Below are 288,358 nucleotides of genomic sequence, written 5' to 3'. Positions count from 1 at the left end.
ATAACTTATGGTGTGAGTCTTATCTTGACTATCTTCCCCTTACCCCCAGTTTATTCCTAGATCTTATTCTCAGTTAAGAAAGTATATAGTTGCCAGTTTAAATTAAATATTCTAGATAGGAACTTACACTCTGTTGACTGAAGACAGGAAAAGTATCCTTGAGACATTTTACACGTGTGATCAGGAACAAGATACAAATAATTACCACTTAAAACCTCATGAAAAGATTGTGAAACAGTTTATAATATCAATATCAGCTATACAAATTCATTTCCATCCAAATTCTATGAAGGCATGGGCAACTGTTGCAACTTTATACCAGCAGAATACTGGTACCGTATTTTTCTCTCACCTTAGTTTTCTAACATTAGTGTGTGTGTGTGTGTGTGTGTGTGTGAGAGAGAGAGAGAGAGAGAGAGAGAGAGAGAGAGAGACTCTGTAGGCATTTCTATGGGTGCTTGCTGTTATTTTATCCATTTTTGTTTGGATTACAAATGGGTCAACAAATGCTTTATCTCCTGGAGATAACTGGAAAAAGGACCTTTTTAGTTGGTTCCTCACATTGAAATGCCCTTCTTAGGAATTTTCAACTCCTAGTGACCATATAGATAGATTTTCTCCATGATGATCTATCTCTAATCTTCTTTCAGGTCACTGGAGTCAAAAATGACTTGGTGGTACACAATCAATCAATCAATCAATCCTAGGAATACCTGTGTGCACCTTTAATCCTGTCATACAGACATCAGGCAAAAAGTGTTATGGTTTATTCAAGCTGTTAACAACAATTAGTTTGAGTGTTGTTGTTTTTTACTTTTACTGTTGATTTGAGTTTAGTTTGCTTTTCTTCATTATTTTGTGTATAGTTACTTATTTTTATTAGCTTTTCATTAATATATGAGTTTGCCATCCAGGAAACAAACTGACACTGAAAATGCAGGATATGGATGATATACATAAATACTAATCATTCTGTTCCAATCTGGGAATTTATAATCTGCAGTACTGTCTCAAAACCAGGCAAACCTGTTTCCACTTCTCCTTCCTCTTCACCCATACCTAAGTATGCTGCTGCCTTCTCTGGAGTTCCAGCACTAGAGCAATGTCCTTGGGGGCTGCACGATCAGAATGAAATGCCATGACTCAGGGCATTGTGTTAGGGCAAAGTAGCTTGCTGATAACATGACTTATACTTGACTCATAGAGAGAGCTGTATGTTTCCTCCTACTTTCCTTTTTAGACTAACATTAGCCTCCTTGATTATTTCACTGATTTCATCTGAAACTTTGTACTTCTCTCTTTACAGGAACTTGAGATAGACCCCACTTTGTTTTCTGCTGTTAACCTTCTCATTGCTGTGGGCGCTGTCATCATGGTGCTTGGTTTTCTAGGTTGCTGTGGTGCCATGAAGGAAAGCCAGTGCATGCTCCTCCTGGTAGAGTTTCAATTTTTGTAACATTTTCTTTGCCAATATTTTCAAAGCAATATTCTGAATGGGGAAACCACGCTTGATCTACTTGGTTGGACTATAAGTGATTTTCAGTGCAAGGTTTATCTGGGATTTATGAAAGTTTCCCAAGCAGAAGGAGGCAGGGCGTGTCTTGGACTGCCACTGAAAAGAGATTATGTACTACACTGTATTGGACTCCTTACCATTGTCTGTGTGGGAAGATGTGAGATTAAGGAGATTGTGAGAAAATGTGAATTACAAATGAAAGATAACAATGATACCTGGTTTTTTTCCTAAGCCAAAGTCCATAAATATTGGCTGCAAACTAGGCAGGAACTCTAATATTGGCTATTGTGAACTTTGATACATGAGGAGCACCTACATTTGAAGAAGGCAACAAAGGAACCTGAACCAAATAACTTTCAGAACAATAACAAAATGGCTGCTGCTGTCTGAATGTTTGTCACAACTGCTTCCCTTCAATGCAGCCATTTTTGGAATATTCTGATTCCTAATTTGATTCACTATTTACGTAGGGCTGTCCTTCAGAATAAAGAAAGGATGCTGATTTCTTCATGTGCTTCAGAATGCAGTATCTGCTGCATCATAATACTATTCCAGTAGTTCCTCAAAAATGGCAAGTTCTATGCCATAATGCAGAGATAAAGGACATGTGTAAGGTGCCAGATCATTTTCCTAGTTCTCCTTAAGTTGCTTTTGAGTGAAGTTGAACTGTGGCAGTCTTGACACTCAGTGTTTTTCTCATTTCGGGAAGGTGGGGAACTGAAAGACATGGGTTTGCAACCTGGAATGCTTACAAGATGGCATTGTCTGATCTCAGTTTCCCCAGTTCTTCAGAAAAGATATAGGACAACTGAGAAGGAGCTGCATTTGCATGGGATCTATAAGGGTAGCTCTGTTTACTACCCATGTTCCTTTAAGTGCAGTCACTATCCTCCAAATATCTAAAATAGACCTACAACATACGTAATCTGTGTAATCTGCTAATGTGGGACTTTTGCGGCCCAGAAATATGGGTCAGAACTAGTGACTATATCCTTGATTTCCTCACCACATAGTAATTTATGTAATGCTGTGTTATTTTCACTATAGAATTTATATGCCACCTTTTCATTTATTCCAACATTCCAAGTGATTATAACAGTACAAAATACAAAGTATTAAAAGCTCTGCAATTACAATTAAAACCAATAATTAAAATAATGAATAAGTTTGGCAAAATATGCTTTTACCATTTTCCTAAATAAACACACCTTCGTAGAAGCACATTCCATAGCCTGGGAGCCACAGAGGAGGCTCTTTTCCAAAACCTGCTAGCCAGACTTTGGCACGGTGGGCATCTTCTGAAGTGCTTGTTCTGCTGCCATCTAAGTAACTGGGCAGTTTGTAGACAGTCTCAGAGTTCATCAGGCTCTGTACCTTTGCACAGTCAGAAGCTTGCCCACCCTCCATGTTTCTGCACAATTCATCACCTGGACAGGTCTAATCAGTACTTGATAGAGCAAACTTGAAAGCAAGTTCAGAATCAGTGGCTATATTTATTTTGGCGGGTGTGCTGTGATAATGGCAGGTTTGTAAATACTAAAACAGAGGAGAACTTCACAAATCTCTTTAAGAAGTTTTCAGTAGCTAAACCAGCTATAAAATTAAAATCCTTTCCTCTCCTCTTGTCTCCTCTCTTCAATATTCCTTTCTACTTCAACTCTGGTTTTAATGAATTGTTTTCATACTGTCTTGTAAAATGGAAGTTTGACTTTTGTGAGGCTCCATTATTTTAACCCAACATTGTCCATCATGCTTCCTCAACAATGATCTCTCTATTAGCTCAGACGAAGCTAATATCAAAATCATGGTGTCTTAAAGCTGTCTTAGTTAAACCTATTGAAATCAGTGGATCTTCAGTTTTTCCGAGCTTACTTAAGGGCATTTAATTTCAGGTATTTAACCTAAGTATGACAAAGTCTGGGACTAATCCATTAAGTGTTGCAATATGTATTAAAATACACATGATCTACTTCGACCAATTATGCAGACACACTATAGTTATAATATAGGCAAGCATATACCACTAGAAGGAAGCAATTCATTATTCTAATGAACGGAAAACAATGTGTCATTCCCGTGACCCCTGCCTTGTAACAATTATTGTCTAGAGAAAATGCAGCTGAATTATGTACAGTTATAGTACATACAGAAAGTTAATTTCAGCCCATTACAGTTTTCCTGTCTTACATAAGAAGTTGTATCCTCTTAAAATACCTCTTGTGTACAACTTTCGAACATTAAAGAGGAAAACCTGTCTTGCTTTGCCAGTACTCACATTTGGATCTCAAAAATCTATCAGCCTTTCCTTATAGGTGTCTTTTCAATGGATTGGGGTTTTCCCCCCATTTTGTAACACTGTTTTATAATATTGTAAACCACTTCAGAACATTTACAATGATAAGCAATAGGTAAATACACTCCTCTGGAGCTCAGATGATTAATTTTTCTGTTTCCTCCCACCAGTTTTTCATTGGACTACTGATGATTCTGCTTCTTCAAATCGTAGCCGGCATTTTGGGAGGAATATATAAATCTCAGGTATTCCATTCTTCAATCTTATTAGGTTATATAGTGATTACATTATATATGCTGATTACCTATATGATCTGTATAAAATAATTGTATTGTCTGTTCATTTGCAGATTGAAAGCAGCTTAAACCAGACTCTCCAGAAGGAAATTGCCTTATTGCAAAGTGCTTCAAGCAGTGATAAGGATTTTCTGGAAGGCTTTCACAAATTTGAGATAAAGGCAAATTAAGTTTATTAATATTTACTATTATTTTTATTCCAATTGTTCCAACATTTCAGAATTAAACTATGTTTGAAAACCATTCTCACCTCCAATTCCCTAATTTCAGAAAACCAAATACAGATCAGCCTACAACGGGGTACAAATAATCTGTACCAAAATATCTGAATTCTAGTAACATTACTCATATGTTTAACCCTAACCCTTATATCACACATAGTATATTAAACTGATGTTTACTGTTCCAGGACAATTGTTTTTCTTTAGAATTTCTATCTAAATGTAGCGTCAAGAATTTTTTTCCCCTCACATTGACTCTTCTTTTGAATATCATTTAATTGTAATAATGTTACAAAGAGCCATTCAGGTTGGATGTTTTCATTACAGTATTGCTGATTTTTCTCATTTCTGTATTTTTTTACCTCATACATCTCTCTTCACGGTATTTTTGGTTTTATTTTCAAATAAAAGCATTGAGAAGATCCATATTCTGGCAATGTTGGCGAACACATTTTTACTCTTTGATAAGCTATCTTTCTTCACTGAGCTTCACTAAACTCTTCTTCATTATTGTTTTTCTTGTAGAACAAATGTTGCGGTGTGCTTAATGGACATTCAGATTGGGGGAAAAACCGTGCTCTTTACAATGGCTGTGAATGTGAAAAGGAAGAGTTAGCTACAAGTGTCTGTGAAGGAATTTGGTATAAAAAGGTGAGAAAAATGTTTTCTGTGGATACATCAATGATTACTGGGATTAGTGGTCATTTCTGACCTCCAGAATCATATATCATGGAATCATTCTAGGGAACAATAGTGCAGGATGATGATCAGGTATTGATTGGATGTTTATACTTCTGCTCTATTCTTCACCCAGGAAGCACCAGGTTTGTTTTTTTTAATCTGCGCTCAGTCGTTACCGACTCTGCAGTGACTGCTTGGACGAGTCCTTGCAGTTTTCAAGGCAAGGTGTTTCGGAAGTGGTTTGCCAGTGCCTCCTTCCTAGAGCAGAGCCCAGCTGGCGAGCGCAGGAGGCGGGGTTTCCATTGGTTCGCGCCCTTTTCAGGCGAGCGCAGTTTCACACTTACCGGCAACTGCTCCCAACTCCTTTTGCAAGGCGCTGCCAGCATTTTTCCTCCCACCGGAGTGAGAGTCCCCATTTATCTACTCACGTGAGTTTTCGAACTGTTGGGTTGACAGGAACTGGGGAGGAAACAGGAGCTCACCCTGTTAACGCGAAGGCTGGACTCGAACCGCTGAAGCGTAGACTATTTATGGCCGGCAACTTTCAGCGTCATTAAGCCGCTGTGCCACCGCGTCCCCCAAACACCAGGTTAGGGGAAAGCTAATGAAAACCTTGCAGGTCTGTTACTGTGTTTTTTGTTTGTTTGTTTGTTTCTCATGCCTTCAAGTCAGTCTTGATTCTGGCAAGTGCCTGGACAAGTCCCTGAAGTTTTCTTGGCAAAGTTTTCAGAAGTGGTTTGCCATTGCCTCCTTCCAAGGGCTGAAAGAGGGTGACTGGCCCAAGGTCACCCAGATGGCTTTGTGCCTAAAGCAGAACTAGAACTCACAGACTCCCTGTTTCTAGCTCAGTGGCTTTAACCACTACTGCATTATACCAAAATGGGTATTTATATTTTAAGATCCTTCCTTCAAGCACTGGGCCAGGATATTATGTGAACCTTTAGTACATGTAGTATGTGTTATGTGAGTTACTGATTCCAGAATAATATATGTTTATATATAGCATTTTAAACAACTGGTGGTTTTTAAAAATGTTTTTAATGTTAGCCATCAGAGTCACTTGGCAAGTGGGCAGCCACATAAAATGAATTAATTAATTAATTAATTAATGCTTTAGTGAGTGGATTCCTAAACACAGTGACACTTCTTTTCTTCAGGCTCAGATCAAGGCATGGTGAAAGTTGGGTTACTTTAATGAATAACAGAGAGATGTTGTGCTCACCCTTGTGTAATATCCAAAGCATTTCTTCCAAATAATTTTTTTACCTATGCGTTGCTCTTTTATATTCCAGACTAACTATAATTACACCAAAGTCTTCCTTTATATAAAGATGTACAATCTACTATCTAATATCTGATGCATTGATGGAGGCTTATGAAAATGATCACATTGAAAAGAATTGAGGAAGAAGTTAGACTAATATTCATATGACTTCTATCATTTTTGTCTTTGCCTTATCTTTCAGAGTTGTTCAACTGTGATTATGGAAATCTTAAAGAACAATATGGTCATAGTTATGGGGATAGCATTTGGACTGGCATTTATTGAGGTACAAATAAAGTCTTATTTCAACTGGCTATCATATCGCAAGCAATCTATCAGTAGTACACTAAACTGAATGATTGTGGCTGATCAAAGTCACCCACTAAATGGAGATGCATGAGTTTACCTCAACAGTACTGACAGTGACTTGATGAAGAATACTTCTGGGTGAAAATGGGAAATGGGCTGCTGCTGGTAGTGCTGCTACCTTCCCATTTTTTAGATTCAAAAGCCCTGCCAACCTTTTTGAGGAGATGGGGTTAAGGCAAAGGTAGACATGAAAGATCAGGCCCACTGAATAAGTGGAACCACTTCTGTTGCATACTCCTATTTCTTATCCAGGTAAGTTGGAAAATACTGTTTGTGAAGTATATGAAAAATAGTTGAGATGTGACCTGAACAAAGACCTGCTCATTAGAGGCTATGAGTGGGATCCTGCTGGACTTTTAAGTCACCCTCCTTAACAGTGGAGTTCAACAGAAAGAAGAAACAAGGAAATAAAACAAGCTGTGTGTCCTGATAGACTTCCTGTTGAGTAAGCAGAGGCTGATACAGAAATTGTAAATAAGATATAAAGCAGATAGTGGAGTGAATCACCAAATGAAATAATAGAAATTTGGAGGAAGAGTTCAAGGGAGATATCCCTAAGCATTTTCCCTCTGAGTGGATAGGAAAAAACAAGCAGATTGGATGAGTGAGTAATCACATAAAAAGAGAGGATGAGTATTCCTTGGATAAAACAACAGGGCTGTAACAGATATTGATAGAGGAAACAACTATTCACAAAGGAAGAGAACCAAATAAAGAAGCAAGCTAAATGGATGAGAGTCATAACTAGCAACAAGGCAGTAAGAAGATGCTCCATGTCACATCAGAAGCTTCTTTCAGGCCCTCACAGAATGACCAGGCTATAAATCTCCACAGAAAAAAACAAATGACATGGTTATAGGAAATGAGAATCTGAAGACCTGAAGGATAGGAGCAATGGAAATGCTATCTGCAAGAGGACAAGAAGAGAATTGCAGTAATAGTAGTATCTACTGTATAGTTGTTGTGCTACTTATAATACATCCTTCAGTTTTATCTCAGAAACTTAATAGTCTCTTATGAGTTCATGTGCAGCCACTCACAGCTTCAACCTGCTTGTTTTTTCCTCAACCCTACCTTGAATCTAACTACAAGGAACAGAAACTAATACGTGCAGACTGAACCTCCTGGCCTGTGGAGTGTGTCTCCAGGGAATACATATCACAGTAGTGATATCTAAAGTTTTTTTTTAATGGAAAAGGAAACTACCTAATTTAGCTTTATTTGCTTTTCCAGATAGATTCTTAGTTAGTTTCTGGTAACACAATTTCCAGCAAAAGGTGTAACATATGCAGCTGGTTAACAGTTAATAGTGAGCTCTGTAGATGACAGTTGCTTGGAGCTCTAAGCTTCCCTTTGTGGACATTTGGCAACTTATTGCTACAGCTCACTCTTCTGGAAGGGTAAAGCCTTCATTGCATGAGGCAAGAATTTATACTGAGGGAGGCTGTTATTTTTCTCTGTCTCTTTGGCTTGTGTGAACTCTTTGTTTTTGTTTTACTCTCTGCTATTATAGGGCTTTCACTAGAGATTTCATGTTTTCTGTCTCAAAATAATAAGAAATTGTTTTCAACTGTAGTAGTTAAACAAGGCACTGAAGGCTGGAGAACAGAGGCTCAAAGCTGCATGTGGTCCTGGGACACAGGTTGCTTACCTCTCCTACAGCTGATGTATACTAGCCACACTGTCCTATAACTAGCTATTTTAGAGCAAATTCCAGTTACCTGTATCTGTGGAACAGTGAAGCAAACAGCCTTGCCATAATAGCTACCTCTTTTTCTGCAGCCTTTTTGTCCACTGTTTGCTTCAACTATCAATTATAAATCTGTAGTCAGAGATGATTTGTGCACAGAAATATATCTGTCTGATGCAGGTATTTTCAAAATATTATTTTTTGTTCAAATCTAGAGTTCTGATTTTTTTTAGCTCTTCATGCACACTGGATAGCTTTAAAATTGATGATTTTAAAGCTTCAGTGAAAAAGTTCCATTTGGTAGTCAGTTTCAGTTTTACTTAAAACAAAACATATATGAATGTGCTCCAATTTCTAGCTTAATTTGTTATTAATATTTTGTTAAAGTGAAGTGACCAGTTATCCAGAGCAACAAATCCCCACATTTATAACAGCTGCACAAGAATTCAAATTACAAAGAATCTTGTAGCACCTTCAAGACAAACTATTTACAAAAAACCTTTCCTTTTCCTTTCATGGGCTTATACTCCATGTGTTTGATGTAGTAAATAGTATTTGATGAAAATTTATGCAAGAATACATTAGTTAATCTTTACACAAGACTGTTGTTTTTGCTGTAATTTATTATAAAAATGAAAATAACTCGTATCTTTATGATTAAGGCTTTCCAATACAAAGTTTTCAAACTAAGAATTCTAATGTTGACAGGAAGCAGTATGAAAAATCTTTTCATCTCTCAAGAAATCTGATCTTTCTCCCACAAGTATTGCAATACAGAGCAGCAGTAAGAATCTCACAACTTGTCTTCACCCGTTAAAGCCATCCATCTTTCAGGATAAATTTAAGTTTCCCACACTGTGGTATACATGGGTTTCATTAAAATCCCACTATCTGAGAACCATACCTCTAAAAATGGTGTTGGAAGCAATCTTTAAACAGCAGATTTCATTAGTACATAAATCCAAGAAGTTTGCAAACAAAATGTTCTTGCTCTGGACTGAACTGTTATGTGGGGAATCCGAAGCTGCCAAACAATACCATAAACATCTTTCTTTTTTCTTTTTCAGATTATTGGTCTGGTGTTTTCAATGAGCCTTTACTGCCAGATCCAGAGAAAATGAAACCATGGAAGTGTCAGAAATATGTCATCAGCCAAATGAGAAAGCTTTGTAGATTGAGGAATCGGTATTTGGTTTGGCATCCACCAATAAATGACAGAAGTAGTTGTGATGATAACAGCAGAAGCACTGATGGAAAAAGATACTTCATGAGTTATGAGTTACAAATCTGTTTAAAATTAGGGAAATTAATGATCTGTAGCTGGATTTTTTTTAAAAAATGCATCACATACAATTTGTGTTTTGGAGGGTGGCAATTTGTAACCGATCTGAAGATGACCCTTCAAAAAGCACTTGCTCCATATTATGCTAACCCAACATATTGTTTTCCACTTATCTGGTAACTATAACTGTTTTCTGAATTAAAGCTGATGCCTACTTCACCATTTCAGCTAATGAAGTTTATAGTTTTATATATGTGACCCCATACACACAAGCATATACAAGTAAAATTCTTGCTTCCCAACTCTGCATGCAGAGACATATATACATGTTTCACCTTTTAACATTGCTGAAATGCTGTGAAACTTGCCTGCTCTTTGAACAAATTGATCGATCAATCTGTCCAATCAATCCAATGGAGCCAGATTATCTGTATCACTAGAGGCTGGCCTGAGAGGTGCAAGCAAGCTTTTAACAGTAACTCTTGAAAAGCCAGAACAGGCAGTCTCTATAAAGTTGGGCTTTATAGGGTTTTTTTCCTTATTTGCAACATAATCATACATGTTAGAGTTAAATGGTAATTTCTCTTGAGAAAGGAGGTATAGGTATAGGTATAGGATTATGGCTTCTTTCCTGGCATTATTTCACAGCTTATGGGTAAACTGGGCTAGCCATCTAGCAAACAATAGCTTACTAAATGGTGTATGTTATGCAGTGCTGAGGTAGTTGTTAATCTCCTGCTAAGAGACAAGGAGAATTTCATCACTGTTCTGCAACTTATCTAGATAACCTGCCTTTTCCATAATAAACATATAACATGTAGCTTCCAGAATAAACGAGGCACTGATATGCATATGTACAAATATAGGTACATTTACACACATACATGCATACATACTGTGTATATCTATAGCTATGTAGACAGTCAAGAGAATTCCTACACTCTTTCATCTGTGCTTTTATCCTATTTACACTTTCATCCTTATTGTGTATGGATATAAATTAGACCTGATATTAAAGATGTATGTCCAAGGCCTTCAGGTATAATTTGAGCATTGAGAGAAAACTGCTTAAAACAAGTATAATTTTGTGTACCAACATGAATTCTTCAGAATCCAAAACACTTCTCATTAATATTTATGAGAATTAATATTTATTGCCCCCTACTCTTCCATACTTGCAGTTGTCCAAAAGCTAATCGTACTGGCTGCAAAGTGGCACTTGAAAGGAGACTGTTTTCTGACCTGTAAACATTTCTGGAACATAATAAAGGATTTCACATAATCAAATTTCATACTTTTTATATAAAACTTAAATTCACTTGTATTTACTCACAGTTAAATGGAAGTAGACTGAAGCTACCATACAATAATTCTCCCATCCGAAGTTATCTGTCAACCTATTTGAACCAAATGAGGCAATGCATTCTGTGGTTAATGAATTGACTCAATTGGACTGCTTTCTTTGCCACACACAGGTTTAGGAGAAAAGGAATGAATTACAAGGCTTATCACACTTGTAAATCTGATCTCTGTCATTGCTATGTGATACCTATTATTCAGTTTTACCCAACTTCTTAACAAATCTGGGTTTAAAATTCCAAGAAATTGTATCTGCCTGGCTTCTTTAAGGCACAGATATTTGGGAACAACAAGATTTGCTTTGATGAAAGGGGTGGCTATCAATCAATCCAGGTCAAGAATACAGAAAGGCAGTGACTTACAGCAGAATTAGCAGATTGGTCAAGGGTCCCATTCTAAAAAGTACCAGGACAGAAACAGAATCTGAGATTTTGAATTTGAGATGTTCTTGGTAACAATACTCCCCAAATATTTAATACTTATCCTGTTAAATTAAAAGCCTTTGAAAAGGGATTTTATGGGTACTATTATGGGTACCACAGGGGCACTCCTGAAGCATAAATTTCAGATAGATAAGGGTGCTTAAATAGTGGAGGTCCAACATCAGTCCAAGAGAAAAAAGCATGGGCATATGTAATAAGGGAGGATACTTTTTACAAGAGGAACAAATTACCCTACATGGTAACATAGTCTATATGGTTAATCTATTTTCAGGTGTTTTAAAATATCTTGAACTAACCAGAGAAGCTGGTTAGAAGAATACACTGAGCCACAACAACTGACCAAGATTAAGTAAACCTGGCTTAGCATGTTGTGCAAATGCATCTGCTAGGGCTTTACCTATCCCGATTTTATGAGTTGTGTGGACACACTGATTGTTCCCAGCACTGAAGTCCTAAGAGGTACAAGCTGCTAGAACATCACATACACTCTCAGCTTTTAATATTTTAGGTTCCATTTCTGAGCAAGCGCTTCTTCTCAAGTCCTGCTGTTCAGATGTGTACAGTCGTCTTTCATTCTCCATTAATGAGTTCTTCTGAAGTGGAAAAATATATACATTTTGGATGTATTTTTCTGCAACATATATTTTTTGCAATTTATGGAACTTTCTACTATATGTGCTTTTTACTAGGCAACTTTCTCTAATATTTTTAAATACAGCTTTCCCAAATATATCTTGGCTTAAGTGAACTTTCCTTGCTATATATGATGAATATCAGCTGACTCATTTGTTACTGCTGTCCATGCTACAATGGAGTTTACTTTGGCAGATGACAACTTTTTAAAATAAAATAAATCCATAACAGATTTCTTTTATATCCCCTTCAGAGAATTATGGAAGGAAAATTTAGACAAAAGTCTCAGAATCCTATTGGAAAATGGATTCTCCTTATAAAATGGCAAATACAATTAAATAAGAATTACTGAAGAACAAGAATACAGCTTTGTAATCAAGCATTTCCTTCCTTCCTTCCCCTGTAATTTTATAAAGGCCTGTATTTCAGAAATTGTTTAATATCTGGATTTAAAACTCATACTCACAGGGGCAGTGGAGAGGGTTAAAGCCTTACATTAGGCAATTCTCAGTGCCCTCCCCCCTTCTAAGCATTTGGTCAAAGTAATTTCAGTTAATATCTGATCTTTTAATAAACCTACTATGCTAATAATTTTATGGTAGTGGAAGAGAACAAAGAGATTGTGCAAATATTACTGCTTCCTCATATTTGCTATGATAAGAACTCTCTGGAGGAAATGCAGACAGAGCCTGTGCTGTTGCTCACAAGGACTAAAAGTGGGAAGGGGTTACAAGCCTTATTCATATTGTCTGCAAACTTTGTGCATTAAAATGGATGGTCTGAAAGAGTCTTGTGATTGCATTTATTTGAACGTGGGTAGATGTCCCTACAACCTGTGACTCTTCTAAGAAGAGTATGGGTATATTGTGATAGAGTAAATGTCAAACAATTTAACCCAACCACAATTGTTCATAACTACAGATCAGATCTAGCCTATACATATCTATGTGTGTATTGAGGGAGAGGGACAGACATGGAAAAAGTGGGTTCACCCATTATGCTAAACCATTATTTGCTTTAATCACAATTTGTTAAACAAGTCTGTTTAACAAATAATGTCTGTTCACTATTCACATATAATGCTAAGCTATAAACCATGGCCATGAAACCACAAAGGCAAAGTTCATCCAACACACTCAGTCAAATACTGTATAAACTAACCATATTATAGCTTAATCATGATAGTAAATATAACCTGAGAGGGATGGAATCTTAAATTATATTAATAAAAATAACTTTAGATTCTGAGATTTTATAGGAACCCATAGCATGAGATGTAATTACTACTTCAGGAGAAAGCAAGCCGTGGCATTCTGAAGGGTACTGAACTACAGTCCCACCAGCCCTAGCCAATATGTCCAATGGATATTGGGAGTTGTAGTTTGGCAACACCTGATAGCCACATGAGGTATCCATAGAGGGATCAAAAAAGTCAAGATGGCAGTCATGAAAGATGCAAAACAAAGGGCCAGGTCTTTGATTATGCAGCTTCGATCTTGACTTTTTTTAATCAGCCCTGGGGCCACAGCTTGTCTACCCCTACATTACAGTGTTCCAGCCCCCTGGTTCTCAAATTCTTCAGTACCATCACTTCCTCAAATGATAAATGCATTTATTCTAAAATTATAAACAATACCCAAGCCCATGAATAAAAGTAATGATTTGAGAGGTTTGGGCAACAAATCTCCCAGGAGTTCTCAAACTTTGCACTACATCAATTGCCCACTGCCATCTTATGTAGGAAAAATGAAGAGCAAAGGTTATTTGATAGTGTTGCCATTTTTCCTCTGCAAAATTGAACAAACTAGGAAACTGTCACCATAAGCTGCTTGTGTTCCCAGAGGGATCCTGACCTGTAGTTTGACAAGCTCTCTTCTAACACTTTCTCATGGCCAATTTCCCTTTCAATGATTGTGTTGCTGTGGTATTCAATTGGTATGAATCCAATAAAACATTCAACTTGACAAAGAAATGGACTTATCCTTCGAGTCTTACCAACTGTGTTATTTACGACTTCAATGGTACTGTTCAATGTTATACCCTACTGAAATATTAGAGGCCAATAAGAAGTTGCTGATGGAGGTGCTAAATATTATCAGATCCAGCCTCTCAAACTGCTTAGCCAGCTTCAAGAAAAAGGAAAAAAGCAGCATGTCTTTTTTACATATCAGTATGGAACGGGACAGTTAGGGAAGACTCCATTAAATCAAAATCTGAAATCTTTGCATTGCAATTCTTGCTTGCTTTTAATACCACTTATTCTCAAGCACACATAAAATTTTAATCCCAGTTTCTTAACATTTATAAAAGTACTAGTTCTTGCATCTTTTAATCAACCTGACCTGTTATGTGTTGGAAAATATGGGGTTTCAACCAAACCTGTTGAACTATGCTGTGTGTTCTAAAGCCTCTGCTAGATCTATGAGGCCTTCATTTTATACAATTGTTTCTGCACATTTATTCTGTTTACAAATTCAATCTTCTTTAAAGCGGAAAATTATTGACTCATGCTAGGTTAAGCATATAAACACAAAGTATTCTTTGAATTGGAGTCAGCTGTGGATGATTCTCTAATTCAGTGAGATCTTAAATTCTTTGAGCAAATACAAGCAAAAGCAACATAAACACGATCAGGTTCATTATCCAGTTGTTTTTCAAGACCTTTCATGGAACAAGTAGCCTATATTACCTATTTAGTTATGAGGGTATTATAACCTAGAACACATCCCTCCAGCAGCCAACACCCAGATAAGCACCAGTTAATCAGGAAAGAAACAATACTCTAATTAAGGAACCATCACGGAGGAAGCTACTCCTCCACCAAGACTGGCAGGGCTGTTGGAAAATATGGGGTTTCAACCAAGCCTGTCTCACACGAGCACAAAGGGAGGGGCGGCTTCGCTGTGGCCTAGCTTTGCTACTTTGTGTGGGCGGGGCTTGAATCCCGCCTTTTTCCTGTTTCCTTCATTTTCTTCTCTTCTCCTCATGGCTGCGCACGAGGTATGAATGAATCCTCTCTCCTCTTCATGGGTTTTGTAATAACCTTTAACAACCCCCAACAATGTGCAGCCTACACACTGAAGTTAAGCCTGTGGTAGCCCTTCCTTTCTGCTGCAGGGCACATCAAAATGTTCATCTAATATTTCTATTCAGGAATGTAATGATAACCATGGAAAGAGAACCATAAGGTCCGAGTCCTATCATTATTGTTTGAAGGATGGGGAAAGCTGTCACTTTTGGTTTTTGCTTAGCTTTTCATTTCCAAGCCTAACTTTATTTCATTGAGTTTCTGGTTCACCTTCTGATTGTTTTTTAAAATGTTTTTGTGTACTTCCTTATAATACGTATTTTTGTAGATTATTTTGACTAACGTATCTGTAATGTACATGTTATTTTTGCATATTTTCTTCTTGTGGGGAGACAAGGAATTGAATTGCAATATTTGAAAAAGTAGAAATAGCAATCTGTATTACATCATGTTTGCTAAAATATGGATTAGGCAAGTTCACATTTGAATGGAAATGAAAATAGTTCTTCCCAATCTATTAGCCTCTGGCTTCCACTTCACTGTGAATAGATTTGACTGATGTGACAAAAAACAAAACAAAACTGTGTAGTAGAGGAAGTAGAGAGAAAACCTATTGCAGAAATAACATGAAGGCTTCTGTCTTTTCTGGCCTGTAGTACATTTCCTTTCACTTGTTGGAAATACATCCCTGGATTTCCCCCTTCACAGTCAGAAAGAGGCGCCTGAGGGCACACGCTCATGGCTGCACTGATGTGCTTTCTTCCATCCCTGACTTGACAGAAATGTATGCCCACTTAATTTTCACTGCCCCCACCACCAGCTTTACTCTGCCTCAGCAATGAAGTCAGGAAGTGGTTGTCAGTACAAATTTAATGCAGGGCAGTGATTGGTCAATTTCCTGACCTTTCCCCACCCACCTAGCATCACTAGCAGAAAAATAGTTGCTCTCCATGTGATGGAGCTTGGTTGGGGGACTCTGGACACTCCCTCCAGCTTCATACTATGCCCCTCCTATGTCCTGCCAATTTCCCCAGACTGAACATAGAGTCTGTCTCCTCCCCACCAGTTTCTAAGGAACAGTTGTTCCTGAAGCCAAAGCTTCTGAGTTGTCTGCAGTACCTCCCAAATAGCAGAGAAATTAGGGCTACCATATTTAGGATACAATTCCTAGTATTCCTAAATACAGTCCACCACCACCCATTTAATTGTTTGTTGCCACTGAATTGTCATCTACATTTGTTCAGCCCAGATATCATAGTCCTAAACAAATTAGAGAGCCAATTCGATGTAGGCTAGAAACTGGGAGACTATGAGTTCTAGTCTCGCCTTAGGAACAAATCCAACTTTCTCACCTTAGGAATGAAGCCAACCTTGGGCCAGTCCCTTTCTCTTAGCCCTAGGAAGGAGGCAATGGCAAACATCTGAAAACACTTGCCAAGAAAACTGCAGGGCTAGTCCAGGCAGTTGCCAGGAGTCAAAAACTGATTTGAAGGCAAAAAGAAGGAAGGAGAGAAGAGAGAGGGGAGAGGAGAGGAAAGGAAAGGAAAAGAAAAGAAAAGAAAAGAAAAGAAAAGAAAAAAGAAATCCCAGCAGACAAGTTAATCTTGTTTTCTCCCATTGCTCATGGTAGGAAAGAGTTTTAAAAGAAAGCTGTCAAGAAGGATGGCCACTGCAGCTGCCACAAGCACCCACTGGGAAAATCAAGGGGAGGCAAATGGCAAAAGCAGCACCTTAACCACTACCCATGCTTGCTCTTATGGAAATAATTATAAGCTGATTTTAATAAACTCCTTTTCTAGATATAATAACCCCAGCAATGTTTTTGAATGGTGGGAGGTAGTCACAAATGCCACGGATTTTATGCTGATAGAGAGAATGTGGTGATCAGAAAGAATGCATTTTACATCTTCCAGGAGAGAGTTGGCATGTTTTTAGTTATATTGCAAACATTAGTGTGGTTTCAAATCCATAGGTGGCATTCATTTCTATAGTTACAAATCCTCCTGTGCCTGCTTACTTATGTAGCCAGGAATTCATATTGCTGAGTTATGCACAGTATAATTGAACACAAAAATCAATGGATATATATGCTGCAAGCAGCTAATAATAGATAAAGTACTACTTTAAGATGTTTCATAGCTTTCTTCAATTAGTTTGCCTATCAGCATATGAGCTTATAAACATTCTAGAGGAAATGGCTTCATATATTATACAGTATGTATAATTGCAAGCATATAGACATGGCATGTAGTTAAGATATCTGAAAGAGGCCCTCTGGGACATGGACAGATCATGAAAACAGAACTCTGATAGAGTTGAAAAACACATGGCCAAAGCAGGAACTGGTTTGAACATTTCATTCCCCATCTACTCAGTGAAATGAATGTGGAAGAGCTGGGTTTATATACATTTATAATATTTGTGACATGACTAGAGAGTTTTGCATCTCACATGCTTGGATTTGCATGTATATATCAGGCTAGGGAACAAAAGAAATGCAAGCAGACAATAAGAAATGGAAAAAATGTGGGAGGTTGACAATAGGAAATCTGAGAATAATATATTTTCATGAGAAAGTCTGATTAAACTGTTCTTAAGACAGACAATGAGTTCACACAATAGTCTTAATCCTCATCTCCATGTTTGTATAACTTTATTTTGTTTTGTTTAATGGCCTGATTTCATATGACATGTTATAACAGCTGGGTTCATACAACAGGCTGAACCATAAAGAACTCAATCCCGTTTGAGCCTAGTCTAAATGCAGTTCCAGCTAGAAAGTGTCAGTTAACCACTTTAAGAAAAAAATAAAGGCTTATATAAAAGGGTGAGAATCAAGGTCATTACAGGCAATTCCTAATCTGGATGCATTGGTAAAAAGTATTACTAAAGATAAAATATACTATATAAGGTGGTGGTATTTGGAGATAAAAAGGAAAAGATGCAAATGGAGAACTGGGGAATATAATATAGAGAAAGTTCTCTCTTACAGATACTTGGGCATCCTTTTTAATGCTTCAGGCAGTTGGCATTCTCACTATCAGGCCCAAAAAATAAAAAGTGAGAAAGCTTTGGTAGGAATAATAAAGTTTTGGCATACAAGTGATGGTTGACAAATTCCTTCAATCCTAACTCTTTTAAAAACCAAGTTAGTTCCTTTTCGTATGCAGTAGAGTTATGGGGAATTTCTAACCCTTATGATATGGAATTCTTTTAAAACAAGCTCCTCAGAACAGTTTTAAGTGTATCCAATGGTACTCCTATCCCCTTTCTCTGTGCAGAAACTGGTACATGCCCAATTAAAGCTAGAATAATTGTAAGAGCATTTAATTATTGGGCTAGACTCCTCGAACTACCTGATCCCTGACTTGTTAAGCAGTGCCTCCTGGAGCAAATGAATTTCTCCACTCCTTCTTGCACCAACTGGTTTATATTTTATGCAATTGTATGCATACTTTTGGTTTTTCCCTGGATTTCTTTCTGAACTCAAATAACGCCAATAATAGTCTATTATTTAAAAACAGGGTGCTGGATGTCTGCCCAAAGAAATGTGTTTAAATGATCACAAAATAAATTGCCCCTTGATGCACACTCAATAAAACCAAAATCGAATGAGAACATTATCTGTAGTGTGTCATACTGCCATCCCTCCGAGAGGCACTTACAAGACTATGGTTCCAGCAAATGGCATCAGCAACTAGAGAGGGCCGATTTCACAATATCCCATATAATATGCGATTCTGCCCTTGTTGCAAGGAAAGCATAGAAGATTTTAACCATTATTTATTGCACTGCCCTATTTCTGCTGCAGCCCCTTTTGATAAGAAAATCATTTTGGCCTGATTCATTTAAAATTGAATATCTAGTGAATTTAGACAAGGAGACACTGCTATAGAAATTAGGAAGCTTTGCATGGGCTGCTGCTAAACAGAATATTTTATCAAATGTTCCTAATGTTTTCTAATATTTTATCAGTTGTAATAACACTGTTTTAATGTTTTTACTGGTTTTTGTATTTTTTAATATATTTTATTAACGTATGGCCACTTTTGTGCAGGTTTTATCTTATTTGTTATGACTGTGGTCAAAACAATAAATAAATAAATTGAAAAAATATACCATAAGTCTGACTGAAGAAGAATCATCCCAAAGTTAGATTCTTTTTTTTTTCTGCCTCAGCAAAAGATCATATGGCCTCTGCTTGAAGACCTCAAGAGAGATTTCATACCTCCTCAGTCAGATAATAGATTCCATTCTCAATATACTTGTACTGTTACACCATTTCTCTTAACATTCAGCTACTCTCCTGTAATTTAAGATTCTTGAGATGCCCATCTGTTTTTCCCAGTAGCTGGCAAATGGGAGAAGAGAAATTTGGCATCAAAGATAGCTTCCAAACAATTACTCAGTGCCAAACAACTAGTGCTCAAATTACATGGTTGCCACAGGTATAGCAATCGATTACCTTTTGTGAGAGATTCCCTAGGATATAAAGACAATGACACAATAAGATTAAAATTTAAGCTGAAAGCTGAAAAATTGGAATTTGAAGATTTCCTTATATCTTCCCTATCATCTCCCTCTTCCAATTCTGAAATTACAATTGGACATCATTTAAGACAAGGACTGACACGTATTCATCTCCTATTAAATGCATGGCAGAAGGATAGATTTATTTTATCTTCTTGGACAAGAAAGATATAAAATAATGCTGCAAATGGTTCTCCAGGCTGATCAAAAGAGTAGACTCCACACATCTTAATGTTGCTGAGGTTGGAAAACACTGCTCTAGATAGAGGACCCCCATATACTCTTCTTATTCCTAACGCCTTTGCTTTGAGTTTGTTTTCTGTCCTAATTCCTTTTCCTTTTTCTCAAGTTTCTGTTTTCTCTTACCTCTTTTCTCTCCACTTCTTCTGTGCCATGTCGCCCATTTTTCCTTCTGGCCAAACAACTTCTGAGCATGTTTGCTTTGTTTTGCTAACCTCCTTCTCCTTCAGCTTTTATCCTCCCTGGCCAGTTTTGAATTTTGATTTTCCATTTAAGTTTTATTTCTGTTCTTTTATCCTTTACAAGAGCTGTTTTCATTGGTCTCCACTTAAGTTCTCTTGCTATTCTCTTGCCACGAACTCTAATTGTAATTAAGGGCTTGAAAAAGTCTTACAAGCATAAGTATGATGGATCCTTGTATCTAATTTATATTTCATAATTCCTAAAGGATGGTTTGGGTTAAAAAGAACAGCCTCTCGGTACCACCAAAAGTAATCCCTTTTGCTACCTGATGTATCTCTAAGCTAGTTTACTTCAGTCATAACATGAGGATTTGAACTCATGTCTCCCAGTTCAGCTTTAACACTTAGCTGATTGAGTTGAAGTGGTAAAAATAGAAATGATGAAACAACATATAAGTCAACAGCTCTGTATTTCAAAGTTGGGCTTATCTTGTAGGTTGCTGCTTTCTTCTTCTTCCTCATCATCCTTCTTTGCAACTCATAGAGAACTTCTGGCTTGACTTAATGGAAGGAGGGCAGGCCGGCTGGCCAGAATTAATTTTTATAAACAGTAAACTGGTTTTATCATAACTATACCAGCACAGTCATGGTATCACTTACAATCCCTAAATAGAAATTGTTTTCTATAAAAATGTTACAGGGTCCTATTAGGTCTCACTGTTATGACTGCAGAAGTATGTATACTGCTGGGAAGCAGTAAATCCTTTTGAAACTCCATACCTGGTTTGTACTGATTTTCTGTTAAGTTAAAGAAAATGTTAACCATGTAAAAAGCCAAATACAATCCATCTGTTTTGAACCTTGCAGTACAGTTTCAGTGATTAAAAATACCTGGTCTCATCCCAAAGTTCTTGTCATAATGGCTATAAGGCTGCTATAAGCCAATCCCTGCAGACACTGAGATCTGGAAGTTCAAAGCCTGTGAAGATTCAATATACTTGTAAAGATGGAGGAGAGAACATTCAGAATAATGTCTTGTAATTTTTCCAGATTTTTTAAAATGAATGTTACCTGATTGCAATGTGTATGTTAGGCAACAACCCCTAAATAGAGATCTAGTGCCTTTTTCATTTTGGGCCTCTGATTCCCAAAGCATCTGGTTAACAGGTACTGTATTGTGTTTGTAGTGTGACACAGCAAATGAAAAAAATCAAGTCTTTTAAAAGCTGCAATAAATTCCCCAGATGGCTTTTGTGAAACATTAAAAAGCAGAATACAGAGGTTTAGGTTTCACTGCTTTTAATTTTAAAAAGTATATGTATGTAAGTGGAGCCAGGTGGGCTACTTACTCTGTATTTGACTATACCAACTTTCTGAATGTGGACATTATACCCAGAGACAGATAGAAATTGGAAATCATCAATCATTCTTATATAGGCTCTATGAATTCAAAACACCCATGAGATGAAAGTCTTTGAAGGTAAAGTACTAAGAATAGGCAGATGTTCTAAAGTGAGAGAGTGATGGTGCATCATATGGATGGGATGCATCCTTTGTAAACATCAGAATAATTTGATAGGTAAGCTGAGTGATGGGTGAGTCAAGTACTGAATTTTATTACAAAATGTATCCTATCTGCATAGTAAAATATGTACCACATGGGATAGTTGATGCTGAATGTTCAAATTCTAGGTGAATGTTGACATTATCCTGTGAATGTTAATATCACCCCCCATGTCTTTGACCAAAAAAACAAACCCCACACCTCCAGTCATATGTACTTTCTCACTTTCCAGATATACCTTGACAAGTGCCCATAACCAACATTCATTGTCAACATTCAAGAGTGCCAAATGTTTGATTTATATGTGAAGTGTGTGTGCTAATATATACATTTCATTTTTTTCCCTCATCCCTCCATCAAGATATATAGGAAAGAGTATTTTAAACCTAAGATTAAATTAGCTTGACCAGCTATGAGTACATAGAAGTTTGTATGATGGGTAAGTTGAGCAGGAATTATACTAGATACGCTGCTGTGGTGCCCTTACTGTTATAGATGTGCTATTGTCATGTTTTACCTTTCTTAGGTTGCCTGGATGGATCCCACTGGAACTAGAAGGCATCTTATATCACATCCTCTGAAGGAACAAGCCTATCATTAAAGGAAGATATACAGGCTTTAATTTCCCCAACAGTCATTGCCTACACAACGAAGGAAGAAAATGCAGCATTCTAAGCTGGAATAAATTGTGGAGAGCGAGCCACAAATTGGCAAGATATTTTTATTTATTTAAGAAATTTTTATGGCTGTTCAATTCAGTTGTGGCTCTGGGCAGCTTGCAGTGAAGGATTCTTGTACTGAGCAGGAGTTTGGACTCAAATGGCCCCAAATGGTCCCTTTTTAGCTCTACAATTCAGTCTTTGGGGAATCATAGCCTTCCTGGTCCCTGAATCCCTCACTCCCAAGTAAATCTAAATAAATCTAATAAATAAAACTTACTAAATAAAACCTACTGAGCAGAGCTACAAAATAAAATAAGGCATACAAGGTAAAAAACAGACAAATAAGCTTGCCCTATTTTGCTATCAGCAATATACGAGTTTTACAAGCTGCCTTGAGATATGTTGTAGGGGAAAGAAAGAGTTGTTCAAACTAAAGAGAGGCCAAGTAATGGACAAGAAAGGAAGAAATGCTGTTTTTACCTCCTTTTCATACTGCCAGCATCCATCCATCTGAGCTTTGGATAAGGTCTTTCATCTGCCCCTGGATCTCCTGATCATAGTGGTCACTCTTCTTCCATGTGTGGTGTACCGACTTATGTGTTGGTTTAATTTTCCCCCCTTATGTTATGTGTGATTTCTCTATCCATCTGTTGGTTTAGGGAAACTTAGGTTTCAGTCTATCCTTAGCCATCGAAACTCCCTGATTAACTTAAGGCCTGTCATTCATTCTCAGCCCTACCTTCTGGGCAGGGAGCAGGCTGGAGACAGCTGAGCAGCTGAAGAATTCTCAGTGCATCCAGCCCTCTGTCGCATTCCAAGGCAGCCCAAAATGTAGTCCAGCTGGCAGGTCAGATCATTTGCTCTAGGACAGGCTTGGGCAACTGGTGGGTCCCAAGCCATTGTTGCTGCTGTCATAGATTTCTCCAACTCAAATGCTGAAAATCAGAAATCTGAAGTGGGAAACACATCAAAAGTGTTTTATAATTCCTAAAATATTCATTAAAAGAAAAGTTTATTTCCCCAAGGACAAAAATAAATCAGCCACAAAATATCTTAAACTTCTTTTTTTTTTTTTTTTTGCAGTATTCTAAAGATTTGACCAGTAGGTAAATCTTCTAGGCCAATGTGCAATTGGACTTCTACTTTCTGTTCTGCATTCTCATCACATTTCATTCAGCTGATTCCATTAACAATCTCACATACTGTAATCTGCTGGTGATTAAGGAAAGAAATATTTTCGAAGTAGTAAATTATCTTCTGGTATTTTGGTAGGTTCTTAATCTGGCATGAGTCAAGTGAAAACTCCTACAGTGCTTGCATTCAGTTGGGTCTGGTATTTTATGATTGCAGATGTTGGATAAGTGAAGATCAACTTCATTTTTTGCCCCTGCTACATTTGTCATTTTCTATTTTGGGGGTTTTAAAAATATTGGCATTTATATTTAGTGATGTTAATTATTGCTCTGACTCTTCTGATTGTACAGAATAAATACTCCAAACAATAGAAATAAAACTATCTATCTATACACACACACATAGACAAACACTTAACAAAATGTGGTATACTTTTTAGTAGATGATTAGCAGAGGTTATTATAAAAGGAAAGGCTATGACAAATAATGTTACTGGTAAAAATCTGATACAAGAGCAGTTCATGATGCATCTTCATAAAAAGGAATGTCATGGTCATCATTAAATATGCATACTGTCATTCACGTTATGCACTTTTCATTATTATACATAAAAGGTCTTGATTTTACCAGCTCTGTTAAAGTTACTTGACTCTGATTCAAAATCCAACTTTTTTAAATAGAACCCACACAATTTTTTTTTTTTGTCACCAGCATTATAAGCTGTTGTTAGTCATTGATTCCTTCTACTATCCACCACTTGCCATTTCAATTCCACCATGTAATCAGAGCTGCTTTTCCCATCTTTAAAATGAAAATGCAGTTTCTGTCCTTTTATAACACCTGACTCTCTATAAACTTGCGGTAGTCAAAAGAGTAGTACATTGGATCCAAAACATGTTGATCAAATCTTGCAAATGAAGCAGGAAAGCAAGAAAATTGTTACTGTACCAATACAAAAAATGGTACAACTTGAGGCTCCAGAATTGCGTATGGCTCCTGATACATAATTCTGGAGCCTGGATATGCCCCCAGAGTTTTCCAAAGAGAGAAACTGTTAAGTGCATGGAGTTACAGTATACACGAGCTGTATTTAACTTAATTTTAATTTAATTAAAATTCTATTAAATCCTATTTGCTTCTTATCCTGGCCCACTATTTACAGTGCAGTCTTGGCACACCATTCCTTCCATCAAGATTTGCTTCTGTTACAAATGGACAGCCTATATAGGCCGAATGAGGCCCTCAAACAGCCCAAAACTGTACTACTGAAATTCAGCAACAAAATGTGTGACTTTGGACAACATAACTTTTGCTATCTTTGGGATGAGATGGGAATGCAATGCCTTTTGTAGCCCACTGACACACTGTAACTCAGAGCTACAATCCCTGATCCCATTGCCCATCCTTGGCCTTTTTTAAGAAGGTCTTGTTATATACTAAAGACCTGGGTACAGATGTTAAAAGATGTGTTATTTCAGATGAACTCCTTGTCCATCCAGCCCAGGATTGCCTACCCTAACTGAGAATTACTTTTCTGGGTCTGAAGTGCAGGTGAGATTTATTCCCATCAGCTTAGCTGGAAATATAAGGAATTGAACCCAGGTACAACTTGGCTCTCTTACTATTGCTCTCTCTAAACTTGAAGTACTGAATAGTGTTTTCAATATTTAAGGAAAATGGTTGCAAGCTAATTCCATATTAATGTATTCTGTAGAGCAGTGTTTCTCAACCTTGGAAACTTGAAGATGTGTGAACTTCAACTCTCAGAATTTTGAAGAGTTGACGTCCACACATCTTAGAGTTCCCAAGGTTGAGAAACACTGCTGTAGAGAACAACACAGTCTACTCAAAGAAACAGATGTCTGGACAAAGATGTATGGGATAGAACATGTTATGAAGCCTGGATCATCTGTCTTTTTTTTTTTCCTGGAAAGCTTAATGGATGTTAGTTTCTGGTTCATTCATTCTGTGAACATAACTTCTGACATTCAAACAAAATGTAGAAGGAAATAGAATCAATATGTAAGTTATTTTAAAAGGCACAATACTTCTATTCTTTTGGCTAGCTACACTAAGAAAAAGAAGACATCTCTACCTGTCATTAAATGTTTTATTATATTATTTAATGCATATTGAAACTGAAATATGTGCTTTCTGAATGATGTCTTGGACAGTTATCAGTTGTAGCTCCAAGACTATCCGAGGGTTAAACCTCCACTACCCATCTATGGTGGTTCTGTTGGAAGAAACACATAGAGTGAGTTCATACAATATGCAAAGCTAAAATGATATTAGCATGTTTTTGGCTTAGCGCAGTGTACTAGCTATATGATTTATAGCCTAATGTGTTGTATAAATCCAATCAGCTGTGATTAAATCAGTAAACCTTAGTTAAACAACCCACGACTTAGAATACTGCATTAACTGAGTCAGTAATATTGTTACTCTGTGTGTGTGTGTGTGTGTGTGTGTGTGTGTATCTATATATCTGTCTGTCAAAGAGATTGGCTGCTGAAAATGAAAACATAAACAACTGTAACAACATATATCTTATTGGACATTCAGATAGAGGGGGCTTACATTTGGCAATAGAGTACACATATTAATCCAGACTATGGTTTAACCATGGTTTATTGAATAAATCACCATTTATAAACCATAATGGCTGTAACTTTTCCCTGAAATCCAAGATTTACTTGTATTACTTCTTTCATCTTTGATTCAAACTAACCTGGCCATTTTCTGGCTTCACAGTTCTTTTTTTCTATTTTATTTTATTCTTTCAATTTGTATAGGTGCCCATATCAACAAGTGACTTTGGGTGGCAAACCAAAATGAAAAATAATTCCAATCACAAATCCAATCTATTTGTGTAATAACAGTGTGCTCTGACTGCAGCCAAAAGGTTGGCTGAATCACCATGTGTAAAACTCACCAAAAGTGATGAGTGGGAAAGGAGAACTCACAATTAATGTTTGTGTTGCTGACACCCCATCTTCTGGAATGTTACCTCCCAGTCACTGCCGTATTTAATTATAATGAGGTTTTGATAGTTGACCCAATGACATTTTTTCCCTAAGCCTTCAGAAAGTTTTTTGTTTAAATAATCATTTCTGGCATATTTATTCAAAATGCATTCTTCTTAATTTTTCAGTAATCACATAGACATATGTGGGTTACTGGCCATGATGTTCAAATTATTAATCATATAACAAAATGTTTGGCAGATGTAATAATAATGTTTTATTTATCAAGTTGCCTCATTTGAAAAAAAAAGCCAACAAGTTTGGATCTTGTTAATGTTACAAGCAAAGGCTGCTTGGATAAATAGAAGTATAAATAGCACAGCTTATTTCTGATAGAACTGGCACAAGAAATCAAGTTGTCATCTTCACAAATTCAAACCTCGTTATAGGGCGGCCTGTTATTTCTTGCCAGATTATACTTGTCAAAAGTCTTTTCTTATTCTTCGTTATTATTGATTATTAGTCTCTGAATACAAGAGAGAAAAGTTATGTAAAGGCATGGTGAAAAATAAGTCTGTAAATTGATTGAGGGACTTTTGACATGTTCTTCAGTGAATGAATGCATACATCTGGATCAACGTTTCTCTCCTACTTCACATACAAAAAGAAGTGTGATTGTTATTGATTGTCCTTATTGCTAATTTTATTTAAATGCCCCACCTACACATTAATTGCAAGTAATTTATGAAATAAAAGAGGAAACGTACACGGGCTGACCACAGACACTTAGCAGCTTAAAAGAAGAACAAAAAGGTACATCTGTTCTGGATGCAGTGGCTGATTGGACCTGTAGCTAAATGTTAGTTGAACTCTGACAGTGTAGCAGTACTGTACCTCCAGATCTGTTGGCTAACTATGTTGCGTCAGCCAGATAATCGTGATTTATTTAATAAACTATAGATAAGTAAACTATGGCTTAGCATAACAGTTCCCCGCATTTTCTTTTATGTGGACCACTAGCTCACCGTCGGAAACATTTGAGGATAACATATGCCCAGGATTGGCAATGAGCTGCCCACCGGTACCTTGGCACATGTGGCTTCCCCCAGTGGCACCTGTGGATGTCTAAAATTAAATGAAAGTTAATTTAATGAAAAGTTTATGAAATAGCCAAAGTCATGTGAAAACTCAATATTTGAGCTGGGGCATTTAGTGAAACAGATTATAAATTTTGGCAATCTCCTGAGATTTTGGCTGTTCTATATTTTTATTTTGGCCCTTGCACCAGGGACAACATGCTGTCACCTTGCAGAATACTGATGGTTTTTAGACCAGAGACTGAGAACCTTTGGTTTAATACAATCAGTAAACTCAGTCTGTGACTTTGGGACAAAGACTGTATTTGAAATATTGGTGATAAAGGGAAAGATCAAGTTTATTTCATAAACTTTTTCAAGGCAAGTTGTAGCAAAAGAACAAGCAAAGTAACATTATTATTTCAAATCAAAGAAAAACAAAAACATCAGACTCTAGAAATGAAGAAGAGAATTCTACCACTTCTGGCCAACCTTCAGTTGTCGTGAGATAGCAGTCATTTCCTTTAAACTTTGTTTTTATTTTATCTGATTGTTAAAAGTAGTGTAATTTTAAGAGCTGAGGCCCAAACTTGCCGTTTACTTCTCTTCTTTCCCAAGACTTTTTAATCTTTTTTCTCAAATTGTACCCTTAAAGGCAGGAACAATGTAAATACTGACCTTTGTAACTACTCTGGGATTGCTAAACAGGAGGGTTTTTCCAAGAAATCCTTTAAATAAATGATAAAAAATATGCATTAACAAATAATAAATGCAGCATTGATTGGATTAAAAAGACATTTTTTAAACTGAAAAGATAATAGAATTTAGAGAGTGGGGGTATTGTGGGGAAGAATGGAGCCTTGGCAAGCATACTTACTGGACTGGAAGATAGCAAAACCACAAAGAAGTAGATCTGTATAGAATATGCTGCTGGCCCCACAGCCCATGGGACATAAAATATGCAAAATTTGTTATAGCTGGTTCTGCTGCTCCATGATTGGCTCACAGAAGGACATGCTGCTGTAAACTTTTGATGGCTAAAAATGTCCAGTTACAAGTCAGTTACAAACTCAAAATGTCCTTTAGATCTTTGTGAAGCCTTGCAGGAACCATTTTTTTTGAGTAGCTGCTATCCAAGCTTAAATAACCTAACCATGTAATCATCTCTAACCCACCATTCCAAAATAGTGCAAAGTTTGCAGAAGAGTCACAGCTACAGAGGCTGTTTTTGCAGCATACAGGAGTTGTTCATGAATAAAATGAGCAAAATAAAACAAAATGCCAAGGGGAATATGTGTGAAATGCTGCACAAAATCAAAAACTAATTTACTGGTCTTCTGAGTATGGTTAATGTAAGAGCCAATCTGGAGTCTATTTCTCTTTAATTTATTTGATGCATTTATATCCATTTTCTTTCTTCTGAAAAAATCAAAGTAATGTATGTAAGGATCTTTACAACAAACCTGAGGTAAATTGGGCTGAGTTACTGCCCCAAAATCACTCAGTGAGCATTGTGGTCAAGCAGGGACTTAAACCTGGGTCTTCCAATCCAGGTCAATCACTGCTAAACTACATATTATTTCTTTCTTTGTCCAGATTTAATTTACTGGAAGTATTGATCTTAAACTTTCAAAAATTGAAATAATTTCTCATTTCTCATATTAAAAAATGAATAATTTCTCATTTTAAAAAAGTATAAGTACAGATCGGGGAGCAGTGCAGATGAGATTGTGGTATCCAACCAAGATTTTTAAATTTTGAGAACTTCAGGAGTAGAAAGTTAATTTCAGCCATCTGACTACTTTTTTTCTCCATTCTATATCAACATGTGTTTCTGTGTTTTTTGTCACTGAAGTCAGTGGCCTCAAAAATATGAATATGTGGAAAAATCCAAATAATACTTGGGATTATATTTTAACTGAGTAGTTTTACTGCTTTAAATAAAGAGTACTTATTCATCTGATCATGTCAATAGGACTCAAACCAGATGTGTCTCCTGCACTTCCTGCCCTTCCAGAAAAAGTCCTGTAGTTAGCTCTTTTTTAGCAATCATTTTATTTCCCACTTTTACAAACTGGGAACTACAGATAAAATAATTAGCGGTCAATGCAGTTTGCTTGACCTTTACGAGTTCAGCCATTGTTGGGTGACATCAAATTCCAGTATTCTCTTCCCAAGTTGGTAAAAGACAGGGCAGCTATTATTACATCACAAGTATTTTGAAGAGTGGCCTCAGTGGAAGAGATATTTTTGAGGGTGAGATTAGTTAATTCTCCATTAGGTGGTGGTCATAGAACTTGTTCAACCTATTGCAAACAAACTAGAAGCATTTTCAGTCTGAGTAACAGACAAGGTGAAGATCTATTTCTGCTAATAAAAATTGCTGGTCTAATGAGGTCTGCACTGAACCTCTTTAGAAAAAGAATTCCATAAAAGTTGAGTATCTCTTTATGTCTCTCTCTCTCTTTTAATAGTTAAGCAATGTGGTGAACATAGGCTACTGCTTTCTACATATTCCATTGTTTTTGTATATCCTGACAAAAATACCCTGAGAAGCCTCCTGTTTTATGATGTATAGAGTTCACACTATTGCTTGGACAAGGAATCTTTATTGTATTATGACAACTGTGCTAGGGCTACCTAATCTGATCATTGGATGAGAGTAAACACTTAGAGTTTTCTGTTTATTAATTTAACCCAGTTGGGTAGATTCACCTTAAGCCATTAGCTAACTATATAGGCTGGTTTTGTGTAATATATTGCATCCCATCCTAGCAAACTGTGCTTTAATTTAAGGGGCTTAAAAATGTGGAATTAACTAATGAGATAGGTCTTACTCACATCAAGGACTGGATGCTGTGTTTTACACATATGCACAATGTACATGTGTGCTCAGTAACTTAATCAGTTTTAGTTTAGTGTAGCTAGAAGCTGCTATGCATCATTCAATTTACACACATATCTTAAAAATAACAGATTTTCAGAAATGTGAAAAATGAATGACAAACTGCTCACAGATATGCAGTAGGAACTGGTCATGGGAAGGCCTGATTCAGTGATGTTATTTAAAGAAGATCTGCTTAAAAAGAGGTAGTCACGAAGGCCTGTTAGTCTTCATATAATGATCTAATAATCAGCCAGGATAATAACTTCTTCAGTATATATAATTTACTACCATGTGACCATATATTTCTGGCCTAGGATTTTGTACTTCACAAGCTGTTTTCACATATTAATTATATGGAGAAAATTCACATGTCATGCAAAGAGCCTTTGCCAATGCCTCCAGATTTACTTAACTGTACTAGCCCTGCCTCCCAGCATCCACGTTAATAGAGCTTTTCTCCCTTCAAAAACAACCAGCCCATGGCATACATTCAGGACCATTTGTAAAAAGCCACAGTGACATCAAAATGGTGACAAATATATCATGACGTTATTTTGCAAATGATGTGATGATGTAATGATGCCTGATGCAAATACATAAGCTACATTATTTAAGTGAAAATGTCATCATGCACAGGTCAACATTCCTCTCTCTTTGACCCTCCCCTTGTGGATGCCCATGAATGCAGTTGTGTTATTCAGGAACCTCAGCAGAGCAAAAGGGTAAAATATTTCCCTAATCCAGTTACTTCCTCTCCAGCAAGTATTCCATTAAAATGTTTTCCAAGACAAGTCAATAGACATGAAAAGCATCCCACCTAGTTCAGTTCTCATGCACCAGCTCTTAAAGTTGCAAAATTCTTAGAACAAGCACCTTGAGTAAAAACAGTTAAAAGAGTGTACACCCCAAAGGCAAACTAGTAGAATGTCCTATCATTTCTGTATTACCGCCTGCTGGATGGTCCTACGTTACTAATACCATTTTAAACCTGGTCTCATTTGCCAGATTAAGGGCTTTATATTTAAAAGAAAGGCATGATAGGTGTTTAGTTGTGAGTTCTGACTCAGTGTGTCTAGTAAGGAGGCACTTATTCTGTTGGAAGCAGATTTGGGTTTTTCATTCTCAATGGATCCATGGTGGAATGAATGCTAGCTGAACTGTAGTCTGGCTACTATCTGTCTTTCCTAAGGAGAGGAAAAAAGCACTCTAACTTACTTTTGAATATGTACAAGACTGTTTGGGCTCTTGGCCCTTTCTTTCCTTTTAGACGAAAAATGGCTCTTTTGCTCAGAGCAACTGCCAAGCTATTTCTTGCAGACCAGAAAATTTATGTTCTGATTTTTAACAAACTATCCAGACATGGATCTGCCAGAGCAGAACTCTGCCCAGTAAAATGGGAAGTAAAACAGATCAGATTGACACTGATCCACATACCCCTGCCAAAAGTTCTATGGAATATGGCCAAGTCATGTGGTTGGACCCATCTTGGAATGTTCAACCTGGCCTGAAAGATCTGATGATGCAGATATACTTTCTAGTGTATTCGGTAATATATCAAACTAGTTCTAAGTGATCATTTATTTTAGTGGAATTCTTACACTTAGGGACCTGTGTTTTGCATGGCACATATTTCTCGATTGCTCAAGTTCACATTTTTATCAAGAAGCCATCTGCTCAATTTATCAAACTTAAGGGTACTAAATCTTTAAAGGCTCTTCTTCCCAGTCCTTGTTTACATGTTTATCACGAATCTAGTTCAGGATCTCTCCAACTTTCTTACAGCATGAAAAGAAGCCAGGGAGTGCCCCAAATGCAACTTAAACAAAAACAGGGTTATCTGCAGAGGTGGGTAAAAAAATGTCAAGATGGCGACCATACCACACAATCGAAGGCAAATTACATGCATCATACACTTGATGTGTATAAAAAGGGGGCAGGGCTTTAATCATGCATTTGTTGCTGTCATCTTGATTTTTTTGACACCCTCCAGGACACGCATGAACACAGGAATATTTAATCTGAATTATAAGAACTGTTATCTCAATAACCTCCTAGATAATCATAAACCTATGGGGGTTAAATGAATGGGCAGTGATTAAAAAGCAATCAGTACTTCCAAGAGTGGCATAAGCAATGATGCATACCCCAGTGTGCTGGAAATCTGCTGGATTACGATAACTGGACATACATTGGCTGTTCTAAAATTGCATTTGTGTTGATGAAGCTGGAACACTAAAACAAATAGAAGCTGCTTTGTTGTATAAATTCTTCCTGGAAATGACTTGGCACTTGGCTGCCTCAAGGCATCACTTTAATATTTTCACTGAAGCACAATCATTTTTTTTATAGTAATTTTCTTAAAAATTACAATTACAAAAATAAAAATTAATATATACTAAAAGAAAAAAGAAAAAATAGAAAGCTCAGAAAAGAAAAAAATAGGAAAGAATAGGAAAGAAAGAAAATATACTAAAGAAAAAGAAAAGAAATATAAAGAAATTACTTCCCTCTTCATTGCAACAAAAATAAGCAATTATTTTTAATAACATCACTTTCTCTTAAAATACAACAAATGAACCCTTCTTCCCATATCCTATCTCCTATCTATAAACAAATCCTTAAAACCTTGTTGTTTCAGTCCTGATTAGCAAAAAGTCCATTAAGGGTTACCAGGGATAATAACATATCTATTTGAACCTTGATCAAATAAACCAATTTTATATTTCTTCAAATAGAAGAGAATATGTGTAGCTCAGGGTTGAACTATGGAGTCCTTGGGGTTCTCTGAGCTTGGTTGTTTTCTTGCAAACGTTTCGTTACCCGGCTAGGTAACATCTTCAGTGCTAGAAGGGAGTGGGGTTTGCTCTCTGTTTATATACAGTGGCATGCCCTGCCAGTGTTGGTGGGGGTGTGGGTTTTGTTTTGTTTTTTCCTCTGGTAGTTCCTTGATTAGGATATTGTTTACATCTTGATTGTATGTCTGGTGATAATCTTGGTGTTAATCTCTACTTATCTGGGTGATGATTGCGGGTAAGAAGATGTTCTGGTCTTTTGTTTTCCTTTTTATTGTCTCTTTTGAATAACATATAGAAGTTGTTTATCTCTATGTGCCTGTTGATGGCTGCCTTGTCTGAATACCAAGCTTCCAGGAATTCCCTCACATTTTTGGATTTAGCTTGGTCTAAGATGCTGACAGTTTCCCAATTGAACTATGGTTAAGTCTGTCCATGTGTTGTGAGATTAAGGAGTTTTCATCGTGCCTTCTGACTGCTAGTTGGTGTTCATGGATGTACTTTGCTAGCCCTCTGCCTGTCTGTCCTACATATTCCTTCCTTTTACTTTTAACAGTCTTGATTGTTAATCCCTTCAAATAATGTCCTAAAACTTGATTTCATTTCATTTTTCTTTGTCCCTTCTCACAAAATTCTTCAAAGCTTTACCAAGCCTCTTTTGTAAATCCAATATAGGAAATTTATTCGGTCACTCTCTTGGTTTGTTATTTGTATATCCTTTTTAATTATTAAAGACACCAGCCAGTTTCATTTGTACATCCAGTGTAGCATCTTTTCCATATCATTCTTATAGCCTGTCATTTTTAAATCCACTTTCAAATCAGTCTCAATCTTGTCTGGTAAAACTTGTTCTTCTTCCACAACTTCTTTTAAACACAGTCTATTTATAGAGGCAGACACTCTTAAAATTATTTTCTGGGTCCGTTGTTCAAAAATATCCGTCAGTATGTCCAACATTAAAATATTTTGCTCCATTCTGTATTAGTAAGTCAAATTTAAGTGTTCTTCTCCTTTAATTTTAATCTTTAGTTCCTTCTGGTTCCCTCTAGTGTCCAACCTTCAAAGTCTCATCCTACTATTTTTTTTAAAAAAAGAATTCAAAACAAAAGCATTTTTCCCACAGGAATTATTCTTATAATTAATTCCAAACTCTTATTTCAAATCCAGCTGGACCCTTAGTCTAACTTTCCCATATCAAAGTTCTAATCACACTTTTCTGTTTATTAAAAAAAAAAATTAAACTTAAACTTGTATTTAAAACTTCTTTCGCTAAGGATTGAAGGAAACTCACCCAGTGCTATAAAATCTATTGATCCAAAGGTTCCTAATAGCTGAAAAGCAGTTAACAAGCAATTTCTGAAAGTGATTAGAAAAGGAAGTATGCGGACCCAGTATCCTTAAAGGCGCTGACCATGGTTTGAGCAAGATGGCTATTCCCTTGTCGCCCACATATCTAAACCCGCAGGAGATCGCTGTCTTGCACTCTCCTCATGAGGAGCAACTGTATGGAGCACTTGTGGATGATCTCAGTTCCTCTCCTTGTCTAGAGAGGAATTACAAAGAGTCAGTCTATTCACCAGCTCTTCATTTTACCCCAGTTGTCTGCTCCGCTTTTAGCGGAGCTCTCTTCAGTTCGCCATTTCTTCCCCGGAAGCCTCTTGAAGCTCAATCATTTGTGACATCTAGTACATTAACAAAAGTGGAAGGAAGCAGCACATGGGATCAAACAGCTGGGGGGAACACTGACATAGCTGAACCAGCTCTGAAGATGTGAGAAAAGACAATGGTTTCCTCACCATAACTATGTTGATTGTGTTGTTACCATCTGTTCAAGTTCTGCTTGAGGGCTCATTATCCATATTTTGGATTTCTTTTTCCTTTCCTTTCAAATATTTACAACCCCCCAGTATGTCTGTCCCTATGCATAAAACTCTTGCCACTGATGCCAATTTGTTAGCCCTTCAGACTACTTACTTTAGTTTTTCAGGGACAGCCAGCTTTTCATGGGGTTCTTCCTACGGCAACTGAATGTGAATTAAGGTGCTGGATCTGCAGTTGACTTATATTTGTTTCTATACTTTAACTTCTCCATGAATGTGCTAGGATATGAGGCCCCAGTTCAATTAGTTGTGTTTATGGGTAGTGAATATAGAAGGTATGTGGCAGTGAAATATTCCTCCATTGGCCTTCGACTTTCTCATGTATCTTGTAACATTATTAGTGAAGATTTGAGCTACACATCCTACCTTTTTGCTGGCTGGGAGACAGCACCTGCTGCTGGTGCTGTGCTACTGTTGGCCCAGGCAGCAACATTTTCATTAACAATAATCTTTTCCTCAGCTGTGTGGGTGGCAGAGAGAACATTCCAAAGCCAATAAAAGTCTCCAGTGATTTACAACCTGGTCAAGGCAGTAAATATGCCTGGCCTATAAACCCAGACTACAAAGTGGCTTTTACATGCACTAATTGAAGCCAGTAGGACTCACTGTTGGGTTAGAGAGTTTTTGGTTAGATTTTCCAAGGAATCAGTCCTGCATTGGCAGAAAATAGAAAATGCTCCCAACCACTGCTTTTCAAGATTTAGGGAATTAATTCAGACACTTTTCAGGACTTTACATTTTTGAATGCAACACTTTGTCGGGCCAAATATCCTTCTGTGGGTGTTAATTAGTTCAGCAGTGCCAGGATGTTTGTGTTATCATTAGCTACCTCTTTAGAGTGGTCAGTGTGACCACTTACTTTTCTCACTCAGCCTCCATAGGTCTGATGAAGGAGTCTCTTGGCCATCAAAGCTCAGACCACGTTAAATTTTGTGCCCAAAGGCTCTCTGTTGCTTTTTTGAAGCAACAGTTTGATGTGGCTACCTCTCTGGATATGGAGAACTGTATGCACCCAAGACATCATTTTGTTAGCTATAAAATGCTATATTTCAATAGCCTGCTCACCAGCTGCTCTTCTCACCCCTTGCTTGAAATAAATGTAAATCATCCACACTCTAAAAAATGGAGTTGCAATATCTTTTTTTTAAATATAATTTTCTTGAAAGTTTTAAAAATGAGTAAAAATTAATACAAATTAAATGGAGTAAGAAGGAAAAAAGAAAGGAAGAAATAAAAGAGAAAGCTAAAGTGCAAAAAGAAAAAAAGAAAAGAAAAAAGGTAGAAGGAAAATAGAAAATAAAGAAAAAAGATATAAAGAAGTGGCTTCTGATCTTCTTTACAGCAGTTATAAATAGAATTGTAGATTTACCTCTCTCTAAAGTTACATTGGTTTTTTACAATTATTATTTTTTTAAAAAACAGTAAAAACTAACAAGAGCTAATATTAAGAGAAAGAATAAGAAGAAAAGAAAATGGAAGAAAAAGAAAATAGTAAAGATCAAAGGTGTAGAAAAGAAAAAAAAAACCCAAAAAAATGACTTCCGACCCTCCTTGCAACAGTGCAAGTCACACTCTAAAGTTACATTGTGACTCTTTTTTATATAATCCATCCTATCTAATAGTCAAAACCATAGATCATGAGTTCATTTTTTTCCCCTGTTTTACGCAAAAAGACCATACAGGGTTTCCAGTCACAATATCTAGATCCCTTAGGATACCTTGATTTCCCTCAAGATAGTTTGAATTTTCTTCTATATATAGTTATTTTCTTGTTCTTACTGTTTTCAATATTATATGCCACCTGAAGTTAATAATTAAATAACAAATAAATAATTGTTGAACTGATACCATATTCTTTTCTCCTAAAGACAGAAAATATTTTGTCATTATAATGTGCTACATATATTTAGTTGGGATTCTCCAGGCTGAGGGAAATCAATCCTGAAATAGACCTCAAGTTTTTTGCAAAGGTTTTGCCTTGCATTCCAGAGAGCTATCCTCAGTGCAAAGCTTCAGAACTGGGGATTGCCTTACAGTATTTATGGCCTGCATGAAATTTTAATTCTGTGGGGCTAGTTGGTGATTGGAGAATTCTTGGGATGTATCAGTTGATTGGTGGTTGACAACGGTGCTGGCTCTATTCTGATTGGTCTATCTTGTCAGTCTGTTGTGTATGGTTTGGCTCAGGCACTTGACTGGGTGATAGATCATATCTAGTTCCATCTATCTGTTGATAGTTCCTTTATCTGAGTGCCAGTGTTAGGCCCAGCCCCAGAACAACAGCGAGGCAATCCAGTCCAGTAAAGTTCCTTTATAGCTTGCACCTAATAGACAAAATCTTGCCAGACTAAGCCTATGCTAAAGCAACTAGTGGATATACCCCGTGGGACTCTAGGGAGGGGCTAGCCTCATCCTTTTACTTTTCCCACGGTCCTGTTGCGGGCTGAGAAGGCGCTTGCTCTGGAATGCCTCCTGATAACCTTGAACCTCCATTCCAGTATCCTCCTCGCACGTGCCTTCCCTTACAGCCAGGCCTCCAGGAATTCTCTGACTCTTCTGCTCTTTGTGTAGTCAATTATTTCCATGTTTTCCCACTTGAATGCGTAGTTCATTCTGAGGGTAAAGTGTAGCTATTAGGTAGTTCTGGGTTTGGTTCTTTGTTGCAGTTAGGTGCTCTTTGATTCTTTGATATAGTTGGCATCCTGTCTATTCTATGTAGTGCTGGCTGCAACCCAAACAGTTGGCTTTGCATATGATATTGCTTCTGTCTTGGTAGGGTGTATCGTCATTTAGTTTACACAGGACCTTCCGTAGAGTTTTTGTGGGTTTAAAGGCCACAGTGATGTGATGGCTGGAGTAAGCTACAGGCATGTTCTGATATATATCTGATGTCTGGGAGTGTTATTGGAGTGGTCCTTGTGGTGTTTTTAGTTCTTTATTTTGTATCCTGGCGCTATTTTTTTTTAATTAAATTGGGGGAGGGTAGTTGTTCTTACAGAATATGTTTAGTGGTAGTTGGGTTCTGCTGGTGAGCTGCAGTGTGTTTTTGCTTAGGTGATGAGGGTTCTTATGCAGTTGATCTTATGTTCTGCTATGTTCTCTCAAGGCTGTAAGTCACAGACCATAATATGTCAAAGATTTCATTTCTGAAGCCCATTTCATTTGGGCTTATTATATTTGGGAAAAGCAAAAGGAGGGCTTTGCCTATGAAAGGAAAAGGAATGTGTGAACTAGCTACATGTTCTCCAAGTGCAAACTACAATAGTTAGTTATACTACATTTATTTTCCTTTAGATTAGGTGGTCAGAGCCCCCCACAGCTGTTGTAGCATATGCCATTGGAAAACCTATAACCAGGCACTTCCCAGCCCAGTTATTCCATCAGCATCTGGGATGATAACTGAGAGAAACAGATTTAGTCCAGCTCCACAGTGGAGAAATACAAAGACTACCTCAAATCGAGTTTGATCCATGACTACTTGGACATTTTCATGTAGTTTTCTTGGACAACAACATTTCTTGGAATGTGGATGTGGCCTGTCAGTGCTTCTTCTGGAATGCTTTTCCCCCCACTTCCCAGTCTAGCCTACAGTCCTTGCATGTCCTGATAGTCTCCTGTCTAGGTCCATTTCTTTAGCTTTTTTGTGGGGGGGGGAGATAAGCCATGATCAGCTGGCACTGCCATATGATCTGAGTTAGTGATAGTATTTGACCTTAAAAGAAAATCCTCAAATCAGGAGCTTTCCCTATTTTCCTCCAAGTGTTTGATGTTAAACTTTTCTATGCTTAGTTTCCATCTGTGCCTCCAAGTACAGGTGTCAAGAGACTATTAAGGCCTTTTGTACAAGCACAGTATTTTAGTTTGATTATCCATCCTCAGGTGCTAATCCAAAGAAGAAGACTATGATATAAATGGATAGATATGACATAAGCATATGTCCAGTGTATAACTGGAAGTATGTAAAGGAGAAGTTCACCTTTATGAAGCCAAACACATACCGTAGTGGAAATCATTGTCTAGTTTTCCTTTTGTTAGACTGGCAGCATTTCAGTAGAAAGACAAATAAAGAGGTCCATCAAAATCAGATCCAGAACAAAAAGGTCTTGAAACCTGGGAATGGGAAAGGAAGTGTTCTTTGCAGAGTGAACTAATTTGTGTGCAAACTAAAGCAGATTTCCGCTCTCCCCTCCCTGCCTATTAGATAAACAGGTATTTTAAACAGAGAGCCAGTTTGGTGTACTGGCTAAGGTGCTGGGCTAGAAACCAGGTGACTGTAAGTTCTAGGCCTCCCTTAGGCATGAAAGCCAGCTGAGTGACTTTAGGCTAATCACTCTCTCAGCCCAACCCACTTCACACAGTTGTTGTGGGGAAAATAGGAGATAGAAACATTATGTACACTACCTTGAGCTGTACAAAATAAAGGCAGGATATACATGTAATAGTAATAATATTTGAGCTGAATACTTATAGCAAGGATTTCATATTCTCTAGAAACTTAACTTTTCCAAAGTCCATTCTTGTTTGGTTTGCCCTTTCAAGCAAAGGATAAAATTCAATACTTTGTTTCATTTGGGTAGTCAGTAGTCACAGTCAAATATCATGCTAAGGAGATTGTTGAATTCTAGATTAGCCTGCTGTGTGATCCCAGGCATTGTGAGTTTTAGTGGTTAATGCTTGGTTCACACTACATGCTAAGCCACAGACAAAGCAATCCATATTAAAGCTTAGCATTGTTGTGTGAAAACCGGCCATTGTTTGCTTTTCCTTTCTCAGTCACTTCTCCTGAGATAGACTTACCAAGAAGAGGGCAGTTGGAGGAGATAACTACTGAGTTTGTTCCTGCTTTCTTATCCATAGCCTACACTGCACATTATCCCCAACCTTATGGAATGTATTTTCTGATAGTACTTGAGCCTGAAGCTCTAGTTTCTGCAAATCCTTGTCCCACCACAAAGGAAGAGCAATATCTGAGGTTCTGATCTTGCATTTATATTTTCAGAAAGCCACACAAGGCCAGCCCCTATAAAGAAAGGAAGAGGGGGAATAGGATCCTTGTGGTCCATTCCTGCTTTCTAACCTGCAGAAGGCCCTGATCCACACTTTCTCTGTCATGCTACGTAAAACCCAAATACCTCCACTTTCCATATCTGTTTGATTGGGAGGGGCATGTTGGGAGTATGAAACCATGCAAACATGGAAAATGCTGAAAAATATAATTTTCCCCTCATACAATCTGAAATTATCCAGGGAGACTCAGGACTGATCAACAGAAGTACTTCATTATATCACACAATGTTAATGTATGGAATTCATCATTAATAAGCACTGCTAGTTTTGATGATTAGTTCTGATGTCCTGAATCAAATGCAGCATACCTTAAAGATCAGCGGTTTAGGAGCAGGGAAGAGTGGAAGAGGGCTCTCTCTCTCTTTTCCTTGCTTATGAGCTTTCTTAATTCATCTAGCTGGCCACTAGATGGGCTGTCAGCCAGATCATCAGGGCTTTTCTTACACTCATATGTTTACTTCGAGAGACAGCCTTTGTGTTCTGGATAATATCCATGCAGTTGCAAAAGTTGAGTTGAAAACAGCTCTGTTGTAATAAGGAGCTCATGTCCTTAAGTACTGTATTTGGCTTTAGGGCTTTGTGAAAGGAATTCAAAGAAATTCAGAATATTTTTTCCCTGATAACTATTCTTACAGCATGCCATTCTGCACTTGCACAGCAAACCATATTATTCTTCACCCAGGGATACTTGCAATTTATGTCTTCGGGAAATGATCCCCGTGTATAAAAAGTAACAATGTGTTCAGACCTACTACTCTGAGTATTGTAAAGATGCCTCATTTTGAAGAATTGGATGCCTTAAACTCTTTCTTCTATATTGGCTATTTGCATCCTGAGATGAAAGTAGCATGGTGTTTAAAAGCTCACCAGTAAGGAAAACTATTTATTTGAAATAATTGGATCAGGTTGAAGTAGGGAAACATATGTATGGTCTAGGTAACTGGTGCCTTCCATAAATGTTATAATTCTAATTTTGTACTCCAGTCAGCATAAACAGTGGGAATTATGAGAGGGTCCCACGTGGCCAGTCATTGGGATTTAAGCAACTGTGTCAACATGTATCAATGTGCAATGTGGGCAGTTACACCAACATGAATCTGCAAGATGTTACTTTGGAAGTCAAAGAAATTCCAGATTTCTTGCTCAAGGAAAGAACAACAATTCTATAAATGTCCAAAGGTTACCCCTTGTGTGGCTAAAATGGCTCAGTCATTGAAATAGCTTAGCTAGTAATTGTATCTAATTTCAAAAACTCAGATCAGTTAATGTTATTTAGATGCACAGAGAGAAGTGTGTAAATCTTGGCAGAAAATCTGATCACACTTGGTGCAAAGGTGTTGGAGGCAGGTCTTGGTATACACTGACAGGGTCAAAATGGGTATAAGAGAATAGAAGAAACAGACAGAGGCATAATTTCTGGTGAAATGGGGATTTAATGAGGAGCATAAAGTGTAGTATGAAATATCACTTCCAGATGTTTGAGAAAACCACATGTTCAACAGGAGGAAGGTTAGGCTATCCAAGTTGTAACTCAGAATCTGTGTGGGTTGGCAGACTAACTTATGACTCTTACAATAAATAAACCATTTGAGTGTTTCAAAAATTGGGGAGAGGAGGAAAGTGGGAGAAATACAGTCTCTACAATCAGTAAATTGCCAAACAAAGTGATACAGAGTTGGTCCTTCCATCCTTCCTTCCATCCTTTCTTCCATCTTCACAACACTTATTTGGTAATCCTGGATTATTTCACTAGCATGTTTGAAAATGTAACTCTCTTCATTAAAATATTCTTGGCAAGATTCATTGTAACTTTACCCAAACTTGTGTCCTCCAATTCTGGTGATATTACAACTCCCATAATTCCCAGCCAGGGAACTGAATTGTAGTTCCAGTGCTACATCAGGCATCAGGCTGGGATCAAGGGCATCAAGCTGGGAAAGACAGTTCTATTGCAGAAGAAGAGCACTGTTGTATGGTATTATTTATGTAGAAAATGAGAGTATAATATAATAGGGCTATTGTGTAACCAGCAAAGATTAAGGCACTATATTTTCATGTGTACTTTTTTCATGTTTTGTATATGAAATATAGACAGCTACAGCTTGTTACAAGAAAAAATTAATATGGCTTGGCTGATAGCACATGACTGCTAATGGCTTCTTTAAAGTGCTGTATGTCTTAGAAGGACCTGTTAGTCAATATCAAAATATCCTGCATTATTGATGAAATCAAATGGGTTCTTTCAAAGCAAAAATCTGTGTTAGTTCTTCAGTCCTTTCCCGTGCATCTTATCAGCATAACGTCAAGGCTATTTTAATCCTTCAAATATTGAACACTTGTCTTGCTGACAAACAAAGGACTGGAGTCAGGAACATATTTGCTATTGCCTGGTTTTTGTATCTACTGAGGCAAAAGGGCCACTCCACCACATTCAGATTTTTTTTCTTTTCTTTTCTTTTTTTTTACAATAGCTGGATTGTTCAAAAAAGTAGCAAATGGCTTCCTGTTGTTACTGTTAATAATTACAAGGAGATCCTATATCAGACATCTGGTTTCAAACTGCAAATTATGTACGGTTGATATACAGTTAAAATCCACAGCGCCTCTTGTCCTGATTTTATAAGGCGGCCAGAGAATAACTTTCCGTGATTTGCCCATGGTAAAATTGTTCAACTATCTGTGTATTCAAGATAACAACTAACATAAGAAGCTAGCCACCATTAATGAATTTTAAAATTGATAACCCTTTCTTTATGTAGCATTCACAGTTACAGTTGGATAAGACGCCAAAGGTTGAGTTTCCTTCTTTTTCCCCCTTGCGTTAAGCAGTAGGCTTTGAATGGTACCATCTTTGCTGGGTAAATATTAGTGACGCTTCTGCAGTTTAGGATTTGTTTATTAATAGGAAAGAGAAAATTGTTAAGTTCTTTCAGGAATTAAAAGGAAAACGCCGCTATTACAAAGAACTCTTTTTTAAGGGATGTCGCCTTGAGACCACTGTAGACGGTCTGTAAGGTCCTCAGTATCTGTCAGGTTTCTCTCAGACAGATTCTTGAAGGAGAAGGTCTCAGGCAAGGTTCAAGGACACAAAACTTGATAAGAAATGATTTATTACAGATTCTAGAAAAGTTGCTAGTGCAAAGAAAACTGACAAGCACAGATTATAAGACTCAAGCACATATAGAGCTGAGGTGCAAACCTTATGTCTCTTCCTTATGTCCATGTGACCTAATTATCTGCTGTCAGGCCCTTTGCTTTTCATGTTCCCCAATCTAGCCCTCATAGTACCTCCCAGGAAAGAGCAGAGGTGATTAAATTACCAACTAGGACTAACTATGTTTAAGCCTTTTTAAACCTTAAAAAGTTTAAACTTATTCAGTCAAGTGTAGAGCTGAATTCTTATGAAATGCAAGGTGAACCAAAGGGGCAAGCAAGAGGAAAGTGAGAATATATTTCGTAACCAGGATATTTCGTAACCTTCATGGGACTGATCATCACCAGTTATTCCATATGCATTTATTCATTAACTTGATGATGGGTCAAATGATGACTAGTATGTGTGAACCAGAGACTGCAATACAGCCAGAAGTTTTCTCTGGTGTAATGGTTAAGGCATCATGCTAGAAACTGGGAGACCATGAGTTCTAGTCCCGCCTTAGGCATGAAGCCAACTGAGTGACCTTGGGCCAGTCACTCTCTCTCAGCCCCAGGAAGCAGGCAATGGCAAACCACTTTTGAAATATTACCAAGAAAACTGCAGAGACTTGTCCAGGCAGTCACCAGGAATCAACAATGACTTGAAGATGATCTTCTACTACTACTACTACTACTACTACTACTAATAATAATAATAATAATAATAATAATAAAAAGTCATGATATATCCAACTCCAGATTTTGCCATTGACAATCTGTACATTCGGGGTGACCAGTGGGAATTCTGTTGTAAGTTACCTCAGACAATATACCTATTTTTGCATCCTCAACATTCTTGATAATATTTAGATTTTCTGTGATATTATTAAAACAGAGTGCTTGTGGTAGTGATGCCTACCCCATTAGAGATATTTAACAATCATACCAAAGGTTTGATGTTACCACAAGAAATGTTATAGGAGCAAACATGGGTATGCTTTGCTCTATGCAAGGTATAAATGGGGAACAATTCTTGATGCATTATATATTTATGGATTTGCCTAGAATCTGTTGTATGCTTGATGTTATATATGTAGTGAAAATATAGCTTTTTTAAAGGAACAGAAAAGCTGAATGAATTCATTAAACAATATATCATTTTTTAAGAATTACTCTTGTACGTGGACTAATAACTCAAATTCATCTGGATTACAAAGCGCTCCTCAAAAATACTAGCTTTGCTGTTTATTTGGATCTCCTTATTTATAACATATTAACTCCAGGTATAGTAAACCTATGTCCAATACCTATTTATACCATATCATCTTAAAGTAGTGTTTCCAATTTACCTGACAAACTTTCTTGCCTACATGTTTTGAAACAACACTCCAGTTGCTAAAAGGCTTTATTTTGCTATGTACAAAGTTATTTCCATATGTTTTGTTAATTAACAAAAATAAATAAATAATATATAAATAAAGTGGAATCTGGTTATGAAAGCTAGTAGTTTACTAGGATCACCTGATATAGCAATCATTGTAGCCATATTTGTGGATACATAACAATCGTTGTAGACATATATGTTTCCTTTTTTTCCTTGTGTAACTGGAAGGAGCACTGTCATGCATAAGCTCGTTGTGGTTTTAACACATGGAAGATGTTTGAGAAGGAAGTCCCAGTTGGCTTGAACTGATCTGGAGCACTGAACTTTCCATTATTTGTTCTGAGTCTCTCCACTATTCTTTGGAACTCTCATTTAGGAGCACAAGAAGTCCGAATCAGCATTTCAACAGTGTTTACTCCAAGAATCTGAGAGATGAACAAGGTTGTGAACTGACAGGTCCCGCCCCCACCCCAAATGAAATGTGTCACAAGGCTGGCTGAGGGTTGGCATATTACAAAGTTACCTGCCAACTGTCAGCTTTTTGCAAGCTAGAAAGGTTGGGAAGTGGCATTTTTAAAAATGTATATTTGCTTCCTATAAAGCTGCTGTTTGCACACCTGCCAGAAAATGTCAGCATGTTTGCCAAGAATAAAGAAGTGGCCTTACATATTGTTTTCTAAAGAAAAAAAAAACCCAGTACGTTATGGGTTTTACAAATCCATTTACTCCCTGAAGTTGGTCATACAAATGAGAATTTTGGAGAACATAAGATAAGATCACTCTGATCAAATCAAGGGCCTATTTCACCAGTGCATCAGCAAGGAAAAGTTACAGATTAGTGAGGATTAGCTACATTGTTAAGTGACTAGGTAGTGGGTGCTTAGTTAAGGCAAAACCGTAAGTAATTATCTAATCGGGATAAACAAATTGGAAAAAAACCTAGCTTGTCTAAGCAAGTCTTCGGGTGCTAATTAAATATAGTTCAGTCACAGGATACTCATCACCTTCTGACAGACTCTTCTTTCTGGTGCAGTATAAGACATGCTTATCAGTCATATTTCAGAAAGATTGTTTCCAGGTGAGTGTGGATAAGGTTGCAGCCTAAGGTATTTTTTTCAATAAACTAAAAAGCCATTCATGGTGTAGCTATTCCTTTTAAACAGGTGAGTTCTGTAGTAAAGCAGCTGATAGCCACATATGATGATGATGAAGAAGAAGGAGATGACTTTTTAAGCTGGGCCAAAATTTCAACATGGGTTAGAATGTTAGGACTATTAAGAAATGTATTTATTAAATGCTTTCTAAAAATCCTTAAAAGGGAAAGCAGTGAATGCAGACTATTTATGTCAGCCACTGAGGAAGGGAAGAACAGAACATCTACAGAAGGACTAAAACACAGAAAACTATAAAACTATAAACATCAAAAAAATCAAACAAACCTGGGGATCCTATCAATTACCAAAGGCCTGCTGGAATAACTTAGTTATCAAAAAAATTGCAGAAGGCCAGAACAGTGAGAGCCAACTTAATTTCTAAAGGGAGACTGTTCCACAGTATAGGAGAAGCAGGGCATATCAGCTTTTTCCCCATATATCTCATGCAACTGGGGAATCATCAGCTGTTTTTCCTGTAATGCCCAGACAGAGTAGGTTGATTCTGGTTGGAAGAAAGAGTCCTGCAAGTATTTAAAATAATCTTATATCGTATAACAGGAACAAAGACATAGCTAAGGATTAAACTGACTGATCTTTCATGCTTATTTTTATACAGATATGAAAAACTCATAAAGATTGACAAAATGGGTTTAGCAATTAACCCCAGCAGGAACTCATGTTTATGCTGGGATTAATTCATGTTTCTTAACATTAGAGGCATGAAAAAAAGCTATCAAAAATGCACATGGCATTCATATATATGAATGTATATACACATACATATAACATTTATTTAGCATTTTAAGAAAAAGTAAAGGTAAATGACACACAGAGAGAACAAGGGGAGAAATTAAAAGTAAACTACAAAATAGATAAGCAGAGATTTTAAAAGCATAGAATTAGGTTAAATTTTTCAATATTTCATTCGTTTTACATAACTGACTATCATTTGAAAAACTACAAATCATTGTTAAAATCCAAGTAATATTTGAAAATCAACAACAATAGCACAGTATAATTCATAAAATGGGATTTCAAACTACAGTAATCTTTATCTGAGCAATGAAAAACTTCATGTTAAAAGAAATGCAAATTTCAGATGTGGTACAAATCCACATATAGAGGTATAATCCAAAAATGAATTCCAAGTTAAATTAAACTCCATGTCAGATTTACTTTGGAAATAGGAAATTATTTTCACATGGCATTCTTATGTCTCTAGTTTGTTGATAAACTATGGAATTAGAATTGGATTTTTGGAATTGGCATTGGTTTGCTGTGCTGCTTTAATTTATATTCTTTGATCGTAGCATTGTAAAGCATACTTTGGAACTAAATCTATTCATAAAATGTTTGTCTCTTTCTGCTAGCTGATGAGAAATGGGGAAACCACAAATGGTCGAAAACATACAGAGTTTGCATAAAACATAAGTGCAGGAAACAAGTGATGAAGAGCCCAGCTTAGGAGGATGAAACTTGCCACATTCTTGGAAAATGTCCTAGTTGACACACAAACTGATATATCCTGAGGTGCAGGTTGCAAAATCACCATTCTGGGAGAAAAGAAGGGGGGGAAAGGCAGAGGAAGGAGCCAAGCAAAAGCCTAAAGCAGAAAAGGTGCATTGACAGCTTGGACAGAAAAGGATCTTAAAAAAAAAATGGTGCAAGAATCTAAAGGGCATTTTGTCATCAGTGCACTCCAGATGTGCATGTCCTCCCTCTTATTGCAGCCCAAGTTCTTTGTCTCCTCACCTGCATCTGCAACCTCTCTGATTAGGATTCTACTTGAGATTGGTTTCCTAACTGGAACCTGGATCTTGGTAATTTGCCTCAACTTTGACAGATGTTTTTTTTTTTTCTGTTGACTATTTTATTTATCCAATGCCCATACACTTAGTTCATTTTATCAATGTAACCTGCTTGTTTACTTGCTATCTAGTACAAACAGCTTGACTTCATTTAGATTTCTTATCTTTAGATCATTCTGCCATAAAAAAAGGAAGTTGTGGTTAGAAGACTATCCATTGACTGTAGGTGTGTGTGGTTTTGTCTGCAGTTGTGAGAATGCATGTGCCTGAAGAACAGTTATGAAGTCAGAGACCAACAGTTGATTTGAAGTGGCCTTAGTCAAACATATGAGTAATTCAACACCATAAACAAGGATTTTTCCTAATGGTGAATTATGTTTGCCAAGCACTCTATAATAAATAAACTTAAAAGTTTATTAGGCAATCCAGAGATCAGGAGTTGAGTGATTGTGTGAGCACCACCACTGATCCTAACAAGATCTTGTACAATTCAATATTTCAGGATGTAAGGAACATTACATAATTTTACTATTTAACTTCTTAATATAAAAAGTATCAGGAACAGGGAGAGAGTATACCCCCACCACCCAGAAGTGGCCAATAGTTGCTGAGATAATTCCACTCCCTAGGAGTAACCTGATCATGTCAGCAACAGAAGAGGAAAACGACCTGAGAGTCTGCTGTATGTATGTATTTCAAACATTTATATAGCCAGCCACCTTGTACCAAACTGTGGGTGGCTCACAATCAAGAGATAAAATAATATTTACAAAAAAAATTAAAACCTAAGGATCCAAGATATGGCCTGGGAACCATATGAAGAAAACCTTCTAATGATACAGTATAAAAAAAGGATTGCCAGGATATGTTTCTGCCACTGTTAGGTGCAGGTGAGGAAAACCTCCAGACTTAGATCCAAGTCAGTGACCCCTTTGAACTTCACCATCAGAAATGCTATTCAGCTGGACCACAAGATGAAGGCACTGCAGAATCTATCCTGCCTCTAGCTCCTCCTTCCCAAGAGGACCTCTGGGGCATTACAGATGCTGCACATGAACAAAGATGCTTTGAAAAGGAAAACCAGATTTGCCAACTATAATGGAGAAGGAGAAATCAAGAATGCGTGATGGAAGGAAGAAAAGGACTGGTGGGGAAAAAAATGGAAAATGGAGCATCCATGTATCTTTTGCAGAGTCTACTGGAGCCTTAAATATCACTGACCAGTATAATCCATAATTATAAAGAAATGTGACTTACCACAAATAAGAAGCATGCTTCTGCACTAATAGGAAATCATAGCTCAATAGCAGAATATTTGCAAGACATATACCGCCCCTATTGGTTCCATTTTTTAAAACATTTGGTTACTTATAATATGAAAAATCCCTGCCTGAGTCCTGATTAGTAGTTGCCGATTGGAGCAGTGTAGAAGAGACTGTGCTATGTAACAAGTAGGCTGGAATCCTATAATCCTGTGAAATAATAGATGAAAGAGCCATGGCAAATCATAATAGAATTGCCACTGTTTCTAAGATCATGTTTCAGAAATGTCTATTGAGCTTCAAATAGTAGTGTGGCAAGCTTCCCTTCCTGCAACTTTATGCATGTTATTAAAAAGTGGGGCTGTACAGAGGGTGTTCTTGCAGAGTCTGCAAGAGAAATGGATCTATCCTTCAAGGATCCTGCTCCCTCCAGTGACAGCACCACTATGCCCTTGTCATGAATGCCAGTTTTGTGAAAATATATGCTCTATCTTGAATCCCTACGTTCACACATGAAGATGGTGGAAATATCCCTACTTACATGACTGCCAGATAGATTCTTGATTTTAGAAAAATATCAAAAGCAATTTCTTGTTCCCATTTTCTATGGCCTATCTCTTCTCTTTAGCTTTCTTGGGATGTCATAACAGCCTGGTCATGGATCTTTTACTGCCACCTGCTGGATACAGACCTCATTGCAACTGCTTCAAGGCTGCCTCATACAGTAATTGTTTATTTTTCAGGACTCCTAGGAATTCAGGACCAAGATACCTCTGTCAATCCAGTGTTTATTGTAAGACGTCAAATGATATTGGTTTTTGATCTCCTTTTTCCAGGGGTGGTCAGCTGAATATTTTTGGATGCACAAAAGAAGGTTGTAAAGGCATCAGTTCTCCGCAGTAATTTGCTTCCAGGAAATCATACAAGGAAGATAACGTAATATGCTTGTTACCCAGTTATCTCCTACCGCACCAAGGAAACAACTCTTTGCAACTCCTAGCTATTCTCCTGTCTTGAGGGCAAAAGGATTTCAAACAATAAAATGACAATGCTATCAGGATTTTGGAACAGAAGTGTAGGGCAGAGTGCGCAAGAGGGCTCAAAGCAGCAAGCTGGACTTAGCCCATTTTGAAGCAAGTGATTCAATGCACATTACAATCTACACAGCCCCTGAGTAGCCATTATGTACCCAGGCAGTTCTCCACAGAAACACTGCTAGGTGTTTCTCAGACAACAGCTTACAAATGTATTGCTTCTAATTATCTTTACAGGTTTATATATATATCCAACACAGTCCCAGTACAACAACACTCAGTTATAGGAAGATAACAGGCTTTAAATAATGGAAAGGAATAAGATGATAAATTCATGGGTGTGTATGTGTAAATTGCAGTGGTCAGTTGTTAAGAATTGTCTGATTCCTGAATTCAGCCAGTATTCTATAATTGAATGGGTTACCTTTCTTTTTCTATCAAGATCTACTTTCCTATAGGAATCAGTTCTGTCAGTGGTGGACGGAACTGAAGCAAGTTGCAGGAATGACCAGAGCCCAAAAAGTGTGAGGTCCATCATTCTTTATAGTTTAGACCCCACTTTTTTCCCCCCTTTTTCTGGCAACCCTTCCTCTCTCAACACACTCTTTCCCTCTCTCTTTACATAGCAGGCTGTCAGGGAATAGAGACACCCCTTTTGCCTGATGTGTGAAATTACTGGATGCAAAAAAGTTTGAATTGGGCTGAAGATGGCATAAAATTAGAGCCAGAGCCACATGGTCCTAACTTCCTGATTTTTTCCAAATTGAAGAAAATGGCTATTCTTCTCATAACTTACATCTTAAACTTGGTAAAGGTCATGATGTATACTCTGCATACAGCAAATCCAAGGGCTTATCCTTAGCACTACCATACCTGGCCTGTTGCCATCCAGATCTTTTGGGTTATAATTTCCATTATGTTAATGCCAATAAAGGTTTGATTGGATTGGAAGAATTTCCATTATGTATTGCCAGTGCTCAAACTTAATGGAAATTGTACTCCAAAATATCTGGAAGGCACCAGACTGGGTTTGGTAATGTGTTCTGGCATGTCCAGTTAAAAGCATCAGTTAAAAGGCCCTGGAGAGTTGCTACAGGTCAGAATAGATAATCCTGTGTTAGATGGACAAAGAGTCTGACTTGGTAATAATCTGAGAATTTCCTCTGACAAAACTGACGTGATGTATTAGTTAAGAAAATGGGTGTGCAGCCTACAGCACAATCCTCCCCTTCTTTAGGAACTCTCTGACAGTGACTTTAGGTAAGTTACATGCATTCTCTCTTGGTGTGCGGCTCTTTCTTCTGGGGTAACCCAAGCTTATCTTATAATAGCAGTGACTGAATAGCAGCATTGCTATATTAATTAGCTAGTTTGGGCTGCAAGTTTGCCATATGAACAACACATCCAATGGTTTTTTAAGATCCCTTTACTCAAATCCTTTAACGAACCCCCACCCCCATTACTTTGATGAAACTGCATGATTTACTGAGTGACATGATCAGATCATTTACTCAACCAAGGAGAATAGGAACCACTTAAGCTGTGTTTTGCTTATATTAGACTTGGGTGCCCCTTTGTGTAATTTATTCTGACTTCTGCTCCATCTTCTCAGCATTGCCCATCTGTTAAAAAGATGAGTGGGCATGCATGCTTTAATATATAAGGAGACAGGGACAGATTAATCCATCTGTTTTACTTCCTAAAGGTTTTGATTCTTATGAATGATGGGCTGGTTCTGCTTGGTGTCAATCTGCAAATGCATTGTTTAAATATCTGCAAGAAAATCTGCATGCCTTTCACCAAATATATGCATTTCAATGGATTATTTCTAATTATTTTTTTTCAAATGTCCCCAATATATCACGTTTTGTGCAGATTTTTCCCTAATGTATAATTTTTAATACAAATATTCCCAAATGTATGACTTTTTATATTTTATTTCCTTAAGATACACATTATGTTTGTGTTAAAAAAAAAAAAAAAAACAGGACTCCAGAGAAGCTTGACCTAGATTGCATATTAGTTCAGAAAGCGCAAATTATGATGGGGCACATTAAAATGTGAATCAAATTATGTTTTCTTCCATCCCTTCAGGAAATTGTATATTCAGATCTGTAATGAGGGCACTAACCCAAAATTTGCAATAGGAAAAACAAAAACAGGTTATCAGAACCAGCATCTGAAACTGTGAACTATCACTTTCTTCCCAAATCCCAGCAAGATGAGGGACATGCATAAGGAATTTTTAGATATACAAAGTGATGGTGAATATCTCTTTCAGGAGGCATTCATTTTACTCTGAATATGAAAGGAAGAGTCTGGTTGTGTCAGGATCCTCTACTTTCCTAGTCTTTTGTGTTGTTTTCAACACAAAACGAGTGTATTGAGATTCAACTTTGCATTCACTGTTTTTCTGCCCCTAAAAGCCTATTAACCACTAGGGCAAGAGATAGTTAGCAGAGAGACTCTGCACTTTTGTCTCCTTTCCTTGAATAAATTACTTTCTTTGCAGATCATTAGATAACATACCTCCTTTGGATTGTAGTGATCCTGTTAGAGCTTCATCACTTTCACTTCCTTCTCCTTCTCAAATCTAGTTAATGTTTCTATCCTGTTCAGTTCAGGTTCTCTCCTTACGCCTCTTCTGTCAGTAATGAAAACAAAATGGATTAATAAGCTATAAATAGACTAAATACCTCAAGCTTTCCTATATTTCCAAAATAAAGCTGATATTTTATTTTAATTCACCCAAGCTCCACAGGCCTCTGCAGCTAGCCCCGATGACAATATAAGATGAAGAGTGATGTCACAATGCAAAAGCTTTGCAACATGATGTCTTGATAAACATTCTGTCACTTGTCCCAACTCTGTGGATGCCCATGGCAAGCACCAGCCTCCAGAATACTTTCTAGTAAAGTAATACTTCTAATAGTAGCTTTAAAAACTACAACAGAAGACTTTAGTGTTCCAACTAATAAGACTAATTAAAATAATTAAAATTAAGTCCTAGGAGTGGCAGTCCCCTGAATGTTATTGAACTACATCCTCAAAGGTGCCTGAGGGAACAATGTGCCCAGTGCATCATTCTGTGGTGCCACAAAGCTCTCTCTGCTGCTAATTTGTACAGTGAGATGGGCAGCATATATAAATTTGAGAATAAAAATAATTAATTCTTTTAATTAAAAAAATGGGAAGCTTGCCTGCTGAAAAACAAAGCTTCAGCCTCAAACATAATCTGTATTTACAAGAATGCCTTCAAATCACATACTGTATAGAGCCCAGAGGCATTTTAGAAGATGAAATGGTAGGTGACTGGTTTGCTTTCAAATAATGGGTGCTTTGTGACTGGGCATACCCAGCATGGAACCACTTTGTGAAAATGCCTATAACATGCTTTAAAAAATCAAAGTATGCTCATTGATCCCCACATTTTGAATATCCCAAGACTGCACTATCTCTGCACCATTGATCAGCTATAACTCTTACTGTTCTTGGCTATGAAAACTAAAATGAATGGGAGTAGGGATTCAATTCATTATCCAATGTACAGCATATAAATCCTACTTATATTCATTATATGTACAGATCACTGTAATTTCAAGTTTTTTACTAGCAATCAGAAACTAGCTACCACTATTGCTTAGGCCCAGGGCTAAAATTAAGATAAAAGGAAATGAAGTTTTACCTGAGATCCCACACTGCATTCTTTAGGATCCCACTGAATGTCACTATTTTTCTAGGCAAAATGAGGAGAAGGATTAACCAACCATTTTATTCATTTGAAACTAGTCAGTGTTCAGGGTCTAGGGCATGAATATCCACAGGATAGAGTCAAAATCTGAAAAATGGCAGGCATGCTATTGTAGTCTAAGTCAAATTTTTGTATGTGCATGTGATACCAAAAGAGGCTGGGCTTCAGGTGCAATGCCACACCTGCCATATTGCAGATTATGAACAACTCTCTCCATTCCTTGAGGTCACCACTGGCCTGGGTCAAGGCTAGGTAACATCATGAAGGTATTGCTCATGGTTTGGGTAGTTAGGCTTCCCCAGGCTTTCTGAGAGAAAGAGAAATGGCTCTACAGTCATTAAGTCATTTACTTTTATTGATTAGTCAACTGACCTTATCAAAGTGAAAGACAACACCAATATGCAAAAATGTACAATAAAACACCAAAATATAAAATGAAGTACATCCAAATAAATTCATCCCTTTCCATATTACCCCAATCTATACTGTAAAACAAGTTTTCAGTTAAATGGCCTTTATTATGAACTTGGCAATCCTGCTAGTAACAAATAAGTTTTTGCCCTGGAAGTAATAAGACACTCTATTGTCAGTATTCCAGTACGGTGTTCTATCAAATAGTGACTTTAAGTACTGTATTCTTACTCTTACTGAAGTCTATAGTTCGCATTCAAACAGAACACGCACAATATCTTTTGTGTATGAGGCTCCACATGTACATTTTTTCTCATAATATGACATGATAAAATCTTTCATGTTTCACCATAGAATCTAATAGCTGAAATCTCACTTTAGACAAACCTGCTCCTCGGTACAGTGCCATATACATAATTAGGTATTTTTCTATTTGAAATACCTTCTTAATCTTAGCCAAGCCAACCATTTTAAACATCTAATATTTGCAAGATACTCAATATTGGTTTTGATACTAACAGCTAAGATCTTTAAGTTGAAAGCTTTCTTGGCCTGATATCTAATTGAGGTCTGATATTGAATTGATGAACCATATTGCAAAATCACTTGGATAAGTTGGTTTACCCATGAGGTGGTATGTAGCATACTAATCTGTTCCTTCAGGCACATTTTGGTTAACTGCTAGAATCCATTGAAAGAATTTTCCACTAGTAATTAAAAGCTTTGGTTTGGTGGAGATTTCTATTCTATAACTTTGTATAGAGTAGATGTCTGTTTCAGCTTTGACCACTAGGGCTGGCATGTTCTTATCTGAATCCACATATTTCTTCTCTGTATATTAACACTGGTACTATTTTTGCTTTATAAATCTTTAATATAGGAATCAGAGAAACTAGATAATATTAATTAATTAATTAATTCTTTTTAACTGGCTGCAGCCCTCATTAAACTTCTTTTGAAATGGCTTGTCCAGGTCCTGTGTCAGTCAAAACCACTTCCCACTTCCCAATACAGGAAGGAATCAACTTGTTTATTCCTGGTACCCATCCAAGTACCAGTTATATTTAACGCATCTCTTGCCAAATACCACCCCTTTGGACTTAGCCTTATTGACATTCAGAGAATTAGAAACACAATAGAGAGTTTCTGCAGCAATCTTCTCAGGCCTACTTGGGAGGGTGCCATCCAAATCATGGCAACTGCATATAAAAGGATGTTAATACATTTACTGAGGATCTTTGGCATGTGAGTATTCAATGAATGGAGAAACCCTGGGATGTCATTAACATAAAGAGTGAACAACATCAGAGCCAGGATAAACCCTTGCCTGATACCTTTAAAAGTAGGTATATTCCATGTGACAGAACCATTGACTCTGGTACGGACTTCAGATGGGTATTTGTATGAAGAGCCTTAACCAAACACTGTATTTAACCCAGCAAGTTTCTTCTACAATGTATTTCTATTTATAGAGTCAAATGCTACACTAAGATGCTACACTACAATGCTACACTAAGATGTAAACAGTTGTTTATCTTAGGCTGTGTATTTCACTATGAGATGATATAGTGTGAAGCAATTATCTATGGGGGAGTGTCCAGGTCTAAATCCAGCCTGTTTTTCCATTAGTAAGTTCTCAATAACCCAGTCCTCACTTCTAATCAAAAGGTGTTTAGCATACATTTTGGCTAGTACTATCTACAAGGCTTATAAGTCCATGGTTTTGAGATCCCTTTATTACCTTTTTTATAAACAGGGACTATGATGAAAAGTTCCCATCCTACTATCATTCATGGAGCTCTGGCTGGGATTTGCAAACAAATAGCTTAAAGATCTTCCCATGCAGAGCCTGGAATAGGGATATCAAAGAAGAGTCTATATTTCTTCAATTATATCATATGCAGAATTCCAGAATATTGCACAATTAATCCTTTCACTGACATTTTAGACCAAATTGTGCTTGTATAATGCAGTTTCTTAGCAGCTATTAATTTCTTGTATTTGGGTCTGAGATTAAGCATATTGACAGGTTTATTTATGACAGGGTATCTCTGAATCAGTTGCTTAGCCACTCTTAGTTTCCTTCTCAGACAGAAGCATCAGGATCCAACCAGATAGATTTTATAAATTGGCTGTTCCTGGCTGGCAGTTTATTTATTAGAACATTCCTTAATGTTGTATATAAAACAGCATGCACAGTGAGAATTTCATTGGGCTCTTGCATGGGCAGAGAAATCATCTTTCCCATATCTGAACCTGCTTGGAATTTTTAAAAATTGGGTAATCTCTAGTATCTACGTTAAACTATTTAAGCATCCTCTCTTGTCTCGCTTCAAAATTGGCCAGTAGCTCCCTTTCAGATGTTATAACTGGTCTTAAGTTGGAGCTGTCAGGAGAAAAGTAAGGAGAGGAGTGAGGGATATGTAGCAAAGCAGCACAACTTTAGAGAGTATGTAGTAAAACATGAGGGCTACAAAATAAAAGAAATAATAGGACCAATTCCTTGCTTTGCTGTCCCAGTTTTTCCTTAATGAGTACACAGTGCCCCTGAGGCGCACGCTTTTGCCTTAAGTTTCCTCACAGTCATAGACTAAGATCTAAAGTGGGGTAAATCTTTTCCTCACTAGCAGTTAGCCAGGCTTCCTAGAATGTTAGGATGTCAAACTCTGAAATGAACTCTACCAGGTTTCTGTTTGACAGTCTGTTCTTCCATCTGGCTATATTCCAAGTTAAGAGCTGGAGAAAACTCTTTTGATTACTTGCAAGGGAGTAATGCATCCTTGATTGAGAAGGTATAGTTTGTTCAGTCAATCAGCTTATGAAATACAGTTTAATGTTCCTGAACTAGTTAAACACACTGATTGGGAATTGACCTGGCTTTGCCTCTCTCTTGCTGCTGTATAGGCTCTATTATATTTTGTGATGGCTCAGAATTCTTTCGATGTTCATTGGCAGACCATATCCGTATCAGTTGTTAGGATATGGTCTGCCAATATAACCTTGAGTGATAATCTCCTAAATTCTTCAAGGGCTATCCTTATCACAGCTTCCTCTATTTCCTGGCCCAAAGATTTGGATGGCAATTTTAGGTTCATGTCAGTGTTTTTTTAAAATATTGACCTACAGAGGTCCACCATATCTGTCTGGTCCTGGTCTGGTAATATTCCAGAGCCTATGCTAGGTTGTGGAACTTGGGACTTGAAGCTGTCAGATACTTCCTCTTGGCTGTAAACAGTGTCCAAATTAAGAGCATAGTGGTTTACATTAACAATAGGTTGTGCTGATATAACTATATCATTTTGATGACTAACTGAATTTCTGTGAACACCAACACGCCTGTTGGAAGTTTTAAAGGCACAATGACATAACTGGAAAAGACAACTCCTTTCCTTTGCAGTTAGAATTCTCACTGTTTGACCATGACAATTCTGCAGAGCTAAAATGGAACTGAGGTTATGGCTATATCTTGTTCTAAAGGATAGAACTGGCTATTCTGGTAGAATTAATTATAGCTTTCTCTTTGTCTTGGGAATCACAGGTACTTACACTTGAGTTAACCATTTTACCTTTGGTTAATAGAGGCATTCTGTTAAAGGTTTAGAAAACTGGCTTGGCTTCCATCTGAAGAGTAGAAAGAAACTTTTGCATTTTCAAAGCACGGAAAGAAAAAAAACTCAGTTTGAACTTAAATAAGATTTAAGAATTTACAAATTCTACAGCACTATAACAAGACTGACATCACAGTAACTGGCTTAGACACAAAACCATCTCTCGAAAACACTTAATTTCATTGAAAATGCTAATCAGAACAAATTTGTCTTTTGGCAACAAGTATACATATTGTTTGTTACAGAGTTATCTGTATTAGAAGTGTATAAGGTCCTTTGTTCACCACTTTGCCTGACCTTGCAATAAAAAGTTGTTGAAATGTTATCCCTTCTATCCTCATAAGTGCATGGGTTGCAAGCTTTCGTTGTAAAATATGGTTCAGAGACAGGCTTCACTGATCCTACAATTTGCCACCAAAGTTCAAATATAGATTGGATAGTACCTGCCATAAAAAAAAATCTCGAGAGATTTCATTGATTAATTCCTCCAGAGATAGAGCAGACTTACGTTTGAAATTCCCTTTGAGTAATGTTAAGGGGCAAGGAAGGGGAGTGGTATCTTGTAAAGCAATTGTAACTATCAGTGTTAGTCCACACTAATGGCAAAAATGGCAGTTCTAAAAATGGTTCACATTTAGAGTGCCTTGACTACATGCATGACCACTGTGATTTTGTTCATTAATAAATTCCTGCTGAACATTGCACAACTCATCCTGAAATGTGTAAACTGCCAGTATGGATAAATGGTGTGTCAAAATAATATTTGGATATAAGCACTATTTAGCCAAGAAGTACAGATATATTCTAATCTGGCAAATTATGGACAGTCATGTTAATGGGACAAAATATTTAGGATATAGTTGTAACTTATCTCACAGTTTATGTGTATTTATTTTTAATCTAGTTTTGATTTAATCTGGTGGAATTTAAATGTCAAATTTTATCTTATTATTTATTGTATCACTATTTTAACTGGTTATTTTTATTCTGTGAGTTGTCCAGAATTCATTCTTATAGCTACATTGACCACCAGAAGGCATCCTGTGGCCAGTTTCATTATATTGAGATTCATCAGACATGGGTGCCAGATGCTATTCTAGGGGGTTCAAACCCTCTAGCAGGGATTGAATTCATGGACCTTCACACTTCAGATTACTATATCCAGCGCATTAGCTTTAAGAGCTGTCGAAAGTGTGAGGGTCCATGAGTTCATTTCTCACGGACGATCTGAAGTCTATAGAATAACATCTAGTTACCCACTTCTGTTGAGTCCTAATAGGACGAACTGGCCATGTGAACTGGCCATGTGAACTGGCCAGCCTGAGTGGGACCCATGAGTGGAATCAAAAAGAAGCAATCTAAGTCTAAGCTATAAATGAGATAATATCTAAAGTTACATAAAATATACCTATGTAGCAGGAACTTGAGCTGTCAAGGTCTGATGGATCTTAGATACTGCTGCACAAAAACCTAGCAAGTGTGCTGTAATAAATGGTAGTTTATCTCTAAGTATCATTTGGATAGGCCAAGTCCGAGCTAGCAAGATATTGGCTGATCAGAGGGAGGATAAATCTGGTTCAATGTCTCTATAAAAGGAGCAGTGAAGAAGAAAATGTTCTGTGGTTTCCACCTCTCCAGAATCACAGGGCAGAGCCTTTTACCGGTGCTCTTTTTTTTATATTTTTCATCCAAAACCACAGAGGGGAAAGTATGACACTGGGGGAGGGAGAAAACTTTCCTGTGACTGGGGTTTCTAGCTGTGTGAGTCGGCCAGCAGAAGTGACTATGTATCTTGTATTTGCTGATGGCAGGAAGGTTGGGACCTTTCCTAGATCTGCCTTACACTCAGTCCCCTTTGTCTTTTGCTTCAGTGTTTGTTTGACCTAATCATATTCCATCTTGAGAACAAAGAGGGAGAGAAACCCAGGTTTAGGGGTTTAGATCTGACAGCCATAATCCAGGTAGATTGATAGTCATCCCAGAGAATTAATGGCGCTAAGCCTCAAGGAGAAAAGTTAAACTTTAGCCAAAGGCTTATGGAAGCAAGACACACTCTCGCCTCCACTTTTATCAGGCCTGCCTCGCAACGCGTCCTGCGCGAATTCTGGAGCCAGGAGAGGGCAGCAGCCTCGCGGTCTGTACTGCATCTGCGTGGACTTCCAAGCATGCTCATTCACCAAGAAGGGGGAAAGCCCTGATGAGAAGCAAAGCCTGGCACCGCTGGCGGCCAGCGGGAGCCGGAGCGATGCTCTCCCCGCTGCACGAACGCACCATGTGGAGGACGGCCGCCTCCCTTGTGTTCCTCTGGCTTCAACTCCAGGCGGCAGGTAAGGAAAAATTAGCCTGGCTGGCCACGGCAGAGAGCAGTGGGTGGGTGGGTGGGTGGGTGTCTCCCTTTCAGCCGTCGCGAATATGGGGGGAAAAGAGGCTCGCTCTGCTTGCTTGCCAGAGAAGCCAACTTCACGCGACCCGTTCAAGCACTTGTTGTTAGTAATGGCCAATATGGGGTGGGGTCTCTGCGGGCGGGATGGTCGTCATGGTGGCAGATGAGTATGTTGTGGACAGTTGGGGAGGGCGGTACATAAATAGGGATCGAATCCGCTCGAGACGCCCGATCCCTCTTTTATCTGCTCCTTTGCTTTGGTGCCTGCAGAGCTGGCTGAGAAGAGGCAAACCTTTGGTGGTGACTCCTCCGGCGCTGTTGGTCGGCTCCGGGGGCACCGCTGCTGTACCGCCTCGTTCCGTCGCGCTTCCTTAAGCAATCAATGCTCCTTTTCCGCAGCCGCCAGGGTGGATTTCTCCCTCGCCAAAGCTCGAGTTCCCGCTTTGTTCGGCGCGCGCGGCGGAGCACCGGTAGTTCCTCCGTCTATTTCTAGGTTTCAGCACCAGGGTCAGAAGCAGCCGGAGCCCTTTGAAAAGCCGAGCAGCTGGCCCGGGCGGCGCGTGGGCGTCGGGGAGAGGGAATAGCGGAGAGTTCCCAGTCCCAATCTGTCCGAATGAGCGCGGTTCCCGTGAAATACGGCCCTTCCCAAAAATACTGCTTGCGGGTTCAGGCCAGGCAGATCTTCAAAGAGGGAAGATGCCTTGGAGGGTCGGCCCAAGGAACGGCGCGGATCAATTCAGTTCCCCAGCGGGAGGACGTTCCTGTGCCCTCAAGGGTGGGGATAGCATTTCGGGAAGGGAAACCCTTTCTAGCCTCCAGAAAAGGCAGGGAGTAAATAGCACTGCAAATGGCCACCCCTTCTCCCCAGGAAGATACGTTGCCACTCTTGCTGTCAGGTTTAGCCAAGCCGTGACTTGTTTGTACGTATTCTTTCGCCGAGGGAGACCTCAGACAGGATCCGAGGCTTCCGCTGATTCTTTTAGCTCCTCCAGTAAAAGAGCAGCTCCTCTGCTTTGCGGAGGCTGTCTCGAATCCTAGCCACCCGAATGGCGAGAATTCTTACTCGAGATTGCCTTTTGGAAACAACAGTGTGAAATTCTTCTGCCACTGGAACCTGAGTGTTACCATTTTAAATCTATCTTCTTCAGATGTTGGGTTTGAATGACCCTGTGTGGGTACAGCCTGGAAGCAGTGAAAGCCAAGGTTGTAAAACTGAAGGCAGAAAAATCTTAAGGGATCACAGGCACATTTCACCCAAGGGTGGAACCGCACCATCTACCAATCATTTTTTTTAGATATTGTTTCACAAGACTCGGATACTGAAACCCTCTTTCTTTCTGTATTGTTATTTAAATTCTTTCCAAATGTTTGCTTATTCAATTTACATATAATTGCTCCAGCATGTGAATGTTATGAAACCTTTCTGTCAGTGCCATTTACCAACTATTTGCTTATTCCTGCTTGCATCTTTTTAAACTGCACTTACCTGAGAATAAATCCTACTAAAAACAAATGACATGTACAGGTTAGCGCTTTATAGTAGAAATGTAATGTGTTGGATTCTGGAAAGTATTGAAGGGACAAAGAATGTTCAAATACAGTATCGAAGGAGGAATTAAAAATCTTGATAACTAATTGTTGCGAACCCAGAGAACTCTGAATTCTCATATTTGGATCAGTTTTGCATTTTAAACCTTTAAAATTGTATATACATTTAGAGACTGTGTATAAGTACACTAAATATGGTTGTGTCATTTTAATGCATGCACTAATAGTCCAGTAAAAGCAAAATGCTTGGTTACCATGGGGAAAATTATTTTTTCATGGAGAGATCTAGCCTGAGCGTCCCCCTAGGGCCCAGTGACCTATTAACCCAAATTCAGTGCCATTCTATAATTGTGTAAGCTCCTTTCAGCCCATCTCCCCTTTACAGTGCATTCCTTCAGGTTATTCTTTGGCCCTCTCCCTTCAAAAGTATTGTGTTGCCTGTAATTGTTTTTCAGTCAAACAGATCTACATTAATCTATTACTGTGGTCTTATATTGCTGGATAAAGGTAAAATAGAGGTCTTCCTCAAGTCAAGCTCAATTCCTGGTGATTTCATGGACATTTCCATGCAGTTTTATTGGCAACAATATGGAAGTGGTTTGCCGTGGCCATCTTATGCTGGGGCCTAAACTCTATGCTTCAGCAATGGTGTCGGTAGGGGCAGGGGGTCAGATGGTGAAATGAGCCATAGTGATACAAGTTCTACCCTTTCGTCTATGGGCAGTCTATGAAAAGGTTGGAGCTTGTATTGCAGTAGTGCAATGTTCATTTTCTCATTTTGATGAAATCATCAGTTTCTGTGGATGTTTCTGTCTTAAAGGGCAAAAGCTGACTTTATTGTCTGGGCTGGTAACAACTTTTTGTTCCTCCTCCTCACCTAAGGAGAAATCATAGGCCTTGACAATGTGCTCATTATTTACTGTGTTTAGGATTTAAGATCTATCTTAGGATTGATCTTAAGAACATTTGTTTAAATAATCTTTTAGCAAATTAATACATTATTATCTTTTTTGGATGTCAATCTATATGTGTTTTTTGTTTGGTTTTGTTTTTGAGGAAGAAAGCTTGTTTCTGGGAAGCTGAAGGTGAGAGTTAATACATGAATAATTTCCCCCTATGATTTAAAGCACAGTATTTTCTGCAACTAACAAAGTATGTAGATATCAAGAAAAAAGATTCTAGTCTTGCAATTTCCATAACTAATTTCTTTTCCAAATGAGAGGATTTCTCTCTCTCTCTCTCTCAGTAATATGCAGTCATGAGAGCCACCATACACTACATAGCCTAGATGTATTTGTCTTCTGTGAGAATTAGGTTTCTAGCTTCTATAAAATACACACACACTTTTTTTATGTCTTATAACATTGTTATTGACAAAACACCAACAGTATGATTCCTGTAGCAAAAAGGAATCAATTTTCTGGCCCACAGAACTGGGAAATTCATCTAATTATGACCTATAGTTATGAATTATAAATTACGAATTAGTGTCATGTATTCATATATATCCTTAAAATGTACTGTAATTAATGTTGCTGCAGATCTTCTTGAAATCCACTCTTTTTTGAACTTTGGTTGAAACAACTCAGTTTTTAAAAAATGGCTTTCATCCAGAATTCATAACAGAAAAGACTTTTCATTGTGGGATAATTCTATTACCACACACATACAATCTACAATATTCACCACATTGATGGGGGGGGGGATGCATTTGTAGAAGGTGATTATCTAACTCTGCAATGACTCAAGCCACCTCCTTGATTTGTTTTATAGATAAGATGATAAGCAACCAGTAGAAGACGTGCTGATGTCAAAAAGACTTTTCACACATAATATTGCTCCATAAATGACACCAGATCATACAAGTGAATAATTCACATTATTTGAACACTGATATGTAATGCATGTGATATCACTAATCCCCTTTTATACCCCTGTGGATGCCCATGGATGAGATCAAAGAACATATTGTTTGATCTGTTACAATAACAGTAACATGCACCTTTCTAGAACAAAGTAAGTATGTTTTGAACAATGCTTTAGACTAATTTTTAAATCAAGAATTCTCAAACTTTGACTCACTAAAATGATAAATGAATTTGTGTGACCCCTTCATGAATACAACTCATGATTTCATTAGAGTTAGGGTTGGACATGAAGTAAATATACTGTTTAATCTTAATAATTAAAGCTTAATCTATATATTAAATAGAAATAATAGAATTCTATAGAAGAAAACATTAAAAATACTGAACTTCACCAACACAAACACTTCTGCAGCATGCCACTCAGTAGATATACTACAGTGGGTATACTACAACATGCCACTCAGGGAAAGATGTCAGAGGCACACAAATATCTTTTAGAGAAGGTAAACCTAACTATTGGTGGGCTTTATGAAAAGATTGCCAGCATCTAATAATTGTTTCCTACATAATAATAGGTGCCATTTGCTACATTCTGCAGAAACTAGGGTTTTTGTCCATTTCAACTGCATTATAAATATGAAATACATTAGGCTTTAATCAAACATATTGCAAAAATATTATTCCTGTTTTGGACATAATAATAAATTTAACATATACTTTTTAACATGCTGTAAAATAAATAGATATGTGAGTATTAAAATGTACATTTCAAAGTAACATCAGTAATATTTTAAACAATACAGTATGGTTGGCTGTATTGATCATAGCATCTTCAAGTCTCTGCTAAGAAAAGGAAGCCAGCACCAAAAAAAAAAAAAAATTCTAATAACCTTAGTAATACCATAAGTCTAAGTTTAACTAACATATTTGATACAATTTTTTTTAAATACTTGCAATTACCCTCTAAATTGCTAACTGCCTTGGGGGTGCATGGGGTCATGAACCTCAGTGTGATAAACCCTGCCTTAAATACATCTGGCAACTGAAAAGAACATCCTTTTTAAGAGAAAGTGATAGCAATGACAATAGCAAAGGTTTTACAGAAGAGTAAAAAGGAAGTCCCATAAATATATCAAGTGCCATGTTGAAACAGCTATGGCAGTATATCTGAACACTTATTTAAAGAATCAGACCACAATCTTGCACAAAGAAGGATGTTTACAGATCTAGAAAGCAATAGAAATAAGCTATTAAATGCTGTGCTGTAACCCACACATCTCAATTGTAGTTTATTTCTATCCATATTCTGAATCCTGTGCAAGTTTATACTTTTGGGGATAACTTTCATTTTTTTCTGAGAATCCTAAGGAATCAAACAATTCAGCTAGGATCTGAATATTATTACTATTAGGAGTTGACTGAGTAACAAGATAACATCTGAAAGCTATCCGGTCACCTTTAAGTTGAGCTTTAATTGAAAAACAGGAAAAGTCATAGAAAACACATATATTCTTGACTGGCTAGAATCAGCCAGAAATTCAGCCTAAAATGAACTAGAAAATAATAAAATCTATGGCTTTGAAAGAAAGACTTGTGGAGATGGACACCTCAAGATAATCTAGTTGTGTTCATAAACAGGGGAAATTCTATTGTACAATTGCTTTACCATGACAAAGAAAATAAATTCTACTGCTGTGTAGTATGCATATCTACAGTGCTTCTAGGCAGGATATTTAGAATGAGCAACCCAATTTGATTTTGAAAAACTTAGAATTTTATTTCATGGCATTAAATTGATTAACCAATTTCAGTGACTATCTTTCTATTTTGGGCTGCAGCAAAAGATTCACTGTTGAAATTTTATTAGCTTATAAATATGTGAGGAGGATGTAGACCAGTGTTGTCCAAACCTGGCCACTTTAAGATGAGTGGACTTCAACTTCCAGAATTCCATGGCTGGCTGGGGAATTCTGGGAGTTGAAGTCCACTCATCTTAAAGTGGCCAAGTTTGGACAACACTGACTATAATCCTTCCTTTGTCTTCATAGAACTCAGAAGATATAGCCCAATGTTCAGTTTTGTTTCATAAAAGAAATAGCTGGGGGAAATGGCAGTGCTGCACTTGGCTTTCATTTCTTTAACAAAATTTCTAGCCCATTCACCCCTGTCCTAATGGACTGCAGACAACAAATTGCAAAGAGAAACAAAAACTGGACAAAGGATAAACCTAATACAATCAATTCCTATCATTAACAATGTCAATAACATATATATTAGAAGTTCTTGTTAGAGAAGATGCTGACCTAGATCTAAACTGGTAATAGGTAGGTTGATTAGATTGAGAATGACTTTAGCAATCTGGTGACCTGGTTTCTTTCCTTTTCCAAGACCGATGTATAACTCTGCTGTGCCTTCTGTAGGGACAGTTTGAAATGGTGTGCACTTTCCCTGCAATATTTGCTTTATTGCAATCCAATGGATAGAGAGATTGAGACATCAGTTCAGTTGTGCCAGAGAGCATTACAAGAACTCAGGAAAATTATCCACTGAATTGAAAACAGTGATGGAAGCTGAAGTTTTATCTCTTTTAGAATCTCCCCAATATAATATATAGGCAGGGGGTAGATTTCATTGCTGTTAACAGAGGGAAGTACACATTTTTGTCAAATCTACTAAGTATATGTACATCTATACATTTATTCTTTTCAAAGCAATACAATAACTTATAGATTTAATTGATTTAGAAGGCTCTCTGTGGTGTTGCTTTGTAGATCATCTATACATTTGTGTCAGTAGCATGCATTATGACACACTGTATACTTTACATGAAGAAGTATGGCACTAGATCTCTGGCATTTGGGTACAGTTGGGAGATATTCCTGTCTAATGCCTTGGAGAATTGTAAGGCAAGATGAATTGGAATATCATCCTCAGATACATTATGCTAAGCCAGACAGAATCAAACTGCATTATGGGTTGGTGCACTGTATGAATCCAGCTAATTTAACAAACCACAATTAAATGCCAAACCATAATTAAACAAACAAGGCTTTCTTCAACAATTCATAATTAAGGCAATCATCATTTAGTGTGATGTGTGGACGCTGTCATTACAAGACAGCTTCCCCTATTTAACACTCTTGTTTCTCATGAGCAATGCTGACATTCTTACAAGTGTCAGCCAGTGAGCTAGTGACAAAAAGCTGTGCCTACCTGAAAAAGAGATGCATATTAAAGAGGGCTTATCCCACTGACCGTAATATTTGGACAAGTTTATATTGTGATAGATAACCCCTTTGATAGGAAGCCCCCTAGTTATTAGGGCTTTAAAATTTAAGCCCAGCACTTTAAATCATGTGTGCGTACGCACAGACACACACACACAATTGGCATTCAGTGCAGTCTTTCAATATAGACATAATATGATCCTGGTATTGTATGCTGAATAACAGCCCAGTTGCCCTCGTTAAGTGAGGACCGCTCAGGTTAGGGTCAGGTTGTACTAATCAAGTCCAGGTCTAGACTTAGTTTTTTGAAATCTACTAAAGTCAGGTAGGTACTGTCAGCTAACTGAGGCAGCTATAGGTATCTCCAAAAATAAAGTACAAATGATGTAAGAAAGATGCTATACTGAAGTAAAGAAATGGCCTAAAGATTTATCCCTGTACTAAATTTGTCAGACTCTGCTTAGGTTTTTGAGATCAGCCATGGTTAGCCAGGTACTGCCACCTTGTTGATCAGACTGGATCTACAGTTTGAAATAATGCCAGTAAAACCCAGATACAATCATGATGTAAAAATATTGATCAGTTTAGAATATTAACAAAGCCCTCTGAAGAAATAGAAGTTCATATTTGCCTAATCTGAAGCATACCCTTTTGAGATAATTGGAATTTCCTTCCAAATTTAAGGTCACTCTTTGATTTCTAGATATCAGTAATAAAAAGACTCTGTTTTGTGTTGCTTTTCAATAAATACAGAATGTTGACACATAGCAGAGTCTTTCAAGATGGGCATTGAATGAATGGGAGTTCCAAATAGATGAGACAATCCCCAAAGCTTGTTTACAAGACATCTATGAACAACTTCTGGAGCAAGAAATGCCAGACTGAAGAGCATTCCTGAAAAGCAGAGCCAACAACTGCAGCAGAATGAAGAGTCAGTGAGTTGATCAGCTCTTCAATAATTCCTCCCCAGACAAGTAGAGGACTTGAGATCACCCACAAGTGCTCCAGACAGATGCTTCTCACAAGAAGACTACAAGATAGTGGTCTCTGGTGGATTTAGAGCTCTGGGAGATGAGGGAATAGCTATCTTGTTCAAACTGCAGTCGGTACCTTTGAAAGGACACTAAGTTCACATATTTCCTTTTCTAGTCACCTTCAGAAATTGTTTTTTAACTGCTTTTCAGCTATTACAAACCTTTGGATCACCAATTTTGACAGCACCAGGTGAGTTTCCTTCAATCCTTAGTGAAAGAAAGTTTTATCTACAGGTTTAAGAACTTAAAAAAAAATTTTTTTGGAATAAACAGAAAAAGGGTGATTAAAACTTTGATTTTACTAAGTTACAAATGGACAAAGCGTCCAGATAAATTTGAAACAAGATTTTGTAATTAATTATACAGAATCCTTCCTGTGGAAAAGTGCTTTTGTTTTGAATTAAAAAAAAACCATAGTAAGATAAGATTTAAAAATTGGACACTAGAGGGAACTAGAGGGAGCTAAAGATTATAACTAAAGGAGAACACATAAACTCGAGTTACAATTATAGAATGAAGCAAAATATTCTAACATTGGACATATTGAAGGATATTTTTGAACAATGGACTTAGAAGTTAATTTTAATAGTGTCAGCAGAGACATCTGCCTCTATGGAGATACTATGTCTAAAAGATGTTATGGAAGAAGGACAAGTTCTACCTGACAAGACTGAGACTGAGTTGAAAGTGGATTTACAAATGACAGGCTACAAGAATGACATGGAAAAAGATGTTATACTGGACATAAACTGGCTGCTGTCTTAATAATCAAAAGGGACATACAAACAATTAACTAAGAGAGTGACCTGGATAATTTTTCTATATTGGATTTACAAAAGAGTTTTGTTAAAGTTTTGAAGAATCTTTTGAGAAGGGAGAAAGAAAAAGTAAAAAGAAATAGTTGCATGACATTATTTGAACGGACTAAAGATTAAGAATAAAAGGAAGGAATATAAAGTTGGTTTACTTGATTAAACTCCAAATAGATATGCTGTTATCTCTGGTAACCCTTAATGGACTTTTGCTGACACCAAGACTGAAATGATGATGCTTTATGGATTTGTTTTTAGATAAGAGATGGGATATAAGAAGAAGAGATCATTTGTTGTATTTTAAGAGGAGGTAATCAGTTACTAAATTGTTTATACTTGCTGTGATGAAGGTGGGAAGTTACTTCTTTATATATTTTATTTTTCTATATTCTTACTTTTCTATTTCTATTTTTCCCTTTTTTCTTTCTTTTCTGCAACTTCTACTCTTTCTTCTTCTTCTTCTATCTTTTTTAGTTTGTATTAGTTTTTACTGTTATAATTATAATCATTAATAAAATTACTATAAAAAAACAAGAAGAACTAAGTGGGAAATTAACTTTTAGGTAAAAGTGAGCACAGCCAATTGTTAAGTTAGGTAGGATTTATTCATGTGAACTATTGCCTTAGAAGCTTGGTGATCTAATTCTGAATTATGTTCTGTGGGAAGTGAAAGAGTTTTTATTATTTTCAGTGGACTCACAGGGATAATGTAAAAAGGCAGCATCTTTTAGTGTATTATTGGATTGACACCTTCTGGAAAATGTCCAAGTGTTATACATAATTAATAAATCAATACTTTGTGTATTAGTGAGTTGGAAGAGTGAACACCTTAGGGACCAATAAATCAGATCTGAATTCACCTGAGTAAACCCGCACAAAATCCAGTTGACCCAAATATCAGATTTCTATTTTCTCAAATAGATGAGCTTGAAAAGCAGTTCTGTGAATCAGAAAAGGAAGCCAACCTCTTTTGTTCTACCTAAATTACTCCTGTTTTGATTACTTAGGGCACATATGATTTCTTCATTGCCTATGATTCCTAACGTGTATCAATGGTTTTAAAATATTATCAATTGCTCATTCTCTTATTATTTTTCATATGCAAAATCAAATGACAAATTTGAAATATAAATAAATACAAATATATAAATATGCAAAATCAAACTAGAGCTTTGTTGCAGATTCAGGTTTTAGTAAAAATGAATACATACAGACCATCATTCTGCTAAATTTGATAAGTGGATGATACAGATGTGAGGGATGCTGGCTCCAGACAGTTATATTATTTAGTTGGGCATTTGACATTTAAAAAAAAAGTTCACTATCCATTGGCACATTTAATGGAAAAGTAAATGAATGGAGACATTATTGAAAAAAGAAAATGGAACAATAATTAAGACACAGATAAATTATTCTTCTTCTGAGCAGTTTTTAGTAGGAGTGTCCATGGAACTGGATACTTATTTTAGATAAATGTCTTATATTACTTTCTTCTGTTCTGCCCTTAACACTAAATAGACAGAGGAATTAATTAAAATAGTATATAATAACAGAAGTATTAAGTAAAAAGTCAGAAGGAGTCTTGGAACATATTTTCAGATTAATAAATTTTATTAAAAGGCATAAACTTTTATGACCTGCAGATCACTTCACCATCAAAGGCATAGACTAACATGGCTTTCCTCCTACTATGTCTACAATGACAGGTATTTGGTAGTTTTTGGCATTATCTCTCCAAAATGGCTTGTCTGACATTGTCCTTAGTTATGTTTCCAGGTGATTTTTTTTTTCTTCTGACTTGCTTTTAATGTGCACATGTCTGTTTTTAATGTGGTACTCCTTATATTTTAATAATGGTGTTTGTTACTTTAAATGTTTTACTTTATTCTTAAAATATTTATAGGCCAAGCAGTGTCCGACAAATTTTAAGGTTGTTACAATCCATTGATAATTGTTAGCTGCTCTGAGAATATGAATCAGACAGACAGACAGACAATAGATATATCTGCACCTTTTAAAACCAGGTGCAAGCACTTTAATAATCATTGTGTCCATGCCTGAAAAACTAAAACTAGTAATCTATGTGCGTCTTTGTGTGTGTGTGTGAGAGAGAGAGAACAGAGCATGCAGTACATAGCTGGTTGGAGAGGGAAATAGTTTTCCAAGCAAGGACCAACATCTGGGAGCACTGAGTCCACTTTTCTATGTGGGTTCACCACAAACCAATACTATATGTTTATGCACATGCACTCACATGTAGAATTCATGACCTACCTTAAGGCTGTAGTCCTCCAGAAACCTGGGATGAGTCAAATGCAGCTACAATCCTGAAAACTTTCTTGGAACAAATAAGCTTCACTGAAAATTATGGAACTTGCTCTACATAGTATAATGGACAAAGTATCAGGCTGAGTCTTAGGAGACTCAGGTTTCTGTCACTTCTTGACTTATAAGCAACTGTGAATCAACTAGTTACTCCCTCTCAACCTGGCTACCTCAATGGAGATCCCCATGTACAGGGCTTAAACTCCAGAGAAAAGCAAGATATAAATGGAATGAATGAGAGAATGAATGAATGGTCTCCCAGCATTAGCGGAAAGAGTGAGTGGGTGAACGAGCGAGCGAGTGAGTGAGTGAATACATAAATAAATAAATCTCAGAGTCCCTAGTCCCTTTCTCACCCTTTAAATGTATTACAAAAATACTAAATAGAAAAGTATGATACAAATATCATGAACATGAACAGTTGTGAATAACATTCACATAAAATGTCAGATTGCTTTGAGATTGTTTTTAATAGGCAGTGATATATACATGTTTTAGATAAATAGTAAATATGGTGAAAGGATTGTGTGATTGAATAAAAAATAAGATAGATATATTATCCTTTTCATATAAGCATGATATAGAAATGCATAGCCAAGTCAAAATAGCTGAGATGTATATGAATGTGTTTCCATTGTTTCTCCTATGTTAGCAGAAAGTTGCTACAAAATCTGCTACCATTGTTACCATATGAGTGCAAAAAAAATTAATTTAAATTTGGCATTAACTCTATAGAATTTATTTTTAACACTCAGGTGTTTTTTTTAATGCTACTGACTTAAAATTATTACTCATCTAAAATCACAAGTTACCAGTTTTGTGATATGATAGAAAAATTAACATTTTTAACAGAAATTATAATTTACATTCTACAGAAATTAGCATAGTTTCTCTAGGCCATACATTATAAATATAATTTGCTTTCTACAGAAATATTATTCCTTGGTAACTGCTGAGGCATTTGCAGCATTAGAGTCAAAGAAAGCTGAAATGACCTGCATATGTTTCCCAAGGTTAACAATATTTGTCATGCTTGGGTATAATCATCATGACATATGTCAGATCTGATTACTTTGATGAAGATACTTAGCCTTTTGCTGCCTCAACTGGAAGCATGACCATATTCTGTGATGGCTATTGTAATATATAGAATTGTCAATTGTCCTTGAATTGATTAGAATTTTATTTTTAGAAAATCATAGAACTTTTTTAGGTGATCTGTGTCAACGAGCAACGGAAAACCTATGATCTGGTTCCCTTTATATAAGATTTCCTTATTGACCAGAACACTACAGTAATTTGCAAGATTTGAGTTCTGAGATTTTTGAAGCTATTTGAACACCTCATAAACATAAGAAATAGTCATAATGTCTTTTTTCTTCTCTACTGAACCTCATATTCCTTAATTTCATATGTAACCTAAAGTTCAGACTAGTTACTTCTTCAGTCAGTCAACTAGTCCTTTTCCTGTTTCCCAAGACAGTTGCCTTATTCATAATTATTCAGTTCTTACTGAGCCTTATCCATTATTTAGCAGCAGGAAGTTCTAGATTTCAATGCAGTCCACTTCAGCAGAATCTAATTTTCTGGAAGAATTATCATTATGATAGCATCATCTATCTGTGTGCCAGTGAACTCATTCCAGAATTTTACTTCAGTGAAGGGATGTTTCTAATGTGGTTGAATGTTTGGTAATATATAATTCTGTCCAGTTTACTTCAGAATCTGAATTTAAGTCCAAAGCTGTAAACCACAAGCTTTCAAGGGTACAAAAATTTCTATCTGAATTTGTCATTTCTTAATGTTCTCATGGAATGTCATTTTCAGATTCAGAAGATATAATGTTGCTGATATCCATTTCAAAAAGATGTTTTAGAATGTAGAAATATGTTTAGCACATTCCATTTGTAAGATATATCATACAGTAGTAATGTTTAAAATAGGTCATAAGCACATAAGGGATAGATAAGAGATAGAAAAATGAACATAAATATGTGGCTACACCCTTGTTTAATCAGAAACAATGTTTATTTGTGTCTCTTTTGAAACCAACATCTTTTTTTCTATGGGAAATTGTCTACATGCTGCCTGAGTCTTAACCACTCTAGAACCCATGACAGTCTTCATTGTCACTTGTTTGTATGCTTCTGTAAATCAGAGTAGTAGAAATGGGGTTTTTGTCTTTCCATTCCCACATATTGGACTTGGGGTTGGGTTGGGTTGGGTTGAGTTGAGTTGGGTTGGGTTTTTGCCATTCCACATGTTTTTCTGCTATCTGTGTGAGACATATTTAGATTTGACAGGGCCCTGGAATGATGTCAGGGTATGTCTCTCTTATTCTGAGGACTGGATTTGGGGAGTGAGTCCCATCGTCCATTATTTATGTGTGTGTTTTGTCTTTGGTTATCTGTGATAAGAGGTAAATAGGAATTTGCTGAGGTCATAAAAGCATAGCCTAAATTGTAGTTGTTAATTGGCAAATAGTATTAATAAAGGGGACTTATATTACATGTATTTTTGTGTAGATGCATTATTTAAGAAAATTGGGGGTTAGATGAACAGATAGAGCATTCACATCTGCATTCATGGTCAAAGACCACAGTGGGAGGGCAACCAGTAGAAGTGATGGTACAGTAATTCTACAAGCACTCAAAAATGCTACTATTCTAATTTCTAAGTACCACCCAAAAGGGCTACCACAAGTGAATTTGTTACCCAACAATGTTTCCTCTGTGCGTGTGTGTGTGTGTGTGTGCGTGTGTGTGTTACATGTTTTGGTCAAAATATTTGGTTTGCTAGTTGTAATTTGGGGACCAAACTCTGATTTCACAGGCATAACCAACTTTTTCCACATTACCCAATGTTGCTCACTTTCTCATATTAGTAATGTTAATTTGAATATTTGAAAAATATTTGAATATTTTTCTCCTTTTTTATGAAGAATAATTTAATATCATATCTTGAAGTGTTTTTGTTCAGTGTTAAAGGGTTTTCTTCTTTTTCTTGAACAGGATGTTTTTCAGGAGACAATGGACACTTCTTGGCAGTTCATCAGAGGAAGAATTGGAAGCCAATGTTCATTTATCACCATGTGCAAAGTATTGAGAAAAGTTTGGATACCAGTGATCAGAAGAATTATGGGAAAAATTTCCACTTGCCTTCCCATGTAAAAATAGGCAAGTTGCACCCTGCAATCATAGTTAAATCAGCATTCTCTAGACCAGCATTTGACCCAACCCTCAATCTCTTAGCTATGACGGGGGAGCACCAGGAAGTGGAAAACCTGCCCATCCCAGCAGCTAATGTGATCACTATGGTAAGAACCTTTGCTCTTGTAAAGCATTCCAGTTTCTTAAATCTTAGCTCAGGAATGTTTAGTCCTGCCTTTCTGAAACAGGTGCTCACCAGATGCATAAGGATAGTTACTCCTCGAATTCTCAAGCACTGTAGGAAACCTCAGCCAACGTTATCTGAACATACCTGAGTAGCAGCAAGTTGAGAAAGCCTGCTTTAGTTTGCTGTTGGTTTCTATATTTCTAATGGAAACTTGCTACAAGGAGTATGTTTGAGGAAAGCTAGTCCTGAATTTTCTGTCCATGTCCATGTAGTTCATTGGCAGCTCATTTGCTCTGAAGACCACACTTAAAAAAAAACTCTTCAAGGTTTATAGTGGACATGGTCAATGATGGAGTACAGGGAGTCCAAATCTGGCCCTTTTTATTATTAGAGGTTTGGTGGTTAGGGAGACTCCTTCCCTGCTGCAAAAAAAAAAAAAAAAATGGATTAAGTCTCCAAGGTGTTTATTTTGTAAAAGAAAAGAAGTTATTTGCCTCCATTTTGGTGTTGCATTCCTGGGAGTTCTCAGGTCCATGGTTGCCATATTAAATCTTTCAATAAAATAATGTAGAACCCTTGTTAGTACATTCCCAAATACTCCTTGGTGAATTACCAAACTTGCTCTAAACTTGCTTAAAGAGACCCTTTGTAAACAGGAGCTAAAGCTCTGCTTGTAGCCTAGAGATGAGATCCCATTAAATGCAACGCAGCTATCCTAAGCAGCATCAATTTTTATAAGCTTAATATATTTACATTAATTATAAAGAATCTCTATGTCTGAAGAGTAGAGTGTGAAACCTCCTTACCATAGTTTGAATGTTTCATGTGTGTTTTTTTATATAATTTGTACCCGAAGACCAAATTCAGCATGTTCCTAGTAGGTGTTCTTACATAACCACTCTATTAAATCTCCATTAAATACCTAGCAGGAAATCTGAATTTCTCTTTTTAATGTGTTTCCACCAAACAGTGGCTGTGATTAAAGCAAGTCCAACTGAGAACCATATGGGCACTTTGGCTGGGCATAAGACTGTGAATTATATATCCAGTGAGGATCCTTTAGAGCACAAAATCTTCCATCGATATATATCTGTGGGCCACTGTTCTTTTTGCACTGCTTTCCTGGAATGGAGATAAACATCATTCCAAGCTTAATTATAGTGAGGTCAGCTGCAGCCTGGCTAATGGTGCCCCTGGGAAGTCCTAAGGGAACTTTTATCAGTGGGGTGTCTCCCATATTCAGGAGAAGCTGTCACCCTTCAGGCACTTTGAACAGATTTGCTTCTGAGAGCTGTTTTTTTCGCACACAGAAAATAAGTCCTCTGTTTAAAGCTTTTGTAGAATGGTTCAACATTATTCATACAAAAGGAGAGCTCTTCTGGTTGGCTTCTTGCTCATTCTTTTTGGTTTTTTTATTTTTGGGAGAATAGAAATAACTGTTTTTGCTTCTCGCTATTTTTTTTTCAGGAACTGTTCATGAAAGAGCTTTTGGATGATTGTATTGTTTTCTATCAGTGTTGTTGTAGGATAGGACAGGACTGCACGGCCTTTGATGGCTCACACCCACCGTGGGGAAAGTGATGTCATGGAGTGAGCAGGGCTTCAAGAATTTTCTGCTTTTTCTGTTTGGTGGAGGTATATATGAACCAATTTTAGAGCTAAGGCACATTTTTTGTGTCTTGTCTTTTCTGCTGCTCAAGGGAATGGGAAACTGAAATTCATTGTGGTTAGATAAGAGCCTGAAGGCCACAACTGGGTTGAAAGCTTTCCATCGAGCTTTTAGGCTACATATTGCTCAACCCTGTCCACAGAATTGATTATTCTGTATTTCATAGAAGGCGTCTTCAAACGTATGTGTTCGTGTGTGCTTGTGTGTGTATTAGTTTATTCAACCATATATATTTCACTTTCAGCTTTTAGTCTCCAAGATGATTTAAGCATTAACATAAACATTCAAATAAAGTTTTGCATCTCCAGATAGCTCACTTTACTTGACTTTTTGCTATGAGAATAAAATGGGAGGATTGGTGAGAGGAATGACATATACACTGTTCTGAGCACTTTAGAAGAAGGATGGGATGATAAAAGAACAACCAGAGCAAACATATGTCCTCAATGGGACTTTGTGCTTTGGGGCCAAAGGATTTAAATTTACAATCTGCAGCAAAATCAGTTGTTTTGCCTCCTCAGAACTAAGGGTGGGGCTTCCAAGCCTGATTAGAACTTGGGGCATGCTAGCTCCTACTGAACAGCTGGAGAAGAGCACAGGAGAAAGGTCTCAACTGAAATTAAAGCCTTTAGTTTTTGTCTTGAGAATTGTTCATACATGGTCAACCCAAGAAAGCAACTGAAAGGGCTGATGGTTCCTATATAATTACATTCCTTGAATTTCTTATGACAGAATAGTATTGCCTAGAAAATATTGTTCTTCTCTGTCACATAGCCTTCCTTCAGAAAATAAGATCCTGAATTCAATTTAGGTTTTGGTTTTTGAAAAGAAGTAGGGATGGAGGGCAATTGCTGCTATTAAAATGAAGTTCTTGGTTTTGAAAAGAAAGCTTAAAGGAGGCAAATCTTCTGTGCACTACACTTTCAAATGCTGACAATTCAGTGGGTGTACTTAAGAAAATGAAATTAATTTGTGACTCTAGCAACAAAGGTTTTGTGCAAATGAACAGTCTCAGGATTTAGCTTGAGGGATTTTTGTTTAGAAACAGATCCTTCCTCTTCTAAAGAATTTTATGGACCTTTGAGAGGCTTCTAATTCAATAACACTTTAATCTAGTATGACTTATTTATTTATTTTACTACTAAATAGCAACAGTAATGCAATTTTCAAGTTCTTGAAGCAGACTTTGATAACAATGTTGAGTTTAGGCATAATATTGTATTCATGTTTATAGTGTGGTTTTTTAAGATGCTGATGTTATGTTAATTTTTAACATAAAATACAGTGTATTTTTTTCTAGTTTCCCTGTATAAATAAGTGTTTCTAGTACTGACTAAACCTAAGTATACATACTATATACATTCTGATCACATCAATGTTATGCAGACCACAGAACAATGTAACAATGTTATGCAGACCACAGAAAATGAATAAGAAATAATAAAGGCAAAAAATGAAAGACAAGAGTTAAGAAATGAAAGAAAAGATAGGTAAAACTAATTTACACCAATATCTTTAAATATATCTGCCTCCTACTATTATATCTTTGCAAACCATCCTTACTTCCACCATATCCAGATACCTCTGCATATACTGCAGTACACACTTCTCACTCATAAATTGACAATACTCATAAATTCCGTTCTGCACAACTTTCTGTGGTCTTGCCCTTTCTCTCAACCAATCACTCCTCCCTCATATATGTATTTTGCAATCTTCATTCTCTCTATTCAGGCAGAACCCGGCTTAAGAACGGAGCCTACTGTAGCAAAATTCGAGTTAAATACACAATGGTTCAAGTTAATTACACAGTACTACTTATAGAATATTATACACTAATACTGTTCCGGCTTATATACAAATTCAACTTAAGGACAGACTTTGGGAATGGAACTCATTCTTAAACTGGGGACCAAACTACCTTAATGTCTTTTGTTCCCATTGCCCTTCACTTTTCTATTTAGTCCATATTCATTCTTGAGCCTATATTTTCCATCCCCCTCCAAATACTTCTTAAGTAATCCATTCCTATTCCATTCAAGTTATTTTTTTCCCTATCACATTCAGGTTTCTTCTGACATATCCAACTCTCATTATCATATAATAGGCTGGGTAGAGTCATGCTTTTATTCATGCCCATTTTAGTTTATTTCAATGGTCTTCATTCCTTAAAATATATTACATACAAACTATCTTTCTATCAGCCTTTGCAGAACTTAAAATTTCTTGATTCATTTCCCCATCTTTAGTAAATATTGAACTTGGTACACAAATTCATCTACTTGCTCTAATTTTTTGCCATTTGAGTATAATGTGCAGTCATTTACTTCATTTTCCTAATTAACACAATTGTCTTGAGTTTTAATACATTAATTTCCAGATACATACTTCTTGTTTCATCATATAATCTAACACTGCAAATTATTGTTGCAAATTGTTTAGGTTCACAGCCAACATTATAGTACCACCAACATACAACAGCACACTTAAACTTATATCCATGTAGTTTTTACATTCACTTACTAGCTTTCCTAACAAGTTGCTATGAGAATAAACAGGGGAACAATAATGGCATTCATGCATTCTTGTCACACACATAAAACAAGTTTCATCCACAGCCTTTTTCATTTCGTCATTCTACCAAGCATCCTTTTTCAAATATCCCATTAGCATAATTCCACAGATTTTCATGACATTTCATAATATATTGCTTTCCTTCTATTCCTATCAGCTTCTGCATCCTCTTCCTTTATGTCCTTGTTCCATTCCTTCTGTTGGAAGATTACTCTATTTTCTAATATTTTATACACATACTTTCTCTTCTTGCAGTCCAACTTTCACTCTCACTTTTTCACTTGTTTCCTTTTGTTCAATGTCCAATTTTTTCAAGATCCTTCTTGACACCACAGAAAAATGGTCTGTTCAACATTTAGAACTTCTCATCATACTTGTATTCTTAACTAATTCTTTCAGTCTTTGCTTTCAGATTTATATTGATTCTGTTGTCATGTGTACATATGAATAGACTTATGCTTAAGCCATGTATTCAAAACAGTCACTCTTCTAAGCAAATATTCACAGTCATCATTCTTAGATTTGTGAATATTTTTCCTTTACCCTCTTATATAATTTTAGTTAGGGTTTCATGACTTTGAGGATTTGGTGATAAATTGAGGTTAGGAAAATAGTTAGGGTGCAATTTTATGGTTAGTGGCACTCTCAGATATTATTTCAGGTTAATGTTGTGTTTTACTCAGTATGGCCTTATACTTTGCAATGGGAATAGTTATGCATTTGGGGTTAAGGTTCCATCGCCTGGAGGACTTTAGTGGAAATCAAAGTTAGGAAAATATTTATTAGGAGATTTTACTGACAGCAACATTCTCAGTAGGAGCCAGGATTGCAATGGCAGCAACTGCTTTAAAGAGCTCCTCCTAAAAGCTTATTTTTTATCATCTATTTTCTTAATCTATTGTTTTACATACCAGCCCATTTTATTTTACTTTTATCCTGCATTCATGTTTCCAACATGACAGCCCTGTCCTTAGGATTTGAGATAAGTATTCAGTAAGGGTTAGGGTTCCATCACCTTGTACATTTTGGTAGAAATTAAGATTATGGAAAGATTTATGGTGTACATCAAACATTCATTCAAATTGTTTTGTTTGTTTGTTTCCACATACCCCAAACTGGAAGTGGTTATTAAGTTCTATCATCACTTTGGACCCTTAGAAATGTTACATGGGAAGTCAGGCTGTACAGGGTGTACAGTAAGGACAAAGAGACTATATGGACAAGTCCTCATGTGGAGTTTAACGTGTTTTCTCATACAGAAAACAAGGTACAATAATGTTACTTATATAATACAGATAGAAACTGAATACTTCATGAACTAGTACTAATTTGGCCACAGAATGCAAAATAGCATTTAATTTAATCCAATGGAAAAGCCACTAATGAATAAAATATTTATTATGAATAATTTTTCAGTCTCCACAAGTATTAACATTATGTGATTCATCCTAATAAATAAATGTAAATATAGGTGTAGAATTAGAATTAGAATTAGAATTAGAATTAGAATTAGAATTAGAATTAGAATTAGAATTAGAATTAGAATTAGAGTAGAAAGCAAGTTTTTTATGTTTCTGTTGGAACCCCTCTCTTCCTCATCCTTACCTCCCAATTCTGTATTGAGGAAGGCATTCTTTTTTATATGTTTTGCTGCTTTTACATTTACTCCAGATGCTTAGGGCTATATTAAAAAGATAGTCTTGGAAGGCTATTTGTCTATTATGCAGTATCATCTTAACCAAGCCATGAAAAAAACTGGAATAATGAGCTGGTTGTATATTGTTTCCCTTTTGATATTTCTCAGTTTCTTGAGCACTTTGCTAAGACTTTGCAGTTGTTACGAGTAGAAACAAAAGTAAAAAACAAAGGAACTAGAAGGAAACCAAACAGTAAAGTATGGCTACAACCCACAATATTGAAGGCATCTAATATAAACAAGAACTGGCATTTGCAACACTCCTAAAACTCCTTCTGGGTGTGTGTTTGCTTTGTGGGAGTCATTCCTCAGGAAATAATATCAATTATGTAGCTTTAAAGTTCAAAAAACAAAAAGCCACATTCTGATACTATTTTGTTTTTGGGTTTTTTTGGGTTTTTAAATTTTTTTTATTAATAGATGATTTTACAAAGATTTTAAAAACTACAGAAACATAGAAGAAGAAATAGAAGAAGAAGAAGATTATAAAAGGGTAAAAGAGAAAGTGAAGAATAACAAAAAAGCAAGACAAAGAAAGTTATGTAAAGAAGCAACTTCCAATCTTATTTACAGCAGTTACAAACATAGTACTTACCATCTCTACCCTCCCTTATTGCATATCATAGTTCCCTTCTTCCCCTAAACAAGCCTTTTGAATTAATAAATCCTGAAATCAGCAGTTTTTTTATCCATTTTCAGCAAAAAGTCTATAAAGGGTTTCTAGTCTTTTATAAAAGTAATTGTAGTTCCCTCCTTGATCAAACAAGTCAATTTAGCCATTTCTGCCAACTCAGCCATCTTCACAATCCCTTCCTCTATTATTGGAATTTCTGTAGTCTTCCATCTTTGTGTATATAATAGCCTCACTGCAGTTACCATATATAAAACCAATCATCCATGAGCCTTTCCTAGTTGAATAAGAAAAATTCTGGGCTTCTCTGAATGTTAATTTTTAAAACTCTCTGCATCACCATATGTATTTGTATCCAGTGTCTTTTGCTTTTTCACAAGACCACCGTGCATGATAAAATGTCCCTTCATGTTTTTCACATTTCCAACAGTGATTAGAAGTACCAGATTCTGATACTATTTTGAACATGGATTTTTTTTTTAAGTTATAGTAGCTGAAAAAGTTAGTATATGTGTAGCACTGCATTGTCTGAAATGCAAGTCAATACTCCAAGAGATTTCATTCCATGAAGGTAATTATTATAAATTCTGGCCAGCTTTGTCCAACCTGGATGGACTTTGTCCAACTCTTGCAGTTGCCAGCCATCTCAGCCATTAGCAAGATTCTGAACAGAATGCATCTGGAGGGCATCCAGATTGGGGAAGCCTGAAATAAGCTGTGTAATATTTACAAAGGATCTTTATAGTCTGACTGAATCTCAGACTAAAGGGGGAAAAGGTTTGTTTGCTGACATTGTGTCTTATTGGTAAAAGTGATTCTCAGGTACAAGATATAAATTATAGTTTAGGTGCCCTCACCTATCTTGCCGTAGGCAAGAATAAATATTTTAAATATTTTTTTTTTAAGTTGATCTTGCTTGAGAAATCAATAAATCATCTGAAGGTTCCTAAAAGTAAGACTATAATCACAGGGTGTTGGAAGTGAAATTCAGATTGTTCCTTCTCCCTGCATCCCCACATGTCTGCTGAAAAACTCCTACAAATGATTTGGGTTTTACGTAATGCTCCAGTTTAGCCATTCAAACTTGGCATATTCTAGAAAACCTGGATAAAAATCTCTGCAGTTGTCAAGTATTCTGGGAGTTGATCTCCAATATTTTGAGGAACACCAGGTTGGCAAAGACTCTTCAAGATCTACCCAGTTGTTAGGGCTTCTCCATCCCTTTGGTTCCTTAGCATTACAACTACTGTTGGAACTAGGAGAAAATGGCAAAAAATGGAAGTCACTGGTCAATCAATCAATCAATCAATCAGTTTATTACAGTCATAGACCAGTACAACTAAAATGCACATAACATGTCTACTTAAAAATCTTAGATATAATAATATCAAGTAAAATTTATATCATAATTATAATTTGGCCGCCTAAATGTTATTTATACATGAAGTCAAACGGCCTATCCTATAGTGTAATTATTATTCCTTAAATTATGATATCCTACAATTATTGATTGTTAGCTAAAATAAGGTGATGATAAAATGATAATATCTAAAATTGAAATGTGTTGGTGATATTTCTGTCTGTTTTTTCATGGTCACCTACTTAGTCCACCCCTACCAAAATAGATTCCACTCAGCAAGGCCCCCTGACTCTCGAAGTAGTATTTTCAGGTCTCTTTGGGAACTGTTAATGCAAACTAAAATACTAGTTGGCTATAATCCATTACTGCAAAACCTTTCAGCACTTCCTATCCAATGCTGATGGATCTTTATTGCCGCCACGCAGAACCTGGCTACCTGCACTGTAACATAAGGCCGGTCATCCATGAGAAGTATTTGAAGATAATCTGATTCTTGACAGCCAGGCTGCTTGCTGATCAGGGGTGCGAGCAATTTACTCTGTGGGACTTGGTAAAAGATACAGCGGAGGAGAACATGGCCCATGTCTTCTACTTCCTTGGCATCACAAGGGCAAAGTCTTGCAGCTAATGGAATTTTTTTGTATTTGCCATCCAGCACCGCTGAAGGAAGAACATGGCAACGAGCTAAAGAGAGTGCTTTCCGCTGACTGGGGAGCTCAAGCTGCGCTAGATAACTGGCAGCAGTGACAGTATACTTGCTACATGGCGGGGACAAAAAGGATGGAACCTTCCCTAAATCTGCTTGACGTTCAATATCCTCTGTCTTTTGCTTTATGGCCATTCTTGCCTGCTCATATTCCATCGCTAGAATCCCAGCCAAAGAATAGCCTAATTTAGAGAGGTTGAGCTCGATATCCTTTTTCCACAAGGATTGAAATTTATCTTGAAGGATAAGTGGAGCTAGGCCCTGTGGGTAGTGCTTTATTTTTAGCCAAAAATTCAGTGAAGCTAGGCGCACTTTCAACTCGACCTTTATCGTGCCTGTTTCCAAGCGTAATTGTGCATTGGAGACACATCTGGGCATTTGCAGGACCGCCCTGATGAATTTAGCTTGGACTCTTTCCAAGTATGTCACACTTGAAGCTAGAGAGCCGACAACAGACCCATAGAGAAGTTGAGAAGTCACTGGTCTGTTCCAGGTGGTGACTGTCTGAGTTTCTGCCAAAGGAATAGATCACAGCAGGCTACAAAGATTCTTTAGATGACAAGTTGTATTGGCTTGCTTCTACCTGCTTTTTCCTTTCCACTGAAACACATGTGCTAATATCTCTATTAAAGCTCTATTCTTAGTATTGCAAATAAAGCTATTAGAGTGATATCAGGGTGAAATTTATAATGATACTGAATGTGACCAATGGGAAATGTTAAATCTTCAACAGGTCTTATGCTTGCATTTCATGATGAGTGATGACAGGGTTCTAAATGAGTGCCAGGAAATCCCCAAAGAATGCCAAAATATTTGCATTAAAGAGCCAGTGGGACAGCCGAACAGAAGATATCAAGTTCTTTAGTCAGCTGGCACAGAAATGATCAGCTGAAGCATCTGGACTCTGAATAACATTAAAAAGTTATTATTTGAGGTGTATCATGCAGATGCATGAAAGCCAGTTTGATATAATAGTCTAAGGTACCAAGTATAAACCAGGAGATTGTGACTTCTAGTTTCACCTTAGGCACAAAGCCAGCTGGGTGATTCTGGGCCAGTCACTCTCTCTCAGTTCTGGGAAGAAGGCAAGGGCAATTCTGAAAAATGTTATCAAGAAAACTGCATGGACTTGTTCATGTAGTCCCCAGGAATCAAGGCTGATTTGAAGAAGAAAAAAAAAGATATTTGTATGTAGCGAGGAATATTAATTTTTCTTGTTCTTGAGTCCAACCTTGACTATACAGAAAAATGTTAATAGCCAAGTCATAAAACAGAAGCAAATACATATTATGAATACAAAATTGTAGTCATGAAATCACCATGTCTTCCTGACACTGAAAAGTTTTTTTTTTTTTTGCTGAATCCCATCTTCAATAGATCTATATTTTTTAACATAATGATACATTCAATTTTTTTTGTATAGAGTTCAAAAGTATATTCACATATGTAGGGCATATTGACTTCATAACAGCAAGCTGATGGACATCAAACCAAAACACAGCAATGGCAGGACAATTCCATATTGTAAGTATCACTTTGCCCATTTTACATTTCCAACCTATTGAAGTTGACAGGCAACCTTTTAAAACACTATCTGGAGTCTCCAGTAAATGTGGGGAAAAAAATCTTCTCTGTCATCTTAAGATTGTAAGAACATATGTAATGTTCTGTAAGATACTTAGTTATTGGATTTTTTAATATGGGATATTTAACTCTTTTTTCCAGAGTTTTTACAAATAGCTAATATTCACCTTTAAGATATTACAGTATTTTAGTACTTATAAAAATGCTATAGGCCTAGTTTATAAAAATATAAATAAAAAACAATCTCTAATCTTAGGTTCTTTTAAAAGATAATCCAGAGTTCTTTTGTGCCTTAATGAGATTAAGACATCTCTGTTCCTTATAGATATCTTTTGTTGTTGGACAATCTCCATGATCCCAACATGTTAAAATGATAAATAATAATGACTAATGTACTTTAATATTTAAAGTTCATAATATTTGGCTTTTCTACATTCAGAAATGGAGAAAATTAGAAATTAATTCACAGGCTTACTTCTTTCAGGTTTCACATATATTTTGGCTGGCATAGCTGAACACATTTTTTGGCTCACATAAATTATGTGTGAGTCACCAAAGCATCAATTATTTTAAGCAGGGAGCTTCATCATTTTCCTGAGATTAAATCAGTGCCCATTTCAAATGAAATATCTTGATATGAAATATCTAGCAATTTTTTGTAATGTCTGTTGATATTTCTCCCCCCAGATACACAAACCAGTATTTCTATCACATTTTTTGCTTCTCTCTTTCTATAATGCTCTTTCACATTCAAAGCATTGTGCATTTTTTCCTAGATTTATCCATTTACTTTAATGGGACTAACCCGTACAATCAAGATGATTGAATAGACTTCTAAGGCCATTAGCTTTTGTTTCATGCTTTCAATACACATATGTGGGAGAACTGAAAATCCAAAGGCTTTTCAAGGATAAATATCAAATTACATGCATCCCATTTTCATCCATTACATAGAGCTAATGAGAATAGAGAAAAATAGATGTGAGCTTCTCTCGCACACATATACAGAGAGAAAATAAACAAAAAGAAATTGAGTAAAAGCATTTCTTCTGGCACTCAAGATTACTTTTGAAAAGCTGCCAGACATGTTTAAGACTTTAAGGCATTTTTATTGTTCTTTCTAGATAATCTGTATGCTTTCTTTTGTATATCCTGGTTTCCCCCTCTTTGATCTTTTGTTCTTTAATTCTAATTAAGAAGTTGACTGTTTAATTTGATGATCAGTGATTGTAATAGAGATCATCTACAGTATCTTTCTGTCTGTCTAGAAAACCTGGCATACTTTATGAAAGGAATGATCTTTAAAATCTCTATGGCTCACTGCTGAAAATTTAAATATGTGGATTTATATGCATACTTCTGAACTCATAACAAAATCAGCGCTGCTGTACTTACTGCATAAGTATGAACTGTGGGGACCAGTGTGGGATTATTTGCTATAAATGTTTAGGTAACATAGTTCTAAGGCTCAGAGGTTGCCTCTGAGAAGAGGCATGATTTCTTCCATTTGAATCAGGGATGCTCATTTCAAGCGTTGGGTCTGAATTGATTTATTCATTTCAATGGAGGATGTTCATATGCCTTTTTAAAGCCACTTCCTATTATGGGAGATTTCCTCTTTCCCATGCCTCCACTTCAGCAATAAGTTCAACTGCCTCCAAAAATCCCATAATGCCATCTCTATATTCAAATAATGTTTTCACCATGACATTATTATTTTGTAATCTTTTGCCATCATGAAAGGTCATTTCTTTTCCAATTACTTGGATGTTACTTAAAAGTACAATAAAGGCAGCTGGTAAAAGATGTGTTCCTTTAACCGATTCTTGCCTCTTGAATTATTTCTTATTACTTAACCACAATAAAGAAAATCACAGAGAGACAGCTAGAGGCAATATCTGCTTGTTTGTTAATGAACAGAGCAATGAATCTGAAGTGTAATTGATGTAATGCATGGTTTTACAAAAACCAGAACTACCCATTAAGACCTTTCTAGAATCTAAGGTGATGTCATTTCAAAGAGTTGATTTAAATAAATTAGTAACAATTGAATGATTAGCATAATGCAAAGTGACAGGCAGCAGAAACTCCTGCTAAAAGCCCATTTTTATAAACCTTATATTGATGTTCCTGATTCTTTACAATATCTGTAGAAATAACTTTGTAAATGTTTTAGCAAGCTTAATTTCTTGCAAAGCATATACATCACTTAATAAGAGTCAGTTCATAATATAGAACTGGAAAGTAGTATCTAAAGATCTGTTCCACTGTAGGAAAGGGAAGAATGATAGTCAAGTAGATTCAGCACCATGGAAAGCTCCAGAAGAAATGCGGCAGATGACCTGAAGTTTTTCTGTATGTCTTGCCTGAAGCCTTTTAAGGTCCACCTCATCTTGCCTGAAGATAGTGAATCATTAAAGATTCCGCTCACTGGCCTCCTGGATGAGCATTTCTCCTCCTTTTTGTAGTCTCCCATGACACATGCTGTACTCCATTAGGCATATGTGTTGCAACAAAAAGTGCCAACTTCTCAGAAGTAATTATCATAGGATGTGGTAACTATGAAAATACTGGCTCAGATTCTTTAAATTCAGGACCATCTACTTCATATTACATATAGGAATATGCTCCAGTTTTGAGTCAGTGATATACATCCTCAGTCTTATCCACACTCTCCTCTCTGATAATGAATCTGAAACATTTAAAAGTTAGACTTTGAATAATGGAGACTCACTGCTTTATTATACAGGAGGCAGAGTCACCACCATTGCCCATTAAGTACATTATCCCAAACTGTTCCAATAGATTAGAACAGTAACAGTAACACAGAGAAGTAGATTGATTGATCATCACACATATGACATGATTTTAACAATAACAATACTAGAGCTGGTTCCATAGTGTCACAATTTGATTAGCAATTTATATCCTAATTTCCTATTTAAAAAATATGCAGCACTCACAGGCTATCTATGAACATGATCCAAATATATTGTAAATTTCATTTAATTAAAGTAACTTTAAAGTGTTATAAAACCATAAAGGTGTACATTGTAAAACATCACTTATCATAAAACTCATAGCAACAAGAAATACAGTGTATTTGCTATCTATGGAATAGGTATAAATAGGCAGAGAAAAACATTATTTGGATAGCAATAAAAATAATTGAAAGTTCAGGGTCAGACCTCCTGTATAACTAGATCAATTATAACCCATTGCTTTATTAAAGCTGGCATCTGGAACAAAAAGTGTCACACTGAATTTGTTTTCCTTATCTGGATCACTGACCGATGATTATGAGCTTGGTAAAGCAGACTATTCTCAGAAAATAGTTCATCCTCTTCTAAATGTAATTCTGAAACACAATTACACACCATTATTATTATTATTATTATTATTGCACACCATTATATTATTATTTACAATGTTGTAATATGAAATTAGGGAAAACACTCCTAAGCATGAGGTAATGAGGGGGCTGGTCCCATCTCTATTTATATCCAAAAGGCCCTTTTGTCTCTTTGCTTTTAAAATTATAACATGTGCAGTTCTTACAGTTGGGACTTGGTGTTCCCTTTATGCTGTGGTTCAGCTCCTTATATCAGAAGATGAAAGTACAGATTCCTCACCCTGGTTTAAACAAAATATGTAGAGAATAGTGAATAATATAAAATTGGAACATGATACTTTCAATCTCTTCTGATAAATGCACCATGGTCTATGTATTTACCTGGAAACTGCAGAATACTATTGTATCTGAGCCAAACCATCCTGTGAGATGAGAGAGGGGCCTTCTACTAACTCCAGCAAGAATGAGGGGCTAGTGTACTTCCAATCTCCAGATTTTGCTGAGCTAAAAGTCATAATGAATGGTGAGAGATGCTAGACATTAGTTCTGGAGATCCTCAAGTTTTTCATCTCCAAACTGTTTTTCCCCCTTCAGTGGCCGTTATTAGCATACACTTCTGAGAATGTAATACTATACTGATTCACTACAATATTTAGCAAAATATGCCTTTTCTTCTGTTTAGGTGATGAAATGCTGGATTCAGTTACTACAATTAGCTCAGAAAGTACCCTTTCATTCAATCTGAATTTCTTATTATAACTGCCAGTCATTCCATCTTACAATATTTAGTTAGTTTGGCCTCAGAGGCTTGGTAGTTTAGCTGGATAATTACATGGCTGTACATTACCAAATGAATGCATTCAATATTTCTAATGATTATTTAAAATTGCTAGTACCTCTAATCTTAAACATACATCAGCCAAAACAAATTTCATATTGCAGTATATCTTGTTCTATCCATTGCTTTCTATGTTAATTTTATAAAAAAATATATGTTTTCAAAAGAATAAATGTGTTGAAAAATTTGAAATACTTGAGGAACCTGGGACTTTTCCAGGCTTTAAAATAAATCTGCAGATACATCTGGTCTTCTCTTCTCCAGCAGATGGCAACAGAACACAGCTTAGTTATATGGGCAAGGGCTTCTTTGCTGATGTTCAGTTGCAACTCCCAAAATTCTTAACCAGAATATCCAAAGAAGATGCTATGCCGTCTGGTCATTCTGGGACTTATAGTCTAAAATGACTGGAAGTTGGGTTGGGCTGACAGAGAGAATCATGAGTGACTTAAAGGGATTTTTTTTTAAAAAATAATATTTTAAAAGGCCTCCCAGGTTTGCTATCAAGACATTGAATATATTTTGCAAAACTGATTTGTCATGCAGTTCATAGATAAGTAAATAAATGGTTTCAGTATTCTGGGGATATAAGTTAAACAAATGTCTTGTTCTTGTTACAAGAGAAATCTAGAATATAAAAGCAGACACTAAGAATGATTCTTAACTGACTTTTTTTCTTACAAAATGTTTAGGTTAGCGATCAACTGGAAACGCTGGAAATGAAATAAAATGTAAGGTTTCGTTACAGAAATCAATTGCTATTAGAAGGCAATGCTAACTGTACCATTCGGTAGCCAGAGCCATGAATACTTTTTGTGACCTTGAACTCAATTCACTTTTTGCTTATTGCAAGGCTGAACAGCTGGTGGAGATCTGAATTCACTAAGAATGTAGCTCATTCTCTGCCACTAACACTAGAACCTTCCTATGAAGCTGAAATATGTGGTGACTTTTATAACTGAGAGAATGGGTAGGTGAGCAGCAAAATAAAAAATAGGTGAAGATAAAGGCTGCCTTGAGACACCCTCTGGCCAAATTCACTGGTATTAATATTGCTAACTCTGGTATTAGAGAGCCAGTTTGGTGTATGGTTAAGGCACCAGGCTAGAAGCTGGGAGACCATGAGCTAGTCCTGCCTTGGTCATGAAGCCAGCTGGGTAGCTTTGGGCCAGTCACACTCTCTCAGCCCCAGGAAGGAGGCAATGGCAAACCACTTCTGGAAAACAGCAGGGCTTGTCCAAACAGTTGCCAGGAGTCAGCATTGACTCAAAGGTACCAAAAAAAAAAAAAAAAAAGCACCCTCTGGTATTATTCTTTTATGTAAGACTGTTAAATCCAGATAATCTGTTCCTCATGCACGTTCAGCTGAGACGATAGGCTTGGACGTCTACCCCAAAGTCCTGCCCTGATAGTGCCATTGATCAGCATTGCAAGACTTAAAAAGCAAGGTTGTGCAAAGGCAAAAAGGTGCTTTGGAGCATGGATCTGTCTATAAGTCTTTAAGACCAAACATGTTTTTTCCTGGAATTGTGTGGCCGCTGTAGAGGACAGCCATGCAGTCATGGGGAAAGATGGAGTTGCTTTAAGGAATTACAGACAAGTGAAATGGAAATACCCTTGCACACTCTGACATATCTTTTGCATTTAAAGCACTGCAAAACCATATTGAAAACTAATGCTGTGGGGGAAAAAAACTTCCTTGCAATTTCCTAAGTTTTCTTCCCCTGGAAAAGGCATTCTGTTTTTCCACATTATTCTCAAGGTGCCTGAAATTTTCTTCCAAATTTATCTTCATTGTATATTTAAGCTTACTTTATGGTTGGAGGTACCTTAAAGTACTGTTGCTATTATATTATTATTGAAACTACACATGTTTCAATCACTGACTGCAGTTATTTCAATTCTGAAAAGAAATGGAAAGATTTAAATGAAGCATGGGAAATAGGGAGGCTACAGTGAGGTGGAGAAGTAGTTGCTTATTGAAAGACAGGGCATTCATACACCCACACAGCCTTGTCCATCTTGGACTCATTAAGGGTAATTTAAAAAATACGAATACCACATTCTATTTATGATAAATTGAAGTTAAATTATGTTCTCCTTTGAATGAAATTTGGAAAGCAATGAGAATAATTCATTTTTCTGCATGGCACTAATGAGCATGGAATTGTCTTAATGCTGCCTTCAAGCCATGCGCCTGCACTACCAGATGCAAATCAGCAGTATGCATTTTCAGAACATTTACATTATTGAATAGCATAATGCGGGGGGGGGGGAAGCTTTTTAAGATGCTTCTTGTATTCCACCATGAATTTAGATGCTGCTTTATTTGAGTATCAGCATGCTGTGCCTTGCTGATGGAGAATAATCCCTTTGCCAATTTTCTTTAAACCCGTTTGATATTTACAGGAGGGATCCACTTACTGCATCAGTGCCTCCACTCAGTTTCAAAGATGTTTTTCTATGCACAGCAATATGCTTTGCCCTTTGGAAAACTAATCAGTAAACCTGAACCTTTTTAATGTTGACATGACTCGCAGCAACAGGACCATCACAGTGCATTTAAATTAGGTTTGATTTCCTTACCTAAAAGGTTTTAGAAGCTAATTGCCCCAGAGTGTTGTTGTCTTCCTGTTGCAAAGACAGACAGGATTATGTAGAAGGCTGGGAGGAGAGGAAATACAAAAGACTGGTGCACCTTGGCTGTCACAGAGAAACACATCTAAAATAATACTGATTGTCTCAGTTTGCATTTAGGATGGGAATGACTGAGAATACCATTCATCCTGCATTTGCCCATGGCAGGGATGTCCTTCCCTCATCTTTGGTATAGGTTGGAGACAACAAGGGAAACACAAAGTACCCCAAGGGGAAAATACAGACATACCGAGTAGTATGCAGGCTACCTCAGTGAGTAACCTGAAACATGGGCATTGAAGGCCCAATCTAACTCTCATTTTGGTTGGAGGAAGCAGCATCTGTACTTGTAGGCTTCTAACCATCCCTGACAGTAGTGATAAGCAAGAATAGGTAAAAGATCTTTTAGCACCCTTTTGAAATGGGTAGATGATAAAAAGTTCAGGAATGGCTTTTCTAGACCTGACCTCACCAAAGCGAACTCACACAGATGGAAACCATAGGATGGAATCAGAATTCCTTTGGTATTAAGGGTTGTCCACTTCTATTCCTAGGTTTATTTCCCCTTGTAATCCCCAGTTCCTGCTGATTGCTATTTTTTTTTTTTTATAGTCGCACCTTATGTTTTTATTTCAATAGTCAAACCATCATTTTAAAGGTGAGGTGGCCATACACTGCTGTTAAACTGCATAAGTTCTGTAATGCATGGAGACAATATGTGAACAGGCAAAATAGCAAATTATCAGAAGGGTGTTAAAAAATGGAGGTAGGATGAATGTAGTGCCAAATGAAAAAAATAAATTATTTATCTGTGGCAAAACAGCTTTGTCTCTTTTTCACAAGAAAAAAAAAAGCTCGGAGACAAACCAGATCTGTTATGTCCTTGTGATATTAGATTAAATCCAGACTAATTTAAGTACAATTAATTTCAGAGTATCTATGCTAACTATGAATGAGTTGATATCCAATCCAATATAATTCTATGTATGTATAAATATAGGACAGCAGTAAACTGGTGCCTTGAAATCTTGTATTAGCAGTTAATTAAATCTGTTTTCTTCTCACTCACCATATAGACTAAAAAATAAATGAGGCATGGAGCAATCCTAAGCAAAAAACAAACAAACAACCTCTCACTGATTTTTTAAAAACAATATTCTAGTATTTTAAAATAAATAGCGTAAAATGAAATTTCAGTGTTCAAATTTGTGTTGTACTATTTTCATATGGTATTTAAATATTGATATTTCAATGAAGAAATGGAACAGATTTATGAATAAAAACATGCATAATTGTTATGGACCAAGGAAGGTTTCAATAATTCTTATATTGTATGGAGGTTATCATTCTAAATACTTCAGTTCATCTTAAATATTGGTGATTTCTCAACCCACGACTTCTTCCTAACTTCTGAAGTTGCTAAATGAAGCTGACTCACTATCTTCTCAAGTACCTTGCTTGCAATAGTGTGATGGATGAATCTGTCAATGTATTGCTTGTTCCCCTAAGTTTATTTTGTTCCGTATCTGCTTCAGTTTGCATTTTTTTAAAAAATGTTAAAATTTGAATTTCTCACAATATTTTAAAGACCTTCTTCCTAGTGAGTGCGCTTTTTGCAAGTGATTTAACAACGATAGTATAATTGTGCTGCTTTTGTACTACTTTCCCTAGTGCCTAAGATACTTTTCCTTAATGGGCACAATTTTATACACTTTTTTAGATTTTAAACCATATAACAAAATCCAGAAAGTAGATACTGATATTCTGAAGGAGAAGGAGAAGGAGAAGGAGAAGGAGAAGGAGAAGGAGAAGGAGAAGGAGAAGGAGAAGGAGAAGAATTTTTATTTATGACCAAAAGACCCAAATAACAAAGTACAGATATAATCTAAAAGTTTGGCAATAGATATAATAGTTTAGGCCAGATAATATCCTGCTGAAAACCCTTGTAAAAGTCAGAGTGCCAAAAATATGATCCACAGTTTCAAGGTCAATACCATTACAGGGACAACATCTTTGAGAAATGGGAATCTTTTGAAATCTACCATATAGCATATTTGATGGCAACACATTTAATATGGCTTTCAAAAAGGCTATTCTACATTTACTTAAATGTAAATATAAGGTATATATGGAGCTGAAAAGTATATTCATAATTTATTCCAAAAGCCAAAGGTGAATATAGAATTCATTAATTCTTCTACTAAATTATTAAATAATCTTTGTTTAATGCAATAAAGCACTGATGTCATATCCCTGGAAAACAAATAAAGAGGATCAACACCAATGTGACCAATTTTGGGTCAATATGTGGGTCACCACATATCTCCATAAGAATCAATTGGAATTTCACGTATCAATCCTTCCTTGTTTTTGAAAACATATATTTGAAGCAAAATTTAATGATACTTAGCCAGGCTTTTGTTTTCAAAGAGCGAAGAGCAGTTTCCAGGAGAATAAGTGATTTTGGATTACAACTAGGAACATTTAAAAGAGATCTGAAAAATTTCACCTGTTATTATTAACAGCTGTGATCCAAACTGGAGCTCCATATAAAACTAGAGTCCAATTTTTGCATTAAAAAACCTGTTTCGCTGTAGGGCAAATCACCCTTCTTTGAATAAGAGAATCAAAGCAAAGCCATACTATTAGCTTTTGCTTTCAGAAGTGTTGCCTTGCAATGTTGTTGCCAGGACAGACTATGGTTAAATAAAGCATCCAGATAACTAAATAATGGACAGTGGCCATCAGTCTGAAGTAATGTAGTTTCCACCTCATTGACATAGATATTAAATAATGTTGGGGTCAGAATACAACATTGTCTCAAACCCTTATTCATTACTGTCACCTGTAAGAAAACATTCTCTATTGCATCTAACCTTCATTATACCATCATTATATCATCATAATTTAATGCCTGTATTAGGTATGTAAGATGCCTGTCATGAACCAAATTTTATAACCCTAACATTAACCCAGAGTTTGGTTCTATTAACAAAATCAAAGGCAGCCTTAAAATCTATAAAGATTGCAAATAATTTGTCTTTCAGGAAAATAGACTATTTTCCTGCCGGCTAGGCTAACATAAAATATTGATCAATTGGTGATCAGTCTTTTCTAAAATCAGCCTTTTTTTTTTTTTTTTTTATCTGCGCTCAGTCGTTACCGACTCTGCAGTGACTGCTTGGACGAGTCCTTGCAGTTTTCAAGGCAATTGTTTTTCGGAAGTGGTTTGCCAGAGCCTCCTTCCTAGGGCAGAGCCCAGCTGGCGTGCGCAGGAGGCGGGGTTTCCGTTGCTTCGCGCCCTTTTCAGGCGCGCGCGGTTTTTCGCGCTTACCGGCAACTGCTCCCGACTCCTTTTTTGTAAGGCGCCGCCAGCATTTTTCCTCCCACCGGAGTGAGAGTCCCCATTTATCTACTCATGTGAGTTTTCGAACTGTTGGGTTGACAGGAACTGGGGAGGAAACAGGAGCTCACCCTGTTAACGCGAAGGCTGGACTCGAACCGCTGAAGCGTCGACCATTTCTGGCCGGCAACTTTCAGCGTCATTAAGCCACTGCGCCACCGCATCCCCCAAAATCAGCCTATTCATTTGTTAAAACAGAGTGTTCTTCAAGATAGGAGGTTAATTTTTCATTTAAATGTCTACCACAGAGATTTCCCAAGATTCATCACAAGCTAATCAGCCTATAATTAACAGCGGTTTTCATTTTTCCCCTCTTATATAGAACTAAACCATAATTATCTATTATATGGGGGATTAAGCTATGACCATCTATTGTAGTAAATAGGGCCACTATATTCTATGTGTTTTGATTCCCATATTGGCACACGAGAAAAAAAACTAGTTATGTTTCTATAAAAACATGACAAAACTTTATAATTTCATCTCAAGGTATCCCCTGCTTCTATAAGAACCTAAGGGCCATGAAACTAATTATGCAATTATATATATCCAATATATATATAATTATAATGTGTATTATAATTGTATAATACACATACACCCACACACACACACACATTCTGTTTTTTGTTTATCTTTAGAACCATCCCGCTTCTACAATTTTACATATCACACTGTATATCAGTTTCATGACAATTAACTTTCAAAAGCAGTTTTGTGATACAAGATGGGACTTTGTTGTTCTTTGTTATTCAGAAAGAACACCAATGAGTTCTATCAAGAAAATATATTGGGGAAAGGACTGATCCTCTCACCCTAACAACTGTATCCTTAACTCAATTAATGTAGTTAAGAAAAGTGTATAATACACAAACATTTGATACCTGATTGGAGGGGAAGCAGTATAAATTGGAAAACAGCCAGACAGCGTTGATATTCCCTGCCCCCAATGCTGCAGTACCGTCAGTTCAGAAAAGGGATAGATTCCTGTGATTCCTGTACTTTAAACATTTTTTAAGGAAGAAAAAAGGACAAAAGGTTAGAGCTTTCCAGCATTTCATCTCATCTGACTGTGAATCTATAGGCTATGCATGCCTGGAAAACATGAAAGATTTTTATTGGCGAGATGAAAGGCACCACTGCATTTCCACCAGAGTGCTGATCTGAGCGCATCTTGGAGGAATGGAATTTCCTACATGGGTAGCTTGACAGGGTGATTCTTTGATGCCTTCCACAGTGTGCATGGAGCATCAGCAAATGAGAAAACAAATACGCCTGGGGGATGTTTTTTTTAAACCCACAAAGCAAGTTTACTGAATAATTCATTTTACTTTACTGGGATAAAACCTCATGGATTGTGGTTTCATTTTAAGAGCCATTGTAAGTATATTCACATTCGCATGAACTGATTTCAATTTTATAGTCGTCATACTTATTTTGGCTTAGAAACCTTTATTCTGAATGTGCTTCAGACACATTCAAAAATACTCCAGATGCCAGAAATATAAACTTCTTGTAGCAAAATTTGACATTGCACAGTGAGTATACGTGCTGTTTTCATTTATAAGCTCCAGTAAATTAAAAACATATTTAAACTTTCTATGTTTTTCTTTCATCAGTGGTTTGAATATACTATTCATGTAAGGTAGGTTATTTTTTCCTCAACCAACAAGTGCTTCAAAACATGAGTGTTAGAGAATGTGAATAATTTATTGTGGAATTACTGTTATAAAGTAGCCTGCCTCCAATAAAAAAGTACCAGAATCAGGTCTTAGCAGAACATCTAACACAGAGATATGTTCATATAATAATAGGCACTTCTGAAACACTTGTCATTGTTGTTCCTGTGATTCAACTTAGTGCTCCCATGATTGTTAATATATGATAACATTTTTCCTTATGTATACATCGTTATTGCCATCATAAAAATTAATTAAAATACCAGCTTCTACTTATAGTCAGCATAGGAGCACAAGAAATTAAGAAGACCTCTGCTGGATCAGGTGAATAGCTAATCTATGCCCAAAGTGACTGAACATAAATGGAGTATCATTCTCTCACATGTCTCTCAGCATCTGGACACCAGATAACAGTAGCCAACAAGAGCCATCAATAGCCATCAGTATCAATAGCTAGCAGCTTTGCTGTGAATAGCCAGCAATGACTGATACCTTTACCCTTCATGAATTTGTCTATGATCCATTCAGAATCATCCAAGTTGGTGATATCACCATAACTTATGATAGCAAATTTCATAGTATAATTATATGCTCTGTGAAGTTCTTCCATCCATCTGTTCTGCCAACATCCCAACATCCAGCTTGATTGGATGACTTTTGGTTCTACAGCTATAAAAGTAGGAGAAAAACTTCTCTCTATTTACTTCCTTTATAGTTCCACCTTAGATGTCTTTTCTCTAAGAATGAGGTATGATGAAAGATGAACAATGGGAAAGGGCAAGATCTGTGTACCATCCTACATCTCTCCCATTCTGCCTGGTGGTATCATCACTGTTTCCTTAGAAAAATATTTGGAAACTTACCTACAAGGTGTGACAGATATTTTGATTGACAGAGTTATTCATGATAACTAAGTTCTTCTGCCTAAATGATCAATATTGTTAAAGCAAGCAGAAACCATTTTTAACAGCCAGATAATACAAGTGGTCTTTCTCTTGAAGTTCCTAGAAGCACATTCTTAGAATAAATGCTTAGAATAAATAGATGCTTAGATAAATCTATAAGAGAATCTCATGCCAAGGAGGAATAAGGAACAACCAGCAACAAGAAAAGGATCTGAGTAACAGCAGCTGGGAAGAAGCCAATGGACTTAAACATAAATGTGAGCCAGAAAAAGTTGGGAGCAGAAGTTAAAAAGGCAAGCAATAGGCTGCTTGGTTGGAATAGTGAAGATGATTCCACTGAGGCAGGGTTTAACAAGGCCAAGCAGAACAATTAAGAGGAATCAAATGATGAGGGATCAAGAGCAATGAAATTCTATAGTCTGGCCTTTACTCAAGTCTGCTTGTTGAGTAGCCTGTCCAATACATTTACTGAAAATTCTTTAGTAGCTGAAATCATGCTTAGTTACAAGAAACTCTATGACATGAGTTTTGTGAATCCATAATTTAAAATGGAGGTTTAACTAATCCCAATAATATCAGAGTTAATGCTGATTATTTAAATTGCCAGTGTTCCTTTCCCAGTAGCTTTTATGCATATTCCTCATCAGTGAACAGTTTTTACTTTATTTTCTTAAGCTTAAAGGATTCAAGCAGAAGGATGATGACAGATGGTGAAGGAGTGAATAAGATTAATCTGTAGCTACTTAGAGGATAGCACTAGAGAAAGACTGACAATTAAATAATGAATGACATGATGAGAATGTGTCAGTATGACAGTGATTGCCAGGAAAAAAGGAGACCTGCTAGAATAAAAAAAGGGGTAAATGTGAAGTGCTTCAAATTAGCTCATGGTTATTAAAGCTCTTGATTGGGATGGTGTATATTCGCCTATTCTCTTTATTCTCCTATATTCTCTTTACCCAGCCCTTTCCCGTGATCCTACCCTGAGATCTTACAAGAATGGCACAATCTCATGATAACTTCTGCAAAAATGTTAAATTTCAAAAAGTAGACCTTTTTTTCTTATTATTTGTATGGAGTTGCAGACCCCATCTTAGGTTATAACAAACTCCCTGATGCCCACATGAGCCATGTTTCTAATGGTGGAGATAATTTGTTTCCAACAGCTGAACATGTGATATGTTTCTACTAATAAACTTTCAGTTTGATGTGTTATTGGGTGACTTGTATACTCTGATTCAGCCAGATATCTGAAACCTCCTGTCTGCGTTCACTCATGTAAGATAGCAATTGAAGCTGTAGTTATTGATAATTGTGCACATGTGAACTCACTTGTCTCTCATGGTTTGCCCAATATATATGCCAAAGCGCTACCCAAGCTAATATCCAACATGGAGGGCAGCAACACGAAATGTAGTAGCTGTAATAAACCATGGGACTGTTGGATACCTCTTTCTGTGTAAATTAAATCTAATATAAATGTTACATTCATAATGGGGATTCATATCCCTATAGCAGCTTTTCTATCTGTTGGCTGTTTTATTTATCAGAATATATCACATAGATCCTCCACATTAATGTGATAAGTACAATCCATATCAGTAGTAGCCATCAGCCAAACTGATATTCCATGCACAATTTCTTCACTGAACTTAATTTGAATCTAAACAGCACAGAGTTGCATTGGACATGTGAGCTTAAGAAAAATAAAAGCCAAGTTTTGATGAATTGCTTGTGTTTTCTTTGCCAGGCATATTCAGTGTATCAAATGGATTTCGTGCTTTTTTTTTTTTTTAAAGATCTCGAAATAAATAGCATTCTGTGCAAGCTACTCATCAGTTGCTTTATGTGAATTGGTAACATTCAGCTCATTACCCATAATAAAGTCAATATGTGTTTACAAAACTAAAAGCAGCTGAAATATGTTTTCTTCTTCCAAGCCACTCTAGTGTCTGTTTGCAGCACAACCAATCTTTATAGGGAAAGTGAGTATGTGAGTTTAAGGATTTAAAAGAAATAGATGCCGGGTTTTCTTAGGCTCCCCTTTGCATTTTGGATAAGATCAGCTTAGTTGATTTTTACTAGATCAACTAAGATGTGAAGCTAGCAAGATGAAATATCATGTAAAAGAGAGTACATACTTCACAGCTGGGAAAAAATGTTGAAGAAAAATAATAGACTGTTACCTGAATATGAGTTTGATTTTATTGTATCATGGCTTTAGGCAGCATAAGAGATGAAATAAAATAAGACATAGAATAGATTCTATTAAAGCTAGCAAATTATTTGCAAACATCAGCAGATGCAGAACACAAAATAATAACAAGTTAATTGGTTGTTGATGAGTCATAGTAACAGTGGCACAAAACTTGGTCACTTTTCCAGAAGTTGCTTTGAAGTTGGTTGATAGAAGAAAAATATTTATAAAATTGGACCTGCCTGGCTAGAATAGAAGTAATTAGAAAAGAGTAGATATCTCTATAGTTTAAGTAATATACTGTATAAAAACCTTATTCATTGCCTCTACCTCATCCAGTTCACAAAGACACTAACATTCAGCAAAAGGAATATTTCAGGTGGTACGATCAGGTGGCTGATGTTAAAGCATTAAAATAGACTAAGATGAAGATTCTTCACTGAACCAGAGCTAAAGATTAAAAAGGTAATATTTCCTAGCTCATCAAAGCTAAGATAATTGGACATTTTGGCCCAAACAGATTAAGAGCCATAGGCATAGGCTTGCATGGAATGGGACAGGATTATATATGCAACCCTCAGTGCCCCTGTATATCTATACTGGAAGTGTCAACTATCAGCCCTCCTCCATACAAGCAGAAATTCCTCTTGCTCACATTTTTCAAGTGAGTAATACAGTATTTTTCCAAATGGACTTCTGCACAAATGCATTGCTTGTAGACATAAAATATGTATGGATGATTGTAAAGAAACATGGCCATACTTTAATGAAACTTTTGGTGTAAAATGTTATATACATATATGCAAGTAAGAAGCCTATATTCAGAGAGATTGATTTTCTTTTGTTCTTTTGTTCTTCTGTTTAATTAAAGCAAAATATGAATTTACATCATGTTAATACTGTTTTCCTTCAGTTAATTAGTGTACCATAATAAAGCACATTTTTAAAATGATAGTGCTGCATATCTGTCTCCATCTCCCACAAAGCTCAGATGGGATATTGTGAAGAATGTAGAACAACAGTTCCTACAACAAACCTTAAGCAGAAAAAGACAAAGAAAAAGAAAGAAAATGTTGTGCTCCTATCACTGTTAGTGGGGAGGTTTACTTCCAAAATTGCTGGGGAATTTTTTATTTCCTTGGGGAGAAAAAATGTCAATAATCTTACAGCTAGGAAGGAGAACTTGGAAAAGCTATTTGTGCCCAGCTAATGTCATTCTTTAATTAAATTAGGATTGATTGATCTCAAACAAATGTGTTCCATCAATATAAATGTATCTCCAATCAATCAAATGTTATTTATCATCACAGACATCAATAAAACATCAAAAAATTTTAATATTCTAGTTTTATTACATGTTTGTTGTCTGATGTTTTATTCAGAATTTTGGTCTATGGCTATAAATAACATTTGATTGATTGAATGCAAATAGGTTATTGACTTGGCCTATGCCATAAATATATGTGTAATCATTGTCGTTGTTAATCTATTTTGAATCCAGATCAGGTCAAATCAAAATATTTTAATACTTCCTAAGTATTAAAAAGGCCTTATTTCCATGTCACACCCAAAGCTGATTGGAGCTGAGTGAATGACGGAATAATATTGCTAATGGGATGGGTGGATCAGGCAGCCTGTGAAACATGTGAAACTCATGTCATCGCCTCGCTGCTGAGTGTCCTCTGATCACCAGCACCTGTATCTAGGCTGCCACAACCTTTTGCCTAATGACAGGCCTGATCATCAGTAGACATATCAGATACCATCAAGGACAGTTATTCAGTTGAGAAGTGTCTTCTCCAAGCCTTCCTCTTCTTCTGAAAGGTCTTTCTCCAGTCTCTGTACTTTCTGGTTCTCAGAAGCTGCAGGAGCATTAGGCACCTGAGCTGCATCCCAAAGGAGGCAGTCCCAGCAGTTCTGGGACCAGCTATGCAGGCAGTGACTTTACAGGGACTGAATGGGAATTGCTCTCTCTTTCTCCGTTGGCTTAGAAACCAGCGGGTGATTAGAGTGACTCACACCCTGTTCAGAAAACGAGGCAATCAATGTCTCACACATAGACCTGGGAGCATCAGCCATATCAGAGAAAACTAGAGAACCCTGGATATTATCTAAGGTACAGTGTTCTTCCTTTCTTTCAAACGCAGTGGAACAAACCTCAGTCAGGCAGGGCTGGGCTTTTTGATGCATGCAGGCTTAGTACCTGTCCACATGGTTTAGCAATAGTATTAAACACTCCTTTTATATTTAAAAGTATAGACCTTTTACAAGGCAAATACTGTTATGAAAGGTATTGTCATAAAAATATGGTTTTGCCCAATTTCTTTTGAGTTTATTCAGCTGAAGTCACCTGATCTTGAAAATATCATCTTTTTGATGCCCCAGTCATATGCTCCACAGTAATTCCAGGTGAATTTAGTTCCTGAAGCACATTTACTAGAATTAGAGTCTTTAGGTAACTTAGATGCAATGGCAGTTACCACTAGGTTTTAACAACAATGGAGAATGCAAATTATTTTTTTAAAATGCCCAGTTTTATTATTTCAGTTTAATAAGGGTAGCATTTTTATTTCCATCAATTATACCATTTATTTGGCATGCTTTCTGTAACTTTCATGATAGGAAAGGAATATTAAATAGTTAACAGAAAAGTAAACATTTCATTTTCACTCCATCAGGTCCAGGTGTAGAAATTGGTAGTCCCTGAGCCATATTTGGCTCCCAAAATGATTTCATCTGGTTTATGACTATTCTCTTGGATACTAATCAGATATTTTTATATTTGTATTATAAATATTAATTTACAGTTTCATTCAGACAGAGGAAAAATCTATTCACAGGCTGCAGAAAAAATAGATTGCCCACACTTTAATATTGCACGTTGCATGCAATTTGTTTCTAAAATATTTTGTACACCATTTGCAAGTTATGTCTGAACATATATGCTTCATTGATATAGGAGATCAGTGTAGTATAGTTTCTACACTGAAGATGATGGAGAGACCAGTTTGGTGTAACCTTGGGCCAATCATTCTTCTAGGATAAAAACTGAATTTAAGGAATAGTTTTTATCCCTGGTACAATGTTTGAAAAAGAGATTAATACTACAGTTTTTGAGCTTTTTTGACCTATTTGTCAACACAGTCCTATTTTTTAATCAATTATTATGGAAATTATATTCCATTTTTTAAAGGAAAAAAAGTCTGAAAAAAAGTTATTCCCAACTCATCCACAGCCAACAGAACTTCCTTTCCACATAGGCCAGAAGGGGACATCCAATATCATGAAGGGCCAAAAATAGGTTGACTTGCCAGTAAAGAGCTGTGTAACTAAGCACTTGTTTCCTTCCTCCTACCTCTTCTTCCTTTCCAGAAAAATATTAAATGTAAGGATAGGTTCAGATAACTAATGAGATTATAATATTGGGGGGAAGGATGGAAAGGATAGTATGTGAGGTCCTACTGTATCACAACATAATATAAAACACAACCCACACAAAATATAATAGTACATGCAATAGAAACAGCACCTCATATCCAGTTATGTCATTCCACCAGAATTACATTACATCTTGCATTAGATCCTGATTTTAAACTATGCACAGCAGTGAAAGTCAAGGAAGTGTCTGCTTATACAATAGTTGCAACGTGAGGAGGCAGCTAACTTAATGTATGCACAGTAATCCCTTCAGGTTTATTGAACTACCTATATAATAAAATTTGCTAGGAGAAGAGCAGCCTAAAGATGATAGGAATGAAAAACATTAGGGCAGCATGCTTTCAATGGAAGAGTCAATTATACCTAGATACACTGACCTTTTATGACATACGGTATGTATTTTCCTGTCTAGAAAAAAATTAGACATTTCTGGAAAGAACAGCTAATTAACTCATTTTGTAGATAAATAGAATGATTAAGTCTAAGAGTCACTTCCTCGTGAGATGAGCGCTCTCTCAATTCGAAATATAAATAAATTAAATATTATGGTTGGCTTAATTTTTTTTAATTTGTTGAAATAAAAATGCTTTCTTGATAAAACGGGTTTTTTTCCTGTAATTTCAGGCAATTTTAAATGAACATAGTACACAAAGAAAATGTTGGAAAACTAAATGAAATCTATTTCAGCATTTAGAAATCTACTGATTGAAAAGTAGTTCCAATCCAAAATTACAAGAAGTATTTAATCTGGCGCTGTATAGAATTCCAGATTCTATAAAAGTCTAGATTCTCTAAAATATCACACCAAAAATTGAATCCAAAGAATAGAAAGGACCAAACTTTTTTTAAAATAGATACTTGTTCAAATTCAACTTCCCTGAAGATCTTTCTTGAGACAGGTACTTTTAAAATTGTTTTTAATGAATGACCTGGATTTAAGGGAAACAGTCAAGTTCATTGTTGATATCAAATGAATGCAGTGTGGTAGATTAAATAATAATAATAACAACAACAATAATAATAATAATTGCAAATAGCTCCAAAAGGGTCTCTACAAACTAGATCAATATACTTCAGTGGCAAATGTAGTTCAGTGTAAGTGATATATATTAGAGTAACAAATCCCAGTGTCATAAGTTCACTGTTGAGATCTGAGCTGGCAGTGATATCTCAGTGAAAATCTCAAGCCAGTGTGCAGCCATTGTGACAACAATCTTAACACCCTATCCCTACCCCTCACACTGATCTTCTTGGCCACATCATATCTGATTCAAAGTTCTGAAGATTGTCAAAGCCTGATATACTTAATGATCTTTGAGCTGGCCTGATAATAAAGTAGGGGTTTTCTTCCCCAGAGGATGCAGGATTTATTTTTGATAGTCAGTACAACTTTTTTTTCTCTAGTAGAGTAGATTTTATGCTGTTGGTAAGAGATAAGTTCATGCTCTACAACTGAAGCCTTCATGGGCGAGGTCAAGGGGGTCAGATTGATGCAAGGAGTGTCATGGTGTCACAATGCAAACTTTATCCCTTTTTTTACATGTATTACAATTTCACACCATGCCCAGAAGGGACAGAGTTCGTGGCATGAAATTATTAAGCTGCTTTCATCATTCTGTCAAAAGGCCTAAGAGGCTGTGGACACCAATGCTTCACAAAGTCTTTCAGTTCTTGGAGCTGTCATTTGGATAGCTGGCCTTCAATGTTCTATTCCATGATGCAGTTTTCTTAATACAGATCATGAGCAGAAATTTGCAAGCATTTTTGAGGACTGGATCAAAATCAGATTTTGCAAGGTTGATATCAGAGTTGAAATTTTGCAAGCTGCCTTTGAAATATCTCTCAGATTTTACTTTTAAGCAGCCTCCTGCCTTTTATCTTCAAATTATATTCAAACAGATGCTATACCTCAGATAAAATGCACGAGTAAATTCCTGTTACGCCAAGCACTGCTTTCCATTTAATGGTTTAAAAGGTTTCCTCCCTGTTTCTGAAGAGTTTAACTGTTCCGCCCCATTAATGAAACTGTTTGGAGTTTAGATATTACTATGTTTTAGTCTTTGCATTTTTATTAAATACATATACAGCCAAATTTCTGGGCAAAACCTCACTGTATAATTCATCATATCTATAGTCTTGAAACCTGGAAACTGTCGCTAACAGTTGCAGTAACTAGATTAATAAATTGCATTGGGAAATTGTGTTCCCTAGAGTGGTTATCTTCCTCTCCTTTAGGGTTACTAAGTCACGGCTGCCAGCATGTACAGTGTATTCAAACTGAATTCTCCTTAAGGAGCAGGTGCCAAAAATGATAAACAGTACAGATCAACAAGGCATAATATGATTAATTAGTGTTGCCTGGCTTCAGATGATACAACGCTTCCTTTGTTGAATTAAAGGTGCCAGCAGAGTTTGAAGAATTTCTAACAAATTAATCTTCTTCCATTGCTCCATGGAAGATTACTGCCCAAGATATAAGTGATTGGTAAAGAGATTGATCTTAAAGGCTTGTGGGACAGATCCTGCTCACAGAGGCTTTCCCGTCATGTAGATTTCAATGTGATGTATACTAACAGTCCAAGAACAACACAGAGATCGGCTTCATTAGGAAGATACGCTGTGGTGTTAAAAGTAGGCCAAATCACATGACCCAAATGGTTTGTCACTGGCCTAACCAGAAGTTTTCACCTGACTGAAAGTTCTAGGATGGCATCAATCAGAAGGCCTGCCTAAAATAGGGATAGTGAATCTATCCATAGTCATTTCTATTTCACTTTCTAATTTTTTTTTTACATATGTAAGTTAATTTATCCCATAGCTATACTCGTTTCAATTATTTTACAAAACTAAAGTGTGTGTGTGTAATGTGTGTGTGTGTGTGTGTGTGTGTAGATTTCTCCAAGTATGCATTTTTATTTATAGTCATGCCTAATGTAACGAGGTTTAGAAAACCAATTTTCCTAATTTAATGCATTTTTATATATTATGTTCATGAACATAAACATTTTTGTGCAAACTTTCTAAGTTACTGTTTAAAAAAATTAGTAAACTGAATTGCAAAATTTGAAAAAAGAATATACTCTTAAGGAAATCTAAGTTTGGATTCATATATTGGTTCAAAAATACAATTAAGTCAAATATGAACTGAAATGAATCTCTCTCCTTCATTTAAGAAAATAGTGAAATGTTCTTCATTTGTTGCTTGTACAAAATTAATTAGACCACAGAATTGTTGAGAATTAATTATTCTCAAACTTTGAATACACTGACCTGATAAAATGCTAAAATAATTTTATTGACACCTCCCCCCACATGAATTCATTGGAGCTAGGCATAAGCAAGACATCAATATGCTACTTACATTTAGAAATTACTTTTCAATTGATATATCCCAAGGATATTCAAACGTTGTAATTCCTCAGCTGCCTACTGTACCCCTATAGGGGAAAAGTCAGGAGCAATGCCTCAGTGAACTTTGATGGCACTCCCATTTTGTCCACACAGCCTAAGCAGGTTTTAAAAAAAAAACAGGGACCTCTTCCCCACTTGCTGGCTAATCCCTGGTAAAACTCCTAAACTCCTAATGTTGACTGATGGGATTAATCAACATTATTGTATGGGAAGTCAGCAATGTTTCATTTATCATCAAGACTTGGTTGCCAGGTTGGAATGCCAGTTTTCAGTTCAGGCACATGTGACACCACTGAACAAGTTGGGGTCTGCAGTTGTTTAATTTCTGCAATGCAGGAAACAGACATCTGAAAATGATTAGTGCCAAGCTGAAAAAACTGGCATCCCCACCCCCTTAAGTTTCAAAGCATCTAAGAGGAGTGTGTGAGTGCCCTTTCATCCTGCCATCTTTCCAGTGGTCTGTGACTTCTCTGGCTTCCCATGCTTCAGTCATGAGGGATATCCTCCCATGGGCTTTTTTTTTACCAGTTCTCAGGAAACCCACAAAAGGTACCCACTAAGGATACCCACAAAGAAAGAAATTGTTGGAGATGTTTCCTTCCCCTGGAAGAACTGTCCCCCAACTTGTCCACCCACAAATTTGATGGAGAATTTTGAAACATCATGTTTCCTCATCTGCAGAAACAATAACATAAAAGGTAAAGTCTTCCTTCCTGCTGTTGACTACATGACATAGTAGTTTACTATTAACTTTTTTTTTTTTTTTTTTTTGCTTCTCAGTCTAGCCTACAGTGCTGAGATTTCCTGGTGGTTACCTATGCAGGGACTTACCATGTCTGACTTTGCTTAGCTTTTTTTAAAGTAGCTGAGTGCATGTAATCTATCCAATCTATCTACTGCATTGTTTTATTTCTATGAAGAATGATTATAATCAGAAGTAAATCTTTGTTTCTTCTGGGTAATGCTGTTTCACTTAGTTCTGTCACAATACCTTGTGGTCTAGCAATTCTCATGTAAAAGCTCCAGGATTGCAGCCAAGGAGATTTCTTTGACCTCGTGGTGAACTTAAGGTTATGAAAAGAGGAAATGTTAATGTTCTTTAAACTAACAACCATTAATAGTCTGGAATCCTGCACCCCTGACCTCATTCCCCCAACTCTTGTTCTCTGTTTGAAATGCAAATTGACTTCACACATTGCCATCCTGGGAAAAACCATTTGCACAATTCACGGAGGTCACTCATTAGCAGGGAACTGTGTGTGCCTTGCAAGATTAGGACTTTTCTGTTTGGGTTTGTTTTGCAGACTCTGCAAATGGATGTAAACAAGCTGAATATCACATTGCTTCGGATTTTCCGCCAGGGAGTGGCTGCTGCTTTAGGACTCTTGCCGCAGCAAGTGCATATCAACCGACTCATTGTAAGTGGCTTGGTTTCATGCTTACTATTACATAGTTTCACTTCCTGGACATGAAACCAACCAACCTGAATAAAGAAAAGATTCTATATACCTGCCAGCTTCAAAACTAACAATATTGGGCAAGAAGGCTCTCTGGGATACCCCATCCTTGTGTAGTATCAGCCCAAATCAGCCCAAATCCACTGGTTCTCCCAGCCCTAGTGCTGCTTCTTAACCAGTACACCACAATGATAGATACATGATAGAGAAATAGAGATAGAGATAGATACACATAGATATATTTATATAGAGAAACAGAGATAGAGATACACATTACACATAGACATATTTATATAGAGAAACAGAGATAGAGATACACATTACACATATATATGCCAACCATCTTCATTTTATTTGTATGTACTCGTCATTGCTTATGGTGAACAAGTTTCACGCAAGCTATGAATTGCAGCAAACCTTCTAGGATGAGCTTTATTGTGACCACTATTGACTACCAATAATCTGAGTGGAAAAAGCAGCCACCCAGCATTATATGAAGCTGGATGACTGATCTACCAACTTTAGTATAAGATCTAATGTGATAGACAGTAGCTGTATGGGCATGTTTTCTTCCCAACCTGAAGAGGCCAAGAATTGAGCCTAATACTAGGCCAGAGCAGGACAATTTTTTTTTTCTTTATAAGGGCACATTCCTGTAGCAGAAATCTGCTGGGAAGTAACACCTGAAGTAAAAACAGCTGGGAATAATGTCAAAAACAGATGAATTATTCATTTTCTGTTCTGGCATATCACTTTTTAAAATTTTCTAGCAACCCTTTTCTTTCTGTCTCTCTGATATCCCTCTCTCTTCCTCACCCCCTCTCCTCACTCTACTGTCTGCCAAGAAGGAGCCAGATCACTCTTGCTTGCCTATTAAGGGGTATTGCAATTAGGCTGAGGATTACAGGTTGCCAGCCATGCTCTATCCCTTCCCAAAGGCTTTTCTGCAGCAGTGATATTATCACTAATTGGCAAACTTCTAAATACAGCATAAGCAGGAAGGAAATCCATATATTTGAAATGCAGTTTGGGATATTTGAAGTATCAACTTAGATTCAATTTGAACTTCTAGATAGCTATTTAATCCCAAGGATTTCTAATTTGGATTGGAAAAGAAAATGGAAAATCATCATTTCTATTATTGCAAGAACAGTAGCTCATACAGTTAGCTCATTTGTTTGTCATAACAAACCAAGTTTTTTAGAGCTATTCTTCTCTTACTTTATGTCCTCTATTATTGCTAGGGCAAGAGGAACTGTGTTGAGCTCTTCATATCTCCAGTCAGTAGCAAAGGAGTTTCTGATACTATCCCATCTGAAGAAGTGCTAAGATCTCTTAATATCAACGTCCTACGCCAGGGTTTAACCCAGTTTGGAATTACAGAGATATCCCCAGAGGTAAGCTATCATTACTATAAAGTGCTAGTATGTTACTCATAGGTACTCCTTTGAAGACCTGTTATTATTTTGCAAACTCAGATGGTACACAATAAATAAATACCTTTCTAGTATTTTCTAGACTACAAATGATAAATTCAGTATGTGTCTAATGCACCTGAGGGCATAGGGAACCAAGGTGCAGCTAGGTGATAACTAAAAACTGGGCGTTAGAGTTTTGATGCACCTGAAATAGGACCAATCCACAGTATATAGCAGCCTCATTTCCATTCCATGGTTAGAAATCAACCAGCTGAGAGTTATTTGGTATCAGGGCAGTATTCTGAGGACTGATTAATATAGTGCCTTTCCTCAAAAAGTTCAAGAAAGCATACATGGGATTTTCCTTTATTTTAGCCTCATAAGTAACCTAAAGTGAAGTTAAACTGAGAGAAAGTGGCTGGCCCAAAGTCATGTCATCTTCATGTCAGTGGAGACTTGGACTTGGTTGTCCTCAGCCTAAACTTCTAAGGATTATGCTCCTTTGGCTGTGGTGACATAAGGCCACTTGTTACTGCTCTTTGCCCCTTATCACCTACACCTGAAATACTATTGTATGATGTCTAATGGTAGTTCTATTTTAATATGATATTACTGCCAAAAGAAATGCAGTGTTTAAAGTGTCTTGGGAATAAAAATTTACAATCCCAGCAGCAAGTTTCCCTGAACTCAACAGGCTTTATTTCCAGATTAGTAGATATATGATTGCAGTATGAAAACCTAATACAAATTTAGTTAGATTCCAATGGTATTTTTTTTTTAAAGGAGTTTGGTTGGTTATTTCAGCTGAACCAAATCTGTCCTGTTTTAAGTGACAGGTAGGTTAAGAGTTGCTGATTTTAATAAATTGCAAATACAGTGAAATCTTTGTTTCATGGATCATTGGGAAAGAAGGACAATCTCAAATGTCTTGTTAAACTGTAATTACATTATTCATGGTGATTTGCATCATTTGCATAATGGATGTTTCTGGGTGGGTGTTTTGTTATGGGTTTTTTGAGGGGGGAATGTCTGGATGCAAAATTGGTCCATTGTATCTGAAGTCTGTTAAATGAAGGATTCATTATAATAGTATAATTGAATGTTATACTATTAAGTTATCCGTCTAGTTAGAACTCTAGTCATGTAATCATTGCCAGGAGACTTGGTCTTCTTGGATTCATAGCACTTTTATTTGCACATAGACAACCTGTGACCTGTTGGGTCATCATTTCAGAGATATTTCCTTTCCTAAACAGAGAAACAGAATGATCAAGGGCAAAAAAGCAGTGGGAGTATGACTTACAACTTGCTGCCAGCTTCCCCATCGACTTTGCTTGCATGAAGCTGGCAGGGAGTGTCAGAAATCTTCCTTCCTCCCTTCTTTCATGCCTTCCTCCATCTTCCTTCCTTCCTTCCTTCCTTCCTTCCTTCCTTCCTTCCTTCCTTCCTTCCTTCCTTCCTTCCTTCCTTTCCACATATAATATAGCCTTATGCTGTTTCCCCTTCCCTCACAACCCTCAGGAGACCCCAGTGAAGCCGCCTCCTCTTCCTCCTTGGTTGACCAGTGGAACTGCCTGCCACCTTGCTGGGGGGAGGTAGAACAAAGGGAGCCACAGACTGTGAGGAAACCTGAACCCCCATTCCCCATTCCAGCATGTCCCCAAGGGTCCTCTCCCTTGAGGGAGGAAGAAGACTCACCCGTCAACCACTGGCACCCCCCAGCCAGCCCTACCTCACCAGCAGACATCTGAATTGCTCCCTTGTCCTTCCCTCAATGCCCACCAGCATTAAGAGATTTATAAATTTCAGCCTTGTTTCCAAAGCAGCCAATTGGCACTCACCTATCAGACCTTGCTGTCAGTTGATTGGGTGCAGGGGACAGAGAAAGGTGGGAAAGGTGACAATCATATGGCCTGGGCTGACCATGGCAGCACAGCAGTGCTGAAGCAGCCACAAATTTCCCAAATTTCAATCCCATGGGAGTCATGGCTCCTGGATTTTGGATGCATTCTGTAACTTAGCTTATTTGAGGTACTTTGGTTCAAAAATTGTTGCCCTATGATGCACCATTTCACCAAGTTGAAGGTTACAAACATGAGAGTTTTAGTAGTATATACAGATAAAAAATAGGTTGACAATTGATGTGATTTCTCAGCATTAATACCATTAAAAATAGATTCCTCCTTCCCCAGTAGGTTCTGGGAGGGACATAGACCATCAGCTATATATAAGCCAGGCTTTTCAGAATGCTCTTACAGATAGTTCTCATTTAGCAACTGCCTTGTTTAGTGACCATTTGAAGTCACCACAGTGATAAAAAGTAACTTCACAGGTTTGTAAAGCAAAGGAAAGCTGAAATAAGATCATGAGCACAGTCATAGTTTCACTTAGTGACCGCTTTGCTTAATGACCAAGTTGCTGGTCCCAATTGTGGTCACTAAACAAGGATTACCTGTACTTTTTTTCTGCCCCCCACCTTTTTTTCTTTTTTTTGCATTTTATAGATGTTCATCTAAAGTGTAACACAGAGGAGAAGGGAAAAAAGTGGGGGAAGAGACACTGCTTGTTTTATATATTCACAGCCATTAAGAGCCAATGTCTTGACCTGGAGTGATCTCTCAAGCTAAACTCATTCATTTGAACGTTGGCTTTCCACTAGTTTTCAGGTTGTTACAATCAAAGTCTCTAGGCTGTATAGGAAGCCTTATATATCATTAAAGCAACTCCAGCTCTTATTGCAATAATACAGAAAAAAAAAACGAGAGAGAAAATCTTGTTAGGTATGCAAGTAGTGTTTTTCAATTTTTGGTTGTTTTATAAATAAGAATGAAATACATATAATTTAGGCTATCCAAAGGTACCTGCAAACTAAATGTTTAAATATTGCAATTCAGTTAGAACAAGCATTTACTTTTACTCAGTTTACTTCCTATGATGACCAAACTGACAGCTTTGATAAGTTTATTGCTGACTGGAAACCCCTTATAGACTGGTTGCGTGAAACAAGAAAAAATGAACTTATTATATATGGTTTTGATGATTAGAAAAAAATATAGAAAAAATGAAAGTTATGCTATAACCATGGAGTAAGAGGTAAATTTATATTTATACTTACAATTGCTGTAAAGAAAATTGAAAGCTACATCTTTATATTTTCTTTTTTTTGTACTTTTGGCTTTTTCTTTTCTTTCTTTTTCTTCTTTCTTTTCTTTATTCTAAATATTAGTTTCTGTTAATTTTTATCTTTCTTTATTAAAATCTTAATAAAGTTATATATCAAATGAGCATTTACTTTCACTCAATTTTATGTATTTTAGTGATTAATGTTCATTAAAATAGACACAATTGACATTTTCCTGAAGCTTTACATACATTTCTAGATAATGGAGCTCTTTCCTTTGATTGTTTGTAAGTACAAACAAGATCTGACTGGCGATTAGTTACAGGCTCCATCCTTCACCTTCCATACATTAAAATATGCATCTGATATATGTCTGTACCTATAAGCATAGGTGCACAGGCAGGATTCCACATGATAATGAAACCTAAAAAATTAACATTTCCAAGCACAAGAAGCTCGGTCACCACACGTACATCGGTGAACACATCACCATGATTTTCAGGTCATAAAGGGCATGGTTTGGACACTGACCTATAGTGCTACCTACTCATTCATTATCCAAGTGAAGAAGACTCTTAATGACCAAGATGTGTATTAGAGTACTTTGACTAATTGCCATCAAGTTGTTTTCAACTCCTCATGACCACATAGATCTTCAAATGGTGCACTCATTGCCACTTAACTGAGTCCATCCACCTTGCTGCTGGTCATTCTCTTCTTTTTCCTTCCACCTTTCCCAGCATTAGAGCCTTTTCCGGACAGCTGGGTTTTCACATAATGTGTCCAAACTGGATAATTTGAGCCTGGTCATTTGTGCCTCAAGTGAGAACTCTGGGTTGATTTGTTTGATGATCCATTTGTTTGTTTTCTTGGCTGTCCACAGTATTCTCAGGAGTCTTTTCCAACACCAAAGTTCAAAGGCATCAATGGTCTTCCTTATCAGAGGAAAAGTTAACGAAGTGACTGAAAGTGTAAGCAACTATTGCTACTTTTTCAGCTGCCAAACCAGATAGTTTTCAGGAAATAATTATATCATGTCCCATGAACTGACACAGCTGGGTATGAGATTGAAGGGTTTTTCCAGAAATCATGAAATACAATCCATTGATAACCATGTTAAAACGATTGTATTAAATTTGTGAGAAGCATGAATTGGTACTGAATCATTCAAGCACTTCATATTATTGAAGAAAGAGAAAACTTTATATCAGGCTGACAGTGATTTTTAAATGCATGTCCAGAACCATATAATTACTTTTTTTTTCCTTTTATGTTTCTATAAGTCAAAGAAAAATGTTTTGCAAGGCAAGCACGAGTCAGATAAACTCTGGAGTAAAGAAGGATTTTATGCTGTCATAATCTTCCTCAGCATCTTTGTTGTTATTGTGACATGTCTGATGGTAAGTCTGTTTGCTTCCATTGTCACTGTTTTGGCCTTTCTGAAAAGCAGAACAAGCTTTACTAGTGCTGAAATGATTTGCTAAAAACAGTCTAGTCTTTTAGCCACAAACAAAATTAATGCAAAACGAGGCATAAAGTGAATCTTAATCATGCATCTAGACCAAGTCATGCTTTTGTTCAGAATACTTAGAAGGGGGTCCTTCCCATATTTTTTTAAAAGAATGAATTCATTTATTGGCCCTCAGCCAAACACATGCTTAGAATTGGCATTGTGAATACATGGTGCCTTTTTCAAAAATTAGTGATTGCAGGGGAGGCAGAGTGAAGCATGGACTGAATCCAGCTTTTCCATTCTCCTATTGAACAACAAATTGATTTTTGGTGAAGCCACAGCAGCTGGATTGGAAGGGGAAAAAACCTTACGCAGAATCCATGGTCCCACAGTTATACATTTAGCTAAGCATGCCCTTAGGTGCTTATTCTCTCCTTAGCTGGTTAGATTTTTTTTAAAAACCAAGGGTTACAATGTTTGTTTACATATGTGCTGCTAAAAGACAAGGTGTGCATGATGCGGTCACAACACAAACCTTGCTCTTTTGCGCTTCCTTCCCTGTGTCAGTCACAAGGGCATAAGTCGCGGGCTTTGCATCAGGATGTCATTGTGCCCTTTTCATCCCTTGCCCCCTCCCCTATGCTGTCCTTCCTGGGGCATCTATGGACGTTTTCAGGGAAAAGAATGATTGAAAGTCTTTGTAAATATGTGTGTAATAAGGATGTATTACGGCTGGTGCAATTTCCTGTTGATTGTATGCAGAATAATAAAACAGTTTCTAACAGCTATGCTCTGACCAATAAACCCTAATATACCAAGCCAATAGTTATTTCCCTGAAAGATGTTCATTTACACAATTTTTATTAGATTCCACATGGTTTTTTGTTTTGTTTTTTGCCAGCCATAGTATTCCAGGATTTTTATTTATATTTCCGTCTGTTTTTCTAGGCTTCAGTGCGGTGGATCTCTTTTTTTAATTGTGAAACACTACTGCAGGGCCCACCTGTGAATGACACTTTTTCTCATTTGAAGTAGCAGTTTCTTTCTGTTCACTCTCTCCTAGTTGTGACATTTTGGCTTACCCTTATATAATCATTTTTGGTCCCCTGTGGTTGGGGTATAGATTATTACTACTGGTTGCCATATTGTTCTTGTTCAACTTTATTGTTATGAACATAATTTGACAATTCAGACAATTAAAAGTAAACAAAACTGAACAATTGCTCTGGTTATAAAGGGCAACCCAAAGAGTGAGTGAGGTTTGGCCCGTCACTTTCTCTCAGCCAAAGTCAAACTCTGATCAGTTGTGGGGACTTGAACCTGGGTCTTTGCCATCCATGCCTAATTACTTAATTATTATACTTCCCTGGCTAATTAGTTTTTTTCTCCTTCAGCCTTTTCTTTAAAGGAGCACATTAACTGTGTTCACTTGGCATTATTGAATTGTTCTTATTGGCCAGTTCTTTTTATGATAGGCAAGGGCTTCTACCTATTGATTTCCTTTATAGCCAGAGCTCTGTTTTCTTTTAATTTCACTTCAACATTTATTATTTCCTCTGCCAATATCATACTTTAAGAAAGGATTTGATACAATATAGCCTAACATCAGTTTCTTTGCAATAGCTGCTTGTTCAATTATTTCCCAGTACAGTTTTGTTGTCCCCCGACTAAAGAAACCCAAATAATCAATCTTATTGTGAAATATTACACTAGAAACCCAAGTTTCAGATAATGCAAATCAAACTATCTAATGAAAGTTTTAATAATCTCTAGAAAAATGTCTTTTTATTACTGCTGATGCTTCCTATTCCTATTGGTTATTCATCGTATTAGTATCTAATTTTATGTCCATTCATTAAAAATCCAATTCTGCTTTTTTCATAATTTAAGGTAAAAACAGCTATTTTCTCTGTTATGAACAGGTTCTATACCGAGTGAAAGAGAAAATACAATTTTCTGTGAGACAGGAGAAGAACAAAAAACAAGAAATACACCTTTCTTCCATCCCTCTGCAAAGAACTCCATCTGAATACAAGACAGCAAACAGAATGGTCCAACCTGAACAGACCCGTAAAGTCATAAATGTCGTAGTAGATCCCCATGGGCAATGTACTACTGAGATCAAGCCCTCACTTTCTGCTAGTCCATCACCTTTCAAAATGAAACCAGTGGGGCTACAAGAAAGGTAGGATGGAAGTTCTATAGATAGAGTTTATTATTCTCTTTCTGTAAGGCAGGGAAAGCAACTTAACATACCTATGAGCCTACAGATACCATCCTTTTTCCTGATAAACCTCTCTGCCCATGTAACTTTAATTATTTTTTAGGATTACTTTCAGTAAAAATAAATAAATGTGGATTTGACATGCTGCAAATCAAAGTGCCAACCTTAAGCATCATCTTTGTTTCCAAGAATGTCTCCAGTTTCTGTAGGTAGCCTTAGAAAATAAAAATGGTAGCTGGCTACATCATGGCTCTTTATTTCCAAGTGTGCCCTTCAATGCAGAGAAGAAGACCAAGGCAAGTTAGAGATGGTAAGGACAATCTCAGAGAGCTAGTGGGAGCAACCACATCAGTTTACTTCTGGTAAGCAGAGGTTTTGTAGGTGGTCATACCCAAAAGGGCAGCTGATTTGGTGAATGTGTAAACCCCATATGCTTCCGAGGTAACATAAGCCAAAGAAAGTTGCATGTGTATAGATACTGATTTGCTGAGCATTTCTTAGATGATGGTTGAGAGATAACATGAACATATCATATGGATTCTGAATGGTTTCACATGTGGTAGTGGGGGGAAGCTACTGAACCAGGCAAAAAGATCTGTTTTATTGCCTTGAATAAAAAATATTTATACTACTTATTCCAAGTAAATTATTCATGGAACCCTCTCCATGCAAGGTTTGTGTGTTATGGGAATTGTTTCCATTATTCCCCTAAAAGGCCTTGATCTGAACTGTACATGTAACGTTAAGAACAGAAAACATTCATATCTGGATCAGTGAGTATTGATAGTTGTAAGGCCTATTATTCAATAATGCTTAGTTTGGAGAATTCAAAGACATCACCTTAAGATTTATGCTGTAGCAATGCAAAATAAGACAATGTTATTAACCCATATCAGAGATAAACTGATGCTAAGATAATGGTTCCTTGAATTAGCTTGTACCAGAAATATCTTGCTCCCTACAACTCACACTGGATGTTATTGCTTGATGAACAGTGACATCTAGAGGAGAGAAAGTATTGTAAGCACACTTTCCACTACCGTTTGTGATGTACTGTATAAGAATGAAATTGCGGTCAACCTTTAAGTTCTCAGAGACAGAAATTCCCAACTAACATCCCAACACATTTGGGAGCACCAGATTGGAGAAGGGTGGTCTACAAATGTTCCCTGAATAGCTCAGTATTCTATTGATTTATCTTTCAACATTACAGCCTTATGTAAAAGTATTATCATAGTATTATAATGAACCAAGTTATGGGAAAGAGCAATTAGGAAGGCCACTTTCCACCATATTTTTACAATAAGAGAAATTCACTGTGTCATTATGAAGACAATAGTTAAGTCTCCTCCACTTTCCAAAAGGGATTCTCTTTGGACAAGAATGAAAGATGGAAAATATGGCTAGGTTTCTCACATATTATATCTGCTGGGAGTCTGCAGTGATCCAGATTCAAAGGCAAAAAAGGTGGCTTGAAGTGTACAACTGAGTCCATTGCGTCTGCCAGTAACTCCTGAAATCAAATGGTTTTCTTCTGGGTCTACGCATACACAAAAAGACTCAGTGTCTTTAAAAGCTGTGGTATGTGTACCTACATGCAGTCCTCCAAGAGGCAGAAGATATCCACAAATTCCCATGTTGGAAAACATCCAGTATATGAAGAGCTTCCAGTCTCCTAAGCCTCTTCTCTTCTTCACCTCTTTCTGCTTACAGATTCAAACATTGCTCATGGTTTTCTTTTCCTAAACATATGCTCCAACAAAACACTGGCTTCAGACATGTAGCCTCTTAACACATCAGAAAGAAGAGGAAATAAATGCAGCACTAAAAATAAAAACACAAAAGAGGAGGTACATATAGTAGTTTATATCTCTAAATTTAAAATTAATAGTGGGAAGACTAGGTGTGCTTCTCACTCATTCTGCTGTTTAGATATTGTTGATGGGCATCTTCAAGATCCCTGTTCTCCTTAATTTTTAGCTGGATTTGGACAGGAAATCTTTCAAAAGAAAACGATTGTCTGAGAGATGTTAAAATAACAAATGGTGCTAATTAAATATAACACATGACCAGCTTAGCATCAGATCTGCTCCTACATAGAGAGGGAAATTATCTGTTAAGGATAATGTGTCCAGTTATTAGTTCCCACTGAGGAATTATCAGCCAAACATCTCCATTAGCTCTCATTTTTAAGTTGCTTGCTATCTAGACTTCATAGTAACATGCCATTGAAACCCAGCAAAAGGCAAATTGGAGAGCAAGAGCTATGAATCAGTTTCTGTGATTAGGATCCCAGCAGTGTTGGATACTAGATAAGAGTTTTCTATGAAGAAAACAGTTGGGCAAATTAAAACCATTAGGATGACTTCAGGCAACCCCCCCTCCCCCGTAAGACGAAAGGATCATGCAGCTACTGTGAGTGGAAGGGTAACAAGCATTTACCTATACAGTATTTCATTCTGCAGTATAACAATTAAACAATACTGCTTATCTTATTTTAACTCTCTACAATTGTTTTGGATCCGACTGTGTATCCTGGTCAGGACTTTTCAGCAGCAAACTGACCTGAAAACAACCAATCAAGGGAACAAGTCTATCTGAGCTCTGATTATTTAAATTTATCAACAAAAGATTAAAATGACAGTGCAAGAATTCTGACCAGAACCTTTCTACCTGAGGAACATTTACCACACACTGGTGACAATCTTCTGATTCAATCTGAGAATTCACTCTCACAAACTCTCCGGTAAAGGCATCAACCTTTAGAATATGAAGACCTATTTAGTCTAACATCACAGAATCTACAGAAAGAAGGAGTTTGCTGGGCCTGGAAAATGTGCTGCTTTTTGCTGCTTAAAAGGAGAAAATCCAGGGAAATGTAATTGACTGCAGACAGCTTAACAGCCTTTAGCCCTTTAGGGACAGACAGGCTCATTCCAGCTGCTTGCCTGATTAAATTTAATCCTTTACCATGTGTTTGCCATTTTATGAGGTGACAATATATAGCCTTTGTATCAATCATATTAGCTTTTTCTAACTCAATAGAGTATTTAGCCTGGAAACGTATATATTTCAAGGCTGTGTGAGTATAAATTAATACCCCGGACTGCCCTCATAAATTATTTGTAGCAAGCTCCTATAAGGATTGAAAAGGTCATCATTCAGCTATGGCAAATAATTTTTAAAAAATATTTCTATAAGAAAAAGCAGGGTATTGACTCTTGATACCTACTACCTTTAGATACTGAAACTGTCTTTCCAAATTTTTTTTTTTTTTTAACCAAGTGCCGCAGGATTGCTGGCATAGGTATCACCACTTGTGCTATATATAATACAATAATTATTAAACATTTCCTGCTTTTTTTCATCCAGTATTCTGTTAAAAGCAACTGCTTGACATTAAGCATTGTGTTGCTCTTTGCAAACTAAATAATGAAACTGAGCCAGTGTTTGCGGATGATAGCATAAGCGTGAGACCCTAATACATGTACAGGAAAGGTTTTGGAATTTCCTGGCTGAAATACACAGCTTTGCATGGATTTGGAGGATAAATTTACTCTATTGTGTTGAGATGAATATGCTTTCTTGGGCTTAATATAACTCTTAGCTATTGCTTTCAGGGAAATGCCAATAACAACTGTTTCAAGCACAGGGTGATGATGGTCCCAAAAAAGGATTTTTTTGAGAAAGGTATTTCAAAGTATTCATAGTGATTGGTTTGGTAGCTCCTCCTTTCCCCAGCCATTGTACATAATTCTTTAACCCAAGTTTAGGTTTATCATTGTCTGTACCTAGAATGGTCATCATGTTAATTTATTCATAGTTGCAATGTTAAATTACACTTCACATAAATCCAAACTTATGGATGCAGGGAGTTCACACCACCCAGAAAGCTTGCAACTGTGCTTAGAGTCATTTGCACTGGAATGGGTAGCATATGCTCATGAACCAAACTGCTTGGGTTAACATATCTTGCAAAGACAGCCACTGCAAGCGTTTCATTAAATCCAGACATGCAGAGAAGATGTAATGGTGTTGATCCTGCCACCTACCCTCCTTACCCCAAGCCAATGAAATATTTGATGCCCACGGGGAGTGTCCCTGCACCCATACAAGCGTGCAGATGTAGGGCTTTTCAAACAAGCGGGAAGGATTCAGATTGCCCAAGATTTGACGTGGAGGACCACAACACTCATACATGACTGCACACGTAGGATCCTTTATTATAGTTGTAACCTATATTGCTGTTAGAAAGGATGATCAGTAATACAGTCCCATCAAGAGTTTTCTAGCTCTCCAACCTGTTATTACTCGTTATTGTCATGTATGGCAGTTTTTGCAAATAGTTCCATCTTAACAGAAAGTAGCATTAAAAGCAGGCATGTAATGAAAAGAATTTTAAAGGAATTGCCCACTTATGTAACACCCAGCATGGAACTCTTAGACCCAGCGTTCCTGTTGGCTGTGCCCAGGGTGCCCCTTCGTTTTCTTGCCCTCCCTGTCTCTTTTTTCAATATTATTTTAAAATTAATTCAACTATCAAAAATGGGAAGTTGGCATGCTGCAAAGAAAAGCACCAGTCTGTACCATCATCTTTATCTCCAACTCTGAGTTGCAGTTGTTGTGACTGGTTTAAGATTATATACAGGAAATGGCTGTACCAATCAATTTTATTCCCAAGATGACAGGAAATCTTTGCTCACTTGTTGATTGTGCATATTTTTGCTGCTCCACCCATTGCACTTTTTTTTCCCCTTTTGGCTGAACTTAAAACAAATTAATCAGTGGCCAGCATCTGGCAGACAATTTTGCTAACTTTAAGTAACGTCAGTGATCTGTTAAAATGTTTGTTATATTGTAAACAGATTAAAAGGAAAGGGTAGCTATCTGAACATTAAACTTTTCTAAGATTTTTCAACTTTTCCTTCCTATACATTTAGTTTGAGCTTTGTAACTATAACGGCAGAAGCTTATTGGCGGGAACCAACAGTTCCTAAGCTACAGGCAGCCATTGATGTAAAATTTTGTCACCCACACAAGGCCACTAAGCAAATCTGCCATTTATTACTTCAGGAGAAAGAAGTCTGGATTCTAAAGACTTGAAAATATATAAGTCTTTGAAATCTCTGCCCTGCAACGAGTACACAAACAACACAATCGACACAAAAGTGCTGTCAGTTTGAGGCCACACTAGTCTGAGCACCACATGCTGAGGCTCACCTTCAAAGGGCAGGATCAATAGATAAGTTTACCCTTTTTATTCTGAGTGTGCATTTTAGACAATAGCAAAATCTCCCCCCTCCCCAAATAAGACGCATTGATATTTTCTATCTTCCTCAGCACCAAGATTCCTTTCTTCTGCTTTTTTCCCTTCACCCTTAAACTTCCACTAAAAGAGAAAAAAGTCACTAGACCCCTTGGATGGAGTCATGCTTCTTTTTTTCTGTATGTTGCTGTTTTTGGGGAAGTTAAGGGAAGTTAGGTTTAAGCAAAAATGGATACTCTAAAATTCTGCATGGCATAAGACATTTGTATTCCCTTTACATGCCCCCAAACCCTCCAAATGAAAAAGGTACAAATATTTAAGTCCTCCTCCTTCTGGAGGAGTTTTGCAGAACTGTAGCCAATTCCCTTGGGTCACATGCAGCCTGAAGTTGCCCTTTTGGAACTTCTTACTGAAGTGCAACAAGGAAAGGGAAATTATGGTTGCCATCTTGAGTCCAAATAATATGTAGTGATACACACACACATTCACCAGTGCCAGCTGCTCTGCAGTGTGCCAGAGAACATGGCAAAAGAATTACTCAGCCCACCTATCATCAGTGATCAGTATTCTGTATAGGTTGTATGGATTCTGTATAAAAGGTGTGATAAATGCTTTTCTGAGGGAAACCAAAATAATCCCGTTGCACTGAAGAAAACAACAGCATAACAGCATACCAACAGCATAACAGCCATACTTGCTGAAGCTTCCAGGGTTGTAATCTGCACATATCAGAAGACTGGTGAAGGCTGATATAAACTGTTGCCAGACCACAGTTAATTGGGTCACATGTAGCCCACAGGCCTTGAGTTGGAAATCCCTGTTCCAGATGTTCCATCAAGAGCGCCAGCCAATCTCAGGCCCCAAATTGGCCAGCACCAGATTACAACAGTTTATACATCTGGAAGTTGGGGGTACTGTTGGAATTGTCAATATATTAGTGTTTTTCCCATTCACATTTCTCTGTAGGCTTCTTATATAATTGTACAAGCTGTGTGATTGCTATCACTTTTCCTTCCTTGTCTCTTTCACCATGAGTTTGTTTTAGTCATTATAAGACTGCTCAAAGCATTTAGGGTTCAAGATTTTTCATACATTAAACCTAGAAAAATATTCTTTGAGGCTTTTGACAATACAAGGAAATAATAATTAGCATCCATTGATGAAACATCAATCAATCAATCAGATGATTAACTAGCAACCTTCTTGACAAAAGGGTAGTTGGCCAGGGGCCACAACAGTATATAAGTATTTCTGATTCAGTGACTCAAACATTCAGCAACACTTAGATGATGACCTCAATAATCAACTTTTTGAATACATCTTTGGATTAATCTGGTAATGGTATTCAAAAATTAAAAACCAGGATCAACCTTGGTTTCCTGATAAATTAGTAAAATTTTGCAGACAGTTGGAATACCTGGAAAATGAGAATATGTTCATGTGTATCTTAGTGGGAGCCTTTGTAAAACTTTTGCAAAAGTAATTCTGTTTTTGCTGATCTGAGGATTCTAATTCTAATTTTGGGGGGAAAGTATCTTTTCCTTTCCACCCAAAATGAATGGTTATCATTTGCTTCTGTGGAATTGAAGGTAAAAGGGTGCACCCAACAACATCAATTTGGAGAACAACTACATGTTTTTCTTTCTACTAATGTTCCCAGCCCCTGAGAATCAATCAGCTTCTATGTACATAGACTATCCTGATTTCTGTTTTATGATCTTACTAGACACTAACTTAGCATCGTCCACCTAAAATCCTTGTGAATGTTTCTACACCTTCATCTGAAAACCTGGTTTGCATGATAAAGCTCCATTTGATGGTGGAGTTAATTGTCAGGTAAAGGCAGGAGTTACATATCTATCTTTCATTCAATAGTCTATTCCTAATTTTTGGATAAATAGCAGTCAATTCACTGAATTTTAGAAAGGCTGATTAAAGGAGGGAAAGCTGACATGTTTTTCTTTCAGCTCTTTTCCTGCACAGGATGTGGAACGATTCCTGTCCCAACCAGATACCAATTGCTTAAAATTTAGTCTAGAAGTACTTTTGGAAATCATTTCCTTCATTCCTTTGTGGCATAATGTAGTCTGACTAATGCTTGGAACTGACTTGGAATCTGAATCTGAGTGCTGAAAATGCTACTTAGTTGATAGTCATTTCTAAAATGGATTTCCCACCAGATAATCTCCTAGTGCTTTTAGAATTGCTGCAATTCAGTTCATTCTATTTTGTTTGCGGGGTTTGTATCAATCTAGAGAAGAAGTACTTGAACTGACTTTATTTCACAAACAAAGCAAGGCAGTTAAAACTGCTCAGTCAGATTGCTAAAGAGGAAAATTCTGTTAATTCAAATATCAGACCAGAACCTGATAGAGTGCAATTTTATGGTTATGGGAGAAGTGGCAAGAGGGGCAAAGGAGGAAAAGAATGTTCCAAAATAAGGAACAAGAGGAAAGTTTAATTTTCAACAATACCCAATCCTAATTCATTCATGTATATATTTGTCCATATAATCATCTACACGTCTATCACCACACTTTGGATAGCTCTCTCAAAAAGAGAAAGTGGTTGAAATAACGGTCCCTTGGTTGCACATGAAATCAGCTTCTAATTATCTTTCCTATCAATTTTGATGTTTTGCAAGAAGTCTTCTCCTTGTTGGTTACATACCTAAAAAGATGTCAGCTCCTCTTATTACTGATTGCCTGAATAGTCTGAGATACGTTATTTGAATACAATGTCACCCTGTTGTGTTTTTCTTCTCTCAACATTCTGAGACAATTCTTTGTATACTTTCCCCAGCCAGTTATGGTACCATTGACAATGGATCCCAAGTTGCCAAAAAGTTTGCATCTTTGGATCTTCTGTTCTTATTATCCTCTCAGATAGGTTTGTATTCACAGTTGTTGGCACGAGCAATTTTTTTAAGTGTATATAGAATACTTAATGTAGCTAGACTATAGTATGTGCAAGTATGTACACTCCCATATTCTGTTCAGGACATCCTCAGAAGGCATCTGAGGATCCCATGCACAGTTGCTGCGTGCAAACTTAGTATGCAAACCAAATACTCTTTTTCTGTGTAATGCAAAGGCAAGTGGTTCTGCTGGTTAATTAATGCCTTCCTTCCATCTCTGTCCTGTTGACACAGTCCAACAAAGATCTCCAGTCATAGAATCTCATTCCAGGAATGATTATAGGAGAATGCAGAAGGAAACAATCCTCTTCACCTGCAGTTACAAAGAGAAAAGGCAGAAAGGGAGGGAGGGACTCAGTCAGCTATGCATAATTCTTTGCCCTATCCAGAAAATGAATGAAATCAGGATAGGCACTGCAGCACTGAGTGTGACATTCAGAGCCTGAGTTTAAAGAATGCACAACTTACTGGCTAAAATAATCACCAAAAGTGAAGAGGGAGCTCATTTTAAGGGAAAGGCAGGAAATGACTACTTTAGTGATTATGGGTTTCACCAGATTGGTTGACATAAACTGAATAGGTGGAGCTTCCTGAAGAGATTTTCCAGTTAAATTCCATGACCCTCTTCATCCTCTAAAAATCAACAGTTGAATAGCTAAAAATACCCAAATCTATAGCATGGATCCAGCAGTTTTGAAATCAGCAGCATAAAACCTATTGTCAATGTATGTAAAATTAAGGAAGAGTACCTGAATATTGATTCAAATTAATTCATAAACACTGAATATGTCATATAGAAAGAACATTTAATTGTCATGAGGGGCTGTAACAATGACTTCATTCACATTAAAACTTTTCCCAGTGAAAAGAGTGTTGAAGGTTGAAGGTCCGGAGCACGCATGTGAGCGTGAGCGTGTTGAGCCAGGAATCCAATCTGAGCGATGATTAGTCAAGTATGCTTTATGATTATAACAGAAAGGAAATGTATTTACAGGAAATACATTATAGGAATAGGTAAACCTAGAACCTGGCTAGCTACATCTTACCATGCGGAGAATCCTAAAGCACACGTTCTGCCTGTGTCTGTGTCTGTATCTGTGCATGCTTTGGAAGAAAGGCAGAAAGGAGTGGCTTCAAATTAGCAATCTCTTACACAAAGAACAGACAGAGGGATAGATAAAGGGGAGAATGAATAAATCCTTAACTCTCGATCAACACCCTACTGTCTCCTTGTATCCAGGAGGTGCTAATGAATCAGTGCCATTGAATTTGGAACTCCAACAATGGACAGGAGATTGTTCAATCTTCTTTCCTTTCTCCCCTTTCCTACTTCTATAAATGCACAATTATAATTTAATTATATTATATTGCCATGGCTAGACTGCTGAAGTTTTGTTTGGGTATGGAAAACAATATGCATTTATTTTTTAGCTAAAATCTCTCTTAAATTCTATTCCCATTTATTTTAGAATAAGAATTCCTGAATTCATATAACAGTTTGCATTTCAGCCATGCCATGCTATGCAAATTGATCCATAGTAAGGTCAGGAATTTGGAGAGGGGGAGGAGAGAGATTTGAATAAAAGTAGGCATCATGACTTTAAATGGACCAAAAGACAGGATAACTATGATTCTGCAATCCAGTATTAACAATCTAATAGTTATATTCTAATCTAACTATAATTTCTACATTTTCTTTTAGGCATTTCCATATACAAGTCTGGCAGGGAGATTGCCAGGTCACTGATAACTTAGGCTAAACTCCTATTGTCCAAGAAGCAGTGATAAATATCAATTATCTATTAGATTCGGCAAATGAATTGATGTATTCATTGGCTACAACTGAGCAACTACTTGCTGCAACTTGCAGGACCAGATTATCCTTCAAGACTTGCCCTTTCCTTGAAGAATGGATGCCTTAAAGAGCTGGCTCCTTTAAGTCATATTGTCTGTACTGACAAGATGTCACAGTGTGGGGTCTTGATTTCTTTTTCTAAGTCACTAAGATTCAATCTCTTTTTAAGAAAACCTACATTATAAAACATTATTGGAGGCTTTAAAATATTAATATAATCCTTACCTTTCACATTAAATAGCCTTTGGCATAATTATTTGCTATAATTCTATTTTTATAATTATCCTCTAGGAATAGCAAATAGTCTCTTGTATTTCTTTCCATCCATTTCTTTAAATTATTTTAATGTGCTGTTTTTGATGAACATTTCTTTGGGTCAGTTCAGAGGAACCAATTTGCTTCTCAACACCAATTTTCTTTACTAATCTCTTGAACTGGAAAAAGCTATAAATTCAAAGATATAATTAGCTCTTGCTTTATTTTTTGTTACAAAGGAAATAACCCCCTTGCCGTGATTGACTGATAAAACAATGCAAAAGCCAAAGAAAATATCAACATTTCAATTGTGCTTTGTTACAAAACAATATGTGTGTATTTACGCTTTTTTATTAGGAAATCCACAGACACTTTTAGAGAGGTAAGATTGAGCACAGCGTAATGAAGAATTGGCTCGGTTTACTTCATGTTCTGTCTCTCCCTTCTCCCACATACTTGGTCCATTGTGAACATTTTGAACTGTTTTTAAATATCTGCCAAGAAATTGATACAGAGATTGGTTTGGCGTATAAATGTTCCAAAAATATAACATCCTGTTTTGACTCAGCACTAAAGTATACCCTGCATGAGCATTTAGTTATAAACTCTGGTGTCATATGTACTTTGACTTGAAAAGTAAAAGGATGTCTCACTGTAGGTTAAACAGGCATTACCACAGCTGGCTTGCTATGTTTTAAACTAGCTATGGTGATGCCCATTTAACCAGAAAAAAATAGCTTCCTTATGGATATTGGATGTAGGGGATAGCCCCCAAAGGACCTTTTAGATCTATGTCCATTGTCTGAGGTGAGCAGATGCTTAAAGATCGAGAATCTCCCTTCTGCTTTCTAAGAGGAAAAGAAAGAAAGGCTTCTAGCAAGGCCTTTACTTTCAGTGTTACCATTGAACTATGGAGTAGTGTTATTACTTTTCATTCTTCCCTTTGTTTTTATCACTTGCATGAATTTGGGAGTTATTTTTATTATCTTAGAAGGGAGAGTTGTATGGTTAAAATATAATACTGCTGCCAGTTATATGCTCAGCTATGCTAGATTGATCGTGTCTTCAAGGGATGTCCTTTGTTCATCTCAGGGAAGGAAAAAAAATTTAGGTCCACAAGGAAGGGTGGGGGCAGAATTGCTCCTTTGCTTAAAATATATTGGAGTGTTGTACTGGTTCAGTCTGGCTGAATGATTGTCAGTCTAATAAGACCAGGTGCCTAATGGTCAATCTTCTGTTTGAAGGGTGTCCTGCTGAAGTTTACTTCAAAACTATAGAGTCACAAGAAGGAAAGGGACGTGGTCTTGAAGTTAACAATTAGCACATAGGTAGCAGACACATAGGTCATCTGACCAATCTGTTTTGTTTTGCTATTTTTAATTTAGCCCTTATTTCTTAATTAGCATCTTCCTTCTCCTGTATCATTTTAACAATGCATAAATAGCCATATTTTCAAACCATATCTTTTCCAAGTTGGTCTCCAGCTTTTAGTGTATTTGTGTAAGGAGTAAAACACAGTGTTTGCCAGCCTCTTCCAATTTGCTAGCTTCCAATTTGTATTGTACTACAAATTCCAGTGGGTTAAATAAGGTTATGCCCAAGTGACTTCCTTGCATTTTAAATGAGGTTTGTTATTCCATGATTTCAAACCACAAAACTGCTGCCATGTGATTAATGTAAAGGAGAAATTCCTCCAGAAAAGGAACCCTTCAGATCCCCATCAGATCCTGAATGGATCATGATATACAGCTGTGCCATTGGATCCCTGTTTAATGTCTAGAGTTGCTTTCTATTCATGCTGTGTAAGGAAGACAGACCCTCAAAATACCAATGGGATTCAAATATGCATAAATACATGTCTTATATCTGATGGTGTTAGTAAATGTTTGCAGCAAGTGTCCGTTTACAATAAATAAATATGGCAACCCAATACATAGAGTCATTTCAAATTGAGAAAACTGGCTAGGAAGACTTGTTCGATAAAGCAATGCCTTTTAATCAAATTTGTTACTGGAAAAGGTGCTACCTTCCCATTTTTCAAGTGGAGAAGTCCATAAAAAAAAGAACAGTAACTCCTATATATTGCCAAATGTGATTCTGCAAGCAATCAATAGATGTCAAAAATCTATTATCCAACTATGGTAGCAATTTATAAGGTAACCTGTTTAAGGAAACTGACTGACAAGAATAAATGATTGCATTTCTTTTTCTGTGTTGTCAGCTTATTCAATATTGTTTTAAGTGTGGTAAAAGATCAGTCTGGTTCAAAAACTCAGAGCAAGATTCGGCTTAACAAGGCACAGGAATGCTTTTGAACTGGAAAAGTCTTTATGAATCCTGCCATCGTGAGAACTGGTATTTATGCTGCAAACAGATCAAAACGTCTTCAGTGTTACATACTGGATTGATAAATTTTAACTCCACGCTTAGTGCTGATACAGACTAAATATTTTTTAACCAATTTTCCTGCCTAGTACATGCTAAGGTTAGAAAAATAAAGCAACTGAATTTCTGAAATAATGAGAGGAAGATGACTCCCCATAATGTCTGATTTTCACCTGGATTATAACAGTACCTTCCCAAAACTAGGTAAGCCTATTTTGGCTATATTGGTTTTTCCCACCTAGTATAGGTCATATTATATCCTGTTAGCATGATGACTGTATAGTTGGGTCTCTTGTCTGCCTTCTACTAGCAATGGTTCTCCATATAAGAACAAAGGATGGAAACAGTTTCAATAATCAGATTTTACATGCCAAAACTGTAGCATATCAGTTATCCATTTGTACCTTCTCCACAAGCTAATGCTTTCTCTATACCCAATGTAATGGGGGAAAAAATAGGTGGACTTAAAAAATCCCCCCCCCCCCGCCTTCCATCAAGGTAAGCATATAAGCAAAGCTTACTTACCCTGGCCTGCTCAACTTACTGGACAGTCCCTGATCTTCTGGTGCAGTTTTGGAGACCAGAACAGAGCACAGGAACAATATTTGGAAGAGGTCCTGAGGATCATACAGATACATTTTAAGTTTATATATTTAAGAAGTGTTAACTCTTCACTCATATTCCAGCTTGCAAAATACCTTCACCAAGCCACACAAGTGCACAAAGCTTCTGGCTTAGATGTGTTATTCAATTGTGTTATGATAATTTTTTGTAATGCTTTATTCTATACCAAACTATTTTATTTTTCGTATTTGTAGTGCTATTCAAAGATCAATGTAAAGAAATTTCAATTTCAAAGAGGTCTTTCCTTCCTTCCTTCCTTCCTTCCTTCCTTCCTTCCTTCCTTCCTTCCTTCCTTCCTTCCTTCCTTCCTTCCTTCTATTCAGTGGCATTTATTCTCCAATAAATATGCTTAATTTTTCATGCCAGTGTTACCCATCAAGTTCCAATTTATCAGGTAGATTCACATAAAAAGTTAATTACAAATATATATACATATATATATATATATTTATCATACAGACGAGGATCCAACGTCTCACTCACCTTAGACATGAGCAGCTTAGGATGTGCTGAACCTTTAATAGCTGTGCCAACCCCAAGGGAAAAAGTAGCAATGGAGTATCTACAGTCAGCCAGCAGGATCTTGACCAAAGAGCAATTAAAAGACATAGTTGCAAGTTCTCATTTACTTCAGACAGAATTCATGGTAAGTCTATAATCACTGCTTTGTTGTTTTAAAACTAAAAACTTTCTGTAACTTTCTGTGGTCTCCAGAAGGATGCTCCTCTGGCATTTATACTGATCACTGAATTCCTTGCTGAAGCAGCAAAATGTTTTGGGCTATCAGTGACAGGGTTATAAACTAGATATGCCCAACCAGTGTTCTAAAATTGCATTGCCCCAGCACACATATAAAAATTTAAAACATTTAACCATTTGGAACAAAAATGTCCTGGCATCATTTCATAGTTTCACTAAATCACAATTGAGTAAACAGCTGCTGAATCCAATTCCTTGTTATAAAATCAGATTTTCTATGTAGACCTCCAATTCTCTGTAGGTCTACATAGCATTCCTAGGTCTCCTGATGCATCAAGCAAAGATAATGGAATTCCAGAAAGATGGCTTAAGGGACAAATAGCTTAGGATCACTAATGTGGATGAAACTAGGCTAGGCAAGCACTCACTGATGTATCTGAAATACCCAAACCAAAATGTAGTGATCAAATATGTGTCAGGCTGTGACTCAAGGCTTTGCAAAGGAAGTTGAGTGGGGTAGTACTTTTATTCTGAGACTCTTGGAGAGCCAATTTTGAATCTGTGACCAGCAAGAATTGACCACTATATGAGTGAATGTGGTTTTATATTGTATTATATATTCTGTTTAACTTTGCAGGTTACCTAGAGTCTTTTGATTTGGTGACCTATAGATCTAAATTAATAAATAACCCATCCAACAGCCTTGCTGCTCTTTAACTTAAAATCTCTAACTCACAGATTATTTTTTTTAAAAAACAACAATGCTGTGGCTTTGTGATACAAGTTGCAATAAATCTCTTATTAACATTGATACTAAGTATACTGTCTGTGTTTTATTTCTTTCTCTTTAGGAAATCCCCATGAATTTTGTCAATCCTAAAGAAATAGACATCCCTAGTCATGGAACCAAAAATCGTTATAAGACCATTCTTCCAAGTAAGTTGGTTTAAAGTCATTTAAACCTCCACTATCCTATTATCAGTCCACTATTTATGTTCAACTTTTTAATTCTTAATTTGTAGGTGGCTCTTGAACTAGAGCAACCTGGGATGATTGAAAAGTGGTGTGTGAAATTATGTTTTTCTTTGAAAAAACTGCTGATATGCATTGTTGTTATTATCACAACTTCAGTTGATGGACTGCATTTGACTTCTTAGGCCCCAACTTGTATAGATATGCCAACTTGCATGGAAAATTAAATAAGCATTTGTCCTACCATAAACTTTAACAACTAAATAATTTAACTGACTGCTGGAAATTTCTGTTGAAGTAGTTGATTCATATCAATAGAATTTAAGTGTCTTGAATTTCTCTACTTCTATCCTCTGTGGTCAAAGTATGTTTCTTCAAGAATCTGATTCTGCTAAAAACATATGCTGAAGATCCATATGATCACAACTGTGATTATGTGGCAATGGCAAGGGGGAGAGGGAAAAAAGAATAAACCAAAAAGCAGACTCCAGTTCACTCCCTGAAATAGCCACAGCAATGCTGAGGACCTAAGCAGTCATGATTAGAAATGTGTTCCCCATCAAAGTTTGTATCCTTGGTTTGCACCCATGCCAGCTGCTAGGAAGTTAGTCTAGTAATTAATCTGGCAGAAGATGGATCCAGCTTTCCCTTCTCCTTAGTTGATGTAGTTTCCTCAATTGTCAGTAGTAAAGGTGAAACTCAGGCTTCTATAGCCTAGAGAAAGTCAGGATCTTAAGAAATAATCTTCTATGTGTCAGAAAAATAGGATTAGTTGAACATTTTAAATGCAATGCGGTATATTCTGATTCAGAATGGAGTACCACTGAATATGGTACGCTTGTATGAGTACAGTAATCTGGATAGTCTTTAAATTGGATGGGATTAATTCCCCCTCCGCTTTGGAGGCCAGTTCTGGTGCAGGTAGAAATTCAACAGCAGCACTTGAGTTCACTGCAAAAGGACTCTATCCCAAAGGCCCAAGAAGTGGCCTTTCTGAAGGATATTAAGTGGAGGAGACAAAATGGATCCCTCCCAGTGTCGCAATAAGAGAGGTAAGCATAAGCCTCGGCCCACTTCATCTGACAATAGGAGATTGGGAATAATATTTCTGTGACACAACTAGGTTTTAATTTCTGAATGCTATCTCAGATGTTCTCATAAGGATACGATATACTTTCTCCCTTCATACTTCCAAGTCTTTAAAAAAAATGGAAAAATTGGGGTATCCTATCCTTGCATAGAGAGAATATGCATCTGGGAAATAGGTTCTCCTCCCCATTTTCTTTGGACAAAACTCAAAAGCAGTGGGAAGAAGGCAGTATGAATCCTTCATGTATCTCTTTCACAGCTTTTCTGGAATGTTTGGAGGGATTCTTAACACATCCTCATACCTATAGCTGTCAAAATCATTGCATAAATCATCACAAGTTTTTAAAATAATCCTTATGCTTTTATGACATTTCCCTTTACTTCTTTGGGTTTTCATTTCCATTTCCATCTGTGCTGTCTTTACAGATCCTGTAAGCAGGGTATATTTGAAACCAAGGAACCCAGGGGATGCTTTGAGCACCTACATAAATGCTAACTACATCAGAGTAAGTACACTGATGCGCAGTGTGCTGACTTGCCAACATATATTTCATCTTCATGTTGTCCATTCAGTTCTTCTCTTGTCAGAACTTCTGGCTTAGTCCTCTGCCATCAGCTTCTGCTGCCCTTTCAGTAAAATACTATCAACAGTAGACTGCATAAAAATGAACAATCGTTCCAAAGTGTATTGGCCTTTTAATTGAAGCATTGTGCAAGATGTGTTAATTGTTTTCTTGTTCCTTTTCAGCCCATTATAATCACAAATTTTAATATGACTGTTCCATCTGTGTCTAAATTAGGGTTATGGTGGCCAAGAGAAAGCTTTCATTGCAACTCAGGGGCCTATGATTAATACTGTGAATGATTTCTGGCTGATGGTATGGCAAGAGGACAGTCCCGTTATTGTTATGATCACAAAGCTGAAGGAGAAAAATGAGGTAAGACTTCTCAGCTTAATCAATTATGGACACTTTTTTTTTTTTTTGGAAATAGAAAAACAGCCAATACTACTATCAAATATTCAAGATCCTAAATGACACATCTTGTTCATAACACTATATTAAAACTGAAATGAAATAAAATACCTAAGTAGTTGCAATATTTAATAGATTAAAACATGTTGATCAACAAAAAATATATTTCCAATTAGTGGCAAATATGAATGAATATATATATATATATTGTTTATTATCTTTAAATGTTATCTACCCTGAAGGACACGAGATAGATTATCCTAAGTAATAACAAAAAGTGTATGTTATATACACATACCTCTCCTAGAAATACTATGTAACTTTCTCTAAAACGATTATTAAGTATCATGTGCTACTTGTCTGAGTATTCACTTTAATACTGTTTTTATCCTAGTATAGGGTTCAGGACAGAATTCCCAGAACAACATTGTAAGGTAGTTTAATTTGAGAGTTAGAGAAAGAAAAAGTAGACCTCAAAAAAAACAGTTTCATCTCTCAAGCATGCTGACCTAACTTCTGAGTTCATTAGTTGGCACATGTGTCTCTTTCATTCTATCAGTGATACATAGTAAAATTATATGTATACATTCATGTAATGTATACTTTTACCAAAAACTTTGAAAGAATAACTTAACTAATTTACTCTTTATAACAGTATTAAAGTCATCAATATGCAATATAGGCAAAAACATTTTTTTTAAAAAAATCAGAATTACTTCTCAGAGCTTGAAATGGTAGCATAAGAAATAATCTTACTATGAAATTCCCATTCATCAGTAATTACTCAATATATAATAATCAGTCCAGCCATTTATGACCATAAAATTCTGCATTATATTAAATCAGCCCATGTAGTACAATATTCTTAGACTGACAGCACCTCTCCAGCATTTCAAAGTGTTCTCCAGCTCTTTCTGGAGATGTCAGGGATAGGATCTGATTGAACCTGCATTTAAATGTGGAAGCCCTGAGGCCTTAAAGGCCTTTATTGCCTTAGAAGTTTGCTGCATCCCTTGACTGAAATTATTTTTCAGAAATTAGCAGAGTCCCCCTTCCAAATAATAGGTCCATTTGTTCATTGAAGCAAATATTGGGTTCTGATTAGGAAAAGAGTTTAGACAGCTTTCTATACAAGGAGTATCCTATCTCATATCTATCTCCAAAATCTATAAAAGAATGAATTCTAAAGAAATATGAGATATTATAAGTAGTGCCTTATCAGGACTGATCAAAATACTTCTGAAAACCCATCCTATTAGAATATGGTACACAGAACAAATATTTTTCCCAAAGGAAAAGCAATTAAAAAAAAACCACTTCTAACACTGCTTGAAAAGAATGACTTGAAAGAAACACACAGTAATTCTCAACATATCAGGAAGCCCTGTGTTTACCTGAATTGCTCCCACTCATTACAATACTGTTTCTCTGCATTGTCCTAGACTGGCGGTAGCAATTTCCTCATAATAAAAAAGACAGAGACTTCTTAAGGAATTCCCAGGCTACATGGCCAACATCTATGTTTATATGAGCTTCTCATATTTGATCAAAAAATTCTGGGAGAAAAATTAAGAATGCTTTGTATGGTAGAAGAATCTTTTTCTGTTATATGATTTGCTTAGGGAAAGAGAACAGTTTATCCAATAAAGAGAGCAGTAAATACTTACAAGAAGTAAGGCTTCCAAACACTATGAAAGCATAGGTAAACATACATATCCAAATGGTCAATCTGTTTTAGATAAACATCTTTTGCTGCCCACTGAAATATCCTAATCAGTTATATTTTTTACTTTGCAATGTGTTTATCGAACTAGAAGAGGTTTTTATGTAGCAGTGCCATTGTGGAGAAACCTTTCACACATTTTTTCCTTAATCGTCCTTCAGGGAAAACAGGGAGTTGTCTTTCTAATAACATTAGATTAGAACATGTCCTCCCTTCCAAGCATTGGAAGGGAGGGCCAGGTATTTCTTCTGCAACCATATATAGCAAAGGGGGAAAATGAGCAACCTGTGGAAAATAACTAGTTTTTCCTACTCTATCCACCACAGACCCAGTATAAATTGTTCACCTCCCTCTTCCCTGCAAAAGTCAAGAAGTGACTATGTGACTTCATGTGACCTATCCAACCTTAATCAGTCATTGGAAGATCCCTCAAGGTTCCCATATCTTAGGATGGGCATGAGAAATACATGTTTATTCTCTTAACAATCAGCATCGTCTATTTATCCTTCTATCCCATTCCTCCAGCCACCAACAATACATTTTGTTAAGTAGCCAGGGCAGCAACAGGAATCAGGATGTCATATTCTGATCCAAGCAAAAGCTAATGAACTTTCATAGTGAGGAAAGGTTCTTACAGTGGCCAATTCAGAGAAAATATTATAGCATGGTAGATATATTTGAAGGGTACCCTGATCTATCGAACTATTCATTCATTCATTCATTCATTCATTCATTGCATTATATATTTAGAATCTGGATCTAAGACAAAATGTTATACAGTGGTGTGCTCTTTCCAGCCAGTATTCCATGGTATTGTCTTCATTAGATTATTTTGTTTTTTATATAGTTTTAATTTCTGTGAGCCACCCAGACTCATGTATTTAAGAGGGGTGGCTATATAAATTGATTGATTGATTGATTGAATAAATGAATAAATAAACAAATAAACAAATAAATTCTGTTTTCCCTCTAAGGTGTTATTTTTTTCTCTCTAAAGTTCTCTCAAGTTTTTATGAACTTTTTCAAGCCTTATGGTTTCACCAAATCTTCTGATGTTTCTCCCTCATCCCTGGCTGGTGCCATTTTGGTGCCAGTGCCTTTTAAAGCAGAGAAACACTTTAATATTACTGCCTGATTTGAAGAAAAAAAAAATCAGAGGTAAGAAACACTGAGAGGAAAATCACAGAGAAAGTAAGAGCTGTATTCCTATAGAGGCCAGCTGAATGCAGGGAATGACCACAGTAATCTATAGCATGTCCACTCAATTAATATTAAGTAATTAATAATTAATTAATACAATGATTTTTATATTAGCAGCCATAATAACTTTATCCTCTATGAATTTATTTAATCCCCTGTTAAAACCATGATATCAAAGAAAAGGGATATGTTTCTACAAGCAATAAATCAGCAGAACATTAAGACTGATGATAATACAAAGAAATCAGGAGACAAATTGAAAGGATAGATTAAAACCTAAGAGCTATAGTTCCCATGTCCCTCTAAGACAGTCAGGCTAAAACATAGGCATGAATGTGTTTCTCATTCTGATTTTAGTTGGAGCAAAATCATCACTCCAACAGAAACTTCTGTATTCTACAACAAAATTAAAAGCCACAAATAGAGAGGAGCTCAAACCACAAGTCCATATAGAGTCTTGGAAAAGAATTGAGTACTGGCAACGAAGCAAAGCTTCTGGACTATTCTTTTCTCTACCCCTCCGTGATAATAACCCAAATTATCAACGACAGAAAACCAATTGCTGTGTTATTTGAGAATAACCACATTCTTGTAGTTATCTGAGAGTTTTGGGTCACATTTATTATAGCAGGCTACAACAAGGTTCCATTCACTGATAACTTTTGTTTCCAGTTGAATCTCAGTTTTCTTAGCCAGTTTTGATCAATGAAGCTTGGCTCTTTTCCATTTTTCTTTAGGACTTGTATTGCTCTGCCAGACTTGTGCAATAACACATAATCTATCCTTTGCACATTGTACCCAATATATATCTGCCGTTTTTTTAATCTTTACTAATGGATTCATTACTACTTTACTGAGGCCCTGCAGATAGATCAGTCATGCAACCCAGGGATGGCTCTCATGGGTTACTAAACTATCACTCTCAACAGCTCCAATCAGCATGGCTAACAGTGAGAATTGCTAGGAGTTGGTTATAATATTTGGAAGATCACAGCTTCCCATACTACAATGATTTTGTAAGGTTCCAAAATTCTACTTGTTATAGTCTTTTCCCCATTATACTCTTTCCTTTCCATCTCATGGCTTCCCTTTATTTTATTTTATTTTATTTTATTTTATTTTATTTTATTTTATTTTATTTTATATTTTATTTTATTTTATTTTATTTTATTTTATTTTTTTGTCTAGCCAAATAGTACCACAATATACTTCCAATAGTTTGCATATACATAGTTTAATTAAGATATCCATTGTTATGAGAGCTTTCGTTATGGGCACTTTAATATAATTATGGACTTTGTATGGATAACTTATGGGATTTTATATCTAGATTCTGATAAAACACAGTTGGAGTCTTTAATTATATCACATTGATTATCCAGCCCTGGAGTCACAGGCTGGGCAACCTGATATCAGCAAGTAATACAAAAAAACCTGTATGATTCAGCAATGAGATTCAAAAAGGGACATTTTCAGCACAGTCCTTTTGCATATTTGGCCACGTTTTAATTAGGGTTTTGGTTGAGTCAGTGTGCACAAGAGACTGCTGATTTAATTTTGTGTTTGATTTATTCCAGGCAATTGATGTGCACTGAAGATGCATTATAGCACTGTGTTCACACTAATGAGGCTTTATTGAAAAGTTTAGACAATACTTTAAGAAATAGCTATAAACCAGTGACGAACATGTTCATTAAAAGTCAGATGGCAAATCAAATCTTTTTGTAATTAGCATTTCTGTCTGCCACTTGTGGCAACCCAAAATGAGACTCAGAAGAAAATGAAATTCAGTGAAAAGGGGGGGGAGTTTAGTTATCAGCTTGTTTTAAATTTAAAATAATTTAATTTAAAATAGTTTAAAGTAAACTTGTGCCTAATCAGTAGTTTCAATGTTAACTGTTTTATTGAAAATGCTTTATATTTTTATTTTATATAGAACTTTGAGGAGAATGGCAATATAAAAATAAAATTAATAATGATAAGATATTGAATTACAACTTCTATTTCTATTCCATTACATTGACTTTGTGTCAGTTTTGACCTCCACATCTGTTCACCAAACCATGTGACTGATGTCTAAACAATTGTAGCAAATATGCAAAATTCGTAAAATATACAGTATTACAAACTGGTACATGTGAATTTGAATTCCAGATTTGCATCTAAATATGACCTTCATTAGCTGTCTGTCCTGGGTTAACTGGTTTCATGGTACAGCATAAATAATTTGCTTATAATTGTGTTACTAATTTTCTGCTGCATATTAGCAAATTGGGTGACTACTGCATACTGGGGTTTACAAACTGCCCTTTGTTCCTTCTTCAGTACCAAGTGGATCTTGCTAGAATACTAGCAGTAATGTGTTAAAAATAAATCTATTGGGCCATATTGAAAGTTAGAAGCAGCTGTGAGGTAGGTAGTCTAAGTGAACAATATGTTGCATTGTCCACCCAAAGCTGTCTGCCAGTTAAAGGTCTGGGAACAAGGTAAGAAAAACATTCCTAGAGCTTTTAAGGAGTTGAATATAGTTGATCTATTATCAAGAAATCACAGAAGGATGTTGAATAGGCTGCAATATTTTATGTTGGCTTTCTTAATGTTGGCAAGAACACGTCTTCCCAGGGAGGGGAATGCATATATGATGACTTCTTGTATCATTATTCGTCTTTCCATGTCATTAAGTGTCCCCTGGGTCACATGGGCTAGCAGCTTGAACATTTGAATACAAGCTTAAAAGGAGGGCGGTGTTTTGACCGTGTTAGTAGCGGACCTCTTTGATTTCCAGAGGGCAGCTCAATCCTTCTCTTTGAATGGACCCTCTGACATTAGGCAGTGTAATTTCATGTAACAGAATAGATGGTCATCACATAAATGCTGAATTTATATCAGGTAAAGAAGTTGTTGTTGTTGTTTCAAAAAAAAAAGGCAAGGGCATTGATTGTTAAAAAGTAATGTCATGATCAGTTATTGTAAAAGCTTTTTTTTTTCCTTTGCTTTACTGATGGGATATTTTGCAAGGCTTTAAGTAATAGATTTTTTTTCTTGGCAATTGCTTTATTCCAAACATTGGTGTGCAGCCATTTAGCTTCTAAAGAATGATTATATGAATAGCATTATTTCAGGTATATGTTATAATCTTCATATCCTTTTAAATGATTGAACAATAATACATATATTATTTCTCTTTCTTTGTCCAATAATCTGCTGTGCTGTTACACAGCACTTGTTTTGGGTGGAGGCTTCTCTATCTTTAGATCTTTATTTAAACTGGAGTTCAAGACCTTTTGAAATCACGAGGGACATACTGGATATAACCAATTAAGTCCCATTAATGAAATGGGCGTATTTAACACTGTTAGGTATAGATCCAACTCACTGTATGTTTAAAACTGAAAATAATTTTAATACATTCCACAATTGGAAAAAAAGCATATTATTGATGATTGTGAAATAAGTATTTTCTTAGGCTTTTTGCCAGATATAAAAATGAAACAGAATTAAAGTTTGTGAATGTAAATATATTTAGCTTTTTCTTTTTAATTTTTAAAACATGATGTCCCTTTTAGATTTCTTAAGCTCTATATTGGTTATAGGTAGATGAAAGAAAATCATCAAAGTATAAAATAAAATATGTAGTTATACAGATTAAATTCAGGCCTTCAGAAGCCCTATTAACTAGTAAAAGCCAATCATTAAGTAAACTTGGTCATAGAAAAGTTGGTCTGTCAGTTAAAAGTTAATTAAACATCATTCTGGTTCTTTATGGTCCTTTTTTTTATTGCTTGAAAAGTAAAACTTAACAGTATTTCTTGACAGCTTGTAACGCTCCTGGGTGATCAGGCAGTTGATTCCAGAGAATGGAGCCATTAAGAAGGCCTTACCTTGTTTAGTTCATCTTTTAAGCAATTATCTTACTCTTAATGATCAACAGTGCATGTTTTGACAATAAATACATTGTTTTTTTTATATTAAAAAGCCATTTAAATGAAGCAATATAAATTAAGCTGGAATGCTGAGTGGATGGGAACAGAAGTCTTAGACAGGGTTTTAAGATGGAGTATTCTATGAATCTTGGAACAAAAATGCTCCACAGGATATCGTTCTGTTGCAGTTTTTATTTATTGAAATATTTATATGCCACCTTATAAACATGTTATTAGGGGAGCTTACAAGATATGCAAATAGGTTTTGTGTCAATTTATGTTATTAGGAATTTACCATGTAAAATCCTAGAAATATTAATGATAAAGCAGTTACAATGGCTGTCATAATATTTGTGACAATTACTACTTTCAAGAAAAAAAATAAACTTGAAATATTATTTTATTTGATCAAACATTATTTAAACCTTTTTCTAGAAATGTGTGCTGTATTGGCCAGAGAAAAGAGGGATATATGGAAAAGTGGAAGTACTTGTTGACAATGTTCAAGAATGTGAGAATTACACTGTCCGCAATCTTACATTAAAGGTACTGATTTGATGTTGTTGTTTTTCAAACCACTATATAGTTTATACCATCTGTTGGACTAGAACACAAATTTAATATTTAACAGGTTCCAAGAAAATATCATATTTAAAGAATCGAATATATAAAAGACTATATTCACCTGCTGGCAGCCCAACCCTATGCATCAACATACCTGTTTATTATGGCAGCATAATATAATATTGTATAGACCATAAGGTATGTATAGTATCCTAAATTATGAGTAAGACATGGCAGTAATATTTGAAGGCTGTCAGCCTTCCTCAACCAAATGCCCTCCAAATATGATAGTTGTGCTAACTATGAAATAGGAAAATTACAATGTATGCCTAGAGGATAGTTTGGGAAAGGTTATGTATCTATAATGAAATAGATTTCTACTTTATTCATGCTAATAACATTTCTGAGACATGTTTAGTCTTTATCCCTATTGTAATCTACCAAGGTGGCTTGATTACAGTTTGATTGCAGATTTTATTGGGATCTCATGCTCTTTGCCTGGGGGTGCCAGATGATAGCCAAGCACCAATAAAGATATCCTGCCTATATATGCAGAATTTCTCATTGCCAACTATAGAAGGAGAGAAGGATATCCCCTTTCCAGTCACCATAAACACATTGGGGCCCAAATGCCAATCTACCATTTGACTTCCATAGAAGTACTTGCTTTACAGAGTGCAAAATCAGATTGTGCCTCATTTTCAGTGAGTGATGTTGTTAACAAAATACTGTATTTGGTTCATAATTTTCAGCAAGGAAACCAGTCAAGGGATGTCAAACATTACTGGTACACTTCCTGGCCAGATCACAAAACTCCAGTCAGTGCTCAACCTCTTTTGCAACTCATGCTGGATGTAGAAGAGGACAGGATGGCTTCAACTGATAGAGGACCTATAATTGTTCATTGCAGGTATTTTCACCTTTTAAAAAATGATGTTTCACCTTAAAATTTAATGGAGGAGGATAGGAAAAAATATGAATAAAAATATGTTCTTCAAATGCTGATAGTGCATATCAAGAAAGTGAAAAGCTGCCCCATTTAACTTATTTCAGTTTACATTAGAAGCAGCTTTCCCTTTCATTCAGTTCAGTCCACATTAGAAATATTTCTCCAAGCTTTTGACAAGAATCTTTCTCAGCCTAATATGAACATAGTGATGATTAAAACTGGGACCTTTTTCATGCAAATGTTATGTTCTACCTGTACTTCTACAATTGTCCAAAAGACAAAAGTCCCTCCCCTTAATATAGTACTTCCTTAATACAGACAGGTTCTCCATTTGCTGTTTAAAACAGATTTGGCACTCAGTAGCGGCCTTCTAGCACAGGGAAGATCCACGCTTTCTGCTTGGCCTATTCCAGGATGAGCCACTTAGCACTTCCTAAATGCAGGAACAGATGTCATTGTCCTCCTCCCACTTCTAGCCCACCCCAAATGCACCCTCTACCCATGTTTTCCAGCTTCGATTCAAAACTGCTGTTTTCGTACCTGAGCAGTTGTAAGCTCTCCAGAGTGGATAGTCTCCAGCATTTTGTTCTGATACAGTTACAGCCACAACTGCGATGATGGCAGGGCTTGGCACATTCCCTCCCTCTCGCGTCTGATCACTGCCCTGGCCTGCAGGTCTGCTATGTTCTCTGCATTTTTTATAATCTTGCCATTGATCCAAAAATGGCCTATTAAGTCAGTGAATGATGCTCAAACCTAGAGGATTATGCTCCATTCAACCCTGGCATCTCCTGGTGGACACCCTTTTGATCAATGCCCCGTCTGGGCGAAGCACGTTGCCTTTCTTTCCCACCCCCCGCCAGCAATATTGCAACGTTTCCCTTCCCTTCCCTTTATTTTTTACACAACCTTAAGTTGCAACATAGAAACACTGCAAGTTTGTTTTTAATGAAGCTGAATTATCATTTCCTCCTTGTTACAAAGTTTCCACGGATCAACCCAGAAAGCTAGGAACCAAAGAACAGCCTGTTCCCCTGATGCTTTGATTACTGTAGCATCAGAGTAACAATGCCATAAAAGTGAGCAGAAAGGAGGGTCTACTTTAGTGTTGAGGGAGATAAGATGGGAAGGAGAGGGGAAGGCATCCATCAGGGTCAACTTCTGAGAAACCAAGGAATGGCGTGGGGACTGGTGGAAAAGGAACAACTCCTAAAAGGAAAAGGTAGGCACTGGCAGACCAGTCCACCAAAGAGCAGTCAATGAGGTGGCCTTTCTGCATGGATGAGATGGGCAAGAAGCAGGGCAACAACCAATCAGAGATTCCAAGAACCATAGCTTGGACTGAGCACCAGCTGGCCCCATTGACAATTGGAATCTGGACTGGATTTCTGAACCTGGCTTAAGAAACAGACAGGAGCAGGATGGGGACAAGCAGCATAGACTGCAGTGTGGAATTGCCCAACATCTCACTCTTTGGTCAATCTCAAGTCTGATTTTAATTTACAACAAACAATAATTAACAAGGAGTTTGCATTCAAAGCAGATAGTAATCCAGAACATCCCTTCAGCAGATGATCCTATTTTTGGAAAACATATAGTTCACTGAATTTCCCTTACACCAGAAATTTAGTAAGATCCCCTTTTGATAATCATTTACAATGTGCATCACGTCATGCCTTGAGCTGAAAGTATCTATTTTCTCATCCACTATGAGGGGAGCTTGTTTTGCTAGCAGTTCACTGAATGAATTTCCCCCTCATCTTCTCTTCTGAATTGTGGATTTTTAAAGTGTCAGAAAAATTGTAGTTGCACATGTTTACCATACTGTGGCAGGAAATGTACATATTTGTATTATGATCTGCTCAATTATGTAAGGAAAGAGGAAAAATACAAAAATGCCTGGAAAACTAAGAAGGTGATTTAAGAATATGCAATACTTTTTATATTCTCAGAGATTAAAAAAAAAATAGACATATATCAGTTTGTAAATTGTGTCTTTTTTTGTAATATATTAGAAGAACTTAGGTATTCTAGAAGTTTATATAGCCCTTGAATTGAGCTGAATTTTTAAGAAAAGTTAAACATCACCCTCATCTACATAAACATATATGTTTGCGTGGAATAGAAATCAAAAGATTCAACTAATCTACATTTGTTAAACTGCTAAGCTACCAAACAAATTAAATTCTACTAAAAAAATTAAATGGATTTCTGAGTTTATCCCATGATTAAATTAGGAACAAAGCCATTTTCTGTCTTTTACGTAGAATATTTCAAAGCTTAAATAACCTCTGATACAAGCCATAAATTGTCATTTTAATTCTCTTCAGCTTTGGTTTAATTGTTTTCCCTGACAGTGCTGGAATAGGAAGAACAGGGTGTTTTATTGCTACTGCAATTGGTTGCCATCAGCTGAGGGAAGAAGGAGTTGTTGACGCATTGAGTATTGTCTGCCAACTGCGCTTGGACAGGTAGGATGACGTAGGATACAAAATCGATTAATATTTGCCACCCAATATTTTTAGGTCTCCCTGTCATTCCTGTCATCACCACTGCAATTCTGAAGTTTTGTAGGAACTAGGAAAAACAAACTGATGATAAAAGCAAGCAAACTTAACAGGCCAATAGCTGCATTGTGTGTAAAATCAGTTTAAGGTTTTCACAAACTCAATTTCTTCTTAATCCAACATTTCAGTCCACACCCTTTGTGCCTATTTACAATAATAAGTAAATAAATTAATGGAGATGCATTCATGCCATACCATCTTCATGTTGCTTTGGCCCTCTGCTATGGATCTTAGGGGCAAACTCATATATGTATATATAGCAAAACACAAAAGGTTTCACTTTAATACACATAAGCACAGAAAGCAACATATCAGCAGATAAATGTTGGCAGTAGTTCTTTGATCTTTTCTTGCTGGCAGTGCCCTTTTATATTTTTCTGTAAATTCTAAGGTTCCTCTACCTGACACCCTACAATGGGTTGGACTATGGTTCCTCTCATCCTATCATCAGCCAGGCTATTTGTGTGGTAGCTGTAGTCTGCTTGGAAGAATGCCAGGTTGAGAATGGCCACTTTATTCCATAGCTTAGCAGAATTGCACAACGTGCCTTTAGAACAGATTTGCTAAAAGTATCCGAGCCATATATTTTACTTTTATGGTCAGATTAAATACAGTTCTTCTGTCGATGCTGAAATGAGTCATGGCTGCAGCATTTCTTCGATGTCAGCTGGTGGGACAGGAAGCCTGCGAGGCAGTAGAAAAAGAACAGGAAAACCTGCAGTCTGTACATGTGCTCTAGGGCCATAACAGGTCACACATTTATTGTCAGAATGCAAGTGCATTGACATTGGCAGCCGCGTTCAGATTTTCTTATACGTTTGAAGATGCACGTTGCTTGTTCTGAATTTTAACCTGGTAAATAGTTCAAGGGCTGGGGCAGCATCCTCTGAAGAAAGGCAAACCAAATCAAGACATTTGACTGAAGAGGTTCAGTCAAAAGATACAGTTTAAATGCAGTAGATTGTGGTCTTCCCTATTCTGAGCTCCTATGTATATTTTAACACTTACAACAAATGCAACATGCAAATGATTCAGATTGGTCTTAGTGTGGGTTACTAAAAAATAAAACTTGGCAATGCTGCAGAAAGTTAGTTCAACTTTGGCAAAATTTCGGTTTTTCTTTCTATTCAAAGGAAAAGAGCTCTGTAGTTGGACAATGTGCTTGTGACAAGGTTGTATACATCTGGTGTTACATTCCACAGTATATTCTTTGTCAAGGGAACATAAACGACATGAGCGCAGATATTTAATTCTCATTTGCCAACAGTATAACTTTGTGTCTGAAAAGCAATTTCAGCAGTAATTGTAGTAACAGTAGATGCCAGAATTCAGCTATGCGTAAGTGCTCACCGTTCTTTTGCAGGATAGAAACTGGACACCTATTTCATGAAATGTTGGGGTTAGCTAACCATTAGCCCAGCTTTTTTCATTTTTCTTAATTGCATCTGTGTGACACGCTGTTCCTGCAAGTGCAACAGCAGTCATTGTGAGGGCAACCTGGCTACCATTTTGATCTTCCTCAATACTTGGGCCCAAGCATCATTTTGGAGTGTGGTGAAGGAAGATGGTAGCTGCCGAATACACAGTCATGCCCAGTGCTGGAGAATATTTAAGGCAAAGACTATTCAGAGAAAATTCATTAGTAGCTGTTTTGTAGGGAATGAGGACAGCCGAAAAGTTCCTTTTTGTTATTGTTGTGGTTGCTGGAAAGCAGCCTTCTGGGAAAATCAGTTCAGCTGCAACTGGAACACTTATACTTTGCCCCAGCTGAGCTGCAGATCCAGCTATGAGTGCAGAGAACTGAAAATGGTCCAAGATGTAATTTTCCATGGTGTGCTCACACATTTCTTTCATCCTGCTTTTGTCGGTTTTGATGGTATTTGAAATGATGTCATCCCCTGCCAAACTAGAATGGAAATATGACTGGACACAGGCACAGACACAAACACAGACAGACTATCAAATTGTTTTAGGGGAGAAAAATCTATTGTGTCATCAGCTAGACTTTACTTTTTTATTTTGCTTTGCTTTCTTTTGCTTTTCAGAGGTGGAATGGTCCAAACAAGTGAACAGTATGAATTTGTTCATCATGCGTTGAATCTGTATGAAAGCAGGCTCTCCGCTGAAGCTGTCCAGTGAAACCAAGAGGGAAAAAGTAACAGGTCACTTTCTTTTGAGGTAATTTGTTTCATTACCTTCCAGCAACTTCTTCAAGGAGTTGACAGCTATAGAAGGAGAAGCGGAGTATTCAACCTGTCAAAGGAATGTGGATGATTTAAAAAAAAAAAGCATTGAAGATTGATGGACTCTTGTCTTGAATGTATTGTGAGTTCCTGAAACAGTCTTAATGAAGGTTAATATGCTGATGTTACATTGAATTTTTCACACACACACACACACGTACACACATATGTGTGTGTGCATATATTAAGGAAGATTTATTTCTGTATTAATGGAATATGAAACACTGAATGTATGTATGTATGTACAGTATGTGTAACAACTGGATGTGGGAAATTTCACTGAAGAAATGTGTATACATGCTTCAATGTTTGCAAAGTCTGTCTTGTGAATAGCCAGTCAGATGTTCAATTGTACCTGTTAAGTGCTACTACCTATTATGTGGTAAACTTACCTTGGGATTCTTGCTGATAAAAGCTGCAAGGGGGTGATTATGAGTGCAAATAATAACCACAGCATCCTTCAGAGAAAAAACAAATCAATTTATGCGTTTTTAAATTATAAAAATCAGTTAGTATTTTATATGATGACTCTAGTAAATATTCATAAATATTTAATGCAAATAGTGAATTCTGTAAAGCATTGGGGAACACAATGGGTGCAACACAAGAACCATTTCCTGTGCAAATCCTACTGAAAAAAAGATTAAGTTATTTTTTAAAAAGGAATGCATTTTACTGAAGATCGCTGTGTTCTTTTGAACTTCCACTTAATTTCAGTGAAGCTTAGTCAAGAGAAATCCCTAATGAGTTGCATCCAGTGTCATTTTGCAATAGTTATGCATTTATTCAATCCCACTTTCTGTGTTAAAAACTGGGTTTTTTGGTTTTGTTCTTTTTTTTTGCTCCAGGACAGAATTCTGTACATGTGTAAATCATCTGAGTCGTTTTACAAACAAACAAAAAATCTATCTTTGTAACATATATTTATATGATAAAATTTTAAATATTTCCCTGTCTTTTAATTTGAAAAAGTTGTAAACCCTCTATTCATATGTGAGTTGGATGCTTGGGGAAACAAAATCTTGAAAGCTTTATTAAACATAAGGCTTCTATCTTTTTTTCTTTGCCCGTCTGTTACAGGGGAAAAAAAGATACAGCTGGCATTTCTGCCTTTAGCAGACTCAAAGGTTTTCAGCACACAATTTAATCATAGGTTTCTAAAGCAAATGATGTTACCTTTGCTTCATGTAGTCAATAAACTGCATACAAAGATGCTTGTAATTTTTAAAATTTTGTTTCAGTTATTATCATCAAATGTTGCTACTTTTTTGCTTTCCTGTTGGAGTACCTACAGGTTGCATTCAATGATAGAACATTCTGCCTATGGACATTTCTCCAGGATCTATATATAATATGTCTTCCCACTATTCTATCTGGGTAATAAGAAGTAATGTGTAGGAAATCTTTCGGTCCCTATAATCTAATGAACTAATAGTGGTCATTATCACCCTTAGTGCCAGCAAAAGAGAAGCAGATTATAAGATTGGTAGGATTAAGCCATCCAGACCATTCTATTCCTAGCAATACAGGTACAGCAGGAGAAGAGCTACCTCTGTTGAACTCTAATACTGGCACTGAATAAGGTATCAGTAGCCACTACTACTACTACTGATAATTCTACACACTGCAGATTCTAAAAGCCAGATCAAAGTTGTCAGAACTCTACTTTCCGGATGATACTACAGGGACATTTCTGGACAGGAAGACTCTGTGTAACATATTTATCTGTAACCCAATGATAAATCCATCTGATTTCCAAAGCAGACCTATGCATTGCAAAGCTGAAGCTCCAAAATTCCCAATTCTTGAATTGTGGCACCTTTCTCATCAATAGCACAATGGCATTAATCAAAATGAGGTATATTTGAGAGAATCATCCTTCAGGGCCATGCCTGCTACTTCATGCTGGTTTCCTCACCTCAAAAACGGGTAGGTCCAAGGTAGACTGTGTTTAACAAACCCAATCAAAAGATATTAGACAGTATTTCATTTCTTTCACAACCAATGTTGTTTGGTAGGGGAAAAAATGGATGAAGTGACAGCAAATGAAAAAGTTACAATGAAAAATGATGACATTCTTGCCCTACCATGTGAATGGGGCAAGTTAGTGCTCAGTGCCCAAATACTCAATTGAATTCATAATGGAAGAGATTTAAAGACTTGCCCTTCTTCCCTGTGGTGTACCAATAAATCCTATATGGCATCTAAATATGTAATGTTCCTAGACTGATGCATAACATGTCATTACAAAAAGCTGGTGGTATTTACAGGATAACACAGTGTAACACCTGCAGACAGGCAATTAAACCAAATTACAGCTTCTCATCCTCAGCTGAGATCTGTTTTTAAATGCCCTCCTTTTTTGTTTGGTTTTTCCTAAATAGAAGAGATAGTGCACGGTAAAGAACTGTATGGAAATTCAAAGCGGTGTAAAACTCCCCCAAAAAACAATTGAATAGAAGGAAATGTTCGTCACTGACTTTTTCCTCTTGTGAAGCCACATTTCCTTCCTAGCCTTCACTTCACTTATCTGGACTATGCTTTTTAAAAAAAAAAAGTGAAGAGAGAGAAAGAGAGAAGCAATGGTTGTTGTTAGAGAGAAAATGGGGGCTTTATTTCACGTTCTAATTTCTACCTGCCTGGCCTTTGCAGTCTCTGGTAAGTATGACTTTACAGCTTTTCTATGTTTCTTCCTTTTTCTGGCTGTGTTTCCCGTGGGTTCCTGGGAGTTTCCACAAGGTTGGTGAAAAAGAATAATTTCTAAGCTTTGGTTTATACAACAGGAATAGAGGGATGGGCCAAGGAAACTCAGGATTGTTTAGATTTTATTCAAATAGAAAATTAAGTTTTGTTTTAAAAAGTTACTTTAAACATGTGTCTCTGAGACGCTGCCCTGTTTGGTCCAATTTCATATCTTCTGAAAGTTATAATATCGATGCTTACAAATATATTTTAGGTAGAATCTGCTGTAAATAAATTGTAAATAAAAAGTAGAAACAAATGCTAACTAGGCATGTTATTTCAGATCATTGATCTATTTTATTGGAACTTTTTAATGAATATTTGGCAGAAAGAAATACATTAATTATTATATCCATGGTATAAATTGAACAGATTTTATCTTGGTGAATTTATTCTTCAAGCTACCTATTGTGCCTTTTGAATATTAAAGCAAAAAAAGTAATTAATAATTGTATTACAATTAAGAGCATTACACCCAAGTCAGTATTAGGAAAAAAAATACCTCTTATTTATATTAAATAAGTGGAAACAAACATGTAGCCCTTAAGGACTAGCAATGTATCTGACAACCATTTTCAGTGAATCCTGTGCTATTACAAAATGTATTAAACCTTTAATTTATTATTGATGCTAATATTCTCTGTGATTTTATGTATACCACCCAACATAATACACACATTAGGATCCAGAATTAGTCGCCATGGAAGTCATTTGGACTTAATCTCATCATGTGGATCTATTCTAACTCTGGCTATATGTTTATAAGGTTTTTTGTTGTTTAAGAAAAAGTGTAGTGAAGACTGAAATTCAATAAATCTTTATCATTATTCATAAAATTGACATTCTGTTGTCCAAACCATTTTTTAACCTATTCATGAACTATTTATATACAAGTATGATGGGGGAAAATGACAAAATGAATGGGCTTTAATTTGTGCTTTTGTTACTGTCCCTGTCCTATGAACATTAACTGGTGCTCTGCTCTGTTACTATGGATTCTTTGTCTTCTTTTTTTAGATGGTTTTCTGATTATCCATGAGCAAAAAGAGCAGTGTATTTATGAAAGTCATAAAATAGCCTATGTGGGAATGTGCAACTTGACCAATATTAATCAGCAGTGGACCTGGCTGCAAGAAGAGAAGCTCCTCCATCTTAGATCTGGCCAATGTCTGGCCGTCACCAGATCCAAGGCTGCGCATTCCCGCAAAGTGATTGTTGCCAACTGCTCTGAGGCTCCTAGCTGGACTTGCTACAGCAGTGAAGGCCTCCTGGAGGTGAAAAACAGCTCTCTCTTCCTTGAGAAACGAAGCTCAAGAGTAGTTGTGAAGAAGGGCAGGAAGTATCCCCATAGTTGGAAAAAACTTGATGTCAATAAGAAGGGAGAGACCATCCATGAAAATCTTTGTTCAAAGATTGGTAAGCTGTTTGTTTGAATATGTTTCCTGTCAACTATAAGCACTGACTCATCCTGAAAGTACAATGACATTTGGCTCATAGGTGCAGAATCACTTAGAGGTGCTTTAAAAGCCATCTAGGATAGTTCAACCATACTGTTTTAAGGATAGTGATAAGAAATGTCTTTTTCATTATATATGTATATTTGTTAACTTTCTCCATACTTTCAGGTAGCTTTTTATGCCCTTTCTTGAGGATGATTGACACAAAGATGCATGGCCTCTTCATAGACTCCCTCACAGAAATGAAAGACCAAGATCAGCAATCCTTTAAATACACACTCACACCAGTAGTGTAGAAAGAAAGGGGTGCTGTCTGTTTGCCTGTTCTTAGTGCTTAGCATTTCTAATATATTTTAAAACAAACCAGAAATACTGATAAAAACAAAGAATGGATCAGCATGCAAACCCCAGTACGGTAGATAAAAAAACAACAGATGAGAAACACTATTTGCCTGAATGTACAACTGGAATAAAATTGGAATTACAGAATGATTTATTCATATCTCCTTCTGTTAGCCACTATGTTGAATCAGCATGTAACAACAAGCCAAAAAATATTTGAATGACTGTTGGAGGGCTGGAATGTTTGATTTTTTATTTTATTTTTAATGACCGAGAGCAAGTACCTAGACATTTGAGCCACTCAATTCATGATCAATGGACATGGTATCATGCATTTCTTTTCTAATACATTTTGAACAAACATGTTTAGGATATAAAGTGCAACGGCCTATGCAATGGCTTAGGGATGTGAATAATCTAGGCCAACCAGAAAACAATAACTGGACAATCATTGTACTCTCCAGGTGACATAAATTCTCATTATTGCAACCTTTCATTTGGCTTTCTGTTTGATTAGGTTGATGTTATTAAGCTCCAATTTATGCATTACGTTTTAGTACTCTTTGGGCCGGATGTTTATGACCACCACAGGTTCTAATTTATTATTTACTTAAAAAAATGTGTTTTCTTATTTTGGTGATGAAGGCATTAATGGATTAAATATATAGATAAGAAAAACAGGTTCTGTTCCTTTCCTTTTACTTCTGGCTAATTTTTGGCTTGCACCTACTTAACCGTGAGGATTATAAGTCACAATACTAAATAACTGAGAGGAAATTTTTAGAAGTACAGTACTGTGCAAATGTTTTAGGCGGGTATGAAAAAATGCTGTAAAGTAAGAATCCTTTCAAAATTATATATTGTAATTGTTTGTTTATCAATTTACAAAATGCAAAGTGAGCAAACAGAATAAAAACTCAAATCAATATTTGGTGTGACTACCCTTTGGCTTCAAACCAGCAACAATTCTTACACTTGCACACTTTGTACACTTACACAAAGTCAGGGTTCTTGTAGGATTAAAGTCAGGTGTATGATTAACCAGTTATACCAAGCAGGTGCTAATGATCATCAATTTCATATGTAGGTTGAAACACAGTCATTAACTGAAACAGAAACAGCTGTGCAGGAGGCTTAAAACTGGGTGAGGAACAGCCAAACTCTGCTACTAAGGTGAGGTTGTGGAAGACAGTTTCATGTCACAGGTCATACACCATGACAAGGCTGAGCACAGCAACAAGACACAAGGTAGTTCTACTGCATCAGCAAGGTCTCTCCCAGGCAAAAATTTCAAAGCAGACTGGGGTTTCAAGATGTGCTATTCAAGCTCTTTTGAAGAAGCACAAAGAAATGGGCAACGTTGAGGACCGTAGACGCAGTGGTTGGCCAAGGAAACTTAATGCAGCAGATGGAAGACACATCACGCTTACTTCCCTTTGACACTGGAAGATGTCCAGCAGTGCCATCAGTACAGAACTGGTGGAAATCAGTGGGACCCAGGTACACCCATCTACTGTCCAGAGAAGTCTGGCCAGAAGTGGTCTTCATGGAAGAATTGCAGCCAAAAAGCCATACCTCCGATGTGGAAACAAGGCTAAGCGACTCAACTATGCATGAAAACATAGGAACTGGGGTGCAGAAAAATGGTGGCAGGTGTTCTGGACATTTGAAATATTTGGCTGTAGCAGGAAGCAGTTTGTTTGCCAAAGGGCTGGAGAGCAGTACAAGAATGAGGGTCTGCAGGCAACAGTGAAGCATGGTGGCGGTTCCCTGCAAATTTGGGGCTGCATTTCTGCAAATGGAGTTGGAGATTTGGTCAGGCTCAATGGTGTCCTCAATGCTGAGAAATACAGGCAGATACTTATCCATCATGCCATCCCATCAGGGAGGCGTGTGATTGGCCCCAAATTTATTCTGCAGCAGGACAATGACCCCAAACATACAGCCAATGTCATTAAGAACTATCTTCAGTGTAAAGAAGAACAAGGAGTCCTGGAAGTGATGGTTTGGCCCCCACAAAGCCCTGATCTCAACATCATCAAGTCTGTCTGGGATTACATGAAGAGACAGAAGGATTTGAGGCAGCCTACATCCACAGGAGATCTGTGGTTAGTTCTGCAAGATGTTTGGAACAACCTACCTGCCGAGTTCCTTCAAAAACTCTGTGCAAGTGTACCTAGAAGAATTGATGCTGTTTTGAAGGCAAAGGGTGGACACGCCAAATATTGATTTGATTTGGGTTTCTCTTCTGTTTGCTCACTTTGAATTTTGTAAATTGATAAACAATTACAATATATATTTTTGAAAGCATTCTTACTTTACAGCATTTTTTCACACCTGCCTAAAACTTTTGCACAGTACTGCATCTCCTAAAATATATTAATTTGAATGTATTTGTGTATTTCTGTGCCTAGTGTATCTAAATTTAGAAGTATATACCCACATGAACTGATAAAAGGCTAATTTTATATCTTCTTTCATTTAACCAGTCTGGATCTGATTATTACTTTGTTGATGCTCCAATTCATGTGGTAAATAAACAAGTTTGAACCAAAAAATACAAATAAAACTTTAACAAATTACACAAGAGCTTCATGTACCATTCAAAATAAAGAAAAAAGATATGCAAATCAGGCCACAGCCTGAAGAGACCTCTCTGTGGAGCACTTAATATCTGAAACAGTCCAGAAGTTTCATTCCATAAATTATATCAACTCTTTAAAGCAGCCACATCTTTTTCTGGGACTGACTATATATACACAGTGAGGATTACTTTCAGATACTCAGTATTCAGATATTGAAGAGAAAAGGTAACAGAATTCTATGTATGCGATAGAAATTGGTAAGCCTTTAAACAAAATCATATGTGAAATGCTTCTCATTACTTAGCATCTCAGAGATTTGATATGGGAGTCAGATAACTGTAAATACAGGAGGATTCACAATTCCTGTTTGATCAGCTGGTAGAAACCATGGCCTGGGGATCCTCTGCCCAGCTTCAGCTATTGCACCTCTGTTGGAATGGGTGGCCTTAGCAACAGTTACCTATGCCTTCATCGCCTTGGACTACTGCTCTACTTAGAGCTACAGTTGAACACCACTTGGAAACTCCAGTTGGTATAAAATGTGCCTGCCCACTTACTGATGGATAAGAGCTCCATTGGCAGGGTGTCACTATTTTGTAGGTACTGGATAGGCTGCCAATAAGTTTCCAAGTAAAATTCAAACTGCTGATGTTAACCTATAAAACCCAGCATGGCGTATCTACCTGTTACCTTTCGGGCCATCTTATCTGAACAGAGTCTACCCTTCTTGGGTGGTCATACCAGGAAGAAATGTTTTGGGTTCCCTTCAAAGAGGTGACTGGGTGAAGAATGGAGACATGCCTTCTTGGTGGCTGCCCATTTCTCTATAACAGCTTGCTCCTAGGGGCCCAGATGGCTCCTACACTGGTACTTATTAGGAAAGAGGTGAAGATGTATTTGGGCATAAGCCCCTGTTCATTAGGCTATTTCTATTGTTGAATTTTGTGTATTTTTGAGTAATATCAAATTGTAACAGTAATTTTATTTTTACTTTTTTAATAGAATTTCAGTTGAATAATATTCTTGAGTTTCATGGTGATTGTGTTTTTTTCAGTATATTTTTATGGATTGCAAACCATAGAGACAAGGGAATAAAGCTGGGGTTTTGCAATAAATAAATAAATAATACTACCAATCATTCTTTAAGTTACTGCCAAAGGATATTCTTTGAACAAATTTCAAAGGATATTTAAGGTCATTCAATTCCCTTGAAGTTTTCCATTTTTATTAGATGCAAATTTTTCTAAAAATATGCAATATATTCTTTTGGGGAAGCAATGGCAGACTGAAGATGCCTCTGCAAGAGTGGAGCCGACAACTGGGGCAGAAAGAGGAGCTGGTAAATGGATCAGCTCCTTAGAACCCCTCTCCAGATCAAGGAGAGGATTTGGATCACCCACAGGTTTGCTCCATACAGAGTCTCGCCCATGAAGAGATCATAAAACAGCAATCTCCAGTGGGTTTGAGAGCTCTGGGAGCCGGGGAAAATCATCTTGCTTAAGCCACGGTTCGGCTCCTTCAAACAGACACTGGGTTCACCCAGGTCCTCTCTTTGCTACCTTAAGAAATTGCTTGTTATTGATCTTTTGGATGTTAAGAACCTTCTGAAGGGCAAGTTTTACTATGCTGGGAGAGCATCCTTTTATCCTGGATGAAAGAAGTTTCATGTAGGTTTAAATATTAAAAAGAAAATTTTTAATTTTTGGAAAATAGCAAAAGACGGACTAGAATCTTGATTTTGGAAAGTTAAGGGGCCAGATGGACTTGAAAGAATATTTCCTGTGGGTTGCTTATAATTATATAAAAGCGTATATGAAGACTTTGAAATTAACTCTAAGGAATCCTCCTGTGAGAAAGTTTTGCTGATTGGAAAATAAACATATGATAAGAGGGGACTTTGAAGGTTGACTAGAGGGAACCAGAGAGAACTAAGGATTACAATTAAAGGAGAAGAGACCTATTAATACAATGGAGCAATATTATCTGACTATAGAAGAAATTAAGTCTGTCTGGGAACAATGTACTCAGAAATTACTTTCAGGACTGTTTGCCACTATAAAAATGGATCTAACAGAGGCTACAGAAAAGGAACAGATTCTGCTGGACAAAATAGAGACTGAGGATGACATGAATGTGGATTTCTAAAAAAATGCCAGACTAGAAGAGTGATATGAAAAAAGTTGGTGTGGATTTGAAAACGGATTTAAAAATGACAGATTATAAGAGCAATATGGAAGAAGATGCTACAATGGATTTACAAATGAAACTGGCTAATGTTTTAATAACTAAAGGGGACATACAAATAATAAATCACAAGAGTGACTTGGATAGCCTCCTTATGTGGGATCTACAAAAGGAACGTGTTAATCTACTGAAGCGGTTACTGAGAGGAGACAAAGAGAAAAAAATAAGAAATTAACTTGTAGGATATTATTTGATGGGATTAAAGACCAAGCTTTTTAAAAATAAATGAAAGGACTGTAAAGTGAATTTATCTGATCAGGGCTAAAATATATAAGTTGTGGTTTCTGGTAGCTATTAACAGATTTGTTTTTGACCAGGACTGAATGATGAGGCTTGCAAGATTTGTTATAAATGGGAGAGGGTTTTTTGTTTTGTTTTGTTTTTTGCTTTATTCTTCAGAGAAAGTGATGAGTTGGAATACAAAATGGATGTATTTGATTTAGGTTAAAATATATATGTTATTATTTCTGGTAGCTCTTAATGGACTATTGATGAATAAGAATGAATGATGAGATATAGGAAGAAGAAATATTTCTTTTTGTTACTGAAATAGTAGAAAAGGTGTTAAGTTACTGAAGTTTTACTTCCTTGTCTGGAGGGAGGGGAGAGTCATTTTTTTATATTTCTCCTTTTCTTATTTTTTTTCCTTTTTCCTTTTCTTTTTTCTCTCTTTTTGCACTTTTTTTTTTCTTTTCCTCACTTTTTATATTATTTTTAGGTTGTATTAGTTGTTTATCTTGGTATCTGTAAACTTTAATACAATTATTACCAAAAAAAACCAACAACCCTGCAATATTTACCTATCTGCAAGTCCAAAGGAACACAGTAGTTGTATGACATTGATAATTTTGGAAGTTGCAGCTTCAAGTGATTATGCGTGATGCAATCAATTACATGGGGAAACTGCAATCCAGAAAAACATCTCGAATTGTTCCTTGTGGAAGTGGGAATATTATTAACTATAGTATGGGAAAATGATTAACTATAGTATCTTCAGTGCAACCATATAAATATTTACTCATAAGTAAGTTCCTTTGAATTTTATTGAATTTTAGTGGAAGTTCAGTGATATTTGCTCTAAAGATAAAATAAACGCCTTATACCTGGGAGGAGATTTTATTTCTTGGAATAGACTGCATTGAATTTAACAAGCATACATGTATTTACCTGCACTGTAAATCTTATTGACATCACTGAAATGTTAAAATACAACTATTATTATAGATTCTTAGGAAATGTTACTTTACAAAGTTATTTGAAATTTCTCCCTTACAACTTCTTAGCTGAATGTTTGAATTAGGACTGTAGATATTTCAGAAACTAGAAAGAAAGACTACTGGAAAAAATTGGCATCAATATAATCCATTTTTATTTAAAATACTAAACTAATTATATTAAAATATATCTTTGTATTCTAAGAGGTGAATGACCAGAAGCCTATTGACATTAATTATTATTTTTATAACAACTGGAAAAAATTCTTCGGCTCCTCTGAGAAGAAACCTTTAGACGTTAAGCTTGACATGAGTAATTTTGCACATACGTTATATCCTCCTTTTGTTTTGTCTGCAAACTTCAGCAGACAAAACAGAGGATAAGCAAAAAGGATATAGCATATGAACTAAATGACTGATATGAGTTAAGAAGAAATGGCAATAAGAAAGTAATAAAGTGTCTCCCTCTTGATCTAGTGAGTTCCATTCAGCAGTTGAAATAAATGAGCATAATTGCATTTGGTATTTTTAGGTTGTACATTTTGACTTTCTCCCTAAAATTTAAATAGCACTATTATAGTAGTACATTATCAGTATGAATAATATTTCTATATAATTACATTATATAATTATTATTATACTGTAATATTAGTACTTGCTTTTCTGCCATAACTTTGCCTTCATAGTAGCATTCAATCAAAAGAATAGGGGAAAAAACCTAAAACAGTAAGTTAGCAAGTTAATTCTACTTAAAATTTATATTTAAGCCATAAGAGCAGCTCCTTGTGCAGATTTCAAACCTATTTTGGAACACACAGTTTTGAAAGTAGTCTGGCAACATAAAACTGCTGTGGGAAGATGGGTTCCATCACCTTTCCATGTCTGAGGAAATCTTCAGAGATCTTCTCTGATCTTAGAGAGTTTAGCCATAAACCTCAGCTTAAGCCACTCTGTGAATTTCTTCTGCTCCTTTTCATTTCTTGTATCTAACTTCTGTTTTTAACTGCATTTTTATAAATACAATCAAATTTCACAGTAAGTATTCAAATCAAATGTAATCTTCTAGGGAAATGTGGATTTTAGGTAAAGAAATGTAGATATATTACTCTTTGGGAAAAGATGGATTGAAAACATCACTCAAAAACATCTTAAATCAAGCTGAGATGTGGATTTTAAAAGGCATAATATATTAACAATGTCAGGCCAGATGTTTCAAAGTTTGGATTCAGAGGCAAACATTAAATTTATGAAAATATGTCAAAGATATTTAATTTCTTTAGCTAATCAAGATAAAAGATCCAATCTGGGGCACCTTCTTGAGAACCGCAGCTTGAGAACCTCAATTTGAGAACCTCAGCTTACTCTGATTTCATTAAAAGGGCAGGGCCAGCCAACTTTCCATTGCTAATAGGTAGCGTTTTGAGAGGACCACCAAGGCCCATGGAGCATAACAGTGATGTGGTCAGAAATTTTCTGTCCTTTTTTTTTGTTGGTGTGTTTATTTATTTATGTTTTGAAGTGGTTGTTAAACTACTTACCTACTTATTTAGTTAGATTTTACACTGTTTCATCAATACATCTTTTTAAAAAAATCTGAAGGCAATTGAATGTTTGAAGCAGTTATTATGCCAGAGCAATATATATTGCTCTACAGTACTACAAAGAATGAAGGACTAGAAGTTAAAACTACAAATATATCATGAATAAACCAGAAAAATACATGTGTGGCAAAGTTCATTGTAGACAGAGAGGTGGGAAGCTGACTTGTAATAGAAAACAAATACTGGGTTCCAATTATGCAGAAAACCTGCTATAGGAGGCTGGTGTTTTCCTTTCACCACATCATGAAATAGTTAAGAGTGCTCATCTGGGAAGGAAAACAATTCTTGAGACATTTGAACTATATGCTAGGCTAAATAACTTGCAAGAGATTTGGAACAAGGAACATTTGTCACTGAAAAGGACCTCACAAGGATAAATATGTTGAATAAAATATAAGTTTTATTTTACTAGAAGCATTAAACATGTCAATATTTTTCAAAGATATTTATTTCAAGTTGAACGTTCACAGACTGCTTCTTTTTAAAAAGCAGAAATCATAGGTTGGCATTCTAAGCCTTCATAATTATATGCCAAGTGATCATATTTGGAAACATCTGCTCCTTATAACCCACTAATTACATTTTTTACAGAATCTGTAAGCTAAAATTGTTATATGTAGCAACCAGCCTAGTAGTGTGGCAGCAAAACAAAGTTTTGTTGTGCATGAAACTGTTTTTAGGAATCAAGTGTCTCGGACAAAACAGATTCCGAATGTGCTACGGGAAGTGTGATGTTTTCTGCTAGAGGAAGAGATTTTAGTTGCAAAAAATAAAATCATAACCAACATTCAGAATTAAATATAGTGGCCATAAAATGTCACAGATTGAACATTACTCTTCCAACCATATAGAAAGGAGACTAGATTATCTTATCATGGAAGAGGAGGAAAGAAATAAAGTGTAAACATTGATTTCTGCACTCTAATTTCTGTCATCTCCAAAAGATAAACTATTCAAACCATAATCCATTGTCAGACATTTGGCAGCTACGTCCCCCAAGCTGTTTATTAAACAGCCAGCAAGTTGACAGGCAAGCTGTAAACAGTTTATTATATTGTAGCCTTGACGAATCAGGTTGTGATTGTCAGTTAAAATGGAACCTGTTTCTGCCAGCCCGCAAAGCATCTGGGATGGTGTCCTGTCAAATGCCATAAATAGTGGGTCACAGTTTCTATACCTTCATCTACATAATCTAAAGATTAAAAATAAGAGATGGACCTTTGAAAGGTGACAAGCTTGCTTGAGGAGGAGGAGGAGGAGGAGGAGATTTTAGATGGCTAAATCAGAAAAGTCCAGACAATTTATTTAACTGTCACAAAGTTAATACTTTCCAATGAATAGCCATGTTAATCTGATTCAGTGTTGTCCAAACTTGGCCACTTTAAGATGAGTGGACTTCAACTCCCAGAATTCCCCAGCCAGCCATGGGAGTTGAAGTCCACTCATCTTAAAGTGGCCAAGTTTGGACAACACTGATCTGATTGATGATTATGTGCCATCAAGTTGGTGTTGACTCTTAGTGACAACACAGATAAATTTTCTCCAGGATGATCTACCTGGTCCTTCAGTTCCTCTAATGGTGTATCCACTGCCATCGTAACTGAGTCCATCCACCTACCTGCTGGTTGCCCTCTTTTTCTCTTTCCTTTCATCATTCCCAGCACTATGGATTTTTCAAGAAAGCTAGGTCTTCTCATTGTATGTTCAAAATATAATAATTTGAGCCTGGCCATTTGTGCTTTAAGTGAGAACTCTGGATTTGTTTGTTCTATGATCATTTGTGTGTATTCTTGGCTATCCATAATATTCTCAGGAGTCTTGAGTGCTAATCTAACTTCATCTTCTAGTACTAGGGGTTCCTGTAAATATGTTCTAAGGCATCTTGGATATTGACATCTCTACTGCACAGTATTTCAGTATACTCCTTCCATCTTTGTTTGGTCTTCTATGAATCAGTTACTACCTCTGTGTGGGCATCCTTTAGCATACCAATTCATGGTTGGATTTTCCTTTTGAGTTCAGAGATCTTTTGGGAGACTCCTTGTTTATCCATGTCTGTTTCTATCATCAGTGTCTTTACAGATATCATTGCAACACTGCTTCTTGTTGCTCCTAACAACTCTCTGAAATTCTTTAAGTTCCTTCCTGATATCTTTTCTTTCTTGACTTTGACTTCTTTCTTGGCAACTTCCACTCTTTGTTCTGACATTCAGTTTGCTTTCTTCTGTTTCTTGGTCTTTGGCAGAAATTAATAAACTGTTTTCCTATTTCATTTTGATTTCCTAGGCCACAGAGTCCAACAGTGTTTTCTTCCTTAATATTTCCAATTTGGTATTCCAGTTTCCAACCACAAGCAGCACATCTTGCTTAGTTGTTGTGCCAGTTTCAGACTGAACTTGACCATAAAACTCATCAAACTCCTCTTCTTCTGCATTAGTGGTTGGAGCATAAACAATCATCATATTAAAGGGTTTTCCATAAAGTCTGATTTATTTATTTGGTCATTGATTGCATTGTATCCGAGTCCTGTCTTTGCTATATCCTTCCTATGAAAGCAGTGCCATTTCTTCGTTGTTTTCCATGTCTTGAGCAGTAAACAATATGATGTTTTGACTGAAAGTGTCCAATTCAATATGCTGATGCCTAAAATGTCAACATGTGGTAGATTCATTTCATTATTCACTGTGCTGAACTTTCTTGTCTTCGTGTTCCATGTTCCATAGCAATTCTGTCTTTGTAGCTTTGGTTTTTCTTTTCCTGCATGGCAACATCAGCAGCAAGATGGCTTTAAACTAGCACATCATAAATGTCATTGATATTTTGAAAGTATCAGCTTTTTCTCAAGTTGAATGCCATCCAACTTAAAGGGCCCATCATCCAGCACTACATCATCAATCACTTTTATCTACATGTATGTAATTTTCTTTGTGAAATACAGATGTGGTTTACTATTGCCTTCTCCCACACAGTATGAACTGATGCTTTCGCCATTTGTCACTAAAGTATTCATTCACCTTGAGCATCTTCATATATCACACCTGCCCATTATAGGTGCATGCTTGCTTTATCTTGTAAGCTGGGATGACCTTCACACCTTGGGTGACCCTGCAAGAATTATATTTTCTTGGCATAAATTCCTTGTGCTCTCCCAGGAATGAACACATGCTGTGATGAGGCAGCACAGCCAGGCCTGAGGGGGCATGTTAGTCTACTACAGTAAAAATACTGTTTCCCCCCCCACCACTACAGTTAAAATACTGTTTTCAATCAAGTTATTCACATATCACCCATTAGATGTGGATGCTGTCTTATGACTTTATTTATTTTTATTTATTTATTAATCAAATTGATATGGCTGCCCATCACACCAAAGGTGATGTCCCAAAACATGGTACACTTCAGATGTGTTAGGAGTCTGATGCCCAGAATTCCCAGTCAATTGAGAATGGGCTAGATATAATACTCAAATTTTGAAAGGCTGAAATAGTACCTCACAGGGCCATATTATCCAGAGCAGAAAAAATATTCATGCATATCGTGATCAATGGCAGAGAAAGATAGGGAGAAATAAGAACCGGTCCAGAACTACTTGTTGGTGTTAATGGTACTGAAGAAGACCTGTGATTTACCTCTGACTTCAAATTTTTAGATTTGTTATTGCAAGTCTAGGCGGGAATCATGTGTTAAATATAACATACAATGGAAGATCATGATTTTTGTACAGATGTCGCTTTAATAAATCATTCACATGTTCAGTTCTTATTCTAACTTGTCGGAAACTGGAGATACATATGCTATAGAAGAAAACATACATTCATGGTTAATGTTTCAGCTGAGCAGCTGACACAAAAAGGATGGAAATATTACTTGAAAAAAATGCTAAGTAATACAATTAACAGAAAAACATAGGAGCTGTAAAATGGAAGATTTACCTTAAGAACAACAGCTTGCAGCAATAAAGTATCTGAAAAGCAAATATTTCCAGATGATACTACAGGAAAATGTTAAACTCTCAGGAAAACAAGTTTTCCTTATTGTTCTCTTCCATATCTCCTTTCTGCTTCTTGTTCATGACTGTCAGCAATAGAGCGCATTCTTTGAATGCAGAAAGTAGCAGGTTCAATACCTTGTATCTCAAGATACACCTGGAAAAGTTCCCTCTAAAATTCAAGAGAGTCATGGCAGATAATATAGACAGACCAGGAAAAATATTTAGGCTTCAATGTCTGTCTGTATTCATTTTCCCTTACATCTAAATGCTTCAAAAGAAGTCATGATGATGATGATGATGATGATGATGATGATGATGAAGAAGAAGAAGAAGAAGAAGAAGAAGAAGAAGAAGAAGAAGAAGAAGAAGAAGAAGAAGAAGAAGAAGAAGAAGAAGAAGAAGAAGAAGAAGAAGAAGTTGTTGTTAAACTTAAAGGAGTAGTTACAACTGGAACAAGAAATATGAAATAGCAGTACATTCAAAACTCATTTAAGTCTGGGAAGGACAAAATGCCTAGGAATAACAGTACTTACAGCTCTCCTAAATCAGCATGAAGAAACCAACTATCATGGGATGCATGCTTCTGCTCAACTTCCCAAAGCCACTCCCAAATAGCTGCAAATAATGGGTGGCAAGATCAATTAACTGACATCATGACTGTCATCTTTACGAGTTTATTTCAAATTCACAGCAAGGAACATTTGAGTTCTTCAGAACTTTTAATCAGACAAGATGTTAGACAAGTTCTATCACTTACTGAGCTGTTATTATTGTTGACCCATGTTCTAGCCAAACTAAAACAAAGGCACTTGAAACTTACTCAAATGAGTTCAGCATCTTGAAAAGATTCTTATAAGAGTAGGCAGTTCTACAAATAACTGAGGTCAAATTTGGTCTTTAGAGATTAATTCTTGACACCTAAAATTGCACCCAGGATTGAAGTGGGAACCAAATCAATTATTTCAATGCTGATGTTACACGTTTCATCGTAGTAATGATATTAACTAATTTTTTATATGCATTCTGAACCAGTTGTAGTTTTGGTTGTTCTGTGTGGGCTACATGACATTAATACCCACACTGAATTATGACTTCTCCTATTTTTGAGTAAGACAGAATAAAAATCAGTATGCCATTTTGGGTATCCTCAGTGTTTGTCAATATACTGCGTGTATTCACATTTCATGGGATACGGGCAATGATATTACCTTTTAAGGTAATCTCTATATTATAGATCCTAGCATTGAGCAAAGTCATGATTTGCAGCAGAAATTAATATCTATTGGACCCATCTAGTGATGACCATGGCATATAAAAGATATGCATCTTGAAATGTAAAAGGAGTAAATGGTAAAAAGCATGAAATCATGAATAAATAGATATGGGTCTAGTGAATAGATATGGGTCTATGAAACTAAAAGAAAGAGGAAGAACGTAATAGGTGTGAATGAAGATAGTCTGATCTTGTAGAGTAGAATAGTACACAAGGAAGTGAAGGTGTACATTTAAATTCTGAAAGTAAGGGCTAAAATATGTCAGAAATGGTGACAGTACAATCTGGGTGGTTGTGTGTGTACATATAAAAGTAGGTGTTGGTGATAATTGCATATTATGCTGCAGTGAATGGTGATAATGAAACAATCAGAGATGAGTTTTGCGGAAAACTATGAAACATTCTGAATCCTTGCAGTTGGGGGTGGGGAAGGAGGAATTATTCTGTGAGGTAACTGTAGGAGAACGAGAGAGTACAGAAAAAGTGACTGGACCATTTGGAAACCCAAGAATGAATGAGAATAGAAATAGTTTGGATTGGAATCCTGATAGAGGATTTAGAGAATGCAAAGTGGTGAATGTGGGACACCATTTTTTATCGTGTCAACAGTGGATCTTGGGAAAAGATACACAAGGAAGAAAGGGAAAGACATGAAAGAAACAAGGGTGAAAGTAGAATTATGCAGGGAGAGAAAGTATAATGTGAAAAGGAGGATAGCTTAATCTCTCAAAGAAAGTGAAGAACAATTAAGATTAAAAGACACAGAAGAAATGTAGAGCAATTTTGATGGAAATAAAAAATTGAAACCTTCAGCAGGATAAATGAAATTTAAAAATAAAAGGGATGAAATTATATGAGATGAAACTCAAGTTAGAGAATACTGGCAGGAGTATTTTAGAAATTTGAATGGGAAAGATACTGATTATGTCAGAATAGAATTGAGACAATGCTACAAATGTTACCATCCAATAAAAAAAAATGATAAAAAGGAATGCTCTGAGAACATGGAAAAATAGTTAAGGCTGCAGGTGTGATTAACAAAATATTAAAGCATGGATATAATTTAATGATTTAATGAGTGTGAGGACTGCATATGTGCCTAATAATTGGAAGAATCCTATTATTGTCCCTCTGTACAAAATTTGGAATTTGGAAAACTGAATGCTAAAACTGAAAAGGGATTCATTTGTTAGGTGTGCCTTGGAAGGGTTTGTCAGAATCATGAACAAAAAAATACAAGAGATGACAATGAGCAAAATTTGGGAAGCGCAATGCAACTTTATGGCAGGCAGACCTGATTTTTCGTCTTCAGTAAATCACTGAAAAATGGGTGAAAGTCAGAAATTTGACTCATGCAATGTTTTGCATAGATATGGAGTTGAAGAATAGTTCCTGAATATAAGAGCAGTATGTGATAGAAGTAAAACATGCAGGAAGATAAATGGAATGCTTACTGACTAGTTCAACATAGGACAGGAATTAAGAGAAGGGTGTGTGATGTTCCAATAGTTGGCTAATGTAATTATGGATAAATGTATCAGAAATGCTTATTGTTAGGGTGGTTGGTTTATGACTAGGATAGTAGGGGGACATAAGGGGACATAAGCATACATAGTTGTTGGGGACATAAGCATACAAGTAGCTGGGGACCTTTTTTATGCAGGTGGTGCTTTGATGTTGGCAGAGAACCCAAAGGATTTGCAGCAAATTAGATACATTGCATGATCCACTGCAGAGTATGCATAAAAAAAGTAATGCCTCAAACACCAAGGGTTGTGGTGTCCGACAAGGAAATAAAGCGAATGACTGCAAGACCAGTGAAAAATTAGAGCAAGTAGCTCTGAATGTGTGTTTTGATAGAATATTTACTAGAAATGAGAAATGGATGGAGAAATGTTAACACATGCAAATGCTGGTACAAAGGAAGTAAGTAGTATTAAAACTGTGTTAAGGAATGAGTGCTTCTTGAAACACACCACAGTCAGATGGGCAGTGACAAATTTGAAATATAAATTAAAAAATAAACAATAAAACAAGCAAAAATGGCTGTGTATAAGAGTGTTATTCTGCTCACTTTGTTATATGGAAGTGAGCATTGGGTAAATCAGGAGAAACATCAATATAGGTTAAATGCAGTAGGAATGTATTATTTAAGAAATGCATATTGTAAAATGAGGAGATTGGGTCAATTCAATGCTGAAGTAACGTGAATTGAATATACTCTTTGGTAATTTGACTTCAAAATAAATCTGTGTTCCAATTTTTTTATCCAAAACAAATAAGCTGGAAATGGAAAAACAACATAGTTTAAATACTGATAGTTCATTTTTATACTTATAAACAGCATATTACTAAGCTCAGTTTGTCGTCTCATTCAGTTTAGCACCCAAGGGAAGATTTGAATTTGCCCATTCTTAGGGCCACTTCTGGAAGTTGCCTTTAAGCTTGAACTGGACAAGTACAGTGCTAGAGTTCTACAGTACAATGTGATACAGTGGTAGTTCTTAGAATTTTCTGATTAGCTTATTATATGAAATGGTTAAGTCAGGCCCTGAACCTGTAGAAACTTTGCTTTGGATTTTTAAAATATGAGTGACCAGTTAAACACATGCACATACTAAAGAGCTAAGTTAGGAATAATCATGAATGTACCTACAGAAATGGCCATCGCAGGGGTTCCCTTAGAAAACTAACATCAGAGAACAGTGTGGATATCATCTTATCAACTCCAGCTCTAAATATAATTATACTTTCAAACAGATTTTTTCTCAGTTAAAAGACTATGTAATCAGCTATTATTGTAAAACTGCAAACCATTTAACGCTATTCATGTTTACAGTTATGATGTGATTAGCATATCACACTATTTCCATGTATGTTTAGCCCTCATTTTATCTACTTTTATTCCTCCTAGATTTCCAAGATGCTGAACCATTGGCTCACAGCACTAAAAACCCATCCCTTCCCTTTAATCCTGTAACACGCAGTCCACAGAATTTTCTTGGCAGTAGCAATACAGTGATTTTCATCAGAAATGTTACAGAAAGCAACTATAAAACCATGGGCAAATTCAGTCTTAACCATAATTTATTTGAAGCGACAGAAAAACCCTGGATTCCTACAACTACCCAACATTTCTCTAGCACTACAAAGCAGGTAAGATAATTTATTAACTGGAACAGCTTCCCTTTCCTCAACTATATCTTGGAATAAAAAAGAAACAACAGGGCTATTATCCAAAATATTATTCCAAACTTGTGATAAATAGCCCATTGGTTCTGATAACTGGCATTGATGTGAATTGTAGTACAATGTTGTCATCCACAAGTCGTTAGGAGCTTCCAGAGGCTCTTGCCCCACAGATAACTGGGTGTGAGACTCTCTGATTGAAGTAGGACTCTAGGGAACAAATGAGATTGTTGCTGTTGTATCGCCCTCCCTGCTGCCAAGCATGAGCTGGTGGATTCCATTGCTGGGCTGGTGGCTTAGACCCCAAGGCTTATGGTTCTTGGGACTTCAATCTGCCACCCAGCAACATTGAATCTGGGACAGCTCAGGAGTTCATGGCCATGGAACTGTCCCAGTTCATCAGGAGCATGATGGAGACTAGAGGTTACACATTAGACCTGATTTTTATCCCAGGGCAGTTGAGATATGATCTGGTTTTGGAGGACATAGCTATTAGTCTGTTGCCATGGCTGGAACACTTTCACTGATCACTGATTGATTTGCAGCTTACTGGTGCCATCCCACCCTCAGTGGGATACAGCCTATTAGATGGCAGGTAACTGATGGACCTGGTTGGGATTCAGAGGGAGCTTGGGCATTCCATGAGGGTTTGGTGGGTAGTTCAGCTGAGGCCCAGTTTGCAGTCTGGAATGGGTGGGTGGCTGGGTCTTAAACTGGATTGCCCTGGGACATCCCTTAGGTTTCTGAGGAACTTCGGGAAAAAATGGTTTGGCTTCTTTGCTCTTCCAATCTGTTGTATTTTTCTTTTAATAAGTTGGCTGTTAGGTATAAGCTGCCCAGAGTCATTTGGGAGTTGGGTGGCCTATAAATTAAATCAATAAATACATAAATGTGGAGGGCATCATATTTGGGAGATGTTGGTCTGGACCCTTAGTTTGCTTGCAGCCATCACTGATATCCCTAGAGAGGCAATAATAATCAAAGAGCAGTATGGAGGTAAGTTGAATTCATGCTCAGGGTTTGGTCACAGGTTTCTCATGTGTCATATTAATATCATACTATAGCTATGTTGAATTGTATGAGCAGGAGAACAATGACTGCTACTCCACTTGGCAGTCCAGAAGTGACTGCTCAGAAAACTGGAAGATAAGCCTAGAGTAGAATTCATTCTTGGTTTACCACTGCTCAAAGTGTGTTAGAAAGCCAGCATTAGCCTATTATCACTGTTTTGGGAAAATTATTAGGTAAAGGGTACACATACAAGTCTCAGGTGTTAATGAAGGATAAGACTTCTGCATAATGTGTTAAACTACCTCTCTCTTTTCCTCCTCCCACAAACAGATACTCTGCTCCCCTCTCATTTTGTGGGTTTCTGATGGATCATGATACTACATTTCTCTCTCTCTCTCTCTCTCTCTCTTGCTTTTGACTATTTGCAAAATAAATATCCATCTAACTATCCATCTCTTAGGAAGCAATTTGTTTTCAGTATTTATGAACACATATTGGACTGTATTAAATGCAATGTATTATCATGAACAACAACATTTCTTCATACACATAATGAAAACCTTGATGCTGCTGTTATATCTGATTGAAGCCAACCTATTTTCAAGACACAAGAGTACTTGCTTTGCATTTTTAAAAATATTTGCTTTAGAGCAACCTTGGGTTGCAAATCTATAGCTCGCTCTTTGAAGCTATGAGAAAAACTATGCAATGCCCATTTCCTCCTTATTAAAGAGAGAGAGAGAGATTAGTAGTTCTTTTTAAAAAGCTAGGAAACCTTGGGAAAGGAGGAGGAGGGTGGGGGAAGGATTTATTAAACTTGTATGCTGCCCAACTCTCAACAACTGTCAAAAACAGACTGGAACCTGTTCTTGGGGATATATCCAGGTATTTTTCCACTTTACACCAGACCTTTCGATCACTTGACACAACCTCTTCACTTGGCAGCTAGGGGCAAAGATATAGAACTGGGTATCATCAGCACATTTATGATACTACTCCCCATACCAACAGATGACCTTACCCAGCAGCTTCATGTAGATATTAAAAAGGAGAGGGTATAGGGTAGAACCACAAAGCAGGGACATAGGGCTTAAGCACTCCTCTCTCACCAACACCAACTAGACCTTAACCAACCAGGAAAGGCATCGATCTGTTATACAGATGTCTGCACTTACAACTTTGAGGACCCTGACCACTTCCTCAGGACTAACTACCCAGCTAGAGTCCAATTCAGAGCGAATCTGAGTGACTTTATCCACCAGGATATCAACTAGTCCTCACAATGACCCCACAGGTAGCCCAGTGATCCCTCCTGAGCTAGAAAAGAATGGGTCACCTTGAACAGAGCCTCTGGCTGACACTAGGGGGTCATGATTAGGATAGAGAAATAAGCCTTTTTCTCTGCCCTTATCACCACAAAGTAGGTTATAACAAAGGCTCTTACCTGCATCTGCTCAGATTTGCTCCTAGTTTTCCACCAGCAGAGCTCCAGGTCCCTCTTCTGTCATTTCATCCTCTGAAAACCAGGGGCATTCCAGGATCTGCACACAAAGAAAGTGTGTATAGGCATGATCCAATTTAAAACCGCTGCTACCCGTTTGTTCCAGATGGCAACCAAGGCTTCAGTTGAACTGTGTATCAAAACCTCAGGAACAAACCCAAGCTCCCTCCCAATATTCTCCATTGGTGACTGGGGTGGGCCTATCAAATGGGCCCCACTTCACTGTGGGGGGGGGGGATGCTATGGTAAAATCCAGGTTCACTAGGTAGTGATCTGTCCATATCAAGGGACAGATGGCAATATCCCCAACTGTAGATCATGTAGCTACAACTCCAAGAGAGATCCAATGCATGGCTCCCCTAACATTTGGGCCTCTGACAAGCTGGGCCAGATCCATGGTTGTCATGAACTCCCACATTGCCTCTGAGTCTGCCCCCAAGGATGGCAGATTGAAGTCCTCCAGCAGCATATGTCTGTATGCCCTCATGCAGAGTGGGGAAGGAGGCTTGTACACTAGCAAAACTCCCATCTGATCCTTAAGGCCCAACCTCACAAGTAGAATCTCATACCCAGGCATCTGTGGGTCAGCACCCCTGGCAGAATTCAGTGTTTACCATGACAAATCAGTACTATCTTTAGTGTTTAGTTTCTACTCTGACTACTAGTCAATTTTCCATAGTTCCTCTTATGTTCCTATGTACATTTTGATTTGGGGGGGGGGAGTAAGATTAATGTTTAATTCTTCAGGGCCATTTCAGACTTTACACTAGTGTCTCTGACTTGTTTTCTGTCTGTCTATTTTTTCTGAATACGATTCCTATAATCACGTACTCTCATCTGTGCCATTTTGAAGACCAAGGATACAAATCTGTATCAGCTGATATAATGCTGTAAGACTGAACTAACCATATGAAACTAAACAAATGGACAAAAATGATTTCTAGGGCTGCTTGACAAATCAATTAAAATAAATAAAAAATCAGTATGTGTAAGTAATGTACAATATACCCCAAATCTCTGGAATACTGCAGTCCAAGTAGAGCAGAGGAAAGGGATGCTATTGTGGAAGTATTTGCCGGATTTCAAGACCTTTCAGACTTCTATTGTGAGATATAAGGTGTACACGGGGTGAAAGGGAGGATGAAATAAGAACCTGTTCCAGCTGTATGCTTTGCTGTCAGTCTAGGAGGTTGTTCATAGAATGGAAGGTTAGGGATCTTCTGCATGCCCCAAACCTTTCTAATTCCATCTCAGGTATGTCCCCCTTTTTGATATCACCGAGCATTAATGAGAGAGAAGCAAGGGTGATGGACGTTTTCACATCGATTAGGAGGTGGCTTGTGAGATGGATCTTCATCTTTACCTACAGAATTTTCTTTTCACTGGCAAAGAGAAAGAACAATACCTTTTTAGGATTGAAAAGTTTGCTAAAAATATAGCCATGGCCATATTGATTTTTAATTATATTTTATCTTTAAAATCAATCTTACCAGTGGAGTGAAAGTAAAATTTTAAATGGGATTAAAGAGCAGCCAGGAAGTTGCAAACCATTAGCCACCTATCTCAGCTACATAAAGCTTATTCTAACTTTTATAATGCTTCTCACATTTAAGTTTTTTGAAGAAGCCTGATAATACAATTTCATTCATACTTGATTAGAAGCAAATTGCACTGAATTCTGTAGAATTTATTTCTGAATAATTATGAAGCATTTAGGACTGTATTGTTACTAATGAAGAATCACTATGGGCACTTACTGTCAGACACTGGCTTCACCCCACTAACCTTAGACATCCTGCCACTGTGGGAATGTTCTCATGGCTTCAGTTGAAGAGGAAGTGGGAAGAAGAAGATCCATCCAGCTGGCCAATAGAAGAGTAAAAAAAAATGGTATTCCAGCCCATGTTCCACCCTTCTATTCTCATTTCCTCACTGCATTTTCTTTCAGTGAGAAAAAAAAAAAGTTTCATTGGCAGAACAACAAAGCTTCATTTCTGGATACTCCTGAGGCATTTTTTTGGTGGGGAGCGGGGAGCCAAGACAACAGACTACCTTGACTTCAGGAAGGAATGGGAAATGTTGAGATAGGGTGAGGTTTCACCAATGAGAAGCCACCCATCCTGCAGCTCAGGAGGACATGTTGCATACTACCCTCACAATATTTTCTCTGGAGCATGAGTTCGGAAAATTGATCAACCCAGCTTCCCAAGCCATATAGTACCTTGGGGGATACGGGATCAACTGCCAATGAGTAGGGCCAGTGAGTCCTTCTGAGGGAAGTAGCCCTTCTTCAGGTTTTAGAATTCTTTGGGGTATTTATGACATGTAGAGAAGGAATGATCCAGTAAACATTACGCATTTCAACCACTTAGAAAGTACCCTGAATGAATGACACTTCTTATGGATAAATAACTGGATAAAGAAGAGGAAACAGATGGCAAAAATACATAGGCAGTCGTGGCGCCAGAAGGAAATCAATGGCCTAAATAAATGATTTGGAGCAAGGCTGAACTACAGTTACAGCAAATACCACAATATTCATTACAGACCTGCAAAGCTTCGAAGGATAGTCCAGTCTATCAAAATTTAAGTGAAATATCCCATTGAAATAGATTTGGGAGTCAAAACAGAGACCCCCTTTGATTCAGCAAACTGAATCAAGTGGCTGAAAAATACTTCATAGCCTTGTGAAGGACTACACAGATCCAAGGGATTTCTGCTGTTTCTGTGGATTTCCAGACAATATAGTATTTTACAATTTCCATATGTTGAAAATGCTGAGGGGCAGAGGTTGAATGCTGTCTAATGAATCTAATTGCTTCATTAAACATTCTGCTTTTCACTGGTCTTTTGGGGTGGCAAGGTCAGTATACATTTACTTTCTCAGCTCCAACTTCTTCTTTAATTAGTACAACCCCAAGCCTTAATTACGCTCAGAATATTATACTTCTGTGATGGTCTTGCCAAGGCAACTGAGAGTCTGGATTAGCTATCAACACTCTGGGCTCACGGATGACCAGTCCAGGACATACTCTTAGGTCAAATTGGCATGCACCCTTGGGTCAAAACTTACTTTTAAATTCTGTATGATTGAGGCAGATTTAAGTTTCTAAACAGTGAATGAATGAGTTCCAGGCTAACTCTTATAGGTACTGGCCAAAACATTACTCCTTTTAAATGTATTTATTATAAATCATTTGTACTGGGAGGCCATTCCAGAAGACTAGTGCTGCTACTGAAAAGCAGCGCCTTCAAGCCTTGGCCTCTTCATCTCCCAAAAGTGGGAAATAACCAGCAGCTTTTTACAGCACCATCAAACTGGTTGAGCCAACTCTAGCAGGAAAATACAGTCCTGAAGGTTGCTTGGTGCTAAGCCATAAAGACCTTTAAAGTTTAAAACCAGCACTTTAAATTGTTACCAGCATACTGTACCAGCATACTGGTAGCCAGCATACTGGTAACCAGCACAAGTCTGCAGCACAAATGTAAAGTGCTGACTAGCACAGAGACAACAGCACATAGAACCAACTGAATCTTTCAAGTGGTCTTTCAATGCCCATGTGTTGCAGTAGTCCAAGTGGGTTTAAAGAGGGCACGAGTCACTGTAGCAAAATCCTCTCACCCCAGGTAAGGTCACAACTAGTACACCAACTGAAGCCCCTCTGGTCATAGCCTCCACTTGCTGTTCCAGCAGGACCCCTTAGTCATGGACCTGCTCCTTCAGGGGTAGTACTTCCCCATCAAGAGGTACCACTGGAGCAGATAGAGAGCCTCAACAAACAGTAACTCCATTTTGCTGGGATTCAATTGCAGCCTGTTATCTTCCATCTAGCCCCACACAGACTCTGGGCACCAGGACAAGACTTCAGTGGTACCACCAGCTGGGCTTGGGGTAGTGAAGTAAAGCTGTGTATCATCAGCAATTTGACAATAATGAACACCAAATGATGAGGTGATCTCTCCCAGTGGTTCCATGTAGATGATACATAGTAGGAGAGAGAAGAGCAACCTCTGTGGCATCCCACATGACAGCAGCCACCAGCCCAATCTCTCCTCCCCCGTGATAATTAACTGGAACCATCCACTAAGCAGGAAGTGGAACAACTGCAAAATGGCACATGCCAGCAGAAGGATACCATGATTAATATCAAAAGCTGCCAAGAAATCTGAAAAAACCAGGCCAGGCACACTTCCCATCCAGGTTCTGACAAAGGTTATCCACTAGATGACTAATACAACCTTATAATACCATGTCCCACTTGGTTACATTCTCTTAGGGACCCTGTCCAACTCTCAGACACTTATATGACCCACCCTTCAACCCACTGCTAATAGGCCACCTTACAGGAGTCTCTATGTCTGGTCCAGGTGAAAGAGAGATCAGAAGCCAATAGTGGTGGCCATAGCTCCAATGGTGCTGCTGCCATTGTGGCCACAGTTTGGCAATCGCTGCCACTTGAACCCCAACAGCACTGTCATCCCAATTGCCATTTCTCCCCAGTTGTCTGACCTTTTGGTCATCCAAAACCTAGGTAGTCTTCTCCAACAGCCCAGCAGGTCTTAGATCACTGGCATTAGATCATTCCACAAGCTGAGTCCTATTCACCTTCCTTCAGCCTTGCTAACATCAAGTCCTGCTTAAATTATATTCTCTCTTCCAATTGTCCATCTTACAGACACCTTGAACTGTCTATTCACTAGTGCAAGATAAACAGTAAAATAAAAACCATGGGAATGGTAGGAAAGTGGTGAATGCCCTTCTCTCTGTACTAGCCTCCTCCTCTGTGACCTTCTAATCTCTGTTGTATTTCAGTTGCTTGCTTATGCCTCCTTTGTTATCTAGCAGTAGCCAGGGAGCAAGAGATCTGACAGAATTAGGCCTTGTCCAGAACAGGGCAAGTTTTATCAGTCTGTCCTAGCCAGCTTGGCATCCTATTAAAGAGTGTGATGAGGGAGCTCTTCCCAGGAAGGGCCAAGTTTGCCAGGTCTGTCCATTCTGCTGGTATCCACAAAATTGGAAGTAGCAAAGTTACACCATCTCGTAAGAGCATGCCCATAGGCCTTCTTTATTATCATAGGAAGTTTAACACCTCCGAAAAGCAAGTGGACAGATCACTTTCAATCAGTTTTTGAGAATTATTTCTAGTTTGATGTAGAACATCTTCTGCATTGGCTCAGCACATAAGCTCTTTGCTGGATAATCTGGAGGTGCTATCTCTGTCTTGAAAAGAGGTTCATGGGAATATTTAAAAAAAAATTGTGGTGGAATCCTTGGAAGTACCAAGCTGAAACACGCTGGGGTTAATGTGTGAAAGTTCTATCATCCTTGTTGTTTATATTCTATTTTCCTCACAGTGAAGCAGCTGCAAGCATCTTTATGCTTCCCCAGTATAGGCCATGGATAATTTTTTTACTCTCAAACTGTTTTGAATTTAAGTTTGCCTCAAATTATACATTCAGATGGAATCATGACCTCTTCAAATCTCAGAGCTCCAATACAAACTGAATCAGCACTAAGGCACACAGATTATTTGGGTGATGAAAATTCAAGCAAAGAACCCCAAAAGGATGGCTCAAATCTGCTCTTAAGAATGTATCTAAAAATGGGGAATTAGTTACAATATGAGTGAAAAACTATTGAAGCAAGCACTTTTATGTTGATGAGATTTGACTTGCTGATAACTCACAGGAAAATAGACTTTGCTGTCAAGGCAAATTAATTTAAAAAGTGCTTAGATTTTTTTTTTATTTTCATAAAAATGAAACTGAGGAATGGTAGATTTGAAGAAAATTTCAGGTATCAGACAAAAGGAGTGATTTCACAACCCTTGAATAAACTTTTTAAGGATTTGTATAAATGCTGTATAGTTAGAAGGGTTCTCTTCAGACCAGTTCTGAATGGTTTTATGAGCTGCTGAGGCTTGTTGTAGTACTTACAGGTTGTCTATTTATAAGCTGAAATAGGAAATAGGCAGTGGTTCCTAGTAGAAGTTAGAATCTGAAATCCTGCAGGGACTCCATCTCTCTCTCTCTCCTTTTTTTTTTACAAACAAAAAGTTATTCTTTTTTTCTATGTTAAAAATAATTTGTTAACACCATTCTCCAAGAACAAGCCCATCTATTTGCTTTTAATTATGTATATTTCTAATGGAAATTTACTTGGGGACAGAATGATAGTTCCTTTAAAGCTGATGCTGATGGAAGAAAAAAGTAAAATAAATTAGTCATTTTCCATGTTAACGTTTTTCCTTTTTCCACAGAACTGATTATTGTGAACATAAGGTTGTGCTTGATATGATATTCAAGATGGGAGAGGCTATATTGATTGTGGAGAAGAAAAGTAACTGCTCTATGCTGATTACTGATTTACTCTGCTAAGATAGCAAGAAGGAAATTTGCGAGTCCTGTTTTGTTTTTTTTGAACAAGACCAAAAAAAAGCTACAAAAGTTTGTTAGGGAAAAATGGCTACTACCTCGGCTCTGAAAGGCACTGAAATCTTCCAACAGCCCAGCTTTGCCGACACTGTTGTTTTGGGGTTCTCCACCACCCTGGCCTTCTGCGGGACCCATAATGTGCAGTTGTGATTCGGGTTAGAAAATCCTTCTAGCCTCTGCTCAGGTCGCTTGGTCAGGCGTGGCCCTTATTAAAAGGCAATAGCGGGAAGAAAGGTGTATTTTCTTGAATCTGATCAACTTCAACCTTCGCTTTAGCCTAACGCTGCGTATCCAATCCAAAACTGTGAAAGTAGTTACTGTTGCCTTCTGGAAGTGGCCAAAATAAGACGCCCAGAGGCCGGGAAAGTGGAGAGGGCAAGTGACTCGGACAAGCCGAGCTAAAACTGAGTTAAGTGCGAAGCCAAGAGATTTGCATAGGACATTCCAAGGGGAGGAGAAACGCCTGAAGGAAATCATCTCCTCTTCCATCCAGTGTCAGAAATAGCCCTGGGAAAGAAGTCCCAGACGAGGGAGGGAAGGAGGAAGGAAGGAAAAAGGGAGGGGTGGAATTGCTTGCGGCGGCGGCGGAGGAGGAGGAGGAAGGGGGGGCGGTGATAGGACGGGTAGGTAAGAGCGAGGCAGAGCGCCCGGGCTCCGGGAGCAGCGGAGAACCAGCGCGGAAAGGGAAAGTTCGGGCGAAAGGTGGCGGCTGGCGGAGACTAGAAGAAGGCTCGGAGTCGGAGGTCCGAGGCGCCTGGCAAGGGCCGGGTGAGAATGGCAGCGTCCACGCCGCGCCTGCAATCCGCCGCGGGCTACAATCCGGCCCGCGGGAAACTTCCCAGGAGCCTCCGGACAGCCTGCAAGGGTCAAGCTGGCCACTAGAGGGCCGCCGTGGGCTGCTGCGTCTCTCGACCCCTCGGGCACGGGGGAAGCCACCCGCCGCCGCCGCCGCCGCCGCCGCCGGCGGGGCAAAAAGAGGTTCCTCGCCCCCAGCCTTGCAGATCCAAACGGATGGCAAGGCTGAGATGTGGAGCGGGAGGCTCTTGGTGGATTCTGGCGCTGGCCCTTCTCAAGGTGGGTGAGAGGCACGCGCGAGGGGCCGAGGAGGGGGCTGGCCAGGTAGGGCGCGCATCCCCCTTGCCGTCTTGCTCCCTCCTCCCGCGCTGGCTCTTCCTTTTCCTATCAGTTCTTTCTAACTGCTTCCCATGACTGCGCCCTCCGCCTCACCGTACCAAGCAGGTGGAAGTGAAGTGAACTTTCGACGGTGGAAACTCTGAGCACCGAAGGCGGTCTTTCAAAGGGATTGAGTGCTGGGTCATTATTTCGGGAAGATCGTGGGTCATACCTTCCCTTCGTCCGCGGCTTTAGGCACCCTAAAGTGAGAAGAATGGGACTCCCATATCCGGGCTGCAAAAATCCGGGCGGTCGGGAATATGCAACAACTCCTCTTAGCTGCCATTTAGGGACCGTCTGTAATTTTGCAGCCCTTGTGTTAAAGAGGTAGACTCACACCTGCCTGCACACCCATGTACAGACACACCTAGGAAAAGTGATAGTTCTGTTCCATGGCTTGGATTTTGCACATTTTTCTGGATTAATTAATACAGAGAAGGGTGTTCATACAGCTTCCCTCAAAACTGTGAACTATTTCAGGATGATGTGTTGAAAATGCAAGGACCTTAGATTTTGCCCAGTTCTCTTAGGTGAGGGTAAATCAGGAAGAGAGCATTTACTCCTAAAAGGCATGTGCTGTTTCTCATTGTTCCCTAGAGCGGCCTAGGAGCTCCAGTCAAATGCACCATCAACCAGACAGAATGGAAGGTCTCCAGCCAGTCAATTTATCTCAGATGGAACAGTTCGGGCAACCTCTGTAACTTCAGTGTAACCTGTAGCTCCAGCAAGGCTTCATCCAGGGATTGCCAGCCCATCCAGAAGCACAATGGTTCCTATGAGTGTGACTTCAATGGCTTGGAAGCTGGGACCTTGTACTTGCTCAAGATTGTTTCTCTCTCTGATGGAGAAACTAGCAATATCACCCTGCAGACAGGTATGAATGACAGGTACAGGTTGGCTGATCATTTGGGGGATGCTTAGAAACTGAGAAAAAACCTGATCTCTCCTAGTTTCACCCTCATGCTACTCCTGAATTTGTAGGGATTATTACGTAACATGAAATTAATGTAAAAGGTTCCTTAAACACCACCTCTCCATTCTTAGTTTGGTCACTGATTTCAAGAGCTAGATTACATGCAACAATATGATTTGAAACCTCTTAAAAACATTTGTAATAGCTATTTTAACTGTGTAGTCTTTATTTTTATTCTCATTTACAAATTAGAAGTTCCTAATTGCTATAGCTGTTAACTTCTTACTAAGCATATTTCCTTTTATGAGGGTTGATTCATTCTACTTTGGGAATCTTTCCTACCTATATTAGCCCTGCCCTAGTTAGTACTTATCAGCTTTCCCCAAACTATTGACCCCTAGATGTGTCTAGCTATAATTACCAGCATCTCCAGCCAGGGTGGCCATCCTGGGTGGGGATTAGGGGATTGAACTCCAACTGATCTGTGAGATACCAGGTTGGAGAATGCTTATCTGGATATTGATTTATGCAGGAAATGTTGATGCTTGTTCATAAGTACATCTGATTTCCCCCTAATAGTCACATTAAAATAACTCTGAAAATATATTGCCGCCATTCCTAAGGTACTTAATTCAGATCACTCATAAAACTCATGTAGCCATGTAATGTTGCAAGGAGCCATAAGGCATTTAGGAGGTCCTAAATCTTTTTTTTAAAAAACCTGCATTGATAATAATTAATTTTAATACGAGCACAAAACAATTGTACAATATTTTTATAAGAGGATTTTATATATACCACTATGTCTATATACTATATGTTCCAATATATCAAGCTCACAACAGAAGTATTAAAATGGCATTGGGTATGTGTGTGTGTGTACATAGATATATAAAATAAATATTGCATATACGTTTTGAAATATAAGTAGCCAATTGTGAGTTTCTTCTGATTCTAATTTAACTACAAGATCAATAGGAGACTTGTCTGTATCCATAAAGAGCATAAAGACAGAGAGGTGGGTCATCAGCAGAAAAGAAAACAATAGTAAAAGATATGAACTTTCACTACCTGAACACTGTGTTTGTGCGTGCATGTGTGTGTAGTAAAGTTTTCATTTCCTGTCTTTCACATTTACAACATGATTTACACCTAAAGTAATATTTCAATGTGCCCTTTTCAATCTTGTAGTAATGTCAGAAATTATTTCATTACACTTATACTTACAGTAGTGCCATGTAACAAAAAAATTAAAAACTGTATCAGAAGAAGAGTTCACTTAAGCTCTATAAAATAGGTTCAAAGACATTCTGACTATGTAAATACGACATGTTTAATCAACATGTTTTTCTTTCAAGATAGTTATGTGGAAAACTAAAGATTCTATATTGAATAAATGATTATTAAATAAAAACAAACACCAAATACAAGATAGAAATCGAAGTAAGAATAACATAATGAAAGCACAGTGAATTTATTTAAAATCCTTACAAAAATGAAAGCAATCAAAAGTTCACCAAGCCTGGTTTCTTATATAAATCTTTTTGTTGTTGTTGCTAGTATATGTGCAAAGAATTGTAAAATATCTTTATAGAAATATTTTATTTCTATGATATATCACTTTTGGGCAGTTGCTAGTCAAGAACTTTGCAACAATGTAAATGGTTTTTAAGTGTTTGCTTCCAGACCAGAGTTTCAGGCCAGGCACTTCCCAAACTCATTGTTCCTTTGTTCTAGCGGATGTCCAAAGGACTGAGTGTTTTGTGTTCTGAGCTAGATAGATTAGATAAAGACTGAATTTCTGAACTTTGCCTTCTAGGCACGCAATCTTTTAATTTGCTTTAGAAGTTGATTCCCACCTCCAATTTATCATTTTCAGACTTATTTATATGAAGAGCAATCCAGTCAGTGAAGCCTTCTGAAAGTCTCTATGTTACATACATAGGAAAATACTTTCTTTTGACTAAGACTGTTGGCCTAACACCGTTAGTTGTCACAGATTGGCAGCAATTATTCGAGTCTTGGGCAGGACAAGTAGAGATTAAACCTAGAGCTTTGCTTCATTCTGCTGTTGAATTAAATAGGTCGTGAACAGGTTAACTCTGAGCCTTTTCCATCCTGCAAGTTCAGAGTTGGTAACAAATAATTCAAAACATAAAGCTGTTTACCAACTGTTTCCACCATATCTCGCTACCAACTAATAACCGCCATGTTCCTCTAGTGACCAAATTCCAGGACCATATTTAGAGTTTTATAAACAACATAGAGGTGTCAGAAGATGATTATTGCATCCTTCTTCACCTGTAGTTTCCAAAATTCAAAATATTTTATTTCCTCACTCCCTTAAAATGGTTAGTCTGCTGTTTAGGACATAACTCTCATAAGGGAAAAAGCTGAGGATAGGTTTGGGAGATGGGTGGTTTCTTTTTATTCAAATGCTTCCAAAACTGAAGAACACATGACCTCTTAAAAAAAAATCCTTCAAAAACTTCATAACTTATGGGAGGGGAAGTAGATTGAAAGGTAATTCTGTGGATGAAGAAATTCATTTTTTTCTCCAGGGGACTTTGATCATCTCTCTTATAAAAACAGTTTTTAAATATTATTGTACTGTTTAGAAGGGAAAAAATGTAAAACGTGTGTGAAAAGCTTGGCTATTGATCACTTAGTGCCTAGTTTTACAAAACTGGAAGAGGAAGAACAAATTTATCTATCTACGCACAGACACACACAAATACACACACACACACACACAAACATATACAGTACATGCTTGCATACAATTATATGTTCTCTGTTCCCTTTACGGCTCTGGGCAACTTATAAGATACAATAAAAAGGTGATGGTGGTGGTGGTGGTGTTATAATATGTGTGTGTGGGGTCTATGTGTGTGTGTTTACATATATATTTTCGATGCCATCCCAGTTGATCCCAGAACTGCCTTCGAGGAATTATTTATGTATTTATTTGATTTATATCCTTTTCATTCAGGAGCTCAAGGCGGTATACATAAAACTTTCTTCTCCTACTTTTCCCCCAGCAGCAACCCTGTGAGGTAGATTGGGTTGAGAGACAGTGACTGACCCAAAGTTACCTAGTGCATTCCCAAGGCTGAGGGTGCACCTTATTCTTGGTCTCCTGTGCTGACTGTGGAAGCAGATGTCATCAAGGGCAGTCTGTGCCTTACAGGCCTGCATTACAGCAGTTCCACCACAAAATTTAGCTACAAAGTTATGGAACAATGAATTGTATTAGTAAGTAGAATCTAGGGGGGAAAGTTCTATTCAGAAGGAATATATAGTGGGGAGAATACAGTACAAGAGTGAGATCTGATTGGCAGCCTAGAAGGACAGCTTGCTTCTTGAATGACTTTTGCTAGCCTCATCCAGTGAGCCTGTTGGTGGAGCACGTGCATCTCTCCTGAAGTGTTTTTAGTCTGGACCATGCTGTTCCCCAGGGTGACGAAAGGAAAAGTCTAGACCAGTGTTCCCAGAATTCCCCAGCCAGCCATGGGAGATGAAGTCCACTCATCTTAAAGTGGCCAAGTTTGGACAACACTGGTCTAGACCAAAAGCAATGTAAGAGACACCTGGCGAGACTACACACTGAGAACACTCCCTCTGTATTTTGCCATTGTATGTTCGTTCTTTGTATAGTGAGGAAGGAAGTGCATATGAAAGAAAACACATATCATAGCCACCTCTAGGTCATACCTTTGCAACTAAGGTATTTCAGAAGGCATTTAAACAAGTTTGTTAAGGGATTGGTTAAATAAATTCTAACCAAAGCAGCACCTGGCAGTTTTCTGTAACAGCATAGAACATTACGAAGATTAAGACTGAGTGGTCCCCTTTATATTGTAGTCACTCCCAAAACTACGTATTCTTCCTCCTTCCCCTTCCTTTACTGAAGGAAGTACTCAGGCATAATCACATGCTTGTATATTATATAGACCATCCTTGTTCTAGAACAATTGCATTGTTTGTGCCACCCTTTATTCATAGCAGTTGAAGAAGAAAGGCAGGAACAAAATTCTCTTGCTTTAGATTTTAATTTAATTGATAATTAAAATGTTAATTTAATTTAATTTAATTTAATTTAATTATAAATATTTATATCTATATACACCCAGGCAAAAAGAAATGTGTATTATAGGTAAGGTTGCAGCCTTTTTTAAAATTTCCTTAGGCCTGGACAATTTAGCTTTTTTCACATCTCCCTTCTTCTAGTCCCCAGCTATCTCATCCCTGCTGGTCTACCTTCTTTATTCTTCGATACGTGGTTGAGCTCAGTTTAGATCTTGAATAACAGCTACTCATATTTTTATCTTACATATAAGAAGTATTCAGGCAATTGATATGCTTTGAAATATAGGCTTTGCTCATTTGGTTTCTATCTTGTTTGTCTTGTATTTGTTCGTTGGAAACTCATAGATCCTTTGCCCCCTGCAAGATTTGAAATTAAGAAGGAAAAAGTTACAACTACCACTTTACGGGTTTGGTGGAGCCCATCCTTTGGGAAAGTGGACTGGTATGAGCTACAATTACTTAATGGCGTCAAAAAGGTGGAGGAGATACTAGTGCCTGGAGGCATTTCTAGAAGTGAACAGATATTTGCCAATCTCATCCCTGGCAGCAAATATATCATCACCATCAGAGCAGTTTCTGGAAATAAAAAAAGCTCATCAGTTGACATCAGTGGCTCTACTGGTAAGATTGCTGGGTATAACAATATTATATTCAGCAATATTATTTCACTTATGCATGTAATTTCTGTTCCCCTAAAGCAGTGTTGTCCAAACTTGGCCACTTTAAGATGAGTGGACTTCAACTCCCAGAATTCCTGGCTGGGGAATTCTGGGAGTTGAAGTCCACTCATCTTAAAGTGGCCAAGTTTGGACAACACTGCCCTAAAAGGGAAAACCACGTTAACAAATTAGAATTCCTTAAGCATAAAATAATTTTGAAGTGGTTTGGGAATAACCATAGACATTTGTGGGGGGCCATGGGATGGCAAATGACAAAAGACACATGCTGACATCATTTTGCAAATATTGTGATTTATGTATTTGCATCAAACAGCAGGATTCAAGCATATAATTAGGGCATTTACCTGTTGATGCCACTTTGGTTTGCTCAGGACACTGCAGACAATGAAAGTCAGCAGAAATCCACCATTTAGCAGAAAAGTTAGCATTTAGTCATCTATAAAGAAGCATTAAAGTGAGGTTTTCTCACATTATTTATAGCAATATTGCTATAATATTTAATTTATTCATTATTTATTAACATATATAATTTAATTTAATTCATTATAAGAATATAATATATATGTATATAAGAAATATAATAATAAATATATAATATAAATATATTTATGATTTATTATAAATATTCAGATGCTATATGCTATAATTTTATATATATATGTGTGTATATATATATAAACTGTGTCCCACACTGTAGCATCTGAAAAAAATTGGAACTTGTCAGATCCACTGAGCCTACAAGTACGAGAATTCATAGTCAACTGCTGACCACAGTGGCTGGAAATTCTGGGGGTTTTAGGCCTGAATATAAGTGAAGGGCACTAGGTTTTCAGAAGGCTAAATTAGAGGAAGTCTATACGGGGATTTCTCTGCTGTCACAAACCTGCCTGAACAGATATTGATGGCAGATGCAATAACAAAATTAAAAAAAAACCCTGAACTGATATTGGGTAGAGTAATTCAGACAATGTCCTGATTGGTCTTCATTTCCCAAATAGCATGAAAGCAAGTGATGCAGAAGTCTAAATGGGAAAATAAAGTTCAGAAAATCATAATTAATATCCAAAAATATGATTTGATTGAAACAGAAGTAAGGTTTCACTGAGGAAGTTAGGCATCATTCTTGATGCATAAATTTTAATCTGCAAAATTGGATGTCTCTTCAGAATACAGATAAATATTTCACTGAAAGCTAGTTATCTTTGTTTAGTAAAATGTATATTTTAAGGGGGGGGGGTGTTTCTAAGGCTGTTAAAATATTTACAATATTCTTTGTGTAACCCTCTCCCTTTTCTTCTTTTCACAGTTCCTTCGCCAGTCAAAAATATCAAGATCTCAAGCAAGGTGCAATCATTCCATGTTTCTTGGTTGCCAGGGGATGGCCACGTGGACCAATACAGGCTAGTTTTGCTGGAAAAAGATACTATAGTTCAACAGATGAATCTAGAGAAAGATGTTTTGTCATACAATTTTTCAGGATTAACACCAGGATGTCTATATAATTTGACGATTATTTCCAAGTCTCAGGGGATGGAGAACTATAATGTAAGACAAGTAAGAACTGGTAAGATTTTACAAATATTTTCCTGAATAAGATAAATAATTAAAGGGTAAAATAAAACCACTTTTTTTTTCAAAATAAATCCCAGATTTATTCATATAGATGTCCTTAAAATTAATTGCAATAGTATGTGATGTATCATAAAAAGTGTCTGTGACTTTAATGGGAAAAAGTAAAGAGATTTAAGTCTTGAACTATTTCAGAATAAGAAGATTTTATTCTAATTTAGAATATTTTATACCTCCACTGACGGCTGTCCCATTCGTCTCAGTTAAAGGGGTCTTAGAACTCAACAGGACACATTTCAACAGACAATGATTAGATGAGGGTAAATAAATAAAATATAGTCAGCACTTACCATTTTTATATGTTATTTATATATATAACCAAGTGCGTCCTATCATTTTCATCAATGTTACTTTTTCTGGTTCAGAAACTTATGAATCCTGAAAAAAAGCCAGCTAATTTCAGGAGCAGTTAAATATTGGATACTTGTATTCAATTCTATATGCAATAGGAAGTCCAAAGCTTACAATATTCAAAACTGATAAGGCCAAGTTAAAAGTGTGATTGGAATATGTGAGATATTTTATGGACTGTTAAATGATTCAAAATGCTTTGATCAAAATATATATCTGATTTTTGGTCAGTACTGACTTTTCTACCACATAGAATACTCCACAATATTTTAACATGATTTCATCACCAGAGAAGGGCTGTGAAAATAGTAGATTGTTATGAATATGTTACAGAAGCTAAGACCTACTGCTAGACAGAGAACCACTACACTGGTGTCAAGCTAATGGAGCCTGTAAACGATAATCTCTATTACTTTGTTGGTATTGATAATAGAATTGTTTCCAGTTCAAAATATATTTAATACAGAACTGTAAGGATGTGCAACGCTTACTGATTTGAGAATGGACCATTCCAAAGAAATCCAGAACATTTCATTCTCACTGTGATCATGCCAGATCTCCACCCATGCCATTCTGGGGTGGTTCAGTGGATTCCAGAAGTAAATCCTCCAAATTGGAAGTAGGAATTGCAGTTACTCCAGGAAATCACTGAACCACCCCCAGAATAACATGCTGAAGAATGAGTTTTGCATATACCTATAGTTCTGGTGCAAGCATTTGGTCTACTGTACTTAATAGCTAATTTTTTAAACTCTTTTTTAATAGCTCCAGCTAAAGTCTTAGATTTGATGGTAGCTAATGATGGTAGTCTGGATACACTGAAAGTGTCATGGAAGAGGCCTTCAGGGAACCTTGATTTCTACAATGTCACCTTATTTCATCATGGGTCTTTTAAGGGAAGCAAAACTTTACAAGCACAAGTCACAGAGACTTATTTTGACAAGCTAATTTCTGGAAGTCTGTATGAAGTGAATGTCAATGCAATCAGTGGTGAATTGTTCACCAAAATGACAGCTCTTGGAAGGACAGGTACGTTTCTAGTTTTTCTAAGCACCTTCTAATCAGGAGTATTTTGATCTTTTGTGCCAATTGGTTTCTATGCAGTCAGTACTATGGATTGGATTTAGAGTACAGTTAGAATAGTCCTACAATATTAATTAGTAAGTAATGAACTAAATGTATGTAAAAGACTGTGCAGAGATATGCTCATTTGCCATCGTAACTGTTGTATGTCTGCTTACAGTCTGACTTTTACAGTAATTTGTTCACCCTGCGCCATAGAGGATGTAATGATATTATAACTGGAATAGAGCACAATTAAAGAGGAAGACTGCCGATGGAAGAGATGCTTAAAATTCTCACTATAAATCCTATACCTAGCCATTCCTTCTCCAACTAGGTTCAGTCCCAAATGGAGAAACAAGTTAAAATATATCTGGCAAGGAGAATTTGTACTGTAGATAGGAAGGGAGAGTTTGTACTGTAGATAGGAATAGGATTACCAACTCCTTCTCAGGTAGTGATTCTACCCTGCCATTGTGTTGCAAATCTTGCATTATATAGACACAGGATTTTAAATCACAAATTGGGACTTTGTAAAGTTTTGAAAAGCATTTAAATTTTAATCAGTATTACCTGAGAACAGAACTAGGAAGTTACTGAATAAATGAATGCTAATAGAATAGCAACCTATAGAAGAACAGTTTATTCTGTGATAAACCAGTGTCCTTTTCCCTGGTATCATTTTGCATTCTGTGTTTCAGTTCCCCAGAAAGTTTCAGAATTGAAAGCAGACAGCATGGGTTGGTTAAGATGTCTGAAAGTAAGTTGGCTTCCCCCGACGGGAGACTGGGACAAATATCGTATTTTATTGTTTGACCGCTCTACATTACTGCTGAATACTACGCTGGAGAAATATACAAGAGAATACATCATCAAGGATTTAGGGCTCATTCCTGGAAGACAGTATGAAGTGGTTGTTACTGTAGAAAGTGGAGGCTTGCAAAATAAAGCCCACTGCAAAGGCAGAACAGGTGAGAAAACTGTTTGTTGGGGTTGGGTTTTCTCCTATTATAGCCAGCAGAAACTTTGGAAACTTAAAAAGAGATTGTCTGGGATGAGATCATGGAATATAAATACAAATGTTGGGTAAGGGACTGTGAAGTACATAAAAAAGATTTGAGACCTACTGCTTTAAGTCAATTAAAGGAAAGCTGTCGACTCTGAAATAAGCAACTGCTGTGGGTAGAAAGTTAAGAACTCTACTTTTACAAAAAGGAAGGGAGTAGTCTAGAAAACAAAAGATAGGAGGGTGTATAAGAAGATCGGGGTCAGAAACCCTGCCTTATCTTATACCTCGTGTTGATTGTTTTTCCTGCTACACCCTGCCTTTTGGTCCTTTAGACTTTATACACATTTTGACTCTTTGACACTGTGTTTTTCATAAGCATAAAGTGCAGGTTATTGTGGGCTACAGAAGTGTATGATTCCTAGGCAAAAAGAGAAGCTGCTATGAGATGCAGATGACCCACTTTCAAGGCAGCATTATCCTATAACGTGCATATTTTATATCTGTTTGCTTGCTTGTTTGTGCATGCCTTCAAGTCAGTGTAGACTCCTGGTGACTGCCTGGCTTAGTCCCTGCAGTTTTCTTGGCAAGATTTCAGAAGTGGTTTGCCATTGCCTCCTTCCTAGGGCTGAGAGTGTGTGACTGGCCTACAGCCACCCAGCTGGCTTTGTGCCTAAGGCAGGACCAGAACTCATGGTTTTCTGATTTCTGATGCCTTAACCACTACACCAAGCAGGTTTCTATCCTGGTGCCTGACTTCCATGTTTCCATTGAAAACTGTTCTAAGAAAATTAATCTGATCAGATGTTCATAACCGTGTTTGTTGATATAGATAGATATAGATATAGTAAATGGAAGCAGACAATGGATCATGCCTTTTATTGCTCTTCTTTGAATTCTAACCACATGGAAATTTAATTTAGAACTTTGATTGCTTGTAGGCATTGGCCTTGTTTTCACAACGCATCTAATTGAATCAGTCACTAATCTAGTCAGATCTCCTTACCAGTGGTTCTAGTTACACAATCACACTAAATATGTCGAAACATAAGAGTACTCCTTGTAGTAGGAATACTAGAAGGTTTCATGATAATGTAGCTCAAGGGTATCTGTGGGTGGGTCATTCAGAGGGGCTCCATAGCCATGAGATCAAAGCCCTTCTCACTGTGCATTGTCCCTTTTTTATGTGAATGGAAAAGTGCACGGTTTTGATCATGCAGTCACAGCTGGCATCTTGATTTATTTATTGTCCCTATGGGTGCCCCTTGTTATAGTGCCTTGGCTTGGCTATCTATGACTTGCCTACTGCAACTAATCAGTGTTTAGGAGATGTACTGCTAAGTCATGAGTTCTGGCTATTTTTCTTTTCTTTTTTGTTTTGGTGTCCAAAATAGATCGCTTGGTTAGGTATCCCCACAGCATGGCTGATGCGGTAGAGTTGTAACCATGCTCGTGACTGGGTCTTTTACCCAGGACTAAATTTACCCCCCGCCTCCCCAGGATTAGTTGACTGGTCTAATTTACCTTTTTGGGGGTTTCCACAGCATCCTAATTACCCTTCTCTATTGACTTAGCTTTTTTGTAGGAACAAGACCACTGTGGTTTCATAAATAAATGCTCAATTCATTCAACTGTCTCATCAAAATAAAGGCAACTCCCACCAGCCTTCTCCTCTGTTTGAAGTGTCTCATTAAATGTCAAATCCTAAGTAATATTGCTCGGTGCCAGATGGAATGTAACTGTGCTCAGAACATAAAGCATACCTCTTCTAACACCAACTCGGCAACTTGCAGACACAAACAGAGAAAAGGAAAAATCTTTAAAATAACACATCGGCCTTGAAAAACTACAACCCTTCAGCTGGTACCACTACAAGCTGTGAAGCCAAGCTCACATAGGAAAGGAGTGCTTCTTACTTGTGGGTAATGTCATTGGTCAGTTGGTAGACCACACACACCAAGTCTTTTTCAACCCATAGCACTACAGCTAAGCCCATCATCTGTAAAATATTTCTTCACAACCTTTGTCAAAGCAACATCACCAACTCCTTTTCAAAATGCAGCTCCTCCTAAGACCTCAGTATTGTGAGGGTATTTTTTTTTCTCTTTTTTCCACAGCTCCACAGCCAGTTCTTCAGCTCCGTGTGAAGCATGCTAATGAATCCTCCCTAACAATCATGTGGGCGACCTCTCAGGCTGACTGGGATCACTATGTGGTTTCACTGGGACACCGATCACTCACCATTGTTAACAGGGCTCTGACTAAGGAAGCCAAGGAGTTCACTTACACTGACCTGTCTCCTGGACGAAAGTACACTGCTAACGTCACCACCATAAGTGGGGATTTGAGTAATTGGACGTCAGTTGTGGGACGTACAGGTACCATACTGTTGGTATATTATTAGTCTGGGTTTTTCTTGAAAAGCAATGACCTTGTATTCTTGTCTTAATCATTGCTCTTGAAACTGCATGTCTTCTATAAAAAAGGAAATTGTGTCTACTCAGAATATACAGAATATGAAGAGCTCTGCTAGATTTGTTCCAAAGCCATGTACAGGTACATGGGCCCAACTGGGACCCACCACTTGGTTGTTGAGCAAAGCTGTCCTTGAGTGAAAACCGTGACTGTGCTTATGTTCTCGCTTCAGCTTTTCTTTGCTTTATAGACTTGCAAAGGCCTTGAGGATTGGTCATAAAATTACTTTTTTATCACCATCGTAACTGCAAACAGTCACTGAAACAAGGCAGTCTCTAAACTAGTGTTTCTCAACCTTGGCCACTTGAAGGTGTGTGGACTTCAACTCCTAGAATTCCCCAGCCAGCTATGCTGGGTGGGGAATTCTGGGAGTTGAAGTCCACACACCTTCAAGTGGCCAAGGATGAGAAACACTGCTCTAAACAAAGACTACCTGAATCTAGCATTCTGTTCCCATAGTTTCCATAGAGATCCTCACGAGCAGAGCAGGAGGCAAAGCACGTTCTATTCGGTTTACCAGCCCAGTGCCTCTGATGCTGGAGATATATGTCGAGCCGTCATAACAAGCAGTCCCTGATAAGTTGGCGCTTTATGAATTTGTCTAAGGTCATTTTAAAGCAATTCAGTCTGCAGCCATCACTATCTCTTGTGGTAGTGAATCAAACCTATTATGGCCTCTTATTCACTTATTTGCCTCTAAGACCATAGCAATATGGTCATTTTTCCTCAGAGAGGAGTTACTTTAAAACCGATCATTTTGGTTGCCTTTTTCTGCACGTTTTCTAGTTTTCCAATTGTTTTTTTCTGCATTTAGTATTCCAAAAATTGTAATATCTGGCATCCATACAAAGGCTTTACAATATGGGCGGCTTGGTTTTGCATATGGGATGTACATTTTTTACAGCGTTTGATAGATATATAGATGTTTTCACTGAACTGTTAAAACTGCAGTATCTCTGTCTTGGTCAACTTTTGCCAGTAAGATACAAGCACATATATGCCATACTAAGAAGTTTTGCCCCAGTGCCCATCACGGTGTGCTTGTTTACACTGAACTCTACTTGCCATGTCATTACATATTCCCCCAGTTTGGAGAGGTCCTTTTGCAAGTTTTCACTACCATTTTTGTTTTAACCATCCTTAATAGTTTGGTTTTGTAAGCAAATACAATCACCTCACTCCTCACCCCTGACTTCACATCTTTCAATCATAAATGATACAACTTTGATCCTAATTTAGTTTATTGGGAAACCCCACTATTTACATATTCCATTGTAAGAATTGTGTACTTCTTTAACTAGTTTTTGCCCATAAGCAAATCTGTCCCCTTACTCTGTGACTTTTATGTGAGAGTTCTTGGTGAAGAACTTCATTGAAAGCCTTTTGAAAGTGCAAGTAGACTACGTCCACTGGGTCATGCCATCCACATGATTTTTGGAAATTTTTACAAGATGCAAAAGATCTCTTTTGGATTGCATTTTCATTGGTATAAATGTAGCCATCTGTGAGGAATAAAAATGCTATAACCAGTGCCCTTTTGAATAAAACAATAATATTAATGAACTGGAGGGATCTGCCTATACTTGGCAAAAATGCATGAAGTGTCGCACCCACCAGTACTAAAACTGATTCTAAGGACTTCTGTTCCCAAGAGGCCAAAAACTTTCAAATTTCAGAAATGTTCAAACCATTTGAACATATGACTGTATTTTATTGCCTTATTGTTACTAACCATGCTTCTAAGACCCTTTTCATGGATTTAACTGGTATGATTGTTAATTTTTTTGTAAGGTAAATAACTTTTTCTCTTCATTAACCATAATACTCATCTTTCAGTTCCAGCACAAGTGATGAGCTTAAATGTAGCAAACCAAGGAACAACCAACAGTCTGTTCACCAACTGGATAAGGCCAGAGGGAGATGTAGATTCATACCAAGTGTTGGTCATTCATGAAAATGTTGTCATAAAAAATGAGACTGTTTCCAGTGATACCGATAAGTACCACTTCCAATCCTTAAAACCTGGAGGACTATATTCAGTGGTTGTTACCACTGTTAGTGGAGGAATATCTTCCAGACAAGTGATTGCTGAAGGAAGAACAGGTAGGTATATATGTATACATGTATTCATGTGTGTATATGTTAAAATGATTATATCAGGCCTGTCCTTCAGAGAGGAAACAAAATCAGCAATATTTTAAAGTAGTGCTCAGGTGGCCTCTGGCTAACTTTTCTGGGTAGAAGCTAGTTGGTTGAACTTGGATGGGAGGCTGCCAGGGAGCCCTAGTGCTACAGGCTAGAATAGAAAGTCAAAAAACTTCTGGAAAAAAGGCTGTGGCAAATCAGTTCCATATTACTACATGGTTGTATCCATGAAATCATCAGGAATAAATCTCAACTGGAATAACAGTAGTTCTTGGGGACTAAAATGTCCAGTGGTGGCTGTGGTGGTAGTGATGATGCCTTCTTCTTAAGGAACTAGGTGTTTTTTCATTTTTAATATTGCTCATAGCACTAAAGTACAGTGGTACCTCGGTTCACGAAAGCTTCTGTTCACGAACAATTCAGTTCACGAACAGCTTTGGCCGCAAAATTTTGCCTCCGTTCGCGAATACTGGATCGGGTTACGAACAGGATCCCCGGCCATTTTCTCTCCCGTGACACGTGGCGGCTTCCTGTAGGGAGGGGGACTCTCCCTCCAAGCAATATCCGCCTCCCCACCTGCCTTCCTGTCCTCCACGCCAGAAGTCGCGTCGAGCAAGGTTAGCTTTCTCTCTCTTCGTGCTGTACTTTGTGTCATATTTTTGCAGTTTTTAAAAAAATATATATATGGTTCAGAACGGATTAACCGTAATTATATTGAACCTTATGGGAAAATTTTATTCGGTTCACAACCAATTCGGTTCGCGACCAGAGTCGCGGAACGAATTAAGTTCATGAACTGAGGAACCACTGTATTAGGGCAAATCTCTGTTGTAAAAACATTCCTTGATTCTGGAATGTGCTAGAACAGCCATCTCCAACCTGATGCCCAATCGTCATGCTGGCTAGGGTATAGGAATTGGCCAACATGTCTAGGTGACAGTTTTATAATGTTGTTTGAGATGTTGTGGCTGGCTTTACAAGGCTAAGGGATCTGAAATGGTACTTCAAATGGAGCATAGAGGGAAGTAAGGAAAAGGAAGTTTTACTTTCTTGAAAGGTAAAATAAAAATATGTGTATAATTACAGGTTGAGAGCCAGTTTGGTGTAGTAGTTAAGGTACTGGGTTAAAAACTGGTAGACTTTGAGTTCTAGTCCCACCTTAGGCACAAAGGCAGCTAGGTAGCCTTAGGCCAGTCACTTTCTCTCAGCCCCAGGAAGCAGGCAATGGCAAACCATTTCTGAAATCTTACCAACAAAACTGCAGGGACTAGGCCAATCAGTCACCAGGAGTCAACGCTGATTTGAAGGCACCCCACCCTCAAAAAGCCAGATTAAATTCTTTTTTTAGGTCTTCTGAAAATTCATCTGGCCACACAAATTGAAACTATTTTCTTGGGATGAACATTTTTCAGTATTTTCAAATGGAAATAATGACAGTTTTGTTCATTGAGTTTTATTCACATTTCTGTCATGGATTTTGCAGTCTTCAGCTTATGTAAAAAACTGCCATTGTGCACACACTCTTTCCTTGTGAGAATAAAGCTAATATGATTTTTAAAATGGAGATATCAGAAGAATACATAATGAATATTCATGAACATTTGACTTCTAAGGAAATTGGACAGCAGTCTGGTGAATTTCTTAAGTGATAGGTAGAATGTTTGAATTAATGCTTTCCAATTACAGAATTTATATATTTGAAAAAAAATTAAATTAATAGAGACTTATGCATTTTGAGGATATATCATTTTATGATATGATTCAGGTAATTATTGAAAGAAACTTGAAAGAGCAAGTGTCAAAAGAATTAAACTCCATTCCCAGACAAAAGTATTCATAATGCTTTCCACCAGAGGGCAGGCAACTTTAATATTCATTAATGATGTATGTATCCATTTTTAATTGGCAACAGCATTTTGTGAAGGTAATGAATCCTGTTGCAGCACTTCCAGAAGTTCGGCTGATCACTTTGCTTTTCTGTAGAGGAACAAGCAGCGTTCCACCTGTAAATAAGATTCCTTGTATTTGTTTTGTGTGTGTGTGTGTGTTGTTTTAATTAATGTTTAGTGGCTAAGCTCCATATAAATTCCTTCTTAATTGCAAGGGTTGCTGATTCAATAAACTACTATTGTACTAGCAGCATGAGTACAAAGTAACTTTTTTTCCTCTGTGTGTCCAATATACTTAACTAGGCTTGTAGGAGAGAGTATTGTGAATGCCATAGCTGATCAGCAACAAGGCTACGGGGGATCAGTTTTAGCCCCCCACCCCAGGATTGTTTTAGGCAATCTCCTATATTTCCCCCAGTCAGCAGTGTCATATGAACAGGGAGAATGGAGGGTTAACCCTTTATGTCTACTGTACTGCAGAAACAAACATTTAGAACAAGGTACCTCATCTCTGTTTCTGTCTCCATTTTACCTTTCATTCCTTTGTGGCCACACAGCAGACTAGTGGGCCAGGAAGAATAAGCATTCCCTATCTCTGCCTGGGGTAACAGTGATCCAATCAGCCCATTGCGTTTTTATTTTTTTTCTCCATCGTGTTGGGGGGAAAACTTTGTGGTAGCTGGAGGTTGTCAAAGATGGCTGCTTCCCATTTGACCAGAAGGAGAAGGAAGTAGAAAGGCCACCACTTTTTGGGTCCCCCCAACCACTCAGTATTTGCTTCAGCCTCATCCTGCAATTGTTATGTCCCTCCTGACAACAGATTATCCCTGAGGGAATGTGATTCTCAGTAGAAAAAAGGTAATTCCCTTTCTTTGGTCTTGTAGGTGAGAATGAGAGAGTCTCTAATCATCCTCCAGAAAAAGAGCTGTAGTTGTCTTCTGTAGCAAAAGAACGAAGAATCTCATGGAAACTTAAAGACTAACAGCTAGCATTGCATAAGCCTTTGTGGATCAGAGTTCCACTTCAGGACAGGGATCCACAAAGGCTTATGCAATAATACATTTTTGTCATTTTCTCTGTTCTTATACACATGGGCCTTATCTGGAGAGTTTCTCTGAACACACGGTAAACTGAAAACTTTCTGTTGCTTTGATGTGCAGTTCCTTCCAGTGTAAGTGGAGTAACAGTGAACAATTCAGGGCGGAGTGATTATTTGAGTGTTTCCTGGCTGCCAGCTGCTGGGGATGTTGATAGCTACGTTGTGACGCTCTCTCATGGAGGTCAGATTGTTCATATCCTCACCATTGCAAAATTCACCAGTGAGTGCTCCTTCAACACTCTCACACCCGGTCGCCTCTATGATGTGACAATAACAACAAAGAGTGGAAAATATGAAAACCAGTCCTTCAGTCAAGAGAGAACAGGTAACAATAGCTGAAGGAAGAAGTTTGAATGTATTCAATTAAATACAGATCTACCATAACTCTATTATATAAGTGTGTAGGTATGTGATACACATACACACACACACACACACTGTGTCTCTCCCTGAGCTGTATGCTATATAATATCAAGAAAGGAATAAGGACCAAGTTTTGCTTTCAGGTTAATGGCAAAATATCACTTGAACTGTCTGCTTGCTAAATAGTTACATTAAAGGAAAATTTTGTGAACAAAAGTTGTTAAAAGACCATTAGAAATTAAGAATAAATAGTATGCACTTTCATTCAGTGTAATATATTGGATGCTAAAATAGATGAAAACAAGAGCATTGCTTTTGAATATTCAATTTTATCATGCCTTATACACTTCAGTTTACATTTAGTATTTTTCTCATGAAAGAATATAAAACCAATGAGATGTACTATAGAACAAAAAGGTTTTGCTGTTATAAGAGGGAATCATTAGTTTCTAACACAACAAATGCAAGACAAAAAAAAAATACAACCACTTATTCTCCCATATAGATCAGTGTGATATTGAGAAAGAAATATCTGTAACTATATATTATTGTATGTTCTCCTGAAAGACTAGATTCCAATCAACAGTTTACAGAAACAGGTTCTAACCCTTGGTAAATAAAGTAATGATTTAAGAACTCTTTAGTATTTAAAGCGTACTCCAAAAATGACTGTTTACTTACTGCTTGAGGTAGAGGCAGAAGTAGTGAGTGAGCTGTGCTCTGGCCAGCTGACCAGTGGTGAACGTGGGGAGGTGGGGCTCAGGTACTAAGCAGCTTTGTCCTGGCCAGCTGACTGACAGGGAATGCAATAGGCAGAAGCTTAGGCTGTGAATGGTCTCTGGCCAGCTGACTGGCAGTCAATATGGGGAAAAACGGAGCTCAGTCAGCATGAAAACTGTGGCTGCTAAACATAGTGGGGCACAGTTAACCAACTGGTAGACATCCATGGACCACTGGTGATTCATGGACCGCAACTGAAGTCTGTTTCACTGGCTGCATGAATGGTTATATTAAACAGACAAATATATTTGGGAATTATAAAAAAGGGAAAGGAAATTGAAATGCAACAACTGCTGGCTGCAGTAATTTACATTAAAACAATAATGTATATGAAATATATATTTATTACAAGAAAACACTGCCACTACTACACTGATTAATACATGGACTAAAACCCCATCATTTTGATTCAGGCAACAAAATGTTATACAAGCCTTATTCCATTCATTTCATTACAGCCCTGTGGAATAAACCGTTCATATAGATGGGAACAAATACATGATAAAAGTAGAATTTTTGCTCAGTTTTTATACATCCAAACAAATCCAAACAAGCTACAGCTGGTTCAAAATGTGGCAGCGTGGGCAATCTTGGGTGCCCCAAGGATGGCACTTATAACACCTCTGCTGCGGGAGCTGCATTGGGTGCCAGTTTGCTTCCGGGTCCAATTCAAGGTGTTAGTTATCACCTTTAAAGCCCTTGGCATGGATCCAGGTTACCTGAGAGACCGTCTCACCCCCATTACATCGACCCATCCCACCCAGTCAGGCAGAGAAGGCATGTTATGGATCCCGTCAGCGAGAGAATGTCTACTGGCAGGTCCCAGGAGAAGAGCCTTCTCTGCTGTTGACCCCGCCCTATGGAATATTCCCCCCTCCCCCGGTGAGGCAGGCCCCTACCCTCCCAGCTTTCCAGAAGGAATTGAAGACCTGGCTCTGCCAACTTGCGTGGGGCAAGAAGGGGCATAAACAACCCTGGGGGGTGCTGGCACCTTGAAGATGTTCCCCGAGTCTAATAACTCCTAGTTAACATTTATATGGGAATTTTGTTGAAATGTATTTTAATTAATATTTATTCTATTTTAACTAATATTTATTCTTTTTACTGTAAACTGCCCAGAGTCGCTCTGCAGTGAGATGGGCAGTGACAAATTTGAAAGATAAATAAATAAAATCATTCTGGCCTAGATAAGAAAACTCCTTTGTAATGTTAGTAACTCAGTAATTACTGGTATAGAACGAGATGGACATCAAATACTGCCTACACAGCACCATGAGAATATGTCTATTTGGGTGTATTTTACCATATGCAACTACAGCTAAGTCAGAATGATTATCTCTTCCTTATATTTGCCCCATACCAATTCCTTTCTCAAATTACTTTGAGTGTGTATTGACATTTATTATATCAGATATCAGGGCACACTGAAGTATGTTTTATCTTTTCAGTCCCTTCAAATGTCCAGGGACTTACAGTGAGCAATTCTGCAAGAAGTGACTATTTAAAGGTATCCTGGCTACATGCCACTGGAGACTATGACAATTATGAAGTGATCATCAAGCACAACAATGATTTCATTCAAACGAAAACTGTCCCCAAGGATGTGAATGAATGTGTATTCACTAACCTGATTCCAGGAAGGCTTTACAGTGTAACTGTTTGCACAAGGAGCGGAAAATATGAAACCAGTGAAAGGGCCAGTGGAAGGACAGGTAAGTGAACGTTCAAGGGTCATTCATATAAGTTATATTTTAAAATTAAAAATCCAATTTAAATATTACACATAAGAATTGAGTATCTTATTAATTAAAATCATTATTAAGGGCTGCTTTCCTATGCAAAGAAATATCAACACAATAATTCAAGTACTGTATCTCTCTTATAACTTGATGTTTATGGCCAGGAGCTGATAGGTTCTGGAATCAAGGTGATGCCACGCTGGAACTTATCATCCAGTAAACCCATGTGGTTGTACTTGTATTCATTTGTTTGACCTCTGTAATATCTTCACTTCCAAGATGACCAATTGTATGACTTTAGCAACTAAAAAGAATAGTTTCAGTCTCCTGAAGAAACACTATTTTGACCAGTGAGTGACATTCTTCATTTCAAGAAGGTTCTGGATCAAGCTTTTCCAAGCTGATGTATTTATCAATTCTAGGACTTGTTCTAACACATATAGGTGGCACCAGGTTTGGACAGATAGTTCTGGATACTTGTAGAAATCTTACAGTGGATTTAGTAAGGCTACATTCAGTGAAAAATATGCCCAAATTAAGCATAAGGTATGTGTGTGCATGCATGCATGTGTACATGTGTGATAAATATGTTCTGGAAAGAAGTAATATCCTCTCCCACCATACATCCCTATATGTTCTTAAGAAACAACTTGAATCATAGCATGTTAGCTATCACCAGAATAGTGTTTAACCATCATTCCCCCAAAAGAATATATAGAACCTTGTAACATGTTAAAAGGATGTGTTAACCTTTTTACTCTAAGTAAGGGATCTTAAGTAATATCTTTGCATATGTGAATGCCATGTCAAAAAGCACTGTCGTGTTATAAAAGACATATCAGTTGGTTGAATGGTGTCTTTAGCTTACATAAATATTTCTATTAAGCTACAATGCAAGTAATTAAAATTCATGCTCACTCCACAAATATATGCATTTCAAAATGATTGAAATAATTCCTGAATGTATGCATTAGCCCAGTCATCATAGGCAACAAGAATTCATTCATCCTTGTATAGGTAAGTGAACAGGTTGGTGAAGAAAGGATTGTGGGCACTCTTCCACACCAAGCATGTAAATAAAGTGGGCTAAAGAAATAGGAATCCCCTCCTTTGCATCTAGCATAGATATGGAGCTTTCTTCCTCTTCCAGTTCACAACAGATGCTTCATTATCAAGTAATAACCTAATTACATTTTTTTATAATAACTTCTTGATGGCTAGTAATATCTGTGGTCTTATTTACAAGCTGACTGTGTGGACCAACTCCCAGAATCTGTGGTCTTATTTACAAGCTGACTGAAATGAGTAACATGCTCCTCAAGACTCTGTGTGTATGTGTGTGTGTGTGTGTGTGTGTGTGTGTGTTTGTTATCTGACATTGTCCTTTCCCTCATTTTCAGTCCCAGAATCAGTAAAAGAGTTGACTCTTAGTGACAGAAGCACTGAAGATCTGTATATTACTTGGTCCAAAGCTGATGGGGATGTTGATCAGTATGAGATCCAGCTTCTCTTCAACGACATGAAGGTTTTTCCACCTAATCACCTTGAAAATACTGTTGAATCATTCAAGTTTACATCCCTCACTCCAGGACGCCTTTACAAAATTGTTGTCATGACAATAAGTGGTGAAGCACAGCGTGCTACTTTCATAGAAGGATTGACAGGTTAGGAAAAAAAAATGTATTAAAAGTCTTCTGAACTTGCCTCTGTTGGCAGGTAAATGCATGTATGCTGTGATTTTTCAGGAATTTGAGAGAATGCAGCGTGGTCCAGCAGATCCCAGGAAGAGAATTGCATTCTTAATTCTGTTGAGTTTTGCTTAATTCTGCCTATGAGTATGGGTCGTCTTCCCCCACATGTAAAATAGGGGATACAGTATGTCTTAACATGCAAAAAGAGCATGCAAGAAAAGGCTGTGATGATGGCAATGAACTTGGATGGCTTTACGATTGGATTAAGGACAGCACTGCTTGGGGAATTATAGTGGGAGACAGAGATGTCTCCATCTGCATGTGAGCATCCTAGAGCATCCTAGAGGCATTTGCTTGGACAACTTGAGGAAACAATACTAGGCTTAGAAGGCCTCAGCCTGGTCCAACATGGTGTTCTTTTCTTATGGATTAATTTGGCCCCTTAATTTGGAACCAATTATTTTCATCCCTTGTGTACATTTAGTATGTGTTTATTCTCATTCTAGAACTAAACCTGCATTGTGGGGAGCTGGGAAGCAAGTAGCTGATAGGGGAAGGATTAGCAGGTTTCACTCACATACCCCTTTTTTATATTAAAGTCTACATACATCCCTCTTGTTAATGTGATTGGGGCAAACATCCTTTAAAGATTTAGGTCTGTTCTATCACATAATTTAGCCCTTTCGACAGCACAATCAAACTCTTCACTATGGCTAAACTTGTCTTAGCAATGGAGGCGAATATGTGTAGCTCAGGGTTGAACTGTGGAGTCCTTGGGGTTCTCTGAGCTTGGTTCTTTTCTTGCAAACATTTCATTACCCAGCTAGGTAACATCTTCAGTGCTAAAATGGGATGAGGTTTGCTCTCTGTTTATCTGCTGTGGCCTGCCTTGTCAGTGCTGGTGGGGAAAAGTTCACACCACTGCATCCTCCCTCCCATCCCACTTCGATCACATCCACAAGTCTAATTTGCCAGCATGTTCAGAATCCATGTTTTGGGTATTTATTCTTGTTATTCACCCATCAATTTACTTTCTGTGAATTCACAATCAGGTATCTGCAATTTTTATCTAAACTCTTTGGGCCCCTGCCTGCCTTCTATTTTGACACTCTCAATATTAGCTTACAAAATCATAAAATAGACTATTTCTCTATTCTGTAGTCCAGTTACCTGTCTTTCACAGTTTTGTTTCCTGCAATTTTAGAAAATACGTGTTATATTAAGGAAACATAAATTAACTTCCCTGGCCATGTTGTCTTTTTTGCCTCTTTAGTTCCAAGTGCAGTTAAAAATATTCACATCTCACCTGCCGGAATGATGAACAGCTTGAAAGTGAATTGGACCCCTGGAGGAGGAGATGTTGACTCTTACACTGTCACAATACTTCATCAGAACCATCCCCTTGGTATTCAGACTGTTTCCAAACATGTGTATGAGCACACATTCAACAAACTAGAAGCAGGGGAGCAGTACATGGTTATTGTACAGACCAAGAGTGGCTTCCTACATAACAATTCAACTGCTGTTGGACGAACAAGTAAGTCCCTTTTTGAAACAATTGGGTTAAAAAATTCATCATATTCTGCCGCTGGTGGAAGATTAAGGCACAGAAAAGATCTAAAGGTAGTTAACTGTATTTTGTTAGGCACTGTGGTGAAGCAATGTGGCTACTCTACCTGTACTACCTTTTAGAAAAACAATGTTTTATGCTTGAGTTATGGGACTCCCTATCACATTGTCAAGGAAGTTCTCAGATAAACTTGGAACTTTTAAGCCAAGTGATGCATGTCACCTGGCACTTGTGGGGGACATCATATGTCTATCAAGTTTATGCCCTGCCTCTGATGCAGTTTTCTGTGACCGTGAGAGATCTCAAAACAGCTAAACAAAGGATGCTCAGAGGAAATAAACACAGTAGAAGCGAAGAGTTAAAATAAAAGGGTACATTTGCATTTATGTTTGTGTAAGTTTGCTGTCTCAAAATAAAGAAGTGATCTCTCTTTAGCTTGTTATAAAGTCAGCCCAATATTTCTTAATGAGTAGTCAGATGAAAGGAATCCTGGCTTGGGGCTATAAGTGTAGGCACAAATGGCACATATGAGCATTATTTTATTCTCATGTGAATATTATAGTGCCCAGCACAAAACAAAAAATAAATTTGTTTAAAAATTTAATTCCATCATATATACCTAGAAGCCAAGGGAATGGGACTCTTTTCTCAGTTGCAAGAAACAACTGAGAAAATTGAGTAAAATAGAGAAGATAATCAAAGAATATTGTTCAGTTACAATAATCAGTTTCATAAGAGACTTTTTAAAAATCTGTATGTGCAGAATTATATCTCATTTATATTTGAGGCTACAAAGGAACGTGGGGAGTGGAGGGCTGGAGCTCAGTTCATAGTGCAACCAAGCATTAGGGACAAATATATACTCGGAACCAGATAATGAAATGCAGTATTTCGGTAACTTTTTGTTAACAGTATCAGAAAAAAAATTAAGATATCAAAACCCAGCTGTCATAAAAGTAGCTGAGATGCTGATTAAGCTGTTAGGGGAGCTGTTGTTTGTCTTGGCATCAAACACAGGGGGAGCAACTTACCTGTTTTTCAGCCAAATGTGACTGAGCACGTCATCCAATTCTCTTCATTTTACAGTCTAGTGTTTTGTTCCCACCTCCCCTAAACAGTCATTTTGTGGTGACATCAATAGCAGTTCAATAGCAGACATCAATTATAGTAAATATAGTAAAAATTGCCAAAAATACAGCTTGTAATTTTAAAATGTATGGAAAAACTGCTCATTTGAAAGATTACCATTAAACAATTATTTCTAGTTCCTGCTCCTGTTCAGGAATTGCATGCAGACAATGAATATAGCAGTTATTCGTTGATGGTGACATGGAATAGTGCTTCTGGGGTAGCTGAACGTTATGACATCCTCCTGCTGACTGAGCATGGTGTCCTTCTCCACAACAAATCAGAACCAGCCACTGCTAAACAACATAAATTTGAAGATTTAACACCAGGCAAAAAATATAAAATACAGATGTTCACTGTCAGTGGTGGTCTCTTCAGCAGCCGGGCAGAAACTGAAGGCCAAACAGGTAATTCCAACACTTCTCTTAGGAGACCACAAAGATCTGTTGCCAAAAAATCTGTTCAACTTTAATTAATTTTAAATTGTATCATGAATATTTGTATTGTTCTTTTCTAATTGAATTGTTATTATTTTAGTTAATTTTCTAGCTATGGAAGCATTACATAAATAAAATCTGCCAGCAAATCTGCCAGCATTTCAGCTGTCTAAATAATTCCTCATATGAGATTTCAGTTAATTTTAAGGGGTCTACAAACACTGTAAATATCCATAACCGTTTTACCCTTGTTTACTTTATTTTCCTTGATTATGAGAAGTATAAAGTAAAGATGTGTGAATATTTCAAATGGAAGTATTTTGAATTCAAAATGTGAAATATCTCCTACTACAAGTGGGATTCTGAGTTTTTCCCAGGACTTAAAATTTACACACATCAAGTCCCTGAAAATTTCCCCATTAATTTGGAACATAGGCAAGTCATTTTTTTTCTTTTTTTCTGGGTATTGGTTGGGTACACTACTATTTTTATAGTGTAGTCCTTATACATCATTCTCAATAATTAACCCTTCCAGAAAAAGTGTTCCAGCTTCATTACTTAGTAAATAACATTAATCTACACATCCCAACCTGTTATTTTGTCAGTTTCTCTCTCCCTCACATGCACACATACGTGGTGTGATGTGGTATGGTGTGTGGTGTGGTGTGGTGTGGTGTGGTGTGGTGTGGGTTGGGTTGGGTTTGGTTTGGTTTGGTTTTTTTAATGGCAGCCATTTTTCCTTGCTGTGCTCTTTTTCCTATAATCAGGTCTCCTACCCATTTGCCAACTTATACAGTAATTTCAGTGTAGGCATGATAGTTGTATTTTTAATTCAGTTGAAACTATGTATTAGAGAACCACAGCTATCATTTCTCTTAGGTGCCAACCAACTTTGCAGATGTGTTCTGACTATGCCAGCAATCCACTATCATTAAAGGGGACCTTTTTCTTCTTCACTGATAGACTTTTTAACTATGACCCAGAAATATGCACATGCCACTGTCATATGTCAACTTTTAGTGACAAAAAAGAAAAAGAAAATACATTTCATCTTAAAAAGAACGGGTTCCAATAATTTAAAAGATGCCCATGTTTCTGAACTGCCATATCAAGGCCAACCTCAAAGAGTCCACAACCCTTTAATGCTATATAACTTTGACTTCACATTCATCAAATTTCATGTAGATGAATCAGCCATTTTAATTTTTTGAGTTTAGGAAATTAATGATGGACTATGCAAAATTTGTTCCATCTTATATATAAAGACCCACCTGTGCACATATAAAAAGCTGCAGTAGACACTGACTTTAAGCACAATATTCTTCTCTTTTATATTTTGCTTAAGTTCTTTTGACGTCAAAGGATATTTGGGTCTGTCATGTATGCACGCAAAAATTTTTGTCTTAAGCAAGTATGTGTTGAAACTGCTGATACAAAACCCATTCGATTTTTAATTGTGCTAAGATAGCTCACTATATTAACTAAACGTTCCTTTTGGGATTTATAAACCACCTTGATTATGGCTCAAGAATTGCTGTGGTGAATAGTCCATAAATAAATGCATGCTAAGGAAATTCAAAGGATTTCCTCGCTTATGCAGTGATTAATTTTTTAGTCTGTAATAGCCAGGAGAGCAAGAGATTGCTGTGGCATTTATTTCCAGTTGATTTTATAGAAAGAAACACTATGGATATTTAATATGTGTCAGTAGAGTTTTTTTAGATTATTCAGAGGGCACTCTCTTTTCTGATTTCAGCTCCTGCGGCTGTCACAAATCTGAAGGTTACAGAGAGTACCACTGGACGCTTATCATTCAACTGGACTACTTCTCAGGGAGAATTTGATAAATATGATATCTTCTTGTATAATCCAGACACATCTCTTCAGGACAGAAATTCAGGGAACCAGAATCTCCAAAAGTATTCCTTCCAGAATTTGGTGCAAGGCAGATTGTACAAAATGGTGATTGTTACTCACAGTGGCAAGCTTACTAAAGAATCGTTCATCTTTGCGAGAACAGGTAAACCTCCTAATGAGCTAATCCATCAGCAGAGAAATGGGCTTTGAAACATCAATGGGTTAGTTTAACTGTGGAAAGTTATTATTTATAGACCTGCTAGTAAACAATATCTCAGTTACTGTAGTTCTTCCTACCTGCTACATAGCTTTAGAGACAATGGGAAAGTTCAGATATCTTAGTAAACTATGGTTTAGTGAGATATAAACAAGCCTAGCCTCTACTTAAGCTCCCACATATTTCATGTTTCTTTTTACTGCCTAGCTAGAAGTTGTTTGGAAGCTTTACTCTTTGCTTTTGATTAATCAAAGTTTTCTTTGTCCCATGAAGCAGGATATGTAATTAAATTAACTATGATTAATTTAAATTAGCCTGGTCTATAAACTACAGTTGAACATTGGCTTGTCTGCAGCTAAGCATAACTTATCTTTGCCAGTCATAATTTAGCAATTCAAAGTTAATTAAAACAGAAACAAAAGCTTCTGAAGGCTTTCTTGTCATCAGACTATCAAAATGAGCAAAGCGTATGAGCTTAGATTAAAATACCTTGTGGAATCACAATTTTGTGTGACAATCCAGTAGGAGAGTAAGATTCTAGTTGTTGTTACAGTTTGAGCCTGTTTAAGGCAGCCGTTCAGAAATAATAATTCTAAGGACTTTGTGGATGCAACGGGTATATACAGATATGCAGTCCAGCGGCTGGTACAAATTTTGGGGTTGATGTCTGTGGTACTGTGATACTTAATACTGTCTTCTTTATAGTCCCAGCTCCAGTTAGCAATCTCAAAGGATGTAATAGGAATATGACCAATAGCCTGTGGTTCACCTGGAACCCAGCACCAGGAGATGTTGATTATTATGAATTACATCTTTATAACACAAATGGCACACAGAAGGAAGCACAGCATGGAAAAGATCTGACGGAATGGTATTTCCAGGGTTTAGTTCCTGGTAGAAAATATACCCTTGTTGTTGTTACCTATAGCGGTGAGCTGACTAATGCAGCCAATACTGAGGGACGAACAGGTAAATAATAACCTTGTCTTTGCTTTCTGTTATTGTACACATATAATCAAATTTGACATGTAGTCTTTGTTTCTCAATGTGCTGTGCTATGCAAATGTTTTTATAAGTGCTTTATGATCCACTTCTAACCATCTTTTGTCTCAGAAGTATGTTTCATTTCATTCAGTAGAGCTCGCCTCTAAGTAAATATGTATGGATTACTAAATCACAGGCAAGGTGTCTTTAAACAAGCTTTTATGGTTTTAAAACAAATTAATACAAGTTCCACTACTTTTTCCAGTGATCCATTTCTTTTTCACCATAAGGAATTGAAAGATAGCTCTAATAAATGTATTTAGTTCCTTTAATCAGCTCAGACAATCAGAGGTGTGTGTAATCTACAATTCCACACAAAAGCAAAGGAATTGGAATGGGGTATGGAATTCAGCATGCTGAGAATCTGATATTATTATATTAAAAATACTAATGTTTAGATAAGTTTGAAAGTGAAATAGGTAGAATCTGATTACATGTTTCAACTTTGGATCAAATTTAAACCTTAAGTGGATCTTCTTTAACATTCATTGTACTGTGTATGTACGGGCGTGTGTGTAAATTGCAACTCCTTGCCCTAATCAGCAAAAACAAATAAATATAAAGAGGATGGTTTAATTTGCATTAGGTAGGTCTCAGAATTCGGATTTTTATTCTTTCCACATCAATAGCATGTTGGAAATAAATGTTGTAAAGAGATTCAGGATATTATCTGCCTATTCTTCAGGAGGGTAACTCCTGAAAACTGAAAAGAATGGAACCAAATTTAGTATGGCAGGAAGAAAAGAAAGACCAAGTTAAAACAGGGATGAATTTGGTTAGGGACTGTAGACAAAAACAAAAAACAGAAGACATTGGGCAGTCGCTTTGCATGTTAGTGGCTGTTCCATTCTCATCCCCCTCCCTCCATTTCCAATCGTGATTTACAGCATTATTAATTAACTAAAAAGAATTCCAAAGCCGTTCTCTGCTTGATTTCTCTGATTTGTTTTAATTTATACTTGGGTTTCTTGTTGTTTTCCTGAATAGAATTCTATTAATGGCCTTCCTTCAGTCAAACTTCTAGAATTATGGCCTTAAAAGAATTACCTATTCAAGTGAAATATGGTTGCATTTTTTTTTCTGTTTTTCTAACTTCAGTGCCAATCCCCCCGAATACTGTGTCATTTGCGGATGTGACCAACACCTCTTTATCCATCACATGGTTGGGCCCTCCTGACTGGACAGATTATGACGACTTTGAGCTGCAATGGACCCCAAAAGATGCCCTCACCATCTTCAATCCTTACAGTAGTAGCAAATCAAAAGGCCGCATCTTGAATGGCCTCCACCCAGGGAGAATCTATCGCTTCACTATCAAGACTGTTAGTGGTCCAGTTCGGAAGACTTACAGTAAATCCCTTACTGGAACTGTGAGGACAAGTAAGAACTAGTAAAATCTTTTTTGAATTGAAGCAGAACATTGCTAAAAAAGCTTGATGGATGTATGGATTACTTCATATCAGTGAGCAGATTCATGATTGGTTGTACAAGGATTATATCTTCCCCCATTTCACATTTGTGCAGTACCAGCATTTGAAGATTTCAGTATCTCTTTGGTCATTAATTATGGTGGCCAGACATCCAGAAACACGCCAGACAATCTGGCTTTTTAAAAGTTGCTCCCCTGTCCATCTCCAGCTCTGCTGGACTCATCTTTTGTCCCACTGTTTTGTCTTCTCTGTTTCTGACTCCCCTTCAGTAAGACTGGGGTGCAAAACTCCAGACATCCTCTATTGTTTATTTTCTGTTCACTTCTCTGTCCTTCCTGGAGATCTTCAGCTCCCCTGCTCAGAAGCCTCTCATCTTCCCCAATGCATTTCAGTGTAGCAACTCTCCTTAAGTCCCTTCACTCCTTCAGTAAGGAGACAAGCTTGCACTTGCAGCAGGTATAGTTTGGATCCTCTACAGACAGGAGGATAAATATTGTACATAGTTTGCAGGTCATGATAATACTTTCACTGTCCATGCTGCAGGGAGACTTCCCTGTCAATACCCCTTAGCCAAATCATTTCTGTTTGTGTGTTTTAATCACAACCTCCCAGGAGCCCCCTAGACTGAAAGATGATGAGGAAAAAGAGAAAAGAAGAGAAAGAAAGGAGGATTTCTACCCTTTGGCCTTCCTTGTCAAACTCCTGCTTGATTTCCCTCTTTTTCACTCAGTTAGCTCACTCTCTGGGTTCCTTATATGCCCTTGAGTTGCTTCAGTGGGGTCAGCAGGAGCAATGCTCCAATCAGACAGAATGGGCAACCACTCAGGAAGCGCCAAATAGCACTCTCTCCCCTTCCTTGGCTCTGCCTCCATCTTCCCTCTTCTGCTTCTTCAAGCTTTCTTGCCAAACTCCTGCTTCCTGTCCCTGTTCACTCACTCACTGCTGATCTCAACTCAAGGCAAAATAAGCCTTAGGATGCTTATTGTACACTTCCTGTACCCTTTCAGTGTTTAAGGTTATCATGAGTAACTTAAGTTACTTTAATTTTGAAGAGTTTATTTAAATTATGATTAAGTCTGGAAACTTATCAATAATGAATTAATAACCTAGAATTTGCTATTCTTTCCGATCATTAAAATTGTGGCAACCTCATTCCCTTTGATAGTAAGACCAGTCCTTGAAGTAAGTATAAATATCAGTGTATAATCTTTTTTTTTTTTCCTGCTTCTTTTCAAAGAGCCAGATAAGATACAAAATTTACACTGCCGGCCACAGAACTCTACTGCTATTGCATGCTCCTGGATCCCTCCTGACTCTGACTTTGATGGATATAGCATTGAGTGCAAGAAAATGGACACAGAGGAGATAGAATTCTCTAGGATCATAGAGAAAGAAAGATCTGTATATAACATCATGACCCTTGTTCCTCACACAAAATACTCAGTGTCCATCAAAGTGCAATCAGCCGACATGACCAGTGAGATGGTAACAGACAATACCATCACTATGATAGATCGTAAGTCACTTCTGAATGTATAGACAAAGCTTAATGAAGGAGAAAATCTAGCAGGGGGTGGGGCATGAAGGCTTCCAATGTGTGATAAGAGACTTGAAGTGAATGCTAGAACGTATTGCTTTGCTGTCTTCAGCACATTTTACAGTGGTTATTCTCATTTTTAAAGTAAATAGATGTATTTCTTATTGTTAATCTTTTAACAATCTGATGAACTTCTGGAACCAACAGAGAAAATATCATAATGGCCGAGTGAGTGCCATTAGATCATGTTTCAGAGGGGGGGAAAAAGGCTTGTGGGCTGGAAGACACTGCCACAGATATCTGATTCAGGGTAGGTAAAAGTCTGTATCTGAGCTAGGAATGTTGAATATTTCATTTGGTTCTCGTTTTGAAGTGTGCTGGATCTACACTCATTCAACTAAGGTGCAAACTGGATTGCAGTTATTCTAACTACACTTCTTCCAATTTGCAATGCAGTTCTCAGCTCAAAAAATATGCCAAACTATATCTTGTTAAAGACATTTCTTAAAGAAAAGCATTTCTAAACATAAATTCAGAGATACTTTTCTTTAGGATAAAATGTATTTAGCAATAGTTATTTTGTATAAAAAATTGCATTCAAAACGTATGTATGCATACAGACACAGAGTTTCATGTGGATTATTATGAAAACAAACAGATGAGGCAATGGAAATGAAAACATATGAAACTAATTTGATGAGTTTCAATCTGTAATTTTTTGGCACAATATAGCTGATGACATTTGTAACGCCACTCTCATTCCCATTTAGGCCCTCCTCAACCATCTGCATATATTCGCGTGAACAAAAAGGATGCAATTATTACCAAATCCACTATCCACTTCACCTTCAATTGCAGCTGGTTCAGTGATACCAACGGAGCTGTGAAATACTTTACAGTGGTTGTGAGAGAGACTGATGGTATGTTTTCAGAAAAAATAGCCTATGTTAACACGCTGCCTTTGACACTGTCTTCTACCGCTGATTGGTCATTGTAAAATATCATTATGACTTCATGGGCGACTAAAATTTAAACTATTATTTAAATTCCAAACCACAGAAATTTCAGACTCATTCTTTAGTTCTCGTCTTACATAACATTTAGCTTCTTTCTTTCTTTCTATCTCCCCCTACCCCCACCCCACCCGATCCTTTTCTAGGCAGTGAAAGACTGAAGCCAGAAGAACATCACCCTTTACCCTCTTACTTGGAGTATAAACACAATAATTCCATCCGGGCCTATCAAACAAATTACTTTGCGAGTAAATGTTCAGAAAGCCCAGAGAGTATTTCAAAGAGTTTTGATATTAAGCTTGGAGCAGAAATGGAAAATCTGGGAGGAAAATGTGAAGCAGATCGGCAGAAATATTGTGATGGACCATTAAAGCCCAGGACTGCCTATAGGTGAGAATTATTGTAGTAATTAGGCCACTAAATAAAGTGATGTTTTACCTAGACCATGCTTTCTAGGTATATTTTCATCACTGTAGATTAACAGAATCTCTTACACTGCATGATATTATTTTTATAATAGCTTTTCCTTGTTCTGTCACATGGAAAATGCTAATTCCCATCATGTCATAAGAATTTGCAGTTCTTAAGCAAGGAAATGGTGTGAAGTAAGAAGGTAGCTAATCACCATCAGCAATAGAAGAGTGTTCAGAATAGCTAAATGTCATATTAATGTATCAGTAATTCCCCATATGTTCACTGGAACTAACTCTTTACAGTAGACATTTTAGGGAGAGGATTTATACACAAGAGTACTTCAGGAATTCAGATTTAATTCTGAAAAGGAGTTTATGCCAAAAAAAATTATTTATTTATTGTTGAACTTGTATGCCACCCATCTCCCCCAATGGGTGACTCTGGGCGGCTCACAATAACAAAAAAGGAAAAAACACCAATCCCTCCAACAATGGCTAAAATCCATGAATAATTAAAATAGAAACTTACATTAAAAATGTCCTAAAACCCCCCTGTAAATTTTAGCCCTAAAACCTTCAAGATGCTAGGGGGGGATGACAAACCCATCACCCCACCAGCCATCTCCACAGGTGCGGGCCCCCCTCTGGCCCCCAGGCCTTCTGGCAGAGCCAGGATTTAACCCCTTTTCTGAAGGCCATGAGGGAGGGGGCACACCGGACCTTGGGAGGCAAGATGTTCCCTAGGGCGGGAGCCACAGCAGAAAAGGCCCTCTGCCTAGACCCCACCAATCAAAATTCCTTGACTGGTGGGGTCTACAACCTGCCCCTTCTGCTGGACCGAGTGGGGCGGGCTGAAATAACCGGGGCGAGATGGTTCCTCAGATAACCTAAAATACCTAGTCCTTAATTAAATGTGTGTATGAAAGCCTTCTGTGATAGTATGTTGCACTTGGCCTTAGTTGATCAATCTTGACCAGTATGAAGCAACTCTTAGAATTCTAGTTATATAATTTATAACTAGAAAATGTTCGTTAAAAGGTTTCCTTGTATGATTAGTCTTTTTTATCCTACTAAACTGCTATCCTATAATATCTTTTTTTCTCTTAAATCCCCAGGCAAGGACATCAGTTTCATAAAGGCATTGTGCATTAAGTAGTGTTGGTCATGTTTTAACTTAAGATATAGGCATGCTTTATTAAGAAATACAATGATGTTTTATTTCTTAACCTTGACTGAGTGTGGGTACCAGACAAAGGTTACTAACTAGGATCTGTTTATCATTATGGTGCTATTGCAAAATCTGTTACACTTTTACTGTGCCAACAAGCAAGAAATTAGGGTAAGTGTGCCAATTCCTCTGCCAATGTAATATTAATCCATATTCGGTATTTTAGAAACAGAAGCCACATGTATTGTTCTTTATATGCATAAATATAGAGCCAGCTATGACTAATGGTGAAAATAATAAAACAAAATGGGCAAAATCTTGCTGAATAATAGTATATTTAATTGGGTGCCATTTTGTTCATGTCTTAACTATGTATGATTCTTATCACTGTAAATTGGTCAGTATATTTCTATTCTCCTACAGTCTTTATATAACATAATAGATGCTTCTGGCTACATTCAGAGCTCTTTTTGACCTTCCACGTCTGAGTATTCTGCAAAATGAACAGGGAACATTCTTGGAACTGTACAAGGAAAACAGAGTGGGAAATTCCAATTATGAATAATCATTTTTTTAAAAATTGCGCTAACTGAAATAAGGAACGGCTCTGTAGTCTGCTTTATAGATGCACAAATGTTTGTTTTTTGCACTGCAATAAGCAAACATTTGAAGCAATATCTGAAGCAAAGAAAGAAAGCAATATGAGTTAAGTGCCATGTCCATAAAAGTTAGGGATTAAAATGAAAATAAGTTAAAAGAATCTTAAACTTTTGTAGCCTTTCAGAGCTGTCAAAGGGGGAACTCAATGAAATCAAAAGGGCAGGTGTGGCTGGGTGATCAAAGCCTCCCCCCTTTTTATGTGCATGCAGAATGAAAAAAACCCTGACTTGTGCTTCATTCTTAAACTAAAAGGAGGAAATAGAAGGGACAGTACTAAAAGTAATAGAAATGGGTAAAACCATACTACATTTGCACTTGCCTTTTTATTGATTTTTTTAGAACTTACTTTCTTTTTGTAGCCTTTAGTACAGTGCTGGGGTGGGAAAACTTTGGCCCTCCAAATGTTACTTAACTACAACTTCAAGCATTGGCTGTGCTGGTTAGGAGTTGTGTTCAGCATCAACAAGCTCCCTTCTCCTATTCTACTTTTATATAGTGGTAGTTTATCACTACCACTATCACACCTCTATCAATTAGTGTTGTGATTATAAAGTATAACTCCCTGGAAGTTTCAGTACTAAAATCTTTTGTTTTTCCTTCCAGGATCAGTATCCGGGCTTTTACTCAACTCTTTAGAGAAGACTTGAAGGAAGTCCATAAGCCCTTGTTCACAGATACTTATTTTTCTTTGCCGATTATGACTGAGTCAGGTTGGTTTCCCTTCCTATCTTTCAAATGTTTGACAATAGCTGAAAATAGGATATAATTAATAATTTTACTAATATCATATAATTAATATCTTATCTAAAAGAGGCAGTCATTAGATCCTTCTTAAGGGCCACTCTGGATTCCTTGAAGAATGATTACAGGCCAATCCCTAACCTCATTTGATTGAGAAAAATGATACAGAAGAAGGTGGATTTTTTTTTAATGAGGTTAGCAACTCCAAAGCATTAACAATTTGATATTGACATTCTTGAATGGTTTTTAGAGGCAGACTTGCATAAAGCCACCGTGTGACCATGGCATATATTCTGTGTTTGCCAGATTTACTGTATCCAGGAAGAAGCATTGGTATACAGACAACTGAAGTTGTGTTAGGTGGTTCGCAAGCATTGTAAGATGTGGACTTGATTGTTCAGAGTTTAATATCAACAGCCTCTACAGAATAGAGTATATTTGTGTTTCTCTTCTACTCCCAACCAAGAACGCATTTGTTTTTTTAGAATAAAACTCAGTATATTAATCTATATTCAGTCCACAAATTCAAAACTTCCTCTTCATTGGCATCAGAGGAAAAGGAAAGATAGTTTGGCGTATCATATATCCAGCTCCAAATCCCTAGATAATTTCTCACAAATTTCCATATAGATGACTGAAATTATATGAGTGATTGGACAGAGCTTTGAAGGATCCCAAAAGCCAACTGAAGAATCATGCACATATACACATTACTATCTGACATATGTCTAAAAAGGATACAATGATTGATGGTATCAAAAGTCACTGTAATGCCCAACAATAATGGTGAAGAAAAATATTTCTGAATGTTCATTACCAACTTAATAATTATAAATTTCAGTATAAAAGACCAAGAAAAAATACTGTTGTGTACTCTATATATGACATGGTGAATGCAGGTTTATTTGGGATAATGTGTAAATGTGACCATTTTGCACATTCATATGAAGATTTGAGAACAGAATGACACAATAAAAACATTGCCTGGTTAATGTAGTTATTCTAATTGGAAAGTATCACATTAGTGATTCCTTGGTCCCCCTTGTGAACTGAGGAACAATTAGTGGCTGGGTTCATATATGATGGAAAACCGATAAAATTGTTATTTTTTATTTAGTGAGGCTTAGAAAAGTGGTAAACAAAACCATTTTAGCTTATTCAGCAAATAATGTTTTTAGAAATCTTGAATTTATTATTTTGTATGAATTCAGCCAAAAGAAGTTACCCTTAGTCGTTACTGGCAATGTGCAAAATGTTTCTGATCAATTTCAAGCTGATGTAGGTGTGTAAATGCATGTAGATTGATTCTTGCTGTTCATTACATTACCAAACAAATGGCTAAGAATAGACACTATATATTATTTCTCTTTTTTATCTCATACAATTATTTCAGAGTCTTCATTTGGAGTTATAGAAGGCGTGAGCACTGGTTTATTCTTAATAATTATGGTTATGGCTACCACTGCATTGCTTGTTTGCAGAAGAAAAATAAAGTGAGTTGAAATTTATATTTCATTCTTTCCACTGTCACAGGTTGTTTTACTTTTCCAATTATTGCACAATAGTTCCAAAGCTCTACATGTATTTAAATCAGGATATATGGATAGATGTTCACTTAATAATTTGGTGATAAGTAGGAGCCAGTACCATGGTGTGAAGATGAGTGAATCATGTGCAAGGCTGCAGCAAAATAGAGGGTTGTGATGTTACAAAGTTCCATTTTTTTAAAATTGTTCTTGCCACAGAGATTACAAAAGAAAGTCCCTTTCCTGGTCAAGCAAAATAATATTGTCTCTTCTAAGTACTAGGTGTCATCTGTGTCAAATTCTTGTGTTGCAGAAGTGGCCATGAAAGAGCAACAGCAAGACTAAGCATTCGTAAGGATAGGCCATCCGTTCACTTGAACCTGGGACAAAAAGGGTAAGGTCAACGACTTTGCATTTGCATCATGGATAGTAACTTCTGCTTAATGACCAGCTGACACATTCTTTTTTCTTCCCCAAACATCTTAAAGGAACAGGAAAACATCCAGGTAAGAGCTGATACTAAGTCGTTGAAGAAGAACATTCTTTTTATTGATTGCTTGTTACTTACTGTGTTAACAGATTTTTCTTCTCTTTGAATGTTTTAGCCTAATAAAAGTAAATCAGTTTGAAATGCACTTCACCAAACTTCAGGCAGATTCAAACTACCTCCTATCCAAAGAATATGAGGTAAGGACCATACAGAATGAAAAAAAAGTTCCCGAAAGATTTCTATTCCCATTTAGCCTTGGCTAGTATATGTGGTTTTACAGAAGGTGCATATTAATACATATTAATATGATCTATTTTTATCTCATTTCTTTCGGCTTTCTATAGGATCTAAAGGATGTGGGTCGAAACCAATCATGTGACATAGCACTTCTGCCAGAGAATCGAGGGAAAAACCGATATAATAATATATTACCCTGTAAGTTATAATGTTGGATGTGAGCCATTTTTTCTTGCTTTTTTCATGTATCTTTTCAGCAAGAACAAGTGACATCTTACTACTAGAATTCAGTTATAATATGGAACAGTTATGTTTGTATGAAAATAATATTTTATGTTTTATATTTTTAAAAATACTACATATAATTCATTTAATATTTGGGGTTGTAGGCATGATTTCATTTCTAGTTAATAAAATCTAGACCTGATTTTTAATGTGTCAGGATGAAGGGCATCAATGCTGATTGGAAGAATAGTAAATATTTATTTAGTAAATATTTAAATAGTAAATAGTAAATATTTGTTTCCATTTCTGTGGTTCATGAAAATAAAGGAAATTAATACCTGGGATATGATGGTTAATATTTTAATTATAATAATAAATCCCTCTTATAGATGACTCAACAAGAGTGAAACTTTCAAATGTAGATGATGACCCATGTTCTGACTATATCAATGCAAGCTACATTCCAGTAAGTGACTCATATTTCCTTTATATGGACTCTTTAAAAAAGGATATTTGATAGTCATCTAAAGACATATCTCTAAACTCTTCCCACCCATTTCGTCTAGCTAATCGGATTCTTAAAATTGTGCCAAACTAGTTTCCATGAAACTGAAATTCCATTACCACTGAAGGCCGCATACAGAACATGTTTTTTTAAGCAGCTTTAGAATCTGCAAGTGATGATTTTTCAGATGTAGCTATTTTTTAATCCTTTAGAAATAGATACAGCAGATTACAGATTACAGACAGCACCCATTGCTTGAAGAGATGTTTCATTCAGAAAGCACATAGATACTATAGATACTATAAATTAAAAGAAAACGGCAAAGACGTCATGGCGTTATTTGCAATAAAGGACAAGAAATCACCATACGAGTATTCTTCATGCTCAACCTACCAGCTTCTATAGTCTATAGTTACCTCAGCCAGTGATTTGTGCTGGAAGTAATGATGGGAGTTAGAGTTCAATATATCAGGAGGCACCAGCTTCAAAATGATATATATATAGAACAGGAGCATTTTAGGAACCCATGAAGTTGGAAAAAGAGAAACTTAATGTAGCAGGAACATTTTCTCCTGGAAAATTTAATGGATTGGCTTTGCTCATGACTTTGGCCAGATGTGTGTGTGTGTGTTATTGTGTGATTGATCCTGACTGGTAGAAAGATGGGGTTGCTTCTTTGACATAGGATAGTCCTAATACGTGGCATTTTAGTTCTTTTCAGCCAGGTGACTGCATGGACATTCCTTCTTCCTGTACTACCTTGTACTCCTAAGTATGAATACTGTGCTTTAAAGTCAAGTATAGGGAAAGGTATCTCTGGTTACTATGGCACTATCTGAACTAATCGTAGCCTTTGAATCAACAGGGCAATAATTTCCGTAGGGAATACATTGCAACTCAAGGACCTTTGCCTGGCACAAAGGATGATTTCTGGAAAATGGCATGGGAACAGAATGTTCATAATGTTGTCATGGTAACCCAGTGTGTTGAGAAGGGCCGGGTGAGTGGTTTTCTCACTTGTTAATTACTTTGAAAAAAGATTATCTCATTCTAGCACTGATAAAATGCTGATGATAGCATCTACAGCAGAACTTGTTGCATCTCACAGTGTAGTAGAAGCTTTACAATATATGCAAGAAAAAACATACATAAGAAATCCAGTTAGCTATTTGGCTTGAGACCATTATTTGTAATCTTTTCACAAGCATTCAAACCATCACCCAGGCTCATGGAAACATGTTCCACTGGGAAAGGAGAGAAATCCTTAATAGGGAGTCCTAGTATTTAGTGGTATCAAATATTCATATGTCACTAATGCACAGAATCCCTGTTTCCATAAAGTTCTGTATACACACAATACATATAGATGGATTGTATCCAAATATTACATGAATGAATTTTTCTCACAGAAACATCCATCTATGGAATAGGAAAAAGGAATGGCTTGCATTTGCCCCTTCTTTCTGAATCCCTGTGGAATTGGTGCTGGAGGGTTGGAAGATCCACTAAAAACCATGGTGATGAAGGCATGTAGAAAGTTGGTTATGCTCACTTCTTCTTTTTTTTTCTGTGGACAACACTTCCAGCCTCTTTACAAATAAAATGAGCAAATCTTAATCTAAGCCATAATGTTTTGCAGAGTTGTGGCCTACCTGCACAAATATTGACCTAAAAATGAAGTTTCCTGAAGACATATTTGTCTATTTATTTAAGTTTTTTAACTGCTTTTCACTCATGTGGTTATTAGATGGTATACAAGAATATGATCATTTTTATCAGGCAAGTTCCATAAAATGTAGACATAGGGCTGGTAAGTATAATTAAGAATTAGTTCAATTAAAATGTGCAGATTTATCTTTATTGGGAGGATATTTGGAGCAAACTATATTTTAAATTTTTAAATCATGCACAAGCCAATATAGCAAAAGGATCTTTTACATACATTTTAAACTTAAGTTATTTAAAATGGTAAAGGTAAGCATGAGTACCTTAAATTGAGTTCAGAAAAGGCCAGTGCAGAATGATGTTTCTTGCCATACCAATTACACTTATGACTAACACATTTTGCCCTAGCTGAAGCTTCTTGGTTATTGTCAAAGGCAGCCCACATGAAACATATATAACACTAATGAAAAGCTTATTAGAACATGAGGCATACTAGGTAAACATCATGCAGAAGATATTATACTTATTAACTAGCCAAAGCTGATAAAAGACAAAATGTTCCTGGAACTCCTGGACATCAAATGACAAGACCTGATTAAGAGACTACCCAGGCTCTGTATCTACCCTTTCATTTAGAACAAGCTGTACAGATACAGAAATCACCTATCACAAGGCCTCCACCTGATAAGAATCAAGGCATGGTTTCTTGGCTTAGCTAAACATCTGCACCACTTCATCTGACCCAGACAAGAAGGACAAATAGAGCTGGGTGTTACTAATATATTAATGACATCTTGCTCTATCACATTACCTCATATAGATCCTTAAAAATAAAAAAATAAGATGATCAAACAATGTTCCTTGCCTGTCTAGCCCGATTTAATGCAGCATTGAGTACATTTACCGTAGAAAAGTAGATTTGCTTGAGCCCATGAAATATTGGCAACAAAGATGTTCAACATGTTATCTAGTGCTATACATGTCTGAAGCACTTATGGTGCACACAAAATGAACTGAAAGTTGTACCTAGCATTATGGATCAATTCAAACCATCTGCTGCGCAAAAGTTTCTGCTGAACAAAACAGAGTGGTCCTTCCTGCTTCTTAGTGGTTTGTATTTAAATACCGAAAAGTATTTTGCAATTGTAACTTTCGCATTCTACTTTAGAATAGGAAAATCTAACTATAAACATTACCATCTACTGTATATCTGGAATTATACAGAATTTGCTGTAAAATTAAAGTACATGTTCATAGGTCTGTGCAAAGCAACTTGATTTGTTTAACGAAGAGAATTGGCCAAGGAAGTGATGTGATTCTCTTCACAGAAGTGAAGTGGTACCATGATTCACCTTAGCAAAACCATTTGCACTGCCTCAAACTGCTTCAATTCAGTGCTATGGGAGAAGGGCCTTCCCCCATCTTCTGCAATACAAGCTCTGAACTTTCTCACTTAGCACTGGCCAAAAGCTCCCGGGTTTGCCTGAAGCATGCACCAAAACTGCCCAGCCTGAAGTATCTTTGGTTTGTGTTGTGGCCACTCCAAGCTGAGTGGCTTTGGTGTGAGCTACGGCCTAGCGCACAGTATTTGCTGAAGATTCCTGGAAGACCTTTGGAGTGCTCCAGGGAGTTCCAAACCGGAGAGCAGTAGGCATTCCCCCTACATTTGCTGAAGCCACCTAGCCTAGAAACGCTTTAGCCAGCTCTGAAGAAGGCTGAAGGGACTGTGAAGCAGAATAATACAAAGCAACATTGTTGCTTCAATCTGCTGTTTGAAATGAGAAAGATTTAACACTGCTTTGAAGGTGCTTTGCTCCAACTTCTGCAAAGTGGAGCATCCCTTTGAAGAATGGCACAGCTCTACATTTACGGTGATAAATACACTTTTGTGATTTTAAAAACAGACTTTTTTTTCAAACTTCTAGGTAAAATGTGATCATTACTGGCCCTTTGACCAGGATTCCTTATATTATGGTGATTTAATAGTCCAGATGCTGTCTGAATCAGTGCTACCAGAATGGACAATAAGAGAGTTTAAGATTTCTAGTGTAAGTATCTCTAACTATTTAAGCAAGTGTTTCAAAGAAGATACACTATTTTATTTTATTGTTAAATGTGGAAGAAATAATAGATTAAGGCTGCAACTCCATACCCATTTAAGGTACATCTTCTCTGAATAGAGCTCAACTCCTCATATGTTGTCCATGTAGATTCTTGACAGCAATATGGTATGAAGTGGTTCATCACTGTATTCTTCCACAATTTTTTTTTAATTCCTGCTCTGGCTAATATCCCTGGTATTTCCTAAAGCTGTCCAGCTCAACCAATAACCTAGTCTAACCCTGCTTAACCAGCCAGGCAGGTATATCCATTTACCTAGGAATAGATTTCCAGTGAATCCAGCTGAGTTTCCTTCTGAGGAGACGTACTGAACATCGCTCTACTAATCTGTTCCTTATATACATTCAATGATGTAAATGATGTTTGTGAATTGAAAAAAATATACAAATATCTTACTGGAGTGATAGCATGGATATTTCAAGAGATCAACCTGTCACTTATTTCTCAATGTGTTTATTATGCCTGAGAAATATTTGGACATTTTCATTTTACAAAGATAAAGCAACCATCATGTACTTATACTTTATGAAAACTTTTCTCCAAAAGTTAGCAAATATTCATGTGTTTGAATATGTGTGTGTTTCCCAAGCTAATTGTTCCATTTGTGTTTTATTGACGTGATAGGAAGAGCAGCTTGATTCTTCTAGACTTATTCGTCAATTCCACTACACTGTGTGGCCAGACCATGGTGTACCAGAAACTACCCAGTCGCTCATTCAGTTTGTGAGGACTGTACGAGATTATATCAATCGGACCCCTCAGGCTGGACCAACCATAGTACATTGCAGGTATGAGGCAGGCAACAGTATTTTAAAAAACACAAGAATATCTTCATTTTAAAATGTTAAGCCTCCGTGAGAAGATTTTGCTTCCTTCGCAAGGAAGACGCCAAATCCTGAATCATATGAAATTTTAAAAATGAAAAGGAATATCAGTCATGGTTTAGCTTGAACAAATTGCATAAGACATTGGCAAAAAGGCATGGAGGAATAATCTGGAGTGACATTGTTCCTGTTTTCTCTTTCAGTGCTGGAGTTGGTAGAACAGGGACATTCATTGCACTGGATCGACTTCTTCAACAGTTGGACTCAAAGGATTCTGTGGATATTTATGGGGCAGTGTATGATCTCAGACTTCACAGGGTTCACATGGTTCAAACAGAGGTAAGCCTTAAATACAGAATGTTAATATAGTATTATCAAAGTAGCTAAAGATCTCCAGCTAAATATAACATTCACATCTATAATAGAAAACTAGTGTCCCCTTTCCTCCTTGATCCGCAGTCCCTAAGCCTCCACTCCTTTCCTGCCATCATCTCACTATTTATCTTGTCCTCAATTTTATGAGCCCAAGTTCTCCCCAGTCGTCATTTCATGACTCCTCTGCTTCTGTTATCTTTAGACCTCTGTCTCCTCTGCTCATATTTTCTTTCCCACTTCCATCATCAACTCTGCTTCCAGGCTTTTTTCCACTCAGCCTCTTCACACCTAACCATTTTGCTTGTTCTCTGTATTCCCACTTCCCGTCAACAGCACCCTTTTATTAATGCATACATTAAATGGATTTAAATCCTGTCTTTCAGGACTACCGCCTACCCACAGCAGCTTGCAATATGATATGCACAACTCTAGATCAATAAAACAAAATATACTAGTATGGGTCTTGGGTGAAGTTTTCCCACCTCCACCTCCTCTTTCTACCTCAATCCTGCATCTCCTCTCGCCCTTTTTTTACTTTTAGCTTGTGCCCCCTTCATCTGTTAGCCTCACAAATTGCTTGTTTTCTCTTCTAACAGTGGGGATCTAGACTTGCCTTCTCAAATATCGTTCCTTCATTCTCCCTGACTCTGGGATGCCTCCCTCCCAGTTTCATGCCTTAATACATCCTGAGACTTCCTGTAATATAGGGGTGGGCATTCTGGGATCCCAGGGCAGGATGTGACCCCTAAACTCCTTTTTTATAGGCTTTGTGCTGCTAACTTTGGAGTTGTAATTGCCAAAAACTGGCCATAGAGCTTCCCACAATTTTGAGAGTTAGGATATGGTGTTACACAAAAACAGCAGTGATATAGGATCAACACAGAAGAAAATAGATCTGATCTCTCCCCTAATGGAAAATCCAGCCCTTGTTGCATCATCAGCTTAGGAAAAAATGTTAAGTGAGTTCCTGGACTTCAAAGCTGCAAAACCTGGGACTTTCTAATCACCCCTGACACTGATCAGAGGAGAGCTTGTACAACAATGGCAATACTCTTCATGTTTTTAATCTTCTATGCCACCAGCATCACTTAGAGCTGTGACTTATTATTTCCTATACCTTCATCATTACAGATATGAATGCTTAATTACTTAACTTTTCAACTCTGAGAAGAAAGTAATTGCCACATAATTATTAAGCAGCATAGCACCAATGCAGTGCTTTATAATCGGTGGAAGGATGCTAAAACCATTTTCACAATTTCTGGCAAAAAGCTGAATTCATTATCCATTTGTATAAATGATAATTTACAGGTATCTGGAAGTACATCAGACAAATAAGTTGGGATTCTTTTTCCCTTGGATGAAATAGGATTGCTGTTTCAGGGCATTAGTCTTAATGAGAAAGAGAGAGACGATGTTTCAAAAGATGACAAGACATGCTTCAGATATGAGGGCTCAGAAAACCATCAGATAAACAGGCAGAGATCTAGTAGGATGTTCACCCAGAGAAGCTCACAGGTATGAGCTTGTTACTTTGAAGCTGTGATGTCAGAATTCCACCTCAATGTGCTTTATTAATTAATTAATTAATTAAGCAGGTCTTGCCATAACTCATTTTTCTACATTTAAAAGAGGAGATCAATCTACCTGGCAAGTTATCCATGAGTGGAAAACAAAATGAGATGGGCAGATTGTTATGTTTAAAGGAAAAAAGTGCAGAGAACTCAGTCATATAATGGTATATCACTAGTTAGACCCTAAAAGAAACAGAGAAACAATGTGTAAATGTTTAAGCTTTTTATCATAATTTTTATACAATTAATTGTTTCTTTCTTTCTTTGTATCATATAATTGTTGCAATCCAATGGTACACAATTTTAGTCAGTAACTATAATATAGGATTTGATTTTCCTATTTTTAGCAAAAAATACAGTTGTGGCCTAAGACAAGTGAACAATCATGCTATGGAACATAATGCAAAGCCAGAATCCTAAAAGTAGCATTATTATTGATTAGGGCAACTATATTTGTTGTACATCATTTTCTTGTAATTATACATGCATTATGCATGAAGATTATAAATATAGGAAAGTATGCATCTTGTATCAACATATCTAGTACAGAACTAACAGAGAACAGGAGAAATCGGGATAAACTGGATGAGAAAAGCTTATGCACAATCCTTATTTCACGGATGAAAGTCGGGAGAGATGACACTTGTGGATCAGCTGAGCAAATATAGAGGATAGTTATTGTTCAGTTTTGTCACCCTAGAATCCTGCTATCCTCTGCTACTGTAACCTATTCATAATTAATATATTAAAGGGGAGGGTATATTAACAACTTAGGTTTTGAGGATTTTTTAAAACTACATTGAGAATTCAGCATTAAATGTGTTGGAACTAGAAAAATAATTTATTATTATCCAAGTGGAATAGAGAAACAACAAAGACTCCGTCACAGCTAGGACCTTCCCACTTCTACATATCTGAAGCAAGAGGCCAGGTGTTCCTAATAAGAAGGGATACTAGAAAGAATTGCAATGGGATGGGAATAAATTACTCAATGTCTTTGTTTCATATTTCAGTAATACTATAGAACTGGGTCTGGAGTACCTATCATGATCTATCCAATGCAGTGTATATGAATGTTAGTCTCCCTTTCAAATGTTATATAAGAGAATGTTGTGATTCATCCTGCAACTCCTATTCTTTACTAGCAAATTTATCCCCACTCACAACTTCACTTGTGCAGGTACAGTAAGTGCATATACGAGGGGCAAGATTGGACTTTCTCCAGTAAGCTATGCTTTAAACATGTTGGAGATGGACCCACTCAGGGTTTATAGGGAAAGACATCTATGTTTTGATACCTGCTCCTTCTTCATTTTAGTGTCAATATGTATATTTACATCAGTGTGTAAGAGATGTCTTAAGAGCAAGAAAACTACGCAGTGAGCAAGAAAACCCTTTGTTCCCAATATATGAAAATGTGAATCCAGAGTATCCCAGAGGTAAGGATGAATTCAATGAGCATTAAGTATAGTCACAGGATTATGCTTAATAAATAATTTCCATCAATATTTTGTCTTGGTTAGTGATTTTGGCCCTTTCTCTCTCTCCTTCCTGGTATCATTATAATTATTAAAATGATAACATCACATGTCTGTTTGTACAAACATTCAAGGTGGCTTACAACAATCAACAAACACAACAGTAAAATCAAGCCAATTAAAATCAGTAACAGTGAAAAGGTTGGTGAAAGACATGTGTTGATACCATTTTCTTAAATACTGGTTGAGTGGAAGCCTAATCCACATGCTTGGGGAGAGCTGGGAGTTTGTTCGCTGTAAATTACTGGCATGTTTGTTTGTCATGTAAAACAATTGACAATTGAGGAGGAAAGCAAGATCAGTGGGTGCACTGGTTCTCAGAGTGTTACTTTCTTTCTTCATTTGGTTCTTTGGATCTACTGCTGTAACAGATATTTGTTCTGTTCAGGTTGTCCATCAGTAGTGTCATTGAAACAGGTATATGTTTGTGACCCACTTTTTCAATGAACTGGATATCAATAAAATTTAGTGAATGAGTTTTATTCCACTGTGATGCTTTTCTATGATTTAAAAGATTCTCAAGCTCAGAGGTTCATCCCAACCATCATCCAGTACTTTCAAGGAGGTGTATATTGCTAAACTAGTCGTCTTGTTTTCTATTTTTCATGCAGTGATACCACACTTTGGTATTTTCCAAGTCTACCTTTTCTGGAGATTATGTTGTGCAAACAAAATCTGACATATTTACTATACAAACAAGTCATCTTAATAGAAAACACTGACCTGCTTTTCTCTCTTTCCACACTTAACATCGTGCTCCAGTGGGAGGGCACACACAGAAGAATTAAAATTCTTGCCATTTTATACCTTGCAGGGGAGACCTAGATAATAATAAATCCTGTGGTGTATTCACAATCTATTTGATTAACATCCTGTAAATTAGCCAGGAACCTATATTATTTCAGCCTTGTTGAGTTATACTAAGTGGAGTTGTACTGAGGAGATTAATGAACTTAATTCAGTAATATTTTGTGTTTAATCTCATAATACATAGTACACAGAGAGAGAGAGAGAGAGGGAGGGAGAGAGAGAGAAAGAGAGAGACATGTTTAACTCATGATTTTTCATTCTTTCTGTGATCAATTTAAAGCGTTTCAAAATTCTCTGTTATAGCAGCAATCCTTTACTGTGCAATGTACACAGTTCCTGGGAACTCTGTATAGCTTGCTTCTCAGTCAACTTATTTAGACAATGCAGGAGAATCTCTAATGTAGATAACCCAAAAGACACCACCATTTTAGTGATCCACCTTTTCTGTATAGGTACTATGTATATAGTAACTGTCTTAACAGCAGGAAATCAGTATGTATGTTTTTCCTCATCACATTCTCTTAATGTCAGAAAGAATCCCTTTTCTTGAATCTCTGCTTTTCCTGTAGTAGGAAACAAAAAGTTCAATATTTTGTTCATTTTTCTAAGATAGTTGCTTTCTTACATGAACGTACAGTTCTGTATTGTTTATGATGTTATGTTATTTATTAATATATTTTAGTCTACACAATCACTACTGTAATTTCATAAGAATGTGTTCACTGGCTTACATTGAAAAGATGGACACAAAACCATTCTTTGTGCTTTTCTAATTGCAATTTTCTTTTGGTTTCAGATGCTGTTTATTCAAGGCACTAAAGCTCGAACAGATTCCTGCTTTTTTGCAGTTCTGTTAGGGTCTTTTAAATTAAGTTTTAAAAATATTTTATGCACTACAAAAGTGCCAGACGTGTTTGAAGCTGTGGATAATTTATTGGTCTGGTGATATTTTAAAATACATAATTTAAATATAATAGATATTGTTGTAGATAAATATTTTTTGATATGTAAATATACGTTTTATCTATATTATTATTCTTCAGATAATACTATTTTTCTATGTTAAAATTATTTTAATGAAATATTCCCTATAAACTATCTTATGTGGAAAAAGTATCAAGACTTATAAATGTGATTAACTTTTTTCAAATCGTCCCTTAAGCCTAAAGTATGATTTGTATCTTGATCTAGCCATCTGTTGTGTATGTGTGAAATACAAACTGCAAGTTCTCCAACAAAGTCAGGTTTCCTAGACTTCTGAAAATACTAGGTTTTGCTTTAATAACTTTATTGAGAGCCCACCTAACTGCAGAAATATACCATTTTCTTCATGGTCCAGTTGACTCTTTGCCATCTCAAAAAGCATGGGGGGCAGAGTCAACAGAGCTGGGTCTGCCACATGATCTTCCCTTTGCTTTCAAAGCTAGGCTCTTGGTCCCAGATTCACAGCCGGATGTTGCTTCATTGCCCTGATGTAGTCAGAGTCATTGCCCATCTGGTTGTTTTTTGTCTATGGAGAAAGAGTGAAATCCTCACTTCAGGCAACAATATGTCTTGGGCCACTCCAGGTGACTTGGTAAAACATGGCCAGAAGCAAGGGAGGAGAGTGGGGCTCATTTTGTGCTCCTCAATTAACTTTCCGTTCCTGCTAGGAATTAGGGATTAGAACAAACTTTTTTACTGCTAGACTTTAAGCATAAAGAAAAAAAAAAAACTGCTGACAACTCATAGGAAGCTTTGTATGAAGACTTACAAGCTTTCTGAGATAATTTTTTCCAGACAGCTTGGCCACTCAACAAGATCAAACCCTAACCTGATAAAAGACCATCCAATGTTGAAAGAAAGGGTTTCCTCAACCTAACAAAAATGTAAAAGCTATTTATTGTTCATCATCTCTGTATGCAGGCAGTGCTTTTGTAGGCAAAAGAAAATTAACAGTAGCCATTTTATGATTTTAAAACATTCATTGCAAATTTGGTTTTATTTCCTGAAGAAGATACATTGGATTTGCATGCATATAAATGGATGGATTTATTCACATTTTCCTCCCATGACGTGATCTTTCTGAATAATGTTCAAAACTCCAGTTGAATTTTATTTCTCTGCTTACTTCATTTGCATGTATTTGCATCTTTCCAGCAAGATGTCTGAGCTTAACATTTATAGTAAAATACACAAGAGAAAAATCAGGTTTAAATAGCAACAGTAGAAAAAAGTCTATAAATAAGTGTAGATAAGACTAGCAGGAAATCAAAGGTGATGTCACTGTAAAAGCATTCCAGCCTATTCCTTTATGTATTTATTCAGAAATAAGTCTCACTGACTTAGTGGTGCTTTCTCCAAGGTAAATGAATAAATTACTTAATGAACAAAACCTTGAAACAGCAGGAAAGCTGTGAGGTTTCCTTAAGGATATTCTGTAACAAATCAAGTATTACAACAAAGGACCTATATTTCCTTGATGGTGGTTATTTCAGAAAGGGAAGGGCACTGTCTAGGTAACTTAATGGTGATGAGAATATTATATATTGTCCCACTACACAACCACATTTAATTATTTTCATGAAATTCCAAATATATTATAGTTGATTGCTGAAGTGTTCATCTGATGCTTTCATAGTAAGTTCTGTTTTAAGAGGAAAACATTTTTCCCTAATAACACATATTGTCCTAAAAAATTGATTAGGTGGAATATTAGAATGATCAACCTGAAGGAGTTAGTATAATTCTCAGGTTTTCAGACAGTATTGCTAGTGTTCTTCTCAGTATTTAAAAGAATTATTATTATTGTTATTATTTATTAAATTTTTCAACCGCCCATCTCCCCCCAATGAGGGAACTCTGGGCGATTCACAACAAACATTAAAAACATAAATAAATATAAATACATAAAACATTAATTAAAAACATCCCTAAAAAGGAGAAGGAGAGTCCAAGAGGATGAAAAATCCGAGGCTGAAGGCAGAAGGCCTCTATGGGGCTAGCCATCCCCATGCTTGAGGTATTCCCTCCCCACCCCAGGCCAGGTGGCAGAACCAGGTCTTCAAAGCCTTACGGAAGGCCAGGAGTGAGGAGGCCAATCGCACCTTCGGGGGCAGAATGTTCCAAAGAGCGGGGGCTACCGCAGAAAAGGCCCACCTTCTGGACCCCGCCAGTCAAAGTTCTTTCACTGAGGGGGTCCGAAGCATGCCCTCTCTGTGTGATCGAATAGTAGTGAAAGAACAGTAGAATTGTACAATGCTATCCTCAGATTATTTGGCTGGAACATGGAAGAGTTGAATGGAAGTACTGAATGGGTCTTTGAATGGAAAATGCTAGAAACTGAACAGGTTTCTGTTATGGATTTGTGCTGTGTAAATCAGATATCCATAATCTTTTTTTATATCAGCTGGGTGAAATCTCCTATAAGCAAAAAATCAAAGTTAAATTTAGAATAAGTGTCTAACATGGGAGAAGAAGGAATTCAGAACCAGCACGATCCCCTTGTCACCAAGGAGACAGATGGAGCAGATGCTGTTTCATTTTTAGCACTTTGCAGACCAGGTGCTTTGCCACAACAAAATGCAGTGACTAGCTGAAAGAAAACTCCCACAATGCATCTGTAAAATGTGAACTAAACTAAAGTGGAATTTACTCTACAGAATCCACAAACTCTACATTTCTTATATAGATTAAATGGCTCCATAGTGTTCTCAGAGTTCTCAAATGCTTCAGTCCCCATGTAAACCTGCTTTCAATTCTTAGGTTGCTTGAACATTCGCCTCAGTAAGAATATTTTAATCATTATAGATATCATTATTATGTTATATAGTCTGACATCCTTGATACAGTATGCATGTAATATAATTTTGAATCGTGGGCTGTATAATATCATTCCTCTTCTCAGTCTGGAAATAATATCCCTTCAAAATCATGAAGCCAGAACATGGCATTTAGTAGAGGAAACTAAGTGAAGACTGGAGAATAGCATTGTTCTCAGTAAGTTCCAAATGTGAAATTCTGCACTACCAGAGTACACTTATGCACACTTCATAAGGCTGCATATTCAACATGGACAAAAACATATGGGGTGGTTGGGAGCAGAGAAAAACATGCATCTCTCTCCCCAAAAGTAACAAACACTTTAACTCAGCAGTTGGGGAGGAGAAAAGATCTACAACCAGGATAGCTGAACAGCAAAACACTGGCACTTAATCAAACATGTTCATACTGCAACAAAGGAGACGTAAAAAGGATGGCATTTGGAAAGAAGTTACATTTAAAATGCTAACAACTTCCCTATTTACTTAATAGCAAGACAATGAGAAATAATCAAAACTTTAAGCGTCTTTGAATTCATCAGCAAACCTGTTTTCCCAGCAAAATAGCAAATGAGATTCATTACCAATAACATAATTGCAGCTTAGTGTGCAGCTTTGAAGAAATATCAACAGTACTGTATAAATTATACCCAGTGTCTAGTATAATTATATAATTATTTCTGCTGAGGAAATCAGTCAAATTCAACAATATATGATGTGGGGGCAAGCATTCTGGATTGTATATACTACTTACAACATCTATCAGAGATTACAAAAGGCAATCCTCATTTCTAGTTTCTCTCCTTTGTATGTCCAATGTATACAGATAAGACTACATCAGCCTCTGGCTCCCAACTTATATGTTAACTATTGTTTGCATGTTGTATTTGTGATTGCATAAATGTGAACATCTGTAGGGTTAACAGAACATCCTTAGCTATTCAGTACAGGATGAATGAAAGGATGGATGGCATTTAGAATGCTTTTGCATGCTAAAATGTCATTAGAATTAAGTAGACTGATTCCATCCATCAGCAACATTCCAGGCACAATTGATAACATAATAAGGGAGAAAAAGCATGTAAATATTACATCAAAATCCAGCATCCCTTTGTGCTGTGCAAATTACCTTCTATGTGTATGTAGAACACAGTGCAGAGATTACTGAACACTGCTTTACAACCACTTAAATAGGATTTTAAAAATTGTTCAATAAAGCATTTCACAAAAAATAGAGTTTCCATTTTACGAGTCCGCAGCTTTGTGGGGGGAAAATTCAGCCCAACAGATTCTCTGTTAGTAGATGTTATTCAAATCATAGATATTGCCCGCTAGAAACTGCTAGCACACACCAAGCTATACATAGGTCCCAAAACATAAAACTAATTTGGCAAGCTGTATTTAGCAATCCAGAACTTCTTATGAGCTATACTTAATTGGTAAATACCATATTGTTATTCATAAAGGAAGTAGGTGTGTGATTACAAACCACAAAAGTGATTAAGAATCAGTATGATTTGGGATGCCTAATCCAGTATTTATTAGCTTTTAATTCCTAGAAAGGACACTGTTTACAAGAAGCATTTTTGCTATATAGAAGAGAGAGAGAAAATAGTCATTATCTCATTTTATAAATAACACAGCAATAACAGCAATGACTTATTTTTCTTGCCTGTTTAAAACCCAGTCCACAAAATTCCCACTTTAAGTTGAAAAATAAAATTCTGTTGATAAATTATTTAAAAAACAATATTTAAATAGGTAAATGAGTTTGGAGTCTGAATGGAAATTATGGGCATTGGACAAAAATGTTAGTTAAATATGAGTGTGTGTGTGCATATGTACGTTTCTGAATCTAACTACAAGCTTTTAATTGTATGGGTTTTAAAAGATTCTGTGCAATACAAATGTAAAGACCTTCATAGTTTTAAAGTATAACATATTCTATTTGAATCAGCAGTGCCAATCCTTAAGAGTAACATAAAAACTGACATAAAAGCAAAATTTGAAACTCTCAGACAGTAGGAGATTGCAAAGGGCAATTTGTACTATTTGTAAATTATACTATTTGCTGTAGCCACCTTTGCACTGATTAAACAATTTTTGGGGCAGCCTTGATTAACATATTTGATCGTTTAATCATTTACAAAAATGGTTATGGAGGCAAATGGAGACAATATTGCACTATTATTATCTTCAGACAGTCCTATAGCATATAAGTTATGGTTTCCAAGGAGCTAAATGCCCCCAGTGGTCTCTCATTTCAGTACCTGAGATATTAGGAATGTCTTTACATAAGCATGGGTTTAACCAAACAAGATCAACCTAATGCTATCAAAAGTGATTTAGTGTTTTATGTAACAATGTATAGAGTAGCCTTGAAGAGCAGAACCTCAGGCATAAAAAATGGTATGTACTGTAAGATACTTAAAAAGAAATAAAAACACATTAGGCTATAGGTTTCCATGCCATTCTATCAACCATACGGCTATTCAGACCAAACCCATTAAGAGTAATGAGATTTGTTAAGCGGGACCTCACCATCAGTACACATTTGGAGTATTCCTGGTGGACCTAGGAAGAGACCCTTTTCTGTTGTGGCACCTGCTCTTTGGAACATAATCCCCCTAGAGATTAGATTAGCCCCAAGCGTGGTGGCCTTTTGGACAGCTTTGAAGATCTGGTTATTCCACCAGGCATGGGGGTCAGAATATATGGGGGTTGGAGCATATATCCCATGGGATAGTTGTGTTGATGTCTATGATGGTTTTTACCCTGCCTGCTGATTTGTATTTATTGTGGTATTATTGTTATCTTATCTTTTTAACTGATCACCACTCAAAGTCACAAGGTTGAGATAGGCAACCACATACATTGAAATAAATGAATAAATTCACAAACCATCAGCAGAAAACTGTTTATTCCTTCTACATGTTGAGCGAATAAACAACAACAACAACAAAAGCACCAGATGATTTCTGAAAACGTTAGGAGAAAATAATGCCTTGGACAGACTCACTTAATTTTTGATAGTGTAAAAAAATAATCTTTAACAGTGATTAATTTTCCATGCATTATTGGAGAGCAAAAGAATAGAAATGGGAAATAAAACCCATTTCAGTATTCCCATCAGTATTCCAGATGTATACACAAGTATATATATACACAAGTATACACATATATAAACACAAGAAATTCTATTCTGACTCTTAAAATTTGAAAAAATATTTGGGAATACATTACATTTTTCTGCACTCATATTTGTGCTACTGTTCCTAACAACAGAAGGCAACTGTTTATTTAAACTATATATTTTATTTTTATATTGAAATAAATCCAATATACCTGAGCACATGTCACACATTTTGTGAATAAAACATAAATAAAACAATTGCTTTTTAAAAACAAAGTCTTCATGTTCTATGTGGCTGCTTTTGTATTAAAATTTTGATTAAGTAATCAGATATAACATCAATGTCTAAAGAATGTAAAATCAGTCAGTTTCATTTTTTTGAATTTGAGATAAACAACTAAGAACTGCATTACACCTATTAATTTCCATCAGAGCATGTTTACTCTCATAATTTGTAGTCAACAGAAAAATAAAGTCCAATCTTAAATAACTAACTTGTAAATAAATTTCAATTATTTTAATGGAATTGCTTCCAAACATTTCTATATAAGACTTAAGTCTTAGATTCCACATTTACCTAGAACTAGTTTCACTTGGCCACAGTAGGACTATTGAAAAAAACAGGCAAAGAACTGTGTTAAAGGCACTAATTGCAAGATTTATACATTCCTTTAAACTATAATTGGTTTTAACCATAGTTTGTTAAACACATCTTAATGATCTGGCCCACACATTACATTTTAGCCACAAACCATTATTTTACAAACCATATTGCCTTAGTTCAAATGTCACACACTAAGCCAGAATCAGACAAAATACATTCTTACTAGAGTGAAGTATGAATCTAGTTCAGAGTTTATGTTCCCAATCATAGCTGCACTCACATTTGAAGTACATACTTTTGTACAGCAGGAAAGGCCCTCTGTCCCATGTCCAGTAGCAAAATAGCTTGAACACTTGTTTAGGGTAAATATAGAACCTTGGAAATGGACAGAAAAGATTCCCACCCTTGTTTACAATGGGTTATTTAAGGCAGAGTCTCTTTGAATGATTGGAAATGCTTCTTCCTAGATTTCTTACTTACCTGGGTTGAGTTGTCATTTATGAGATAAGCTGCCAAGAGACTGGCCCTCTATCTCTTGTCTATGTCTGCTCTCTCCTCTATTCCTTTCCCATCTTACCTCAATCTCTCACAAGAACCTACACTGCTGTTCCGTGGTGTCTACTTTCATGTATTACAACATAGCCATGGCAATGAAATAAAACAGTTTAATCACTGGTTCTAATCCTTACACAATTACATGGAAATTGATGGACTTTAAGGCAAAATTTCTTGAAAACCTAAGTTTATGGACCTTTATCCATATATTCTTGCCTTCCTCTTTCTCTCTGACTCCATAGTTACTTTCCCAGTTTGGTAAGTGTAAAGTACAATGGCATTTAGGAGATTTGTGTTAACATGGGAGGGGGATGTGCATCATAATGCAGATCAAATTCACACCGGTTGCATCACTACCTTCTGTCAGAGAATCAAAATGACAATGAAGGTCAATACTCAAACTCAAATCTGTTTGGATAGAAGGCCATGTTGACCTCTGAAAAGAACATTTCAGATGTTTTTTTCCATCATTTTGGACCAAGCTGAATACAGGGTGCTGCATATATTGGAGCTAAAACAACTAAACTAAAGCAAATTCTTAGAGACCAAGTTTTTGCAATCGTTTTAAAGTTCATAGCAAGAATTAACACATGTGATTTTAATATTCAGGTCATTCATACTTGAAACAAAACATCAGAAGGTACTGGTAAATAAATTGTCTTCAAAAACTATAAAGGGGCAGTTTGCTCTTAGCATTCTGCAAATGACTAGAATCACTGTTGGGAGGGAACACTTGAATGCTGTCCCCTCTGATAAAGAAAGAAAAAACCAAGCTAATTTGTTCCATCTGGCCTTTAAGCAGCATGTGCTCAGCAATTACAGGAGCAACAACCTTTCAATATCTAAAAATAAGTAAAAGAAAATAAATTGTGAAGATGATGATTATGAAGATTCTGAATTGTTTCCAGCCCTACTGGTTTACACATGAGTCTTTTCAGAATGAAATTTGTTTTAAAAATGACCTTTTCTCTTTCAGTTCTATTCATCCCAGTCTAGAAAATATTTTGCCAACCAGACATTATAAATGTAGCAGGAGGTGTGAAACCGACTGTGAACAATGTATTTTCACATGCCTGATTTGCTTTTTATTGAAATAAGATGACTAACCAAAATTCAATTAGAAATTAAGAAACAGTAATGTGCAGTTTTCTTAAATAAGCAAATTATGCAACCTGCAGTTATTTCTCAACAGGGATTCATTATTAAGGTAGCCATATGCTTTATTTTAGACAAGAGAGTCCTCTCTTTGAGTGCATTGACTATATGAGGGAGTATTCAGGACAAGCTTATAGTAAATTCTATATTTCTATAGGCTTTACAATCATTTACACATATCAAGGAGGATGGACTGAATTACAGCAGCAATGGGTACATTTGAAGACTTGGAAAGCTTGAGACAAACTCTCCCAGAGAAAATCTATCCATGTGGTCTCTAAGACTTAACACTGACTTAGTAGTATGTAATCAATTAATCAATCAAAAAGTGGATAACTACTTCTAATTTACAAATTCATTGAAAAGTGATAGGAAGTCCTGCTTAGTGACTGCAATGAGCCACCATCCTTTTGGATCTAATAAGTATATCAATTAGGATATTAAAAGCAATTTGAAATGCATCAGCTGGTAGACAAATCTATTAGAAACAATTGTAAACAGATGGTGCAGGTCTGAATCTACATTAGTCACCTTCATGGATGACATGTGCTGAAACCTGGATAGCGGAGCATAACTATCCTCATCTTGCAGCTTTTGATACTAACAGTATCCTTCAGGACTGCTTAAGAGGGTTGGGAGTTGGAAGCGCTATTTTACTTTGGTTCCATTCCTTCCTAAATGGGACATTTCAATCAGTTGTCACAAGGGAAGAGAGGGTGAATCCTGATGTGACTCAGGATTCACTCATTTTCCGTATCCTGTTTAACATGTTTATGAAAATGCTGGGAGAAGTCAACTGCTGGTTTGGAGGTGAGGTATCCTCAAAATTCAGAATGATTCTCAGGTATACATTTTCACCCTGGGCCAAATAGGGAATGCATGGAAGCCCTGACCCAGTGTTTGGAGGCTGTCAGGGTCTGGATGGAGAAAAACAGCCACAGACTCAACTCAAGCAAGACAGAGTGGCAATTCATTCAAGAAGCCCATTGATTCTGGGATTATACCATCTTTGGTTCTGGACCAGAGGGTGCTTCCCCACAAAAAAAAAAAAAAAAAAATCAGAGCTAGAATCCTGGATTCACAACTCTTGCTGGAATAGCAGATGGAGGCCATGACAGGGTGGCTTTTGCCCTGCTTACGCTGGTGCAACAACTGTGGCCTTGCCTAGAATAGAGGGCTCTGAAGATATTCAGAGCAGGAATTCAGATCAAAACATCCCTGACATATAACATATTTCAACATGTTGAGTCCAAGGGAGTCCACCACCATTCTGGATAATTTGTTCCACAGTTGAACTACTCTTAATATTCCGATGATGATGATGATGATGATAATGATGATGATGTTTTTATTCATTACATATTACATAACACATTACAAAAAAAAAAAAGCAAGAATCACATCTTTGACTGTTCTTTAGAAATGCAAGTTCCAGCCAGGAATCTAGGAATTATCCAAATAATGTCTTAAGATATGTGCCCAGCAAGGTAATTTTGTAAATTCACATTTGATTAATTGATTATGTGCCATCAAGTGATTTTCAACTTCTAGTGACCACATAGATTTTCTCCGTGACGATCTATCCCTAACCTGTTCTTTCAGGACTCCCAAGGGTACACTCATCGCCACTGTAACAGAGTCCAACTACCTGGCTTCTGGTCATCCTCTTCTTCCCTTTCCTTCCACCTTTCCCCAGCATTAGAGCCTTCTCCAGAGAGGTAGGTCTTCACATAATGTGTCTAAAATAGGATAATTTGAGCCTAGTCACCACAGTTGATATAGCTGAAATATTTAGTTCTTGTAAAAATGTGTTTAATCTGTTTGTTACTCTGCTAATGCACCAATAACTATAGGGATGACTGCAAGATCTTTTCTATAGTTACCCATTTTGATAGTTACATTTTGTAACTTTTTCCTCAATTTTATGGTCCCTGGATATTGCCACATCTACAAAAATTACTGTTTATTATTATTATTATTATTATTATTATTATTATTATTATTATTATTATTATTTATTCTGATGTGTTCTAAATAGCAATGATGTGTTCTAAATTTTGTATGCACAATTCCTGTCAAATTTTAACGCCATCATTTTCTACAACTTTCAACTTTGTTCTCACACCATATTTGGAAAAAATGAATTATAGTGGCTACTTTGTCTTGACATATTCTGTGGTCTTGTTTATAGTCTGTATGAGAAATTTTGTTGCATCCTAAGTCTACATCTGCTGCTGCCTGATACACTTTGAATCCTCCATTTCATTAGCTTTGTTTGTAACGCTTATTATTGAACTACAAACATTAATTCTTCTGTTTCCTCCTTGCTGAGGCCAGCTGGTAACCATTGCCAATTGCTGGTCTTGTCCACTTTATTTTCAGTTCATGTATTGGCCATGTAATGTTTTTCTTCATATCCACATTTTTCTTCAACTGTCTATTTTACCTGCAGTAAACCACAGCTGCCTATTTGGTGCTAAATATAGTCAGTCAATATCACGTCATGAATGCAATGCATGATGCATCAGTTTTGGGGGTTTCCAACTCAAACTCTGTCCACTTTAATTCTTCTAGCAGCATAACTGATTACTGGAATTGCTCAGGTGTTTATGAATTTGACCATTAATTTTCCTTATTTAACTTTGAATTTAGAAGTTTTTGCACTTGTTCTAAATATTCTAAACTGGTTTTCTTTTTAACTACACCACACAAGATGTTAACTGATTTGACTATTCCTAGATATTTGTAGCTTTCCTTCATGGGTGAATATTTTATGAGATTCCAATTTTCAACTGTATACCATCCTTCAGTTCAGTTTTTTCTTTCTTTTTGCTGAACACTGCCATTTGTCAAATCCAGATTTTGATTTGCCTCAACAAACCAGAATATAATGGAACAATTATTTCCTGTGATTTGGACTGTACAGTACTTGTACTGACGCACCCTAAAATTGCCTTTACCTTTAGTAACTATATCACACTTCTGACTTATATTCAGCTTATGATTGATGACAATCTTGAAATCCCTTTTACACATTGTCAGGCATCCCCATCCTCTGCCTGTGCATTTAACTTTTTTCCTAATAGGAGAACTTTGCATCTGTCTCTATTCGATTCCATACAGTTGCTTCTGTTCAATTCTCAACCTATCTAGACCATTTTTAATTTTATTCCTGTCTTCAAGCTATGCCTCCCAAATTTTGTGTCATCTGCAAATTTAGATAAGCATTCCACTACATTTTTTTGTATTAGCTTCTTCTAATCTTTGAATACTTTCACTTGGCACCATTTCCAGTCCCCAGTCCTTCCAAAGTGTTTTGATGCCAGCTGTTCAATCATCTGTATTCCTGCTAACCTCAGAACACTGATAACAAGCTGGGAACAGTCAGTGCCCCTTCCAGCCAACCAACAGGAGAGTGCAAAAAAATAAAAATAAAAAATCAGACTTCAGCAAATGCCCTACACCTAAGCTGTAGTTCCTGGAAAACAAAAATATCACCTCTGTTCCAAGTAGAAAAGGGGAAAATAGCTAGTACCATCCTGTGTTTTAAAACACATACTGTGTGCATTTGTTCCTTTTACAAAAGGGGGGAGGGTTGGAATGATGTCATGACCTGAGGGTCATGCATGAGAAGTGGGGAGGGGGTGTTGAGAAAGGTTAAAAAAAGGTCAAGATAGTGAGCATGACTGCACATGTAAAGCCCCACTCCATTTTACATGATGCCATGCACATGGAAAAGGGCAAGCCTTTAATTCCACCTGCCACCTTGACTTTTTGACCCAACCCTGTGAAGGAATGTAGGCCTGGACTTCAAAATGAGGAAGAAATAAGTGATCCATGGGGGGGGGGCGGGCAGGATTTCAGAAATGATTACACAGTCCTGAGAAAGAGGAAAGTGTGAGAATCTCAAACTAAACCCCCTGTGATTTTGTTTGGTATAAGATGAAGTATAAGTTTCTTGTCTGGTATAAGATGAAGTAGAGATAACCCCTGCAGATTTTCATTCATATTATTCTATCCTGCAACAATAAAAAGCATTCCTGGAATCCCTGCCATGTCTGTTTCTTGAACTTACCCAGTGTTTCTCAACCTTGTCAACTTTAACATGTGTGGACTTCAACTCCCAGAATTCCCCAGCCAGGAATAATTCTGGGAGTTGAAGTCCACACATCTTAAGGTTGACAAGATTGAAAAACACTGATCTTGCCTATCTCAAAGAGCTGATGATAACGTAGTTTTGCCACCATGGGGTTCCTATTTATGATTGCTCTGAATTTATTAAAATCTGCTTTCTTGAAGTCTGAAATATGTATGTGACTACACTCAAGTTTGGGTTTCCCTAATATCAAGAATGGTAGCATTATGTGTTCATTCCCCATTAGGTAGAATCAAGTCAGGGACTGATTATCTCCCTTTTGGCTTCCAAACAGGCCGGGAATTTCTTGGCATGATCATGCTTGGCAGAGGTTATCTTGCAAGAGATTTCAAAGCAATTAAAATTCCCCATCACAGCTATGCCATGTGTCTTTAAAAGAAAGCAGTTTGTTTTTCAAAAGCATCCACATCTTTTCTGTGGTTGGATGATCAGCAATGGGCACCAACTGTGGCACCACTTTTATTCTTTTTTTCACTTATTTTAAACTAGATAGTCTCAACAGCACCACCTTATTCATTCCCATGGTTTCTGTACAGATGCAGATATTTTTAACCAATGTTTTTTAAAATAGCAAACCTCCTCCTTTTCCAGTGTTTTGGTTCCTTTCCAACAAGGTATATCCTTCACCTATTGTACATACTGTATTAATCTGTTTCCCCAAAATGTGCATACTATAGAGTATAATAAAAATAGAGCTTTATCAGCTTTTAAAGAAACTTACTGACACATGATTTGGCATTTAGTAGTAGAAATGTTTTAGTGGCTTAGCACAATATATGCCACTTGATAGGAATGTATTGAACCTTGAGAAATTGCATGACTTAAGGAATGAAATGCACTTGTTTCCAAAGATTGTTTCTTTCTTTCTGAATCATTGTGCAGATTCCAGACTCAAAGGCAGTGAAGGGAAATGGAAATGTGCATTTAAGAAAAACAACTGAAAATGGAAGTTGCTTGAGGCAGGTCATTAGGAAACACTTTTTAATTTCAGTTATTTGTTAATTATCTGGAAGTAGATTAAGAAAACTAGGCCCATCACATATTTTTGTGCATGATTAGAAACAGACGTGAATTATTTCTTCTATATAGATCTCATTCTTAATTGATTTCCCCTGTTTCTTATCTCAGTAATTAAATTGTCCAACTCAGTCAAGTGTTTAGGAAAACAGATGGCAAGAGATGCTCCCTAAATAAGAAATTATAAAACTAAAGTAGGCGTATATTCATAGAGATAAGATTGTTTATTCAAACATTTCTGCATGGCATTTAGTGTCACTCTTAGAAGCTTTATCACATGGGACCTTTACTCCTTCAGTGAAGGCTAGAGAAGAAAAGAGAGATAATGTACTGCACTAGTAGAAGACCTCTTGAAATAATACATTTCAATTAATAACTGCTAGGATTGTCCATTGCCGACGCTTCTTCCCACCGATTTCATCACTTCTGTTTATGGGTGCTCTAGAACAGTGTTTTTCAAACTTAGCAACTTTATGATGTGTGGACTTCAACTCTCAGAATTCTGGGAGTTGAAGTCCACACATATTAAAGTTGCCAAGTTTGAAAAATGCTCCTATAGATAAAGCCCTTACATTTGTAGGGGTATCAGTATTTTCAAAGGAGAGAAATGCTTGTTTCCTTCATTTAGAGTTGACACAGCAAAGGTAAAGAAGGGGTCTAAATCCTCAGAAATCATACACCAGAAATTGCTGCATTTTAAGCAACATGATTTGATTTTTATCTATAATTCCATTATCAAATGCTTACTTTGGATCAAAAGTCCGTCAGTAATTTTTTCTGCGGAATGAGCCCTGGCAGTATTATGTATATGATTGATGCAACACACAAATGTACACCTTACCTAAGTACTATTTTTCTCCTGGTTGGGAGACTGGATGACAGTTGTGGCTTCTTCTTCTTTTTTCATTAACACATAAGTAATTTTCTATCACAATAACAGGTTATGATAAACAATTCTAATTTACTTAAGAGTGCTTGAAGAACCACACATTTTGTGTACTTCATTTCAGCTTTATTTAATATCTGTGAACATTTTGATCTCAGCTGAACCAGACACTTGGTTTCTACTTCTGTAACTAAGTCAACCAATTTTAAGTAAAAGAAAACACACTGGATAATGCGGAAAAGTCTCTTACAAATCTGTGAACACCACAGAAGTACCAAGACTAATTACATTTCCTTTTCATCTTGCCTTGGATTCTCTGTAAAAAGCAGCGGCAGTGTGTATCATAAACTTATAAATAGTCAAGTTTCTGGGTTTATTGATGGCCATTCAGGATTTTTCATATGGAGTGTTTATTTCCATTTCATTTAAATTAATTTCCAAATATTACTTTATGATAAAGGGAACTTACTTTTGGCTGTACTCATTCGTCTGGCATCTCTAGCTTTCAAAATATTCTGTAATAATAATAATAATAATAATAATAATAATTTATTAAATTTATATGCTGCCTGACTCCAGCAACTCTGGAAGATTACTGGTGTCAAGGTCATCCACAGGGTCAAAAATGTCAAGATGGTGGTTGTGACTGTGCAATCAAAAACCCGACTCTTTTCACATGCAACACATATGTGATGCAGATTAAAAAGTCAGTCATCAACTTGACTTTTTTTACTTTCCCCCCATAAGTGCCCCTGTCAGTATGCAGGTATGTTCAAATTTCTCATTAAAACATTATTTTCTACTTTTCTAGTCATTCATTTGCCTGTACTGATAATGAAGAACAAAGAAACAATAGATGTTCTATCTTAATCCCTCATAGAGCTTTAGTGTAATAAAAACCACATTTCCTTATATTCTGAGCATAATATGCCATGCCATTTACAGCTGGCATTATGGTACAGTTTGAGGCATGATAATTGATTTTCAGAACTTGCTGTAAAACTAATTTGGGATCATCACTGGTCAGGAAAGTGCCTCAGAACAAACATTATATGCTTGCCATTAGTTGTCTTGCACATTTCTGCAACAAATGGCAGAAAAGCAGCAAGTAGGGGAATGGCTGCTAAGCATGTTCAACCCTACTTAATTCAAAAGCCTTGGCGGCAGCACCAAGCACATTTCTGAGAAACAGCTCAAATGGCACCTCTTTCAGAATCCTTGCAACTGAATGTCTTTAGATTTATCAAATGAAAGCTTTCCTCTTATTTGAAACCTACAAGGATAGTGATGAAGTCCAAAAAGTATTTTCTCATAAATTAAAAAAAATCTTGCTTCCATAATACAGATGCATCTTGTGCTACTCCAATAGTCTTCCTTCTGCTGTAAATGCTTCAGTTTTCAACATGCATTCATTGCACTCTGTTGTACTTCGAAGAATAATGTAGCTATTGCTAAAAATGAATTGTGTGATGTCCATTTAATTTCTTGAAACTTAGCTCAAGTGGGTATTTTAGGAACCTCAGCCACTATTTGTCTTTTCTTCGTAGGACTTACCATTATAAAAGTGACTATCTTTTTTCTCCTTTTGTCTTCTGCTAACTGGTATAAGAAATAGCCAAATAATACAAGCTGTTGTTTCTATAAATGTAAAAAAATCTTTAATGTTCTTAACAACTGGGATTTAAACACCCCTGAAAAGCTGACTGGATCCAAGACAAACATATTTAACAGAATAAAAGAATTGTGAAGAATGGAAAGCTGCATTAAACTCTACAAAGACAGAAACAAAGACTTGTCAATAGCTTCAGGCCAACCAGTAGTTTCGCTCCAGATGTATTATTCATGCAGGAACAGTCAATCCTTTCATTTGAGAATGCATCAACGACACTCGTTCTTCTGCTGTAAAATATTTTCTCAGAATTCGTATCACTCCAATTTGTTGGAGTATCTCCATATACTTTTTGAGAGGCTTTGCGTTTGGACAGTGGGGAGAGGAAGGCAGAAAATAAGAATAGATGGCAATTTGCATAAAGTGATTCATTGCACTTAAAAAAATGCATAAATCTCAAACCTCCCTCTGGGTTAACACACCCTAACTGCAACTCCTTCCTTGGTGTGTGATATGGTAGTTGTCCTGTATAGGGGTATGACATAGCCTTGAAGAAATTCTGCAGCAAGTGTAACAAAAATATCAGCTTAGCACAGAAAGACAGAAGGGGATGAGGAAGAAACTCTAGACTGCCCCTCCTTGATTGTCTTTGATATAAGAGAGAGGACAAGAGAAACTGTCAGGCTTTTCAAGATTCTCTTATTATACCCTAAACCAAAAAAAGTAGAATTCCTGTAGTGCTCATGGTGTTGTTTCCTGAATTGACTTATTTTGAAGGGCTGACATCTCCCTGCCATCACCATGAATTTCTTACTCCAAAGGAGATCCAACAGGTTCTTTTATTGCCTGATTTTTCATTACGATTTGCGGGGAAACTTGTGGTATGCTGGTAGGGCTGTTCTAGACATCTTCCCCTGAATGTTAGAAAGATAGAGCTGCACCTTACTGGCAGGTAAAAGGGGGCAGAGAAATTAAAGGAAATAAATTCTACAGCAGCACTTCCTGTAACATTGAGGCAAATGGCTAAAAAAAATCAGCGCATCCTCCTTTGTGGGAGATTGACAAGAGACAAATAAAATCAAACTTTTGATTTTTCTTTGAAAAAAGAAGAGAACATAAAAATTCTGCATTAAGTAGTCACATGCAGGACAATAAACTGAGGAAATAAAAAGGCAAAACTAATCAGATCACAGACAGCATGTGAAAAGAACCTCAAGTAGAAAAATATAATGAAAATGGAAAATGAAGACTCTAAGCAGACTGTAAGAGAGTGTTAGTCTATTACCTGAGACACTACAGTTGCTGGGCCTGCCTAGGGAAAATAAGCATCAAGAAAAACACACACACACACACACACAATCAGAATTTAAAAAAACCTTTACAGCTAAACTTTTTTTTAACCTATACTTTCAGAGCTAAGTGGATTTCCTCAAGCAAAAGCCTGCTCCTTGCTAACATACATACATGTGTATATTGTAGATTGCTCCTGAGCCTCTGATAAAGGATTGCAATCTACACAACTTCTCCTTTGTTTTAAAGGAAACAAAAAGTTCTCACAATAATGGAAAGAGAGGGGTTTGCTATGTGATCCTCAGCCATGTCTCTGGTGGACAGAAGGTTGATTGTGCATCTAAGCCTGTCTTGCATGCGGGACTGGAAAGAGACCGCCCTCATATCATATATTGTGAGAACCTCCCCTTTTAAGCAAAATAACCCATCATGTTTGTACTGTATTTTCATAATGTCCTAAGAAATATTCATGAAATCTGCCCCCATACATTATCAAGCTTTCTTGGTTCTACAATCCCAATCTCATGTTTCAACAAAATATGGCAACTGTCAGAGTTGCCACTCATTTCTACACCTATTTTTTCTCTCTGTATCATAACCTTTCTCACCCCAGAACCCACAACTGGTATAACCAGGCTCATCTTTTCAGAACTTTGTGATCAAGTCTCGCTGATTCAGTAGAAGTAGGGTATATAAATCTTTACTTTCTTTACTTTGTCTCATGCATAGAATTTTCCTAGGAGTGGGAAAGATCCAGGGTCACCATCTTTCATGTGTGCCTGTCTTCCATTTTCCCAGCTCTTTTTCCTTAGTAGAAATACTGTTTAAGGTTTACACCACACCAAAACATTATCCTGGATTTTTTTCTCTAAAAAATTCTCATTCAATTTTATGAAAGGGAATTTGCTTTTGAGCTTTCTTTTGAAAAGAATTTCAATTCTCATTGGGAAAGAATTTGTTTTCCCTGTTTTCCCACATCTCTGATAAATCTGGAGGGAAAACATTACGGATTTTTCTCCTTGTGTCTTTTCAGACTGAAGTTTGGACAGCTAGGGAGAAACCAAGAAGAGGGACAGCAGCACCTTCTCTCACTTAAAAAAGTAAATAAATGCTAAAAAAATAACGCCATCAGAAATGTAAAATAAATTCTGAAGTACTCTGAGAATCAAGCAGAAAAACAAAAACCTGTTTTTCACAGGAAATAAATGTTTGACAAATCAGAAGGCAGACTGGGTCCACCCCACGTTAGACTCAGTGGAATACAATCTCACATTCTTGATGCAATTTTTGAGTTAAAATCACAACTCTGCTGTCTCGTTTCTTTTAGCTGAGAAAATTTAGAAAATATAGCCTCTCAAACAATAGGGAATACATATCCACTACATCTTAATTCTGATTCAGCCTCTATATAGTGGGATCTTTTATAAATGGTAGAGCAGCTATCTGAATTACAGGCCTCTTTTCAGCTGGCAGCTAAACCCAGAATGCCTTTAACAGAATTAAAAGAAAGATGTGTACATACATGTTGCAATAATTCCCTATGTCAAATTCATTGAATAAGCCAAAGAGGAGGCAGATTCCTTAACAAATAAAAAATCTAATTGCCACACATGAAAGAGAATTCATATCCTCTAATAAAACTGAGTATGGCAGAATTTGGCGAAGCAAAATTCTTCAAAGTAATGGTGGTATAAATATTGAATAAAATCAGAACAGTCTGCTGTGCCTAAACTGAAATACAGTGGTACCTCGGGATACGAACGCCTCTACTAACAAACTTTTCGGGTTACGACCAGCTCCGGCCGCAAAAATTTACCTTGATGTGCGAACTCCGCCTCGGGGTACAGCCATTTTTCCGCCCTGACACGTGGTCCGTGGCCATTTTCCCGCCCCTGACACGTGGTCCGCGGCCGTTTTCCTGCCACGCCGTGCGGCGCCCGTCCATTTTTGCGCCGCGCTGCACCCGGCCGTTTTCCTGCTGCGCCGCACCGTGCCCGGCCGTTTTCCCACCGCGCCGCGCCCAGCCGTTTTCCCGCCGCGCCTGGCCGTTTTCCCGCCCCTGACCCGTGGTCCGCGGACGCCAGAACGGATTAACGGTAATTACATTGAACCTTATGGGAAAATTTGCTTCGGGATGCGACCAAATTCGGAGGGCGGAACGGATTAACCCGATTTACATTGAACCCTATGGGGAAATTTGCGTTGGGTTACGACCTACTTGGGATACGCCCAGAGTCACGGAATGGATTAAGTTCGTATCCCGAGGTACCACTGTACATGCTCAGCAGGTTATATTTGAAGAAATATGCATTAAAAACCACATTTCAAAAACCCTAAACAAAGGATATCACTTTTTAGTTATGAAGCAAGAAATATAAGATTCAAAGGAAAATAATACAATAGGTATGCCAACAACAGGCAATCTAATCAATAGCATTGCTGTCAGGCACTTTGCAATAATTCTCCTACTTCCTGTTTGTTCAAAGAGATCCAAAATGTTGGACTGAGAAAAAGGGAAAAGTAGTTGAAGTTAGGTCATATGATCCTTTTCCAAAGAGTCTAGCTATATAAAAGTAAACAGGATACCTGGAGAAAATTCCCCACTATTGAGAAATACTTTGGTTTATTTGTGACATATAAACATGGGCTGTCATAAATTCAAATCAAGAGTGGGTAATTCTATTTGTGATCCATGTCTCTTTAATATAATTTTTCTGATTGTTTTGTTCTGGTACCCTCCCACTATGTTGGACTATTGCTGTCTAGAAGAGTTTGAATTGCATTTATCTGCAATTTTAAAAATTCCTCACATATATTTGAATATATATTTAAATATTTCATAAAAGCTGTAAATTAAAATACCTGATAGGCTGAAATGCATAGCAGTATTCAGAGAAGAGTATAAAGCTATCCATGCATTCCAATTCTATCCATGCATTAAGCCAGGAGATCATCTGATTTCATGAACACAAGATTTCTCAAGCATCCCTCAGAGTGCTGAAGAATCAGTTTTCCAAAGACCTCCTGGTACAAAACATGACAATGCTTCTCTTTCTCCACCAATATCACTAAACTGTTAAACTGCACCCAAATCAACACACATAACTCATTAAAAATGATGTTTTATAAGAAATCTGGAACTGTCCTACATATTTTGTTACCTGAATGGAAACTCCAAATGGCCTAATCTCCTTTGTAGTAACACTACTATGCATTCAACAGTTGATTTGATGCCCTTTTAACTCAAGTCAGCTACCTTGGTTTTAAACAAGCTGAAGAAGATTTGTAGAGGTGTTAGCATTATAGAAAGTACTTTTCCCCCTTCCTCTAACTTAGCTCAGTCCTACTTTCAAAACAGCAGCAAGGGGACATTAAAATAAGGTGGTGCGGTACTTCAGATATGATCCCATAAATATACTTCAAAGCACCCAGCCTACCACAATGCAATCTCAACCAAAGATACAGCTGCTTTAAAGAGTTGCATATATGTGCTGTTTCCACTTCTGCACACTCCAAAGAACTTTTTGCAATCAAATCTGAAGCACTTCACAGCCTTATGAAAAGAGGCTTTATTAAGCCATATACAGTGTATGGAGAAGGAAAGCAATGTACCTAATGAAGCAAAATTCAGTATAAAATTCTGTATTGGATTACTGTAATGCGCTCTACATAGGGCTGCCCTTGAAGAGTATCAGGAAGCTTCAGCTGGTGCAAAATGCAGCAGTGTGGGCAGTTATGTGTGCTTCTACAACAGTATATGTTATACCTCTGCTCCCAAGCTGCATTGGTTGCCAGTTTGCTTCTGAGTCCAATTCAAGGGGCTGGTTTTGACCTTTAAAGCCCTTCATGGCATGAGGCTGGGTTATTTGAGGGACCACTCTCTTCAGTTATGTCTGCCTGTCCCATCAGATCCAGCAGAAAAGGCATGCTGTGCATCCCATCTGTTAAGGAACAACACTTGGCAGGTCCCAGGAGATGGGCCTTCTCTGCCATGAGGCCCGCCTTATGAAACACCACCACTGAAGTGAGGTTAGCACCACCCTGCTTATTTTCTGGAAGTCCCTCAAGACCTGGCTATGTCATCAGGCCTGGGGGTCTTGGGGGACTGATGAGATCTTGAGGTGGCTCTATTATTGCTGTTAACATCTCATCTCTGGTATGCCTTATGATTTTTAAAATCTTTTAATTAATAACTGCTTTTTAATATATTTATTTTTTAATATTTTGTTGTAAGCTACCGAGAATCACTTTTTGTGAGATGGGTGGCCATTTAAATTTGATATATAAATAAATAAATACATGCAAGGCTTGTGAAAGGAATTCTTGAGAACTAGACATAGTACATTTGCTGGCATCTATAGTTCAGATTAATTTACTGGTGGGTTGGTATACTGTTTGCTTCTGCTCAGCAACTTCTCTTAGTACAGTAATTGCTTACATTCTTTCATGTCAATCATTTATTCCAAGGTAAAGGGAGTGACAATTGCTTCCAATGAACTTCTAGAAATCCTAAGTCTATCAGACTTAGAGGTGCAGTGACCTGCAAAACAGGAAGCAGCTGTCCAAGCACAGTCGCCTATGTTAGCAGTGAATTATCTACAACAGTCTTAGTGGAGATTGAATAAAAAAGGATTTAAACATGACTAAACACGGCTAAATAAAATACTCAGTGGATTAGTCAAAGCATCCTCACCTCGTCACAGAAAACTAAATAAATAAAAAGAAGGAAACAAATGGGATAAAATACTTTTCATCCACACAGTATGCCCAGAGGCTAAAGGGTTTTGCCATAATTTCAGTAAACTGGTACAATGACTAGGTGGCAATTTTCTCTGTTCTGCCAAGTGTAACAGTGCCCAGTCCTGGAATGTTTTGCTTGGTTGCCAAAGCAACAGAACTACAGCATATGGAAAGAAGCCTTGATAGCAACAGTATAGCTGTCTTTAAAAGAGAGAGAGAGAATTTAGTTATCAATACAATGTTATGGTTTCCTTGGGATGTGGATGAATACTTTTCTTTGTGCAGTATTTCAACATCCACTCCACTTCTCACAGGAAAAACCATTTTTTTCTTCAGTCATGACATGTCATGACATGACATTCTTGACATGTGATGAGGGCTCAGAGCCTTCTGCACTGGTGGCATGCTGTACCCACGGGCAAATCCATATCCCATCCACTCCAGAAAGAAAAGTGCTAAATCAAATTCTACAGGACTCTTAGCCTCCAAAAATTGAGTTGAATTCCCAAATGGATCTCCTGCCTCCCAGAAGATCATCGCAGCAAGCAGGAAATCCACTCCAAAGAAGCAGCCCTTGCATGGAGCATGCTTGATCCTCATTTCCAGGGGAGAAAAATTCCAGTAAAATTTAAATAAATATGGACCATTCATTGTCCAGTTTTTTGTTGTTCCTTTTTGTAGTTATTAGATATCTTACAGTGTCTGTCTGTACAGTACTTACAAAATATTAGGTGTTTTAGATGATGATGATGACTGTAGAAGGCAATAGTAGTAACAGTAATATTTGGCTTTGTAATCTATTGAAGCTGGACAGAAAATATTAATCTTGGGAATATGGCAAGGGTAACATGAAGAATGAAATAAAGTTGGACCAATAGCAATTAGGATCATGTAAATTAAAAAAACCCACAAAGATCCAATGTAGCGTCTCTGGAACCATGAGTGTTACCTCTCTTTTGTGATGGAACTGCTAACAGCCATATGAGGAACTGAAGGACCAAAGTCAGAAGTAAAGAGCTTGGGATCAGACATGTCCATTACAGTAACAATGGACTGATGTCAACCACTCTTTCCATTGAGAAATAACCAACACTCAGTCAGCTGGGCCACACAGTCAGGAAAAAGAGTGAAAATTAGAGCCTGGGAAAAATAGAACAAAAATATATTGCTGGAGGCTTCTAGTTGGCAGTTGTTGATTGTCTGCTCTAATTATGCCATTTCTAGTACCTGCAATAATAAAAACTAGCTGGTGTCCTTGAATCTCTTCCTGTTACCCTTTAAGTAACAGTCAAGGGGAGGCTTGGTAAGAAATATGAATTTGAAATAGGCAGAATCCCCATCGTATAGAAAAGCACATATGAGGGAAAATGTGACTGCAAGGTAGAGAAAGAATCACCCCCCAAATTCAGTTTTCAATTCCCAAAATAATTTTAATATATACTGAGTTTTAAACTGTTAATTCCAAGAATGAACTGATTATACTCAGTAAGGCAGACATGTGATATTTTGTCCTTGATCCCAAAGCAAATCACTCCCACAAAAGGAGGACACATGCTAATAAAAAACAACCACTTTTAATATCCAAGAAATACAGTCTATGAGAAAGGAAGTAATAAATATTCAAGACTAAATAATAGCATTAAGAAAGATCATTTTACTAAGATGAAGTCAACCACAATTTGGGTTTTCACACTTTGTCCTCCACTCCATCAGAGACCCTGATTTCATTATCTCTGAATGAAAGTTTGATGCATCTTAGGATCATTTGGTGGAAGAGACACATTTGCTTTCATAATGGCAGAAACAGCTAGTTAACATGTCATAGCATGGTCACCTAAGAGATTAATCTTCAGGCATCAGCAAGACCAGCAGCTGGTAATACACTGGGAATGAGCATTGCTGGGAACACCAGAGAAGTGCTAGTCAATCACATTTGGCATTCCTTCATCCTTTCTTCAAGGGTGTTCTCCATTTAGGAATGCTTCCTCTTCTTCATTGCTTCTGCCTTGACAGCCAAGCTCTTTGCACAGATGGTCAGGACCACAATTAGGACTCCAACCAGGAATGTGACCACTGGCCAAAGGAAGCAGTGCAAAAGAACAGATTCATCATGTGTGCGTTGTAACAATACGTCATCTGGTCTGTAAGAAGAAAGACAGCAGAATTACAGGGGGGGGTTGGAATCAGCCATTCATGAACCATAAAAGATACATTGTTTGCAACATCATCAAAAACAACATACTGTAGTGATTTCTCTAAAATGTTCCAGCAATCAGATTTGCGGGGAGGAAACTAAATTCATGGGAATTGAATCTGGTATTTTGCATGTGGTTCTAATTCTCATGAAAATAAGACAGCTCACTTGTTTTGTGAATTTAGCTCCTTATCTTTAACACATCCACAGATAAAAACAATCCATCTCAGAAATACCACTGCTAAAATGCAATAGCTTCCACTGCATTGCACCAACTGGCACCTACTAACACAGTGCAAATTCCAGCATGCACGCACAGCTCCTGATACAACCTTTACATCGTACATAGTTAAATCCAATCTACTTCTGCAAATCTCAACGCATGATTAACTGTTTATATGTAGCTTTTTGCAAATTTAAAATAAGAAAACAATGAATATAGCAAGCATGGAAGACTGAATGTCCTTTCAAGACATACTCTGTAACACCTCAATTGGCAGAAATACAGTAAGTGTTTCTAAGGTTATGTCCCACACTTAGTTTAAATCTGAAAAAGGATGGATATTTCAGAAACACACTTCCAAATCATTCATCAAGTACTTATAGGAAAGAAAGAAAAACATTTTGGAATTGCCTTCATAGTCCTCAAACTTGAAGATTACTGAAAAATTGGGGGAGCTCTTAAACATGCAGTGCATGCAAGAAGACCTAAGAATATTTCTGAGCTAGAAGAGTTCTGCAGGGAAGAGCAGGAAACAATTCCAAAAACAAGAATAGAAGGGCTTTTAGCCAGCTACAGGAAATATTCAGAAGCTACTGTATTTTTTCTATCAAATTAGGTACTATAAAGGGTAGAAAGGGTAGAAGGGTGTCCAAACTTCTGCATCTACCTAATTCTTGGAACAGCATTCTCCCCAAGAGCTGGATGGCCCTGACTGTTAGCCTTTTGTAAGGGTCTGAAGATCTGGCTGTTCCCCCAGGCTTTTGGGCCAGGAAGGTGGGCATGCTTCACTGGTGTTGTGGCTTTTTGTATTGGGGACTGTTGTTTTAACCGGAGTGTTGTGTTATATGTTGTTGTGGTGCTTTCAATCTTTGTATGCTGCCCAGAATCACTGCTGTGAGATGGGTAGCTCTATAAAACATTTAAATAAATAATTCAGTTTTCTTATTTTTAATCTGTAAACAACTACAAATAAATAGTAAGTTTGCATTCCAATTTGCAGAAAGATGTCATATTTACCCCTGTACTATGTGGAGGTTGTCAACATCTCTTCTTTTAAGAATTCATATAAATTGACCAGGGATGCCTAAATTGCAGCTGTAAAGAAGAAAATTTGTGTTTGTAAAGCTCCATAGGAGAAATGAAGTGCATTGGCAGCCTTAGCAGATGCCTGGAGCAAAATATATGTCATTCTTCAGAAGCTGCCAGTTGTCCATCACTGGCAAAAATTATTGTTGTTGCAATTGTATCCAAGAAATAAATGTATGATGTCACAGCTAGCAACTAAGAGCAGGAAGACTGAAGTTCAAACTGACACTAAGCCATTGGAAACTTTCTTAGTGATTTGGAGCAAGTCTTCTCTCTCTCTTTCTCTCCCTCCCTTCTCAATCATCTCACACAGTTATTTCTGGGACAAAATTATGAGAAAATGCAGGCTATAAATGCAGCAAACAAAATTAACATGGCATACAGAATCTGCTTCAATAAATTTCTGTTTCTAGAGCAAAAATGTAAAACTGAGAAATGAACTGAGATGTTCTACACATATTAATTCAGAAGTAATCACCACTGAAAAAGAAGGGACTTCCCCCTGATAACTATATATAGGGGATAATGCCAATAAAAAAAAGTTATTACATTTTCCATTCTGAATCAAGTCCACTGGAACTTTCAACTTTTAGGGAGGGGGGCTATGGGTAAATCACAGATGGTAAAAATATGTAACTGAATACCATCAGTAAAGAAGAGGTATTTTGAATTTGACCAACTTAAAAAAAAAACATAATTGATTTTTCTTGATTGATTGGTCAAGATTGCCTGTCTGCCCATGATTCCCAATCTTAACATTCCACTAACTTGAGAAAGTCTGGTTCTGGTAAAATCAACACTTTTGTTTTATTAAATTATAGATTTCTAATGTTAGAAAATATATAGCACACACCCACATACATGGTACAACACACATGATTTCATTTCAATCTTTTTTAAAAAAATCAGGTTCAAATAAAAGATGTAAAACAAGAAAATAAATAATGAAAGCCATTAAGTAATGTGTCGAAAGATAAAAATAGATACTGTATATCAACATGATAAATAATAACATTAATTGGAAACAAATTCTGAAAAAGGGAAAAAGAGAGTCCACAACTATTTACATTTTCAATAAATTCTCAGATTTTGGAATATTTTTCCCAGAAAAAAAAATTAAAGAAACAATAATTCAGTAATAAATTAATTATGTAATTTTTTGCTTTCAAGAGGGAGCAAAATCAATTTGGATTGCATTATTCAGAATCAGAGATAACAACTACTCTCTATTATCTAATCTCTTACAAGATTTATAGCTGGTCTAGCTCTTCCTACCCAGCTGATAGTGATCAGGCTTCTATGACACCACAGTGCTTTGTGGAGTTGCCTTGAAGCCAATTGCTGGAGCAATCTGGGCTGTGGCAATGCCTTGGTTTTAAAAAACCAGGTGTTCTACCTTCTACCTGGAGGTACTGTCAAGACACTGAGGTATGCCACTTCACTTCTGCTTGCCACTTTGCTTTGCCAAAATTGCTAGAGGAACATATGCACAGAAAGTAACAAAGCATCCAATTTGCTGTGCCAACCCTCCAGTAGGTACCAGATATTCCATAGGAAAAAGCTTCTCCAAGGAGAATGTCAGCCCTCCCAGATAAACCAGACAGGAAACACGACCAGATGAGCTAATTCTACTTTATTGTAAGGCTACGTTAATCTTGCAAGTCTGAAAATAAAAATCTCCCACCGTCACTTTTAACAGCCTGATACATTAGGGCAGATCCTTTTTAAGTTTCTTTTCCCGTTATTCAGCTGAAGGCTCCTCACCCTTTTATCTGATCACTCCCTAGGCAGCATCTCTCTCCCTAATCCCTCAAGGTCATTCCCACATACTGTTGCAGAGGAGCAGCACAAATCATACTGTAGAGGTGCTTTAACAGAATGATTTGCAAACATCCAGCATGCTGACTTTATCAAGATTACTGCTTTGTTTTCCTCCATATACACAACAATGCCGAAGCATCAGATTAACAGCAAAATTCCATTGATAAGGTAACACAAATGATGTATATACAGATAAATATGACTCTGTTGCTATAGGTAGGAAAGTTAGATATGACTAGCTGATGGGAACAATTTCTCATGAATGTAGGATTGAAATATACACATGACATTTGTGCCTCACTCTTCTTCTCCACCATATCTAGAGCCTTACCTGTCAATTACAAGTTGAAGACAGCAATTCTATATGCACACCGAATATTCCCTCAGTGCAGTGACCACCTTCTGGAATTCAGAAGCAAGCCCATTTAAGGAAGAGCACTGTGCATTCCTTTGAGCTGAGCTTACATGCAGACCCATCTTCAGATTTGGGCCAACTCCTTAGTGTGGATCAGGAATTCCTCCCCCCCCCCCAGTTGTTACCTTGTGTTATCTAAACAGCACTGCTGTAGATGCCAGCCCTCCTTCCTACATATGAACAATATTGGTATTATTGCTCAGGGGCTGGGACCTGCTCAGTCCTATTAGCTGCCCGAGGTTGCCTCAGACATGTTTTTTCCTCTCCAGTCACGGGGCATTGCCTTCTATAGCAATTTTGGTTTGGGCTGGAAGGCTGGACACCTGATTTCCACAGAACAATCTGCCTGCCTAGTGCCTTACCTGTACTTTGGAAAGCCCTGATTATGAGAGGTCTTTATTTCCCTCAGTGAACTGGTCTTATGCACCTCTTTTGTAAACACATGTTTAGCACTCTTCCCTCAAAAAACAAAACAAAACTGGTGCTGTAGTCAATTTAACTAAAGAAAGAGATTCAGGTTCTGCCAGCAATTTCTTGCTGTTTCTGTCAAAATGAGAGCATTACAAATTTTCAGCTACTTATGTCAATGAGGATTTCTGCATGGACACATTTTCCACTGTTTTTAGTACTTTTGGGAGAAATACTGTACCATTTTGCCTATGTACTGTATATACTGCTTGGAATATTCCCAGATGCTGCTCGCCACTTGCTCTCAGCACTACAATCTATGTGCAGCAGAACTTTGCTGTGATTGAAAAGATTTCTGCTTACTTCCCCTGTCCCTTAGGCTCTTTCTAAACATGAAACTCTTGATCTTCTGGAAGACTAACATTCTTATAATTTATAAATAAGTAAAAATCTTGACCATCAGGCATACGAGGTGCATGGTATGAAGCAGGAGGGAGCTCTCATTATGTGCCTGCAAGCTCATTCCTGCTCCATCCCAGACCGTCCTCCACCCCACCAACTTGTTAGCCAGGATATTTCTTATGGAAGATCAGTATTAGTATTAATACTAGTTATTTATTAATAGATTTGTCAGCTATTAATAAATAACTACTACTAATATACTATTAGTAGTAGTTATTTATTAATAGCTGACAAGTCAACAGAATGAAGATGGACCATGGGATGAAGCAGGATGGAGCTCTGCTGATGTACCTGCAAGCCCACTCCTGCTCTATCCTGACCTTCCTCTGCCCCACCAACTTGTTATTTCTGGACATGGGAATATTGAATATTGATCTTCTGGAAGGCCAGCATTCCCTTGTCAAATAATAATAGTAGTTATTTATTATTCACTGACAAATCAATAGAGTGTAGGTGGGCCATGGGATGAAGCAGGAGGGACCTCTCTTGATGCACTTGCAAGCCCACTCCTGCTCTATTTCATATTTTCCTCCATCCCATGGACATTCACAAAAATACCAGTCTTCTGAAAGGCTGACATTCCCAAGTCTGAAACTCCAATAGATCTGTATTCACTCAGAAGATGGTTAAACCCTCCATTTTAAGCACATGCCCAGAGACCCCTAACCCTGCCCTGCTAAGTTATGAAGACAATTTGATGGTTGGTTTTCTCATGGCAGATGGCCCTGGATGAAGAGAGGAAATATAGGGAATCAACCAATCACTGCTTTGAAACTTTCCCATATTAAATCTGTAAGGACAGCATCAATTGCCAGCCGTATTCCCAAGGCATATTAAGCTCATCTGACTGAGAGACCTGTGGGAGCAGTGCAATTTATGCTGATATAGCTTTTCTGCTCAAGGATGGGAGGAATGCATGTTAATCTTGCCACTAGGAAGTGCTTTCAGTTTATCCCTTATAAAATTAAACCAGAACCTGCTCACTTCCTTAATCAACAATACAATATGTGTGGTTTATACCCACACACACACATAACTTAAAGACGGATTGTGATCTTTTTGCTAGGAGCTCTCTGTCTCCATTTGGATTCAGCAGCTGGTTGCCACTCAAAAGAGAAAACAGCCAACTAAGATGACAAAATAAAGGTTGGCAGATGTTCTATTCTCTAAAAGCAGAACAGCCCCTATTACAGAAAGTTCCTTTGCTGCAACAAAGCAATTATTCTAAAATGGATGACTCCGGGTTACAATGTCGTGCTCTGCAGATGGTTATTAACTATTACATTCTTTGATTTACTAAATGCTGGGCACAGGATTTATCCTGACATAGAATAAAGAATATCAGTCATCCATGGTACAGCTGCCAAGTCACAATGGAAAATAAACAGTAGACTTAATTTGGCACAATGAATGACGAGACACACACCTGCCAAACTATATTGTTGCAGAGAATGAGGTAGAGAGATACAATACATGCTTCTGTGTATACAGAGACAAATAAATATGGCATGAGTGTGTGTAAGGGTGAAAGCATATTTCCTCATAAGTAACATAAGATTGAAATCCAGGTCTGTGCCAACAGGTTGTGCAAACTCTATGGTGGAATCCCCAACCTTTTTGGGCTGCAGAGTTGCTGTTGAATTCTGAGACTGTTGTAAATGTGCTTCTAGCCTGGTTGCCCATCAACAGAATAGCTCCAAACATGGCCAGTCACAGAATGCCAATTTCCCGGAAGACAGTCCAGTGAGGCTGCATTTGCCACCCGCTAACTCCCCAAGAATAGAGTTCAAGTTTCCAACTCAACTGTGGCTAGTACATTTTCAATTATGAATTTCTTCCTGCCTCCTTTATATAAGCTAGTGCTCAGTAAAGGGAAACATGCCAGAGGCAAAAGGCTAAAATTCCAGGCTTAAACTTCCCAATAGAATTTAGCCCATGAGTATAAAACACAAAGGGTTCAAGACACAACTAACCAGATGTCTATGCAATCCATTCCAACACTGCTGATCACAAAGTAATTAAGACCAAGGCAATGAGCCAGCCCTTTGGAGAAACAGATAGACCAGCGTAAGACGCACCGAAGTGTACTGTATACTGAGAATTGTTTCAGAAAAAAACCAAAGCTAGACAAATTTGAAGAGCTGAAACAATATTGTTATTATTTAGCAGATCTTATGACACTGGCATAGTGGAGATGCTTGTCATCTGAAAGGTTCTCCTGGATCTCATTGTGAGGTCTCAGGATAGGAATAGGAAAACAGCAATGGGCACACTTTGAATGTTGAGACTATGTTGTGGGCACTGTCACAAAACAGCTACCAAGTATGAGGAGAGCCATGTTAGTCTATAGTGGCAAAAAAAATCGAAGGAGTCTGGACTAGCAAATGTTATTGAAAAACTATAAAGTTTCATGAGCTGCAGCTCACTTCTTCAGATTGATTGATTATGTGCCATCAAGTCAGTGTTGATTCTTAACAACCACACAGAGTGATTTTCTCCATGATGATCTATTCCTAACCTGGTCCTTTAGGTCTTCCAAAGGTGCATTAATTGCCCCTGTAACTGAGTCCATCCACCTTGCTGCTGGCCATCCTCTTCTTCTCTTTCCTTCCACCTTTCCCATGCATTAGAGCCTTCTCTAGGGAGCCATGTCTTTGCATAATGTGTCCAAAGTAGGATAATTTGAGCCTGGTCATTTGTGCCTCAAGTGAGAACTCTGGGTTGATTTGTTCAATGATCCATTTGTTTCTTTTCTTGGCTGTCCATGGTATTTTCAGGAGTCTTCTCCAACAGCAAAGTTCAAAAGTGTCAATACTCTTCCTATCCTGCTTCTTCAAAGTCCAACTTTCACTTTCATAGAATGTCACAGGGAATACCATTACAGATAATCCTTGAGTTACGACCATTCATTCAGCAACCATTTGAAGTTATAGCAGTGCTGAACAAATGGTACTTATGCCTGGTCCCTGAAGTTATGGCCATTGTAGTGCCCTCACAGTCACGTGATCAAAATATGGGCACTTGGCACCCTGCCTGCACTTACAACCACAGGGATGCTTCTCCCCCATCTCTGCCCTTTTGGTCATTCTGCACAGCAACACTCCTCAGCAGCAGTGGTGGTGCTGGGGCTGAAGTACAAGCCTGGTGCCTTCAGCAGTCTCAGCTGGTCACTACCAACTCCTGGGCCTCTATTTCAGCCCCAGCACTGCCACCACCAAGGAGTGCCACCTCAGGTCCCATACCAGCCAGCTACCCCAGTGCTACAGCATAAAGACCAAGCTGCCCCTGCTACCCTGCATTATGCTCACCCCACCAGTCTGCCAGCCTGCACTCTGCTCACTCTGCCAGCCTGCCATCCTTGCTGCCCGGCCACTCCCAGCTGATCTTCACCATCTGCTGCTGATGAGGCATGCCTGGCTTGGCCCTATGTGAGGTGGCTGCTCGCCACACCAGGCCTTCCTCCTGAAGCTTCTCGCACCGTTCTCCAAATAGCATGGGCCATTCTCATGATGCTTCAGAAGGTTTCTGAAACCTTCTAAAATCTCATGAGAAGGCTCCTGTACTCCAAATCACATGGGCTGTTCTCATGATGCTTCAAAGAGCTTCTGAGGCCTTCCAAAGCATTGTAAGAACAGCCCGTGCAATTTGGAGAACAGCACAAGATTGCACAATTCTGATCTTTATAGGTGTAGACACATCATGGCATCTGAAGTAGCCTTCATGGCTGCTCTATCAAATGCTAGTCTGCAGTGTATTTCTTGACTGCTCGTTTGTTTATTGTGGATGACTGATCTTAAAAGGAAGAAGCTATGCACCACTTCAATATCTTCAGTGCCAATTCTAAAGCTGGTTGTTCTACTAGTTTTGATTGGTTTGGTCTTCTTTATATTTAATTTTAATCCCATTTTTTCACCATGTTCCTTGACTTTTGTTACTAGAGCTTGTAAATCCTTTGCATTTTAAGCTATCAGAGTAATGTCATCAGCATAGTGCAGATTATTGATGTTTCTTTCTCCATTTTTAAAGCCATGTACATCTTCCAATCCAGCTTCCCTTAATAAACATTCAGCATATAGGCTGAATAAATAAGAGGAGAGTACACAGCCTTGATCAGATGCATGGAGTGGCTAGGTCTGTTAGTCAGAATAGGTGCTACCAGACTCTTTCTGAAATAACCACTATGAAAACTTTGACAAAGATACAATGGCTGTTATTTATCAGAAGGCAAATTATTATTAACCACCAGGACTCCTTTTGTTGATCTGGTGTTATGCAAGTGATGAATGAATGAATGAATGAATGAATGAATGAATGAATGAATGAATGAATGAATGAATGAGGTACCAGGATGTCGTCTTTGTCTTTTTTCTGGGGAGATGGACAAATTTCAAATAAAACACTGAATTCTTTGGGGAATGGCACCACATGTTGCACTCCAGGGTTTTCTAGACTTGCCAATGTTCTAGGTGGGATGGGATGAAAGGAAAGAAATCCTAAGCCGCTTCCTCTTTTCCACCTCTCCTGCAGCTTCAAGGGCTACAATTCAATCACTCTGCCCACTACCTTCTCTGGGTCCTGCTGTAGCCACTTCTTGATGCTGCAGCTCTTCCACTCATTCTCCAGGTCTCTTCCACAGAGATTCTCAGCCAGCTGCTGTCACCCACTGCAAACAGACTCTATTACATACGCTGCTCTCAGGACTCACCATGCTCTCTAACTTCTTCTCCTCCTTCATATACCCACGTTCTTCTCCATCATGCCCACCACACCACTGCTCTCCATGTTACCAATGTACATGGCTGTGCCCCGTATAGAGGGTGGGGAGTCTTTAAAGGGGAAGAAGAGAACACAGGCGCTTTCCCATTTCTGTGTGTTTCCCCCCTCCAAATACCTCCACCTTTAAAAGAGTCAGGTATACTCTCAGCCTACTTCCTCTTAACAAGTGAGGGTTATTTCTGTGTCCTTCAACAACAAAAAAGCAACTAGGCTACAGTGAATCACTGTCAATCCCTAAAACTGCAATTTATTTATTTATTTATCTGCCACTGAATAATCATCTAATTGGTATCTTTCATCAGTGAAGCCAAGCCAAATCAACAGTCGAATGATCCATTATCACAGCGAATTACTGAACCCACAATTAGACTTTGGGATTCTCAACTGCCTACTTCACAGCATATGGCTCCTTTTACATGGAGCTGTAATTCTGTTGTCTGGATAAGTATAACACAGGATGATCATTCTCTCATGTCTCTGTATGAATATTGCTCCCAAACCAAAGTTTGAGGAATATACAATACAAAAAGGTGAGTCAAGTCAGGATCCTTTTAATACAGGAGCCTCACACAATGCTTTTTTTCAGTTCTTCAAAGGTAGTTGGGCAACTGGAAGTCCAGTGGACCTTGTCAAGTCCATCAATAGTTGCTGCAGACTGTGCAGACTGAAGCAGTCATAATGCTGCACCAGTTAGGGTTAGGGTTAGGGAAACATTTAACTCTAGCTTGCTGCTATGCTGACTTGCTTCTCAGGCCTTGCATTGGATATTTAGTCTCTGCCAGGTCCCTGCATCTCCTTTCTGAGCCTTGCAACACCAGATTTTTCCAAGACTTACAGGTGCTCTGGGCTTCTGTGAGACTTGCCAGAGACCTGGGCTTCCCTGGAGGTGGAGGAGAAAGGAAGGAGTCATAACTGTTTCCTGCACTTCCATCCTTCCCCAGTCTGTCATATGGCTTCTGATGCTGCAACTGAGCCACTCTGGCCGCCACCTTTTCCAGACATTTCTACTGCAGCCACTGCTGTGCTCCTTGACAATGACATCATTCCAAACATTCCTTTGGCATTCTCTGGACCTCCTCCTTTGGAAATTCTCCAGCCAAAGCCACTTTCACCTATCTTGTGCCAACAATCTCTACTGTGTATGCTGCACCCAACCAGCTGTCACCAACCCTTTCCACCTTCTTCCTCTTCTTCATGTACACTTCCTCCATCATGCCTATCACACTAACATCCTCCATGCCACCACTTTATGCCCAGCAGTGCAAATGGCTAAACCCATTCAGAGAGAGAAGCCATTTTAAAGGACATTTTCCCTTCATTCTGTATTTCCTCTTTCCAGAGTTGCAACTGACCATTTTATTCTGGGAGAGCCTACTTGGAGCACAGAAGCATTCTTGGGAAAATGTTGGGTTAAAAGCTGATGCTTTACCTGGCAGCAGGCAGCTTCCTTTTTTTTTTTTTCTTCCTAATTTTACAAATCTTTAACAGAAATTAAATCCAGGTAGGAAAAGAAACTAATAAATATTGAGGAAGATGAATCAGTCACATTGATGCCTATGAAAATGTTGTTGCCTTTGTGTTATCCAAGTTGTGTTTGATCACTTTTCATCAAATCCTAGTGAGCTGCCAGATTTTTCCAGAGTCCTTAACTGCACAGAGCATCTCCATCGACTCATCAATGGACATGGTCATGTATAGTCATAAAGCTTCATAAATATGGATGACCGTCTTCTACACATGCACAATGACTGAGGGCAAAGATACTAAGATAATTGTTACCCTGAACCTCAATAGATGGCTGCTAAATTTCCCTAATGCCTGACTGGAACTGGTGGTCTTCCACTCATGCCTTTATTTTGACAATAAAATTACTGCAATGCATTTGTCATGAGGCAGTCCTTCTAAGTTTCCACTGGGGCTGCAACTCTGCAGAATTCCTGACTAGTGGGATACAGCTAATTATGTTAAACACAGAGTGACCCTCCAGTTCTCCTTTCATGAACCAAGTAAGGGCACATGTAGAAAAGTTGAAGGACCAATTTCTGTTATACAAAGTGATATAGGCAATGCATTTCAATATACGGTGGTACCTTGGGTCACGAACGCTTCTGTTCACGACCAATTCGGGTCACGAACAGCTCCGTTCGCAAAATTTTGCCTCCGTTCGTGAACACCGGATCGGGTGACAAACAGGATCCACGGCCATTTTCCCTCCCGTGACACGTGGTCGTGGCTTCCTGTAGGGAGGGGGACTCTCCCTCCAAGCAATAACCGCCTCCCCACCCGCCTTCCTGTCCTCCACGCCAGAAGTCGCATCAAGCAAGGTTAGCGTTCTCTCTCTTCGTGCTGTATTTTGTGTCATATTTTTGCGGTTTAAAAAAAAAAAACATATGGTTCAGAACGGATTAACCGTAATTACATTGAACCTTATGGGAAAATTTGATTCGGGACGCGACCAAAATTGGGTCGCGACCAAATTCGGATGGGTCAGAACGGATTAACCATATTTACATTGAACCTTATGGGTTCATTATGGGAAAATTTGAGTTGGGTCGCGACCAATTCAGGTCGCGACCAGAGTTGCGGAACGAATTAAGTTCGTGAACCAAGGTACCACTGTACAGCTGTTATTTGTAACAGGATAAGTTAGAAATCTAACAAACAACTAAGATAATAAAATTCAGTGCTCCTCCAAGCTAATCAGTGAATTTTTTCAGAAAAATGAACTAAGTTCTGGTTCATATTCCAACATTAAACCTCCAAATTCCAGCACAATTATTTCTCTTGTCTTCAACAATGGACTCAGCATTAATCAACTCTATAGCAGTTTCAACTAAATCAATGGGATTACATTAATAATCAAATCCCAATATTTCAATCAATGAGTATGATTAACTCCGAATTCAAACTAGAGTTTGGAAAAGTGTATTTCTCTTATTAGGTCTGCAGAATTTGTCTTATTCAGAGTATCTACTCTCTAGTTTTTTGCATATGTGATAGACAAATGCACAATTTTTAAATGGATAATTAAGTTATTAGGCAGTCAGTCATGTCATTCTTATTTCTTCCCCACCCCTTTCACAATAATGGCTGCACAGCCAATTCATCCAACTGATGGCCTTTCTCTACTGCTGAATTGGTGGCAGAAAACTACAGTACACTGGTATGAAACCTGCTGTTCGCACTGTGAATCCCTATCCTACCTTTCCTCCTAGGTAAAAAGTGATAAACCTTAACACTTTGAGGCTGCCTTTGAATTGTATCAGAATACAAAGGAAAACACTATTTTAACATTGGTATAGCTCTGCATGACTTAAGCCTGTCTCATGGGCTGGGGACAAGATGAAGGCAATGTTATGGGTACACAGCATAGATGATGACGATGACGACAACGATGACAACAATATTTTATAAAACCTGTAAGCCGCCTGATGTTTCCAGGGTACATTTAGGCGAGTCAGGAAAGGCCATGAATCTGAATCTGAATTTCACCCTGGGGATTTGCCGTCCATTCACGATGAGCTGCATACTCATTCCAAGGAGTGATCTGGATGCTGTAATCAACTGAGATTATGGTTTAGGCCTCTGGACTGCTTAAGATGACTATGGCTATGAATAGCTGCACTACTGCCAGCTGCAAAGAAATACAGAAGCCTCTGTATCTATCTTCAGCTTTGTTTACACTAGCAACTTCAATGCTCTTCACGCTGTTCATTACATCTTTCTGGCCAACAGGGAACATAAGAACTTTCTTGTTCCCAATATTATTACTACTAGCAGTAATATTTTAATAAACTGTTGTTTGTTTGTTTTTACTACAGAGTTCTGTTCTCAAAGGCCAGGAGTCAATCGAGGCAGACAGGGGAAAAAGTCCTACAGTCAGGATAGCAACAAGGGATATATCTTCATCTATGCAAAATCTAGCAGCTTGGCTTCCTAGGAGACAAGATTGTATTTAGACCGGAGCTCTGATTTAGCTCAACACTATTCCCAGATTTTGTGTACAACAAGCTCAGAGTATCAAAGAGACAGTGGGAGTGGAGACAACATACACAAGTGAACATGTAGATGTGCGAAGATATTTACCTGAGGTGTTGATTAAAGTAGCAAGTGAAAGGCTGAGAACCCACTTCATCTTCCCAGTAAACCTGCCAGTGCATTACAATATCAGAGTTCTTCTCATTTTCCCGTTCGCAGGGGGGGATGTATGAACACTGTGGAAACAAAAGGTCATTAAATGGCGTCTTTTTAGTATGCAGCATTTCTACTTGGATCTTCCTTAACAGTTTTCATAATTAAAATTAAACCATATGGTTCAGAAATTCAGCAAAAAGACAAGTGAGAGATTTAAATGAATACTGTGGTGAATATTACCATTCAAGAATGGTCACCGAATACTGAAATTGTCCTTTTTAAAAGAACTGAATTTTTTCCCTGTCTCCCTGCGTATGTCTCCAGCCTCTAATTTTATACAGTTACATAAAAAGGGTGTGACACAATAGAATAAATCTGTTAAGAACATAAGAAGAGATCCACGAGTCAGCTAAAGCCTTTCTAGGCACAAATTGCATTTTTATGAGAAACTCATAAAAATCAGGATAGCAGCTTAGTAATCTCCCATGCTGCATTTTAGAGTTAAGCTGGGTCTTGAGGTATATGCAATACATTTGATGAATGGGCCTTGGTAGCATTTACCCGACATGGCATTTTACATACTGATATGAAATAATATTGTATTGACTAGGGAAGCCACCCGTTCAGTCCAGAATCTGCCCCACGTAGGCAAGGCTAGTGATAGGCTTTTCCCTCCTGACATTAATTCTTCAGATACCCAGTACACAAATCTTCTCAAACAGGAGCACCATTGCTTTTTAAGTGAATCATGTCTGGTGACATGTAAGTCAGAGGGGTGACTGTCAGCCCTTCCCTGTTGGCTACTTTGGAGAACAAAGGTTTCAAGAAAAGCAAGCAGAAAAGGGTGCTGGGGAAATCTTTTGCTTCAAGGGTAAAGGTTTTCAGTGGAGGGCTTGGAATCAGAGTTGCTGATTTGTTTTTCTTTTATACAGCTTTATTGTTGCTGACATCTTGATGTCTCTAGTAACTGTCTCTAGTTACTTTTTTATCTAAATCTACTGTGTTGTGCTAAGCATACACAAGTTTGTGTTTAGTTCCATCTCAAGTTTCGAGCTGCAGGCTACGGATCTATGACCAGTCTCCTTGCAGTGTTTTGTGGGAGACTGATGTTCAAAGCTTTGTTTGTGACTTTATACTGCCCAATGCCTTATTTCACTTGCTTGTAATGGTTATGGTCATTTGACTTCCTAAGATTAAAAGGAAGTTTTCTATTTTTCTCATTTTTAATACAAATTGATTTTTAAATTCTACTTTGTGCTTTTCTGCCTCCATTCAAAAAAAGAAGGGGAATTGTTTTCTCTGATCACCTGACTCAGAGGTACAAAGGCCAGGAAGTGATGCTACAGACTTTAATTTCCTTTTTCATTACTACTGTATTGTTATCATCATCACTATCGTTATTATTCCCAGTCTACTGGTTCGTATGTGTTCAAGGTGTAGGATCCCTGTTCATCCCACATCTTAGGGTTAAGGGAGAGGGTGGAAGGTAAAACCCTCCTCCCAAGCATATAGGTGGTAGCTGCAGTAATTATCAAGAAGCTCCACCGAAGGAGGAAGGTCAGCCTGGGTATGTAAATACCGTGGATTTCTGGGAGAGGAAGGTTGACCCTCCCAATCTTTCAACCTACAGGCTCAGCTTCCAGCTATTACAAATATATAAATATAAAAGATGCCATTTTTATTTCTAATCAAAATTAGAAATTAGATACAGATCTAGAATGTGCATGAAATCTAACAGTCACCTTAGGAAATATAATCAAGTTTAACAAGCAATATAGTGAAGTCTTCCATTATCACCCTGGCCATTTCCTGGTTGAGACAAACAAGGAATTAGCAACACTGAGGGACTAGGACTAAGGAGCCAGTCTGTCACAATTTTGGGAAAGTCATCATCTCTCAGTGTAGCCTCTTCACAGAGTTTTTATGAGTCCAAAATAGAAAGAAAGTTGGGATGCCCGTGCAGAAAACCAAAGACGCATGACACAAGCCTACAGATTTGATATTCAGCACATCTGTTAGTTCACCATTAATTATAATTATCGCAATAATTTCTCTGAGTACTTTACTGCCTGATCATCAAGAATTGCTGAAAGAGATGAGTGACTCAGATAAAAGCAGAACTCAGAGATCTTTCAGGAGCCCATCAGCAAAGAGCACTTCAGAATTTCTCTTCCTTTCTATCTGTCAGGTGGAGAAGTTTCTCACAAGTCATGAGATTGAACATTCTGGATACAGCACAAGAGGTTGCAAATAGACATGGCGAGGAAATATTATATATTTTCCTAGCAGACGGCTGCCTGGAACCTTCTTTCTTTACTCCCTGCTCATCCCCACCCCAACCTCCCAATAGAATAAAAATACATTTTGTGCTCTCTTGGAGGTAAAGTCATACGTGTTTCAATGTGTGACTGTTCAGCAGAACCAGTGCCCGATTGTCTGTAACCACATGCACTGGGCATCAGCAGTGCTCATACCATATCAACCCATCATTTTCTACTCTGATAAGTATGATTTCCCCTGTCCAAATGGAGGTTCATCCCAACCCAGAAGGGTGAAATATTTTTTCAGTAAATGAAAACAGTAAATATGAAAACCAAAACAAAAGCAAAAATGTTCAACTAATTTTACCCTTGTGCTTCCCAAGGCTCCAAAGCTGTCCATCTCAGGAAGGGACTAATACACTCATATATAAAGGTCACAATTGTGACTTTAATCAGAACTGAAGCTTCTTTAATCCTATTGTTTTTTTTTAATCCTCTTTTAGAAAATTTATTCTATACTATGTAGCTTAATTTTTTTAACAAGCAATATGTATTGAGGATCTTGCACCAATGTATCTCAGGGCTCCAATGATGCAAGGCACAGGAAATAGCTTTTTGTCCTACAGTTCTGTGATACTTGCAGGAATATATGACTGGAGTTATGAGATTGAATCAGCCTGTGATACTATAGAAACTGGAAGATATTTTTATTGCTCCAAGACGTGTTTTGGGAAGATTTCAAATGGCAGTTAATTTGGTGTTTTGTGTAGGCACTTTTAATGAGCTCAAAGTACACATTTTGCCACAATATTAATTTAACAGATGGTAGATAGACCCATCGAAGAGTAAAAGGGTGAGAAGAGTTTTAGTAAACTTTTAAGTTGTCAAAAAAAGATACCAATAACAATTCAAACAATTCATTTTAAAAAATCTATCTAGCTGAATAAACTGAAGATTAGTGGTCTTCAGTTTTCCCTAATCATGCACTATGTGAGTTGAAGTCCAACATATTTGGAGAAAATCAGATTAGAGAAAACATTACTAGATGATTAATGGCATATTTAGGGAAATAGGCGGCTGATTCACAAATGCATGTCTCTCACTTGACTTGCAAGTGTAAATGAATCTCACCTTGGGATTTGTTTTTAAACAATGAAAAGTGAGCTATTTTCTAATGAATAAATAAATATTATAAATCTAACATCACAGGAACTTTCACATCATCAGTAACATTAACATTTCAAACACAGTACCTTTCAATGGACACTTACAGTAACCAATTCGAATACATCCTTCTTCAAGAAACACAACGATCATGGTTATAGTTACTGTATCTGGCTTAGTAGTCCAAAACTGCTTTTGACAGTCAACAAAGACATAATTCTAAGATCTCTCAGTAGAGGCTGAATATGCTTGAAAATCTCTATATGAAAGGAATCCTGATGGAGCAGGGGTTCCAGATCCTGGGAGTGTTTGCCACTTCAGAATTCAGTGCTATATGCTTGACATGTGAAGCTTACTTATACGCTCTTGCCCCTGAAGCAAATTCTTCTATGGACATGACTAGACTCTCCCAGAATTACACTCTACAGTTGGGGGACAATCTGTCTCTCTGAATATTCTTCCTTCCAACATTGAAGACTGGCTAGTAGAGTTTGTGTTTAGTAACACCTACATGAGAAACAATAACCTAGCTGTATCTACATTTCAGAAGAGACTTCCAATGTGAAGCAAAAGCAGTACTGTAGCTTTGGGTTATACATTATTTTAAATTTAGGCTGCAATCCTGTGCTATCATATGGGGAAATTATATAGAAAGGAGCAATGAGATGATGGCATGGCCAACAAAATAATCAGAATATATCTCCAGCAGTTAATTTTTCTAGGTTTTGTCTAATTGAATTATCCCCAATGACCTTTACTTAAAGAAATGTAGCTTGTATTCCATACTTCATCTCGTCCAATTAATTAGGAAAGCAGAAGCCAACAGGATGATTGTTTCTCTCTAATACCAGAAAAGGTGACTATTTTCAGTTCAAGGGCTGCACCTTGCCTTTGGGTGCCTTTGAGGTGAACTCAAAAAAGTAGGAGCAAATGGAACAGAAAAGTGGACAAGGCAAGTGGATCTTTTAAAAAATCTTTTAAAAATCTCATCCTCCAAAAACAGGAAGGGAATGAGGAAGGGAGGGCTGTGCACACTTTAAAATATAGGTATATTTTATGACGTTTTAAAAAGTCCTTCAATGCCTCCGAGTTCTTGCCAAAAACTCTGTCAACATAATGGGGAGCTCTCAGAGTTGCACAAGAGCATTACAGGACTACACATAGGCCATGAATTGCTCATCTCCTTTTTAGCAGATATTGTCATGTTCATGCATATGAAAATGCTTACAGTTTATTTTCTGTAAATGCCACCTTCTGAAACATTTTATTCCTTGCCATTATACCTCAAAGTCAACTCGCACATCTTTTAAGCCACTATACTGCAGCCAGAACTACACAATCAATGGAAGGAGTAAGTTCCAAGAGGGACTGGATAACTTTTTTATTCTTTTTGTTTAGAAGCATCTTTCATAATGAGAAAGGGAGGCCTTGGCCTTCAGCTCTCATCTCCCTACAAGCTTTAACTCATACATACAACTATTTTTCAGCCTTTTAGATTTCATATCTTTAACTTGGTAGCATAAAGAACTTCACTAAACAGAGGAAGAAGAAAAATAATGTTATCTCTATGCAGGGAAATATCTAAAACACAAAATAATTAATCTTTTCTTCCTCTGCAACAGATTAGAAAAGAACAACTTCGCTAGAAGAAATTTAAGATTATTTGTTAAATAGTAACAAAAGTTAAGGTATCCATGCCAGTAGGATTTAAACTATCAATACAACATAATCGTTTGACAGAGATATTTGGCTGAAAGTAGTCTTTCCTGCAGAATTTGTTGTGTGGTCATGGGCTGATGTACTGTTGTACCAGCGGAAATGGAAGAAGAAAGTAGGTCCTTGAAAAAGGACCATCATGTTAGACATCAAAATAAAACTTGTTTTGGCATCTTGAAGACTATACCCACTACCTTTCTACCAGTATTTACACCTCCAAAAAACTATCAATTTTCCCATCTTTGCCAACAAACACACTTCTAATTATCACAGCCATTTCCTATACATGGTTCTGAAAATACATGAAACTACCAATCACACATTCTTATCTTACTCCCTATTTAATGTGATACCATTCACTAAGCATTCTATTTATTCTCACACATGCTCTATTCAGCTATTTTGTTAGTTATAACTCAGATTTATAACTCAGTTCAGCAGTGATTATATGACTTCTATCATATGCTACTCTTATCATGTTCAGCAGACAACCTTAAACCCCATACTCTAGTTCCTTTCCCTGCCTTCCTTTTCTTTGATGTCCATTTTTCCCAGATCCATTCTTGACACTCCCAAATAATACTGTGTCCTCCATTCAAACCCTCTCATCATCCTTGTACTCTTCACTAATTCTCTCACTCTTACAATATAAACAATCAAATAAATCATGCTTTGCAATTCATTCCTTTTCCATGTATGTGTATGTGCATTAATTTGAAATATGCAGATCTTTCTCTATGCAGATACTCACTAATCATCATTCTCATTAATTCTTGGGCCTCCAAGAGCCCAGTCACCTTTTCTGTACTCTCTTGTCTTGTTCCCATTGGTTTACCTATATCACCAATCAGAAAAAAGTTTTGCCCATGACTGCAGACTGTTGCAACTTTCCCAGAATTAATTCCTATTTCTTCTATTATTATCATTCACTAAAGCACGACATGCAGCTGCAACCAAGTAAGAATTCAGACTTTTATACTCAGCCACAACAATCTAGATGACACCAATTCATACTTTATGGCATACATTTTAGCTCTTTCATTCATAACTCAACTTTTACTTTCACTACTCCATTCCAAAAAATTAGACTACCTTCATTCAGACCTACTATATCCTTCCCCTTCTCTTAGTTACAGGCAACATATCTGTCATATTATCACCAGTTAATTCTTTTTACTAAGACAGAGAAGGTGTAGACTTAGTCATACCCATGCTACCTTCTTGATTCCCTATTATTAGTAAGGACAACAGCAGCCAGTTTGGGCCCATTTTGGTTAATATGCCACAAAAGATAACTAAGGCCCAGTTTTACCCCAAACACATTCATTTTGTTCTGTGCAACCTCAGATATCTATACTAAAGTACCTCTTTAGTATAGATATCTTTATCTTCTACCAAGATAAGTGTGTGGTGATTAATCATGTCACTTAAAAGAAGACTCATTTGGTGCTTGCAAACAAGTTTCTATCCTCTTTTAGGAAAGCCCAGCTTTCAGGATGGACATTTCTCAGATCTGTCTGCTTTATTCAAGTGCCTGCCACTTGAATAAAAAGAACTAAAAAAGGAAAATAAACAGATGTTTAAAAAAATAATTACAAGAAGAATAAAATGGGGAAACAAAAATCCTGGCTTAGTTTTCATTTAATTATGTAGACTTATAAACCACCTGTCTTTGAGATTGGTAAGTTAATTATGTTATTATACTTTTAAACCTCCCAATCAAGTGGTGCACAAATAAATTAAAAATGTAAAACACCCTCCTTTGAAACAGCAGCAATAATAAAAAATAAACACAGCCCCGAATATTGAAATAACTACTCTATGCTCAATCCTTGTTTTCCAAGCTGCTTGAACTTCATTGCTGTTAAAACTCAAGGCAAATGTCCAATGATAATCTCCTTACAGAATTTCTAAGCCCTACTTGGTCTTAGCTCATCCTCTTGTTTCAAAATCTCAGATGAGGCAGAGTCGAGAAAAACAACCATGATGATGATGATGATGATTATGATGATAATTTATATGCCACCAGACTCCCAATGTCACTGGATGGTTTATCTATAGCATCGAGAGGATGAAGAAAACAACCCCCCTGAAGGCTTTATTGTGACAAGAACCTTCATAGTCAATAGCCAATTTTGATACCTGAAGTGAGCCCAGGCAAAGTATGTATCAATGTAGAGATTGCCTTATAGCAAATCTTACTTTGCTACCTGACCTTTCAATTGCTTATACCTACTACACTTCAGAGATGTAACTAAGTAATTTCTTTGCTTTGGGTATATCTGACAGTGAATAACAAGCAAATATTTTTCTATCACTGAGCAAAAAAGAAAACTTGTCACACTTATTCAGTCAGTGGAATCAAAGAAAAAGACTGTATCAGTAAGAAAGTCTAGGCATTATCTAGGGTTCATGAGGTTACTAAACTAAAACGTGCTCTTAACTTCATTAATGGTCATGTGCTGCTGCTTTTAAAACTCTCTAGTTTTTGTCTTTTTGCCATGAGCCCATACATAGTACGCCTAATGGGTTTGCTCAAGTCTGACAATATGCACCATGGGAAAATTCATCAGGAGTGATATATACCGTGGCTCATTACCAAGAGTGCATTCTGATAATCCTAAATCTGCAGCCATGAAGTGCTTCAAGGAATCCAAAGACATGAAAAAAATGGCAACAGTAGAAACAAAACTATTATTTATGATTAGTTACATTTGCTCAGCACTTTTCAGTGCCTATGGCACTTTGCAGTAATTATCTAAAGGTAGTTCTTATAGCATTTTACAAAATGAATTAGTATTAGTATCTCCCATGTCATAGGCTGAGAAGGATGGTGGCAGCAGGCAACAGATGTTCATAGAGAATAGTTAATCTAAGAGTTTTTCCCCACTTGCACCTAACCAGGTCGCTGACATGCCCCACCAATTTTTTTTTTTTACTGTGTCCCCATAATGTAGCTTTTTTGTGTCCCCAACTCATACTTAAGGCAGCTTAAAGTCTCAGTTCCAGTGTTCCAGTGTGAAAGTAGGGTTTTCCCTCCAAGTAGCTACAGCAGATTTACCTTGAGTACAATCTGATGTACCTCATCAACCATTTCATCAGCAGCTGCCAAGTGACCCTCGGGGGATGGGATCAGTGCCTCTTTAGGCTGCTGCAGATCCCTCCCGATCACTGTCCCCTGCATTCCGCTTTGGGAAATGGAAGAGTCCAGATTCTTCAAACTGGCTCTCCTCTCTACAAGCCATGTTCCAAGCTGAATCCTTGTCTCAGTTCCCTGGATCATACCAGTGATGGTAGTGGGGGAGACTGCACAGTGGATAAGAAGAGAAGCAGAAATTTGTTTGGAGAGTAAAGAGCCTCTGCCTCTCTTCACTTGCTGCCTCTTCCAAGCTGGGCAGCTTATCCAGAGGCTGGAAGAAGAGAAGCCACAAGTGAAGGGGGGTTGAGTTCTAACACATGGTGCCCAAATGAACTTCATTAATTTGAACTGATTTTCTGTGATATCATAAGCAGTGGTCTTACCTATCAACACCATTCCAGCTACCTAACAGATCCCTCATATTTCTAGTTACAATCAGTTATAATCCTAAAGCAACCCCTTTGAATCAGGCTCTGCTCAGCCTCCACCACAGTTGAAACAAAACTCTTAGTGCTGCTCAGCTAGAGAGGAAAACAGAAGCAAAAGGGATTTAGAAGAAATTAATATTCAGGCATATTACAGAAAAAGACCCGAGGAAAACTAGTAGGTTATTTAGATATGGATGGTCCCGGATAGTCCCGGTCTGCCTGTGGCCGTATGTTCTAACCCTTCAGACCAGTCAGTGTTTTCTGGACTAGTGCAGCCGTAACTCCCCTCACCCCGGGACGGCCACGGCTATGCCGCACGTGCTGCTACAATCTTTGCAACTTTCCGAAGGAACCAGAGATCCCCTATTTTGGGTGGGATCTAGCTCCTCCATCGCATAGGTGGTTCGATCAAAGGCCAAGCCCAAGAGACATCACGGTCCGCGTGCGGGACACGCCTGGAAGCTGCCCTGGGGCGCCAGAAGCCGCGCAAGTTCCCAGCAGCTTTTGGCCCAGGAACGCTGCGAGGGTCCTCGGGCAGGTCAGAAACAAGAGCGGCTCACCCACCTACTCCAGCGACAATTCCGAAATTCCGGGGTTCAGTGCCAGGAACTGGGTTCTCCGAACTCTCGTCCTGCGACCGCTGCCAGCAGCAGTCTCGCCCTCCTATCCAGGCTCCATGGAGACCATCCTGGTAGGCTCCGCACCCTCGGATACCCTGGCGACTCCGTGCTCCCTGCCTCAGGGGAGTAGCGCCAGGTCTTTCACCCCGACCACCGCCCAAGACCAGTCTTCCCGCAGAAATTCCGCCCGCTCCCCCTCCGGCCCTACTTCCCTAACCCCGGCTCTGAGCTGGCCTAGGAAGAACGAGACATCCTTCCGCATATGCCCAGAAGCAATCAGCACGGACGGGGCCTCCGCGCGTTCCTCGCGCTTGCTCCGCGGCGGCTAAGGCGCTTGCCTACCTTTGGGTTGGTGAGGAGCTGGTGCTCGTCCGGGTGCAGGAGCGCCCGGGCGTTAGACTCGGAGTTGTTGACGTAGATCTGGAGGCAGGGGTACAGGGAGGTGCCCTTGCAGTCGGCGCCGCACGTGAACGTGCACTCGAAAACCTCGCTGATCCGTTGCACCGACAGCACAGTGCAGTTGGCCGCCTTGCCTTGCAAGTCCTGCAGGGCCGGGTTGAGCCAGCAGAAGCCCAAGATGAAAAGCGACAAGATACCAGAAACGATGAGGAACAAGCCCAGCCGGATGCTTTTGTCTTCAGCTTCGGTGTATTCGTAAGCCACTCTGATCTTGGCCATCGCCCCGCCTAAGAACATGGAAAGCAGCGGAGCGAGGGGCGGGGGGGGGCGTGATGGGGGGGGGCTGGAAGCAACAGCAACAACGCCTGGATGTTGCTTTCTGCCCACCGGGAGACTGGGGAAAACCAGCAGAGAAAGGAAGCGCTTGAGCGTCCGTCGAAGAAACTCCCGCCACTCGTTAGTCGTCGATCCCACCTGCAGGGCTCGCCGTGGCTGGAAGTCGGCCGGGGAAGCGAACCCCAGCCAGCTGCTGGCGCGCAGATCCGGTTGCGAGGCAGGCGGGCGGGTGGGGAGAGAAAAAGTCAAGGCAGGTTGCAAATCGCCAAGGAAACAGCCCCGGCTGCACCTCCTTCCTAGCGAGGCAAGGGGGCTTTCCGGCTCTCGGCCTCCTCCCACCAAACGATCGGAGCTGGCCGGGAGCCTGTCAACATCTGCCACGAGGTAAGCTTCTTAGCAGAGGCGGGTGGCAGAGCGGGCTCCGACCTTGCTCTTCCGCCCCCTCCCACTGATTGCCTCGTGGGGCTCGCCATTGGCAAGCCAACAGGGCGAGCCGAGGGATCCGCTGGCGGGCTGCGACTCTCCAGCCAGATCTCCAGCGTCCGCCTTCCCCTCGGTTCAGGGTGAGGGAACAGCTTGGCTCAGGATTATCCGCCTCGGGGATTGAAGCTCCGGAAGAAGCGCTTGATTACTTGTTTGGGTTAGGAGCAGCGAAAGGGAGGGGACCCTGAATGGGCAGCGCCACCGCCACGTGAGAGCTGGCGAGGCGAGGCTGCACGTGCACGTCGGGAGCGTTCGGCGCGGCTATTTTGGAGGGCGGGGGCGGAGGGCGGCTTCGTCCTGCGCGAGCGGCGCGCGGTGCTTGTTCCCTGCTTGGCCGCTGACCAGCCTCGGCGTCGCACCCGGCCCGCCGAAGAGATCAAAACAAATCTACTTGACGTCGCTGAGTGCCGGTTTCTGTCTATCCATTTGGGCTGCTCGCAGGAGGAACTGAGTGACTTGAACTATGATTCATCGAACAAATCAACCCCCCTTTCTCACCAGGCACAAATGGCCCGGCTCAAATTATCCTACTTCGGACACATTACGCGAAGACCCAGCTGTCTGCAAAAGGCTGTCATGCTGGGAAAGGTGGAAGGAAGGAGAAGAGGACGGCCAGCAGCAAGGTGGATGGACTCAGCTACTGCAGGGAAGGACCTGAAAGGCCAGTTTGGGAACAGATCCACATGGAGACAATCTGGTTGTTACGAGTTGACAGTGACTTGGTGGCACATAATCATTATAATCATTACAGGAACTAGATATAGAACCATTCATTTTTAACAAGCAGATGAGTAAAAGGACCTACAGAGAATGAGCATTCGTCATCCCTAACTATCAGTGACAGTTATTTTATTTCATTATTGGAAGTACAATAAAGGTAGTCAATAATCAGTCTATTGCAGGAACTGGCCACTGTATAGATCTCCTGTCCTATGAACTCAGCTGCCTGTTGCAATTCCTGCTTGTATTTCACAATGTATGTTTAAAAAGATGCATCGCCTCTTACGGAAGCTTACGAAGCTGGAAGTGTTGGAGAGTGTCAGCTCTGGATTCAGTTAAAAATGCACAGCTCTAACAGGAACTACAATTAAACAAGCAATTGTAGCTCAAGATAGAATATTAAATGCACCTTTGCCTTTAAGGTGATCTTTAAAAAATCAAACGGCCTGTATCAAACAGAATAGTATAGTCAGGGAGACAGACCCTTTCAGCCTTTTTTGTGCTCGTACAAAAAGTTACTTCCTCTGAAGCTTGGAGGAGAAATCCAGAGTGAGGCTTATGTTTTACTTACTCCTTTTTTAGAAATGAACACTTCCTTTGTTTCTTATAAATCAAAATATATATTCTGCATTACTTCAGTGATTTCATTTTACTTTTTGTTTATTATGCCATCCTACTCTGAAAATCTGAAAAATTAACATTGTTTTTTCTTCATTTATCTCTGCAACCCTGTGAAAATTGAGGCTAATCCTTTAAAAAGAAAGGCATAAAGCTCATAAAGTACTTCTTTACACAACACCTAATTAAACTGTGGCAAGTGCTGCCATCAGAAGTGATGAATGGAAACTCTTTTCACAGGGGACCAGAGAAATTCCTGGAAGATTGGGCTGTAAAAAACACACCAGTCTTGAAACTATAAGCAGCATAGCTTAAATTCCAGCTGCTAGGAAGTAATGGTGCTATTGCTCTCTGGTTATTGCTTCCGAGTTTCCTGGATACATCCGTTTGGCCATTGCTGGATTAGACATTGGTCTAATCCAGAAGAGCTCTTCTGAAGAGGTGGGCCAAGTTGAGAGAGTGCCCAACGTAATGCCATGCACTGTAGAGAGGACTGTTTTTCCTCACATTTCTGTGATGGTAATAGCACTGTCAAAATTGGGGGAGTCCTGAGCACAATCTGCCCTCCTATCACCTTTCTCCCTTATGCATCGTTGCTGTTCCCAACACTTTGTTTGCTCCTCACTCACAATATTTATTCTTTTTTTCATCACTCACTCTCTTTTTATGCTGAGGGAAGAAAGAAAAAGTGAGTTGGTAGGAGGGTTGTTGCAGGGAGAAATAGGAACAAAAGGCAATTGGCAGCTTGGAGCCTCTCTGATTTTCTTCCCTGACAGCATCACTCTGATCAGTGATAGTTGCAGCCTACATCAAAAGGTTGCAGTCACTCCTTTCTGTTGCTCCCTCTTCTTTTTGCTTTCATGGGCAACAGCCCTCCTGCAAAAGAGAAAGGTTACTTTTGGCAGCCATTAACTGATAGGGGATGACTTTCAAAATTACAGCAAGAGTTGCAGATCAGCTTCCTCCTACCCTAACCCATAAAGCAATCCAGCTGCATCCATAGCAAATGCAGTGATGGCAAAATTATGATACAGTGATGTCATCAGGTATATGCCACAATTATGTATAGGTAGTCCTCATTTGGTGACCACAATTGGGACTGGCAACTCAGTCGTTAAATAAAACAGTTGCTAAGTGAAACCACAACTGTGCTTATGATCTTACTTCAGCTTTCTTTTGCTTTACAGACCTGCAAAGGTCATAAATGCAAGGATTGGTTGTAAAGTAACTTTTTCATTACCATTGTAACTGCAAAGGTTGCTAAATGAGGATGTCACTAAAGAAGGACTATCTGCACTTGCATCCTAATGTCTTATGCAGGTACATAAGTCTCAGCATTTGTGTAAGTATGTCTTCACACATTTCATAATTTCCCCCCTCCCAACACCCATGAATAAATTGGCTGCTTTGCAAAGGAATCAGCTACTTGATGCAAATTATCTGGCATGACTTTAATTCTCTATTGAGAGAGAGAGAGAGAGAAAATGTGAAAGACATCACACGTATGTAAGATGGATAGTACAAATGAGTCAGGAAATGAAATCCTGCAGTGAGAGACCAGGGGAACTGGGTAAAAAGACAACTGAGTGGAATACAATAGCACTTGTAAGTATCTGATAGGGTGCCATGCAGAAGGTGAAAACTTTTCTCAGTTTATATGATAGTCCTTCAGGTTTGAAGAAGACACGCTGTTGTGCAATTCATCTATGAACACAGAGGTGACTCTGCAATCCCAGTCTGAAAGTGCAGAGACTGGCACAATGGAAGTCCATTGTTGTAGTAACTGTGGGTATTATTCTGTGATGCCGGTCACAGTTTTCTATCAGTTTTTGGCGGTGCCTTTTTCAAAGCTGGTGGAGGCTTCATAGCACAGTGCTCGCTAGTGGGTTCTGTCAGCAGCTGCAGCTTCTAGTTCCCTTGGCTGAATATCACAGTGGTGTAAGGTTTCTTTCACAGTGTCTTTGTAGCAGTTGCGTGGACAACCTCAAGGACTCTTCCCAGACTCCAGTGCACTATAGAGCAACTGGCAAGGCATATGGTGGTCATCCATTCTGATGACATGTCCCATCCAATGCATCTGGGCTCTGATAATCAGGGACTCAGTGCTGGTGGACTCAGTGTGATCCAAGACCTCCAGGTTGGAGACACAGTCTTGCCAACGAATCCCAGGGATGGAGCGGTAAGCGCACATGTGAAATTTCTCCAGTTGTTTGATGTGCCTTCAGTACAGAGTCCAGGACTCACATCCATATAGGAGAGAAGGGATAACTATAGCTCTGTAAACTTTCAGCTTTGTGGAGATATGGATGTTGTGTTGATTGAGCATTTTAGTATGCAGCCACTCCAGCACCTGGCTGGCCTTGCTGATCCTGGAGTCAATTTCTTTGCCCAAAGACCCAATGCTTGAGATGATGCTTCCCAAGTATTTGAAGCTGTGAGCGTTCTAGTACACAGCCACTCCAGTGCCTGGCTGGCCTTGCAGGCCTTGCTGGCCTGGCTGGCCTTGCTGATCCTGGAGTCAGTTTCTTTGCCCAAAGACCCATCAACTCAAGATGATGCTTCCCAAGCATCAATTTGAAGCTGTTTACATTTGTCAGCTGGGTGTTGTCAACAGTGATTTTTGGTTCTACATGGTTGGTATTTGGCAGGGGCTGGTAAAGTACTTCAGTCTTGTTCAGGCTGATAGTCAGGCCACAGAGTATAGCAGCATCAGAATTTGTTCAGCATCAACTGTAGATCTGTTTTTGTGCACCAGGAGTGCACAGTCATCAGCAAAGAGGGTTTCTAGAATGACTGTATGGCAGCACTTTGTACATTCAAGTGGTGAAGATAAAAGAGAGAGCCATCCAGTCAGTACCTGATATACACTCCCTCCTTCAGACCCTGGACAGCACATAACAACGTGCAAGTGAAGAACAGATTGAATAGGACTAGGGTTAGCAGGGTAACATTGTTTTACCCTATTGGAAATGGCAAATGCAGCTGACGTATCATCATTGTAAAGGACCTGTCCTGTCATTCCATCATGGAGTAGTTGAATCAACTTCACGAATTTCCTTGGGTATCCATAACGTCTCAGGATGGTCCAGTTGTTGTTTAGTCGTTAAGTCGTGTCCGACTCTTCGTGACCCCATGAACCATATTGCGCCAGGCCTTCCTGTCCTTCACTGCCTCCCTGAGTTTGCTCAGTTTCATGCTCATTGCTTCAGCGATGCTATCTAACCATCTCATCCTCTGCCGTCCTCTTCTCCTTTTGCCTTCAATCTTTCCCAGCATCAGGGTCTTCTCCAAAGAGATCTCTCTTCGCATTAGGTGACCAAAGTATCTGAGCTTGAGCTTCGTTATTGATCCTTCCAATGAGCAATCAGGGTTGATTTCCTTTAAGATTGACTGGTTTGACCTCCTAGCAGTCCAGGGGACTCTCAAGAGTCTTCTCCAGCACCACAGAGAGCCTCCCTATTTACAGTGTCAAATGCCTTTGTCAGGTCAATGAAGACAGGGTAAAGAGGCTTGTTCTGCTCAATACACTTCTCCTGGACTTGCCTCATGGCAAATATCATGCCTGCTGTACTCTGTTTTGGCTGAAAGCCACACTGCACCTCTTGGAAGTTCCATTCCGAGACAGTGACAAGTCTGTTCAGGAGAATTCAGGCAAAGATCTTGCCTGCAATGGACAACAGTGAGATATCCCTGTAGTTTCAGCAGTCTGATTTCCTTCCCTTATTTTTATAGAGAGCCACAATGAGGGCATCGCAGAAGTAATCAGGGATCTCCTCTGTGGACCAAATGTCTTCCAGTCTAGTGCTTTGTAGATCTCAGCATGAATGCCATCCTGCCCTGTTGCTTTATTTGAGTTCATCTGCAATATCACTTTCTTGATCTCATCAGTAGAGAGAGGCAGGTTTAGGGCATCCAAGACTGGCAGCTGAGGAATCTGCTGTAAGGCATTATGATCAACTGTGGATGGCCTATTGAGTAGGTTGGAAAAGTGTTCAGCCCTGTGATTTTTCAGTCCTTCCTGGTCTTTGATCAGGCTTGACTCATCAGGTGACAGCAAGGGGGAGCATCCTGATTTAGAAGGACCATAAACTGACTTTATGGCACCAAAGAGCTCTCTGGTGGCATGCATGTCTGCATAGAGTTCCACCTGCTCAGCCTTTTTCTGCCACCACCCATCCTGCATTTCTCGGAATTCTGCCTGTATTTTGGACTGTAGGTGTTTAAACTTGTCTTTCTTTGAAACAGATGATGGATCATTCTGCAAGTCTGCGTAGGCCTTCTTGGACTGCAAGGCTGCTGAAATGCACTCCTGGTTTTCATCAAATGAGTCTTGATGCACCTGGGTTTTCAGTCCAAGAACAATTGTTGCAGTCTGTGTGATGACATCATTAAACTGCATCCAATTTTCAGAACAGATTCCTACAAGCAGTAAATTGCCGGAGAGTTTTTCATTAAGTAGATTTTGGAAACATTGGATTTGGCTTGGGTCCTGCAGTCTACCGATGTTGAATGACTTTCTGATAGTCCTTGGTTGCTTATGATGGTAAAGGGGATATGTGCAGGATGAGGACTGATCGGACCAGCCTGTGATCTGTCCAGCACTCAGCACCTTGCATAGCTTGGGTGATGGTGCATCTTTAAGGTCACACTGACATACTATGACATAGTTAGGTAGGTGCCACTGTTTGGACCTGGGATGCATTTGTTTGCAAGTCTGAACATCATGTTAGTGATGCACATGTTGCACTCAGCACATTTGCTCAGAAGCAACAGGCTGTTACTATTTAGTTTTCCCATTCCATGTCTTCCAAGGACTCCATCCCAGTTGTCACTGTCTGTCCCCACCCTAGCGTTGAAGTCGCCCAGAATGGCAAGTTTGTTGCTGGCAGGGGTTGTTCGAATAATCTGGTCCAGGTCCTTGTAGAAACCTTCCTTGTCTTTGTCTGGATTCATACAGTAAGAGTTGGTGCATAGGCATCGACAATGGTGATATACTGGGACTTGCTGAAAGGAAAATGGAATTTCATAATATATTCATTTATTCCAGGGGGTAGAATAGAGATATTCTTCAGCAGAGCAATTTTGAATACAAAACCTACTCCAGGGGTCCTGTTGTCAGTCTGTGGTTTCTTTTTCCAAAAGAACGTATATCTATTTGCTGCTTCCTGTAATGAACCCTTGTTTGCAAGCCAGGTCTCGCTGAGTGCAGCAGCGTCAATGTTTTAACAGTGAAGTTTGGCTGCTATGAGTGCTGTTCGTCTTTCAGGCCTTGATGCCTTGTCTGTATCCAGCAAGGTATGGACCGTCCAGACTCCAAAAATAAGTTTTCTTTTATTTGTTTTTCTTGATGCTTGACTGCTAAGAAGATAATCTGCCAGCCACAGTTAGCTAACCACATGTTGTGGGGCAGGCAATGTTTATGGTGCATTTTCTAACCCCCTTCCTGATCCGAGGGTGGGCAGTGCTATACTAGAAAGTGCTGCCCAGTTGCCCTGGATGCTGCCAAACTCTGCTGCCCCAGGTACTGAGATGAACAACCAATGATCCAAGGGCTGCCGACGTGCAGGTTTGTGACTACAATTGCCAGTGGTCATCTCCACCTCTTACTTCGCCACTCCTCCATTGCTGCAGGACTCAATGAATTAGGTTTGGGCTGAGATGAATTCCAGATGAATTGTAGATGAAGATGAATTATACAACAGAAACCTGTACATGATGGAGTTTTAAGTGGAACAGCCGTTGCACAGGGGCAGTCCCACTCTCTCGGCATAAGCAACCTTAATCCAGTGGCACGGAGAACCTTTATGGTTGGAGATCTCTCTTGCTGCAGTGGATGATCAGGATGTCTCAGTGTCTTGCCATGCTCTTAGCACTCCACAATGCCTGCTGGACCTGCCTTCTTGCCCATTGATCAGTCTCCTCCATTCAATCTGCCAGGGCAGACTTCACATGCTGGGATAGACAAATCCCTATCTTGCTGAGAGTTGAAGAACCATTGGCTACCCTCACCTGGTTTGGCCTGTTTGCCAAGATGGTTTTTCTCATCAATATTAGAGAATCCACAAGTTGAAAGCAGTTAAACTCTATAATTGAGTGTAATTGCGTTTTCAACACTGAAGGAAAAAGAATCAATTTTTTAAAATCAAATCAAACTCATTCATTCAACATTATATCAATCAACTAGAATGAATTAAAATAATTACGCTAAAGAGCTTTGATCTCAGCTGATAAATTTACCTTCTAAACTTATTTCCAGAAATGTGCTTTATAGATTAATTTTATTAAGTCTTACTGCTAAGAATAAGCTCAGTACATTCAAAGATAGCATAATATGAATACTGTACAATATCAGTACATGGATCAGCATACAGTAATGCTCAGAACTAAATTGAAACAATCTTTAAAAAAATTACACCAAACATTAAACATCTAACAATAAGTGAATTGAAAATAATTAAACAGTAGATATTTGATATTGCCATTTGTAATATATTTTAAAATATATATTTATATAAGTGCTTAAATAATTTCCTGCATGAATTGCTTGTTTTAAAATTAAAACTCTTTCCAACTGTATCATTAACATTGTTGCCAAAATGACTGAAATGTTATTTTTAATCTTGCATTTTAACAGTTACATGCTTGTTTTAAAAATATAGCATTTTGAACCTTCAAGACTATATTTCTCTTTTATTCGAAGAAAATGCTAAAAAACTCTTAGCATAATTAAAATATTATTTTAAAAATTGAGCCAATCACAAGGATGCTAATGACTATGTACCATATACTAGAATTTCCAATGTGTCCAACTTTAAGACAGGTGGACTTCAACTCCCAGAATTCCCCAGCCAGAATTCTGGAAGTTGAAGTCCACCCGTCTTAAAGTTGCCAAGGTTGAGGAACCCTGCATTATGCAGCACTAATAGAAACTGCAGCAGTACTTACAAGCACATAAAAGAACATTGCAGTATTATCACTGATTGGATCTAAATATCAGCATATTCTTTTAAAGAGTACAACAACTTATTTTCCACTAAGTTTAAATAGGCCCACTCCAAGTATACTTAGTCTATGTCCAAAGCACTGTTTGCCTTGGCTGGGTAGAACTGTTTGGGTAGGAACAGCATTAGTTGACATATGGATTAATGGTGACTATAGCCAGCTTCTTCTCATTGTCTTTTCCAGGGTAGTGAGTGTAAATTGTATTTGGATCTCTCTGATTAAGGTTCTGGCCTAGAAACCAGGAGATTATGAGTTCTCAGCCTCTCTTAGGCATGAAAGCTGGGCGACATTGGGCCAGTCACTCTCTCAGCCCAACCCACCTAACGGGGTTGTTGTTGTTGTGGGGAAAACAGGAGGCAGGAGTATTATGCATGTTCACTGTCGTGAGTTATATATTTATATAAAAGGCAGGATAAAAATCTAACAATAGTAATAAAAATAATCTTATGTATTTATCCTATTCTTTATATAGGTATCTGCTATAACTGATTGGATTAGGGAGAGAGGTCATGCCCTTATTTGAGGAAGAGTAAATACACAGCTGAGTGTTCCGCATTCCATGAACATTGAGGAATCCTGTTTTGAAACATGGGTGCTTTTATATTTCCTGCTATAGCAATCCCCTCATTTTACCTGTTAAGAATGCTTTCTCCTTTTGGTATTCCAGGGATAGATCCAAGGTATCTATAAACGATCCATGAAAAGAAGCGCTATTGCTGTTTCTTACGTTGTCCTGCCCCTTAATATAGATACAGTGTTCTCCCCATCAAAATCCATGTCTTCAGTCTTCAACATAAGGGGAGAAGTAATGTTGCTTCACTGATACACATCTTGATATGGAGGTGGTTCTCTTCCAGGAGCCTTTTCAATCTTCTGTTAGATCAGTCTATTGGTCCATCATCCTTGTCTACTTCTAACAGGTAGAGTATCATCATGTAGCTGATCTTTAAAAGTGGAGATACGTAGCAATGAATCTGGGATCTACAGCTAAAGAGTTTATATATTCCAGTGTCATTTCACTGGGATTTGGGGGAGCTGGAGTGGAGTGAGGGGATGATTGAATCTCTTTGGACTCAAATAAGTTAAAATAATGTTGGCAGTAAAATAATGTGTCAACAACAAAGGGAGATTTACTAATAAATCCTCTTACCATCCAGACGGAAAACTCTGTAATGATACAGAGCATTACTATAAGTAATTACTCTTCAGACTTTATCTGAAGTCCCACTGAATTCAGTGAGATTACCCAGCAGGTTCTTCCAGATTCAAATGAATCAGTTTCTACAGCAGAAAGAGGAAAGTACCAGAAGGAAATTGAGTTGACCCAAAGAACATTTTCTAAATACAAAGGGGTGTGTGTGTGCTTTGAGTCAGTGTTGACTCCTGGCAACTGCCTGGACAAGTCCTTGCAGTTTTCTTGGCAAGCTTTCAGAAGTGGCTTGTCATTGCCTGCTTCCTACAGCTGAGAGAGACTGACTGGCCCAAGGTCACCCAGCTGGCTTTGTGCCTAAGGCAGGACTAGAACCCATGGCCTTCCGGTTTCTAGCCTGGTGCCTTAACCACTACAGCAAACTGGCTCTTAAATACCAAGGAGTATATACAAAATTGTGCAGGCAGAAATTTTTTGAGTCTTCCCTGTGCGATTTTCCCTGACAACCCCCAGGATCTGCCCAGTCTTTGAACCTCCTAAATGAGTTGGCCTGTTGGTAGGAATTCCCTCAATAGCCTTACATACATTCTTACTGAGAACATGGGTGTGAATATCTTGTTTTTAAAAATACAGTCAGGTCCAGAAATATTGGGACATCGACACAATTCTAACATCTTTGGCTCTATACACCACCACAATGGATTTGGAATGAAACAAACACAATGTGCCTTAACTGCAGACTGTCAGCTTTAATTTGAGGGTATGTACATCCAACTCAGGTGAACAGTGTAGGAATTACAACAGGTTGCATATGTGCCTCCCACTTGTTAAGGGACCAAAAGTAATGGGACAATTGGCTTCTCAGCTGTTCCATGGCCAGGTGTGTGATATTCCCTCAGTACCCCAATTACAATGTGCAGATAAAAGGCCCAGAGTTCATTTCAAGTGTGCTATTTGCATTTGGAATCTGTTGCTGTCAACTCTCAAGATGAGTTCCAAAGAGCTGTCACTATCAGTGAAGCAAGCCATCATTAGGCTGAAGAAACAAAACAAACCCATCAGAGAGATAGCAAGAACATTAGGCGTGGCCAAAACAACTGTTTGGAACATTCTCAAAAAGAAGGAATGCACCGGTGAGCTCAGCAACACCAAAAGACCCGGGAGACAACGGAAAACAACTGTGGTGGATGACCGAAGAATCCTTTCCCTGGTGAAGAAAACACCCTTCACAACAGTTGGCCAGATCAAGAACACTCTCCAGGAGGTAGGTGTATGTGTGCCAAAGTCAACAATCAAAAGAAGACTTCACCAGAGTGAATACAGAGGGTTCACCACAAGATGTAAACCATTGGTGAGCCTCAAAAACAGGAAGGCCAGATTAGAGTTTGCCAAACGACATCTAAAAAAGCCTTCACAGTTCTGGAACAACATCCTATGGACAGATGAGACCAAGATCAACTTGTACCAGAGTGATGGGAAGAGAAGAGTATGGAGAAGGAAAGGAACTGCTCATGATCCTAAGCATACCACCTCATCAGTGAAGCATGGTGGTGGTAGTGTCATGGCGTGGGCATGTATGGCTGCCAATGGAACTGGTTCTCTTGTATTTATTGATGATGTGACTGCTGACAAAAGCAGCAGGATGAATTCTGCAGTGTTTCGGGCATTATTATCTGCTCACATTCAGCCAAATGCTGCAGAACTCATTGGACGGCGCTTCACAGTACAGATGGACAATGACCCAAAGCATACTGCGAAAGCAACCAAAGAGGTTTTGAAGGGACGGAAGTGGAATGTTATGGAATGACCAAGTCAATCACCTGACCTGAATCCCATTGAGCATGCATTTCACTTGCTGAAGACAAAACTGAAGGGAAAATGCCCCAAGAACAAGCAGGAACTGAAGACAGTTGCAGTAGAGGCCTGGCAGAGCATCACCAGGAATGAAACCCAGCGTCTGGTGATGTCTATGCGTTCCAGGCTTCAGGCTGTGATTGACTGCAATGGATTTGCAACCAAGTATTAAAAAAGGAAAGTTTGATGTATGATTATTATTCTGTCCCATTACTTTTGGTCCCTTAACAAGTGGGAGGCACATATGCAAACTGTTGTAATTCCTACACCGTTCACCTGAGTTGGATGTACATACCCTCAAATTAAAGCTGACAGTCTGCAGTTAAGGCACATTGTGTTTGTTTCATTCCAAATCCATTGTGGTGGTGTATAGAGCCAAAGATGTTAGAATTGTGTCGATGTCCCAATATTTCTGGACCTGACTGTATGTTCTTTAAGTCAACTACAGTACTGTGCAAAAGTTTTAGGCAGGTGTGAAAAAATGCTGTAAAGTAAGAATGCTTTCAAAAATATATATTGTAACTGTTTATGTTTATCAATTTACAAAATGCAAAGTGAGCAAACAGAAGAGAAATCTAAATCAAATCAATATTTGGTGTGACTACCCTTTGGCTTCAAACCAGCATCAATTCTTACATTTGCACACTTTGTACACTTGCACAAAGTCAGGGATCTTGTAGGATTAGAGTCAGGTGTATGATTAACCAATTATACCAAGCAGATGCTAATGATCATCAATTTCATATGTAGGTTGAAACACAGTCATTAACTGAAACAGAAACAGCTGTGTAGGAGGCTTAAAACTGGGTGAGGAACAGCCAAACTCTGCTACTAAGGTGAGGTTGTGGAAGACAGTTTCATGTCACAGGTCATACACCATGGCAAGACTGAGCACAGCAACAAGACACAAGGTAGTTCTACTGCATCAGCCAGGTCTCTCCCAGGCAAAAATTTCAAAGCAGACAGGGGTTTCAAGATGTGCTCTTCAAGCCCTTTTGAAGAAGCACAAAGAAACGGGCAACGTTGAGGACTGTAGATGCAGTGGTTGGCCAAGGAAACTTAATGCAGCAGATGGAAGACACATCACGCTTACTTCCCTTCAACATTGGAAGATGTCCAGCAGTGCCATCAGCATAGAAGTGGTGGAAACCAGTGGGACCCAGGTATACCCATCTACTGTCCAGAGATGTCTGGCCAGAAGTGGTCCTTAGAAGAATTGTGGCCAAAAAGCCATACCTCTGACATGGAAACAAGGCTAAGTGACTCAACTATGCATGAAAAGATAGGAACTGGGGTGCAGAAAAATGGCAGCAGGTGCTCTGGAGTGATGAGTATTGGCTGTAGCAGGAGGCAGTTTGCAGGAGGGCTGGGGAGCGGTACAACAATGAGTGTCTGCAGGCAACAGTGAAGCATGGTGGCGGTTCCCTGCAAATTTGGGGCTGCATTTCTGCAAATGGAGTTGGAGATTTGGTCAGGATCAATGGTGTCCTCAATGCTGAGAAATACAGGCAGATCTTTATCCATCATGCCATACCATCAGGGAGGCGTGTGATTGGCCCCAAATTTATTCTGCAGCAGGACAATGACCCCAAACATACAGCCAATGTCATTAAGAACTATCTTCAGCATAAAGAAGAACAAGGAGTCCTGGAAGTGATGGTTTGGCCCCCATAGAGCCCTGATCTCAACATCACCAAGTCTGTCTGGGATTACACAAAGAGACAGAAGGATTTGAGGCAGCCTACGTCCACAGGAGATCTGTGGTTAGTTCTCCAAGATGTTTGGAACAACCTACCTGCCGAGTTCCTTCAAAAACTCTGTGCAAGTGTACCTAGAAGAATTGATGTTGTTTTGAAGGCAAAGGGTGGTCACACCAAATATTGATTTGATTTGGGTTTTTCTTCTGTTCGCTCACCTTGCATTTTGTAAATTGATAAACATAAGCAATTACAATATATATTTTTGAAAGCATTCTTACTTTACAGCATTTTTTCACACCTGCCTAAAACTTTTGCACAGTACTGTAGTTCCTCAGATTGTAAGATTTTATATTATGAAACAACCATTTCAAGCTTCTCAGTTACATAGCATACTGTAAGTCATAGTAAAAGTTTCGGGGTTTTGCTGGTTTTATTATGACCAGTTAAAAATTTCCTAGTTTGAGGAATATTTAAAATCAGTTTTAGGATGCTACAATTCATGAAAACATTAGTCCTACATCTGTCTTATGACACCTCTATCATGAGCGGAACCCATTGAGATGAAGTATGTTTAAGCCCCACATAAATCAGTTAGATACAAGTCAACTGCTAATTGACTTGAAACAATTTAGAATCAGGTCATGTTTCCAAATGTATTGGAGGAATTTTTCCATCAACTACAGCAGTTCTTAATATTTCTGGATATGTCTTATCCAAAAGGCAACATTATTTAGAACTCTAAAATATTTCATTTCCCATTACACCAGTTATGTATGCTATATGATCCAGAGAAATTACAGATGTTTCACTGCAATAAATCTCTTTAAGATTTAGCAGATACATCATTGAGGTCTTGAATATAATTGAGAAAATCCGCTGTTTGAAAAAAATTATAATTTTATAATATAATAAGGTTTGATATCGTTTAATTTTATTCAGAATTGGTTCTCTTCTCAAAATTGCCATGTGTTGGTTTAAACTCATTTAAAAGAAAAAAAAACAAATACTGAAATACAGTATTTTGCATTGCCTCATGATTATTTTAAGAATCCAGAAATACAGTCCCAAAATAGCTTTAGTTCCATGAAGTGAAATTGGTTATGAAAAGACACTTTCAAAACTTTGTTTATTGCATACAGCTTTTTCATTTATTATAAATGACATTAAAATTGAGACACGTGTGAAGATCTGATTCCATAGCTCTAAGTGCAAAAAATAGGTGTGATCCCATTGATAAAACATGTTCAGTGTAGAATATAAATAACCCTAACTTAGGCCAAGCATCGTAATCCAGCAGTCGGCTTCTCACAGAGGCCACTGGTAAGATGCATGTCCCTCTTCTGCTGTTGTCCCTACAACTGGTATTTGAAGAAATGCCTTGCCCAACTCTTGATAGTTCTGTCCTCCATCCAATCCCCTTTTAAATCCAACCATATTATGGACATTACTCCATCTTACGGTAATGAAGAATACCTTCTCGTTTCCTCAATTATTGTTCTAATTCTCTTCCTAAAAAATCAGTATGACCTATATGTATCTTATGTACACCCTGCAGGAAAAGCAAATGTATTAATCATTGCAATTTCTGTATCATCCTTAAATGTCTCACTCTTTTATAATTTAATAGCCCAGCTATTTTCTTGGCTGGTTTTCTGCTTGAAATATATTTGAAGAAGTTCTCATTGTTTCTTCCTCTTTTGGGCCATGTTTCTTGAATTGTTTTGCATTCCACTGTGAGACTTCACACTTTTCTGTCAAAGTTTGTGCTCTTTGTTGTCCTTGTTAGGACTGGTTTTCTATTTCTTGGGAAAAGCTTAACATTTATGGCGTCTTTAAAATACTCGAGGGCTATGCCTCTTATGAACTTAACATCCTTTCTTACACTGTGAAATACCTTCTATCTGACTCTGTATTACTGTGGTTTTTAATAACTTCCAGACATCATGGGGAAATTTGGCCTTCTTGATTTTTTCAGTCTCTTTTCATCATTTTTGAAGTTTCCTTTTCTTACATCAAATGTGACTCCGCTAGCAATTTTTCTCTTGCAAATAAGCTAAAATGTAATAGCATTATACAGTTTCCTATCAATTCCACAATACTTACATCTTAACATTAGATCTTAACATTAGATCACAGGTAGTAGTACATCCCTAGATCTAATGTATGTCTGGATATTACTAACCGTACATGTTATATCCTCTGATAGAAAGAGAAACAAATCTACAAGTGTGCCCTTCCCTGTCCTTTCCAGTGTTTAAACCGATGGACTAGAAAAAGTTAGGATCAACACTCCTCTTAATAATGGAGCTCACAAATTAAGTTATTTGGTGCAGTAACTATCTCTCTAACCAACCAACATTCACAGGGCTGCTACTGTCAGGATAAAATGAGGGAACACTTAAAAGAATCAGTCTCTAGACAATGAAATGCACGATAT

At 37.6% G+C, this 288,358-nt stretch overlaps 4 protein-coding genes across 6 annotated transcripts in view; 3 read left to right on the top strand and 1 right to left on the bottom strand.

The window, feature by feature from the left end:
- TSPAN8 (tetraspanin 8) overlaps positions 1-9,839 on the top strand; it is a 14,125-nt gene extending 4,286 nt beyond the window's left edge. Inside the window, exons 3-8 of the mRNA XM_015891554.3 lie at positions 1,307-1,435; positions 3,980-4,054; positions 4,159-4,266; positions 4,852-4,977; positions 6,474-6,557; positions 9,398-9,839. Of these exons, the coding sequence (XP_015747040.1) occupies positions 1,307-1,435; positions 3,980-4,054; positions 4,159-4,266; positions 4,852-4,977; positions 6,474-6,557; positions 9,398-9,451 (576 nt within the window). The 3' untranslated portion in view covers positions 9,452-9,839. The remainder of the gene's footprint in view (positions 1-1,306; positions 1,436-3,979; positions 4,055-4,158; positions 4,267-4,851; positions 4,978-6,473; positions 6,558-9,397) is intronic.
- A 49,980-nt stretch (positions 9,840-59,819) lies between these two features.
- PTPRR (protein tyrosine phosphatase receptor type R) lies at positions 59,820-147,276 on the top strand. The gene is made up of 14 exons (XM_025163206.2): positions 59,820-59,929; positions 73,811-74,115; positions 107,520-107,633; positions 108,917-109,069; positions 113,495-113,611; positions 115,587-115,849; positions 129,650-129,836; positions 130,741-130,825; positions 132,377-132,456; positions 132,751-132,888; positions 140,206-140,316; positions 141,087-141,244; positions 143,641-143,754; positions 145,896-147,276. Exons 1-14 carry the CDS (start codon positions 59,848-59,850, stop codon positions 145,987-145,989), a joined length of 2,001 nt encoding a protein of 666 aa, XP_025018974.2. The 5' UTR covers positions 59,820-59,847; the 3' UTR covers positions 145,990-147,276.
- A 1,271-nt stretch (positions 147,277-148,547) lies between these two features.
- On the top strand, positions 148,548-225,907 carry PTPRB (protein tyrosine phosphatase receptor type B). 3 transcript variants are annotated; one of them, XM_007422935.4, is made up of 34 exons: positions 148,548-148,751; positions 149,853-150,251; positions 166,457-166,698; positions 177,449-177,725; positions 182,199-182,474; positions 183,840-184,097; positions 185,279-185,542; positions 186,277-186,546; positions 188,699-188,959; positions 190,893-191,159; positions 194,251-194,514; positions 196,781-197,044; positions 198,472-198,735; positions 200,036-200,299; positions 201,598-201,867; positions 203,654-203,917; positions 204,677-204,940; positions 206,114-206,395; positions 207,683-207,961; positions 208,753-208,902; positions 209,142-209,385; positions 211,840-211,946; positions 213,371-213,470; positions 213,817-213,897; positions 213,992-214,009; positions 214,109-214,190; positions 214,338-214,428; positions 214,845-214,921; positions 215,826-215,960; positions 218,551-218,673; positions 219,371-219,534; positions 219,774-219,909; positions 222,838-222,958; positions 224,664-225,907. In XM_007422935.4, the coding sequence occupies exons 1-34, from the start codon at positions 148,676-148,678 to the stop codon at positions 224,684-224,686; spliced, it is 6,657 nt and encodes a 2,218-aa protein (XP_007422997.1). In that variant the 5' UTR covers positions 148,548-148,675; the 3' UTR covers positions 224,687-225,907. The 3 variants fall into 3 exon arrangements, 2 of the variants coding, with proteins under 2 accessions (XP_007422997.1, XP_025018972.2); XM_025163204.2 differs by lacking the exons at positions 148,548-148,751; positions 149,853-150,251; positions 166,457-166,698 and adding an exon at positions 176,276-176,752; XR_015796415.1 differs by lacking the exons at positions 219,371-219,534; positions 219,774-219,909; positions 222,838-222,958; positions 224,664-225,907 and adding an exon at positions 216,370-216,486 and having other exon boundaries at positions 218,551-218,674.
- A 22,402-nt stretch (positions 225,908-248,309) lies between these two features.
- Positions 248,310-275,778, bottom strand: KCNMB4 (potassium calcium-activated channel subfamily M regulatory beta subunit 4). The gene is made up of 3 exons (XM_007422934.3): positions 272,002-275,778; positions 262,284-262,411; positions 248,310-248,953 (listed from the first exon to the last, which is right to left on the bottom strand). Exons 1-3 carry the CDS (start codon positions 272,353-272,355, stop codon positions 248,785-248,787), a joined length of 651 nt encoding a protein of 216 aa, XP_007422996.2. The 5' UTR covers positions 272,356-275,778; the 3' UTR covers positions 248,310-248,784.
- Positions 275,779-288,358: the final 12,580 nt, after the last annotated feature.

The sequence above is a fragment of the Python bivittatus genome, unplaced genomic scaffold (genome assembly GCF_059951505.1).
Source record: "Python bivittatus isolate LINGU-HERP-01145 unplaced genomic scaffold, Pbiv_v1 ctg000330_np1212, whole genome shotgun sequence".
Classification (NCBI taxonomy): domain Eukaryota; kingdom Metazoa; phylum Chordata; class Lepidosauria; order Squamata; family Pythonidae; genus Python; species Python bivittatus.
This window is presented reverse-complemented; position numbering and strand designations above follow the sequence as displayed.

Coding starts and splice junctions, on each gene's coding strand:
- PTPRR (XM_025163206.2), top strand. CDS start 59,848: ATGCTCTCCCCGCTGCACGAACGCACCATGTGGAGGACGGCCGCCTCC. Junction 129,837..130,740: donor TACTTCAGACAGAATTCATG/GTAAGTCTATAA, acceptor CTTTCTCTTTAG/GAAATCCCCATGAATTTTGT. Junction 141,245..143,640: donor CCTATAATTGTTCATTGCAG/GTATTTTCACCT, acceptor TTTCCCTGACAG/TGCTGGAATAGGAAGAACAG.
- PTPRB (XM_007422935.4), top strand. CDS start 148,676: ATGGTTGTTGTTAGAGAGAAAATGGGGGCTTTATTTCACGTTCTAATT. Junction 191,160..194,250: donor GATTGCTGAAGGAAGAACAG/GTAGGTATATAT, acceptor TTTGATGTGCAG/TTCCTTCCAGTGTAAGTGGA. Junction 206,396..207,682: donor TACTGGAACTGTGAGGACAA/GTAAGAACTAGT, acceptor TTCTTTTCAAAG/AGCCAGATAAGATACAAAAT.
- KCNMB4 (XM_007422934.3), bottom strand. CDS start 272,355: ATGTTCTTAGGCGGGGCGATGGCCAAGATCAGAGTGGCTTACGAATAC. Junction 262,412..272,001: donor AGCTCCTCACCAACCCAAAG/GTAGGCAAGCGC, acceptor TTGTTTCCACAG/TGTTCATACATCCCCCCCTG. Junction 248,954..262,283: donor TACTTTAATCAACACCTCAG/GTAAATATCTTC, acceptor TTCTTCTTACAG/ACCAGATGACGTATTGTTAC.